This window comes from Schistocerca americana, chromosome 1, assembly GCF_021461395.2.
Source record: "Schistocerca americana isolate TAMUIC-IGC-003095 chromosome 1, iqSchAmer2.1, whole genome shotgun sequence".
Classification (NCBI taxonomy): Eukaryota; Metazoa; Arthropoda; class Insecta; order Orthoptera; family Acrididae; genus Schistocerca; species Schistocerca americana.
Window position 1 is genome coordinate 634,878,556 of NC_060119.1, and position 288,358 is coordinate 635,166,913.

General features: G+C 43.7%; 1 protein-coding gene across 1 annotated transcript; it reads left to right on the plus strand.

Moving 5' to 3' along the window:
* The first annotated feature begins 65,781 nt into the window (after positions 1–65,781).
* On the plus strand, positions 65,782–202,274 carry LOC124583871 (actin cytoskeleton-regulatory complex protein PAN1-like). Its single transcript, XM_047131344.1, has 4 exons — positions 65,782–65,877; positions 71,376–71,511; positions 81,179–81,594; positions 202,098–202,274. Exons 1-4 carry the CDS (start codon positions 65,782–65,784, stop codon positions 202,272–202,274), a joined length of 825 nt encoding a protein of 274 aa, XP_046987300.1.
* Positions 202,275–288,358: the final 86,084 nt, after the last annotated feature.

Sequence of the window (288,358 nt, forward strand, 5' to 3'; positions counted from 1 at the left end):
CCTTGTCGAGATGTATGAAGCCAACTCCAGTCGACAAAATCTACCCGATTGTTGGAATAGCTCCCCTCACTATTAGAAGGGCTGTTGTTACTGATGTAGAGAGGGCTAAGCAAACTTATGATCTCCGACATCTACTGCATGATCATCAGGCTGTAGTCCGTCGACTGAAGTCGAGAAAGAGCTTCATCGCCAGAACTCCACCACTTGAGGGAACACCATAAACTAACCGCATCACCAGGTGGAAGAGCAGGCTACCACCTGATATCCCTGTAAAGGAAGAGCTAGCTCCAGGAAATGACTTGCCCTACCCTATTTGGAGATCGCTCAATAGTTTTAGGGTGGGCGTTCCTCTTTGCAAGACCAACATTCGAAAATGGGGCATTCTTCCAGCTGTTGGAGATACATCCTGCGGGTGCGGAAAAACACAAGACCCGGCCCACCTGCTAATTTGTCCTCAACTTGAACAACCCTGCACAACACAAGACCTGGTCGAGGGAAATAAGAATGCCATCGGAGGTGCTACTTTCTGTAAATGTTGACCGGACACGGAAATGAATGAATGAATGGGAGAAAAATCGTCATGGGAAACACTCACAAATCGGCAATAAAAATTATCCACAGGATACAACTAAATGCTTCCTTCTGCACATACAACCAAAAGGAGATTTTACAAACAGTGCCTACACAATCTCTCTGTCTCTAGAGAGTGAGAGAGTTTGATCAATATAGACAGGCACGAAATCCCAAAAGTCAGTTACATTTATTATTTTGCAAATCGAGAGCAATCCCCTAGACATATAGTTCTTCCGTGTTACAGGTGCGTTCTATTCGAAGAAAACATCAGTTCATGTATTACACTCAGCATAGAACCACTTGGCTGGTCTGGTGGACTTGTCACCAAAAACAAACATAATTCCCAAGCCAAAGGAAATCTTTCGGACGTGAAGGTATTGATCAGAGTGATAAAATGGTGTACTGCGGAAATAAATCGCTTGTTACAGCATTTCGTACACCACAGCAGCTCGACGTTGGTCTAATGCATTAAGGCTAAAGTGCGAGAGAAGGAAAACTCGCGTGATTTACAGAAATTTTGTGAAAGACATCTTATTCTCCGTGACTACAGAAATTATTTATTCCACGATTTCAATTTCGCAATTTCTGCCATTTTCAAGTGATACTTATTTTAAAACCCTGCGACATGTATATACGTCATCGTCAAAAATGATCTGACATGTGCTGAAGCAAAATGTTTTGCAATACCACTTGAAAATGACCCAATGGCCGAAACTGAAATTGTGAAATGAATAATTTCTGCAGTCAACGGCGAATATGATATCACTTAAAAAGGTCTACGTTACTGTGGACCACGTCCATGAAAAGTTTTACAGAAATTTTGTTACGGTAGGAGAGTTTGGACTTATGAAATAAATATATAAGATACTAGGATAGCATTTTATCACGAGAGCTAAAGGCTCAGGCACAATCGTAAGAACTCCAGAAGCACTACTGAACAAAGCCTTAAGTTCAACATGCATTAAATGTCACCAAAATAAAGTAAATATAAAACAGTCGTGCGAAAAATATGAATACTAAAACGCGAACTGAAAAAAAGGAAACACTGACTCTGAAATCCATTGAATACTGATTCAGAAAGATAAAGGCACTCCGTGCTACACATGGTAGCAGTTTGCTACGAAGCTGTGTGTCTCCCATATAAAACGCGATGATTCGCACATGTGATAAATTATACCAAAAAACGTATGCTGAACTGCACGAAGCTGAAAAGAAAATTTGAGAATATAACCATGTTGAACCGAAGCACAGTTGCAATACCTGAATCCAACTCGTTATAGATTGTCTTAAGTGCACACCTATTCTCACCAAGAACCGGCGGCCGGGAACTCATAAGCGTCTAGTCTTAGACAAGAGAGGGCCAGAAGTGGTCAGAGGGCACACCCGCGAAAACTAACGGTACCTGGACCCCAGCAAGCATATGGACAGTCGATATAGATCACCTGTCCCAACTACTAGCTACACACTACAAGATGGTGGCCGGCTGCTGTGGCCGAGCGGTTCCAGGCGCTTCAGTCCGGAACCACGCTGCTGCTACGGTCGCAGGTTCGAATCCTGCCTCGGGCATGGATGTGTGTGATGTCCTTAGGTTAGTCAGGTTTAAGTAGTTCCAAGACTAGGAGACTGATGACCTCAGATGTTAAGTCCCATAGTGCTTAGAGCCATTTGAACCATTTGAACAAGATGGCGTAATTGTTATTACGAGCCAGAGTTCCTGACACCCGTGTGAACAGTTAAAGTGTAAAACAACTCATACAGCTCGCAAGACTGTTTAAAAGAAATTAAACACGAGTAGCACTATGAAGACTCGACTTAAAATAATCTCCCTGCTCCAGTTGAGTTTTCAGTTCAAGAGGAATTGGCCTTAATACACTCCTGGAAATGGAAAAAAGAACACATTGACACCGGTGTGTCAGACCCACCATACTTGCTCCGGACACTGCGAGAGGGCTGTACAAGCAATGATCACACGCACGGCACAGTGGACACACCAGGAACCGCGGTGTTGGCCGTCGAATGGCGCTAGCTGCGCAGCATTTGTGCACCGCCGCCGTCAGTGTCAGCCAGTTTGCCGTGGCATACGGAGCTCCATCGCAGTCTTTAACACTGGTAGCATGCCGCGACAGCGTGGACGTGAACCGTATGTGCAGTTGACGGACTTTGAGCGAGGGCGTATAGTGGGCATGCGGGAGGCCGGGTGGACGTACCGCCGAATTGCTCAACACGTGGGGCGTGACGTCTCCACAGTACATCGATGTTGTCGCCAGTGGTCGGCGGAAGGTGCACGTGCCCGTCGACCTGGGACCGGACCGCAGCGACGCACGGATGCACGCCAAGACCGTAGGATCCTACGCAGTGCCGTAGGGGACCGCACCGCCACTTCCCAGCAAATTAGGGACACTGTTGCTCCTGGGTTATCGGCGAGGACCATTCGCAACCGTCTCCATGAAGCTGGGCTACGGTCCCGCACACCGTTAGGCCGTCTTCCGCTCACGCCCCAACATCGTGCAGCCCGCCTCCAGTGGTGTCGCGACAGGCGTGAATGGAGGGACGAATGGAGACGTGTCGTCTTCAGCGATGAGAGTCGCTTCTGCCTTGGTGCCAATGATGGTCGTATGCGTGTTTGGCGCCGTGCAGGTGAGCGCCACAATCAGGACTGCATACGACCGAGGCACACAGGGCCAAAACCCGGCATCATGGTGTGGGGAGCGATCTCCTACACTGGCCGTACACCACTGGTGATCGTCGAGGGGACACTGAATAGTGCACGGTACATCCAAACCGTCATCGAACCCATCGTTCTACCATTCCTAGACCGGCAAGGGAGCTTGCTGTTCCAACAGGACAATGCACGTCCGCATGTATCCCGTGCCACCCAACGTGCTCTAGAAGGTGTAAGTTAACTACCCTGGCCAGCAAGATCTCCGGATCTGTCCCCCATTGAGCATGTTTGGGACTGGATGAAGCGTCGTCTCACGCGGTCTGCACGTCCAGCACGAACGCTGGTCCAACTGAGGCGCCAGGTGGAAATGGCATGGCAAGCCGTTCCACAGGACTACATCCAGCATCTCTACGATCGTCTCCATGGGAGAATAGCAGCCTGCATTGCTGCGAAAGGTGGATATACACTGTACTAGTGCCGACATTGTGCATGCTCTGTTGCCTGTGTCTATGTGCCTGTGGTTCTGTCAGTGTGATCATGTGATGTATCTGACCCCAGGAATGTGTCAATAAAGTTTCCCCTTCCTGGGACAATGAATTCACGGTGTTCTTATTTCAATTTCCAGGAGTGTAGATCCAGTGATTCACCGACGAGGGAAATGGTTGAGCACACGTGATGAAAGTTCTGAAATAGACACTAACCAAAATAGGACTGCATAACGTACGTGGTAGAGTTGAGCACAAAGCAGTCAATCACTAAACTGGTGTAGCACAAACAAGAGCTACTGACCGGAATGAGTACCACAGAGATGTCAAAGATTGATCACCATTAAAGCAGGTAGCGGAAAATACCAAGCTCTCTCATCAGCCAACCGTGGCAAGCGAGCCAGCCAAAGTACTCATCAAACGGCCCAACTGGAAAACACTACTAACGTCTGGCACGCCACAGTAACTGCCAAAGAGCTCTATACCGTCACGTCAACACACGCGGCCCGCTGCTGGATCATGCGCGCAATGGGAAAGGTAGCCACGCTAACCAAAAGGAATTAAGTTCCACGCCACGCGCCGTTCTCTCCAACCCTCCCCCCCCCCCCCTCCCTGATCACTGGCCCGACAGTAACCTCCACCATTCATGCGCCAGAGAGCGCTTGCTCCAGATGCCCAAGGATGGTGCTCAAGAGGTATCGACCTCGCCACATGGCTTAGTCTTCCCGGCAAGGGAGATCAGGAAGGAAAGCATATACATTAATGAGAATTTGGTAGCTTAATCTGGCTGATGGGCACTCTCTGTACATGATGGGATGCCTCATCCTTCACTTGTAGTGTGACTGGGGTGGGAACCTCGAGGGCGCGCCGCAGACACACAAGACATGGGGTAAAACTTGCTCGAGATCTTACCTTCCTTATCACGGCCTCCAAAATTGCGAAAATACGCCATGTCGCCTACTCGGAATTCAGCAAACCAGCACCCGCAGCTGTAGTGAGCTGCTTCTCTTTGGTGGATCCCAGTGATATTTGCTCTCGCCCTCTGCCAATTTTCTCTAATTACTTTAGAAGTGACCAGATCCAAAAGCTAGTCACATATTTCCCACAGGTTGGAAAGTGGCGAATTTGCATGGTTGTTTGGCTTGACATGTTTCATGCCCCGTGATACTGAAGGCAAAATTCAACCGCAGGAGGGAGTGATCCCACTTCAATTGCACCTTTTTGTGAGAAGTGGAGATTTCAGATTCCTACTAACCCATTTCACAAAAGACAGTTGGGAGTAACAAGGGATGGTAGCCACATGATGCATGCCACACCCAAAACAAAATCGGTGACAGTCCCGAGAGACAAATTCCTGGGCATTATCAGTAACAAGAGTACCAGGAGGGGCAGAAAGCCAAATTATGTTACATAGATGCCTAAAGATATGCCACGCAGTCACTCCACTGCCCAGCACTAGCCACACAAAACGTGAAAAGTAGCCGACAGCAATAAAAGTGTAACAATAGCCCGCCTGAGTCCATGGAACGGGACCAACATAGTCGATAAGGAGGAATTCCGTAGGGCGCCCAGAACGGGCGCGCTGCAATATCCCGCTGTTACAACCCAAACCAAGCTTCACCTGTCTACATTCATGGCACTGCCTAGCCGTCGTCCTAACATCTCTATAGAGAGAGTGCCACGTCAGATGCTGTTTAACCTTGTGACAGGGTTTATAAATATCTAAATGCCCACCCAACAAGGACTGATGGTAGTATCTAAAGTTAGCAGAAATGGAAATGGAAATGTCGTGTGGTTAGGGCCTCCCGTCGGGTAGACCGTTCGCCTGGTGCAGATCTTTCGATTTGACGCCACTTCGGCAACAAGATAATAGGATAAACACATTTTCCACTGTCCATAATACTTGATCTCTTAATATAAAATACCGCTTTTAAGTTGGTACCCGGTCACTATCTCTCCGGATTGAAGATGCTAGCCGGCCGTGGTGGCCGAGCGGTTCTGGGCGCTACAGTCTGGAACGGCGCGACCGATACGGTCGCAGGTTCAAATCCCGCCTCGGGCATGGATGTGTGTGATGTCCTTAGGTTAGTTAGGTTTAAGTAGTTCTAAGTTCTAGAGGACTGATGACCTCAGAAGTTAAGTCCCATAGTGCTCAGAGCCATTTGAACCATTTTTTGAAGGTGCTATTTGACCGGGACTATGCCAGGTCGTAAGCTTGTTGTTGAGCAAGCTCACTAAAAAACTCAGGCACTCAACCAAGATGACACTGACCTTGGCTTCCTAAGCAGTTATGAGCGGAAAACCATTCTCTTCATCCCCAGACTCGAACGTACAGCTCATAGCGTTAGCAGCGAAATAAGCGCCACCCATCTTGCATTTTATGGAGCCGTGCTAAGACTCACAAAAGCACCTGATTGTCAGTTACTAAGGTGAACTCATGATATTCTAAGTAGAACTTGAACTTCTCTCTACCAAGGAGAATACCGAAGGCCTCAAGTTCATAAGAGTAATACTGACCTCAGTAGCTGTTCAACCATGTGACGCATAAGCAGTGGGTTGACGTTGCCCATCTTGTTCTTGTAAAGAAATGGCTCCTATCCGAGAATTTGACACGTCAGTTTGAAAGATAAAGGGTACATCAAAATTGAGCATGGGGGTGTTAATGAACCTTTTCAGTGCATCGTAGGTAGCCCACTGACTTTCGGTCCACCTTAACTTTTGTCCCTTTCTATGGAATAAATTCTAAAGGACTGCCAGCTCGGAGAATATATAAACAACCTTACGAACGAAGTTAATCATACCGACAAACCGAGCTACTCCCTTTTTAGTTCTAGGAGGAATAAAATTCTGAATAGCTCGAGTTCGAGTATGGTCCACTACAAACCTCCCTAACGAAACGAAACGTCCCAAAAAATAAATCTCGGAACGTACTAAGTTAACGTTTGAAAGTTTACCAGTTAAGCCAGCTTCCCTCAAAATTCCCAACCCTTGACAGAGGAGGTCCAAATGTTCGGGAAAAGTCTTTCTGTAATTGACGGCATTCGGATAGTTGTAAACAAACTGGAACTTGATATCACCCGAAAAAGAATCGAGCAGGCAGGACAGAACCGCTGCTCCAATGGAAAACTTGAAAAGGACACGACTGAATTCATACAAGGTGCATTCTGTAACAAATGCTGTCACAGTCTTTGATTCTTCTGACAGGAAAATTTGACAAAAGGTTTAGTTGAGGTCCAGTACGATGGAATACCTCGCCCTGGCAAACCATATAAAACAATGGTGCAGATCGGGCAAGGAAACCAATTCCAGAACGTCTTTGTTATTCGAAGCACGGTAATCAATGATGGGCCTAACTCCCCCATTAGGTTTCACATAAAAAAACAGGAGAAGCGTAGGGTGAAATGGTTGGCCAGATTACCCGTTCGGCCAACATATTCTCTACTTCACTTTCGAAGGAGGCAGGAGGTAGGGCGACTGCGCAACAAGTATCTGATCTGTCAGTTGAATACGATATTCGATTTTACTTGTCATTCCTAATTAATCCGCTAGGACATGAGGGAGTTACCGTAGCAACGTATACACTTGCTGGGCTATCTCCACCGAAAGATGCACCAAAAAATCTCCCAACACCCTGCACGTGCCGAATTGATCCTGGACTTATGAAAATGCCGACAAAATGAGGGTCTCACAGAAGAGGAAAACCTGAAATAAAAGTGCTCTTGCCCATAATCCAAGACAAGTCCGGTCTTATTAATAAAATCGCAGCCCAGGAGAAAATCAACACTCGAAGCATTAATGACCATGACCTGAATAGGCCATGAAAAATCATCTACCCTGTGCAATGAACCCACTATGGTAAGCGGCTGTCCACTAACAGTAAATAGTAACTTAGTAAATTTACTAATGGTAAGATGTCAAAGATAACACTCATAACTCAGAGACACTGAGCTTCCAGAGTATAAAAGACTGTACACTGGCTGCTGATCGATGCTTGCACAAGCATAAGGGAGAGGAGTCAAACCACCCACACTCAGATTATTGCAGGCGCAAGGCATGGAGGAAGAACCACGGCATCTGTTTGACCACCGGCGTCAGAATTTTGCGCCAATTAAGGTTTTTGGTGACATGAACAGGCAAAATGCCTTGGCTCCCCACAACGGAAACACCGCCCCTGCGCGTGAGCGACATCTTTAATAATGATACTGCTGTCATCCGGAAGACGCCTGACTCCTCCAGCGTGCTCATGCCTGGAATCTGCTTGAACAATGCCATTGACGTCAGAGATCAGACGCTATAAGTCGCGAAATTTGAAGGGCTTTGCAGAAAGGCCTGGTAGGCTTTGTTCAAAACAAAACATACGAGTGATCCTCTTTATTAATGCTCTGCACAAAAGCATCCATCTCCTCCTTTTCTTAAAGCTCCACCTCGAAAGCAAGGGCTGCAGTACGCAGTTCCCACATGTAACCAGTAAGAGGATCACCAACCGGCTGCACGCAGAAAAAATATTGTTTAATCATCCCTTTCTCGCCCCTTGCCGAAACTCTTTGCCCAAGGATCACTAACCGCAGCTCACATAAATAACACTTATGGGTCACAAACCGGTTGAACATTCAGTTGAAGAACCGTCACACAACGTTACAGAGAACCAAAAAAATTTCACCAGCTGAGTTACAGTGTCTATAAGAAGATAATAAAGTGTCCCCTTAGTGACGTTAAGGAAGGGATTCGTAAATCTGTCAAAACAAGGTTGCCTCATTTGGCATAGTCTGTTCTAGAGGCCAACGTTTTTCCCCTTTACGTTTTTGTTGGGCAACCCCTCCTCCCCCCCCCCCTCCCCACCACCATTCCTGGGAATCACGTTCCATTCTAAGACGCAGCATTTTCTTTATACAGTTATTATCCCAAGCAGTAATTCATTAACCTTAGCTCTGTTCAGGAGATTAGATATTACAGACCCCAAATCTTCCACTCAGTTAGACAAACGTGCGATCTGTACCTGCAGACGATAAATTTGCGCGAGAGGGATTAGAACCTGCCACTAAGAACTCAATATTCCTGTTTAAATCCCCGAAAGACGTGGCGGCGCTGGCAAGCACATCACTGACCTGCCCAATACGCTACGCCGTGACATGCATGAGAGGAGACAGTGCTGCACAGAGAGATGTACATAACTCATTGAGTCCCTTTCTACGCTTTGGTTCAAATGGCTCTGAGCACTATGGGACTTAACTTCTGAGGTCATCAGTCCCCTAGAACTTAGAATTACTTAAACCTAACTAACCTAAGGACATCACACACATCCATGCCCGAGGCAGGATTCGAACCTGCGACTGTAGCGGTCGCGCGGTTCCAGACTGTAGCGCCTAGAACCGCTCGGCCTCCACGGCCGGCTCTATGCTTTGGCCACGGACTCCCAACTCATATCTTTACTGCTCTTTATTCCATGGCTCCACTCCAAATTACGGTGCAAACTTCCATGTTACCACCTGCAAAGAGTTTCCAAACAAAAAACGTTGTCGCACCAAGGCAAAATAACAAAAGTAATTCACCAAACAAGAAACTATGTTCAGTAAAGGCAGGATAGACTAGAATCCAACCACACTCTGCTACCATTTTGATACAGTATAACAAGGACGTCAATTAATGAGAGGACATAATCAACAGGTCCTAGTGGAAGGACTGGGTAACAAGTTGAACAACGTTTGCTTCTTTTAAATAATATCGTCACAAAACTAACTGCTACAATACGGTTCACGAATATATTGCAAATATTCAGAAGTTCCTTTTTTTCTGACAATGAACCATCTCATAGCTGCAAGAATTGAATATTTCTTTTAAAACATTGCACCATTAGGAAAATTTCATCCACACTGACAATTCAAATTTTGTATTACGTTCTAAAAGTATTACAAGAAGTAGTTATAACTAGTTACAGCCATTAAATCTCTTCTTATCAAAACGTTGCAACATTCATTGTGAACATTAATAAAGACGACAAACTGCGGGGACAGACTCCTGACTGGAAATGGAGGAAAAAGGATACTATCAACATGTGTCTGGAAGTGCATCGTTGCCACAGTAGATGACGCTAACGAATGACAGTTCCTCTGATCACATATGTTAAGTTATTTGGCTATTATAGGCTGTGAGATTGACGTAGCGTAATGTAAGCAGCAGAATGGTTCGATATTCATGTCGGTTACAAGCCAAGATGGTGTTTGTGTAAGGGCAAGCAGATGGAAATGTTGGACAGGTATCACAGACACGAATCACATCACACAACATTACAAGCCCTTTTTGTGTGTTTGTGTCCTTTCAGACAGACGAACGCGCAGGGAGGCGGCGGACTGTACGTCCACCAGATATGGAGCTTGTGCTAGGATCTGTCTCAGTATCCTGTAGAACAAGGTCGTCTGGACGTGCGGTTCTAGGCGCAGCAGTCCGGAACCGCGGGACTACTACGGTCGCAGGTTCAAATCCTGCCTCGGGCATGGATGTGTGTGATGTTTTAGTTCTAAGTTCTAGGGGACTGATGACCTAAGATGTTAAGTCCCATAGTGCTCAGAGCCATTTTTTTTTAACAAGGTCTTCCAAGTCTGGTGTACGCAAACACCATCTCGGCTTGTTCGAAAAAACGGATACCAGACTATTCTGCTGCTTACAATACGCTGCGTCAGTCACATAGCCAGTAACCCAAGGAGCACACGGCATGAGGTCAGAGGAACGGTCATTCATCAAGGCCGTCTACCGTGCAACCATCCAGCTTTTCCCTCCATTTCCAATCAGTAATCCGTCCCTGAAGTTTGTCTGTTTTATTAATGTTCATCCTGTATGTACTCTTTATGCTTTAAAAATTTCAGGCAGATCGTTTTACTAAAAGATGTACCTTAGGCCACAACCAAACTTTGAGGAACCAGCCCACTGTGATATAAGGATGCTAGATCGCAGACGGCACATTACACTCCGAGGAAAATCTCGGGCACCGATCTGTGGCGACAAGGAGTGAAGTTAATATTTGTTCAACTGAAACTTACATAAAGCCTCTCTTAAATAAAACAGGACTCAAACAACAGTTCACTGGCCCGTCCCAAAAGACACTGTACTCAAGGCTACAGCAGAAGCAGGTACGAGAAATTTACCCACATAAAACCACGAAAAAGTTTCATATTACAGTTAATCACTCTTCCAAAACGATGCAAAATACCGGTTACCTCACATGTGATAAATAATCGACTACAAAATGTAAGTTAACCATGCCAATAAGTAACAAACTTTTCAGTATGTCTAAAGGTTTACTCAGGCAACCATTAACTAAAACTTGACGAGAATTACAAGTTAGTAATGCTTCCGCACAACAGTTGTTACTACTATGAAGAGGAGCTGCCTGATTGATAAAAAATGTTACACAGTTAAAGTATAAAATAACACATACAGGTCCTCAAAGGCACTGTACCTCTCAATTCGAGAGTGATGGAACACAAATGGGAATACGTGTACACAGGGGGAATAAATGTACACAGAATACATATACACAGAATAAAGCTCAAGTGCATACCGTGAACACAATACCTAGTTTCTCTTCCAGACGGTTGTTACCGTCGAATTAAGGGAAGCAGGGGATTAGGATCACAAGGAAACAGAACTTATGGTAAGATAATCAAAAGGATCACATCTAACCGTTTCATCCGAAGATCATGTGTCAATGAGTAAGATCGCAGGTTGGTCACGTTATGTAAGAGCTATCTGAAGCCATAACTTGTTGTTGTTCAGTCCTGAGACTGGCTTGATGCAGCTCTCCATGCTACTCTATCCTGTGCAAGTTTCTTCATCTCCCAGTACCTACTGCAACCTACATCCTTCTTAATCTGCTTAGTGTATTCTTCTCCTGCTCTCCCTCTTCGATTTTTACCCTCCACGCTGCCCTCCAATACTAAATTGGCAATCCCTCGATCTCTCAGAACATGTCCTACCAACCGATCCCTTCTTCTAGTCAAGTTGTGCCACAAGCTCCAATTCTCCCCAATTCTACTCAATACCTCCTCATTAGCTATGTGATCTACCCATCTAATCTTCAGCATTCTTCTGTAGCACCACATTCCGAAAGGTTCTATTCTCTTCTTGTCTAAACTATCTATCGTCCACGTTTCACTTCCATACATGGCTACACTCCATACAAATACTTTCAGAAGCAACTTCCTTACGTTTAGATCTATACTCGATGTTAACAAATTTTTCTACTTCAAAACCGCTTTACTTCCCATTGCCAGTCTACATTTTATATCCACTCTACTTCGACCATCATCAGTTATTTTGCTCCCCAGATAGCAAAACTCCTTTACTACTTTAAGTGTCTCATTTCCTAATCTAATTTCCTCAGCATCACCCAACTTAATTCGACTACATTCCATTATCCTCGTTTTGCTTTTGATGATGTTCATATCATACCCTCTTTCCAAGACACTGTCCATTCCGTTCAACTGCTGTTCCAAGTCCTTTGCTGTCTCTGACAGAATTACAATGTCATCGGCGAACCTCAAAGTTTTTATTTCTTCTCCATGGATTTTAATACCTACTCCGAATTTTTCTTTTGTTTCCTTTACAGCTTGCTCAATATACAGATTGAATAACATTGGGGATAGGCTAGAACCCTGTCTCACTCCCTTCCCAACCACTGCTTCCTTTTCATACCCCTCGACTCTTATAACTGCCATCTGCTTTCAGTATACATTGTAAATAGCCTTTCGCTCCCTGTATTTTACCCCTGCCACCTTCAGAATTTGAAAGAGAATATTCAAATCAACATTGTCAAAAGCTTTCTCCAAGTCTACAAATGCTAGAAACGTAGGTTTGCCTTTCCTTAATCTTTCTTCTAAGATAAGTCGTAAGGTCAGTATTGCCTCACGTGTTCCAATATTTCTACGGAATCCAAACTGATATTCCCCGAGGTCGGCTTCTACCAGTTTTTCCTTTCGTCTGTAAAGAATTCGTGTTAGTATTTTGCAGCTGTGATTTATTAAACTGATAGTTCGGTAATTTTCACATCTGTCAACACCTGCTTTCTTTGGGATTGGAATTATTATATTCTTCTTGAAGCCTGAGGGTATTTCGCCTGTCTCATACATCTTCCTCACCAGATGGTAGAGTTTTGACAGGACTGGCTCTCCCAAGGCCGTCAGTAGTTCTATTGGAATGTTGTCTACTCCCGGGGCCTTTTTTCGACTTAGGACTTTCAGTGCTCTGTCAAACTCTTCACGCAGTATCGTATCTCCCATTTCATCTTCATCTACATTCTCTTCCATTTCCATAATATTGTCTTCAAGTACATCGCCCTTGTGTAGACCCTCTATATACTCCTTCCACCTTTCTGCTTTCCCTTCTTTGCTTAGAACTGGGTTTCCATCTGAGCTCTTGATAGTCATGCAAGTGGTTTTCTTTTCTCCAAAGGTCTCATTATTTTTCCTGTAGGCAGTATCTATCTTACCCCTAGTGAGATAAGCTTCTACATCCTTACATTTGTCCTCTAGCCATCCCTGCTTAGCCATTTTGCACATCCTGTCGATCTCATTTTTGAGACGTTTGTATTCCTTTTGCCTGCTTCATTTACTGCATTTTTATATTTTCTCCTTTCATCAATTAAATTGAATATCTCTTCTGTTACCCAAGGATTTCTACTAGCCCTCGTCTTTTTACCTATTTGATCCTCTGCTGCCTTCACTATTTCATCTCTCAAAGCTACTCATCCCTCTTCTACTCTATTACTTTCCACCATTCCTGTCAATTGATCCCTTATGCTCTCCCTGAAACCCTGTACAACCTCTGGTTCTTTCAGTTTATCCAGGTCCCATCTCCTTAAATTCCCACCTTTTTGCAGTTTTTTCAGTTTGAATCTACAGTTCATCACCAATAGATTGTGGTCAGAGTCCACATCTGCCCCTATAAATGTCTTACAATTTAAAAACTGGTTCCTAAATCTCTGGTTTACCATTATGTATTCTATCTGATATTTTCTAGTATCTCCAGGGTACTTCCATGTATACAACCTTCTTTCATGATTCTTGAACCAAGTGTTAGCTATGATTAAGTTATGCTCTGCGCAGAATTCTACCAGGCGGCTTCCTCTTACATTTCTTAGCCCCAATCCATATTCACCTACTATGTTTCCTTCTCTCCCTTTTCTTACTCTCGAATTCTAGTCACCCATGGCTATTAAATTTTCATCTCCCTTCACTACCTGGTTAATTTCTTTTATCTCATCATACATTTCATCAATTTCTTCGTCATCTGCAGAGCTAGTTGGCACGTAAACTTGTACTACTGTAGTAGGCGTGGGCTTCGTGTCTATCTCGGCCACAATAATGTGTTCACTATGCTGTTTGTAGTAGCTTACCCGTACTCCTATTGTTTTATTCATTATTAAACCTTCTCCTGCATTACCCCTATTTGATTTTTTATTTATAACCCTGTATTCACCTGACCCAAAGTCTTGTTCCTCCTGCCTCCGAACTTCACTAATTCCCACTATATCTAACTTTAACCTATCCCTTTCCCTTTTTAAATTTTCTAACCTACCTGCCCGATTAAGGGATCTGACATTCCGCGCTCCGATCCGTAGAACGCCAGTTTTCTTTCTCCTGTTAACGACGTCCTCTTGAGTAGTCCCCGCCCGGAGATCCGAATGGGGTACTATTTTACCTGCGGAATATTTTATCCAAGAGGACGCCATCATCATTTAATCATACAGTAAAGCTGCATGCCCTCGGGAAAAGTTACGGCTGTTGTTTCCCCTGGCTTTCAGCCGTTCGCAGTACCAGAACAGCAAGGCCATTTTGGTTAGTGTCACAAGGCCAAATCTGTCAATCATCTAGACTGTTGCCCCTCTTCAGGAACCACACGTTTGTCTGGTCTCTCAACAGACACCCCTCCGTTGTGGTTGCATCTACGGTACAGCTATCTGTATCGTTGAGGCACGAAAGCCTCCCCACCAACGGCAAGGTCCATGGTTCGGGGGGGGGGGGGGGGGAGGGGAGGAGCCATAACATATAATTAAATTTTTCCCGAGACATTTAAGTCTCATCTTTATCTACGATAATCATGGAAGCAGAAGAAGCGAGTTGAAACCCGTCCCACCGCCAGGACTCGTACCCGGGTCTTCCTGTTAACTAGTCAGAAATGTTAACCATCACAGCACGATGATAAATAGTGCTGCTTTCAGTGCTGCATGAAGTACCGAAATCGAGTGCCCTTCCCAACCAAACTTCAATTGATATCTTCACCTTGTTTTGACCTACGTCGTCACTATTGCCAGGGCTCTCTGGCATTGGAATTGCACTGCTGCGTTGGACGTAATGCGGAAGTCCTGTACCATAGGTGATTTTACAGATATTATAATTAAATTTTCCGCGAGACATTTATGTCTTATCTTTATCTACGATAATTATGGTAGCAGGGCACAAATTTTAACTCATTTCTTCTGCTTCTGTTGGGCTTGTGTTGGGGAGGGCACCCGACTTGTGTAGTTTGTGCAGCAATAGTGATCAGTGCTGCGATGGTGTAACAATTAGCTCTTCTGCCTAGTAAGTAAGAAGACCCAGTTTCGAGTCCTGGCCGTAAAATTTTAAGTCATTTCTTCTGCTTCCATCATTATCGTAGATGAGGCCATATCACTCAGTCACCACGGAAACAGAGCCCACAGGAGCACGACCAGTATAAAGCCAACAATACAATGCCACTATGATCCGGCCACTCAGATGACGAAAATGTAAAATAAAGTTACGCTTATCAGAAAATATTTCTTCCGAAACTCTATCCTCTTAACAAGCTTGTGGATGAACAGAAACTTATGACTGCTGACGCTACGCCAATGCTGCTAATGTCGTGAGTGGACGTTAAAGCATAACATAGCAGCACTGGAAGAAATTTACGTCGTGAAAGGCCTTACAGAATGGTTCAACGTGAGACGGACATTTGTAATTGTTTTCTCATAGGAGGTTTCTCGGAGTGCTGCAGCACCGAAGTACGTGTGTAGCTGGAGCGTTCTACCTGCTGCTACATAGAGGCACAGGCTCATCCCTGTAAAAAATACAATGTGGATCGTTGTCCGCTGAGAAGTTGCACTAGGGAAGCAACCACCGAAGTTCATCCAAAGCCAGCAGCGTTTATTGGTCCATTTCGAAGCGTTCGGACATCTGAGTGGCCCAAGATGGTTGATTTTAACGTAATTCAGATCATATATTAGGTTATTAAAATAAAATATTTGACGAGAAGGCGAAGAATGGATGTAAGATTATTATGAGTTGTCCGACCCCACAGAATATCATTTACCACCTCTGCATAAGACCATGTAACGGGCGTATCCTAATTAATAGCGGAAACGGGACTATTGATACCGTACGGTAATAAAAAGTGAGAACCTTACAGTAAAAGCATGGGTCATTACGAGCCGTTTGCGTGATAGCGTCTGTTTATGAGGCGCCACTGATTTCAGTGTGAAATATTGTCCTACTTAGTATAAATGTACTACCAGTGCCTACTTTGGATGCAGTGTCTACCTAACTAGCTGCAAATTTCACTTATGGCTCATGGTTTTATAATGTGGCAGATACATGATGGGACGCCAGTACATTTTACGACATCTAATGTACCAGTACGATTCTAAACAAATAGTTGACGCACAGCCTGTACCTTGGGTTGTAAGTCAACCTGAAAATTCTCTATATATTTCTGTATAGGACATCTAAAAAGTGTTCAGAGCGCCAGAACTGCGGCAGCAAATTACGCAGTCTTGTTAATGTTTGCAAAATGATCTGGAGTTCTTCATAACTCACTGCAGAGAAGGGGGCAGTATTACATTAAAATGCGAGGACGAGACGTGGAGCACATTTGTCAACAGATACACTGCACAGTAAGTTGCAATATATAATGCACTATAGCAATACTGTATATCTCTTATGATAGACAATGGGTTAAATTACAGCTCAATTAAATGGAGACTTAACTGGAAACTTCACAAGCGAAATACATTTGTACTAACTCGAACAATATTTCGTACAGAATTCTGTCACAGCTCATAACCACACGTTCGCATTTACCTCGCAGTTACTGAAACAAGCAACAACAAAATTTATATTCTTCCTTCCCACAAATGTTTGGCTGTTAACTTCCGAATATGTGCCGCTTTTCTAGTATGTGGTTAGGCAGGACGACGGTTTAAATTGCAACGAGTTAAACGTGGAGCATTAACATTCATATTCTTCCTTGTCACTAAGTCGATAGCCGGTCATGCATTGGTCGATGCTGCTCGCGACGTCAAAATGACCTCAGATTTGCAGAAACTGTTGTGAAACGAGCGAACGTTACTCGCGGCTGTCATCCCGAAAAACTATATTACTTTTTCAGTATAGGGATTCCTCGCTAATTTTATATGTGCTCGGAGATTTCTGTATTACTGAAATGAGTCATGAAGAAAAATAATACTAACTAAGTCTGTTGACAGTGTTTGACGAGACTGCAACTCTTATAATGTACGAATGCATTTCATTAGGAAATAAATAGTGTCAGTGGTTCAGTCAATTTCCTGTTTACGAATGCTTAATACAGAACCATTTCTGAACATTACTAAGTTAATTAATGCGAAAAAAAAGAGTGCACAGGATTATTTAACAAGGCATCAGCTCTGCTGTGATTGTTCTTTACACTTTGTCACGTCTCTCGTTCTTTTCTGGCATGCATTTTCGGTTAGTAAGAGAATAATAATTTATTATTTTGCGGCACATATTAGAACTCACATTTTAGTTGAAGTCCGACAGATACCATTACACTCACTGTCGTAGAGTATTCAGTAAATTCGAAAAGACTGCCACCAGTTAAGACAAAGGCGGAGCATAATATTGATTTTATCTCACACGCATTTGTGAAACAGTGCGGCACATTATAACATATCCTTTAATTCTGTTCCTTCTTTTTGTCAGTGTTTTTTACATGCTTTTCATTGATGATTCTGTGCAGAGCCTCCTCGTTTATCTTAACAGTCCATCTAATTTTCAGCTTTCTTCCATCATCTCAAACTCTTCGATGATTTTCATCTCCGGTTCCTTCATTGCCCATGATTTAGTCACATACGATGCTGTGAGCCACACGTACATTCTCAGATATTTCTTCACCAAATTAAGACCAAATTTGGTCAGACTTCTTTTGACCAGGAATGCCCTGTTTGTGCTAATCTGCTTCTTATGTCCTCCTTGCTCCGACCATTAGACGTTAATTTGCTTTCAAGACAGAAGATTCCTTCACTTCATTTACATCGTGGCTTTAGTTTTGATGTTAAGTACGTCACTAATTTCATTTCGCTACAGCTCATTAATATCTTCCATCTTAGGTTTACTTTCGATCCATTTTGCGTGCTGAGAACATTGTTATTTCACTCAGTATTCTCTATAAGTTTTCCTCTCTTTCACTGAGAACAGTAATGTCATCAAATTATCCTATCACTGATATTCTTACTCGGTGAATGGGACGCATTTCTAATGTACCTTTTATTTCCGTCATTGCTTCCTCGCTGTACATATTTATCATTAGGGAAGAAAGACTGCATCTCTGTCTTACACTCATTACCCGAAAACCTAGCTGCTGGTCTTCCATTTTTACTGTTCTTTAAGCTTCTCACACGTATATTACTCCTCTTTTCCTGTAGCTCAGTCCTACCTCTCCGCTAACTACAAATATTTCAAACCATTTTATGTTGTAGAGCGCTTTTTCTTGGACGACAAATCCTATGAAATTGTTTTAATTTTGCTTAAATCGGTCTTCTATTACAGGGCACAACGTCAGAATTGGCTTTTCGGTGCATTTATGTTTTCTAAAGCTAAGCTAATCGCCTTCTGAAAGATTCTCAGTTTAAAAGTCCATACATCTTAGCATCGTTCTAGACAGAAACATAGAAACAAGAGCTGTTATGTCGATCAAGCGTGCATTCTCGCATTTATCTTCGGAATTGTGTGTATGGAATTTTTCCAAGTGATAGTGTGTCTCGAATGTCACTGATTGTACGCACCACCCTGAACAGTCGTTTGGTTGACATTTCCCCAATAATTGTAAAACTTCCAAAAGAATGTTAATTAGCTCTTCAGCCTTATTTGATTGCTGGTCTTCCAAAGCTCTGTCAAACTGACTAAGTGGATCACGTAAGTCTTCGAAATCGACTTTCATTTCGTCTTTTATCACGTCAGCAGACAGTTCTCCCCATCTCATAAAGGTCTTCAGTGTATTCTTTGCATTCGTACGTTCTATCCTCGTCATTTAATACCGAAATTCAATCACCACTCAGTTTTTTCCTGTGGAGGCTGCGCAAGTATAACCGACTCACTTCGGGTGCGCAGTCGCAAACATTTCCTTCACACTGAAACTCTGTAACTCATATTCCAAAAGAACAACAAAGCTCTTTACACACCAATCCAGCTCCAAAGTCAGTGCCAGGGCCTATACGGAGCAATGTTCTCAAAACAAAAGACTTCTCAGAGCCCCTTGATGAGGCTGTAGATATGTAGAGATATCAAGTATTTCCCCCTAATTTGATATAAGTCTATAAGATAAGTTAAATGTTTATTTGACACTACAATAGTGAAGCCATAGTCACAGTACAGAAAATTTTTCTTTAAATGGAAGATGGGCTGCATTATCGGTTTCAACGAAGTCGTCATGTTCAAACCTGAAACATCAATTGGAGAATATACAGGGTGTTACAAAAAGGTACGGCCAAACTTTCAGGAAACATTCCTCACACACAAATAAAGAAAAGATGTTATGTGGACATGTGTCCGGAAACGCTTAATTTCCGTGTTAGAGCTCATTTTAGTTTCGTCAGTATGTACTGTACTTCCTCGATTCACCGCAATGATTTCATACGGGATACTCTACCTGTGCTGCTAAAACATGTGCCTTTACAAGTACGACACAACATGTGGTTCACGATGGAGCTCCAGCACATTTCAGTCGAAGTGTTCGTACGCTTCTCAACAACAGATTCGGTGACCGATGGATTGGTAGAGGCAGATCAATTCCATGGCCTCCACGCTCTCCTGACCTCAACCCTCTTGACTTTCATTTATGGGGGCGTTTGAAAGCTCTTGTCTACGCAACCCCGGTACCAAATGTGGAGACTCTTCGTGCTCGTGTTGTGGACGGCTGTGATACAATACGCCATTCTCCAGGGCTGCATCAGCGCATCAGGAATTCCATGCGACGGACGGTGGATGCATGTATCCTCGCCAACGGAGGACATTTTGAACATTTCCTGTAAGAAAGTGTTTGAAGTCACGCTGGTACGTTCTGTTGCTGTGTGTTTCCATTCCATGATTAATGTGATTTGGAGAGAAGTAATAAAATGAGCTCTAACAAGGAAAGTAAGCGTTTCCGGACACATGTCCACATAACATATTTTCTTTCTTTGTGTGTGAGAATGTTTCCTGAAAGTTTAGCTGTACCTTTTTGTAACACCCTGTATAATGGGAATTGTGACCATACGTCTGATAATTACGAAAAATAATGAGACCAGGCAAACGAGGCAATGGTGGCACAACCAAGTCACTACAAGTCATGCCCATGCTTGCCCAACCGTTCATTCCATGTCCTAATGCTGAATGGATAAAATCTACACCAGGCTAAAAATTGCCAAAGATTCTTGCAAAGTTTCCTGCTATGACACAACGAGTACGTGGCTAATATAAATTCACAAGTCTGAAAATTAAATACATGTATGTACATTTAATCATTATCATGGTGCCAACTCCCATGAGATAAACACGCATAATAACCTCACCGTAAGTGGATCAAGCACAGTATGTTTCCATAAGGAATGCAGCACATAATTTTACTATATTCCGAAAACAGATCTCAAAATATTCTGTACTCTCATGTAATACTGACACACTACTAAATAGCCAAAATAACATTGCTCCATTTACCTGGTAACCCATTCTGTCACTACAGGTCATTAACGTAGTATAGAAACACAGGGAACAAATTTAAGAAGAAAACTATCATAAAAAAAGCGTTAGCAAAGGTTAACTGTCTAGCTGGAATACTTGGAGATGTTTTTGTAAACCGCATAGAAAATGACTTCTTTGAGCAGCACAAAGAAATAGCACAGAAAGTAGTGAACTATGAAAGATATGTAAATGATATTACAATTATGATAAATGGTACAGAGCGAGACATGAAAAGTGTTAAACACAGTGTTAATAAAATGCACAAAGATATGTAGTTAGCTCTATAGTTAGAAATAGACAATTCTTTGAATTTTCTTGACTTAACTATTAAGAAAGTAGGTATGGGCAAAACAACACTGCCTTTGAGTTACATTTTAAATGTACTGGTTTGCATTTAAACATGTGGTGGGTGACATCAGGCAAAATATGGGTATAGGGGAAAAAGAGAGGCGTAGATTGGAGTTACTAGAGAATATTAATATATATAGTTTCTACAAAAAGAAGTCTGACAAAATTTTAAATGAACGGGTGGACTTCAAATATGAGAATTTTTTTGCCTTTTTTTATGAAGTTATATAGCAATATGTACTAACCACTAATTTGCTATAACTTATAAATGGTTAATGTAATATCCTTTAATTTTGAATAAAGTAAATACGGTAAATAGTCTGAATTAAACAGTGGTAGTTTACCACTTTGTATATCCTTCACATTATGTAGTTACAGGTCAGTATATATTCACCTTGTTATTGTGCTAATATAAAAAAAATATTTACCTTGCTTAATTAGTATATTTAGGATCAGATTGTTTTTGTGTCACTATGGCACAGTTAGATGTTCAATGTACTTTTCAACTGCTTTATAGCATGGACTGAGTTGTTTTCAAAACTTTTGTTTTTTGTTGTGCTTATCCCATTGCATAAGATAAAGGAGCTTGCGGATCTAGACTACCATGTTAGATGCTACTAAATATAAATGGCAACTAAATATAAATAGCAATGTGGTAAATTACTTTCATATGTATCTGTTGTGTTAGCTAATATCTTATACACACTCTGATATCTATTATCATAGGTTGTTTTTATCATTACTTAAGATTGCTGGAATGTGGTATCTACACTGTAGTTTCAGCTTTGCTTTAACTATAGTGTTGCTGTTGTCACCATATAAAAAATAAAAAGCTTTTTTAAAATTGTTTATGTACAATTACATATATTGTAGAATTGTCTTTCAGTTTATTAATATTAATTTTTGATGGATATATACTGATATAAAACACACAGATTTCAGAACCCCCCCTCCTTCCTTCCCACACAATAAGTATAGATTACTTAACGCTCCTTTCCGTTACATTCTTCCCCCATTCTCTGTCCCCCTCCTCCGCCCCTTCAGATACACAACACAGCCAGTCCTTTTTGCTTGTGACATATAGTGTTCCGACGCAATACATAGTTATTATATCTAGTAAGTATGATTTTAATTTGTTTTTGTAATTGCCTGTGTGAAATATTGTAACAAACGACATGGTAATGGGGCGCATGGGACTGGCGTTTTATAGTGTGTGTACAACATTTTGGTTATAATACTGTATTGAGACGAAACTTTGTTTCTTTGTTATCGTACCTTATCGACTATGCTTTGCTATCTAATTTTAAAGCTCTAAACAATTTATGCGAGTGTTTTGGTTTGTGTACCAGTGTTTGATTTGTGTTTATATTTCAAGTAGAGACTAGTTTCGTTAAAACTTTACAGTGGCACCATCTGGCGCCTAATTTGTACATGATGTAGGTCTTGCTTCGTTTCTTGTGTTTCTGTACTACGTTCATGCCCAGTAGTGACAGAATGGGTTACCAGGCAAATGGGGCAATGTTATGTTAGCAAGTTAGTAGTGCGTCAGTCCTACATGAGAGTACAGCGTGTTTTGAGGTCTTTTTCCGGAACATAGTAAAATTATGTAATCCAATGTAAACTGTGATTTTTGTTTTGACCAAACAGAGAAGATTATGTGAAGACCATACAACAATGATCAAGTTATTGTCATCAGAAATATGGTACGAAAATTGATGCAGCCCAATTATTATGACTTTGGCACAGCCATTTCGAAGGAGTCGTTCACTGAGATGTGTTGAATGTAAATGTGAGCATTTGTGTTTGATGTGGAGCCTTCAAATAAAACTTACAGGAAATCCAAAGGTTATATTTGACAATACAGGATTCTAAAATCCATCACATCAAAACAGGAAGTATGGGATTTTTGTGATGTACTTCATGCCTTAAAATTGTTGCGGAATCATTTGCTTCACGATGGTTATCGACTACAATCTGCCAGAACCGCTCTGTATGTTAATTGAACTTAATAAACTGGCATAGACATACAACATGTCCGTAAAGGAATACTGAAAAAAGCTTAGTAATAATAATGATAACAGTAATAATATAGTAAAAGGCGGAGAATCTCGATTACATTCACACGTCCTTTTGAGTGAAACATGTGTGAGCAATGTTCCTATAGTGCAGTGTGGCGAGAGGCTTCACACTGATGTCACAGCTCGTAGACCGCCTGCGCGTGATCCATATCGTGTATTTTAGCGTCCGTGCAAAAGGCCAGTGAGAGACTACATCAGCAATAAGTTTCTCATCACACATACACAACAAACCCGGGGTTTGATGTACTATGAATGACGAACTTGCAATTTACATGATCACCGAGGAGACAAACAAGAGAATATCATGAAGTATCTGACAATTATATAGCCATTTCTTTGAATTTGTTGTCTATAAACGCTGTTTTATTCATAATTTCATTTGAAAGAGAGTAGTTACACCTGATGCTTGTACAGATGGGGACGGATTCACTTGCCTATGTGGCTGTCTCGCACAAACCCATTCAGAATATCTGGAAGTCCATATTCTATAGAACATTACAATCAGTACGAACAGTACGTAAACAGAATCACAAAAAGCTTCAGGAAAGCCTTACATGAGCTTTTATGCCTTAATTTCACATTTCTTTCGAAGTGTTGAAGCCTAAAAGAAATGAGAAGCAAACACTCCCATGCTGTTAACGAAGAGAAACTAATATGTATTTCCATCATGTCATTTCACATGTAACACACTTTATGGTACACGTTCTGAAACTTGGCGCACTACTTTACTTGCGGGTGCAATACATGTTGTATCTGACATCCATGTGCTGGGTGATTAAAAAGTCAGTATAAATTTGAAAACTTAATAAACCACGGAATAATGTAGATAGAGAGGTAAAAATTGACACAAATGCTTGGAATGATATGGCGTTTTATTAGAACAAAAAAGAAAAAAAAAACAAAGTATTGGTAGACGCGTTCACTTTGAATTTTAATTCCACTCCTGAACTTTTCTTTTCTTTCCATCTTTGCTTCCTCGATGTACGGTTTGAATAGTAGGGGGCGAAAGACTACATCCCTCTCTTACACCTTTTTTAATTCGAGCACTTCGTTCTATGTCGTCCACTCTTATTATTCACTCTTGGCTCTTGTACGTATTGTATATTGCCTGTCGCTCCCTATAGCTTACCCCTACTTTTCTCAGAGTTTCGAACATCTTGCACAATTTTACATTGTCGAAAACTTTTTCGAGGTCGACAAATGTTATGAACGTGCTTTGATTTTTCTTCAGTCTTGCTTCTATTATTAACCGTAGCGTCAGAATTCTCTCACTGGTGTCTTTACTTTTCCTAGAGCGAAATTGATCGTCATCTAACACATCCTCAATTTTCTTTAGCATTCTCCTGTATATTATTCTTGTCAGCAACTTGTACGCATGAGTTGTTAAGTAGACTGTGCGATAATTATCGGACTTGTCAGCTCTTGCCGTCTTCGTAACTGTGTGGATGATATGTTTCATGATGTCAAATGGTATGTCGCCAGACTCATACATTCTACTCGCCAACATGATTAGTCGTTTTGTTGCCGCTTCTCCCAATGGTTTTAGAAATTCTGATGGTATGTTATCTATTACTTCTGCCTTATTTGATCTTAAGTCCTCCAAAGTTCTCTTAAATTACTTACACATACACTTTATCAAATAGCTTAACAAGTGCTTGTGTCACGTGATTTCTGCGGGAAGTACGAGGACTTACAACCAGCGCTACTGGAGAATGTTACCCTTGCAGAAGGACGACTGCTGTGGGTTATATACGAGGGGTCGCTCCCACAGTCTCTACGGACCGTGCGACTGTACCGAACGGCATCATTTCATAGGCGGTGGATTAGTGGAGGTGGTCCGATAGCATGACCTTCCACTTCACTGAATATCAAACTGATGGATTTCTGGTTAAGTGGACATTTAAACTAATTCGTGAATGTTCAAGACATCGTAAATGTGCAGTGGTTACAGGAGTGTGTGATCAGTGCGTGTGATGCAATCCAAATAGTGACAGGTGTTGGAAAGAGTACGTGATTCACTGCAAAGAGCAGCGGAGGGATGTGTCAGGATGCGTGGTAACAACTTGCAGCTATGTTCCTGCTTGTCTACTTCTAAGGAACAGACAGAAAGAAATGAGAGGAGAGATTGGCACATGTCCCAACACATGCTAGTTTCTGGGAGTATCATTATAGAGACTGTTCTCGGTTTGACCATCACTACTTCCTGAAGAAATATGTGACACTGTTTCATAAACATCCTATATTTCCCCGTCTTTTGCGTAATTTTGTGTTAATGTCTTTCAGTCAAAGTGTACTTGTTAATAAATAGTACACTGTTAGCAACGATACTTAATGCTCTCAATATCTGTAAATTACAAATTCCCAATGTGAATATTCCTCAATTATTAGGCAGCTAATGAAGTCCATTTAGTTTCTGTTAGTTCATTCGTAATTTTCCATCTCAAAACTACCAAAAATGCGGCAAATTAAATTAGTTTCACAATAATTTCAATTTATTTGTTAAGCAATTCTACTATTTGTTTTTTCTGAACTTATTAGCGTGGTTTAATGTGTTTACTATATTAGAGCGCACAAAACAATTTTAATACTTCCACAATACGCATAATTACTCACACCGCATTGCATTCCAGTGGCCCATTAATTATTGTGAAACAGTGTTTTAAATATGTACTTTTACATTTTCACAGGGAATGACAGTTTTAATTTGCTTTCGGGTAGTCTGCCGGGAAGTCCTTAGATAAAGGATATTTTGAACAGTAGACGTATTGCCATCCGCTGGCACTGGCTCATATATCTGCCACCTCCTGTTGTCGATCTTAGACCGTCTGTAGTCGGAAGACGCTTCATGCGAAAGATGGTGGCGAAAGTAAGCCATCAGGGCTATAGCAGCTGCCCTCAGTAGCCGTGCTGCGACTGCCATCTGCCGGAATACGCCGCGAGTGACGGGGACTGTCCACATGGTATCGTCTCACGTCTACAGCTGGCGTGACGCAAAATTATCTTGTCCCTGAGTTATGCGCTTTGAGCTAGTCTCCAAACGTAGTCCCACACTTTCACTAAGTTGCAAAACATTTTGCAGTTCTATAAGCACCATTCACAGCTGCCAGACTCTCAGAAATTCTTGATTGAGTAGATGTTCAAAATGAAAGAGTAATTCTCAAAATACGTGAAATAGGTCCATGTAGGAGCAAGGAAGGAAGCATACCCCAGCTATATGGGTGGACGGTTAACAGAGATCCAGCGGCCCGATTCCTCCTTCATGGAACCTCTTGGCTATGCGCATGCATGGGGGATGTTATTTCTTAGCATTTCTGAGGAACAAACAGTCTTTGCTGAGGCGACGATTCTGCTTCGGCACGTAGGTCACAATAAATTTTAAATTTTTTGAAGGAAAGTGACGAAACTAAACCGGAGAGTCTATTTATGCACTTTCTACTGACTGTGCTTAACCCCAGGCGGTGATCAGAGTGTTTGGCTGTTCTCCATCTTCCAGAATGTGCTTTTAACGTTACTTAAGCCTTCTTGAGTCATGATAAGGCGACAGTACTGTGAGAATTAGTTACGAAACACTCTTGGTGCATTTTCAGTGTAGTCTGATGTTCATTGGACGAAACTGCTTCTGACGTAATAAACTTATATTAAATATGTCTGAAACGGTTCTTGTTAACCTTAACATAAATCAGCTGTGGAACTGAAAAATCATCAAAAAATTTTCAAAGAGGTTCTAAGCCTTCGCTCAGATGATTAATTTCGAGCTGTTTCTCATACCGTTCTTGTGGCTGCAGGTGTAACTTATTTCTTTCAAATGTAGCACATACACCTCAAACGCAACATCCGGCTGAACGACAGAATTTACAAGACTTATATAAAACATTACTTCAAGAGAAATGTTCTTAACTACAGAGAAAACTGTTTGTTCAACTAAACTTATAGAACCTTCTTCCGCTACTATAAAATTTGCCAAGCCCCACTAACCTTGTGGTTTATTACACTTGACCTGCGCAATCCGTGTATTTATTGAAATAAATGTGTGTAACGTTTAAAGTACTCTCGTCTCATTAAATACAAGGGTTATCACTATCTAATAAACTTATTCCAAAGAGGAATTTGTTGGCTGCATTGATAAAAGGACAAAAACAGTCTGTGTGCGCAGTTCGGGTCCACGCCGTAGACTTCTCGTGAAAAGGTCGGTATAAAGTCATGAAAAGTGTTTCGTATTAATTCGAAATTAAATTGTTAACCTCTTCAAAGAAAAAATGGCTCTGAGCACTATGGGACTTAATTGCTGAGGTCATCAGTCCCCTAGAACTTAGAACTACTTAAACCTAACTAACCTAAGGACATCACACACATCCATGCCCGAGGTAGGACTCGAACTTGCGACCGTAGCAGTCGCGCGGTTTCAGACTGTAGCGCCTAGAACCGCTCGGCCACGCGTTAATCTCTTCAATTCAGTGGTTACACAGAGTAGTATAATTGTTACATATTAATAATCTGAATATGGCCACGTTTTACCAACAGTTACAGATTTGGTATTGGTTTCAACGAGTGTAAATCCGGCTTCATCAGAAATACATGTAACTAAAATTTCATATTGAAAAAACGCCAGATAATAAAGCGATCTACCACTTATCCAGTAAAAATTGGTCTCAGCGCACATCGTTGTATACATTATTAAATATGCTGGCCCTATGATCGGGGCTTTTTTAGCAAGAATATTTAAAATCCGGAAATAAAACCAATCAAATATAATGTCAGACCATGTTGTGAGCTGAACGCCCTGATCATAGGGGGCAGCATACAACAATGTGCGCTGACAGCATATTTTCACTGATCGCTTCATTATTTGGCGTTCCAACAATGTGAAATTTTAGTTACATGTATTTGTAAAGGAGACAGAACCCATGGCCAAAGGTTGAATAAAACCACCTTTTGTTGCGACTGCCTGGCTGCTTTGGATTCATTTACTCTTATAGAACAGATAAATCAGAAGTCTGGTGGTGGTGGTGGTTGTTAGTGTTTAACGTCCCGTCGACAACGAGGTCATTAGAGACGGAGCGCAAGCTCGGGTTAGGGAAGGATGGGGAAGGAAATCGGCCGTGCCCTTTCAAAGGAACCATCTCGGCATTCGCCTGAAACGATTTAGGGAAATCACGGAAAACCTAAATCAGGATGGCCGGAGACGGGATTGAACCGTCGTCCTCCCGAATGCGAGTCCAGTGTGCTAACCACTGCGCCACCTCGCTCGGTCAGAAGTCTGGACTGCCACTGATCGCTCTATGGGTCAACTACGTAATCGCTTTGAGCATTATTTGCTTTCCTCTTCGACGGTGTTGTAGCTCTCGCAGTCTCTCGGTACTGGACGTTTTAGTTATTTGTATTTAGACGCTAGCTTTCCTCTGACACTTTTTCTATAATTCTGAGCACCTTTACGAGTCGCATGAGACGACATCCTTCATTATTTTGCAATTTTTTATTCAGTTGTATTCGTTCGAATATTTTTACTGTCTTACTTTTGGTTCTGGTAGCGCTAATGATTCATACTTTTCCATGCTACTCCAGTTTATAACTTCGCACAGAGGTAATTCGTAACAAGGACGCACATACGCTTACACTGGTACTGTGACGCCAGAGACAAAAAAACTACAGCGCGACAAACACGTACAGATATGATCCATCCGTTTTGAGCTTAATCCATGGTTTTGCACATTACTAGCTTCGTAGATATTAGCGATTCAAATATGATGATCGTCACGTCAGAAAGTTCGACAGACAAGCGAACAGATGTTTTCACCCCAGCAGTAGAAATAAGCCGCAATATTCATCTCCTACAGATAGTCACACTATATTGCAAAAACGTCTTCCGCCGTTTGTCGTGTTCGGCGGCCTTCCGCAAGTAGCCGATTCACTGGAATGAGATTTTCACTCTGCAGCGGAGTGTGCGCTGATATGAAACTTCCTGGCAGATTAAAACTGTGTGCCGGACCGAGACTCGAACTCGGGACCTTTGCCCTTCGCGGGCAAGTGCTCTACCATTGAGCTACCCAAGCACGACTCACGCCTCTTTCTCACAGCTTTACTTCTGCCAGCACTTGCCCGCAAAAGGCAAAGGTCCCGAGTTCGAGTCTCGGTCTGGCACACAGTTTTAATCTACCAGGAAGTTTCATAGCCGATTCAGTGCCACCACGCTACGTCTTCAGTGACAGGGGAAGCCCGATCGTTCTCAACTGAACTCCAGGGCGTTCTTTTCAAACGCATTCTTGAACATGTTACCCACAGCCGGCGACAGCGAGCACGCCATTGCCACTCGGTCTGTCTATTCGTAGCAATTTGCGTCAAATAGGACCTGGATTGCCGTGACTCTGGTATCCCCGTCAGAAAGCAGTACCGAACTCGCAAACTGTTCGTGCTCCACGTACGGAGCCAGTACTGCGACACTTACACACTGTTGCAAACCGTTGCTCCCACCGCGACCCGTGAATAACACCTTCAGCACACGTCTGTGCATGGGGGGCCTGCCTTAGCAATCAGCTCTATCCACAACGAACTGCACCAGTTGCCGAATAATTATACAACTCTTAGACTCTTCTTCATTTCTTATATTCCAGTACTGCAACTTGTACTACGGAGAGGTTTTACTTTGAACTTACCGGCAGTACATTTCCCATTACCTAAAGCAGAAAGTGTTGTTCTAATTTCATGACAGTCTGTATCCACTCCCATAGACTGCGCTGGGCTACAGTAATAAACTTGTGTTAGTGACAACTAATATAAGGATGTAAGACTGCAGAGCCTCACGGCAGTACGTTAAATTAACAATGTTGTCGGGCTTCCGGTAGCGCTAAGTGGTTAAAATATGACGACATTCGACCAGGTGCTTGGACATTATCAAGTGGAATGAATGCTGAAGCTCAGCTACAGCTACCACAGGGCCCAAAAGTTGTACCGGCTCCACAACGAACTTGTCACGTCACTCTAGTTCAAATGGCTCAAATGGCTCTGAGCACTATGGACTTAACATTCGATGTCATCAGTCCCCAAGAGAACTTAGAACTACTTAAACGTATCTAACCTAAGGACATCACACACATCCATGCCCGAGGCAGGATTCGAACCTGAGACCGTAACGGTCGCGTGGTTCCAGACTGAAGCGCCTAGAACCGCTCGGTCACAACGGCCGGCGTCACTCTAGTCACCTTGTCCGCCATCCCTCACGAACGCTCGGCTGCGTGCAGGGCCCACAACAAATCTACATGTCAATGAAAAGGTACCCAACAAAGATTTTAACTTCGTCGTGTGCTATCGAGAGCTTGCATGTATTTAAACACGCAGTTAAGAATTATTGAAGTCGTGTATGAAAGTTACTTGTTCCCCGCCGCAGAAGGCTGCCGGAACTCGTAAGACCTGCAGTGTCACGCGCCGCGGCTTGTCTTTCTCGTTGCGCCTCGTAACTGCCTGTTCTGACGTCATTGGTGCCCACGGTATATGTGCCGATACATGACCACATGTTGACTCCGTGTTCGATGTGCCTGGTTCAACCTCGCCATCGCAGAATCCCGCGTCGCATTGAGCAACAGGTCACCCTCTCTGTTATCAATGTTGTTAGTGATCTTGATTTCAGTGACTTCGTTAACTACACTGAAACCGAATCCATTACTCTCAGCCAGGGAAGAGGTATCCGTCCACCAGATTGAAAACCACTTTTCTGGGTTGCGTAACCTCTCATGCTCGTTCCGTCACATTTTTTTTTTTCTTTTGTGCACGTTTTGTACGATGTGAAATTGTCTGAAGTCACACTGCACTTTGTAAACTCCAATTGTACTGATACCTGTCGCATCTTTCGCCGGTCACAAAATTACCTTTTTTTGGCGAGGGCCTGAAGATTAATTTCATTTTGTATCTCTTCAGTAGCCGAATTATCCCACCAACACAGTACGAAAACCGGAAAAGTGTGAACTTTATTCCCGCTCCTGGGTACTCTGTGGTGGCCTTATTTTGATTTTTAGTTGAGATCACTTCGTTTACTTGGTGATCTATATAACCGTTGTTCCTGAAGACCTGGCGTAACTGGTTCAGGCTCACGGGACACGTTATTGGCACCTGATATGATTTTTGCATGTTCTACCGACGTTTGTAACACAGCGCCCTTCTCTCCCGGTTGATGATGGCGCTTACACAAGTACAGATCAGTGTGTTGGTTTCATGTAGACGCTGCGGCCGTAGCATCCATTGCGTATGTGGCGGACGAGGTCGTCGAGGACTTTTCCGCATCCATAGTGTGCTAGATGTTCGTGCTGATGCTGTTGAAATGTTCCACGTACTCGTCAAGTTTTTCATATCCGTGGGACCAAATGACGAACGTGACTCAACGTATCACAGGAACACTTAGCTTTTAATGGGGTCTTGACCAAGGCAATATCCTCGTACTTTTTCCTGAAGAGATTTACTAGTTCTGGAGCTAACAATCTTCCCACCGCAATGCCGTCTGTCTGCTCATAACACTGGCCGTTGTACAAAAAACAAGACGGAGTGTGCCAAACGAGCTCAACTTTCAAAGGCATGCAATACAAAGTCCAAAGAGACTTCCGTAGGCACATCCGTAAACAACTTCCCCAACCGACCACAAAACTACACTATCTAAGTCCAAGACTGTTAATTCGGATGATGAAATCCACTATGTTCTAAATACAATGTGCACAGTAGCCCACACGCAGAACGAGCAGCCTAGAAATAACTTCAGTAGTTTGAACGTCGGTAAATCAATGGTTTACAGGTATATGATGAAGCGGAAGGGAATCCAATTTTTGTAGATTTTAGTTATAGCTTAAAAGATAGGTGGTCTTTATGTCTGGGTCAGAATATTCGTGAGCCCATTTTCTTCCAGAGGTGAGCTCTTAAGCATATCAGAATCCATTTTTACTATCTTGGGTGTCGGGTCGTGGGAGCTTCCAGACAGGGATTTCATAGAGTAATCCGCAGATTTTTGAATTGTAGTCTGTGTGTTTCACAATCTCGGCTGCGTTGTCAGTTTCATTAGGACGCTCCAAAATGTTTTCATGAGTGCGTAGTCGTCGTTATTGTCAGCCCTGGCCTTTCTTGTGCTGGTAGCTTTTCCTTCGCGATGATATATTTCGTCTGCCGTTTATCTGGGAAACTGGTGTCTTCTTGTTCAACGCCAATAGCTATTTGACGCACGAGTATGTCGCGCGGCGAAGATGTGAACTGCCTGAAGTGCCGATACTCCATTCCTGTATGAGTCTCTAGACGTAAGGTTTACTGTTGTATTTCAGAGGGTCTGTGTTCCTCATCGCATCACTGTTGCGAAAGCCTCTGAACTTCCCTTTCCGCTTCTGCGTAGCTCGTTTATGTCATGACGTTTTTGAGAAACCGTAGCATCATTCGTCTTTCGTCTAATTCCTCTTTAAGTATGTGTAGATGTAAGACCACAAGAGCACGTCCTTTTACACGAAAAAGCCAAAGAAAATGGTACACCTGCCTAATATCGTGCAGGGCCCATGCCAGCAAGCAGAAGTGCTTCATCACGACGTAGGATGGACTCGACTAATGTCTTAAGCAGTCCTGGAGTTAAATGACAACATGCATCCTGCAGGGCTGTCCATAAATCCGTAAGAAGGGGGCAGATCTCGTCTGAAAAGCACGTTACAAGGCATCCCAGATATGGTCAATAATGTTCCTGTGGTGGAGAGTTTGGTGGCCAGCGGAAGTGTTTAATTTCAGTTGAGTGTTTCTGGAGATACTCTGTAGCAATTCATGACGTGCGGAGTGTCGCATTGTCCTGCTGGAATTGCCCTAGTCCGTCGGAACGCACACTGGACATGAACGGATGGAAGTTATCAGACAAGATGCTTGTGTGCGTGTCACCTGTCAGAATCGTATCTTGACGTATCATGGGTTCCATATCACTCCAGCTGCAAAAGCTCCACACCATTACAAAGCCTCCAGCAGCTTGAACAGTCCACTGCTGATATGCAGGGTCCATGGATTCATGAGGTTGTCTCCATATTCGTACACGTGGATCCGCTCGATACAATATGAAACAAGAATCCTCCGACCAGACAACATCTTTCCAGTCATCAACAGTCCAATTGTAACCTACCCCTCACTTATCGACCTTAATGACAGTGAAAAATTAAACCGCGTGTACCTAATGGAAATTTGGGAAAAGCAATCGTCACCGAAGTTAATCTGTCGGTAAAGAGGGAGGAAAGGGTTACATCTAAATGAAAGGAAAAATACAAATGAAACTGGTGGAAATTAATTTTGAAAAGGGGTAAAGTTATTAAAGAAAGTACATGTGCGGCCGTTACGTTAACAATTAACTAGCGGTAATTAGATATTTGAGATTTGCGGGAAATTATGGTCACCAGTCCTAAGGAGAAAGGTTATTACACATATAATTAGCACTAGAAGCGTGGCAACTGAAGGTTGACACGTGTAGTGTCAAAACTGAAAGTTTGTCAGAAGTAATTAATTTCGCTACACTCTGGCTTAATTTAGCAAAAGAATCAATAAAACCAGAAAATCGAAAGTTAATTTAGTGACTGAAGTTAATAGTGAGCTTTCTTTCTTAAGCACATCGAAATTCAGCAAAATACGGTTAGTCTTGGACTACCTCAACAATCATTTCAAAAGCTACTTGAATCTACGCAATTTAGAAATAAGAGATTTAACTTCGAACTTGAATTAAATGATTCAGAACAATTAACAATAGTAAAATTTAGTACGTACCAAGCTGAGCAGAAGTCACAGGTAAGCTAAAATACGGTAACAAAACTCGCACTCTTAATTTGTGCTTGTGTAATCTAAATATTGTAGCCAGCTATGAATACCTTGACTGAACTTTGAAATTAAAGCAGTGAAATCGAATGATGCTGGCGTTTGAATTTCAACGACACTCGGGTTCATTCCGGAAAAGGAAGGGACCCTGCTTAGTAATGCAATTGAGACAATGAGCAACAAACGTTCATGCTAAGATGCTGTAATTTTGTGATGCAACACTTTTAAAAGTTTGAAAAGCTGAGGTCTGCCATACAGTTCTAAAACTTTACGTGCTTCCAGTCTTCCTTGTTGGTTGATTGAAGGTTTGAATCCATCGATCGAGGAGGTGGCGACAGTCACTCATTGTCGGGCGTCGCTGTTGCAGAAGCTGGATGTTGGCGCGCCTTCTTCTCGACACGGTCACCAGACGAAACGGGCTCTTGATGTGCGCCAGCTAATGCTTCCCGTCCGCGACACCATGTTAGAAACTATCATCGCAAGTCGAGCGCAATTACATGCTGCCAAACCCCGAAAGCGCGGCAACTCGCGGGAACTTCACACAACACACCTGCTCCACTGCACCACCCCAGCCAGACTCCCCCTCTGCCCCCGCTCCAGGCGGCAGAGTTAACACTACCAAAGATCCTAACCACTTTCGTTCTCCACACGACCTATCGATGTAATCGTTCGATAGCATAGTTTTCCCTAGGCCAGACCCAGTGTAAAAATACCAATAATATTTACAAAACAAACCAATTATACATCGACATAAATGCATGAACATATACAAATAGTAAAACAATTACAATATACAAAGACACAGAAATGTTATATCTTCAGGTAACAAAATAAGGAAAAATTTACAGTGCAATAGATGGAAATTGAAGGATATGCATTTCCGGCGTTACACAATGTCGGCGTTGCTTTGCGTAGTGCAGTTATCAAGGATACACCAGAGGGCCTTCGGCTCCGAAAGCCCATATCGATGATATTTCGTTGAATGGTTCGCACACTGACACTTGTTGATGGTCCAGCATTGCAACAGCAGCAATTTGCGGAAGAGTTGCACTTCTGTCACGTTGAACGATTCTCTTCAGTCATCGTTGCCCCCATTCTTACAGGATCTTTTTTCGGCCGCACCGATGTCGGAGATGATGTTTTACCGGATTCCTGATATTCACGGTATACTCGTGAAATGGTCGTAATGGAAAAATCCTCACTTCGTCGCTATTTTTGAGATGCTGTGTCCCATCACTTGTGCTCTGACTACAACACCACGTTAAAATTCATTTAAATCTTGATAACCTGCCACTGTAGTGGCAGTAACCGATCTGACAACTGCCTCAGACACTTAATGTCCCATGTAGGCGTTGCCGACCACAACTCCACCTTCTTCCTGTTTGCATATCTCTGCATTTCAATACGCTTAACTACACCAGTTTCTCTGTCGCTTCGCGCGGGGTAGCCCCGGGGTTTGTGCGTCTTGTCACGGTTTGCACGGCTCCCCCCGCCGGAGGTTCGAGTCCTCCCTCGGGAATGGTTGTGTGTGTTGTCCCTAGCGCAAGTCAGTTAAGGTTGATTAAGTAGTGCGTAAGCCTTGGGGCCGATGACCTCAGCAGTTTGGTCCGGTAGCCCTTATCACAAATTTCCAAATTTTTCTTTGGCCCTTCAGTGTATATACAGCCGCTTCCTGGTGCGGTGTATGCTCTCCTTTAGTAGGGCAAAAACCCGCGAGGAAGTAGGGAGGACGTTCTGCATCATGAAGAGATCGTTAGCTTTCCTGCTATGCGGCCTTGAGGAGACGGAGATTGTACCACTTGCTACGGCATACCATCACGTCCACACCATGGCTATCCCAGTGGCTTAACGCAATCACCGACAGGTAGATCAGTGTTCTGGGTCATAGGACTGACTGCCCTCTGCAGCAAGGAAAAGCTGAGTCAAGTATTCGACGAGGAACTTGTAGGGATGTCATGGGACGACTGCACAGATGAAATTCCGAGAGGGAAAAAAGATGTCAAACGCTTGGCTGGATATGGAGGAGTCGCAGGAACGAATCTCGGTCGGAAGACTGATCTATCAGTCTTCGTTTTAACCTGTACTTCACCTCTCAGCGATGTGAGTAGTCACCAAGAACAAGTGAGTCCGATTCCAAGATAAACTGTAGGTTCCCTTCACTGTTTGGATAAGTGGGTGGTCTAGGAGCACGCAAGTCGCAGACATGGCATCCAATAGAAAGAATTGAGCCATACGAAATTATTATTTCGACATCGCCACCTCCAGGAAGGTTCTGTTGTATGAGCTTACCTCTACCTCAGATCACGTAGCGGGTTTCCATCCAAAATCCAGCCATTACTGTGACCAGTTCTTTGTACGGGGCTTAAAAAAATTTAGCTCATTCTGCCTTATACAATACTTATGATAGATCACACGCCTGAATTTATATTCCTCGAAGTTACTGTCCTAGTTTTGCTTTTGTTCTCACAGTAATCGGGCAGCGTTCAAAATACATGAGAAAGATAGTAAATACGAGGTTAGTACAATAACTTAACAAATGGTGGTACTACACGGAACTCCGAAAAGTTTTTATCTAAATATTCTGGAGGAACCTGAAATTTACGCCCACCAAATGAGAAACCGAAACTGCTTAACGAGGTTAGTGATTTCATGCACAGAAATTCTTACGAAATCCTTAAATACGTTTCTTAGCCTTACGTAGGGCTGAGATGAGCGCTCTGTCAAGCACTAGCTGCGGCGACCATCAGCTCACTGTCGACAGCGAATGGGACATGGGAGAGGAAATTTCGGGCATGATGCTGCATCCGGCTTAGTGCAAGAGACATTCCCTCTAAGAACATGAAGTAGAAAGGAGACACAATTTTCTAAAAAAATTTACAACTTTGCTAAAAAATGGTTTTAAAGTACGTTTTCGAATTTTTTTAGCTCTAATTATCTTAAACGATATGTATCATCATTAATTGTAAATTATAGTGAAGAATATTTTCTGTATGTCAATGAATTTTCTGGAGATTGAGAGCAGTTTTCAGAGCTACAACCATTGCACAATTTAAGCTTCTTTAAACTGCTAATACAAAGACTGTTGTGTTTTTTGGTATGACAGTGAACTTACAGACACGTTACTTTGTGACTGTAACAAATGTTATATTTTTTAATTGTACTGATTTCTTACAATTTGCGGATTTGTAGAAATAAGATTTGAATCAACTGTCATTTAATTTTGTTTGACAGATCTGAATATAGCCAGCTGGCCCAAAAGCGTTTATTACAATACATCTGAATACTGAAATTAGACATGTTTGAACAAATAAGAATCGTAGACTCTCCCCAATGAACAACATGTCTTGTTCTGATAGAAGTCTCATATGGCAGTTGCCGCAGCGATTCTGGCTCACGGGCCATTCCCGGGCACGAGAGCCAAAGGGCTCAGCCACGCTGCACATTTTCCCCACCGCCACGCCACGTTATCTGAGTCCAGGGAAGGAGAAGATGGGAAAACTGAACGTGTCGCATTTAAATGACAGTGTAGGCACACTGCATGCGTCTTCGTTCTATATTTCATATTTTTCAACAACATAGATTACAAAGAAAACAAATTTTCAGAATTATTTAATTATATTTGGTGCACTGAAAACATACAATTTTTATCTGGTTCAAATGGTTGAAATGGTTCTAAGCACTATGGGACTTAACACCTGAGGTCAGCCGGCCGAGGTGGCCGAGCGACTCTAGGCGCTACAGTCTGGAACCACGCGACAGCTACAGTAGTAGGTTCGAATCCTGCCTCGGGCATGGATGTCTGTGATATCCTTAGGTTAGTTAGGTTTAAGTAGTTCTAAGGGACTGATGACCTCACAAGTCAAGTCCCATAGTGCTCAGAGCCAAGCCTACTCCCTGATAATTTATGGAACTAACTGTTTCCAGTTGCTGACCTGCTATACTGTAGCTAAATGGTAAAGAATCTTTGTTTCTATGTATTCGCAGCACACTACACTTGTCTACAGTGAGATTCGATTGACATTCCCCGCACCATGCGTCAGGATTCGAAACTGCGACCGTAGCAGCAGCGCGGTTCCGGACTGAAGAGCCTAGAACCACTCGGCCACAGCGGCTGGCTCTTTATCTGGTACGAACTGTTGACACACAGATAGACACAGACAACTTCACAGAGTTTCGCTCTCAAGCTGCCACGTAATCGTAACTTATTTAGTCTCTTAATCAAAAAAAATTCTTTCACATAAATGTGTCAGTCGAATTATTGTAGCAATATTGCAACCTCATTATGCAGACTTCAAAACGGTCTGAGAAACGTGATGTAGAGCTCTCGGAAAGTTTGCACGTACAAAGATTTGTTATCATAACTTCCTTGCAGATTAAAACTGTAAGCCAGACCGAGACTCGAACTCGCAAACTTTGTTTCCCGTGGGCAAGTGCTCTACCCTATTAGCTACCCGAGCACTACTGACGGCTTGTCCTCACAGCTTTAATTCACCACTACCTAATCTTCTACCTTCCAAACCTCACAGGAGCTATCCTGCATACCCTGAAGAAGTAGCATTCCTGGAGGGAAGAATATTGCGGAGAAATGTCTTAGCCACAGCGTGCGGGATGTTTCCTGAATGAAATTTTCACTCTGCAGCGGAGTGTGCGCTGATATGAAACTTTGTGGCAGATTAAAACTGTGTGCCAGACCGAAACTCGCACTTTCCCACGGAAGCCAAAGGTCCCGAGTTCAAGTCTCGGTCCGGCACACGGTTTTAATCTGCTAGGAAGCTTCCTATCAGCGCACTCTCCATTTCAGAGTGAAAATTTCATTCATGAAACTTCTCCCAGGCAGTAGCTAAGACATTCTTCCAGGTGCTCTAGTTCTTCAAGCTCTGCAGGAGAAAAAAATGCTTCAAATTGCTCTGAACACTATGGGACTTAACTGATGTCATCAGTCCCCTAGAACTTAATACTAGTTAAACCTAATTAACCAAAGGAAATCACACACATCCACACCCAAGGCAGGATTCGAACCTGCGACCGTAGCAGTCGCGCAGTTGCGGACTGAAGCACCTAGAACCGCTCGGACACCGCGGCCGGCTCTGAAGGAGAGCTTCTGGGAAGTTTGGAAAGGCTGAGACGAAGTACTGGCGGGATTAAAGCTGCGAGGACGGGTCGTCAGTCGTGGTAGGGTAGGTCAGATGGTAGAGCACTTCCCTGCGAAAGGTGAAGGTCCCAAGTTCGAGTCTCGGTCCAATGCACAGTTTTCAGAGTGAAAATTTCATTCTCAAATTACTTTGCAGGTCTCCTGCAGAGCCGGCCGTGGTGGCCGAGCGGTTCTAGGCGCTTCAGTCCGGAACCGCGCGACTGCTACGGTTGAAACGTCCCCTTAGAACAATTATACATGACTGTGCTTAAACTGACACAATATTTTTAGCGCAACGCGATCAGACTCAAAAATCCTTACAAAACAATGGCCCTGACTAACATTAACCTATACGTTTCACAAATCACTTACCTCACAAAAAACTTCGTTACTCGAACTACTGCAATACAGCGAGCGCCACTACTGCCAGCTAAATAAAAGATTCAAACTACGGAAGGCACTAACTACTGATAGGCATAGTTAGCAAATGAAAGATTTTTATAGAGAACAAACAATGTATTTACCTTAATAGTCATCAAAAGTCATAATATATATAGCAGTTCATGACATCCAGTCTTACAAATTTCAAAATTCCGCCATTTCTCTCCCCACATCCACCACTGCTGGCGGCTCACCTCCAATTGCGCAACGCTACACGCTGTTCTCATCCAGCTGCCGCTGCCCAACACTACAATGGCAGACAACAATGCAAACTAGCCACAGACTGCACACAGCACAGCCAGTCATTTTCATACAGAGCACTACGTGGCGTTACCAATAAGAAAACCTAAACAGCCTACTTACATAGCCCCCATGCTCCCCACAAAAAATTTTACAAATTGTTTTGGACAGTGGCCAATAATGATTTGATAAAATTTTTCATAATTACAATAACAAAGATATCACAGGCACACACTTATTGATACAATGTCGGTCAAAAGCTAAAATTTTCTCACAGTCCTTAAAGACAGTCCTGATCGTTCATCACAGTAAAATAGCAGTGTTTTTCTCAAAGTCTGAGCAGTAGAAGAAAATGCACACGGAAGTAGTGGATTTCCATGCAGTCTTGAAGTAGTATTGTCCTTCCAACGAAAAGACAGTCCTGACTCTTGACATGCAGACAGGTAATAGGCCACAACAGAGCAAACCCACTGCAGAGTCAGTCGAAGTTTTGAAGAATACTGGTACGTAGGTCATCACAGAGTAGACCCACTGTAGTCCTGGTAGAGATTACGGTATTGGTGGGCCACCAGAGGTGCAGACCCACTGCGGTCCTTGTAGAAATAATGGTATTGGTGGGCCATCAAAGCTGCAGACCCACTGCAGTCCTTGTAGAAATAATGCTACTGGTGAGTCAGCAAAGGTGTACATCCACTGTAGTCCTTGTAGAAATAATGGTATTGGTGGGTCATCAAAGGTACAGACCCAGTGCAGTCCTTGTAGAAATAATGGTATTGGTGAGTCATCAAAGATGCAGACCCACTGTAGTCCTTGTAGAGATGGTCAGCAGCCAACTGTTGCGACTGTGCAGGTGCACAATCACCATCGAAGAGTCTTGCAGAGAATATAGCAAGTCCATAAACCACCACTTGTGTACTCACAAAGTTTTTGGAATTGTCCTTAGAACCAGCAATGCTGTTAACTGGTCCCTTGCTGCCTTGTCAACACACGAGGGAGCACTAACAGTCCTTTTTTTTTTTTTTTACATATTGTGCATATACTATGACCAACAGAAATGTGTGCAGTGAAATGTAACTTACAAGTTACTTAATTTGATGAACTGGTGTCAATTACAATTTGATAACATAAGAATACAATAACAAAGGTACAAAATACATCATTAAAAACATAATAATACAGATAACATTTGTAGTAATACAGGCTTTACAAAATAATAGAAATAAACATATACATCAGTGTTACAGGAATTATGAGATAGGTAAATACATAAAAGATCAGAATAACTTTTGAAACATCAACTTTATACATAAGCATTAAAACAAAACAGAATAAATAATGTCTAAGCATATTTGCAAGGTAAATAACATATTATTAATGCCAATTATATTTGAGGATAACAGAATTCCTCATCATAGTGAATGTAGCTTAGTATTAGAAGAAGAAAAAATTCTATGAAACTACGCAGAGACAGGAAGAAAACAAATACACAAGGGTACACAAACACATAGTGGGATAACACAAAAGGAAAGGACAGGGTGTGTTTTCAGTGTAACATTTGGTACTGCAGTCCAACCCAAAACTTCGTTCTGTAGATCTTTCCCCTTATTTCAACATTTGTTTCCACAAAAAAAAAAAAAAAAAATCCTATCCAAGCATACTTTCTGCATTCTGTTCACATCCTCTTTCAAAATTCTTTTTTGGCCAAACCATTTTCTTATAGCTTCTCAATGCATTTCTTCCAATTCATCACAACTCGTTCTCACATATAGCCTGCCCCATCTTAAGCTAACTTAAATCTACTGAGCTCAGATGCTAAACTAAGGGACGAGGCAATGCAGCAGCACAAAACAATTAACACAAAGAGCAATGACAAAAAAATGGAAATTGTCAAAGCAAGCTGCAGTAAATCTAAATTACCAAGCAATGCAACATTACAACTAATATGAGCCAATGTGCACCAACAAGAAATATAAATCAGTAGTAAAACCAGCTTAACAGAGTAATACAGAGTCAAATTCAGTAACACTATGCCTGGCAAGCAGCAGCAGCAAATGCTATAACTTATACCTATACATGACAATGCCCAAGCAGAAAAAATAGTACACTAAAGACAACAATGCAGATAAGGGAAATGTCTATTCACATCTTAATATCTATGTCATTAAAGTGGTGCACCACAACTTATTCTACAAAATAAATTACCAAGTACTTGAAAAGAAAATTATGAATGCAGTTCCTGTGAAGGTAAATGTCTTTTTGTGCTCCCTCATTTTTTTGAAAAAAATTATTATTTACTCGATCTGTAGACAGAAAATATTTATATTAGTACATCTATAAAATTTTATTTTAACCAATGCTGCAGTGCAGCTAAAAACTAGATATTAAACAAAATGAGTAAATAAATACATAAAGCAAGCCATATGGCATTTCATAAGGTAGTAAAAAGTATCTCTCAACTAGAAAGACAGTAGTCATAATCAGGTGTATAGACATAAAATATTTCTCGTCATTTCATTAGGCATTTCAGTAAATATCATAAATTAAGAGCTCCACAGTGTTATCATATGTTTTCAAGTTTGAGCATGTCGTATTTGCGATGCTTTCTACAAAGGAATGTCAATAGCGAGGATAATGGCCTCTCCTTTTTTTTTTTTTTTCCTCCACCTAATGGCTTTCTTTTGTCAGGCGGCTATCTCTCAGCTGGGCGCCCAAAACGCATTATGTCAAGGTTACTTAGCTTTCTTACTGAAATATTTACGACAGCAGTTTCCGCTACAGTGGCAGTCTCATATAAAAATATATCACAGGTCAAGAATTTGCGTTACAAATCTGTAGAAACAAAATCCTGTTGATATAACAGTGTCCAAAAAATTTTTCATCGGCATTGTAATACATTCACACATGAACACACATTTCATAATTCTAAAGTACGATTCTTGGTTTCCAACATCCTCTTCCACAAATCAGAGTCCCTAATCACTACTCATTATTCCTTGCTTTATAACACATATACATATTCGTACTCACTTCTTCAATATTTCATCATAATAAATACGTAGCATAATCAAATTCCTCATATAGCATCAGCTTATTGATCATAAACATAACTCAGCAGCATAATACACATCGTCGTCATAATAATATCATAACACCTCAGTCAACTCTCAAAAACGTCGTAGCTTTCTGCAATAATTTCAAAACTTAAAAAAAATTCTCTGCTCATTTCAACAGTGTCATCTACCTCAAACGTACTTTAAAAATCATGATCCCATACCAAATACATCATTCAAAGCTCTCATAGTATCACAATGCTTCCGAAAAAATATAAAGAGTTCACAAAGTACTGACAAAATACAATTTCATAAGTGTGAAGTTATCAAACTGCGTAATTACGTAAACATTTGTCACTGATGTAGTAAAAAAGTTTGTCTCTCTCAGTTAAATGATCAGATAGCTGTGTAATTCTGTGTTAGAGAAATATGGTACCGATGTGTAAAGTTGTGTAAGCAAATACCATATTAGCTAGGACTCCGTGTGCTTGCCAAACACATGCTACACAAAGTAAGCGTGCACCCCCCTGAGGATTTACCTTAATAGTCATAATATACATATAGCAGTTCATGACAGTCTTACAAATTTCAAAATTCCGCCATTTCTCTCCCCACATCCACCACTGCTGGCGCCTAACCTCCAACTGCGCAACGCTACACGCTGTTCTCATCCAGCTGCCGCTGCCCAACACTACAATGGCAGACAACAATGCAAACTAGCCACAGACTGCACACAGCACAGCCAGTGATTTTCATACAGAGCACTACGTGGCGTTACCAATAAGAAAACCTAAACAGCCCACTTACACGGTAGCAGGTTCGAATCCTGCCTCGTGCGTGGATGTGTGTGATGTCCTCAGGTTAATTAGGTTTACCGAGTTCATAGTTCTAGGGGAAGTTCATAGTTCTAGGGGACTGACGACTTTTGCACGTGCGCAGTCGTGCTGTCACCGCAAATGCCAAACAGCCTCGAAGACAGCTCGAAAACACGTGAAAGATTGACAGTGTCCTCAAACCCTTTATAAAAATATCCTTGTAATTCTTTCAAGGCCACAATGACTTCTTCAAACCTCGCGCTTTGTTTAACGCCAGTGGGCTTAGGGAACTGGATTGTCTTGATCAGAAAGTATCCCATCTCCAATGCGATTTGCTTTTTAAAAATATCCCCATAATATCACAAAGAAGTTACCTTTTAATTTGTTACTGTGCACACTGTGCAGTCAAGTCCACTTAAAAAGCAAAGTCTGCAATCCTTTCTGGATGTTCTAATTTTCCTTCCTACACTCCTTTTTCCTTCATACATTCTACAAAAGTGAGTTTTAAATCGTTCGAGGCGTGCCCCTTGACAACCAACGTACTTTGCTGTAGTATTAACTTTGAGGTTCGCCGATGACATTGTAATTCTGTCAGAGACAGCAGAGACCTTGGAAGAGCAGTTGAACGGAATGGACAGTGTCTTGAAAGGAGGATATAAGATGAACATCAACAAAAGCAAAACGAGGATAACGGAATTTAATCGAATTAAGTCTGATGATGCTGACGGAATTACATTAGGAAATGAGACACTTAAAGTAGTAAAGGAGTTTTGCTATTTGGGGAGCAAAATTACTGATGATGGTCGAAGTAGAGACGATATAAAACGTAGAATGGCAATGGCAAGGAAAGTGTTTCTGAAGAAGAGGAATTTGTTATCATCGAGTGTAGATTTAAGTGTCAGGAAGTCTTTCCTGGAAGTATTTGTATGGAGTGTAGCCATGTAGGGAAGTGAGACATGGACGATAAATAGTCTAGACAAGAAGAGAATAGAAGCTTTCGAGATGTGGTGCTAAAGAGGAATGCTGAAGATTAGATGCGTAGATCACGTAACTAATGAGGAGGTTACCATGAGCAAAAGATTGAATAATCTACGAAAGGATAACGTTCTACGAGTCGGGGCGTGGAATGTCAGAAGCTTGAACGTGGTAGGGAAACTAGAAAATCTGAAAAGGGAAATGCAAGGGCTCAATCTAGATACAGTAGGGGTCAGTGAACTGAAGTGGAAGGAAGACAAGGATTTCTGGTCAGATGAGTATCGGGTAATATCAACAGCAGCAGAAAATGGTATAACAGGTGTAGGATTTGTTATGAATAGGAAGGTAGGGCAGAGGGTGTGTTACTGTGAGCAGTTCAATGACCGGGTTGTTCTAATCAGAATCGACAGCAGATCAACACCGACAACGATAGTTCAGGTATACATAACGACGTCGCAAGCTGAAGATGAACAGATTGAGAAAGTGTATGAGGATATTGAAAGGGTAATGCAGTATGTAAAGGGGGACGAAAATTTAATAGTCATGGGCGACTGGAACGCAGTTGTAGGGGAAGGAGTAGTAGAAAAGGTTACAGGAGAATATGGGCTTGGGTTCAAATGGCTCTGAGCACTATGGGACATAACTACTGAGGTCATCAGCCCCCTAGAACTTAGAACTATCTAAACCTAACTAACCTAAGGACATCACACACATCCATGCCCGAGGCAGGATTCCAACCTGCGACCGAAGCGGTCACGCGGTTCCAAACTGAAGCGCTTAGAACCGCACGGCCACACCGGCCGGCTATGGGCTTGGGACAAGGAATGAAAGAGGAGAAAGACTAATTGAGTTCTGTAACAAGTTTCAGCTAGTAATAGCGAATACCCTGTTCAAGAATCACAAGAGGAGGAGGTATACTTGGAAAAGGCCGGGAGATACGGGAAGATTTCATTTAGATTACAACATGGTCAGACAGAGATTCCGAAATCAGATACTGGATTGTAAGGCGTACCCAGGAGCAGATATAGACTCAGATCACAATATAGTAGTGATGAAGAGTAGGCTGAAGTTCAAGACATTAGTCAGGAAGAACCAATACGCAAAGAAGTGGGATACGGAAGTACTAAGGAATGACGAGATACGTTTGAAGTTTTCTAACGCTATAGATACAGCAATAAGGAATAGCGCAGTAGGGAGTACAGCTGAAGAGGTATGGACATCTCTAAAAAGGGCCATCACAGAAGTTGGGAAGGAAAATATAGGTACAAAGAAGGTAGCTGCGAAGAAACCATGGGTAACAGAAGAAATACTTCAGTTGATTGATGAAAGGAGGAAGTACAAACACGTTCCGAGGAAAACAGGAATACAGAAATACAAGTCGCTGAGGAATGAAATAAATAGGAAGTGCAGGGAAGCTAAGTCGAAATGGCTGCAGGAAAAATGTGAAGACATCGAAAAAGATATGATTGTCGGAAGGACAGACTCAGCATACAGGAAAGTCAAAACAACCTTTGGTGACATTAAAAGCAACGGTGGTAACATTAAGAGTGCAACGGGAGTTCCACTGTTAAATGCAGAGGAGAGAGCAGATAGGTGAAAAGAATACATTGAAAGCCTCTATGAGGGTGAAGATTTGTCCGATGTGATAGAAGAAGAAACAGGAGTCTATTTAGAAGAGATAGGGCATCCAGTACTAGAATCGGAATTTAAAAGAGCTTTGGAGGACTTACAGTCAAATAAGGCAGAAGGGATAGATAACATTCCATCAGAATTTCTAAAATGATTGGGGGAAGTGTCAACAAAACGACTATACACGTTGGTGTGTAGAATATATGAGTCTGGCGATATACCATCTGACTTTCGGAAAAGCATAATCCAAGAGCTGACAAGTGCGAGAATTATCGCACAATCAGCTTAACAGCTCATGCATCGAAGCTGCTTACAAAAATAATATACAGAAGAATGGAAAAGAAAATTGAGAATGCGCTAGGTGACGATCAGTTTGGCTTTAGGAAAAGTAAAGGGACGAGAGAGGCAATTCTGACGTTACGGCTAATAATGGAAGCAAGGCTAAAGAAAAATCAAGACACTTTCATAGGATTTGTCGACCTGGAAAAATCGTTCGACAATATAAAATGGTGCAAGCTGATCGAGATTCTGAAAAAAGTAGGGGTAAGCTATAGGGAGAGACGGGTCATATACACTCCTGGAAATTGAAATAAGAACATCGTGAATTCATAGTCCCAGGAAGGGGAAACTTTATTGACACATTCCTGGGGTCAGATACATCACATGATCACACTGACAGAACCACAGGCACATAGACACAGGCAACAGAGCATGCACAATGTCGGCACTAGTACAGTGTATATCACCCTTTCGCAGCAATGCAGGCTGCTATTCTCCCATGGAGACGATCGTAGAGATGCTGGATGTAGTCCTGTGGAACGGCTTGCCATGCCATTTCCACCTGGCACCTCAGCTGGACCAGCGTTGATGCTGGACGTGCAGACCACGTGAGACGACGCTTCATCCAGTCCCAAACATGCTCAATGGGGGACAGATCCGGAGATATTGCTGGCCAGGGTAGTTGACTTACACCTTCTAGAGCACGTTGGGTGGCACGGGATACATGCGGACGTGCATTGTCCTGTTGGAACAGCAAGTTCCCTTGCCGGTCTAGGAATGGTAGAACGATGGGTTCGATGACGGTTTGGATGTACCGTGCACTATTCAGTGTCCCCTTGACGATCACCAGTGGTGTACGGCCAGTGTAGGAGATCGCTCCCCACACCATGATGCCGGGTGTTGGCCCTGTGTGCCTCGGTCGTATGCAGTCCTGATTGTGGCGCTCACCTGCACGGCGCCAAACACGCATACGACCATCATTGGCACCAAGGCAGAAGCGACTCTCACCGCTGAAGACGACACGTCTCCATTCGTCCCTCCATTCACGCCTGTCGCGACACCACTGGAGGCGTTCTGCACGATGTTGGGGCGTGAGCGGAAGACGGCCTAACGGTGTGCGAGACCGTAGCCCAGCTTCATGGAGACGGTTGCGAATGGTCCTCGCCGATACCCCAGGAGCAACAGTGTCCCTAATTTGCTGGGAAGTGGCGGTGCGGTCCCCTACGGCACTGCGTAGGATCCTACGGTCTTGGCGTGCATCCGTGCGTCGCTGCGGTCCGGTCCTAGGTCGACGGGCACGTGCACCTTCCGCCGACCACTGGCGACAACATCGATGTACTGTGGAGACCTCACGGCCCACGTGTTGAGCAATTCGGCGGTACATCCACCCGCCCTCCCGCATGCCCACTATACGCCCTCGCTCAAAGTCCGTCAACTGCACATACGGTTCACGTCCACGCTGTCGCGGCATGCTACCAGTGTTAAAGACTGCGATGGAGCTCCGTATGCCACGGCAAACTGGTTGACACTGACGGCGGCGGTGCACAAATGCTGCGCAGCTAGCGCCATTCGACGGCCAACACCGCGGTTCCTGGTGTGTCCGCTGTGCCGTGCGTGTGATCATTGCTTGTACAGCCCTCTCGCAGTGTCCGGACCAAGTATGGTGGGTCTGACACACCGGTGTCAATGTGTTCTTTTTTCCATTTCCAGGAGTGTACAATATGTACAACAACCAAGAGGGAATAATAAGAGTGGACGATCAAGAACGAAGTGCTCGTATTAAGAAGGGTGTAAGACAAGGCTGTAGCCTTTCGCCCCTACTCTTCAGTCTGTACATCGAGGAAGCAATGATGGAAATAAAAGAAAGGTTCAGGAGTGGAATTAAAATACAAGATGAAAGGATATCAATGATACGATTCGCTGATGACATTGCTATCCTGAGTGAAAGTGAAGAAGAATTAAATGATCTGCTGAACGGAATGAACAGTCTAATGAGTACACAGTATGGATTGAGAGTAAATCGGAGAAAGACGAAGGTAATGAGAAGTAGTAGAAATGAGAACAGCGAGAAACTTAATATCAGGATTGATGGTCACGAAGTCAATGAAGTTAAATAATTCTGCTACCTAGGAAGTAAAATAACCAACGACGGAAGGAGAAAGGAGGACATCTAAAGCAGACTCGCTATGGCAAAAAAGGCATTTCTGGCCAAGAGAAGTCTACTAATATCAAATACCGGCCTTAATTTGAGGAAGAAATTTCTGAGGATGTACGTCTGGAGTACAGCATTGTATGGTAGTGAAACATGGACTGTGGGAAAACCGGAAGAGAAGAGAATCGAAGCATTTGAGATGTGGTGTTATAGACGAATGTTGAAAATTAGGTGGTCTGATAAGGTAAAGAATGAGGAGGCTCTACGCAGAATCGGAGAGGAAAGGAATATGTGAAAAACACTGATGAGGAGAAGGGACAGGATGATAGGACATCTGCTAAGACATGAGGGAATGACTTCCATGGTACTAGAGGGAGCTGTAGAGGGCAAAAACTGTAGAAGAAGACAGAGATTGAAATATGTCAAGCAAATAATTGAGGACGTAGGTTGCAAGTGATACTCTGAGATGAAGAGGTTAGCACAGGAAAGGAATTCGTGGCGGACCGCATCAAACCAGTCAGTAGACTGATGACCAAAAAAAAAAAAAAAAAAAAATGAGGAGGTACTGAACAGAACTGGGGAGAAAAGAGGAATTTGTGGCACAACTTGACTAGAAGAAGGGATCGGTTGGTATGACACGTTCTGGGGCATCAAAGGATTACCAAGTTTGTATGTGAGGGCAGCGTGGAGGGAAAAACTCGTAGAGGGAGGCCAGAGGTGAATACACTAAGCAGATTCTCAAGGATGTAGGGTGCAGTAGTTACTTGGAGATGAAGAAGCTTTCACAGGATAGAGTAGCATGGAGAGCTACTTCAAACCAGTTTCTGAAGACCACAACAACAACAACATTTGTAGCCCAGTATTCTCCTAACCAGGAGTCCTGTCTCTCCTGCCATCGAACTTCTCGAATTGCAACTACATCTAACTTCAACCCATCCATTCCCCTTTTTTAAATCAGCTAATCTACCTGAGCAATTACAGCTCTAAGACGCTACGCTCCGTACTATAGAGCGTCTCTACTGATGACGACATCGTCGTGGGTATTGCCCGCCCAGAGATCCGAATGGGGGACCATTTTGCCTCTGAAATATTTTACCCAAGAGAATGCCATTATCAATTAACCATACAGCACAGCCGCATGGCGTCGTGAAAAACTGCGGCTGTAGTTTCCCTTTGCTTTCAGTCTTTCGCAGTACAAGCACAGCAAGGCCATTTTGGCTGATGTTATAATGTCAGTCAGTCAACCGTCCAGGCTCTTGCCCCTGTAACTATTGAAAAGGCTACTGTCCCTCTTCAGGAACCACACGTTTGTCTGGCCTCTCAGCAGATATCCGTCGGTTGTAGTTGAACCTACGGCTATCTGTGTCTCCAAGGTACCAAGTCCACCACACCAACGTCAAGGTCCATGGTTCATTAGTGGGGGTGGTGTAAATTATAATCGGTAAATGTACACCTGATTAAAAATTTTATCATTTCGTTTTGCACAGCTAAGAGACTTCGCAAAATCTCTCCCTTCTAAGTGAACCACTCACCTTTGAACTACAGTACAGCTAGTGCGGAAGACAGACGTTGGGGTGGCAATGTCGGGACACCCATGAAGGCTATTCACTAGTAATTTGTTATCACAACTGAATTAATGTTAAGCAATCGGTTTGTTTAATTAGTAGCAGAACACAGATTCTATGGTAGTATACGTTTTTAGCAATGGCTACATGCTATAACAAATACGAAGACTGATAAAATCATTAATTATGTACTGTTAATTACTGGGAACATTTTGAATAATAACAGTTGAAGTATAATGCCACTTTGGAATACGGTACCGTTTATCTGTTATTACGATTCTGACTCTTACACACACGACGTTGAAGCCACAGTCCAATCTGGCATGTACGTAAGTCAATTAGCAGAGATAACTGTTCCAGTTATTTCAAATAATCGGTGGTAGATAGATTTTGCGTACTAAATCAGTCGCGATACCGTTTCGCCAATCCGGTCTCGTCAGTGTTATTTCAGAATAAAATTCAGTCATCATTGGCACAATCAGAAAATTTATTTCGCCCTACCGGTTTCAACATACTAATCTCTCTACAGAAGCTTGTTATTGATTTAACAGGTATCAATATCTTCTCCACGGAACCGGAATGGCATTACATGTCGAAAAACGAACATAGAGTAAGTGATAAGATCTGCGTTAATAATTACTGATATATATATATATATATATATATATATATATATATATATATATTTATATATATATATACACACTCCTGGAAATTGAAATAAGAACACCGTGAATTCATTGTCCCAGGAAGGGGAAACTTTATTGACACATTCCTGGGGTCAGATACATCACATGATCACACTGACAGAACCACAGGCACATAGACACAGGCAACAGAGCATGCACAATGTCGGCATTAGTACAGTGTATATCCACCTTTCGCAGCAATGCAGGCTGCTATTCTCCCATGGAGACGATCGTAGAGATGCTGGATGTAGTCCTGTGGAACGGCTTGCCATGCCATTTCCACCTGGCGCCTCAGTTGGACTAGCGTTCGTGCTGGACGTGCAGACCGCGTGAGACGACGCTTCATCCAGTCCCAAACATGCTCAATGGGGGACAGATCCGGAGATCTTGCTGGCCAGGGTAGTTGACTTACACCTTCTAGAGCACGTTGGGTGGCACGGGATACATGCGGACGTGCATTGTCCTGTTGGAACAGCAAGTTCCCTTGCCGGTCTAGGAATGGTAGAACGATGGGTTCGATGACGGTTTGGATGTACCGTGCACTATTCGGTGTCCCCTCGACGATCACCAGTGGTGTACGGCCAGTGTAGGAGATCGCTCCCCACACCATGATGCCGGGTCTTGGCCCGGTGTGCCTCGGTCGTATGCAGTCCTGATTTTGGCGCTCACCTGCACGGCGCCAAACACGCATACTACCATCATTGGCACCAAGGCAGAAGCGACTCTCATCGCTGAAGACGACATGTCTCCATTCGTCCCTCCATTCACGCCTGTCGCGACACCACTGGAGGTGGGCTGCACGATGTTGGGGCGTGAGCGGAAGACGGCCTAACGGTGTGCAGGACCGTAGCCCAGCTTCATGGAGACGGTTGCGAATGGTCCTCGCCGATACCCCAGGAGCAACAGTGTCCCTAATTTGCTGGGAAGTGGCGGTGCGGTCCCCTACGGCACTGCGTAGGATCCTACGGTCTTGGCGTGCATCCGTGCGTCGCTGCGGTCCGGTCCCAGGTTGACATGCACGTGCACCTTCCGCCGACCACTGGCGACAACATCGATGTACTGTGGAGACCTCACGCCCCACGTGTTGAGCAATTCGGCGGTACGTCCACCCGGCCTTCCGCATGCCCACTATACGCCCTCGCTCAAAGTCCGTCAACTGCACATACGGTTCACGTCCACGCTGTCGCGGCATGCTACCAGTGTTAAAGACTGCGATGGAGCTCCGTATGCCACGGCAAACTGGCTGACACTGACGGCGGCGGTGCACAAATGCTGCGCAGCTAGCGCCATTCGACGGCCAACACCGCGGTTCCTGGTGTGTCCGCTGTGCCGTGAGTGTGATCATTGCTTGTACAGCCCTCTCGCAGTGTCCGGAGCAAGTATGGTGGGTCTGACACACCGGTGTCAATGTGTTCTTTTTTCCATTTCCAGGAGTGTATATATATATATATATATATATATATATATATATATATATAATTATAACGATTGTTCCCCTTTAGGAGAGCGATTGAACTTGAATTCATAACTTCATCTTCGGATGTTTTTCTTCTTTGCTTCCCAAAACCTCCTCATCCTCTCAGAATGCTCCTTCTTCCGTTCCTCTGTCCATTTTTTACCAGGCTGACGCGATGTTCTTTCCCCAAACTTCACGCTTGTGATTTTATGCCGGCACTCGGTGCGATCTTCGAGATTTTTTATGTTGATCTGCTGTAGATCCCTCTGGACTTCCAGCCATTCAGTGCCACATTTACTCCTTGTTATAATATTGAATAATTTCTTTGCTGTTCTGGAGTCTTCCATCCAGTAGATGTGTATATAAAATTTGGCTCGGCGCTTTCTGATTTCATCTGTTACGATGCTGATCTTTCTATAGAGCTCGTTTTGTGGTCTCTTCATCCAAATGCCAGTTTTGTTGATTGGACCGTAAATCTTTCTGAGAATTTTTCTTTCCTGCTTTTCTATTTCCTTGATTTTAGAATGACCATCAATCACCATTGTTTCAGCTACATAGATTACTTCTGGAAGAATCACTGTTGTATAGTGCCTTAATTTTGCGTCTGTCGAAATGCACTTCTTGTTGTAATGCGTCCATGTTAGCTTGTAGGCTTTCTGGAGCTTGGTGATTCTTTGTTCATTGGCAATTCGGTTTAATCCTGAGGACTGTATAGTTTCATCGAGATATTTAAAATGGCAGACTTGTGCAATTTTACCATATTTTGTTATTAAAGGGGATTTATTTTCTGGCTGCCTTTCCATATATTGGGTTTTTTCATAAGATATCTGTAGTCCGGTTTTTTGTGAAATTTCATGTAGAGTTTTTTCACTGCGTGAATCGCTTCTGTTCTGTTATTGGTGATAATTGCAATATCGTCAGCGAAAGCAAGGCACTTGACTTTAATTCGGTTCTCTTTCTTGATACCAATTTGGATACCCTTTACGTGAGGTTCCCATTCTCTGATTATCTTTTCTAGAACAATATTGAAAAGGATTGGGGATAGTCCGTCCCCCTGTCGGACTCCAGATTTGATTTCGAAGGGTTCTGATACTTCGGCCATGAATTTCACTTTGGCCGTTGTTCCTGTAAGTGTTTGTTCTGTGATTTTTCGTGCCTTTCGGTCGATCTCAAACTCTTCCATGATTTTAAACAGGGTTCCACGGTCCACTGAATCATATGCTTTCCTGAAGTCGATGAATGTAACTACTGTGTTTCTGCATTTCCTCATTTGTAATATTGTCTTTAAGCACCAGATCTGTTCCGCACATGACCGTCCTTTTCTGAATCCGGCCTGTAATTCACCAATTAGTGTATCTGCTTGGGATTCTATCCTGTTTAAAAGCGCTTTGGAAAGGATTTTGTAAGCGACTGGGAGCAGGGAAATTCCTCTGGAATTGTTCATGTCTGTCTTGTCGCCCTTTTTGTGTAGCGGGTGAATTAGAGAGCATTTCCAGTCCTCTGGTATCTGCTCCGTTATCCATATGTCTGATATTATACGGTGTAATTTCTGCATAAGTATAGGATCGTTTAGTTTCCAGAACTCAGCAATGATCCCATCTTCTCCTGGTGCTTTGTTATTTTTCAACTGCTTGACTATCTCCATAATTTCTTCAAGATCCGGGTCACGTGAGTCTGGGTGTGTGAATACTGGAGAAGAGAAGACAAGTTTTTCTTGGGGTGGTTCGCAGTTGAGGAGGGAACTGAAATATTGGGCTAAGATTTTGCAGTTATTTTTCGTGTTGGTTTCCAAAGAGCCATCGGGTTTCTTGAAGCACAAGCTAGGCGCTTGGTATCCCTGTAAGTTTTCTCTGAAAGTCTTATAAAAATTTCTTGTATTATTTTCGATAAAATCCTGCTGGATTTCAGAGAGTCTGTTGTTGTCATATCCCCGTTTTTCTTTTCTAATTATTTTTGTGGTCTGTTTTTGGGTTTTAAGAAAGTTCTCCCACTTTTCTTCAGTTTTGTGACTGCTAAATTTTTTCCATGCAGTTATTCGGTTGTCAACTGCCTCATCACAGGTTGCATTCCACCAGCGATGTTTCCTGTTGCGAGGGGGTTGTCCTAATTTGAAGGCTTCCTGAATTTTCTCTGTTAGTTTCTTCCAGTCTGTTGATTTTTCCTGATTAATTTGTATGATGATTTTTTCTTTGTTCAGTTGCAGATATTCCGCACCTGGTTTGATACTTTTGGGTGGCATTTTTAGCATTCTGTTGGGTTGGAATTTTGTTTTTATTTGGAGAAGATGATGATCTGATTCAAAGACACCTTTGCGGGTTCTGATGTTTTGAATTTCTTTTATGTTTCCCTTGGAAATTGCGACATGGTCTATTTGGTATTCACCCTGTCTAAGATTGGGTGATCTCTATGTAGTTAATTTATGTGCGGGTTTTTGAAACTTTAAGTCCAAAGTTTCTGCAGAAGTCGATTAGTTTTTCACCATTCTTGTTGGTACGTTTGTGTTTGGTGTGGGGTCCAGTCGTATCTCTGAATTTCTTTTCCTTCCCTAATTGTGCATTAAAATCGCCTACTAAGATTTTCACATGGTGCCTAGGTACTTTATTTGTTGTTTCTTCTAGTGTTTCCCAGAAATTGTCCACTGTTTCAGGGTAGATTTTATTGTGGTGATTTGTGGGGGCGTGCACATTGATCAGAGTGTATGCTTTATTAGCTGATTTTACTGATAACAGGGAGACTCTTTCATTGGGAGACGTGAAGTCAATAACTGAGTCGAGTACGGAAGAGTGTACGGCGAATCCTGTTCCGAAAAGTGGTAGTTTGTCTCTTACTTTTATGGCAGGTTTGCCCTTGTAGATCCTGTAATTCTCTGTGTTAAAGTGTCCTTCATCTGTGAATCTTGTCTCTTGCAGTGCAGTGATTTTCAGGTTAAATTTTCCCATTGCGTTCGTGAGTTGCTTTAATTTGCCTGTTTTAGTGAGGGTGTTCACATTAATTGTACCAATAAAATTTTTACGTTTCGTTTTGAGAGTGTGACGAGTTTTTGAGAAGCTCCGATTCTTCTCCGCATGGTGTCCCGGATCCCCAGAATCCGATGATCAGGTGAATCCAGTCTAACGACTGGTGCCTAAGGGGTAGTGACTCTGTGGTCGTCTTTTCCATCATGCGTTCAAGTTGAATTTTAGTTTTTGTGGTGATCTCTGTTGAGACCACAGGTATACGACTCGATTTTTGAGTTCGAGAAGATTTTGTGCAGCCGCCTCAACTAGAGGAACAGACGCTGACCACTGGCCGCCAGATGCTGAACAGACACCACTGGGTTTACTGGTTTTTGGTCCGCCCTGGGTATTTCATTTCCCCAGTACCACCTATATCTAGGAAGCTTTCCCCTATCCGCCACCCAGGGAGGCGCCCGATGGGGGTACCAACAACCCCACACGGGATATACACTCCTGGAAATGGAAAAAAGAACACATTGACACCGGTGTGTCAGACCCACCATACTTGCTCCGGACACTGCGAGAGGGCTGTACAACCAATGATCACACGCACGGCACAGCGGACACACCAGGAACCGCGGTGTTGGCCGTCGAATGGCGCTAGCTGCGCAGCATTTGTGCACCGCCGCCGTCAGTGTCAGCCAGTTTGCCGTGGCATACGGAGCTCCATCGCAGTCTTTAACACTGGTAGCATGCCGCGACAGCGTGGACGTGAACCGTATGTGCAGTTGACGGACTTTGAGCGAGGGCGTATAGTGGGCATGCGGAAGGCCGGGTGGACGTACCGCCGAATTGCTCAACACGTGGGGCGTGAGGTCTCCACAGTACATCAATGTTGTCGCCAGTGGTCGGCGGAAGGTGCACGTGCCCGTCGACCTGGGACCGGACCGCAGCGACGCACGGATGCACGCCAAGACCGTAGGATCCTACGCAGTGCCGTAGGGGACCGCACCGCCACTTCCCAGCAAATTAGGGACACTGTTGCTCCTGGGGTATCGGCGAGGACCATTCGCAACCGTCTCCATGAAGCTGGGCTACGGTCCCGCACACCGTTAGGCCGTCTTCCGCTCACGCCCCAACATCGTGCAGCCCGCCTCTAGTGGTGTCGCGACAGGCGTGAATGGAGGGACGAATGGAGACGTGTCGTCTTCAGCGATGAGAGTCGCTTCTGCCTTGGTGCCAATGATGGTCGTATGCGTGTTTGGCGCCGTGCAGGTGAGCGCCACAATCAGGACTGCATACGACCGAGGCACACAGGGCCAACACCCGGCATCATGGTGTGGGGAGCGATCTCCTACACTGGCCGTACACCACTGGTGATCGTCGAGGGGACACTGAATAGTGCACGGTACATCCAAACCGTCATCGAACCCATCGTTCTACCATTCCTAGACCGGCAAGGGAACTTGCTGTTCCAACCGGACAACGCACGTCCGCATGTATCCCGTGCCACTCAACGTCCTCTAGAAGGTGTACGTCAACTACCCTGGCCAGCAAGATCTCCGGATCTGTCCCCCATTGAGCATGTCTGGGACTGGATGAAGCGTCGTCTCACGCGGTCTGCACGTTCAGCACGAACGCTTGTCCAACTGAGGTGCCAGGTGGAAATGGCATGGCAAGCCGTTCCACAGGACTACATCCAGCATCTCTACGATCGTCTCCATGGGAGAATAGGAGCCTGCATTGCTGCGAAAGGTGGATATACACTGTACTAGTGCCGACATTGTGCATGCTCTGTTGCCTGTGTCTATGTGCCTGTGGTTCTGTCAGTGTGATCATGTGATGTATCTGACCCCAGGAATATGTCAATAAAGTTTCCCCTTCCTGGGACAATGAATTCACGGTGTTCTTATTTCAATTTCCAGGAGTGTATATATATATTTCGAAATGTTACGGCAGTATGCTTCTGTGAATAAGAGATTGACGCCGGCTTAACCAATATTAAGCTTCTGAAGATGACATATCAATCATTTGAAACCGGTAAATTGGAATAAAGTTGTTAATTTTGCAACTCAAGACTGAATGTTAATCTGAAATATACACCACACTAGCTGAGAGAATGAAGGCTACGAATAAAGTCATAACCGAATTGTATTGCCTTTGACGCCTTTAATGAGAGGACTCGCTTCGTCTCCGTACTCCTGTCCCAGACTTGAACGACTCTTTACGCTTTGCACCGACAGTGCCTCTCGTTCACAACAGTTACGATCCAGATCAAGGAGAACCAATGGCGGAAGAAAGGATCTATCATTCCGGCTAAGGGGAGTAGGTCATTTGCACACTCATCATCAGGCACGATAGGCGAAGATTCGACGATGTAAACATCCTTCTCTGTTTCTTGCCATCTTATCATTTGGCTGTAGTCACCAGTTCATTCCACTGCTAAAACTATGCAACACGGTAGTTTTGCGTCTGTTTCGTGATTTCCCAGTGTTCTTTCTACGAGGGGACTTTAAAAAGTAAGTAACTCGTTATTTTGACAGGTCAAGTGACACCTGTTCAGTGCTACACTAAAGTTAATACTGGCACCGATACATGACAATGTTTTTCAATATAGTCACGAACTCTCTGTACACAGTGACTGGTACATTCCACCAGATCCTAAAATCCCTGACCCCTGACGACAGAGTTACGCTTGTTGGTCTCGAGCCCATTCGAGGGCTACTTAGGCTGCACACTATAAGCGCCCCCCCCCCCCTCCCCCTTTTTTTTAAGGGACCAAACTGCTGAGGTTTCTCGACTTACACACTACTTAAACTAACTTATGCTAAGAACAACACACACACCCATGCCCGAGGGAGGACTCGAACCTACGGCAGTAGGGGCCGCGCAATCCCTAACATGGCGCCACAAACCATGCGGTCACTCCACGCGGCTCTTTGTAAGTACGCTGCCGGCTTCAGAGCTTTAATTTATGGTTACTCTGCACATCAGCAAGCTAGCAGCCTGCTTATCACCCGTAGAGCAAGTAATGAAGGCAAACGATTCACATTCACCTTGTCATAACTACTTTGCTAACAGTGGCAACTACATGTAAGTGGCACAATAAAACGGGTCCGATTGGTCCGTCGTTCGGTTTCGTCACAAATCTTTTTATTTCATTCAAACCACTACACCCCCCACCCTCCACCCCCAAGTGCAATCGGACTTTTTCTTTCTGTCATCTATACTTGCTTCACACATTGAAAGAGAAAGATTGGTCGTGATGATTGCTCAAAAAGTAGTAGGACTCTTTCACAGAGTGAAAGTAAAGTTCTACTACAATTTCAAAAGAATAGTTTCAAAAATTTACCGAAAATTGCGAAAAAATAATATAAAATAAAATTATCGCCACTCGATATGCCTTTCGATATAGAGGTATCGACACATTGGGAGAAATATCGCCTATTTAAAATGATATTTTTGGAGAAAATATTGTTATTATGTATCGACATTTTATCGACACCCATACTGCGGGTACGCTTCTCGATTGCCTGGGCCTTGTCGTCTGATCGGTGTCGATGGGCTTCCCTCCCTATCAGCATCACCCACGTTTGTGCCTCCTTGGTCAAACTGTTGGCACCATTTCACTACGACTGGATGCGACGTTACGTTTCGTCCATATACCATCAGACATTCACGGTAAATCTGTGTACAATTTAGACGTTCTGTCCCGCTTACTTCATCTTTGGAGTATGTTTCGAGTTGCTATGCCATTTCACTCTGTGACGCACCTTTTAACTGTTCTGCTGTAGAACTGAGTCTGCAGGAAGACCTGAACATGTACTCTATTCTGACAATGCGCCACACTTGTTGTTCAAGGGTCTTAGCATGTGACTTCGTATCTAACTTACTTTATGAAGTTGGCATAAAAGTTTTATGAGTATCTTACCGCGGCATAATGTAAATAAAATGATTAGAACTAGAAGAAGGTCACTGTAACCGTGGCCGAAACGTTGATTTTCTCAGGTATAGCTTTTTTTTTACATAATGACGCGGTACGACACTCATAAAATATTAATGCCAACTGACTGTGGCCGCGAAAGCCTACGTAACAATATTACTAATCTATTATTCACTAACACGTTAATGAATATCCTCCATTATTTTTAGTATTTACTTTTCTTATTTCCTTATTTTTTAAACTAATTCATTGATTTATTTATTTACTTTTGCCTTTTCTTCAGATCTTATTGATTCTAAGTCACTTCTTATCCTGTTTCTGCACGGTCTTCCTTTCATAACCCTGCCTTAATATTCTCTTAATTTCTTTAAGGTCTCTATTTTAAGATGGTCATTTGTTAAAGGCTTATTTCTTCGTTACACTTTTTTCTACGAGGGTCGTTCAATAAGTAATGCTACTTTTTTTCAGGATTCCAGTACAGCGTTTTCGTCTCCACTCTTTTGACTACAAGACCTTATTTTTCAAAATAATCTCCGTTCAATGCGACGGCCTTACGCCACCTTTCATTCAAGTACTGCTTGATCAGGAGTGCGTAATTCATTGCTCCAGACAGATGGAGGTCGGAAGGTGAGTGTTACGGGGTGTAGGGTGGATGATGAAGAACTGTCCAGTGAAGTTCTGTGAGCTCCTCTCTGGTGCTCAGACTTGTGTGAGGTCTTGCGTTGTCATACAGAACTAGTTAGTTTGCATTTTTATGGCGACTAACATGTTAAAGTCGTTTCTTCAATTTACTGGTGGTAGCACAATACATATCAGAGTTAATCTTTGCACCACGAGGGAGGCCATCGAACAGTGTCTCAGCAGACAGTCGCCATGACTTTACCTACTAAGAGGGCGGCTTCGGTTCAAATGGTTCAAATGGCTCTGAGCACTATGCGACTTGACTTCTGAGGTCATCAGTCGCCTAGAACTTAGAACTAATTAAACCTAACTAACCTAAGGACATCACACACATCCATGCCCCAGGCAGGATTCGAACCTGCGACCGTAGCGGTCGCTCGGTTCCAGAATGTAGCGCCTAGAACCGCACGGCCACTTCGGCCGGCGCGCGGCTTCGGACTTTTTCTTTCATGGAGAGGTAGTGCGGAACCACTCCATGGATTGGCGTTTTCGAGGTCGTAAACCCATGTTTCATCGCGTGTGACGATATTCAACAAAAATTATCACGGTGAGCCTCGTAACTTGCAGTCAATTCCGCTCAGACGGTCCTTCGTTGCTGTTTATGGTATCCTTTTAGGCCACGAGTGGGTCAGCACTACCAAGAGAGACGTCCAGCTTAGCAGCGAAGTGTTAGATTGTGATCCTTCGATAGCCTCGAATGAGAGTGTCCGCACGTTCCAACACTGCAGGAGTCATAGCTGGGTGCGTTCGGCCGGCACCCGCGAGATCGACAAGTTTACCGTATTGAGATGACAACAGACGCATTTTCTAATGACTAGCCAAGTCTTTGTTCTCTGCCACATCTCAGTAGACGTTCTGCACGCGACTATGAATATCTGCGAGGCTCTGGTTTCCACCAAAAGATAATGATGATCGATTTGTGGGGCGCTCAACTGCGCGGTCATCAGCGCCCGTACAAAGCCCCTATTTTTACACAGTCCAGTTTTACTCAATCCAATCTAGCCACTGTCACGAATGATGATGATGAAATGAGAGGGACAACACAAACACCCCGTCCCCGGTCAGAAAAAAATCGCCAACGTGGCCGGGAATCGAACCCGGGACCTCGTGATCCAGAGGCGGCAACGCTAGTCACTTTTTTTCTTTTTTAAAGGAACCGCTGCAGGAGCAGGACGACGTGTAGCACAGGGGTCGACACCCGAGACCTAGCCACCATCCCACCGCCATGCCCAAGCAAAGTGTTCTAGGATCGAATGATTAGGGAGAGGATGTAACGGGTTTGTCTATTTGTTTTCTTTATTTGTTAAATTTTCATAATTACTTAATTTTTTATTTTTATTTTGTATTGTATTTAAGGATTAATTTTTGTTTCATTAAGAAAAGATCCTGCAACTGCCGTAGCCGAGCGTCCGAGTCGCCGTCCGAGTCGTCTTCTCGCCTGCTGGGAAGGGTACCTCCCCTACACCGTCCGTTGACGATCAATATGCTCGAGGATTCTTCTTCAATTTCAGCGTCTCATACCCGAAACGCCCCAGTGAGCAGAAGGATCCGCAAATAATCAACCTAAATAATTTGCGAAACGGGTCCTGTACTTCGGGTGGCGGCTGAAAGCTGCATGTGTCATCATCAGTAGGGACCAAAAGTCGAGTGTGCCTTTGTGAGCATCGCAAAATATGTGGTAAAGGACCATGCCTTTTAGCCAGTTAACGGCGTTCGTCCTGGTCGATGGAAAGTATACGCCGTCGGGGCGCAATACATCATCGCTCGTCGCGGCGCAAGTCAGGCGGTGTGCATCCGAGTCAACGACTGAACATGTCGGACACAAGGAGTTGTCGATCAGATGAATGGAATGTAGCCCCTGACGAGTAGCGAACTTCCCTTTCACAACCACGTACCACAACGAACTCACCGCCGTAGGTAGAAAAGGCGTGTGTACCGCTAGCCACACCGTGTTCCAGGCAACTTCATGATGTCTTTGTGCGACCGTATTGATAGGTTGCTGCTGTCGATAGTGGCAACAATAGTCTTTTGTGCTGGGCATCCGTGTCGACGGAAGGTCTGACCGTAAGTAGCTGAAGTCAATGAAGAACTGTCTAATGTGGGCGAGTGCCGGTGAAGTGTGTCCTACAGAAACCGAAGGATGCAGAGAGAGTCTGGTGCCACTTCGGTTATCACGGTGCCCGTCAGAGTGGCGTGGGCAGAGGTCCACGTGCGACGCATAGTGTTGAGACAAAGCAATCGCGCATGGTTATAGACTTGAATTAAACAGATACCGCCCGCCCGCTGCTGCAGTGTCAGAGTGGCGTATCGGACCTTAAAATCAAGTCCAGCGCTCACGAAATGTCCATATGCTGCATGAAATCTGTCTGCCATCGTAACCGTCAAGGAAAGGACATGAGCAAAATAGTTCAGTTTGGAGACAAGATAGGTGTTGACGCAACGTGTTCTGACGAGCATATCCACGCGAGGCAATTTGTTGTCCTGCAGCAGAGGACGTGTCTGGTGCAGTAGCCAGCGGTGCGTATCCGCCGCCGTGCGGCGAACATTGCTATAGAACTGCACTCCTAAACATTTGAATACGGGCACCGCCGTAGCATGGGAAAGCCCCCCTCCGACATCCATGTATTTTGTCTTCTTCAAGTTGATGACGCTCCCAGCGACCGCCCCGTACTGGCGTAGCCACTGAAGCGCCATATGCATCTCATCCTCTGATCTGGCCAGGAACACCATATCATCGGTGAATGCACCAGAACGGAAAGTCACGTCCCGCATGGAAATGCCAGTTAATCGCTGCCGTAGACCATGTAAAGCTGCTTCAAGCGCTGCTGCAATTAGTATAACCGACAAGGGGCACCCTTATCTCACTGGCCGCCCAACAACAATGTGATCAGACTGGTAACCGTTGATCATCATGCGGGAGCGTACTCCTTGACCAGTCGAAGGACCACCTGTGCAGACTCTGTAGAGAGACCCATGTGTTCCAAAACTACAAGTAGGAACCCGTGGTCGACGCGGTCTATTGCGTGGTCAAAATCGATGGCTACAAGGGCTCCTCGTATTTTGCAGGCCGCCGTCAAAGCAATTACATCGCGGTATGCTCCTAAAGCTGTACGAATGTTGCCGACACCACCTAAACATGTCTGACCGGTGTGGATGGCTTGCTATCCGATAGCGGGGTGGAAACGAGCGAGGTGGATGCGGGCGAAGATCTTGTAGTCGTTCTTGACGAGTGTCAATGGGCGGAAGTCCTGCCACCTACAACCACCATGCGGTTTCGGTACTGGGATCAAGATGCCGTCTGTGAATTTCATGGGGACAGTGAAATCATGGCGGATCAGTTCTTGAAACATTTGGAGCCACTTGTCGCCCGTAAGGTCATAAGAAGTGCGGTAGAATTCCAGGGGTAAACGGTCCGGCCCAGCCGATTTTGTCGGTACTCCACGTGCGAAGGCCGATGTCAGCTCGTCGGATGTAATGGGCAACAGCAGAGTATCATCGGCTGCCACGTCCCTAGGAAAGGGAAAATCATGCAACAGCTCATCATAATCACGTATGTTTCGCGGATCTTCCATGTACTAGGTGTCTCAGTGTCGGACGAATGTGTGCGCTATGTCCGTTTGCGCCACTGCGTAGCCCCCCTCCTCCGTGTTTACCGCCGAAATGAGCTGCCGATTGCGGTGGCGCCTCTCGCGCACAATGTGATAGACTGATGCCGTTTCGTTGGGGATGCAGTCTTGCACTCGTGAACTGATGCGGACACCATCTAGCTGCTCTGATCTGATGCGAAACGGACGAGCTTTGATGCGTTGTACGGACATCTGTCGTTCGGATGACGGCGGTTACATGGGCAGCTTACGTAACGCTATATAGTAAAATTCCGATGTTGCCCTTTGCCAGTTCGATCTGTCACGCCCATAGGCTTTAAAAATGTTTAAATTTGTGTGAATTTCTAAGGGACCAAACTGTTGAGGTCATCGGTCCCTAGACTTACACACCACATAAACTAACTTATGTTAAGAACAACACACACACCCATGCCCGAGGGAGGACTCGAACCTCCGGCGGGAGCTGCCACACAGTCCGTGACATGGCGCCTCTAACCGCGCGGCCACTCCCCGCGCCCCGCCCGTAGGCCATCAGGGTCTTTCGGAGTCCAGGTTTGACACATCCCAGCCACCACAGCAATGTGGAAACATACATGGGCAGATGCCTGAAACAACGACGCCACATGTCAGCAACAGCTTTCCGAAACACTTGCTCGCAAAGGAGGGTGACGTTCAGCGTCCACGGACCTCTGCTGCGTCTTGTGAGTTGTCGGGGTAACGTGATAGTGCAGATAAAAGCGAGATGATCCGTGAAGGCCGTCGGCCAGAGTTCTGCATCACGGGTTGCTGTGCGGAGGGCACGCGAGACGTATATCCGGTCCAGACGACTGGCAGAGTGGCCGGTAAAGTGCGTATATCCTTGCTGGTTCCCATGATGTAAGAGCCATGCGTCGTGGAACGTGAAGTCACGTATCAGTGCTTGTGGAGCCGGGCGTGGGACATAATGTGGTATCTGGTCCTCGGGCCGGAGAACACCTTAAAATCGCCGCCCACTGTGTAATGGTCCATGTTTCCTTGCAAAAGAGGGGCTACCTCTTCCAAATAGAAGACATACCTGTCGCCGGGCGTGGGACATAATGTGGTATCTGGTCCTCGGGCCGGAGAACACCTTAAAATCGCCGCCCACTGTGTAATGGTCCATGTTTCCTTGCAAAAGAGGGGCTACCTCTTCCAAATAGAAGACATACCTGTCGCCGCGGTGCGAAGTACGAGAAGCAGCGTAGACGTTAACGAGGCGGACTGCGCCTAGAGTGAGAGCAATGCTTCGCCCGTTCGGCATGCATGTCACGTCCGTCGCTTTCATGCCATCTCGGAGATGGATGGCCGTTCCTCCTGCGCCATCACCAGAGGGCTGTAGGTGGTGTAGCCATATAGGTCTAAACGCAGATCGGGGCGGACCTCCTGGAGAAGGGCAATGTCCAAGCCTGCCGCTCTGATCATGTCGTGTAACATGCGGGTCTTGACAGTGGAGTGGAAACACCACTGACATTGACTGTTCCCACACTGTGTGACTGAGACATATCAAGTGGTGGAGGCAGTGTGGTGGTGCAAGCCCACGGTGATCTCGCACACCACACAACCATCGAGCCACATGATGTGCACTACTGTGCCGTATAATCCCCTGACTGCCAGAGCCCTCTGGGCTTAAAGTCAGCCATAGGCTCCGGTGGAGGTATCGATGTGTGCTGTGCATTATCTATCTCCATGTCGTCTGCCCAATCACCAAGAGAGGATTGGGAGGTCAATGGTGGCTGGCCACTTTCACAGGAACCCACATTTTGGGAGTCGACCCGATGCGCCTCGTTTTCAGGGCCACCAGATGTAGGAGAGTGTTCCTTATCCTAAGGCGCCTTCTGGTGAATGATGCCCCTGGAATCCGCTGTGCCGGCCTATGTGGCCGTGTGGTTCTAGGCGCTTCAGTCTGGAACCGCGTGACCGCTACGGTCGCAAGTTCGAATCCTGCCTCGGGCATGGATGTGTGTGATGTCCTTAGGTTAGTTAGGTTTAATTAGGTCTAAGTTCTATGGGACTGATGCAACAGATGTTATGTCCCATAGTGCTCAGAGCCATTTGAACCATTTTTTGAATCCGTTACAACTATAGACGCGTCAACGAAGTCGATGTCTTCTGCCAGCCTCACATCCCTGCCCCGTTCTTCAACTGACAATCGCCGCTTCTTGTGTCGCTTGGGTGATTTTTGCTCGCGGTCCGAGATTCGACATCCACTGGAGGGTGGGGCTCGACACGGTCTCGGTCATCGGGAACCCCTATGTCGGATCCCGACAGTGATGGCGGCTGGGTGCCCACGACAGAGGCTGCAGGAACCTCTCCACCGTTTGGCTGCGGTGGCGTCGCCGTCGTCATCGTCGGCGCTGACTTTCCAAAGGAGCTCATAGCGGCTTGAGGTGGTATCAAGTTTTGATTATCCGTCACATCATGCCGTGCTGCCTCCACATACGTTATCGGGAGAGAGATTATCGTGGGTCGTTGGGAAGTTCATTGCGTGGCACCTGAATGACGCAGACAGTTTTAACATGGCCCTCCTGGCCGCAGCCCGAGCAGGTACTCTGTTGGTCATCATACACAGTATAACAATTGCGCGGCAGCCGCCAACGAAAACATTTGATGGACCGTCCTTCTTAAGTTCTACGCGCACTTGTCGTACCCCGTTAAGGACAGGGTATGTTTCGAATGTATTCCATTTCTCCTCTGTGTGGCTCAGAAATGTGCCATAAAGCCGCAACTCATCAACGACAAGATTGGCAGGAACTTCGAGCGGTAGTTCAAAGATGCGCACGGTACGCGCCCCCAGACCATCATGGTCAACTGGTACCACGCTCACATTACCGTCTGCGTGGCAGAAGTGAAAGGCGTTTGTAGGTCGTTGGCGGAGTCTGTCGCAGGCCTCTTCGTCAATCAGTGTGAGGTAACCTGTGGTGGATACTATAGACAAATGAATGCCTATCAATTCTTGCGATTAGATATGAGAACGCCATGGCGGGTCGGTACTGGTACCATAAGGCAATACAAGGACGCAACCGCGCGCTAGCGGGTAAACAACAACGCCTACGGAGTGCGGATCGGCGCGCGGAGCCCGTCCGCGCGGTACCACGGCTGAGAGCCGACTCACCACTAGACCACCAGCTTTGGACTCCATCAAAAGAAACACACAGACAGCTCACTGCTTATAATGCACCTGTGTTACTGACGCTATTTTGTAGGCTACGTATAGCGTCGTCACCTACTGCAACTTCATAAAAATATGGGAGGCTGAAGCGGGAATTTTTCCCGATGTCCCACAACCATCTCTGCATTTTTTTTTTTTTCATTTCACCTCCTAATACAGTATATCACTTCCCTCTACATACTGCAAATTATTTTCACCACACTCATTGTATTACATTTTCTCCTTTTATTATTCTTTGACATTTGCATTATATAAATTATATTCTCTACTATGTAGAAACAAATTATGTGGAACCATTTAACAGTTTTTAAACATTCAATTAGCTGTAACCTCAGAGAAATCTTTATGTTATTTACATTATTTTAAAAAAAAGCTATAACAACTGTATACCAATAAGATTGTAACAATGAGAAACCTTTGCTATTAGATATAGAAGCATCCGATCCACCTTACATTTCAAGGCGGTGGCTTACTCTGTACTGTCAATTAAATAAAAAAAATAAGAGAGTAAAATTTCTTGTTGAACGTCCCTTGTACTTTGACAGTTCCTTCGTGGGACGTTTTGTGTAGCTGCTATGTCTAATTAGATATCCAACCAATTTATCTTTCGATGTTCCACATTAATCAATGCCATTTTTTTAATTTCTTGTAGTATTTGCTCAGGCGATTTCTTTCATTCAAGAATATTTCTGTGCATGTTGATTTGGTTCTAACTTGTTTTCGCTTGTATCCGCAGAATTCACCTTCCGTAACCATATCTTGAAATGTCCCAAATAATTGTTTTGATTAACTGCTTTCTTGTTTCTATTTTAAGATGGTTCTTTGTTAAAAAATATTCCTTAAGACTTGTTTGTTTATTACAACTCTTTCTCATATCAAACACTAGTTTTGACCTGACGTGAACTTTTTACTGTGTAGCTAATAGGGGATGGCTTTTTTAGGGTTCCGGACCTCAACTGGTAGAAACGGAACCTTTAAAAAGTCATTTTGTCGTCCGTCTGTCTGTCTGTCCGACTCTTCAAAACGCTTTTCCATAGGTACGGATAGACGTGTCAACTTGATGACACATAATGAGGTGTATAAAATTGGAGCTTTTGAGACCAAGCAATCAAAAGATACAGCCATTTATGTCACACATTTTCATATTCGCAAACTGACTCATTAAAACGTATAGGGTACTACCCGATGACGTGGAACCTCGAAATCTGGCGCGAAGAAAGGTTGCACAGTATAAGTAAAGGAAAAAAAAAGAAAACAGAAAATTTTCCAGTTATCACACGAAAAAGTATTCCTTTTGTCATTTGTTATCCGACTTCAAACCTGAAATTAAAACATTTTGGGAAGTCTAGGAAGCCATGAGACTGATATATAGCCGGTACTAGTGTCAATAACAGGCAAAAATCATCAATATTGTGATTCGTGGAGTGGGTGAATTGTCTATAGACGTAATCAATTATCGAGCGAGGTGGCGTAGTGGTTAGCAAACTGGACTGACATTGGGGGGTGGTGGTCGCGGGGTTGGTTGAGGGAGGGAGGGGGCGGCGATGGTTCAAATCAGTGTCCGGCTGTCCTGATTTAGGTTTTCAATGGTTTCCCCAAATCGCTTGAGACAAATGCTGGTATGGTTCCTTTGAAGGAGCACGGCCATTTTCTTTCCTAATCCGACGACCAACCACAATTTTGTACGGAAGCCTTAGTGCGGGAGTCCTACTAGCACCTACACAATTTTTCTCATGTAAAATTATATGAATGTGTGGGCGTCTGACCGGGATGTCCTCCTGTACCATCCGGACACAGTGTTTACCGAAACTGCTCGACGCGCAGGTCGCCGAAGTGGCGTCAAATTGAAAGACCTGCACCAGGCGAACGGTCTACCCAACGGGAGGCCCTAGCCACACGACATTTCCATTTCCATTACCGAAACTGCGCGGACTATTTCGACACGCCTCTTACCCGACCCACACTCCACCTATTAGCAGTCCCTGTTTATATCCTCCATACTCGTTACTTGGATACTCGCGCTGGAGGTCATCCGCACTGAAAAAGGTGAATTTATAGCCCATCTGTGCGAATCAATTCCAGTGGAGTCCCACTAATCCGAACTAATTGGGACCGTACCTTGTTCGTATTACCGATTTGTTCAGATTAGCCGGAATTATGGTGACGAGTTTCTGGAATGAAGTATACCAAGCAGATAAGTAGGTACACCATGGTAACAAATTGGAACAAGTATGGGAACAATGGCTCACTCTCACTCCCTACCCTTATTGCTGCGCATTGTTGAGAACTATGTAGTGTCTGAGGTCAGTCCACTGCCAATTGGCTCGCAAAACGCTTGGTTATGTTAGTTATCGATCGCTGGCACGTGTAACAGTTGTATTGTATTCGTTCAGGTGTAGTGGTGTACCTATTTTCGTCATGAGTAAACGGAAACATACAACGTTAACTCTCAAAGAAAAACTTAATGCTTTGAAGCGGATATACAATGGTGAGAATGTATCTAGACTGGCAACGGAACTGGGTGTTGGTAAAGCAACCGTTTGTGATTGGAAGAAGAACCGGGTGAAGCTGAACAGTCCTGTGCAATGTTTTCGGGAAAATCACTCGAAATTCGGCAGACTTTGAAACAGTCCCAGTACATAAAGTGGATGAAGCTCTTTTCCTTTGGTTTACGCAGGAAAGAGAAAGGGGAACTCCTGTGAGTGGAGCACTGGTTCAGGAGAAGGCTGTTTACCTGAACAAATTAACGAATGGTGATGAGTCTTTTAGTGCGAGTACGGGTTGGTTGGACAGATTCAAAAAACGTCATGGAGTCCGAGACCATGCTCCTGGTTTTAAAATGTGCAGAGGCAAATCTGCTAGGCCCAGAGCCTTTAAGAACTGCAACACGAAATCCCTGCCCGTGTATTATCGCAAGAAGAAAAAAGCATGGATGTATGGTAAGCTGTTCAAATAATGGTTTCACGGCCAGTTTGTTCCCTCTGTTCGACGGCTTCCTAAGGAAAATCATTTGTCTCCCGGTGCAATCCTTTTGATTGATAACTCGCCATCTCACCCCAGCGCTGAAGAATTATGTGACGGAGAAATTGTGGCGAAGTTTTTGCTACCGAATGTTACACCACTTCTACAGCTGATGCAAACATTAAAACTGATTTACAGAAAACAATTTTTAAGAATGCTGAGCCAAGATGATAGCATTCCTTTAGTGGACAAAATAAAAAACAACAATGTGAAGGGTATTGTTTATTGGGCCGCTGAGGCATGGCAGAATATTTCAGAAAATACTCTGAGAAAATTGTGGAGAAAACTGTGTACATCTCTGTACAACCTAGTTTAAAATGAAGAGGAACATCTACTACAAATTATACAGACAATCCCTGGATGTGAAGAAGCTGGTGAAGGAGACGTAGATCAGTGGATGGCAGCGGATGGGGCACGTAAGGAGATCCTTACTGACGCTGATTTAGTTGCTGCTGTGGCTCCAGAACAGGAAGAAGTGGACTGCTGTGACGGAAGTGACAGTGAGCCTGAAAGCGACAAAGCAGAGCTGGTGCCACACAGTGGCGCAGCAGAATCCCTCGACCTCGCGCTACCTTATTTGGAGCAACAGCCCACTGCTACACCTGCTTATTTGATGTTTGTGAGACGATGGCGCAACTACGCGTCATATAACAGACTGTCTTCATTGAGCCAAAAACGATGACTGAGGCATTTTTCATCTAAAAAGTAGGGTTAAAATGTGCCCTGTATTTAAGAAAGTTTGACGGCTTCTCTTTCATTGCTATTCATTGTTTAAACCTAATGTTTACTTTCCAATTTTTGTAATACATATTAACTGTACTGTGTAAGTTATAACTGTGTATGTACCGCAGTTTACAGCAGTTTTTCATACTTAGACTAACATTTTTCATGTTCGGATTAACCGAACGTTCGGATTACCGGGGTTCGGATTAGCGGGCCTCTGCTGTATATGAATGGCTAGTATCCGTCCTTTCGTACATGTCCGGAAGAAAAGATATCACACGGAATCTGAATCTGTGATACACACTACGTGCATTGAAGATGGAGGGTGAAGGAAGAAAGGGAAAAAGCGAAGGGACTGTTGATTTCCGGGGTTTGTCATGTCCAGGAGTCCGTGTGGCACAGTGGTAAATGCAACTGCAGGAGCTACCGGTCCAGTACACATTTTGACTCGTCGTCGTGGATTCTGCGTCAAGTCTCGATGTAGCTGACATCAACAGTCCTTTTCCTTTCTTTTTACCCCCTTCCACCTTCAAATTACACGTAATGTGTAACAGATTTTAAATGGGTACGAGGCAGTTATGGACGTGTAAACTATTACCTGTTCGTCGCAGAATCAGGCATTCCTTTTGGCTTGTAGTGTTATACTCGACGACACGAGAAGTGCGTGCAGTGGTTTGTATGCGGCAACCGGCAAACGCCAGCAGCGCGATACGGCGACGGCCAGCGATCCCAGCACAGTAGCGCCGGCAGCGAGCACTAACACCTAATAAGCGGCGGGAAGCGGCCGGCATCCGTTATGCAAACGAAGCTCTTCGCGAAAGCCTTAAATCGCTTTACCGTCGCGATGAATGTGAATCGCATTTCCGAACACCCCCGGGGAGGCTGGGCGGTATATAGAGTTTAGGTGCCGGGGCTGGCTGCATTATTCGCAGGTGTTGAGCAGGCAGCTGGCGCGCGGCTCCATGAATACAGAGCCCGGCCCGGCACGGCGCGGCCCCCCGGGAGCGCCGCTGCTGCTCAATAATTCGCAGCCGACACTCGCCGCCGAGCGTCTTCGCGCGCCGTTCCGCCGCGTCAATACTTCATAGAGGGCTGAGGCCTGAGCGCTCCTCCCTCCCTCCCTCCCTCCCAGCCTCCTTCCTAGTGCCAACGTTACGTGGCCCTAAGAGCCGCCGTTCCGCCTCATCGTACTCCGCTCCGCCTGCAGCCGCGGGCGATTTTCCGGGAAGCCGCCACTGCGATTTCCGGCGCCGCAGCTTTCTACCGAAGTGGTTCGCAGCATTATGAAAAATTTCTTTCTCGCAGGCAGCACGCGCGGTAGGTTGTTCTTTGCACAGTTCGATAGCAGAGGTAGTCGAGGAACTTGCTCATAGTTGCACGGCGTTGCATGGTAACCCATTGCCCCATAGCATGGCTCCGGTCGCCACACGGGCTGCGGCCCGTTGCTCGGACTGTTGCAGGCGGTGTCTCAGTCGAGAATAGGTATACGAGTGAAAGAGGTAGCGAGAGGCATTTATATGAGCGTAGTATATCTCCTCGAAAATTTACTTCCTTCACACCTCCTCTATGTTAGCTCAGATGGCGTGTCCCTGATCTCATTTGTACTAACACTGCACTACACACGAGGTGCCTAGTTACCTCCACCGCCATTAGTGGAATTATAAGTTCTGAATAATGTTCACCAACATGTAGTCTTATGTTGTTGTCCGTTGCGCAGAAAACAGCACTTAGGTCTTGAATCCGTTATCTTGAGGCTGTAATAAGCTGTTAGCGAAGAGCTCGTACTGTATAAATAATTAAATTTTCAGTTGGTTTCTTTAAACGGGGTGTCAATCGCTTTTTATTATCAGAATACGAGAAAATGCACAGTTATAGTCCACTTTGAAAATCAGAAATAACTTCCATTATTAACAGTTTCTGTTATGCCGGAGCATATGTAGCCCCTGAGAGCCGGCAACCCATATTACACCAAAAACGACGGAGTTGTCAATGTCCAAGGCGTACAAAAAAGCACCATGGTATACACTGGCTATTTACACAGAAGATAATGGAAACAGATATTCCGAGCACTACTTCCTGCAGGGGGAGCTCGAGCCACGGCGTAAAGGAAGTATCACTAATCCAAAACCTGACTGGCTGGAGACGGCTATTTAGGCGCTAGCACCACCCCCCGAAGTTCAGTTCACTCCGGATGCCGACCTCATGTACTTCAACCGTTGAAGATTACGTCTTCGACTCTTACTAGTGTGTGTGTGTGTGTGTGTGTGTGTGTGTGTGTGTGTGTGTGTGTGTGTGTCAATTAGGAGACATTTACTGGCATCGTTATTGTTACCCTTTCGTTTGTTGTTCAGTCATCAACCTTGTGAATTTACCTCAATAAAAGTTTAGTTTGTGAAAAATTGCAAATTGTCAGTCACAACACTCTCACAGAAAATAAATAAAATAATGAACTACGTGTTTGCGTGGTTACTACCAAACTAATATTCAATTGCATGTCCAAAAGCCAGAGATTGCGAATTAACTTCTTAACCAATGCCGACCCTGGCAGACAACATGTCTGTCCTCAGACTGTCGAATGAGCTCTTACGTTTACAAACCAGAAAGTGGTGATTAAGTCTTAACTGGTAGGGACCGTGGCCGACAATACGTCCACCCGCCAAGACCGTCGATGCGGGTCTCATCTGACAGCCGAACCACAACGCCCGCCATCCAAGTCAGGCGCTACCCGAAGATCTCCGCAGTCCTTCGTCTGCCTTTCCGTTTAACGATTGTTTATTATCTTGCTGGTAATCAATTTTTTTGAACTAATGAAACGATAGTCTGCTATTGAGAGATGGTTTTGCATGAAATGTAAGTAAATTCAATACTTAGTTCTTCTAATATTAATAACGGAAGTTTGTCAATTGGCACGCTATTTGCGAACACAGCTGTGGAGAAAGATCACAAACAATCTAGGCGGTCTTTCTCTCGATACACGCACCGAATAAACCGTCTGTCACCGGTACCTCGCGCCACATTATGTCATCCTCCCACTCCTGCCTTCTCAACTGCCCTAAGACGAGCTTGTTGTAGCTGCATATAATGGTTGTAAGGCCAGAAATACCGCTGTTAGGAACGGACTTGGAAATAAGTCCGGTGCAATCGTTTTAGATTCAGCACGTTACATTAATAAGATAAACTTGTCTGCTCAATAAGCTTACATGTTTGTGGATATTTCCTGAACCAGCAACCTGTCCCAGAGTTGCACGGGTAGCACTAACAAGGTGAGGCCATGACCCTCGGATAGATTAGATTACATTGGATTAATACTTGTTCCATAGATCATGAATACGACACTTCGTAATGATGTGGAAAATGTCAGGTTAATAAAAGATGTCTGTACAAGATATTACATTACACAAAATATTGCATGACACTAATGTTTAAGTTGTTTTTTTTTCGTTAATTTATATCTAAAAATTCAGCCAATGAGTAGAAGGAGTTGTCATCTAGAAATTCTTTTAATTTATTTTGAAATGTTAGTTGGCAATCTGTCAGGCTTTTGATGCTGTTTGGTAGGTGACCAAAGACTTTTGTGGCAGCATAATTTACCCCTTTCTGTGCCAAAGTCAGATTTAACCCTGCGTAGCGAAGATCATCCTTTCTCCTGGTGTTATAGTTATGCACACCGCTATTACTTTTGAACTGAGTTGGATAATTAAGAACAAATTTCAAAATGAATACATATACTGTGAGGTTACTGTGAGGATCCCTAGATCCTTAAATAGATGTCTTCAGGATGACTGTGGGTGGGTTCCAGCAATTATTCTGATTACACGTTTTTGAGCAATGAATACTTTTCTACTCAACGATTAATTACCCCAGAATATGATGCCATACGAAAGCAGTGAATGAAAGTAGGCATAGTGAGCTAATTTACTGAGATTCTTATCACCAAAATTTGCAATAACCATAATAGCATACGTGGCTGAACTCAGACGTTTCAGCAGACCATCAATGTGTTGCTTCCAGTTCAACCTTTCATCAATGGACATACCTAAAAATTTTGAAAATTCTACCTTAGCTACAGACTTCTGTTCAGAGTCTGTATTTATTACTGGAGTTGTGCCATTTACTGTACAGAACTGTATATACTGTGTTTTATCAAAATTTAAAGAGAGTCCGTTTGCTGAGAACCACTTAATAATTTTGTGAAAAACATAATTTACACTTACATCACTTAGTTCATGGTTTTTGGATGTTATTACTATACTGTTATCATCAGCAAAAAGAACTAACTTTGCATCTTCATCAATGTGGAATGGTAAGCCATTAATGTATATCAAGAACAGTAAAGGACCTGAGACCGAACCCTGTGCGACCCCATACTTGATAGCCCCCCAGTTTGAGGAATCAGCTGTTGTTTTAACATTACATGAACCACTTATTTCAACTTTCTGCATTCTTCCAGTTAAGTATGAATTAAACCATTTGTGCACTGCCCCCCTCAAACCATAATGATTTAGCTTATCTAAAAGAATTCCATGATTTACACAATCAAAGGCCTTTAAGAGATCACAAAAAATACCAATGGGTGATGTCCGGTTATTCAGAGCATTTAATATTTGATCAGCGAAAGCGTATATACCATTTTCTGTTGAAAAGCCTTTCTGAAAACCAAACTGACATTTTGTTAGTACTTTATTTTTACAAATATGGGAGGCTACTCTTGAATACATTACTTCCTCAAAAATTTTTGATAGAGCTGTCAGAAGAGAGATTGGGCGGTAGTTGTTGACATCTGATGTATCCCCCTTTTCTATGCAATGGTTTTACAATGGCATATTTCAGTCTATCGGGGAAAACACCCTGCTCCAAAGAGCTATGACATATGTGGCGGAGAATCCTACTTATGTGTGGGGAACAAGCTTTAAGTACCTTGCTGGAAATGCCATCAATTCCGTAAGAGCTTTTACTTTTCAGTGAGTTTATTATTTTACTGATTTCAGAGGGAGAGGTTGGTGGAATTACAGTTGTTTCACACTGCCCAGGTATGGCCTCTTCTATTAGTAGCCTTGCCTCTTCTAGTGAAGATCTAGATCCTATTTTCTCCACAACATTTAAAAAATGATCATTGAAAATATTTTCAATTTCTGATTGTTTGTTAGTACACTTGTCATTTAGTTTTATGGCACTAAAGTCTTCCTGTGCTCTTGGTTGCCCTGTTTCCCTTCCAATAATATTCCAAATTGCTTTAATTTTATTATCAGAGTTTCTGACCTCAGACATGATACACATGCTTCTCGACTTTTTAATAACTTTTCTTAGTACTGCACCATAGTTTTTATAATATTAACAATTTCTGAGGCAGTACTCCCTCTTGCTGTTAGATACAGTTCTCTTTTACGGTTGCAAGATATTCTTATTCCTTTAGTTAGCCAAGTTTTTTTAAATGTTTTCTTGGAATTATGTTTAACTATTTTCTTTGGAAAACAATTTTCAAATACCCTTAAAAATGTATCGTGAAATAAGTTATATTTCAAGTTTGCATCGGGTTCCTTATACACTTCATCCCAGTCTAGCTGCTGTAAGCTTTCCCTAAAGTTTGCGATATTGATATTGTTAATTGAACGCACTGATTTGAAAGTGTGATTTGATATACTGCATGGAGCAGTATCATGTACTGTAACTAGCTGTGCACCATGATCTGAAAGACCATTCTCAACAGGATAAGCATTTATGTCCTTAAATTTATCTTGGTCTATAAAAAAGTTATCTATCAATGTACTGCTGTTCTTTGTTATTGTTATATCCTAGCCAGTAATGTCACCCGAGCCTGCTGCCAAAAGGTTGGCAGCATCAAAAGTCCGGACGCCGTCCGCATAAGCAGCGCCAGCGAGACAGGAAATCGCCGCAAGTCTGCGCGCGCCACCGCTGGCTTCTGGTTTCTTAAGCGCTGGAGTCGCGAGCGCTAGGACAGTTCTGTATTCGCCGCTCAGTTGTATACTCGCCACCGAATGGTGTACTTGCTAGTCAGTTGTGTGTTCATCGCAGCAGTGTTGTTGTTTGTCGTCAGCCGACGCTGACCTAGCCGCTCCGACTCGAACTAGACAGACCTCTGTAGACACGGAGTTCACTACTGTGTTTCTGTATCTTCGTTAATAAAGATAAGTACTGACTTTTATTTAATCTGAGTGTTTGGGTTTTCATCTTTCTGTTCACTGTTCCAGCGGACCGGTCGGCCCGCTATTAAAAGTGTGGCGGTGACTTCGTAAGCCGTTTCTACAGCTAATTGTTTGTTCCTACGAACGCCGCCACAAAACTGGCGACGAGGGCTTCCGGACTCGTGTGCAGGGCTGGTTCAACTTGTTTCTGGTTGTACTAATTATAGCGATAAAATTTTGGGGGCTGGTTTAATTTGTGTTCACTATGTCTGCCGAATTACAACAGTTGATCTTGTTACAGAGTCAGCAAATACAAAGTTTGGTGGAAGCAATCGCCAAACAAGCGGCTAATCCTCCAACACAAAAGGAACAAGCACAGGCAGCACCACCTTTCCGTGCTTTTGATGCATCAAGAGAAGAATGGCGAGAATATTTCGCGCAGTTGCAGGTGCACATGACAGTCTACAAAATCACGGGTACTGAGCGGCAGCTTTATTTAATTTCCACTGCAGGCGTGGAAGTCTATCGACTACTTTGTAAGTTGTTCCCGGAATCCAAGCCAGAAGCTTTAGACTATGACGTTGTTGTTAACAAGCTTGCTGAGTATTTCGAGTCGCGAGTTCATGTGGCAGCAGCCAGATTCAAGTTCTTCAGGTTAAAGAAACTGCCACATCAATCTAATAAACAGTGGTTAACAGATTTACGGGGCCTCACCCGTCAGTGCCGATTTAATTGTGTGTGTGGAGCTTCCTACAGTAATGTCATGTTACGAGACGCTATTACTCAAAACATTGCAGATTCTCGTATTCGTGCTGCTATCTTAAAGTTGCCTGACCCGTCATTAGAGACTGTGATGAACATCATTGAAGCCCGATACTTTTGACTATGCTGAGTGTGAGTTAGATCAGCCATGTATTTCTCAAATTGCCTGTGCTAAGCAAGTTATGTCACGCCCGCGGCCCCACCGGCAGAGTCAGACTGTAAACACTAGCCGGCCGCGTCGTGTTAAACACATTCGTCAGCCGCGTGTGCAAAATGATGGAGTTAAGTCTTGCCCTAAGTGTGTTCTTGCTCATCCTCGTGAACGTTGCCCGTTGAGAAACGCGGTTTGTCACTTTTGTCAAAGGAAAGGACACATCCAGACTGTTTGTTTGCGTAAACGCAAGAACAATTCTAGTGCTGCCCAGCCCATGGATATTCATGTTCTTCAAAGCCAGCCCGCCCAGAAGGTCGCGTTTAAAGACTCTTCCACGGTTCGTGTGGGTAATAAACTTGTTCGCAATAAGCCACCCACCCAGCCCTCTGCTATGCGACCCAGGCGTAATTCAAACGCTGTAAAAAGTAATGTACAGACTGCAAGTGAAGCGGGAGTTGTTGTTCCACCCGCCCAACCCACGAGTTGTCGTAAGCAGCGAACACGCGCTAAACGCGCTGATTTTGTGTCTTCCGCCTCCACTGCACCGATCCAGAGACAGTGTAATAAACTATTTGTGAAGCTACGCATCCAGGATAAGACCTTCAATTTTCAATTAGACACTGGTGCGTCTGTGACTCTCATAAATAGTGCTACGTATGCGGCTATCGGCCGCCCTAAACTTTCAGCGGCAAAACATTCTTTGGCTACTTACAGTGGAGAACAAATTCCTGTGTTAGGTGTATGTAGCGTGCCAGCCACAAAATGGTTCAAATGGCTCTGAGCACTATGGGACTCAACTGCTGAGGTCATTTGTCCCCTAGAACGTAGAACTAGTTAAACCTAACTAACCTAAAGACATCACAAACATCCATGCCCGAGGCAGGATTCGAACCTGCGACCGTAGCGGTCTTGCGGTTCCAGACTGCAGCGCCTTTAACCGCACGGCCACTTCGGCCGGCGTTCCAGCCACATTCCGTGGCAATACAAAAACAGTTTCATTCACAGTGCTCCGCGCTACAGACAGTGTAAACATTTTCGGATTAGACTGTTTTGACATGTTTGGCCTGTCTATCCAAGACAATGTGTTGCAAATTAATTCTGTTGTTGTTCCTCAAGACAGCATAACCGATTTGTGTAAACAATACAGTGACATATTTAAAGACGAACTAGGTTGTGCTGCGAACTTTGCCGCTCATATTACGTTAAAAAATAATGCTCAGCCTCGATTTTTTCGTGCTCGTCCAGTGCCTCACGCCCTCCGGGCACCTGTAGCAGATGAACTTCGTCGTTGGCAAAACAACGGTGTTATTCAACCCGTTTCAGCGAGCCAGTGGGCTTCTCCCTTAGTTATTATAAAGAAACCGTCTGGCAAGTTACGTTTGTGTGCTGATTTTAAGTCGACAGTTAATCCTCAGACTGTCATTGATTCTTTTCCTTTGCCTAGACCGGACGAGCTGATGGATAAGTTAGGGGAAGCTCGTTTCTTTTCCAAAATTGATCTCCGTGAAGCATATTTGCAATTGCCCCTCGACGAGCAATCACAACAGTATTTTGTCATAAACACGTCGTTGGGGTTGTTCCGTTTTCTGCGTTTGCCTTTTGGTTGTGCGTCAGCTCCAGCTGTTTTTCAGCGTTTTTTGTCACAACTTCTGGCTAATGTGCCATCGTGTTGCAACTATTTAGACGATATTGTTGTGTCCGGTCGGACGCCTGCTGAACATTTCCGTAATTTGGAGTGTTTGTTTACAGTGTTGTCTCAGGCAGGCCTACGTTGCAACATCGATAAATGTTCATTTTTCCTTACGGAGATGGAGTATCTGGGACATGTTATTAATGCTCAAGGCATCCATCCCTTCCAGTCACATTTAGCAGCTATTCGTGATTTGCCCGCCCCTTGCAATCTGCATGAATTGCAAGCAGTTCTTGGCAAATTGACATATTATATTAGGTTTATACCTAATGCATCACAGATTGCTGCACCGTTGCATCGTCTCCGCCGTAAGAATGTTCCGTTTGTGTGGTCAGCTGATTGCCAATCAGCCTTTCAGCAGCTTAGAGGCTTTATTGAATGATCGTTGTCTGGTCCATTACGACCCTAACAAGCCTCTGGTGTTAGCTTGTGATGCCTCTTCTTTCGGCCTCGGTGCTGTGTTGTCTCACCGAGTCGGTAACACCGAACGTCCTATTGCGTTCGCATCTAAATTGCTAAACAAAGCTCAGTGTAATTATAGCCAATTGGACAAGGAAGCGTTGGCTATTGTGTTCGGTGTCACAAAATTCCATCACTGCCTCTATGGTAGACCATTCTATTTAGTAACAGATCACAAGCCCCTGACGTCACTGTTTCATCCGTCTAAACCAGTTCCTCAGCGGACAGCTCAGAGACTACAACGTTGGGCTCTTTTGTTATCACAGTACCAGTATGAGATACTGTATCGCCCTACAGCTCAGCATGCAAAAGCTGACGCGCTTTCTAGATTGCCGATTGCTGCGGATGATGTCTTCGATTCCTCTGACGACTCTTGCCATCAGATTGACGCCGATGAGCATCAATCCCTCCGGGATTTTCCGATTGATTATCGTCAGGTGGCACGTGAGACAGCTACGGATCCTCATTTGAGTTAACTATTACGTTTTGTTCAACGTGGTTGGCCGTCCAAGGCAAAGGACATATCGGATCCTGTGGTTCGTCGCTATTATCCGCAACGTCATCTGTTGTCTGTTTCGCACGGAGTTTTGCTGTTACGCACCGAGAATGACCAGCTTCGTGTAGTGGTTCCCCAAGTGCTCCAATCCAAGGTCCTCGACTTGTTGCATCAGGGTCATTGGGGAGTGGTCCGCACCAAGCAGCTTGCCCGCCGTCATTGTACATGGATCGGCATTGATAAGCAGATTACGCAGATGTCTACAGATTGTTGGACGTGTGCCGAACACCAAGCTGCTCCGCCTCAACGCTATTTTGAGTGGGCACGCCCTGCCGGTCCCTGGCAGCGAGTACATATTGATTTCGCTGGTCCATATTGTAATTCTCGTTGGCTCATCGTGATAGATGCATTTAGTAATTTTCCGTTTGTTGTGCCCATGCAGTCTACAACGTCTGCACAAACTATACAGGCGTTGACTTCAATTTTTTGTATTGAGGGTCTTCCAGAAGTTTTAGTGTCTGACAATGGTCCACAATTTACCTCTGCTGAATTTGAAAGCTTTTGTTCTGCCAATGGCATTCGCCATGTTCTTACTCCGCCGTTCCACCCTCAATCGAATGGTGCAGCGGAACGTTTTGTACGTACATTCAAGGATCACATGGACCGCCTTCGTGCTACGCACTCTCGTCAGCAGGCCCTCATCACGTTCCTGTCGTCGTACCGGACCACGCCACGCGACGGCCCTTCGCCTGCGGAGCTTCTCCACGGCCGTCGTCATCGCACCCTACTACGGTTGTTGCACCCCCCGGATCGACCCGCCGCTTATGAGCATCGCACGCGTTTTCAGCGCAACGACGCCGTTTTTTTCAGAGTTTATCACGGTCGCCGTCGTTGGGAACGTGGTACCGTGATAAGTGTCCAGGGTCGCGGTTTTTATACTGTTCAAGGTGCTACTGGGGTGCACAGGAGGCATCAGAACCAGTTGCGCCGCGCTGGCCGCCCGGATTCTGCCGCTCGTTCTTTGTCCACAGATTTGGTCCGCGGCGGGTTCCAGCCGCGCCTTCCGACTTCGCTGCCGCCCCCGGGGCAGCAGCAGCAGCCGTCGCCGCTACCACGCAGACAGCCCGTCCCGTTGATGCCTCCCGCGCAGCTTCATCCGGGAGCGCCCCAGGTGGTCGCTCCGGCGCCTGCGGTCCCTCTTCAGTCGCCACCGCCTTCGGAGCTGATGGACGTCGACCCCTCAGCCGGGCCGCCTTCCCAAGCGGTGGCTGTGCAGCCTGTCCTGCAGCCGCTTTCCTTGGGCGCCCCCAAGGAGTCTGACACCGCAGCGCCTTGTCCGGCGCCCACTCAGCAGCCGTCGACGCAGCGTCAGGAGACGCTGCCTCTCTTCGTGGGTCCCGACGCCCCGTCGCGTCCAGTACCAGAAGCTGCGCCCGTGGTCACAGGCGTGCGCCCTGACCTCGGTTTTCAGTCGGTGTTTCCCGAGGCCCCGCGCAGCCAATGCTGGGGTGCGGACCGGGGACTGCCGCCGACAACAGTCTCCGCCCCGGTCTCTTCTGCTACGCCTGCGGCCAGACCCCTCCCCCGCCGTCGACGCTCGCCACGTCATTATTCAACGACGGTGCGGCGATTTGGGGGGGAGGAGTGTTATATACTAGCCAGTAATGCCACCCGAGCCCGCTGCCAAAAGGTTGGCAGCATCAAAAGTCCGGACGCCGTCCGCATAAGCAGCGCCAGCGAGACAGGAAATCGCCGCAAGTCTGCGCGCGCCACCGCTGGCTTCTGGTTTCTTAAGCGCTGGAGTCGCGAGCGCTAGGACAGTTCTGTATTCGCCGCTCAGTTGTATACTCGCCACTGAATGGTGTACTTGCTAGTCAGTTGTGTGTTCATCGCAGCAGAGTTGTTGTTTGTCGTCAGCCGACGCTGACCTAGCCGCTCCGACTCGAACTAGACAGATCTCTGTAGACACGGAGTTCACTACTGTGTTTCTGTATCTTCGTTAATAAAGATAAGTACTGACTTTTATTTAATCTGAGTGTTTGGGTTTTCATCTTTCTGTTCACTGTTCCAGCGGACCGGTCGGCCCGCTATTAAAAGTGTGGCGGTGACTTCGTAAGCCGTTTCTACAGCGAATTGTTTGTCCCTACGAACGCCGCCACAAAAGTTATCCGAGTAGGAAAATCAATGACGGAGCTCAAATTGAAAGAACTGAGTAATACTACAACGTCATTCTTCCTATTAGACTCTTTCAGGGAATCAACATTGAAATCCCCACAAATGATAATTTGCTTCCCCCTGTCTGACAGATAGCGCAACAAAGCATCGACGTTTTCTAGAAATAGCTGGAAATTCTCTGAGGGGGACCTATACACTGTTACAATTATGAAAGTGCCATAATTTAGTTTAAGTTCAATGGCACATGCTTCCATATGTTGCTCTACACAAAATTTTTTAGTTTCCAAATTTTTTACACTGGGGAAGCTTTTGACATTTATGGCAACTCCTCCTCTCATCATATTATCTCTACTTACATGTGCAGCTAATTTGTACCCATTGATGCTAACGTTTTTGCATATCAGTGACAATGTGATGCTCAGACAGGCATAGTACATCTATTACATTCTAAGTTTCTATATCTTCTAAACAAAGCAGAAGCACATCAATTTTACTCTTCAATCCCCCAATATTTTGATGAAATATACTAACATTATTTTTCACTTTACTTTTGTGAGTATCTTGAACTTTTTTAACATCTTTAGTACTTTTCTGGCTGAGTTTCCCACTGGACACTGATCTCACACTAAAAAAGAGTTTCCACCATGAGATGTAGTTCCTCCCCCCTTTAAATTTCCTGCTATCAGCCCAGCCACTTTACCCTTCCCTTTCTTGCTGAGGTATAGGCCATGTCTAGTACAGTCCCACCTACAGAGTGAATCAACAGGAACCACACCAATGTGCGATCCTGCACCAGATCCAAGTAGCCGTTCCAACTCCAAATTAACTCTCCTGGCAGAAGAGCTCAAATGTGGTCGGTCGTGGCGCTCCAGAACCGACACAAACCCAACACTGGTATGACTCGATGTTGATGCAATCTTTGCCAGGTCACACTTTATGCTGTACCCCCGATCTCTGTCAATACTGTTGCCCGGCCCACCCACAATAACCACGGTATCTTCCTCAGTAAAGCCTCTACATAGTGAACCTAAATCCTCTGTAACCTGCCCCAGTCCAGCACTAGCTTTGAAAAAACTTGTGACCTGGTATTCTGACCCTAATTCATCCTGTAGAAGTTGGCCCACACCCCTAGCATGCGAACTACCTAGCAACAAGACTTTCTTTTTCTTTGCAGACTTCCCTACATTCTTATTCAATTTTCTGCTGAAAGCTAGTTGGGCCCTGTCTACATCTACTTCTGTGAGAGGCTCATCAGTTTCTGACTGAGGCAACAGGTCAAACCTATTTTGTACATTAATAACAAAGCTGGCTTGTTCCTTATGCTTGTTGCCACTTCCTACCCCTGTTTACCCTTCTCCCCCCTTAACCTGCCCAGTTCTCGCCTAGCTTCATCTAACTCAGCCTGAAGGGCAACAATTTTCCCCTCCTGTTCCATAATCTTTCTATCTCTACTGCATAGCCTACAGAACCACTGATGAGTCTCGCTCATTTTCCCAATTCCCACGCCACTACAATCGCCCCAATGAAAAAAGTTACTACATCCATCACACCAGACCCCGGAGCTAACGATTCTACGGCACGTTAGGCACTTTACACTCATGGTACAAATCGATTTTAGTGACAGAAAGACAATTAAGTTACCGAAAAACAATGAAAATACGTGTAAGAAAAATTAGGCCTACTCGCGACTATGTAAACAGTGGTTCAGAAGTTTTTTACTGGAAATTACTTAAGAGATGACGATACTCTACAGATATAAAGGGGCAGCAAACGTATTTAGTACACTAAACTATCAGTAAATGCACTTAAAATTGCGATATGAAGTTTAATCTGAAAGCTCAAAAGTTCGGCCTGGCCGCGATATGTAAACAAAACGAACTTTACGTGATTACTGTGAAAGTACGCGAGTAAGACAAAAACCTTTAATGGTACGCTTGAAGAGCACTATAATTAACGTAATAAATTAGTTTAAAGTGTTAAAAACAGTTTATTACTACTTAAATTACTTATCTTGTACGAGAGCTGTGGCTCAGACGTAGGTATAGCAGGCGCATGGATTTCCTTCAGACTTTGTACACTTCTATAGCCGATTATTACTACATAACGCCAAAGTAGTAAGGCGTACCACGCATGAGATTTAGGGAAAATCGCAAGACAAGTTTTATATAGCAGTGATGCAATGGTGTTGCAACACTGAACACGAGATGCCAGCGGCAGTGTGGCTAGCACTCAAGCTCCGAACTCGGTGGATCGCTGGATTGAATCCCGCTCAATCTTTTTTAATTTATATTTTTTCAACACTGGTCATGGTATATCATACATATTACATTCGAAAGGTAACATGGTGAAAAGACACGCGTAATTGCGTGAACTTTTACCGAGTTTCCATTGTTGTTTGGTTGTTCGCTAATTTTAACTGTCACAGCAAGTATTATATTAATAATCATCGAAAAGTAAACAACCAACGTATAAAAGTTTTCCCGAAAATGTGTGCTTGACGTGATTTCTCATATCTCTTATACCTACAACCAGGTAAGGTACAGGGGATTGCTTTGTACCTGGATGCTTCGATCTGCAGACTCAGGTTTAAAGGACGAGGGACAGAACTGGAAAGCCAAGTCAAACATTAATAACCAAAAGTGTAAATAACTTAACTGAATAATATAGTGAATGCCAGTAGCCAGAATAAGAGAGTAATGAACAATCAATCGTCGGATGCGCTTCGACAGTTTAACTTACAGGATGGTATTTTTCGTACAGACAAGGAAAAAATAAATTAAACTGGAGTCTACTACATCGAATGAATGTAATTTTCCGGCATGCATAAGGAAACTTCAGAGTTTCTGAGGGAAAACAAAGCTCGCAGACATTTTGAAAAAATTTTCATTCTTCCCACAACCTGTATGCAAAGCATGCGTAACGCAACACTTTCGTAAATATCGGCGCCGAAAATTGGCGGTGTACGATTGAATGTATTTTAATAGCATCATCATGGGAAGCAATTCCTCTTTCGTTGTCATCCAAATAATTATGAACAAGTTTGGTGGGACGTGATAAAGTTTTTGATTTGCCTATAGAAATAAGTCGCATAATATTTGCTGTAGTAATAGAAACAAATAACATTGGAAATTCAATAAAAGTTCATACAAATTAACGTCACTGATCACCATACCACATTTCAAATGTAATATGTACGAAATAATTAAACTAGTGTTGGAAATAAATATAAATAAAAAAAAAGAACCAACTCGATCCACACGTTACGGAGATTATACGCTCACCACACGATCACCACCACCTCGCACTTTGGGTCGCAACGCACCATAACAACTGTGACGTGTAAAACGTCTCTTGCCAGTTTCTCGAAATCACCTAAGTAGTACACCTTACTAATTGCACATTATATTGTTGTCCTAATGAATTACTGAAAGAGCATAATGTTTTATGTAAATCCATTATTCGAATGACATGGTCTTCCCTCGTGCACGACTTATTTAGCTACATAGTGAGCGGCGAGGTAATGCCTCATGCTCTCGATCGGTTACGTTGCGATTTGCTTTCGGAAGAAGTTTCCAAACAGCGACTTAAAGCCTGATGTTCTCGAGCTGCAGCAAGTTTTACCTCACCGTCTTCATTGGATTCTTGAGGCCACATAGTTCTCAGACTTCTAGTTGTACTATTCCACTCAGGAACAATTTGCTACGCATTAAGAAAGTAAACAAAATCAAAATGTAGCGAGTAGGCACCCAAGTCCAAAGGAAACACGATAAATTCGTTTCTTTTAATGAAGAAATCAAATACAAGTAAAACCCATCGAAAGATGCAAACCAGTTTCGAAAAGTTTTCAATACACAAACCGAAATCAGTAAATACATATATCCTAGCCACGTAAACTCCGTGCTACTTTGTATTCGTAAAAATAAGATTGCGCTACTTAATTGTGTCACCGGCGTAAACGTCCAAAAATACTTCACTGATATAACAGAAAACTAACAGCGCCATCTATTCGTCCTTTGGTGCACTATGCCTCGCTAATCGTATCACTGACGTAAACATTTGAACTTCTAAGCTGAGCAGATACCGAAAACTCTAAATTAATATATATTTTCTGTTATCTGAGTGTGATTAAATACGCTAAAGTTGCCTGTGAAAAACCAATGAAAATTCTACTTGTAGTTTTGAAGATCGGCATGTTTAAATTGACAGACACAACTTTTAAAAATAGTCTTATTGTTTCCAGAATGAATGTAGGGGACGAGGTACTGGCAGAATTGAAGCTGTGGGGACAGGTCGTGAGTGTTTCTTGGATTGCTCAGTCGGTATAGCACTTGCCCGCAAATGGCAAAAGTCCTGAGTTCGAGTCTCGGTCCGGCACACAGCTTTAATCTGCAAGGAAGTTTCTCTTATTGTTTGTTATACTCTCAACATCACCCATAGTCACTACTTCACAAATATTTTCGGTGTACAGAGACGATGCTTTTGCAGTTTTGCTGTTAGTATAGATAAACCCACCTTCTTCTTTCTCTTAGGTCTTCAACCGTCATGTTGATTAGCTGCAGCTAGCCATGCTTTTGTCTTCGGTCTCCCTCTTAATAGCAGTGCAGCTGGTGAAGCTAGTAACCTACACAATGTTGTTGAAGTATTCGAGTGTCGGCCTTCGTTTTGTGTTCTTCCCCTCCACTGTGCCTTCAGTGATACTTTTAATAATATCATCGTGACTCAGCAGATGGCCAACCAATGTGTCCCCTCAGTGTTAAACACGTTTCCAAATACATGACTTCTATTCTTCCAGCCTGTAAAGCAGCTCTTCATGTGATACCTTGTCTACCAAGGAAATCCTTAGCATCTGTACCACCACATCTCGAATGCTATTATTTTGCTTTTAAGTGAACACACTGCCTGTTGACTGTACTGTTGTTTATTTAATTATGACGCAGGTTTGGACCTTATATGCCATTTTCAAGTGACTGACTTTAGGTCATTACTATATATTGCAGGACTTCAAGCGCAAAATTAGCCAAAAATTAAGAAAAACATTGGCTTCCCAAAATGGGAATGTATGTTTCCCGAATGAAATTTTCACTGTACAGTGGAGTGTGCGCTGATGTGAAACTTCCTGGCAGATTAAAACTGTGTACCGGACCGAGACTCGAACTCGGGACCTTTGCCTTTCGCGGGCAACTACTCTATCCTTTCTTCCAGCAGTGCTAGTTCTACAAGGTTCGCAGAAGCGCTTCTGTGAAGTTTGGAAGGTAGGAGACGAGGTACTAGCAGAACTGAAGCTGTGAGGGCTGGTCGTGAGTCGTGCTTGGATAACTCAGGTGGTAAAGTACTTGCCCGCAAAGGCAAAGGTCCCGAGTTCGAGTCTCGATCCGGCACACAATTTTAATCTGTCAGAAAGGAGTATATGTTAATGACACAAGCTCAGTCACTTCAAAATGGCATAATAGTCCGAAACCTGCGTCGTAATTAAATAAACAACAGTACAGGCAAATAGCGGTGTGTTCATTTAAAAATTGTTGTATGATTGTCGCCCAGTAAGCTCAAAAACTGTTATTTTGTGTTCTTCTACTTCTCTGAGTGCCCACGTTTCACTTCCGTACAGCTACTCATCCTGTAAAAAACGTCTTTTTTGAGATGTCTCTATGCAGCTAAATCTGAAACAGTTTGTTCTCTAGTTCAAACCAACCTTCGTTTGGTAGATTCGGTTTGCAACGTCTTTCACTGGTTTTCCATCTGATGTAATTTTACTCCCTAGGCAGGCGATGGATTCAACCGTCTTCAGTCGCTCATGATCGTCAAGTGAGCATTGAGCAACGATGCTTTGCCTATTCACCATTCTGATTTTCGTTTTACCAGTAAATGCTATGCAAACCATCTTACGTTGTACAGCAAAAACATGTATTTATTGACGACCGGTTTCAGAATGTTTGTCCATTCCAAATGAGCCTGAGGGATAAAAACAGCGAATGTTACAATACACAGCAATTATGTTTACAAAATTGCTTACAATAGCAACTTAGGCCCTACAACTCCAGCATGCTGGAGGTACAGAATCTTAGATTTTAGTTTTTGCTTCATGAATATTCATATAGTAGAAAGAGCCGATGTTGGTCTCTATCTTGGTCAGCATCACTTCTAATTGCCCCGCATCTTCACTTAACACTGCAATATCACAGCAAATCTCAGCTTGTTTGTTTTCTTACTATGGAATCTAATTCCTCCTGAAGTTCCTAGTTTGCCTCTCCGACTTCATCTACATCCCTCTGAATGTATCCACTGAGCAGTACAGGAGAACTGAGCAACCCTGTCGTGCAGACGGCGCAGTTGTAGCTTCTTCTTGATGTTCCCCACATCTTATCACAGTCACCTCTGTTCTGTACAGTCTCAACTCACCTCTTCGGTCCTTACACTTTATGGCATTCTCTCTCCGCATACTGAAAAGCCGTAGTCATTCTACACTGTCAAATACCTTTTCTAAGTCGAATAAGATAATATATTTACCTTCTTTAATATTTTCTAAAGAATTCATCGTAAGCATAGTATGGCTTCTATTGCGTCCACACCTTATTTAGATAGCTTAATATCTTACTTTATTTACAACGTTTTCGGCTACTGCCCTCAACTTGACAACTAGACACTTGACACGCCGCTTCGGCATAAGATTTGATCTAATGATGACAGTAGCTGATTGAACGTTATAAGCAAAACAATATGTAAACACATGATTTACAAAATTGTTGCACTTCATACTGGAGCGTCAGTTGCAGCTCCACGCAAACTGAAACTGAAACCTTCCAAATCGATGGTGGTGCGTCGACCGACTAACTTGGATACTGCAGCTTTTTGTCATTACTGCAAGGATGGAGAGATTGATCCTGAGATATTCTTTTTCCTGATAAATGTGCCTGAATTTGTCGTGGTGCAATCGACAGCCGGCCGGTGTGGCCCAGCGGTACTAGGCGCTTCAGTCCGGAACCACGCAGCTGCTACGGTCCCGGGTTCTAATCCTGCCTCGGGCACGGATGTGTGTGATGTGCTTAGGTTAGTTAGGTTTAAGTAGTTCTAAGTGTAGTGGACTGATGACCTGAGATGTTAAGTCGCATAGTGCTCAGAGCCATTTGAAGCATCAATCGACACTGTTGTCTGTAAAACCTCACCAGTTACATCAAGGGCCTCTGTACAACTTCTAAACAGGCCTGCGAAGTGATTAGTGTAACATAAATTATTGCAACTATCTTCTTTTTCCACGAATCATTACTTCTCATGATCAGCATATTGCAATTTTTTCGACACTAGTATAAAAATCTACTGCTATTTCGTGGAATATAATGTAAGACACGACTCACTGTTGCTCGTACAAGGAACCGAGGATGACATCGATAAAGCACTCAGTCCATTTCAAGGGTTCAACAAGAAATTTTCGTTCACTGCAGAGTTCGAAATTATCCAGGTTTTTGACCTGCAAATACCGAGACAAGTCAAATTACATGTCTGTAAGATCTTTATATAGGAAACGGCCACAGGTGTGATTCACAACGTATCATATAACTCACGAATTTGTAAGGAAACTGCGTTTAGAACGTTAGTGTACGGGAGCGATGAGCGTGCCTATGGGTCCAGCGGATAGACTGAATAACTTAAACATTGTTAAACCATTAGCTGTAACACAATGGATATGGTTTAAGTACGGTGGATCGCAATATCGACAGCGGGAAGAAGAAACAAGAAGAGGAACTAACTAAAGATCGTCATCAAGCCATATTTTAAGATAATTTCAGAGATTTTGCCAAATATATTTTAACCACACAATGTCTAGTTAGCATTCCAATCGAAAAACTTAGATGTAGTTAATAGCATGAGGTCGGGAATTGGAAAAGTAAACTAGAACAATTGGGAAAGTGTAGGATACAGACACAGTGTGCACACTGAGCTGTGTGGTATATAGGACGGATAGCATGGAGATGGATATGGTTTAAGTATGGTGAATCGCGATATCGACAGCGGGAAGATGGAACAGGAAAAGGAACTATGGATCGTATCAAGTATCAAGAGCAGAAGGACATTTTCAGATTGGGAAAAACAATAAAATAACTGTAGCAGCTAAACAAACATACAAAACTTGCTGACTGTCAAAATGGTACTGAAGAGGATTTATCGTTTATTTGTTTTGCTGTTACAGTTATTCCATAACTACACGCTCTGAAAATGTCGATGTGCTCTTTATACCTAGTCGTAAATGTCCTTCTTAACAGTCCGGTATACCTCTCGGCTCACATGAACATTGTATTCTATACATTCCAACTTGTTCTAGTTTACTTTTCCCATTCCCGACGTCATGCCTGAAACTACATCTAAGGTTTTCGATTGGAATGCCTTGGCGAAGAAAGGGAGAAAGCTTGACCTGCTTGAAGAAGTACTAACATCAACTCGCCCGCCCATCTAGCCGCGCGGTCTAACGCACTGTTTCCCGAGCGGGAAGGCGTGCCGGTCCCCCGGACGAATCCGCCCGGCGAATTAGTGTCGAGGTCCGGTGTGCCGGCCAGCCTGTGGATGGTTTTTAAGGCGGTTTTCCGTCTGCCTCGGCGAATGCGGGCTGGTTCCCCTTATTCCGCCTCAGTTACACTATGTCGGCGATTGCTGCGCAAACACTGTCTCCACGTGCGCGTACACCATAATTAATCTACCATGCAAACATTTGACGTTCCCGGTAGGGGGTCCACTGGGGACCGAACCGCACAATAACCCTGGGTTCGGTGTGGGGCGGCGGTGGGATTGGCGGACAGCTGGGGCCTGTTGTGGGGTTGCCAACCACTGAGGGCTACGGCGGGACGAAGCCTCTGCGTTGTTTCTAGGTCCCCAGTTTAATATACAATACACACACACACACAACATCAAGTCACCGAAACAAATTTGGTTAGTGTGCTAACAGGAGAGGTCGCTACCAGATCCTTCAGTGGGCTCATTGATTTTCTTTTTGTAATTTAATAATACCATGCATGTAATGTTTCTTTATAACCCTTGTATCATCTCTGGAACGGAGCGTAACGGTTGATAATACACTGGGTCAATGCAGTTATTTTAAAAAATGCATAACACTGTGCTGTCTGTAATAATGTAATTTTTTTCATTTTCCTACCAGTTTCGATTCTGTACCATCGTCAATCGCAGAAAAATTTTCACAGATATAGCACATGTCATACAAGCTTTAACTTTTTTAAAATTTGTACGTGCTCTTGACCACCGCCTAAGAAAGATGTTCAGAGCAGTTAGCCGCCGCTGTACGATTGATACTTACAGAAGCAGTGTAGGCAAAAGCGGCTGGCGGTACGCTAAGCAGACGCGATCGGTGGTATAGTTTCGGAAAGGTATGCCTTGGTAAACAGGCGTAATAATGAAGCAGAACATACAGGGGTTGTCGATTATAAAATTATATGACTGATATTTTCTCTGTCACTGGGGAACATTTTCTGTATTTACCTAATGTGAACGTAAATATTTATACATTCTTAAATCCTTTTCTCTTTTGTGTTTTAATACGAATGAAGTTTAACCCACCTCATTAAACTGGCTGTAACACTTCATGCAACTTCAATTGTATTCAATCTATATGCAAAAATGCTTTGGTGGGGTTAAATTTTGCTAGAGATAAGTAACAAATACAGACGAACAGTTGACGATGGTACGCTGTAATGTAGTGATTGATGGAAGGATCACGTCGGATTGTTAGTGAAAAGCCAGTTGTATTTCGTAGGAAGTGGGTTTTCTTGGCAGCAATGAATGGACGCTGAAGAGAAGGTAACTCGAAGTGTTGACGTACAGTCCGTCGGTGCTGGGACTGTCATGTAACGACGAACGCGTGAGTGCATCTCGGTAAACGGATAAAACGTTGTAAATTCGCGTAAGGGGAGGGAGTTTTCTCGGTAGTGATGGAAGTCAAGAGATTGGATGTAGAAGAGCGGGTAATGTAAGTGAACCAGAGGAAGCAATTTGGATACGCAGAAGCTAGCAGAACGCAGAAGCTTCGAGAGAACTGTCATAGTAACATTGTTTAATTAAAGACGAAGTTTCGAATAGAAATTGGACTTGATATTTTCAGCGAAGAATAGCGATTGCAAGGGGGTAAGAATTAGAAGAAAAGGAGACTTTAGTACCGTGTAATATGGTGGTGGACTGACGCATCTGATCAGAAGATCACCAAAACCTCGGAGGTACGATAAGAAATAACGCGAGTATATACTGCACCATCACATACCGGATAAGAAACATTAAAAGTTTACTCCGCTTGAGAATACTGGACCTCAGTGGCGTTTGGACGATATTACGAAACACGACTGCCTTCGATTATTTAGTGCACGAAAAAAGTGTAAAGTATATAGTTTTATTGCGATTAATGATTTGGTGTGATGACCAAACTGTACATTAATTTTGAAGGTAAGATATAAAAAAAAGACTACTCGCCAGTTAAATGTATCATTACAAGGTAGTCCACTGTTTTGTTCATAAATAGTGTTCCTGTCTCATCCGTGGAACATTCCATGCCCATATTGTTTTTGGAAAATATTTCTCAAGTCTCCGGCTTAACTAAGTACCATTATTTCGTTCACTGACAAGAAAGCATCCTACGATTTTGTTATCTCCCAGTTCATTGATAACATATGCCAGATCATATGACACGCGACGATTCCAGCGATTATCAGCTGGGGTATTATTATTGCACGTAAGCCATAAGAACATTGCAGTACCGATCAATGTTTTGCATCTTCATAAAAATATATCTAGTGACAGACGTTCATACGAACATCAGCTACAAATTGACGAATGTAAACAACAGTGAAAATCAAAGGAAGTTATACAGAACAACAATAATTAACATGATTATGTTTTACTTACACATTCCGACTTCAATTTTCTCACAGTTAAAATTATTGTCATGCTATATAAGTTAACTCTGAAAGAGCCCTGCCCTGGCGTACGGGACTACAAGTCCCACCGCCACACCTTCACCTGCCCATGTTAGGCAAAATTCTTCTGCCTGACTCATGTAGTACCATCACCGTCAGAGGGTGGTACGGGACTACAAGTCCCACCGCCACACCTCCAAAGTGAATTGCAGTGACGGAGTCACTGCCCTGTGGAAACTTACTGCCTCACCAACACAGTTAGACCGCAATAGACCGGTGATGCTGTATTGTAACAATCACCCCGGACTACAAGTCCATTAAAAAAAAAAAAAAAAAAAACCGAACGTCTGTTGCTAGCAATGCAATATTGAATAAATCGACTGTACCGTTCCATCGAAGACAGGTTTGAGGGGCTGCGCTGAATGACGATGGTTCAAGCTCAAAGAAATCGGAACAAGAAATTGAAGTGTACCAAATGTTGGGTCAGTTTCATCTCAGCAAACGATTCGCCGTGACCTTGAGCAAGGTCTGATTGGAGGAAACAAGTCACAACGCGTTAAGTGTCAAGTATCAAGTAATTTTTATCAAAATATAGTCATGCACTGAGGTAGATCGGTAAAGCTGTGGCGAGCATTCGACTGATGTTATTGTCAGTGGCTGCAGGTAATTGTTTTAGCATAGTTCGGAGATGTTCCAGCGTATGAGAAAGTCATCCACTAAAGTAGTTCGGTGAAGCTGTGGCGAGCATTCGACTGATGTTATTGTCAGTGGCAGCAGGTAATTGTTTTCGCATAGTTCCTAGATGTTCCAGCGTATGAGAACAATAGTGCACGGCGCTTAGGCAGTCATTCAGTAGCGTAGATTATCATTTCTTTATCAACTGTAGCCGATGTGTCTGTTAACAATGGGAACAGGCGGACATTTTTCTATTTTTATGTGACGGTGCTAGTGAGTCGCGGATTTTACGTACATTGTATGAATGTGTCTACGCTTTTTAAAATGCCGGTGTGCGAAGTTAGACGTGCTGCTCGCTTCGATTGCGCGGTCGTGCATGCATCGTTGCCGGAGTGTGGCTCGGCGGTGGGGCGAGAGCGCCACCACGTGGAAGTCGAGGAAGATGCAATGCTACGGCCGCGGTTTTGGAGAGCTGTGTCCCTGTTGGGGCGAGAGCGCATTCTGCTGATAGTTATGAGTTGAATGCAAGCTGCAGGTCGAACATTAAGGCGTGTCCGCTGTTGGTCCCTGGCAACCTATGTCCTGAGTAGCAAACATATAAGAGACCATGTAGACTTTGCATTTGTTACTATTCCCTGCCAGCTGCGAGCGACCGGTTCCTGTTATTACGCATTTTGGTAAGCAGTTTAGATTTTGTTTTATTTAGGGGGCTTTTGGTCCCCTGTCGTGAAGCTATTGTCTAAATAGTCCTGTACTGCTTTTAATACAGGTTGACTTCCGCGTTTCTTTAGGTTGGTGCCTAAGTTCGGTTTTCTTCTTCGTGCTGGTATTCCGGTTGTTGTGGATTTATTTATCGACTATCACTTTTATTTGTACTTCACTGTTGCTGTTTGAGTTTACATTTTGTCATTTTGTAAGGGTGAGTTTAGTTATGGACGCTAGAAAATGGAGTGCCAAGTGGAGAAATAGGTACATTGCCCAGGTATCCCTCTGTCTGCGTTCAGTAGAAGGGTGACAGCAGAGGAGGTAGCCTGAAACATTTGCGCCGTAAGTGCGGATCATGCCACAGGACGGAGCACAACAAGAAAACGGGTTTCTCCTTTTAAGGAGGATCGTTCTGATGTTAGTGAGTCTTTCAAATGGTTCAAATGGCTCTGAGCACTGTGGGACTTAACATCTGAGGTCATCAGTCACATAGAACTTAGAACTACTTAAACATAACCTAAGGACATCACACACATCCATGCCCGAGGCAGGATTCGAACCTGCGACCATAGCGGTAACGCGGTTCCAGACTGAAGCGCCTAGAACCGCTCGGACGCACAAGCCGGCTTAGTGAGTCTCAACGTTCAGGAAGAACTTTGGGGTTAGATGAAGATCGTTTTACCGCATTAATGCATAATAATGCATGTCAATGTACTCTAGAAGTGGAACACAATGAACTGTGGTCATTTCACCATCGTGCGACATTTGCATGCAATGTGAGAAATTCAAAAATCGGTTGCATGGATGTCGTATGGTCTAAGGCAAAATCACAAAAACTAGAGTGTGCCCATATGTATCGTCGCTAGTGATGGGAAATAGCGTCTTTCTGGTGACATAAGGAAAATAAACAGGTGTTGACAGATGTGAAAATTACCGAACTATAAGTCACAGCTGCAAAATACTAACGCGAATTCTTTACAGACGAATGGAGGAACTGGTATAAGCCGACCTCGGGGCATATCAGTTTGGATTCCGTAGAAATGCTGGAACACGTGAGGCAACACTGACCTTACGACTTACCTTAGAAGAAAGATTAAGGAAAGGCAAACCTACGTTTCTAGCATTTGAAGACTTAGAGAAAGCTTTTGACAATGTTGACTGGAATACTGTCTTTCAAAATCTGAAGGTGGCAGGGGTAAAATACAGGGAGCGAAAGGCTATTTACAATTTGTACCGAAACCAGATGGCAGTTATAAGAGTCGAGGGGCATGAAAGGGAAGCAGTGGTGAGGAAGGGAGTGAGACAGGGTTGTAGCCTATCCCCGATGTTATTGAACCTGTATATTGAGCAAGCAGTAAAGGAAACAAAAGAAAAATTCGGAGTCGGTATCAAAATCCATGGAGAAGAAATATAAACTTTGAGGCTCGCCGATGACATTGTAATTCTGTCAGAGACTGCAAAGGACTCGGAAGCGCAGTTGAACGGTATGGATAGTGTCTCGAAAGGAGGATGTAAGATGAACATCAACAAAAGCAAAACGAGGATAATGGAATGTAGCCAAATTAAGTCGGGTGATGCTGAGGGAATTAGATTAGGAAATGAGACACTTAAAGTAGTAAAGGAGTTTTGCTATTTGGGGAACAAAATAACTGATGATGGTCGAAGTAGATAGGATATCAAATGTAGACTGGCAATGGCAAGGAAAGCGTTTCTGAAGAAGAGAAATTTGTTAACACTGAGTATAGATTTAAGTATCAGGAAGTCGTTTCTGAAAGTATTTGCATGGAGTGTAGCCATGTAAGGAAGTGCAACGTGGACGATAAATAGTTTGGACAAGAAGAGAATAGAAGCTTTCGAAATATGGTGCTACAGAAGAATGCTGAAGAATAGATGGGTAGCTCGCATAACTAATGAGGAGGTATTGAATAGAACTGGGGAGAAGAGGAGTTTGTGCCACAACTTGACAAGAAGACGGGACCGGTTGGTAGGACACGTTCTGAGGCATCAAGGGATCACAAATTTAGCATTGGAGGCCAGCGTGGAGGGCAAAAATGGTAGAGGGAGACCAAGAGATGAATACACTAAGCGGATTCAGAAGGATGTAGGTTGCAATAAGTACTGGGAGATGAAGAAGCTTGCACAGGATAGAGTAGCATGGAGAGCTGCATCAAACCAGTCTCAGGACTGAAGACCACAGCAACAGCAACAACAAAGGAAAATAATGGAATGAGGCGAAACAAAGCAGCAACTCCCCGTACAAGGACCTGCGCACATCCACAAAGATAATGCTACGCATCTGGTGAAGCAGGACATTGTGGAGTACTACGATCTGCTTCCACGAGGTGTAACCATCACTGATGACATTTATTGTCAGTAACTATGACGTCTTGCAGATGCAATCCGAGACCAACGATCAGGAAAACTGAGTGAAGTGACGCTCGCATTCTGCTAGACTGGCGAGGAACACTACAAGAATTTGGTTGGGAAGTCACTCCGCACCCACTTTATTCGTCTGACCTCGTGCACTCAGATTTTCACCTTTTCCGCGCTCTACCGAACTACCTTGGAGGAATTTCCTTTCCGGGTGAAAATGTGCTTTGAATATGGCTCGATAAGTTCTTAGCCTCAAAACCACGTGATTTCTATTGTCGCGGAATCGAAGAGTTACTCCAGCGTGGCAAACGTTGTAAATAGTGATGTTCTGGCAGACTAGAATTTAGCATTCTCTTTAGATATAATTGCGGCCTTGACGATTAGACTTGCTCTTCTCATTTATAGCATATACCCCAAGCCCTTACGTCTTCGTTTCTGCGTCTGTCTAATCTTGTGGAACCCATCACACCTCTTAGAAATTTCATTTTTGCCGCTAGGATTTTACGTTCTTGCTTTCAAGTAGTTGTCCAAGTTTTACTTCCAAGAAACAATGTGAGGAGTAGTCATTTTATAACTTTATTTGCGTTCATTTTCTCATGTTCTGTTGATTGTTTCGCATATCATTTGATATTTCTGCTGTTTGTTGTGAATTTCGAGGTCATTTTCGTAGTTTATAATATTTCCCATGAAAATGAACAGACTACTTGTTCAATGGCTTTGTTTCCTATTATGATCTTAGGCCACACTGGTTTTGTCTCTCTCAAAGCCAACACTTTTGTTTGTAAAGCCATACTTTTGTTTGGATTGGGAAGTGCCAAGGCAATCCAGTATTACAATTGGGTTTTGTTCTGTCGAGCATGGTTTCTTTTAGTACTGTGCACTGTTACTTGGCGTCTTTTTCTGGTTGTATATTGGTTTGTGCGTTATTCGCCACGTAACTGCGTAATCTACATTTACTTTTAGTTTGTGATAGATTTGTGTAAAGCCCTGTCTCACCCGACCGGTAGTCAATTTGTTTCGACGAGCGCCCCTATTGTTGTACCTCGAGCCGTTGTATCGGCGTCGGTAGTGGCGGAAAAGTTACTGTTGCTTCGTACGGAGCTCGGTATAATTAAACCAACTGACTTAACATCGCATGATTGTATTCACTTCAAATTTTGGTGTTTCATATTCGAGTAATTCATTTGCCAAGTTATTTAATTCCAGGGTTTGAAGATGTTTGTTTTAATTCATTGATGATTTTACCAAATGTTAATTTTTTTAATTTGTCAGCTCAGTCAACTTCACGGTTTTGAAGTGAAGATACGCCCTTCTGGCTGAATTATTATAAAGTAAAACAAGAGAAGTGCCTCGGTAATAGTTCCTTACGTTGTATTGCTTGAGGCTTCCCCTACTGACTAGTTTTAAATATGGTTCTCGGGCGAGACGACGGGTGTCGTTGTGAATTTCCACAATATTTCGTCGGCGCTATTTACAGATCTTCAGGTGCGGTGAACAAACTGCTACACAGAGTACGCGAAAGAACTTGCCCCCCTTCCAACAGCCGTGTACCGCAAGTCCCTAAAGGAACGGAAGGTTCCAAATGATTGGAAAAGAGCACAGGTAGTCCCAGTTTTGAAGTAAGGTCGTCGAGCAGATGCGCTAAACTATAGGCCTATATCTCTGACATCGATCTGTTGTAGAATTTTAGAACACGTATTTTGCTCGCGTATCAAGTCATTTCTGGAAATCCAGAATCTGCTCTGTAGGAATCAACATGGATTCCGGAAACAGCGATCGTGTGAGACCCAACTCGCTTTATTTGTTTATGTGACCCAGAAAATATTAGATACAGGCTCCCAGGTAGATGCCATTTTCCTTGACTTCCGGAAGGCGTTCGATACAGTTCCGCACTGTCGCCTGATAAACGAAGTAAGAGCCTACGGAATATCACACCAGCTGTGTGGCTGGATTGAAGATTTTTTAGCAAACAGAACACAGCATGTTGTTCTCAATGGAGAGACGTCTACAGACGTTAAAGTAACCTCTGGCGTGTCACAGGGGAGTGTTATGGGACCATTGCTTTTCACCATATATATATGACCTAGTAGATAGTGTCGGAAGTTCCATGCGGCTTTTCGCGGATGATGCTGTAGTATATAGAGAAGTTGCATCATTAGAAAATTGTAGCGAAATACAGGAAGAGCTGCAGCCGATAGGCACTTGGTGCAGGGAGTGGAGACTGACCCTTAACAAAGACAAATGTAATGTATTGCGAATACATAGAAAGAAGGATCCTTTATTGTATGATTATATGATAGCGGAACAAACTCTGGTAGCAGTTATTTCTTTAAAATATCTGGAAGTATGCGTACGGAACGATTTGAAGTGGAATGATCATATAAAATTAATCGTTGGTAAGGCGGGTACCAGGTTGAGATTCACTGGGAGAGCCCTTAGAAAATGTAGTCCATCAACAAAGGAGGTGGCTTACAAAACACTCGTTCGACCTATACTTGAGTATTGCTCATCAGTGTGGGATCCGTACCAGGTCGGGTCGACAGAAGAGATAGAGAAGGTCCAAAGAAGAGCGGCGCGTTTCGTCACAGGGTTATTTGGTAAGCGTGATAGCGTTACGGAGATCTTTAGCAAACTCAAGTGGAAGACTCTGCAAGAGAGGCGCTCTGCTTCGCGGTGTAGCTTGCTGTCCAGGTTTCGAGAGGGTGCGCTTCTGGATGAGGTATCGAATATATTGCTTCCCCCTACTTATACCTGCCGAGGAGACCACGAATGTAAAATTAGAGAGATTCGAGCGCGCACGGAGGCTTTCCGGCAATCGTTCTTCCCGCGAACCATACGCGACTGGATCAGGAAAGGGAGGTAGTGACAGTGGCACGCAAAGTGTCCTCCGCGACACACCGTTGGGTGACTTGCGGAGTATAAATGTAGATGTAAGGCTGTTTGTGTGTGTGTGTGTGTGTGTGTGTGTGTGTGTGTGTGTGTGTGTGTGTGTGTGTGAGCGAGTGAGAGAGAGAGAGAGAGATATGTATATATACGTTTCGGCGCAACGTCAGTGGCTTAGAGCGGGGTAGCCGGAAAGAGGCACGAGACTAAAGTCGCACCGCCACACCTGCTGAGTACAGTACAATGCCAAATTGCAATGACATCGTCGTACTGCACGTGGTCTTCAGTCCTGAGACTGGTTTGATGCAGCTCCCCATGCTACTCTATCCTGTGCAAGCTTCTTCATCTCCCAGTACTTACTGCAACCTACATCCTTCTGAATCTGCTTAGTGTATTCATCTCTTGGTCTCCCTCTACGATTTTTACCCTCCACGCTGGCCTCCAATGCTAAATTTGTGATCCCTTGATGCGTCAGAACGTGTCCTACCAACCGGTCCCTTCTTCTTCTCAAGTTGTGGCACCTACTCCTCTTCTCCCCAATTCTATTCAATACCTCCTCATTAGTTATGTGATCTACCCATCTATTCTTCAGCATTTTTCTGTAGCACCATATTTCGAAAGCTTCTATTCTCTTCTTGTCCAAACTATTTATCGTCCATGTTTCACTTCCTTACATGGCTGCACTCCATGCAAATACTTTCAGAATCGACTTCCTGACACTTAAATCTATACTCGGTGTTAACAAATTTCTCTTCTTCGGAAACGCTTTCCTTGCCATTGCCAGTCTACATTTTATATCCTCTCTACTTCGACCATCATCAGTTACTATGTTCCCTAAATAGCAAAACTCCTTTACTACTTTAAGTGCCTCATTTGCTAATCTAATTCCCTCAGCATCACCCGACTTAATTGGACTACAATCCATTATCCTCGTTATGCTTTTGTTGATGTTCTCTTATATCCTCCTTTCAAGACACTATCCATGCCGTTCAACTGCTCTTCCGAGTCCTTTGCTGTCTCTGATAGAATTACAATGTCATCGGCGAACCTCAAAGTTTTTATTTCTTCTCCATGGATTTTGATACCGACTCCGAATTTTTCTTTTGTTTCCTTTACTGCTTGCTCAATATACAGATTCAATAACATCTGGGATAGGCTACAACCCTGGCTCACTCCCTTCCTCACCACTGCTTCTCTTTCATGCCCCTCAACTCTTATAACTGCCATCTGGTTTCTGATTTTTTTTTTTTTTTGGTCATCAGTCTACTGACTGGTTTGATGCGGCCCGCCACGAATTCCTTTCCTGTGCTAACCTCTTCATCTCAGAGTAGCACTTGCAACCTACGTCCTCAATTATTTGCTTGACGTATTCCAATCTCTGGCATCCTCTACAGTTTTTGCCCTCTACAGCTCCCTCTAGTACCATGGAAGTCATTCCCTCATGTCTTAGCAGATGTCTTATCATCCTGTCCCTTCTTCTTATCAGTATTTTCCACATATTATTTCCTCTCCGATTCTGCGTAGAACCTCCTCATTCCTTACCTTATCAGCCCACCTAATTTTCAACATTCGTCTATAGCACCACATAGCAATGTCATCAGCGAATCGTTTCATTGATATCCTTTCACCTTGTATTTTAATTCCACTCCTGAACCTTTCTTTTATTTCCATCATTGCTTCCTCGATGTACAGATTGAAGAGTAGGGGCGAGAGGCTACAGCCTTGTCTTACACCCTTCTTAATACGAGCACTTCGTTCTTGATCGTCCACTCTTATTATTCCCTCTTGGTTGTTGTACATATTGTATATGACCCGTCTCTCTCTATAGCATACCCCTACTTTTCTTCAGAATCTCGAACAGCTTGCACCATTTTATATTGTCGAACGCTTTTTCCAGGTCGACAAATCCTATGAAAGTGTCTTGATTTTTCTTTAGCTTTGCTTCCATTAGTAGCCGCAACGTCCGAATTGCCTCTCTCGTCCTTTTACTTTTCCTAAAGCCAAACTGATCGTCACCTAGCGCATTCTCAATTTTCTTTTCCATTCTTCTGTGTATTATTCTTGTAAGCAGGTTCGATGCATGAGCTGTTAAGCTGATTGTGCGATAATTCTCGCACTTGTCAGCTCTTGCCGTCTTCGGAATTGTGTGGATGATGCTTTTCCGAAAGTCAGATGGTATATCGCCAGACTCATATATTCTACACACCAACGTGAATAGTCGTTTTGTTGCCACTTCCCCCAATCATTTTAGAAATTCTGATGGAATATTATCTATCCCTTCTGCCTCATTTGACCGTAAGTCCTCCAAAGCTCTTTTAAATTCCGATTCTAATACTGGATCCCCTATCTCTTCTAAATCGACTCCTGTTTCTTCTTCTATCACATCAGACAAATCTTCACCCTCATAGAGGCTTTCAATGTATACTTTCCACCTATCTGCTCTCTTCCCTGCATTTAACAGTGGATTTCCCGTTGCACTCTTAATGTTACCACCGTTGCTTTTAATGTCACCAAAGGTTGTTTTGACTTTCCTGTATGCTGAGTCTGTCCTTCCGACAATCATATTTTTTTCGATGTCTTCACATTTTTCCTGCAGCCATTTCGTCTTAGCTTCCCTGCACTTCCTATTTATTTAATTCCTCAGCGGCTTGTATATCTGTATTCCTGATTTTCCCGGAACATGTTTGTACTTCCTCCTTTCATCAATCAACTGAAGTATTTCTTCTGTTATCCATGGTTTCTTCGCAGCTACCTTCTTTGTACCTATATTTTCCTTCCCAACTTCTGTGATGGCCGTTTTTAGAGATGTCCATACCTCTTCAACTGTACTGCCTACTACGCTATTCCTTATTGCTGTATCTATAGCGTTAGAGAACTTCAAACGTATCTCGTCATTCCTTAGTACTTCCGTATCCCACTTCTTTGCTTATTGATTCTTCCTGACTAATGTCTTGAACTTCAGCCTACTCTTCATCACTACTATATTGTGATCTGAGTCTATATCTGCTCCTGGGTACGCCTTACAATCCAGTATCTGATTTCGGAACCTCTGTCTGACCATGATGTAATCTAATTGAAATCTTCCCGTATCTCCCGGCCTTTTCCAAGTATACCTCCTCCTCTTGTGATTCTTGAACAGGGTATTCGCTATTACTAGCTGAAACTTGTTACAGAACTCAATTAGTCTTTCTCCTCTTTCATTCCTTGTCCCAAGCCCATATTATCCTGTAACCTTTTTTTCTACTCCTTCCCCTACAACTGCGTTCCAGTCGCCCATGACTATTAGATTTTCGTCTCCCTTTACATACTGCATTACCCTTTCAATATCTTCATACACTTTCTCTATCTGTTCATCTTCAGCTTGCGACGTCGGCATGTATAACTGAACTATCGTAGTCGGTGTTGGTCTGCTGTCGATTCTGATTAGATCAACCCGGTCACTGAACTGTTCACAGTAACACACCCTCTGCCCTACCTTCCTATCTATAACGAATCCTATACCTGTTATACCATTTTCTGCTGCTGTTGATATTACCCGATACTCATCTGACCAGAAATCATTGTCTTCCTTCCACTTCACTTTACTGACCCCTACTATATCTAGATTGAGCCTTTGCATTTCCCTTTTCAGATTTTCTAGTTTCCCTACCACGTTCAAGCTTCTGACATTCCACGCCCCGACTCGTAGAACGTTATCCTTTCGTAGATTATTCAATCTATTTCTCATGGTAACATCCCCATTGGCAGTCCCCTCCCGGAGATCCGAATGGGGGACTATTCGGGAATCTTTTGCCAAAGGAGAGATCATCATGACACTTCTTCAATTACAGGCCACATGTCCTGTGGATACACGTTACGTGTCTTTAATGCAGTGGTTTCCATTGCCTTCTGCATCCTCATGTCGTTGATCATTGCTGATTCTTCCGCCTTTAGGGGCAATTTCCCACCCCTAGAACAAGAGAGTGCCCTGAACCTCTATCCGCTCCTCCGCCCTCTTTGACAAGGCCGTTGGCAGAAAGAGGCTGACTTCTTATGCCGGAAGTCTTCGGCCACCAATGCTGATTATTTATCAAAATGTAGGCAGTGGCGGGGATCGAACCCAGGAACGAAGATGTTTTGATTAAGAAGCAAAGACGCTACCCCCTTTTTTTTCAATTGGAAAAGTTTTTTTTTTTCAAAAGAAAACAAAGACTCCGATTATACTGGTTTATCCTTCCAGTAAACAAAAATGAGTCTCCTTCGTCTTGTTGGCGAAGAAGCAATCTTTTGGAACAAAAAAAAGTTTCTTAAAGCCAAAATCAAATTTCTTTTTCCTTTAAGAACAAGCTATGAGGAAGAAATAAGGAAAAGCTTTTTAAGTCGTCGTGCGACTTGTAGTTAAAGTCCAGTTCTTACAGGAGCTCCTGAAGTGTATCCGCCTACAGCATGCCAGCTCGTCCAAACGTGTCTTCTCATGGCGTAGGCGTGGGTTCTGGGCAGCAGATCTATTCAGTTCGGTTCGTTTTATACAGTTTTCAGCTTCTCAGGGCTTGGACGTTCCAGCTACTAGGCGGGTCATCGAAAGTGCTCCGTAAGAAATTGGAAAAATATTGTTTATAGCGTGGGTTGCGTATCAGGACGCAGTGTCGTTCGTTGAGATAAGTCCAATATCCTAGCGTAGACTTGTCGCCAGAAGTAAAAAGATAGCGGATCGTGTGACCACAGATCCAATTCACAGAGTTAGTTTTGGCGGAGGGGTAGAAAGTCTTATCGGGGTACAAAAGCATGTGGACGTCGATCTGAGCCGGTGTCTGGCGAGTAAGAAACGCCAAAATTCGCCGCGCAAGTGTCCAGACGTCTAGCGCTGTGCCACAGTGGAACCGGTGGATATCCGTGTCATCCACGCCACAGTGGGTGCAGAGGGATGAATCGGCGAGATGGATGCGGTGCAGACGATCTCGGTTAACTTGTTTGCCATTCACGGTGATGTACCACGCTGATTGAACGTCTGATTCGAGAAAACGCGCATGGATCGCCTTCCATATGTGTCGCCACACGTGCTGTGGATACTTACGTTCGATGGGGTTTGACGGGCGGCACTGTTGTATCAATTCGGAGACTGTTTTCGTGAGGTACAAACGTGTACGTGGTAAGGACCTGTAGATATAAGTGAACTCCAGGAAAAATCGTTGAATGTAATAAAAGGGGTTTGGAATGGTCGATACCAGTACTGGGGCGGACAAGGAAGCCGGTGGGTGCAAAGTTGTGAAGCAGGAGGCTAGTAATGCTCTGCGGGCAACGATGCCAAAGTTTTAGTTGGGAGCTGACGTATAGTGCCTTGACACGAGTCGGCACGTGGATGAGTCCCATCCCGCCACGATCTCGTGGCAGTGCAAGGGATTCATACTGCACTTTGAATAACATCCCCGAGCTGACGAAGGAGCCGTAAGCCATCAACAGTCGTCGCGCCAGGAGATTTGGGACTGGCAGTACTTGAGCCACGTGTGGTATACGGGAAGCATGATACATGTTCACGTAGTGCGCGCGTTGGATAACGTCGAGAGCTCGTAGCCGGTGATCTGCGAGATTTGCTCTGATTGTCTGTAGCAAGCGTCTACCATTGATAGTCGCTGAGCGGCGCAGGTCTGCTGTGAAATCAAGTCCAAGACACCGTATGGTGGCGGCGACACTAAGGGGGGCAGCGCATCTCTCCGGCAAGCCCTCACCAATGAGCAGGACCTTGGATTTTGACACGTTGAGGCAGCTCCCCGACCCTTCGCCGTAAGTCGCCACCCATGTCAGTGCTGCTCGTACTTCATCTTCACTGCGAAGATATAGTACTATGTCGTCTGCGTAGGCTGTACAACAAAAACGGTGGCCTTGCACAGCCATGCCTTCCAAACGTTGGCGCATGCCCTGGAGCAGGGATTCCAAGGCGAAAGCATACAAAATCGTGGAAAGAGGGCATCCTTGTCGTACAGATCGTGCGATGACCAGGGACGGTGTAAGACGACCATCGTACATGATTTTAGAGGTTGCACTACCCAACAGGCGCATAACCACTGTTACAATACCGCCAGGAAAACCCATATGCTGAAGAACTGTCCGTAAATAGAAGTGGTCAACACGGTCGAAAGCCTGGCTAAAGTCCAGTGAAGCCAAGGCGCCAGGGAGACGCTGATGATGCGCTAATGCTATCATGTCTCTGTAACGGCAAAGGGCCGTACGGATGTTGTTGTCGCCTCCTAGGGAAGTCTGGTCGCAGGAGGTGACGTAACGTGCGACCTTCTTGAGTCGCGATGCCAGTAGCCGTGTGAATATTTTCACGTCGCTGTTGAGCAAAGTAATTGGTCGATAGTCCTGGACCCTCGATAACCCGCGCGGTTTATGTACGGGGATAATAATTCCTTCTAGAAAGGCGCTCGGGACTACTGTCATCGGTGACATCAGCTCGTGTGCGATTGCCGTCCACGTGGAAGCCAACAAATAGTGAAAAATTTTATAAAATTCGATGGGTATACCGTCAGGTCCAGGAGATCTGTTATTGGAACCCGCCTTGATAGCATCTACCACTTCATCTGTGGTTACGTCGTCTTGGAGGTCATGCACTGCATCCTCCGGAAGAGTGTTCGTAGTAAGCTGAGCGACTTCTGTGATCAGTGCTGCAGAATGCGGTACGACTGCGTATAGGCCGGCAAAATGAGCATGGAGAGCACGACCGATGCTTTGTTGGGTGTCGTGCCGGCGCCCTTCCACATCAGTGAGAACTTGGAGCAGATCTCGTCGTCGTCGTTGTCTTTCCTGAAGGAGGTGGTACATCGACGGTCGTTCTTGAGGGATTCGATTAGAAGCTCGAGAACGGACTACAGTGCCTTCCAAGTTACGCCGCATGATCAAGGAGATCTGCACCTTCGTGCGATGGACCATCGACTGCCGGGCTGGCGAGAAAGGCATCGTCGCACAGTCACGTACTATGGTGTAGTAGAAGCGCAGGGTATTAGTTTGCCACGCCTTTAATTCCTTCCCAAAACTCATCAGAGTCTTCCTGAGGGTCAGCTTTGCACAGGAGAGCCACCATGATAAGGTGGAGTCATAGGCTTCTCGACGATGGTGGCAGCGTGCCCACGCTTCTTCGACCATACGGCGACAGTCTGAGGAGGTCAGGTGAGCGACATTGAGTTTCCACAGACCACGACTATGCCACACTTGCTGTCGGCGAGAGTGACGTCACAGAGGTACGCATCATGGTCTGAAAAGGCCAAGGGCCAGACTTCCGCATGACGTATGCCATCAGCAAGGGAGCGGGTAACATAGATGCGATCTATGCGGCTTGACGAGTGAGAGGTGTAGAATGTATAGCCCGGTTGAGTTCCGTGGAGCTTCTTCCATGTGTCAACAAGTCGGAGACGGTCGATGACCACTGAGAGAGATGCACAAGGGGAATGTCGCGGGAGTTGGTCCGCGGGCTCTTGTGTCGAGTTAAAATCCCCACCGAGTACCAAATCGTCCTGCGGACCGGTGAAGAGGGGTGTGACGCTTTCGGAAAAAAAAGTTTGTCGGTCATGACGGCGGCCAGTGCCGGACGGAGCGTAGATATTAATAATACGCACGCCGAACAGTGTGAGGGCCATACCTCGCGCAGTGGGGAGGTAGATGACGTCCTCTGCAGGGAGTCCGTCGCGTAGCAAGATGGCGACGCCGCTACTGGTATCGGATGCGGGGGAAACATGGGCGTTGTATCCGGTGGGAACTAGGAAGTCAGCCACAAACACCTCTTGTAAGAGTGCTATATCCACATCCGCAGAGTAAATAGTGTCTCTGAACATGGCCAGTTTATGGGGGGCACGAATGGTGGCAAGCTTCATCGTGGCGATACGATATTGCTGTGTGCGGCCATGCTCAGTATTTGCAGAACGTGCGGTAGAAGTAGCCGGCAGGTGGAGACCCGCCGGTGGTCCCGCAGTGGTGATAATTACTGGCGGGGCGCCAGCCCCAGTGTCGCCGAGGTGGACTCCTGTGCAGACACACAGGCATTCTGTTCCGCTTCTTCTTCAACGTCATCGGCCCAGGAAGCTGACGACGTGGACATGGGACGGTCACGTACTTCCGGAACGGGTGTTGTGGATTCCGCAACATGAGTGGTAGGGGGACCGCCGTCATCATTCGTTGACAACGGCGAGGACACGTCCCTGGCTGTGAGAGTAGGCGTCACAGGAGGGGCGCCTGTTGCTGCCACATCGCGTGACTGGACGCAACGTGGGAGATCACCGTCAGACATCAGGTCGACATCTCGTGGGGCCGTCTGAGAAAGGGCGTCATCGGAAGGCGTTCGTCGTCGTTTCCTGTGTTTGCGAGGCGACCGCTGTTTTCTGATGTGGCCTTCTGAATCAGAATGTGGTCGCCCGTCGTCTGACGCCGAACCCGTCTGGACAAAGGCAGACGTCGGCACGACACCGAGGTCGACGTCCATGGTTCCAACAGGAACATCGGTTTCGGTCTACAAACCGGACGGTCCTGAAGCGAGCACTGGAGGTGACGCCGTGCTTGTGTCCTCGGCGCGTTGTGCTGCGGCGGGTGGCGTTGACGATGCTGCTGGCGGAATCGAGATTGGTACGACGGGGTCCTGTGCAACCTTGGCGTAGGTGATGGGTAAGGACGTGACCGTCGAAGCCTGGGTCTCTTCACGTAACAGCGTCTGTATTAAACGGCGGTGTAAGCATTCGGAACGTACATGTCCCTCCTGGCCACATCCTGCGCACGTTCGTGGCTGTCCATCATACATGACGATGGTCCTCACACCGCCAATCAGCAGGTACGATGGGACATGTTGCGTCAGCTCAATTTTTATTTGCCGGACGCCATTTAATACGGGGTAGGTCGTAAATGTTTGCCACTTCTCCGCGACGTGACCCAAGACGGTGCCATATGGTCGGAAAGCGGCAATGACCACATCCTGAGGCACCTCGAACGGGAGCTCAAACACCCGCAATGTCCGGAGACCGAATCCAGCATGGGCGACTGTCACAGCACCCATATGTCCATCAGAGTGTTTAAATTTCAGTCCGGTGGCAAGACGGTGAATTATGTCATTGCAAATTTCCTCCGTCGACATCTTGATGTAGACAACACATCCAGTGATGAAAAAATGTATGCCGATTACGTCCTGGGGGTTCAAACGTAGATCCTCACGTATGAACTGTTCGACTTTGAAAGCTCTGGGTCGTGGATGTTTGGCCTGAAACGTTACTTTGATCGTTGCACGGCGGTACGAGTGCGCCATAGTGTACGTTAGTACTGGACGCGATAGACACAAACACCGCGACGCGGAAGTAAACACCGCCAAGAGCGGAGCGTCACACGGCGTGCGGAGCAGCTCCGCACGCTAGCACGGCTGAGAGCCGACTGACGACCCTAGACCACGTGTATCCCTGGATTCTGTACAAATTGTAAATAGCCTTCTCTCCCTGTAATTTACCCCTGCCACGTTTAGAATTTGAAAGAGAGCATTTCAGTCAACATTGTCAAAATCTTTCTCTAAGTCTTTAAATGCTAGAAACGTAGGTTTGCCTTTCCTTAATCTTTCTTCTAAGGTAAGTCGTAAGGTCAGTATTGCCTCACGTGTTCCAGCATTTCTACGGAATCCAAACTGATCTCCGCCGAGGTCGGCTTCTACCAGTTCTTCCATTCGTCTGTAAAGAATTCGCGTTAGTATTTTGCAGCTGTGACTTATAGTTCGGTAATTTTCACATCTGTCAACACCTGTTTATTTTCCTTATGTCACCAGAAAGACGCTATTTCTCATCACCAGCGACGATACATATCGGCAAACTCTAATTTTTGTGGTTTTGCCTTAGACCATGCGACATCCATGCAACCGATTTTTGAATTTCTCACATTGCATGCAAATGTCGCACGATGGTGAAATGACCACAGTTCATTGTGTGCCGCTTCTAGAGTACATTGACATGCATTATTATGGATTAATGCGGTAAAACGATCTTCATCCAACCCCGAAGTTCTTCCTGAACGTTGAGACTCACTAAGCCGGCTTGTGTGTACGAGCGGTTCTAGGCGCTTCAGTCTGGAAGCGCGTGACCGCTACGGTCGCAGGTTCGAATCCTGCCTCGGGCATGGATGTGTGTAATGTCCTTAGGTTAGTTATGTTTAAGTAGTTCTAAGTTCTATGTGACTGATGACCTCAGATGTTAAGTCCCACAGTGCTCAGAGCCATTTGAACCATTTGAAAGACTCACTAACATCAGAACAATCCTCCTTAAAAGGAGAAACCCGTTTTCTTGTTGTGCTCCGTCCTGTGGTATGATCCTCACTTACGGCGCAAATGTTTCAGGCTACTTCCTCTGCTGTCACCCTTCTACTGACCACAGACAGAGGGATACCTGGGAAATGTACCTATTTCTCACTTGGCACTCCATTTTCTAGCGTCCATAACTGAACTCACCCTTACCAAATGACAAAATGTAAACTCAAACAGCAACAGTGAAGTACAAATAAAAGTGATAGTCGATAAATAAATCCACAACAACCGGACTACCAACACGAAGAAGAAAACGAACTTAGGCACCAACCTAAAGAAACGCGGAAGTCAACCTGTATTAAAAGCAGTACAGGACTATTTAGACAATAGCTTCACGACAGGGGACCAAAAGTCCCCTAAATAATACAAAATCTAAACTGCTTACCAAATGCGTAATAACAGGAACCGGTCGCACGCTGCTGGCAGGGAATGGTTCAAATGGCTCTGAGCACTATGGGACTTAACATCTATGGTCATCAGTCCCCTAGAACTTAGAACTACTTAAACCTAACTAACCTAAGGACAGCACACGCAGGGAATGGTAACAAATGCAAAGTCTACATAGTCTCTCACATGCTTGCTACTCAGGACATAGGTTGCCAGGGACCAACAGCGGACACGCCTTAATGTTCGACCTGCAGCTTGCATTCAACTCATAACTATCAGCAGAATGCGCTCTCGCCCCAACAGTAACGCAGCTCTCCAAAACCGCGGCAATACCATTGCATCTTCCTCGACTTCCACGTGGTGGCGCTCTCGTCCCACCGCCGAGCCACACTCCGGCAACGATGCATGCACGATCGCGCAATCGAAGCGAGCAACACGTCTAACTTCGTATACCGGCATTTTAAAAAGCGTAGACACATTCGTACAATTAAATATAAGTATTTGTACGTACAATCCGCGTCTCACTAGCACCGTCACATGAAAATAGAAAAGTGTCCGCCTGTTCCCATTGTTAACAGACATATCGGCTGCAGTTGATAAAGGAATGATAATCTGATGTAACGCTACTGAATGACTGCCGAAGCACCCTGGACTATTGTTCTCATACGCTGGAACATCTCCGAAGTATGCTAAAACAATTATCTGCTGCCACTGACAGTAACAGTCAGTCGAATGCTTGCCACAGCTTCGCCAAACTGCTTAAGTGCAACACTATAGTCTGATAAAAATTACTTGATGGTTGACACTTAACGCGTTGTGGTTTGTTTCCTCCAATGAGACCTTTCAAGGTCACGGCGAATGGTTTGCTGTGATGAAACTGACCCGACATTCGGTTCACTTCCAATTTCTTGATCCGCTCTCTTTGAGCTTGAACCATCGACATTCAACATAGCCTCTGGTACATGTCTTCGATAGGACGATGCAGTCGACTTCATCAATTTAATATTGCTATCAACGAACATTGAGGTCTTTCAGAGTTAACTTATGTAGCATGACAATAATTTTAACTGTGAGAAAATTTAAGTCTGAATATGTAAGTAAAACATAATAATGTTAATTATTGTTGTTCTGTATAACTGCCTTTGATTTTCACTGTCGTTTACATTCGTCAATTTGTAGCTGACGTTCGTATGAACGTTTGCTACTAGATATATTTTTATAAAGGTGCAAAACAGTGATCGGTACTGCAATGTTTCTATGGGTTGCGTGCGATAATAATACCCCAGCTGATAATCGCTGGAATCGTTGCGTGTGATATGATCTGGCATATGTTATCAATGAACTGGGAGATAACAAAATGGTAGGATGCTTTCTTGTCAGTGAACTAAATAATGATACTTAGTTAAGCCACAGACTTGAGAACTATTTTCCAAAAAGAATATGGGACTGGAATGTTTCACGGATGAGACAGGAACACTATTTATGAAGAAAACAGTGGACTATCTTGTAATGATACATTTAACTGGCGAGTAGTCTTTTTTTTATATCTTACCCTCTAAATTAATGTACAGTTTGGTCTTCACACCAAATTATTAACTGTAATAAAACTATTCACTTTACAGTTTTTTCGTACACTAAATAATCGAAGACAGTCGTACATTGTAATGTCGTCCAAACGCCACTGAGGTCCAGTATTTTACTGTTTCTTAAGCGGGGTAAACTTCAAATGTTTCTTATCCGGTATGTGATGGTGCAGTATATACTCGCGTTATTTCTTATCGTACCTCCGAGGTTTTGGTGATCTTCTGATCACATGCGTCAGTCCACCACCATATTACACGGTACTAAAGTCTCCTTTTCTTCTAAATCTTACCCCCTTGCAATCCCTATTCTTCGTTGAAAATATCAAGCCCTATTTCTTTTCGAAAATTCGTCTTTAATTAAAGAATGTTACTGGGATAGTTTTCTCCAAGCTTCTGAGTTCTTCTCCTTTCTGCATATCCAAACTGCTTCCTCCGGTTCACTACCATTACTCTCTCTTCTACATCCTATCTTTTGACTTCCATCACTACCGAGAAGACTCCCTCACCTTACGCGAATTTACAACATTGTATCCGCCTAGCGACATGCACTCACTCGTCCGTCGTTACGTGAGTCCCAGTACCGACTGACTCTACAGCACTTCGAGTTATCTTCTCTTCAGCTTCCATTCATTACTGCCAAGAAAACACCCACTTCCTACAAAATACAACTGGCTTTTCACTAACAATCCGACATGATCCTTCCATAAATCATTACATTACAGCATTCCATCGACAACTGTTCGTTTGCGTTTGTTACTTGTCTCTTAACCAAATTTAACCGCACCAAAGCATTTTTACATATAGATTGAATACAATTGAAGTTACATGAAAAGTTAAAACCAGTGTAATAGGATGGGTTAAACTTCATTCGTAGTAAAACACAAAAGAAATAAGTATTTAAGAATGTATAAATATTTACTTTCACATAAGGCAAACATAGAAAATGTTCTCCATTGACAGAGAAAATATCTGTCATATAATTTTATAATCGACAACCCCTGTATGTTTTGCTTCATTATTACGCCTGTTTGCCAAGGCATACCTTTCTGAAACAATACCACAGATAGCGTCTGTTTAGCGTAGTGAAAATTTTTCTGCCGTTTGATGATGGTTCAGAACCGAAATCGGTAGCAAAATGTAAAAAATAACATTATTACAGACAGCACAGTGTTACGCATTTTTTAAAATAACTGCATTGAACCAGTGTATCATCAACCGTTGCGCTCTGACCAAGTTTGTTTCGGTGACTTGATGTTGAATGTGTCTATTGTGTGTTAAACTGGGGACCTATAGAAACGACGGAAAGGTTTCGTCCCGTCGTAGCCCTCAATGGTTCACAACCCCACAACACGCCACAGCAGTCCTCCCACCGCACTGCAGCCCCACACCGAACCCAGGGTTATTGTGAGGTTCGGCCCCCAGTGGAATCCCCCTCCCCAATTCTGCCAGTACCTCTTCTCCTACCTTCCAAATTTCACAGAAGCTCTTCTGCTAACCTTGGAGAACTAGCACTCCTGGAAGAGAGGACAGAGCAGTTGCCCGCGAAAGGCAAAGGTCCCAAGTTCGAGTCTCGGTCAGGCAGATAGTTTTAATCTGCCAGGAAGTTTCATATCAGCGCACCCTCCGCTGCAAAGTGAAAATGTCATTCTGGAAACATATATTCCCATTTTGGGAAGCCAATATTTTTCTTAATTTTTGGCCAATTTTCAGCTTAATGTCCTGCAATATATATTAATGACCTAAACTCAATCAGTTGTAAAAGGCATAAAAGGTTGAAACCTGCGTCGTAATTAAATAAACAACAATACAGTCAAATGGCGCCGTGTTCACTTAAAAACAAAATAATAGCGTTAGAGATGTGGTGGTACAGATGCTAAGGATTTCCTTGGTAGACAAGGTATCAAATTAAGAGCTGCTTTACAGCATGGAAGAATAGAAGTCGTGTATTAGGAAACGCGTTTAACACTGAAGGGACACATTCCTTGGTCATCTGCTGGGTCATGGTGGTGTAATTAAAAGTATCACTGAAGGGACAGTAAAGGGGAAGAACGCAAGACGAAGACCGACACTGGAATACTTTAACAACATTGAGTAGGTTACCAGCTGCTCCAGCTACACTGCTATCAAGAGGGAGACCAAAGACAAAAAAATGACGAGCTGCTGCCAATCAACCTGACGGTTGAAGACCTAAGAAAAAGAAGAAAAAGGTGGGTTTATCTGTACTAATAGCAAAACTGCAAAAATAGTCGTGTCTGTACACTGAAAATATTTGCAAAATACTGACTGTGTGTGATGTTGAGAGTGTAACAAACAATAAGACTATTTTTAAACGTTTTGTCTGTCTGTTTAAACATGATAATCTTCAAAACTACTAGTAGAATTTTCATTGGTTTTTCACAGGTAACTTTAGCGTAGCTTGCAGCAAATATGGGCTTTATTTAATCACAATTAGATAGCAAAAAATATATCTTAATTTAGAGTTTTAGGTATCCGCTCAGCGTAGAAGTTCAAATGTTTACATCAGTGACACGATTAGCGAGGCATAGTGCACCAAAGAACCAATAGATGGCGCTGTTAGTTTTCTGTTATATCAGTGTAGTATTTTTGGACGTTTACGACGGTGACACAATTAAGCGCAGCAATCTTATTTTTACGAATACAAAGTAGCACGGAGTTTACGTGGCTAGGATATATGTATTTACTGATTTCGGTTTGTGTATTAAAAACTTTTCGAAACTGCTTTGCATCTTTCGATGGGCCTTACTTGTATTTGATTTCTTCATTAAGACAAACGAATTTATCGTGTTTCCTTTGGGTTTGGGTGCCTACTCACTACATTTTGATTTTGTTTACTTTCTTAATGCGTAGCAAACTGTTCCTGAGTGGAATAGTACAGCTAGAAGTCTGAGAACTATGTGGCCTCAAGAATCCAATGAAACGGTGAGGTAAAACTTGCTGCAGCTCGAGAACATCAGGCTCTTTGGAAACTTCTTCCGAAAGCAAATCGCAACATAACCGATCGATAGCATGAGGCATTATCTCGCCCCTCACTATGTAGTTAAATAAGTCGTGCACAAGGGAAGACCATGTCATTCGAATAATGGATTTACATCAAACATTATGCTCTTTGAGTAATTCATTAGGACAACAATATAATGTGCAATTAGTAAGATGTAGTACTTAGGTGATTTCGAGAAACTGGCAAGAGACGTTTTACACGTCACTGATGTTATGGTGCGTTGCGACCCAAAGTGCGAGATGGTGGTGATCATGTGGTGAGCGTACAATCTCCGTAACGGGTGGATCGAGTTGGTTCTGTTTTTTATTTTTATTCATTTCCAACACTAGTTTAATTATTTCGTACATATTACATTTGAAATGTGGTATGGTGATCAGTGACGTTAATTTGTATGAAATTTTATTGAATTTTCAATGTTATTTGTTTCTATTACTACAGTAAATATTATGCGACTTATTTCTATAGGCAAATCAAAAACTTTATCACGTCCCACCAAACTTGTTCATAATTATTTGAATGACAACGAAAGAGGAATTGCTTCCCATGAAGATGCTATTAAAATACATTCAATCGTACACCGCCAATTTTCGGCGTCGATATTTACGAAAATGTGGCGCTACGCATGCTTTGCATACAAGTTGTGGGAAGAATGAAAAATTTTTCAAATTGTCTGCGTGCCTCCCTCCGTCGGAGGGAGTTCAGCGAAGAGGCGAAGCCTCGTATTTGTGCCAGTATGTGAAGAAACTGCACAGCTGTGAACGCGCAAAATTCACTGACCAGTAGCGCAATAATTCTGATGGGTAGCGAGAGTGACAGCTACGCCACCTGTCTGGCGATGAACCAACAGCTTCACCGCAGGCGCAGAGGCTGTCTATCATATCGCGCGCTGCCGTCAGCTGCCCCAGCAACCTCTACGGTGAGGCGCCTGCCGATACACGTGTTCGCGCTGGCGGGTGCCCAGCCACGCCTTTGTCAATCCACTGCACCGTCCTCTGTTATACGACCAACACATCTTCCTTGAGGTCACTGTGATTCAAACACAGCCAGCGATGTATCCCATGCTGTGTTCAGGAGATTAGCCAAGTTGCCAAATTCCACTGCTTTTTTATAACACTGTCCAAATACGAAGACTTCAACGCGAGAACTTTGGTGATTTTGTATTCCATACTGTTTCCTGTACTGAGACAATGCTCTGGCACTGCAGATTTCTCAGTCTGGTCTAGATGTGTATGTCCTCCATGGTACGACAAGTTTGTCCATTGTATTACGGCTCACAGCTACCGGGAACTTCACAGACGCCAGGCCTTCTTAAACCAAGATAATCTTTCACTGAGCCTAAGAAAGCTCTAAGTTTCGTTGGCGGACGAAAGACGCAGCTAACTTTGTTGCCCTAATAATGTCCTATCTTCGCAGAAACATCGCCGACTTACGCCAGGGCCACCATTTCTCTTTGATCTTCACTTTTTTCTAGGTCCTTACTTCGTGTAACACGCGCCGGGCGCAAGGCAGGGTGAACCTCCCTTTAAGAATATCCCGTCTCTAAAAGTACGGTACGGAAGCGGCGTCCTTCATCAGATAGCTGTCAATCTTATAAGGCTCCTTCTTTGTGGAGCAACTGTAGCGAAACAAGCGCTGTATCATTTGAGAGCTACAGAGGCGGGTTACTGTGCCGGGACTTACCCAAGTTCACTGCTAGTAGCGCCACGTCACCACAACGCGTCTGCGCGTAGCAAGCAAGTATTGCACCATAATTAAGAATGAAATTAAATATTAAAGTTGCTTTTCCAAACTTTGTCAATATATGCTTCGGAGTTCTAACGTTTAATTTGTTAAATCTCAGATTGATCAGATGAATACCTTTCCCTAAATACACGTTTTAAGAAAAAAAATAAGTGGCGCTAACTAAGCTAAGAAGCCAAAAATTAGCCATGATGTGTAGATGTAAAGGTCTCAACATGATTAGAGCAATATTTTGGTCAGAATCCTTGTTTCTAAGAAAAACTGAGTGCGCTAACATTTGACTTACACATGTGAAAATTTGTATGAAGTTTCAGTTGAACAAAAAAATAGTAACTACGTGACCCCACTGAGTTACCTCTAGTAGTTTTCGAGTAATTTACTGAAAACTAAATTTGGAACAAAAACGTCCTAATTTGTAATAGATTATGTATCTGCTATATTAATGCTAGAAAGTTGTGATTACAGCACGTGACGAAACCTATTACATAATGGAGCTATAACAAGTTTCAAGACCTTGATGTTCGTAACAACCAAAACAAGGTCTCTTAAAGTTGTAGTTCAGAGGTCATGTTCTACTTCAGTTACGTTCTGAAAATTCTAGAGGTCAAAGTTTAGATGTATGAGAGTTAAATTTTTTCTGTGACTATAGCCATCTTAGCTGCGTTCAGACAAAAATTTCGAAGATTCTGAAGTAATACACAACAGTGTTATAAAACATTGTGTGTCCGAAAAAGCGGCCGTTTAGAGGCTACTACTACGGGCATAGAGCGGATAACAGCAGACGTTCCCTTAGCCGTCCGCTGCGTCCGCACTCATCTACCACACGGTCCGTGTCAGACAAACTCTGGAGTACGCGCTGCCTCGGATGACGTCACAGCCAGACTGCATTAAATTCATGTTCTCGGTACAAATAGGAAGTGGACTCGCGAAGACTGTTCACCATCCTGCATCGCTTAGGTTTCACGGAAGTAACTGTTAATGTGCCACCTGTAATGTTAACAAATCCGGGTGGCAAGTGGTGACAATTTTTTTCAACTTTTGAGACCAGCAATTATTTTGATTATCAAAATTCAGGGCGAATTGACATTTAATGGGAACTCACCGCAGAGGTCGCCTCTGAACTGCTCATAGTGCTGTCTAGCTTAGAAAGATTTATTGTTAGTATTGACATCATAAATATTAAGATGTTGTGCGTGTGAAAATTTATGAAATATATCTGTCAATTAGAGCTCAAATTTTTCATTTCTAATCACAGTCCGTGACCCGACTAAGTAAACAGAGAATAGAAAAATTCCTTTCACATGGCTCGACAAGAATGTGGACTTGCAGACTGGAAAACATGGTCAGTATTTTCTCCATCGCTTTCTAGCTGACCACAGAAATAGCTTCCAGGCTCTCGTAAAAGACAGTGAACAATATTCTAATATTTTTCTATTACTTATGATTTGTTATTATTAACCCGCCGCCCCAAACAACGCCCCGAGTACGACGATTCGTTGTGCAGGATGGTGACAGCTGGTGGTCTTCCAGTATAAATCTGTGAGTGTAGGTTTACGGTACACAACGAACCCAAGATGCAATACTGTTTTCTAAGCACCAACACGTCCAGGAACGGTAGTTCGCCGATTTTCTCCACATCCACAGTAAACTTGATCTTAGAATCTACACTCCTGGAAATTGAAATACGAACACCGTGAATTCATTGTCCCAGGAAGGGGAAACTTTATTGACACATTCCTGGGGTCAGATACATCACATGATCACACTGACAGAACCACAGGCACATAGACACAGGCAACAGAGCATGCACAATGTCGACACTAGTACAGTGTATATCCACCTTTCGCAGCAATGCAGGCTGCTATTCTCCCATGGAGACGATCGTAGAGATGCTGGATGTAGTCCTGTGGAACGGCTTGCCATGCCATTTCCACCTGGCGCCTCAGTTGGACCAGCGTTCGTGCTGGACGTGCAGACCGCGTGAGACGACGCTTCATCCAGTCCCAAACATGCTCAATGGGGGACAGATCCGGAGATCTTGCTGGCCAGGGTAGTTGACTTACACCTTCTAGAGCACGTTGGGTGGCACGGGATACATGCGGACGTGCATTGTCCTGTTGGAACAGCAAGTTCCCTTGCCGGTCTAGGAATGGTAGAACGATGGGTTCGATGACGGTTTGGATGTACCGTGCACTATTCAATGTCCCCTCGACGATCACCAGTGGTGTACGGCCAGTGTAGGAGATCGCTCCCCTCACCATGATGCCGGGTGTTGGCCCTGTGTGCCTCGGTCAATGCAGTCCTCATTGTGGCGCTCACCTGCACGGCGCCAAACACGCATACGACCATCATTGGCACCAAGGCAGAAGCGACTCTCATCGCTGAAGACGACACGTCTCCATTCGTCCCTCCATTCACACCTGTCGCGACACCACTGGAGGCGGGCTGCACGATGTTGGGGCGTGAGCGGAAGACGGCCTAACGGTGTGCGGGACCGTAGCCCAGCTTCATGGAGACGGTTGCGAATGGTCCTCGCCGATACCCCAGGAGCAACAGTGTCCCTAATTTGCTGGGAAGTGGCGGTGCGGTCCCCTACGGCACTGCGTAGGATCCTACGGTCTTGGCGTGCATCCGTGCGTCGCTGCGATCCGGTCCCAGGTCGACGGGCACGTGCACCTTCCGCCGACCACTGGCGACAACATCGATGTACTATGGAGACCTCACGCCCCACGTGTTGAGCAATTCGGCGGTACGTCCACCCGGCCTCCAGCATGCCCACTATACGCCCTCGCTCAAAGTCCGTCAACTGCACATACGGTTCACGTCCACGCTGTCGCGGCATGCTACCAGTGTTAAAGACTGCGATGGAGCTCCGTATGCCACGGCAAACTGGCTGACACTGACGGCGGCGGTGCACAAATGCTGCGGAGCTAGTGCCATTCGACGGCCAACACCGCTGTTCCTGGTGTGTCCGCTGTGCCGTGCGTGTGATCATTGCTTGTACAGCCCTCTCGCAGTGTCCGGAGCAAGTATGGTGGGTCTGACACACCGGTGTCAATGTGTTCTTTTTTCCATTTCCAGGAGTGTATATCTACATCTGCATGGATACTCTGCAAATCACATTTAAGTGCCTGGCAGAGGGTTCATCGAACCACCTTCACAATTCTCTATTATTCCAATCTCGTACAGCGCACGGAAAGAAAATGGTTCAAATGGCTCTGAGCACTGTGGGACTCAACTTCTCAGGTCATTAGTCCCATAGAACTTAGAACTAATTAAACCGAACTAACCTAAGGACATCACAAACAGCCATACCCGAGGCAGGATTCGAACCTGCGACAGTAGCGGTCTCGTGGTTCCAGACTGCAGCGCCTAGAACCGCACGGCCACTTCGGCCGGCCCGCACGGAAAGAATGAACACCTATATCTCTCCGTACGGACTCTTATTTCCCTTATTTTATCGAGGTGATCGTTTCTCCCAAATAAGAAATAACCTTTATAACACGAAAAATACCATGACCACCCAACTGTCAATAAAATATTTTCGCATTCGGAGGAGAAAGTCGGTGATTGGAATTTCGTCAGAAGATTCCGTCGCAACGAAAGACGCCTTTCTTTTAACGATGTCCAGCCCAAATCCTGTATCATTTCTGTGACACTCTCTCCCATATTTCGCGATAATATAAAACGTGCTGCTTTTCTTTGATCTTTTCCGATGTACTCCGTCAGTCCTAGCTGGTAAGGATCCCACACCGCGCAGTAGTATTTTAAAAGAGGACGGACAAGGGTAGAGTAGGCAGTCTCCTTAGTAGGTCTGTTACATTTTCTAAGTGTCCTGCCAATATAATGCAGTCTTTCGTTAGCCTTCTCCACAACATTTTCCATGTGTTCCTTCCAATTTAAGTTGTTCGGAATTGTGATAACTAGGTATTTAGTTGAATTTACGGCTTGTAGATTAGACTGATTTATCGTGTAACCGACGTTTAACGAGTTGCTTTTAGCACTCATGTGGATGACCTCACACTTTTCGTTATTTAGGGTCAACTGCCACTTTTCGCACCAGTCAGATATCTTTTCTAAATCGTTTTGCAGTTTGTTTTGTTCTTCTGATGACTTTATTTAGTCGATAAACGACAACGTCATCTACAAACAACCGAGGACGGCTGCTCAGATTGTTTCCCAAATCGTTTATATAGATAACGAACAGCAAAGGGCCTATAACACTACCTTGGGGAACGCCAGAAATCACTTCTGTTTTACTCGATTACTTTCCGTCAGTTACTACGAACTGTGAACTCTCTGAGAGGAAATCACTAATTTAGTCACATAACTGAGACGATATTCCACATTTTCACTACGAGCCACTTGTGTCGTACAGTGTCAAAAGCCTTGGGGGCGTACAGTGTCAAAAGCCTTTCGGAAATCCAGAAGTACTGAACCGATCTGAAATCCTTTGTCAATAGCACTCAACACTTCATGTGAATAAAGAGCTAGTTGTGTTTCACAGGAACGATGTTTTCTAAACCCATGTTGACTGTGTGTCAATAGACCGTTTTCTTCGAGGTAACTCATAATGTTCGAACACAACATATGTTCCAAAATCCTGCTGCGCATCGACGTTAACGATATGGACCTGTAATTTGGTGGATTACTCCTACTACTTTTCTTGAATATTGGTGTCACCTGTGGAACTTTCCAGTCTTTGGGTACGGATCTTTCGTCGGGCGAACGGGTGTATAAGAGTGTTTAGGTGGTGCGAAAACGAATCCAGTCTTCCGACCCATTTCCTCGGCAGCGTCCCTAGACAGTTTCAGAATTCGCTGTTCAACAGAGCTAATAATATCCAGGATGGGTGGTGTCCTAGGCGTGAGTGTAAAGTTCATCCACTTCTCCTAGACCGCGCGTCAGGCAAAGGTTTGTCCGTAAATTGCACGAGGTCCGTCTTCGTCGTTTGTCCTCTTGCGGAAAACCATCTCTGAAGCGATGAAATTTTGCAATCTGACGTGGCGCGTCGTGTTTTCTCTTCCACTCCAAGAACGTGGAAGTGGCACTGTGAACCGAAGCTCAAGAATCTTACGAAAGACGAGGCAGTATCATCAGATGAAATGCCAGTAGATCTCTGGATACGAAGTCCATTTCCTGCCGAGTGTGGCAAATCCTGCCTCTCACCAGTGCGTGACCGGTTCGATTTCTAATTCTGTTAGCGACTGCAGAGTTTATAAAGTGCGTAACGTTCGCGAAAGTCGAATCAATTCTAAGCTCACGGCCTCTTAATAAGAACGCTAGCGTACACAGCTGATAGTTCTTCTTATTCTAAAGTTTATCAAACTTATTCACCTCTTCTACCGTCTCCTCTCCGTATAGATACAGGACGTATTGTTTGAGGCTCTCTCAAAATTACGTTACAGATTTCGGAAGATAGTGCCACTTGGGCATTCTCGAACTGGAAGCGACATCACGTCAGTGCTCTTCAGACTGGAAATTTTCATAGCCTAATAGGCGGTTTTCCGCAAGAAGAAATATAATATGACACACTTTGTAAATGGACCGCATACGGCTTTACGGACGAATCTCTGTCTGACGCGTCGCTTTCGGTCTTGGGCAAGAGGCTGACCTTCGCGCTCACTCCAATTTAGCACTGTTGAAGATGAGAATCTGGAATAGCCCAGGGAAGCGATCGAGGAAATCAGACGGGAAACTTGCCGTGCTCTGACATGGTCGTCAACGCGTAAAAATAATATCTCGGCTGCAGGAGGGCTAGCGCTTCAATCCTTAAGTGAGGATCCGAATAGTATTATTTTGCTGGAGGATAAAGGCAACGCAACTGTTATCTTCTCCAAGCCGATATTCTTAAGCAAGATTTATTGAACGATTCTGCATGTCGCCTTTTAAACAAGGACCCAACTACCAAACTACAACGGAGAACCTGAGAACCTCTGAAGAACAGCACGATCTCTGCTACTGTGGTCAAAAGAGTTCGTACGTAGGACCCGTTCCTCGCATACTATAAGGATTGCCTAGTGTGTCTCCTCGACCAATTGTTAGTAACGCTGGCGCGCCAACATACAGTCTGGTTAAACATGCAGCAGCTCAGTTGAGCCCTTTGGTGGGAAAATGAGAGCACCACATTCACAGCTCAGAAGATTTCTTCCACTGGCTCAAGAATTTGCGACTTGCACCAAGAGATAATCACGTTAGCTTCGACGTGGTCTCACTTTTCACTCGAGTGCCCCTACACGAACTGCTTCTCGTTGCCGAGAAGCTAATAAGGGAACTTGTTGATCTGTTTAAGCCAGTGCTCACCTCGGCTTACTTTCCATTCAGTGACCAATATTTTGAACAGTGACTATGCCGCAATGGGTAGTTCCTTCTCACCCACTGCGGCCAATCTTTCTAAGGAAGATGAGAAGCACTACAGTCAGCGGAGTTGAAATCTATGTGCTTTTGGCGATATGTGGATGACGCCTTTGTTATATCGGCCTACGGCACTGCTTCGCTAGATTCACCTAAATTCTCTTCATTCGAACATCAACTTTACGATGAAGATGGCGAAAAACAGCAAACTGCCGTTCCTGGACTTTGAGCTTAGAAAACAGGATGACACCTTGGGTCACGCGGTGTACCGTAAACATATAGTTACGAATTTATACTTACAGGCTACCAGCTGTCACCATCCTGCACAACAGATTGGCGTGATTAGGACTGGGTTCACAGAGCACGAGCCATATCAGATTCAAGCAGTTTATCTGACGAGGTACACCACTTCTGTACCGTATTTTTAGAGATTGGATATTCTGAACCGGAGATTCACCATGCCTTATGCGCGGCGCTTGTTAGTGGGAGCAAGAAACATGAAGAAAGTGAAGGAATGGTCGTCTTGCTATGAGTAGTCGGCGTTTCCTTGAAAATAGGAAGATTATTGGAGGAACATGAAGTTACACGCGTCTTTTGTCCGCCAAAGAACTTGAGTTCTTTTAGGCTCAATGAAAGATGGTCTTGGTTTAAGAAGGCCTAGTGTCTATAAGATTCCCAGTACCTGTGGGATGTCATGCGTGGGACAAACTTCTCGCACCGTGGAGGACAGATGCGTCGAGCATCGACGACGTGGACGTCTGGAGTAGACAGAGGAATATGCCATTGCCGAGTATTGTCTCATTGCAGGAATACAAGAACAAGGAAGTTCTTTCGACGACGTCTTCGTACTGGACCAGCGTTATTAAAGAAGCAGTGGAAATTAGCAGCAAGACTAATCTGCTGAACAGAGAACAGGATAACAGCTTAGCACAGCGTGGTATCCAGAGCTGGCCATTTTAAAATCACAGCGACTGTCCGTATAAAGGATGACGCTGCACTGGCGACATACACTATGTGATCAAAAGTATCCGGACACTCCCAAAATCGTACGTTTCTCGTATTAGGTGCAGTGTGGTGCCACCTACTGCCAGGTACACCGTATCAGTGACCTCAGTAGTCATTAAACATCTTGAGAGAGCAGAATGGGGCGCTCAGCGGAACTCACGGACTTCGAACCTTATGTCCACTGTTTCCGATATGATAGTCAAGTGGAAACGTGAAGGGACACGTACAGCACAAAAGCGTACAGGCCGGCCTCGTCTGTTGACTGATAGAGACCGCCGACAGTTGAAGAGGGTCGTAATGTGTAATAACCAAACGTCTATCCAGACCATCACACAGGAATTCCAAACTGTATGAGGATCTACTGCCACTACTATGACAGTTAGGCGGGAGGTGAGAAAACTTGGATTTGATGATCGAGCGGCTGCTCATAAGCCACACATCTCGCCGGTAAATATCAAGCGACGTCTCGCTTGATGCAAGGAGCGTAAACATTGGACGATTGAACAGTGGAAAAACGTTGTGTGGAGTGACGAATCAGGGTAAACAATGTGGCGATCCGATGGCAGGGCGTGGGGTATGGCGAAAGCCCGGTGACCGTCATCTGTCAGCGTGTGTATTGCCAACAGTAAAATTCGGAGTCGGTGGTGTTAGGGTGTGGTCGTCTTTTTCATGGAGGGGGCTTGCACCCCTTGTTGTTTTGTGTGGCACTATCACAGAACAGGCCTACATTGATGTTTTATGCACATTCTTGCTTCTCACCGTGAAGAGCAATTCGGGTATGGCGATTGCATCTTTCAACACGATAGAGCTCCTGTTCATAATGCACGGCCTGTGGCGGAGTGGTTACACAACAGTAACATACCTGTAATGGACTGGCCTGCACAGAGTCCTGACCTGCATCCTATAAAACACCTTTGGGATGTTTTGGAACGCCGACTTCGTGCCAGGCCTCACCGAGCGACATCGATACCTCTCCTCATTGCAGCACTCCGTGAAGAATAGGCTGCCATTCCCCAAGAAAGCTTTCAGCATCTGATTGAGCGAATGCCTGCTAGAGTGGAAGCTGTCTTCAAGTCTAAGGGTAGGCTAACGCCATATTGAATTGCAGCATTACCAATGGAGTGCGCCAGGAGCTTGTAAATTATTTTCAGTCAGGTTTCACAGTACAGAACTGTTTCACAGTACAGAAAATGGGCAAGTGTTCATTGCTCTTAAGATATTCGTTTTAAGGGCCATAATTACTAGACATTATTTCTTGGTTTGATCCATACTGCTATTTCGGAAAATTGCCTACTGAGGCGTTTCCTTCTACTAAGGGTAAAAAGAGGGCAAGCCTGATCCAAACCTGTAGGTAAATAGAATTAATTATTGCTATTAAAGCATGTTAATTAGGAATTCACATAATATTTCAGGTTGCTGCCTGTTAAATTTTGCGAGGCACGATACATCAATCCAATGAAGCGATTACCGACGTCATTGCACGAAGGCAATTGACCGAGCAACCTAGCAAGATCCTTACGTAAGAAATATACGGACGAAACGAAATCGGAAAATTAGTCTCACGGAGGTTCTGCGTAGCTATTCAGTGTGAATAACGATGTTACACGTCATGTGTTTGATTGATATATCCTTGAACAATTCATCACCAATCTTTTGTTTACGGCTTCTCAAAATAAAGAAAAAAATTCGTTCAAAGTTGTAGTTATTAACGTGGGTGATAATCAGATCTTGCACTATAAATCAATTCCGTATGCATAGGTGTAATAATACCCTCTAAGTAAAAATTCCTGTACACAGAAACATCGATGCATACATTACAACCGTAATTGATAAAGGACGTCTAAGTATGGCGACAATAAATGATACAATAAATGGTACAATATTTAATTTCATTTACAGGAAGATATTCCGTACACATGGCTCCTCTCCGTTTGGTGTGATTAGCAAAAATCTCTGACCAAACGTCATTACGTTGATTTTAGTGTCATGAACTATTTCACAATCAAAATCAAAACAAATCCATATTACAGTAGTAATAAGTTTTCATTGTTGTACCTATATTCCATTCTTTATACGTTTACGTAGTTTCATGGGGGGCACATTAATATATTTCATAGTTAGCATGTATAACATTAGACTACCCTACAATCTTGGCACTAACAGTACAGGTATATTATTCCTTTGTCTTATCAGAACGATCATGGCTCATAAAGTTAGACACGGTGTTTTCCTGAGTAGCGTCCCTTATCTCAACCTCATGCATTCATTTACCGTTCCCCATCACTCCTGTAAGTCTGTAACATTATCGCGGAATCAACTCACTTTTCCTTGTTTTAGTTAGCAGTCGTTTTGAGTTATGTTGGTTGAGTCATACGTGTGGATTGCCGACAAGCAATTATTCTGCTCCTGTGTCGAGTATGTGTAGTAAAAATATATGGTCAAGTAGATAAAGTGCCAGATAACTGCCTTTAACCAACTTTAGGGTATCATAAGCATGGCTCATGGAACGACTTAACAGGGTTTCTCCCCTACTCGAAACACCACAGAAGCTGTGACAGATGCCGGTCGATGTGGCCTAGCGGTTCTAGGCGCTTCAGTCTGGAATCGCGCGACCGCTACGGGTTCGGATCCTGCCTCGGGCATGGATATGTGTGATGTCCTTCGGTCAGTTAGTTAGGTTTAAGTAGTTCTAAGTTCTAGGGGACTGATGACCTCAGATGTTAAGTCCCATGGTGCTCAGAGCCATTTGAACCATTTGATAAGAAACTCAGGAAGAATAATATAGCACGATTGACAGAGTCTGTGCGGAATTAGCATTAAAGTTGATATTGAAGTCTATGTCTTTATGTAGCTCTAACATGTGCCATTCAATACAGAGCACGAAGAGAGAAAAAAAATCGATCAAAGCGACAAATTTGATGCTGTAAAGTAGTCAACAGTCTCCGCTGCAGCCACTATGCCATAGATGACACACTCTTCAGAGAGTCACCCTATCGTGTGTAGCGTGATGCTGTCATCCGACAGTGAGATCGATACCCTGCGAAGTCCGCTATTTACGACTCCTCCAGCTCTTTTTTTCCAAAGAGAGGTGGAATCTCTCCACGGCCACACCGGCACGATGGCCAACACAAAAGGCCTACTGCTATCTCTGCCTAAGGGTTAGTTTTCACTAAAGTGGGGTCTCGCAGCATGCGGGAACTGCGATGTTTGCGTACGTTTGGTTAAGGTTAACTATTAATACGCGCTCATCTGGAGATAGATTGGGTCGAAAGTTAAACGAAGGGTAGCGGTTTGAAGGACATAGGGAAAAAAGTGCCAAGGCAAGCGCCAAGGGAGAAACACCTCAGCGATGGTTAGGTCGGGCAGTAAGAGCAGTAACGGATGTCTTGCTGACTGTGACGGGTCACGCAAGTGTAGGTTATATTAATAGCAGGTAACGTGCAAACGGACACAGCGTCAGTGCCATAGGTCGTCATAATAAAAGGAGTCCGGTTCGGCAGCGCAGTACGTTGCCTTGAGCCCTCTGCTGCGCCGTGTCGTCAGTGACTTGGCACAGCATCATCAGGCTGGTGCTGAACGACGGCAGCTCGCTGTTGGTCGGCCCCTCTTGTTACTGCGTGGCACAGTTCTGCCACAGCTGCTCCTCTAGCAGCTCTGCTTGCTCGCCGTACTGCAATAAAGCCTTTCTGTCTTCTCTTTCCTTTGCGGAGGTTGCCCCTGTGGCTTTCGGCGTCACTGCCGTTACCGATGGGGCGGCGGCTGTGTTCTTGGCACCCTTCCCATGCGGCGCTTCTGGGGCGGTCGGTGGTGCAGACACCCGAACGCCCTTCTGCGTGGTTGCAGGAGCGTTCGCTTTAGTATGAACCCCTTCTTCTGAAAGTAGGCCTTGGGCAAGGACTGTAAACATTTGCCTCAAGGCCTCATTATTCTCTGCCTCCCTGACGTTTTTGAGGTCTGCCGTGGCTTCCTCGACGGCGATGCTGCTGAAGTCTCATAAGTTGTGACATTCTCGCGAATAAAACAGTGACCCGTATATGCAATAAGTTTCCTTTAATTTACATTTATGGTCACAAACTTTTTGTTAACAGATTACCGGTTTCGGTCTATAATGACCATCATCAGATCTGTTTTATAAAAACAAAGTCCTAATGTACTGCAGCCATAGTGTCATCGTCAAATGTTAAATGACGATGCCACTTATTAAATGCTGAAGTCAGCGCCGCTGTTCTTCTCGGGGGTGCGAGCTGCATCCCGTCCGTCCGCCTCAGAGCGGTCATCCTTGCGGCTGGCCGGGGGAGCTGCTTCTGCACAGTACCTCTGCTGAGCCGGGCTGGTTTGGCACCCGTCGTCGTCGTCTTTTCCGCTGCGTCGGTACGGTCGCGGCATCCACGCAGCCTTCGGCATGACTGTGGCTGGAAAAAGCAGGGCAGCCGCACCAACTGGCGACGTGGGGTCCGCCACATCGGGCACAAATCAGCAGTACTTCTCTGCCTCGGTCGCAGGCGCACTTGACGCACCACGCACGTTGCGGCAATTCTTGGCGACATGACCCTCGCCCTGGCACATGAAGCACTGCGGCTGGGGGTCCGTGACGGACGGGAGAGCTTCTGTCGTAACGGAAACCCAGCAGCTTCCGCAAGCCGAAGATGTCGCCCTCGCTGTCGGCCGTTTGCACGGCCACGGCGTAGAGCGGCGGCATCTTCTTGTTGGTCCCGTTGAGCAGCATTGCGGCTGCGTTACCGAACCCTGTTCGCAGCAGCTCTTCACAGACCGCTGCCTCGTCACAGCACCAAGCCAGCCTCCTTAGGAGTGCCGCAGTCGTCTTCTTACTTCCAGCGGAAGCCGCCTTCTCGCGCGTCGACGATATGGGCTGCCACAGCGCTCTCGATCGCCCTGTGATCGGCCAGGTTTGCTGCCAGAACGCAGATCATCGAGTCTGTGTCGAGAGACTCGAAGACCACCTCGTTCTTGGCGCAGGTCGTCATTAAGTCCACCTGCCTGTGCATTTGACGTACAAAGCGGGGAGAGGTGTGACCCGTCTTCTCGGTTCTTCCTGGCTTGGTCGGCAGAGTGAGTGAGTCGCACAACCGAAGGCCCGCTCTTGGCAGCAGTGTCCTCTGTGTATTCTTCTTTCCCATGCTGTGGCGCGCAAAACACGACAGTTTGTTTGCGTTGTTAAAACAACACACGCCAATTTGTTTCTCATAGCGGCCACAGCACAGAACTTCTTCGTAAGCTCTAGTCGGCCCACAAAGTGTAGCGTGCAGCCTCCTCCAGCGGTGTGCTAAAATCTCTCTCGCGTTCACACCGTATTTCCACGATCTATTTACTGGAATTCAACTAGACTTGGATTATTCTCTTGATGTGGTCTACAACTTTTGACTTGGCCTATTGGGATTTTTCTCTTGGTTTTTTTTCTACAGTTTATAACGACCTGACAAGGCCTGGAATTGTAGTCAACTGATTACGGCGTATTGGCGAGAAGGAATCCAAATATTTGTGAGAGTGAGGATAACAGACCATTTTCTTTGAACTTGGACCCAGAATTCATGAAATTGTGTACGCAACAGCGAGCACAAGAAGAACAACAAAAACAACATCTGTAACCATAAATTCAATACCAGGCACGACAAGAAAACTACGAAAGAAAATTCTGATACACCTACAGCAGTCTATCAAGTTACAATAGCAGCCACCACCATCATTTAGCGCAATTTAATCCAGAAGACGAAGATTAGTATGATATGTCTAAATATGTTATTGTTAATGATAAAATATTTTAATGATTATTGCTTGTTATTTTTGGTTATTATTTAGCAATTTTTGGGTTTGTCGTAGTTAAAGTTCATTAACAGAAATTGCTGCTGATGTATTTGAGGGGTTCGAGCGTACATACGTAACGTGGCGTTTACTAACTTGCCGCAGGATTATTTCACTGAGTCTTGAAATCAATTATTGTAGTTAAAAATGCTTGCTGCCTTAGCTAGCATAAGGGCATGATTTTAAAATCTGGGGGTAACACACATGTGTGGCTAGTCCTAACACACTACGTGGTAGACACACATAATAACTCAAAATTCCCTGCGAAATCACCCACCGAAATTAAATTGGCAACGTGGATGTGGATGGACTTCGGTTCTCATTTAACTGCTCTCATACTATTTATCTGAGAAAATAATTGTAACGGCTCTTCGTAACACGTAGCTAGGCCACGAACACAAACAATTGTGTAAAATCCACGTGCTTGGAAAAAACCTTAACATATTAGCAGCACTAGGACGGCCTAGTCATTTGAAAGAAAGTATTAGTATTTGCTGCGCTGATGTGAGCGATACTGGAAAGAAAAAGATTTAAATTCAATTTTGCCGCTAATGGCAGCGATCTCGTCCTTCAGATGCTGGTTCATTGTTTTGCCGTCGGTTTGCTATGAATGCTGAACTAATGCAGAAATTTGACACAGAGCACACAAAACAGCGACATAAAAGCATTAAATAATCAGTTTAAAACAATTATCTATTTTAGGACTGAATTCATAGTACATACGATTACAGACCTAATATTGCTACGTAAGCTGTTACCACATCTACGAGGATAAGAGAACGAGAGAACAAGAGAGACAAAGAACCGGAGAAGGGGAGCGTACATTGTCTACTCTATATGCAGAAAAATTATGGATAGTAATTTTCATTAATACAATTACCACAGTATGTCTACACGGCGCATATCGTCTGTGATTCAGTATATTTATAAGTTTTGCAAAATTAATTATTTTTGATGATAGATTTGTCCACACGTTCACATGATGTTGTGCTAATTTCATGCAGCCTCATATATATTTCATAGAACTGCATTTTATGACAACATATGGAGACGCCGAACTAGGACTCATACGACAGATATCTGTGGCTAAATGGAGTACTTTTCTACTACACGCTAACACACAAATACCGTGTCGTTCACAAAAGTTATGTTTTTTAGATGAAGCTCAGTGTTTAGACTGGTCTGCAAGCCATAATCTGATCGCTAAGCAGCAAACATCTTGTAGCAGCTAGGCTCACATTATTCGTTGTCGCAAGAAGTAGCTTTCATCATACACTGAAAGGGCTGACCCCCAAGTGTGTATTTTTGTGCGAAAATTAAAGCTGTAAACAATATCTGGCTGTATCGTTAGTGCATGATGCAATAGTTTGGAATGCATTCGATAGTAATGTTTGTGAACAGGTGCTGAAATGAGCAAATCCTGCTCTCGAAGTGTTAACAATAGCAAATGTCTTTAAGGAACATAATACCTAGGCTATAAATAGCAGTTTATGCAGAAACTGGTCAATCTTTCTTGAAGGGGACTCAAATAGCATTTAAGACAAATACAGAATAACTGAATTAACGGACGGTAGCCTTGATAACAAGATTTGCAGATGGTGAAGGTGCTTACATGAAACTTGGCTGAAATACAAGAAATCCATCAGTAATTATCTTGAGGTATCTTAAGCTTACGACTAAACACGCCTCCACTGCAAACAAGCAAATCACGACCTAGTTTAAGAAACAGCAAATGACAATTAATGCAGATTTACTAGACTCAGATGACCAGCGGTTCACCAAAACACTGATGTATGAGGAATACACACCACAAAATTGATTTAGTGAATGCCACAAGAACATCCAAAGCATACCGTTGCTTTGTCAGTGGAGGTTTACATGTATCAAATAATTTGAAGAAAAAGCATATTTCTACCATCAGCTGCACAATTGTATGTTCATGCTCTTCAAGTTTCGGTTGTTACAACGATCTTCAAGGAGAAAAACATTGTAGATCAATGGATGAATCGTATATTTCCGTCATATATGAGTCAGAAAAATTTAGAACACACATAATTGTCATAATAGTAAACCTTAACACAGTCCATATAAACATGTTGTACCTTTGCATGTAGTAGGCACTCTCATAAATGTGCCAAGGGACAGCGTGTTTATATGTTCTATGTTAAGATAGACTATTATGACAATTATGTATGTTCCTGGTTTGTATGATTCATATAGAAGGAAATACATGGTTCACCCATTCATCTACAATGTTTTTCTCCTTGCATATCATTGTTAACAGTCGAAACTGGTAGAGGATGAACAGAGAATTGTACAGCTGATGGCACAAATATGCTTTTTCCAAACCAATAAATAATTCAAGTTAGGCAAGCAAGTTAAACACTGTTCTAACAAAATACTAAAAGTCAATGAATTCAATGAGTTTGGCAAGAACTGGAAGTATTAAACACTATTCTAATAAAATACCAAAACCAAAAGCCAGCCATGCTTCTTAGTTACGTGACCAGTAGATAAAAAATTCAAATTGTAATCCATTTTCTCCACAAGTCAGGAATACATGTTCAAAAACTCGGCTAAACACAGTGAGTCGTGGTGCTCCTTTTCTGGCACACCGGCTCTTTGGCGCGACACTATCGATTACCCGGCTGTACTAGGATCTTTGCCCCTTTTGCGATCTCGCGGGTGTTTGTCGCTCGCGGCAGTTGGGGTTGGACTCACTACGGGGCGTAAGGACGTGCTAGCGTGGACGAAAGAGGAAAACACGCGAGCTCGGCCAGCAGCGGCACGGCGGATCTACGTCGTAAGGCCATCGCGGGTTTGTGGTGGACCTGCATCATGTCAGCTGCGGGCGCTGTTCGTCGCATTGCTTTGGTGCCTGTTTTCTCGAAGAGACCATCTCGAACAAAGCTCTCCATTGAAGGTGTACGTGGTTTTGGTGCCTTCGTTTTGTTGAACGATCTGCGTTGCAGCCAATGTACTTGTTGCTTGGTTGCCTTAATGTACATGTTGTTGAAATAAGAGCAGGCGGCAGAGTATGTAACCGCATGGAAACCAGCAGTTACCATTTCTTTTTAAAAATTCGCTGGTTGGATTACTATTAGGAAGCTGATTAGCTCGAAGCTGTGTGTGTTATATTTTGGTTTTTTGGGACAGTATCCAGAAGTTTATGTATTATCTGTATGAGATTTTCAGTGTATTTTGATTGCCATCAAATCGACGTCCCTTGTATATTGCTGCAAAGTTTGGGTCACCTCTATTGAAAACACTTCAGTTATTAGTAAAGACTCGTATTCTGTAAAGCTAGTCATTTGTACGTAGTTCTTTTATGTAAGTGCATTTATTTAAAGGCTCTCACTCAGTTATTAGTAAAAGATCGTATTATGTAAAGGCAATCATCTGTACGTAGAATTTTGTATGCGTGCATTTATTTGGGGTGTGTGGGAGAGGCGCCACGTTCTGCTTCGGTGCCCAGAAGCTGTGACGTGCCGTCTGATGGGAAGTGACTCTCGGTTGGGCCTCGGGGTTTAGGTGTTGTTTTGGACGGCAGGTCTGCTGCTTCCGGCGTTTTAAGTTAAGTCACCTTTTGCCCAGGACAGCCTGGCGTCACTGCCCGTTTCGTAAACATTTAACGTGTTTCATGTATATTAAAAAAATAGGTTTTTTATTTGCTTGGGAATGAATTGTATTAAATTGTAGCTTCTTGTGCGTCTTGTGTTATTTGGTTCTTAACAAACTGTTGTGCGTTTCATAAATCACTTTCATATTGCAAATTATGGCTCTTTAAATAAATTATCTCTGCCATATTTCTTTAAATCACTTTATGATTGTAATTTATTGTTCCTTAAAGTATTGAAATACCTGTGGCTCACCTTGTAAGTCAGTTTTGGTACTTGTAATTTGCTGCCTTGCTTGAGAAGCAAGCTTTCTGTGATATTTTGATATTGTCTTAAAGATGTCCACGTGTTGATTTGTCTCTTAGCTGTTTTATAAATATTGTCTTTGAATAAATTGTTAATTGATTGATTTGGTAGTTGTTGTGTTTAGGGAGTGACATTATATGGGCCTTGACCTTCCATGCTAAGTGTATCCCTCATCCCCACTTCCTCAGTTACACACAGCCTGCTTGGAAAAAAAAGAAAAAAAGAGTTTTGGGTCACAACAGAAAATTGAAGCAACGATCACTAATACTAGCTAGACCCGAAAGGAAACAGCATCGATTCTGTTACACTTCAGTGAAAAAAATAATTTCTACCCGTTGCAAAATATTTCATCGTATACTCCACTATACAGGCACAAAACGATTCCCCGATATGGCTCACTCTCCAGTGTTGGAGTGGCTGACAGTTAAAACTCCAACCGCCGAGATGGCGACAGTAACACCACACAGGGTAAGCCGCCGGCCTCCGGCAACGTTTGGTCTGAAAGAGCGCTCACGGGCCCTCGGTAAAATAAGACCTTCGACTCTCCACAGCTCCGGCAGCAAGTGACCTCCCTTCCTGCTTGCCTACCACGTCACTAGAGCGACGTCCGCTGCCGCTTACGTGCCCTCTCACAGGCTGGCGACGTCCAGTATCCCAGAAACGGGGAAGTGTCATACACAGGACAGGTACAACCGTTTACAGAGCCCCGAGAATGTCACGCGTGCACGGCACAGGTTTGTGACAGTAGTTTGTGAAAGTATCACCGCATCGCACCGACAATGCTGCAGCAGCATAAGCGATTTACAGCCACAGTTGAATCCTTTCACAGAGCAACCATAAAAGTTTTCTCTCTCATTAACTGTCCACCACTGGTCAATAAAATTTGTCGAGATCGATTCGGTAGTTTACATTATAAGCAATGAAACCTAAGCTCAGATTGCTTTTCCAGCTCTTAACCAATATCACAAAATTTGCAGTCCTCCAGCATCGACTACACACTTTAGTGTGGTAAGATCGCAGTAACGGAATTATACAAAAGAAGATGAATTATTACTTTCATAGTTATGACACCAGGCCAGGCAAAAAACATTTTTCAGATGATCACTTTTTGATCCATCGGTTTTGAAAGGTAGACATCAACACTGCATTGAAAGTTGCACTATTCGATGATCCTGATTCACTATGCGTCATATTTTTAAACCTGTTTTTAGAAATATAGTCTGCAAATAATTATGTAGCTCACATTCAGTTTCAGTCTTCTGTAGAACCTCAGAGCTAGGCTAGGGCTAGAAGCGTTGCAAGATGACCTGAAGTCGGAATTAGATAGCCTGATGCAGCAAGAGCAAGAGATCCTCGTACCAACATATCCAGACAGTGGACAAAACCATTGGTATTGTATGGAAGCCACATGGCTCTCCACGTGTTTGTAGTGAATTCAAATAAGCTTTAAATGCACATTCATAGACTGACGGCTATCCAATTCCAAAGGCATCAGAACTCATATCAACGGCATCGTAGACAGTACTTCCCTGAAAGTGGACTATCCGAAGCTTATTTACAATTACCGCTAGAGGAACAGTCACTCCTATTCATGGTCAGCAACGCTCCTCTTGTCTTGTACAGACACTGCAGATATGCTTTCGGAATTGCTAGTGCAACAGGATTTTTTCAACTCTTTTTGAAGCAGCTGATTCCAAACATTCCCAATAGAGTCAACTGCCTGGACGATATATTAATAAGTGGCGCTTCAAGAGAGCAGCGTCTACAACAGAATGGACTAAAGGGCACACTACAAAACTGCGAATTCTTTCAGGAGCAAGTGGAGTATCAGGCCGCATATTGTGTCGTAAAGGACGTAGCCGATACAGCAACATGTGGGAAGAAAGCCCAGTGCATACGAACTTATAAGACCTTTAGTACTCGTAAATCCATCATACAGGTACATGGAGTGCGGAAAGTATATAACGTGATTCGTTAATTTTGGAATCTTTGCCGGCCGAAGTGGCCGTGCGGTTAAAGGCGCTGCAGTCTGGAACCGCAAGACCGCTACGGTCGCAGGTTCGAATCCTGCCTCGGGCATGGATGTTTGTGATGTCCTTAGGTTAGTTAGGTTTAACTAGTTCTAAGTTCTAGGGGACTAATGACCTCAGCAGTTGAGTCCCATAGTGCTCAGAGCCATTTGAACCATTTGGAATCTTTGTGATGGCTACTAGCTTCAAGTAGCGGCTTCTTCAGGCTCCAGTACACTGAACGTCTGAAGTATTCCTGTCATATGTGTACATACTACAGGAACCACTGTAGTAACTGGATTCTGCAGAAGTGTTTCAAACAATGTGTGCCCCCCACCATACGTGACAGGAAATGTTTGGAAAGCGCTCACAAGGTAGCATGCCCACTGACCAGGCGTAAAACTGAAAATCCACATGACTGTTCGCCATTTCAAGATCTGCGCTTCAACCCAGTCAGCACCCGAGGAACACTTCCAGGCCTGGCCAGTGCCACACCACCCAAGGCAGAGCGTCCATTTAGACTTAATCGGCCCCTCCCTCATAGGGCTGTGGCTCGTTGTCTAGACTCACAGTCCACTTGCTAGTACACTTTACACTGAGCAGAAAGCATCAAGTCGTAAAGTTTGTGAGTTGTGTGTGAGGAGACTTCTCGACGCAGAAGGAAAACACACTATTGTGTATACATATTAAGGTACCACATATAAAAATATCAGCACATATACCCTTGCAGCCTGTGTCTAGAGGAAATGTAGAAACAGAAAAAGTGTCTAAAAATGAGTAGGACTCGCCCACTGAACGTTCGGCATGAACTTAATTATGTGTACGGTTTCTTTATCCGTCCTAAGAATCGCGAATCTCAACAATTTTTGCACGTTATTGATAACGATGCCTACAGGATATTGCTACCAGGAATACGAAGACCGTATCAGAATCTCGACAGTAGTTCCTCAGACTAGCCCGAACATACAAGAAGAAGCGAGCAGGGGACTTCAGCTTTTATATCTAGAGAGAGAAGATTTAATAAAGCAATTTTTATTTCATTACTAAAACATGACTACAACTTACATCTTAAGCTTGCATTCAGTAATGTTCGTCTGTCATGCTTTTGGCGGATGATTATGCAATGTACGTTCAAACGGCAAAATATATTTTTTATGTGATATAATTACAATTTAACAAGTTTAAGATATTTTTACTTTACTTTGTGCCTTGAAACCTTGCTTCATGCCGAATTTCACGAATCTAGCTTAACAGGAAGTACCCTATAGGTTTTGATTAGTGAGTTTTCGGGTGTCAAAATCTGTGCCAACAATGTCCGTATTTTTTTACTGCATCGTTTTAGAAGTTCACAATTTCTGCGTCACCAAGGGACCATAGACCGTAGTATGCGACATATTTGAACTTGGCACACCAAACTGTTCCAGACAGGAAGAGTCTTAACAGACGAAGAAACAAACAGACAGACGGATCAAAAATGTAATAAAAATATTTTTGTGTTACATAACTAAGAATTAACAGTTTTCAGATTTTTTCCTTTACTTGCACTGTGAAACCTTGTTTCTTCCCAAAGTTCGTGATTGCAGAACTTATTCTGAGAGAAAGGTTTCTTAACAGTCGGACAGACAGACAGACAGATGGACATCAACGCGATTCTATAAGGGTTTCGTTTTTATAGACTGAGGCAGGGAACCCAAAAAAGCAAAATTGTTCCCAAAACAGTCAACGTAGCATTTAGTACACTATGTTCCATAAAAATGAGAGTACGACATAAAATCAGCGATAATGTCGAAAATTTCAGTAGATAAGAAATATATAAAGCAAAATTTGTACAGTGAAACATATGTCCATACCACAGCAACAAAACAGGGCGCAATATTTACAAACGAGCACATTCGGCACACACACAAAAAAAAACTTGCAGCATGCCGAATTGACAGCTCAGGATGGCACCACCTTCCCTTCACCGATGAGTGTCGCATATGCCTTGGAGACATGTTTGGAGGCAACCCGGTCAGGCTGAACGCCTTAGACACACTGTCCCGGAGCGCAGCAAGGTGGAGGTTCCCTGCTGTTTTGGTGTGACATTATTTGGGGCCGACGTACGCCGCTGGTGGTCGTGGAAGGCACCGTAACGGCTGTACGATACGTGAATAGCTTCCTTCGACCGATAGTGCAACCATATCGGCAGTATATAGGCGACGCATTCGTCTTCATGGACGACAATTCGTGCCCCCATCGGGCACATCTTGTGAATGACTCCGTTCAAGATAATGACATCGCTCGACTAGAGTGGCCAACATGTTCTCCAGACATGAACCCTATCGAACAGGCCTGGGATGGATTGAAAAGGGCTGTTTGTGGACGACGTGACCCACCAACCACTCTGAGGGATCTTCGCCGAATCGCCGTTGAGGACTGGATAGTATGACACGACGAATACAGGCCTGCATCAGTGCAAGAGGACGTGTTACTGGGTATTACAGGTACCTGTGTGTATAGCAATCTGAACCACCACCTCTGAAGGTCCCACTGTATGGTGGTACAACATGCAATTTGTGGTTTTCATGAGCAATAAAAAGGACGGAAATGATGTTTGTGTTGGTCTCTATTCCAATTTTCTGTAGAGGTTCCGGAGCTCTCTATTCCAATTTTCTGTAGAGGTTCCGGAGCTCTCAGAACCGAGGTAATGCAAAACATTTTTGATGTGTGTATAACATAATATGGAACTTCAATGTCATGTTGTGTCTCTCTTGCACGACATGACAAGTGCCGTGTTGGATTACATGATGGCATGTCTCATGCTATACTGCGTGAGGTCATGCATTATGTTACCTTACTTGACACTAAGCATTGTATTACATAACATGAGTATTAATACTAAAAAGTAAAGGGGGTCAGTTATGTCAAATTATGTCTTTGAAGCAGCCAGATAAATCTAAAAGCTAGTTCCTTTCTTTTGTACCCCTAAATCTCCCCAGGAAATACTCGCATTTTTGTGCTATGATAGCGTATCTCATTGTGGTAGAGAATAAGGGACGTGTTTATGACGTAACAATATTAGTTCCAGGATTAGAGGGAAAAGTATGGGTGAAGACCGATATTTGCATAAGTACGAGTCATTGAAGGCACTAAATGTGCAGTTATCAGCCATAACGTTATGACCACCGAACTACCCGCGTCACCTGGCGAGGACCGACTGCTAGTCAGACAGACGCACGGTGCATGTAGCATCAATGAGCGTGCTGCCCCTATGTAGAACGGAAAGGCGTGCGATCTATCTAAGTTTGACCGAGGACATGTTGAGATGGCCAGGAGGCTCTGCACGAGCATTTCGGTAACTACACGACTAGCCGAGGAGTGCTGTGGTGAGGGCCTTCAACAGGTGATGAAACCAAGGTGAGCCAACGTCCAGACGTCGTGGGGTTGGGCGGCCATTTCTCATTACGGATGTCAGACGTCGTACGCTTGGCGGACTGGTAAAACAGGACAGGCGGAGAACTGTGGTGGAACTAACTCAGAATTGAATGCTGGGCAGAGTACAAAGGTGACTGAACATACAGTACACTGAAACCCCTAAGATGTGCCTTCTCAGCCGACGACCCATGCGTGTGCCAATGTTAACATCACCACATCGGCAACTACGACTGAAATAGGCACTAGAGGTTGCAGTAGTCGCACAGCGTTGCATGCTCTCATGAATCCCGTTACCTCCTTCATAATTCCGATGGGAGGGCGCGAAGTTTTCTTCTCCCAGGGGAACAGCTTCTCGACTCCTCTGCTGCGGAACCGAAACAGGCTGGCGGCGGTTCTATTATGCTCTGGAGAGCATTCATCTGGACGGCTAAGGAGTATCGTATACTGGCTGCAGACCACGTACACCCCTTCATGACGATCATGTTTACTGACACCAGTGGCATTTTTCAGCAAGACAATGCGCTATGTCACAAAGCCAGGAGTGCGGTGGAGTTCTTCAAGGAGCACAGTGGTGAGTTTCAATTGATGTGCTGGCCTCCCAGATCACCAGATCGGAACCCGATCGAGCATATCTGGGTTGTGACTGATCGCCTCTTCCCCAGAATTTACAGGAATTAGGTGACCTGTGTGTGAAGATGTGGTGCCAACTTCCTCCCGCGACGTACCAAGGCCTTATTTCTTCTATGCCACGACGGGGCACCGCTGTTATCCGTGTCAAAGGTGGACATACCGGCTATTAGATAGATGGTCATAATATTCTGGCTGATCAGTGTAAGGGACTGATCTGAGGCGAAGACATTGTCGCAGGAGTGGGAACCGCGGCTGACAAAATCAAACCAGTCTGAAGGCATGATAAAATCGAAAATACAACGAAAAACAAAAAATTAGTTGCATGTCTATATCTCCATAATGATCGCGGTAAGCAAAACTGCATGAGAATGCATGTCGCTCACTAGGAGACTTCACATCATTAAAAACCTGTTTAACTGTAGAAATTTGGTGAGAATAATTCCCAGCTAACATTTTATAAATTGAAATTTACGGGTTAACCCTGTCATGAAACACAACGCTGTTCGCCGTATGTCGTAATATTTAGCACGGAAAGGGCACAGCTGGCTGGGCTTCAGAGCTGCTCACTTGGTCTCCTCTCTCGCCACTGCACGGCGAATGCGGGCCGCTAATCTGTTTTGCAGGCCAGGAGGCCATCGCCACATTATTACAGGAAACATTTTAATCACGCCGAGTGTGCGTGTCGCCGCAGGTGGCTCGGCAAGTTGCCACAAAAAGAAAGTCTGCCACGGCAAAGTTTGCAACCTGTTTACTAGCCCGCAGCCAGACACTCGCTTGTTCGATAATTACAAAACATGCAGTCGCCGTCAGAGAGCGCGAATTTAATTTCGAAATTTATAACGAGTGGTAATTAAATGGCCGGTGACGATGCTCTTTGGTCCCTTCATTTTATTCCAAACTTTGTTTCCCAACCTGCCCCCTAGCTGAACCATACGTTACGGTCACATCCAACCTGCGGATATGAAAGTCATAAAAAAGTACTGACAGAGAAGTGACACTTTCACAAGAGCCAAATAACGTGATGAATAGTGCAGTATGAAAGACATTTGATGTCATTAGCAAGCAAGCGTATAAATGGTAACTTTTTTTTCTGAATAAACCCATCTAGATCACATAACATATTACTTTATTTACAAGGACGTTCCGGCTACAGATAAAAATAGAGGCATAAATAAAAACAGTGATCCAGAAAGTGTGGAATTTCCTTCTTTTATTCCACTCTATAACCACAAAAAATTTTGGTCCTGAGACTATCGATTTCGGTCAGTGCTGACCATTTTCACACCAGTTTAAAAGATAACCTAATACATCTATGCAATTGTGCCTACTACGTGGGGCGTGAACTGTCGACTAGAGTGGATAATAAACGCGACTGGTCTCCATGAAATGGGCGAGGAAAGGAATCGCAGAGAAATTACCGGAATAAGACGAAAATCCGTAGATATGATGTACAAATACAGACAAATAAATGATCACAATTTCAGGGAAGATTGATGACTTAGTCAAGAGAAAGCGGTTCACAAATTAAGCAAGTCTATAATGCGTTGGTCACTACTGCCACTAGTGCAAGTAGTTTTCGGAATAGCATTGATTGACAGAGATGTCGCATGTCCTTCTTAGGGATATTGCGCCAAATACTGTCCAATTGACGCTTCAGATCGCAAAAATCCAGGGCTGGTTGGGGAGCCCTGCTCACAATGTTCCAACTTCCGCAGTTGTGGAGGGATCAAGCGGCATTCCTGACCAAGATGGGGTTTGGCAAGCACGAAGAGAAGCCGAAATTCTCACTTTGAGTGGACGGACATTATCTTGCCGAAATGTAAGCCGAGGACGGTGTGACATAAAGGAAAACAAAACGTGACCTAAAATATCGTTGGCGTACTGCTGTGCTGTAAGGGTGCCGCAGATGACAACCAAACCGGTCGTGCTATAATATGAAATGGCACCGCAGACTGTCAGTCATGATTGTCGCGTCGTATGGCGGGCGACAGTCAGGTTGGTATCCCACCACTGTCCGGAACGTCTCCAGACACGGCTTCGGCATGGAATTTCATAGACTGGAGTAGAGTTGTCTTCAGTGATCGATCCCGCTTCGAAGCGAGCCCCATTGACGAGGACCCTCCAACAAGCGCGGAATTTGGACAATGTAATGCGCCAGCTGGAATGAATTTGGCACGATGTTCCCGAGGAGATACAAGCAGAACAACTGCTTGCGTAAGGGTCAGAGATGGACCAACGCGTTATTGACTTGCTCAATTTGTGAGGCTCTTCCTCTTGATAAACCATCCAGTTTTTCTGGAATTGTAAACATTTGTTTGCCTGCCGATTTCCCATCCAGCTGGATAATTCCCTCGTGGTGTTTTTTTTTTTTTTTTTTTTTCCTAAGCGTGCATTATAGACGAAATTGGATTTTGGGAAATATGCAGCAGATATTTTAGGGTACTCTGTATGAGTGCTTCAGAAAATTTTGACATGCCGTATCAAACACAAAAATGGCAAAATAAATAAGTAAACAATCGCAAAGTGACACGAGGCTGAATATAATTCAACAACCACTCGTCTTCATTTTCGAGTTTACAGAATGTAGCATAATCAACTGCGGAAACGGACACGATTGGAAGTATACAAGATGTCAAAAACTTCATCGATCTGCAAACGAGTCGTTTGCGAGATATTTCCGACTGTATGGTTACGAGCGGCTACTTATTGTTTGAAATATGGTTCTAGTTAGTATAAATGTATCTGAATGTAGCCTTGTAGTTACACTCCCTGATCAGAAGTATACGGACATTTCTATGTAGTTCAAAATTGACCACTAGATGTCGTGAGAGGGCGAAGGGTATTGTGTTGTCAGTAGAGAAGCAGTGACAGCCAAATGGGTTGATCAGGAGCCTTTCGATGTCGCAACAGATCGATCAGGGACGTTTCAACCTTTTTAATGCTGCTGAAGTCTATTGTTGATGAAATGATTGCGAAGTAGCAACGCAGAGAAATACCTGTAACTAAACTAAGATCTGGCAAAGCTATGGTACTGATAATAAGGGACCGTCGATCATTGCACAGTTTCATCGCAAAAAAATAGATTGAAATAGGCGGAAGGAATGATTCCTCCGGTCGGGCAGCTTCTAAAATTCCACACTCTTCTGTAGTTAATGCTAAGCGACTCTTGAGCTTGTGTAAGAAGGAAAGCCACTGGACAGAGGATGACTGGAAACGAGCGATGTGGATTGACGAAACCGACGAAGGGTTTGGTCTTATGAATGCCTGGAGAACGTTACCTGTCATCTTGTATGGCGCCAACAGTGGGATACGGAAGAGGAAGTGACACAGCATGGGTGTGCCGCTCGTCGTTAGTTTGTGGCCCCCTCATTGCGCTTAAGTCAGTGCTAAATGCGAACGAATATGAACACGTTTTACAGCAGGTACAGCTCGGAGACGATGAATGTATCGGCACGACAGTGCACTCTCTCATAAAGCAGCAACTGTGAGGGAATAATTTACGAACAATAAAATTCCTGAGAAGGTCTGGTCTGCCCTAAGTCCCTATCTGGAATCAGTGGAAGACCTTTTGTAAGAATGAACACGTCGACTTCGACGCAGGCCCCATCGCCCAACACCACTAACTTCCTGTTTTCGGTTCCTGTGTAAGAATGGACTGCCATTCCTCCACAGATTTTTAAACACCTCACTGAAAATGTCCGCAGTGGAGTTCAACATGCCATAGTGGGAGGACAATGTCCACTAATAGGTGTCCAGATAAGTTTTATGGCATAGTGTAAATGATAGACTCATATTTTACTCACGGACAACTGTCTGGGGGATGTGACATGTCAGAGTCTATCAAACACCTCGCGATTAACTCGTAAATGGTGGTGGTGGTGGTTAGTGTCTAACGTCCCGTCGACAACGAGGTCATTAGAGACGGAGCGCAAGCTCGGGTTAGGGAAGGATTGGGAAGGAAATCGGCCGTGCCCTTTCAGAGGAACCATCCCGGCATTTGCCTGAAACGATTTAGGGAAATCACGGAAAACCTAAATCAGGATGGCCGGAGACGGGATTGAACCGTCGTCCTCCCGAATGCGAGTCCAGTGTGCTAACCACTGCGCCACCTCGCTCGGTAACTCGTAAATATTGACGAGACTATGCAGTTCGCTGCTCCAGTTCTTCAACAGTATCAGTAGGAGTGTAGTTCTTCACATCTGAGGCGACCCAAAACAGAAAAGTCCAGAGTACTGTTGTCGTCTTATCTCATCACTAAACCGTGGCGATGACAAGTCATACATATACATATGAACGTGGGTCACACAAGGGTCTATGCCCCTGTCTCCAATATTACCTTACCGCAATACTCTGGACTTTTCTGTTGTGGGTCGTCTCAAATGTGAAGAGCTACACTCTTAACTGGTACTATTCAAGAACTAGAGCAGTGAACTGCATAGTCTCGTCAAGATGTATGAGGTTATCCTGATGTGTTTGATAGAATCCGTAATTCACTGCAGAGAAGAGTGCAACCTTGTATAAAAATGTGACAATGGCACCGGGAGCATCTCCATTAACATGTAAGAGTGTATGGAACATCGTAACGTGTAACGTGCTGAAGTATTGTTTTTTCTGATGTAGGCCTTGTGTGAAATTTCAGCCTAATTATACCAGGACTTAATGGAAAAGTTCCTATTTCATGTACATTTGTATTACTATTATTACAAGTTTTCGTTGGTAAATCCTGCACTTAGGCCAACATCTTCCGGAGCCAATGTCGCGCGAACGCATTCGTAGATGAGGACAGAGGGAGTCCCAACACATCTTCGCGGTTCTACACCGCAGACACGGAACGCTAAAAAAGTGATAGCGGTCGGAGCAAATAGCTGTAAGCGTGTCGGCGAGCACCCTGAGCAGCGACCAGCCGTTAGCAGCCTCTCAATTATTGGCCCCCAGTGTGGGCGAGAACTTAACACAGGGCCCTCAATGTTGCATGGGCTGCAACAGATGGCGTCGCTGACTTATTCAGCCGCAGGAGTTCAGGCGCCGCACCACCGCCCTCGCCGACTGTGCAGGCGCTGCTACTGAAACACCACAACCAGGTGGTTCTCTGGAATTACAGCTTTAGCCATCCGGCTGTGTAGAATAATGAGGAAAGTATGAACGTATGGAAAGATTCCTGCTGATTGGCAATTACTGTATCTATCTTTGAGAAGGGTAACAAGTCGCTCTGTGAGAATTACAGCACTACTGTGCCACTGCATGAACATTCATGAAAATATAATTTTACAGAAAATTATGAGTAAGATAGAACAACAATTAAGAGAAGAACGACAAGAATTTCGATCTCGAAGATCAAGGTTTACAGCCAGAAAGGTTCTAGAAAAGAGATAGGAATTTGGGTAAGACATCGTAACTGCATCCGCGGACATAATAAGAGGCTTATGACACTGCTAGAAGGGAAGAGAGATGAGAAGGTCCACATAGACTGGAATTGTCAAAACTAAAACGACTGAGAATCAGAAACACGTTCAAAAGTGCTTGGATTGTGTTACAACAGACGGCAAAAAATCAGAATGTTTTATAATGGACACAAGGGTTTTTTGGCAAAGAAATGTGTTACCAGCGGTACTTTTTAATACAGTCAAGAACAGCATGAGACGGAAATATCTCCAAGGGTCAACAGCAGATGATTTGAAAATCTAGCATATGCAGATGATATGATATGATTTGCGAAGAAAATGAGCGTAAGCTGACAGAACAACTAAACATCAGTCAGAGAATAACTGAAGAAGCAGACATATAAATAAGGCTAAATCACTAGGAAATATTACAGTACATCGAAAATTTTTGCTTTTTTGGACCGTCTGACTACAAGCGAATGAAACACAAGTTTCGTGCCATGCGCGTTCCGTCTTTATTCTCTGCAAGGCATCTTCATCGGCCTGGAATATGTACATCTTTGTACTATTTAGTATACATTTTGGGGCACTGTACCTATAAGTTATAAACAGTTCTGGTGGTTGCATTTTGCTATGATGTAGTAATATTTTCAATTTTGCTTATAGGTTATGTGGACAATTTTCTATATCTACATCTACATCCATATTCCGCAAGCCACCTGACGGTGTGTGGCGGAGGGTATCTTGAGTACCTCTATCGGTTCTCCCTTCTATTCCAGTCTCGTATTGTTCGTGGAAAGAAAGATTTTCGGTACGCCTCTGTGTAGGCTCTAATCTCTCTGGTTTTATCCTCATGGTCTCTTCGCGAGATATACGTAGGAGGGAGCAATGTACTGCTTGACTCCTCGGTGAAGGTAGGTTCTCGAAACTTTAAAAAAAAGCCCGTACTAAGGTACTGAGCGTCTCTCTTGCAGAGTCTTCACTGGAGTTCATCTGTCATCTCCATAACGCTTCAGCGATTACTAAATGATCCTGTAACGAAGCTCGCTGCTCTCCGTTGGATCTTCTCTATCTCTTCTATCAACCCTATCTGGTACGGATCCCACACTGGTGAGCAGTATTCAAGCAGTTGCGAACAAGTGTACTGTAACCTACTTCCTTTATTTTCGGACTTCATTTCCTTAGGATTCTTCCAACGAATCTGAGTCTGCCATCTGCTTTACCGACGATGAATTTTATATGGTCATTCCATTTTAGATCACTCCTAATGCCTACTCCCAGATGATTTATGGAATTAACTGCTTCCAGTTGCTGATCTGCTATATTGCAGCTAAATGATAAAGGATCTTCCTTTCCATGTATTCGCAACACATTAAACTTGTCTACATTGAGATTTAATTGCCATTCGCTGCACCATGCGACAATTCGTTGCAGATCCTCCTGCATTTCAGTACAATTTTCCATTGTTACAACCTCTCGATATACTACAGCATCATCCGCAAAAAGCCTCAGTGGACTTCCGATGTTATCCACAAGGTCATTTATATATATTCTGAATAGCAACGGTGAAAGGTCTCTGTTGGATTCCTTTCATGTTTGATTTCTTAAATCTGTTGTCATTTATGGAATAAATTCCTCTTCTAAATTTACTGTGGCGTTTCTGACTATATGGGAGGAGACTGAGTAGTGGAACGTGTTACTTTCACACATAAACAAGAACGATCTGTCACACTACTACACTTTAAAACACAGTTTATATGTAATTCATGTCACTCAGTTTCATATGGAACCTACATCCGCTTTCTTTTGTATACTGTATATGATAAGATACTGTCATCCCCCTTCCCTTATGTGTGAGAGGATGAATGAGCAAATGTATTTCTAGTTGCATGCTTGAGGGTAGCAGACAAGCCTGTCTGCTAGAGAACAGTAGGACCAACGTCGGAACAGGTAGCTACGCTTTCTAAAAGCAAAGAGGTTTGTATCCTTAGTATGGTCCTGCCCGTCCCTTGTCATGTTGGTATAGGAAGCTGCCTCTCTGGCCACTTCCGTTCGTATTTGTGAGCCTCCCTCAGGTAGCAACCACGGCAGTCGGTCCGTGACGAGCGTCTGAAGTGGTAAGATCTCCGGCTCAGCGCGTGTCTGCTAAGTCCGTAGGACAATGGATTTCTTAAGTTCAGCCTAACTGAAAATTTAATCACCTTTCTTTCAGGTTTAGCTCTAAAATATCTAATGTTATCTTAAATTGCAACGCAGTGTAATTCGCGTGTGAAGTTCAGATTATTTTCCGGTAGTTGCTTTGTCTCTACTTTGTGAGTAAAGTGGAACCACGTGTTGATCAGTATCTCTAACTAAGATCATCAATGTTAAATGCGAATGTGCGTGAGATTATAACGTCTCGTCTTGACAGTATTTTTCAATATAGCAACTTTTCTTTATGTTCAACCCACGTGGGGTGTACTTTGTGAGACACTACCACGTGCTTATATTATTGTTTGACCCATCAGGTTAATAGTAAGACGTTAGTAACCAGTTCGAGGTTTTTCTTCTGCAAATTGCTTTTCGATCTAATTTATTTTAATTATCAAAATTATTGTGGAGTTACACGCTTTGTGTAAACCAAGTTGACCACGTGAAGCATGTGGTGTAATCATCAAAGTAGCCCTCTTTTTGGGAAGATTTCACAGAGAGTTGCATATGTTTCAACGTTCTTCGTGTGTTATTTTATGAATGCAGTGTTGTATGGAGTCTCCCAATCTTGGCTCCATATTTGATGTGTTCCGTAGGATTACAATCTCACATTTTCACAATCCTAAATAAGGCACCAGCTTAATTACGACTCAAGTTTAATATGCTGAAATTTCAATGATCAACGTTAAAATAAATTTCCAAATATAAAAGTGATTTATTTCTTTTTATTTAAATTTTATATATATATATATATATATATATATATATATATATATATATATATATATATATATATATATATATCACCGGTTGTCGTATGACTATTAAAAGATTATAATTAATGTTAGTCTGGTTGGGAATTTGGTCAGCTAGACTGGATACCTGGTGAAACAGTTGCGCAGTAATGCAAGGTTAACTTCCCCAGACAGCTCACAGCTTTAGAACCGCTTTTATTGTCTAGCAGCACCGCTTACATAGTAAAATAAAGCAACAACGTTACACATGGCGACCCTGTTCTGTGATTCCGCTAGACTCTGGAATCTCTGAAACGTTAGATTGCGAGCGTGTTATAATCTTAAATTTTTTTTTCCCTACAGCGCCCAAACAACTTCTGCGTTGTTTCTGAGCAGACTCTCAAAAGATTCACGGCGTTGTTGATCGGCGTTGTGTTGTTTGTCTTGTTTTGTTTTCTATATTTGTGTGTTTTATATGTGTGTGTGTGTGTTTTTTTTTCTCGTTTGTAAATTGCATTTACTTCGATCAAAGATATAAATTTGTTTTGCGTGTGAAAAAGTGCGTACTAGGTTGGGTACCTTTCGTGTGACTGTCGTAACTTTTGGGGGATGCGTTTGTTCTGATTAGTGTGTTGCGTACCGGGTATAAATTGAACTAATGCAGACACGTAACCAAGCTAAAAGTAGGCGGTCCAACAACTTAAGCAACATGGACCAAGGGGGTAATTTGATTTCGAATATTAACGCGTCAGACGGTTCCGAAAATGCATTGGGGAATACTTTGGAGGAAATGCAAAACAGGACGAACGGGCTCACATCAGAGCCAGAAATTAATTTGCCTCCAACTAACCAAATTGATTTGGCAGAGCTCATGAAAGCCTTATTGCAACAAAATAAAGAAAACGCAGAGAAATCAGAAAAATCGTTCCGAGAACAAAAAGAATCATCCGAAAAATCGATCCGCGAGCTAGGCGAACAAATGACGCAGAAATCAGAAAAATCGATTCGAGAGCTAGGCTAACAAATAGACGAAAAACTAATCCAGCAGACAAATAAAGTTGACAAGTCGATGCAGAGAGTGTCCGATGATATCTCACAAAGAATAAACAATCTGGCAAGTGAAATAAAAAGAGATATTATGAAAGAATTAGGCAATACGTTTGAACAAATCGATGACCGTCTGCAAGCCTTAGAACAGTGCAAGCGGAGTCGCTACGCGGAATCGAAAGAGAGCGAGGAACAGCTACTTAGGAATTTCCAAGCGCTGAGAGAAGAATGCCAAAGAGAACACCAGCAGGTACTTTCGAGGGTCCAAGAGGCGGAAACGCATTGTCCCACGTCTGTTAGCAACACAGTAGCGGACAACAGTCAAGCGATTCACGCATTGGAACAGCAAGTAGAACAATTGAAGCAGACTGCGGCGGAGGACAACAGACAAATAAATAATAAGATTGCGGCATTAGCGGACATCGTAGGCAGGATGAAGGTGACGGAAAGCAAGAACAATACTACACCGGTAGCGGTCGCAGAGACCGAAGAAGTGCGTTCGCTTCTTAGATTTCAGAAGGGACAGTTCGAAGTGAACAGGCTGCACAAAGCTGTAACAAGCGAACTACAAGAACGCGTGGCGCATCTGGAAAACCGCATGGCGTGTGATTCCGAACTCGCCAATAGCACTAAAAATAGCCGTACGAACAGTGCAGAGAGGGACTCCGGCCACGAGGGAGATTTTGACGACAAGGAGGAATGTATTTTGAGGGGCAGACATGAGAAAAATAGAAACATTCAAGGACCTCGCCGGGAGGAAATGCGGGGATTTGATTTCAAACATTTCCTTACGGTGAGAAAGTTTGAGATATTTCGAAATTCGCAAAAAGGAATACATCGACGAGCATGGCTCGAGCAATTTGAGTTCTGTCTTCCCCCTGACTGGGCAAGTTCACATAAGATAGAATATATACTCCTGGAAATGGAAAAAAAGAACACATTGACACCGGTGTGTCAGACCCACCATACTTGCTCCGGACACTGCGAGAGGGCTGTACAAGCAATGATCACACGCACGGCACAGCGGACACACCAGGAACCGCGGTGTTGGCCGTCGAATGGCGCTAGCTGCGCAGCATTTGTGCACCGCCGCCGTCAGTGTCAGCCAGTTTGCCGTGACATACGGAGCTCCATCGCAGTCTTTAACACTGGTAGCATGCCGCGACAGCGTGGACGTGAACCGTATGTGCAGTTGACGGACTTTGAGCGAGGGCGTATAGTGGGCATGCGGGAGGCCGGGTGGACGTACCGCCGAATTGCTCAACACGTGGGGCGTGAGGTCTCCACAGTACATCGATGTTGTCGCCAGTGGTCGGCGGAAGGTGCACGTGCCCGTCGACCTGGGACCGGACCGCAGCGACGCACGGATGCACGCCAAGACCGTAGGATCCTACGCAGTGCCGTAGGGGACCGCACCGCCACTTCCCAGCAAATTAGGGACACTGTTGCTCCTGGGGTATCGGCGAGGACCATTCGCAACCGTCTCCATGAAGCTGGGCTTATGTCCCGCACACCGTTAGGCCGTCTTCCGCTCACGCCCCAACATCGTGCAGCCCGCCTCCAGTGGTGTCGCGACAGGCGTGAATGGAGGGACGAATGGAGACGTGTCGTCTTCAGCGATGAGAGTCGCTTCTGCCTTGGTGCCAATGATGGTCGTATGCGTGTTTGGCGCCGTGCAGGTGAGCGCCACAATCAGGACTGCATACGACCGAGGCACACAGGGCCAACACCCGGAATCATGGTGTGGGGAGCGATCTCCTACACTGGCCGTACACCACTGGTGATCGTCGAGGGGACACTGAATAGTGCACGGTACATCCAAACCGTCATCGAACCTACCATTCCTAGACCGGCAAGGGAAGTTGCTGTTCCAACAGGACAATGCACGTCCGCATGTATCCCGTGCCACCCAACGTCCTCTAGAAGGTGTAAGTCAACTACCCTGGCCAGCAAGATCTCCGGATCTGTCCCCCATTGAGCATGTTTGGGACTGGATGAAGCGTCGTCTCACGCGGTCTGCACGTCCAGCACGAACGCTGGTCCAACTGAGGCGCCAGGTGGAGATGGCATGGCAAGCCGTTCCACAGGACTACATCCAGCATCTCTACGATCGTCTCCATGGGAGAATAGCAGCCTGCATTGCTGCGAAAGGTGGATATACACTGTACTAGTGCCGACATTGTGCATGCTCTGTTGCCTGTGTCTAGGTGCCTGTGGTTCTGTCAGTGTGATCATGTGATGTATCTGACCCCAGGAATGTGTCAATAAAGTTTCCCCTTCCTGGGACAATGAATTCACGGTGTTCTTATTTCAATTTCCAGGAGTGTATATGTGGCTATTTGGAAGGCGAACCGGCGATTCGCATGAGGTCGGCAGCACGTCACTGCAACTCCACTCGGGAGTTTCGACAAGCCTTTCTCTCCGCCTATTGGTCGGAAGCGGCACAAGATAGGGTCAAGCATGGCATAATTATGCTGCTAAATTTGAACCAGTCTGGTTTCGGCAGCCCAGCACGCCTATTCGACCACATGCTGCAGGGGAATCAATTTCTATACGATCCATACGGACCTGCGGAACTAATTAGGATATGCATCACCAAATTGCCTACGCACTTGCGTCACATCAGTCTTGCGGGACGATGCAAAGAGGACGTGGAAACGTTTAAAACACTTCTCCAAGAGTTGGAATACAATATAGGAGAATGCCCGCCTAATCAGGCACAAAGTTATTACGGGGCACAGCAGTGCGACCGCAGTCGTGGCCGTAGTACTAATCAACGGCGTGACTGGTCGTCACGACGCGAACGGAACAATAATCGGAACCGGCCGTGTAGAAACTGGGGTAACAGTCGCGAACACAGGTGGAACAACGGAAATGATCGAGGACGTGGACAAGATCGTGAACGCTACGGGTACGGCAACCAGAATCGATACTACGATGAATACGGTGGGAATAGGACTGTAGGCGGAGCACCTCATGATGTTGAAATTCGGCCGGCTAACCCTAGACATAATCCAGCAAATGGAAATGAACAAAACCGGCAATGACAAACGATCAGCACAGAAGGCGCCCTATCGGAACAAATGAGCGACGTGGCAAATGAGTAGAAAGGACAGTGAGAAGTAGAGAGGACGGTGAGGAGAAAGAATTGATTAGTTTAAATTTGTGACGTATGCATTTTGAATAATATGTTGGTAAAAATAAGGATAAAGATGTTTCTATGTGATTGATTGAAGTGATGTTTTTAAATTTTCTTTCTTTCTTTGTACAATTAGGATTTAGGTTGGTGCAAAGGTGAAGATAAAAGGTTTCTTTGTGATCGAGTGAAATGCTGTTTATGGTTTTTTTGTGTAAATTGAAAAGAGTCGCTCCTGAGAGAAGCAAGATCTGTGTTGAACTAATGCAAAACTCAGGGGCATATCCGATGTGTGGGTATTATGGGTCTGGCAAACCCAGGTCCCCAGCTGTTAGTAGCCTTGTTTCCGATTTTCTGCTTTCAGTGCTACTATCTATCTATTACTATTCTATATCTGTCAGTATAAATGAGGATCTCTTACTATAGTATGCATGCTGTCTGAATATTTTAAGATAGGAGAACTCTGAGAAAGGAATGAGTAAGTTTGGAATCTTGAAAACAGGATGCGATAACACGATTGTTTAACAAATGGCTTCCCAATATACGCTAATACGTTAATATTGATGATATATGTCTTTTTTGTTCTTTATAGCTGAGTGCGTAAAGTGCTGTCTGTGGATTTCGTCAGTATATTGATTCCCTTCAAGGTGAAAGAAGAATTGTGGTTTGTGTAATTTACGTAGCCCTGAAATATTATTGTGGTCGTCAAATACGAGCAGTTTTTCAGCAAATGGAGAATGGAACAGAAATATGGATCCTTTCTGTAGTCTTGATTGATGTTCAGCCATAGCCTGAAAAAGTATTCTGCGTTAATACTTGTCCTAGAAAAGCGACGTTTATGTGTTTTGCTGATGCTGTGAGCGTTACAGCTTACTGTTTTCGCTGGTGCGGGATGCACTGCAGCCTATATGATTTGTACTGAGGAAATTTCCCTCTTGAATGTAGAGGAAGAGTAAATAATTTTGATTATGGGACTGAAGGAAAGCTTGGTTTAAGGTAATAAGGATGAAGCAAAACATTTGTCATTTAAACTACAGGAGGATTCGGAACTTTTGTGTCTGTTGTGAGTTCAACATGTTAAGATGAAACTGTTTTACAGAATAGAGGTGACCACAATTTTGCCATTCATGAGAAATGAATCCAGAATAACCACCACAGGCGGAATAACTGATTTAGAAGCGAAAGGTAACTTAAACAAGGAACGAAATTGGAGCAAAATGGGTAAGAAAATGTAATATAACCTGTAGGATAAAAAAAAATTACCCTTCTCAGAGTCATCTGTGTGATTAATTCTTGTGGTAACGTAATTTTAGATGAAATTTTCTTACTTTTTTATGTGTGAATATATGACTATGATAAATGTATATTTGCGAGTCTCTTATCAGGTGTGTCAACTGGTATAAATGTTGTGGCGTGTAAATAACCATTGTTCTTTTTACTGTGTACGTTTAAGGAAAGTTCTCCATATTTATTATGTGACAAGACATATGCGGCGAGCGTCAGGAAGAGGACGAATTAGAACAATGTTGTAGTGGTGTAAACACTTTGTTGAAGTAGCATTGAAGTAGCTTGTTGGATCAACTAGTAGTGGATAGAAGTAGAATTTTGAGTAATGCATGTTTATGGGTAGTTAGTTTGTAGAATAGACAACAGGTGTGCAAGTGTGTGTCTAAATAACATGTGAACCCTATCCTGTCCTGACCTATACTTGCAGAAGGCATAATCCTATCCATTTTAGTGAATTAATAAGTAGCATTTGATTTATTAAAACGTAAGTGAACCACATTAGTGATGTGGATTTAAATATTATATGGTCAGATCATTTAATTTTTATTTTTATACTGTCAAGTCATTTCACTTTTATTTTTTTATATTGTCAAGTCATTTAACTTTTATTTTTATATTGTCGATTCATGTAATTTTTTTTATTTAAAAAAAATTAAGTCTCACTTTCGTTCTTAAAAATTGTGAATGACAGTACTAAGCGGTATTATGTATGACATTTTGTAATCACATAACTATGATGAACAATGTCTTTAAGTGCAGTTCAGAACGTGAAAGCGAACCGGCTAAACTCTTACGAGACAGCGGGAGCAGCGAGGAGGAGGGCTAGTTGTAAACTAGCGGGTTTCCCAGCAGGACACGCTGTCAACCAGGCCACTTCGGGAGCGCGGTCGACAACAAAAGAAGGGCACGCGACAAACACTTTCCCTTGCACCTGGAGCTAATGGGCGGCCGCCCCAGTCGTGGAGGCGATGACCTGAGATGGGTGAGCGCTCCACCGCACAAAAATCCATCTGCTGGCAACGCAACACACGCACGCGACCGTGACGAGACGGCTACGGTGAAACAACACAAGGGGCGTGGAGCCTTTTGACAGGTACCGTCCAGAGAAACTTGCAGACGTCAACGACGCCTATCGACATTTCCTGACGGATGCCTACTGTCAAGCGACAGTAAATCATGGTTCGATGTTCTCTGGTCGCTAAGGCTGGCACAAAAGAAGAGCCATTAAGTGTCATCCTTGCCCAGGAATATCAAACCGGCGAGCCAATTGAGGATAACTCAAGAATGTAACAACACAAAGGGCGTGGAGCCTTTTGACACATACTGTCCAGAGAAACTGGCAGACTTCAACGACGCCTATCAACATTTCCTGACGGATGCCCACTGTCAAGCGACAGTAAATCATAGTTCGATGTTCTCTGGTTGCTAAGGGTGGCACAAAGAAGAGCCATTAAGTGTCATCCTTGCCCAGGAATATCAACCTGGCATGTCAAACGAGGATACCGCACGAATTTGACAACACAAACATGGAACCAAATCGAGATGTACGTGACACGGGCCACCAAGAGAAACTTCATGAGAGGGCAGAGACGGCGGGATCGCACGCAACAGATGGACAAAAATCCCTACTGACAGCTGCGGCGACGAACCCCCCTCCCCCCGTCCCTTATATCGTGCCTCGGAACAGTGGAACTACTGAGTGTGTCAGTGAACAGTGATTATACGGTTCTTAGTTCAATGCATATACGTGTGTTTCTGTCACAGAAACTTTGTCTCGTGTGTTTTGCAGGGGTTCGATTTATTGGTGTTTATTAGACTGACTCTTGTATTTTGCAGGTTTTCTATTTATTGTTTTTTTTTTTTACTTAGACTCTTTTATTTTGCAGGTGTTTTATTTATTGGTGTTTTTTTTAGATGTTGACTATTGTATTGTTTTATTGATCAATGTTTGTTCTTGTGTGATGTATTAGATTTGTGATATTTTCTTTCGTAAATTCATTCCAGTGGCATTGCTTCGTTTATCAGTCAGACAGCTATTCATTCTCACTGGACTGTGATCGATTAGCCTTTGCATGGGGCATATTTATTGTGAGGAACCCCTTAAGGGTAACAATCACATAATTAATTGTAGCTTCAGTATAACAACACAGTGATCATTGTTTGCTAACTAATTGAAATATAGTAGAGTCTTTGAATTAGTGCCACAAAGTTATTTTAATTCTACGAATTATTAGTTTTATAAGATACAGAATTTTTTTGCGATAACCACTTTGTAAAACATGTTCTTTTTTTCTCTTATCATTTTTTTGCTTTTGCGGATTGTGCATTGTAATGTTCTGCTTTATAATACTGATGTTATTTTCATGTTCTTTTTTAATTGCTGTGGCACCTTTGCTATTTTCATAAATTTTTCTTGTTAATAAACAGTCATAAATTTTCCTGTGATCAGTTGGCTCTTGTAATGAGCAAATGCTGGTGAACTCCATAAGGGTAACAACCAGAAATTGTTTTCATATTAATGACACAGGGACAATTGTTTTTACTTGCTGACCGAATTAGGTCTACAATATCTTTTAAATAGGTGTCACAGATTGTTTTTTTCTTCTCTTTGAAATTGGTAGATTCTAAAGATGTGTTGCAATTATTGTGTTTTAGAAGTAGCTGGTGACCTTTTACCTTTTCTTTACATTTTTGGTTTAAGTTGGGTGTGAGAAGCCTGCTTGAGAATGTCCTAGCATGGCCAGAAAATTCCCTGCACAGTCTTTTCCCTGAGCGTTGGGGTTATGAAAGGTCTCTTTGGATTCCTTTCATGTTTGATTTCTTAAATATGTTGTCATTTATGGAATAAATTCCTCTTCTAAATTTACTGTGGCGTTTCTGACTATCTGGGAGGAGACTGAGTAGTGGAACGTGTTACTTTCACACATAAACAAGAACGATCTGTCACACTACTACACTTTAAAACACAGTTTATATGTAATTCATGTCACTCAGTCTCATATGGAACATACATCCGCTTTCTTTTGTATACTGTATATGATAAGATACTGTCATCCCCCTTCCCTTCTGAGTGAGAGGATGAATGAGCAAATGTATTTCTAGTTGCATGCTTGAGGATAGCAGACAAGCCTGTCTGCTAGAGAACAGTAGGACCAACGTCGGAACAGGTAGCTACGCTTTCTAAAAGCAAAGAGGTTTGTATCCTTATTATGGTCCTGCCCGTCCCTTGTCATGTTGGTATAGGAAGCTGCCTCTCTGGCCACTTCCGTTTGTATTTGTGAGCCTCCCTCAGGTAGCAACCACGGCAGTCGGTCCGTGGCGAGCGTCTGAAGTGGTTAGATCTCCGGCTAAGCGCGTGTCTGCTAAGTCCGTAGGACAATGGATTTCTTAAGTTCAGCCTAACTGAAAATATAATCACCTTTATTTCAGGTTTAGCTCTAAAATATCTAATGTTATCTTAAATTGCAACGCAGTGTAATTCGCGTGTGAAGTTCAGATTATTTTCCGGTAGTTGCTTTGTCACTACTTTGTGAGTAAAGTGGAACCACGTGTTGATCAGTAACTCTAAGTAAGATCATCAATGTTAAATGCGAATGTGCGTGAGATTATAACGCCTCGTCTTGACAGTATTTTTCAATATAGCAACTTTTCTTTATGTTCAACCCACGTGGGGTGTACTTTGTGAGACCACTACCACGTGCTTATATAATTGTTTGACCCATCAGGTTAATAGTAAGACATTACTAACCAGTTCGAGGTTTTTCTTTTGTAAATTGCTTTTCGATCTAATTTATTTTAATTATCAAAATTATTGTGGAGTTACACGCTTTGTGTAAACCAAGTTGACCACGTGAAGCATGTGGTGTAATCATCAAAGTAGCCCTCTTTTTGGGAAGATTTCACAGAGAGTTAGTATGAATTTAGTATACCAGTGTGTGGTAATTATATGACGGACAGGATTGTGCTACGAACGTAATTTCTTTGAGTCAAAATTGAATCGGTTGGTTGTGGTTAATTTCCTCTTGCATATGTTTCAACGTTCTTCGTGTGCTATTTTATGAATGCAGTGTTGTATGGAGTCTCCCAATCTTGGCTCCATATTTGATGTGTTCCGTAGGATTACAATCTCACATTTTCACAATCCTAAATAAGGCACCAGCTTAATTACGACTCAAGTTTAATATGCTGAAATTTCAATGATCAACGTTAAAATAAATTTCCAAATATAAACTGATTTATTTCTTTTTATTTAAATGCTCTTTTATATATATATATATATATATATATATATATATATATATATATATATATATCACCGGTTGTCGTATGACTATTAAAAGATTATAATTAATGTTAGTCTGGTTGGGAATTTGGTCAGCTAGACTGGATTCCTGGTGAAACAGTTGCGCAGTAATGCAAGGATAACTTCTCCAGACAGCTCACAGCTTTCAAACCGCTTTTATTGTCTAGCAGCACCGCTTACATACACTCCTGGAAATTGAAATAAGAACACCGGAATTCATTGTCCCAGGAAGGGGAAACTTTATTGACACATTCCTGGGGTCAGATACATCACATGATCACACTGACAAAACCACAGGCACATAGACACAGGCAACAGAGCGTGCACAATGTCGGCACTAGTACAGTGTATATCCACCTTTCGTAGCAATGCAGGCTGCTATTCTCCCATGGAGACGATCGTAGAGATGCTGGATGTAGTCTTGTGGAACGGCTTCCCATGCCATTTCCACCTGGCGCCTCAGTTGAACCAGCGTTCGTGCTGGACGCGCAGACCGCGTGAGACGACGCTTCATCCAGTCCCAAACATGCTCAATGGGGGACAGATCCGGAGATCTTGCTGGCCAGGGTACTTGACTTACACCTTCTAGAGCACGTTGGGTGGCACGGGATACATGCGGACGTGCATTGTCCTGTTGGAACAGCAAGTTCCCTTGCCGGTCTAGGAATGGTAGAACGATGGGTTCGATGACGGTTTGGATGTACCGTGCACTATTCAGTGTCCCCTCGACGATCACCAGAGGTGTACGGCCAGTGTAGGAGATCGCTCCCCACACCATGATGCCGGGTGTTGGCCCTGTGTGCCTCGGTCGTATGCAGTCCTGATTGTGGCGCTCACCTGCACAGTGCCAAACACGCATACGACCATCATTGGCACCAAGGCAGAAGCGACTCTCATCGCTGAAGACGACACGTCTCCATTCGTCCCTCCATTCACGCCTGTCGGACACCACTGGAGGCGGGCTGCACGATGTTGGGGCGTGAGCGGAAGACGGCCTAACGGTGTGCGGGACAGTAGCCCAGCTTCATGGAGACGGTTGCGAATGGTCCTCGCCGATACCCCAGGAGCAACAGTGTCCCTAATTTGCTGGGAAGTGGCGGTGCGGTCCCCTACGGCACTGCGTAGGAACCTACGGTCTTGGCGTGCATCCGTGCGTCGCTGCGGTCCGGTCCCAGGTCGACGGGCACGTGCACCTTCCGCCGACCACTGGCGACAACATCGATGTACTGTGGAAACCTCACGCCCCACGTGTTGAGCAATTCGGCGGTACGTCCACCCGGCCTCCCGCATGCCCACTATACGCCCTAGCTCAAAGTCCGTCAACTGCACATACGGTTCACGTCCACGCTGTCGCGGCATGCTACCAGTGTTAAAGACTGCGATGGAGCTCCGTATGCCACGGCAAACTGGCTGACACTGACGGCGGCGGTGCACAAATGCTGCGCAGCTAGCGCCATTCGACGGCCAACACCGCGGTTCCTGGTGTGTCCGCTGTGCCGTGCGTGTGATCATTGCTTGTACAGCCCTCTCGCAGTGTCCGGAGCAAGTATGGTGGGTCTGACACACCGGTGTCAATGTGTTCTTTTTTCCATTTCCAGGAGTGTAGTAAAATAAAGCAACAACGTTACAACGGTCATACGACACTCCCCTGCGGCACACCTGAAATCACTCTTACTTCGGAAGATTTCAGTCCATTGAGAATGACATGCTGCGTTCTGTTATCTAGGAATTCATCAATCCAATCACACAATTGGTCTGATAGTCTATATGTTCATACTTTGTTCATTAAACGACTGTGGGGAACTGTATGAGACGCCTCGCGGGCCAATGAATGTGAATGCCAAATAAAGGTCGTGGTAATAGGCTGGCCTACAACGTAGCCTAATAATTACGTTCGCGCCACATTCAATCGGTTGATTTCAGCCGACGCCAATAGAGCTTTTTATCCAAAAGTCGATAAATTTTTAATTGTTCAAAATTTAGATTCTTGTAATTAAGAATCAAGCCTTTTGCCATGTATGACCTGCTGAAACGGTTTTGGCAAAAGCCGATATTTGCTGTTGCTACAGGGTGTTGAAACCTGCGAGCCTTCGCAAAAGTCGATATTTGCTCTCAGTCGGTTAGAGCAAAACTGATAAACATAACCTGTGCCCTCCTACTGGAAAAGCTGAAAGGAGACTAGGGAGACTAACGATGTAGGACATCACTGTCTATGATAGTGAGATGGCGTGAAAAAAAAAAAAAGATTAACCAGAAACTGTAGGCAAGCACTTGTTGCCAGAACGAACAATAGAAATAAACACAAGAACATTAACTCCTGATTATTACTCAGTTCGAGGCAGCGTTGTCAGGGAAAAGGAACATAGAGAAAGACGCAGAAAGGAAGAATACTGTTTATGTCCCATTTTTCGTCCCGTTCCTTTTGTTATAATTGCCACTTGGGGTTTTTCCACATTTCACAGCGCTAGGAACTAGACGCTTATTTTGATGCAATGTTTTGGTTTGTGTTGCCGACTGTCGGATGTTATTGCCAAAGATCGAATGTTATTGCCAACTTTGAAGTATCTGTGATCTTTTTGTGTATGCATGTGTGTGTGTGTGTGTGTGTGTGTGTGTGTGTGTGTGTGTTTAGGTGTGAAATTATTTTGGTGAGCTTTTATTTGGCTGCTTGTGTGAGTGGGACCATTTTTATCTTGTCATTTCCTTAATTAAGTGTAGTAGGGTGCCTGTACAGGCGTGTGCTTGCTCAGTTATCACATGTTTGTCTTCAACGATGGCTTTCTAAATGTGGAAGTTCCCTTGCATTTGCGTAAGATACTTGTAATGGTTGCATATTCCCATTATTTTCGTATCTTGTCCCATGTTTGTAGGATGATGGTTATGGTGTTTTAAATGTTCTGCAAATGTGGAATGATTTGCTTCGTTCTTCCAAGATCTAATATCTTCTTTGTATCGTGTTTTAAAATTCATGCATGTCATTCCTATGTATACTGCATCATTTGTCTGGTAGATGAGCTAATTGACAAAATAGATGAACTCCACTCAGAAATCAGCAAAGCACATCAGAACATAAAATTCACACTTGAAAGACAAAAAGGAAATCAAACAAATTTTCTTGACACAACAATAAAGAAAGGAAATGGCAAACATACATTTAACACCTTTAGAAAACCAAAAGCCACAGACACAACAGTATTTTCCACATTTAATTGCCCCACAACCATAAGTTTGCAGCACTAAGACATATGTTGCATAGATTAAACAGGATCCCCCTCAACAAGAGCAACTATGAAAAAGAAATGAGTAAAATCACACAAATAACTAGAAACAATGGGTATGACACACGTGTAGTACACAGGCTCAATCAAAAAATAAAAACTCAAATAAAAAAACAAACACAACACTTCCAGAATACAAGATACTTCAGAAGCTGCAAACTTACAAACACACGCAATGACGACATCACCCAGAAAAGAAGCAGATGGTACTCTATGAAATACTGTAGAGACAGGGCTTCCAAATAGCGTATAAGAAAAGGCAAACCCTACAATCACACCTAAGCAAACCAACTACTAAGAAGGATAAATTCCAACGATCAGGAATATATAAACTTGAATGTCAAAGTTTTGATGCAGTATACATAGGCATGAGTTACAGAAATTTTAAGACACGGCACAAAGAACATACCAGCTCTTGGAAGTGCGAAATAAACAATTCCACATTTTCGGAACATTTAAAACACCAAATCCACCATCCTACAAACGTGGGAACAGAAATGAAAGTAACGAGAATAAATAACCATGACAAATATCTTATACAAATGCAAGAAAACGCCCACATTCAGAAAGCCGTCACTGAAAACAAACGTGTGATAAATGAGCAAACACACATCAGTACAGGATCCCTACTACACTTAATAAAAGAAACGATAAGATAAAAAATAAAAATCGCTCCTCTTACACAAGCTGCCAAACAAAGCTCACCAAAATAAATACTACTTCACACCAAGAAATACACACACGGACAGACCCCCCCCCCCCACACACACACACAAGTACACACACGCATCACATATACTTCAAAATTACATTAGAATGTTGGCAATAACATTCCATCTTTGGGAATAACATCCGACAAACCAAAACATTGCATCAAAACAAGTGTTCAGTTTCTAGTGCTGCGAAATGTGGAAAAACCCCCAGTGGCAGTAATAACAAGAGGAACTAATATGCAGAAAATCGTCCACGCATCCTGTAAGCAGAATTTAAAGTATTACTACAATCACACCAAAAACTAACCGCCAGAACTGTTTATAGCCTATAGGCACATTTCCCCAAAATGTAAACTAAATAGTAAAAATATGTACATATTCCAGGACACTGAAGATACCTTACAGAGAATAAAGGTAAAACGTGTATGGGACGAAAATTGTGTTTCATTCGGTTATAGTCAGATATATCAATATACCGTAATATTACAAGCAACTGATGAAACTGGATCAGAAAAGCTGATCACAAAAAAAAAAAAAAAAAAAAAAAAAAAAAAAATTAAAAAACGAGGGATGTAACTTGTAATGGAAAGAATATTAAAAAAGTAGAAGCTATAAAGTACGTGGGAAGTAAATTAACCGAGAAAGAAAACATCAGGGATGAAATTTTGGAGAGAACAGAAAACTGTTTGAAATTCTATTATTGTGTGTCGGACATAATTCGAAACCGGAAAATACCTGCCAAAGGCAGTTATGAGAGTGCTACGAAATTTTGCGCTACAACGACAGCCGATCGACCCGAGAGCCTTTGTGAGTCGCCTGCAGAGCGTCTCCTGGGCTCGTGACGATATCGATTGGACACTAGACGACCGTAAAACCGTGGCTTGGTCAGATGAGTCCCTATTTCTGTTGGTAAGAGGTGATGGTAGGGTTCAAGTGTGGCGCAGACCTCACGAAACAGTGGACCCAAGTTGCCAACAAGGTTAAAAAATGGTCCAAATGGCTCTGAGCACTACGCGACTTAACTTCTGAGATCATCAGTCGCCTAGAACCTAGAACTAATTAAACCTAACTTACCTAAGGACATCACACACATCCATGCCCGAGGCAGGATTCGAACCTGCGACCGTAGCGGTCGCTCGGCTCCAGACTGTAGCGCCTAGAACCGCACGGCCACGCCGGTCGGCGCCAACAAGGCACGTGCAAGCTAGTGGTAGCACTCCTATAGCATGGCTGTGTTTACATGGAATGGACTGAATCCTTTGGTCAAACTGAACCGATCATTGACTGGAAATGGTTATGTTCGGCCTCTTGAAACCACTTCCAGCCATTCACGGACTTCACATTCCCATGACGTTGTACGATATCAAAGGGCCACTATTGTTCGTGACTGCCTTGAAGGGCATTCTGAACAATTCGAGTGAATTATTTGCCACCCAGAGCGCTCGACATGAATCCCAATGAATATTTTTGGGACATAATCGAGAGATCAGTTCGTACAAATAAACCTACACCAGCAATAATTTCGCAATTGCAGAAGAGTATGTAAGGAACGTGGCTCAGTATTCTGCAGGTGTCTTCCAAGAATTTATAGAGTCCATGGCACGTTGAAATGCTGCACTACACCGGGCGAAAAGAGGTCCAACACGATATTAGGAAGTATCTCCTGACTTTTGTCATCATTCTCTAAGCCTTTGGTAAGGCGTTGATAAATCATGGCGAACTGTAGAGCAGGCACCCATAAACTATTACTTTTTCCTTGACAGGGTTGTCCACAGATATGTACATAATTGAATTAATCTTTGTTTCATGAAGTATATGTTAGATACACTTATCAACCAAAACGTTATGACCACCTCCCACAGTGACGTTGGATACCGCCTGGTGGCGTTTCGGATATGTGACACAGTAAGAAAAGTATGTAAGCGGAGCAGACATGGACAGGGGATCACTATAGCGAAGATATGGGCTGAAAATGGGGAAATCCATTGAGATAAGCGACTTTGACAAAGGGCACATTGTTATTATGCAGTGTGTGAAAGAGTATCTCGGAAACGGCGAATCTGGTCGAATATTCAGTTGCTACTGTCGTGAGCAGCTAAGGAAGGGAGTAGTTGGACATAGAAACTACCATCGGCGCTAAATGGTTGGACGTACACGACTCTTCACAGTATGTGAGGTTTGGAAGCTTGATTACTCTGTTATGTAGGATAGATGGTGATCTGTTGCATCTCTGTCAGAAGAGCACAATGCTGGTGCTCAAGTTTTTCGTAGCACACCATTCATCGTACATTGTTGAACATGGAGCACCACAGCAAACCACGCCTACTTGTTCACATATTGACCCAACGACATCGTCAATTACGACTGCAGTGAGGATGGGACCATCGGGATTCGACCGTCGATCAATGGAAACATGTTGAATCTTTGGGTGAATCACCATTGTTACAATAAGTGATGATTAGTGGAACAAGGCGGTTTCTGGAGCATTTTGTTAGTGTGGATTGCCTACTTCAGGGGCAAATCTGTTAAGTGCTTTTCCATGTCAGCCTATTGTTCTCCTTTGATTGACAGGTACTTAATGTATTGTTCTGCTAAGTGCTTTTCCATGTCACTGCACTTATGTATTGTCCCCCCACCCCCTCCCCCTCACCCAACCCCCTGCCCAATCACTGCTATAGCTACACTTTCAGGTCTGAGTTAATCTATTGTTCTGTTAAGTGCTTTTCCATATTACCCCCATTTTCTTTTGATTGACAGGTACATAACCTATTGTCACTTCACCCCCTCCCCCTCCCCCTCACTGCTACAGGTACACTTTCAGGTTTGAGTTATTGGAATAGGCCCCCCTCTCACTCTTATCAGTGTGATTGACTACTTAATTAAATTGATCAATTAGTTAACCTCTCTGGTGAGGAAGTGCCACATCCCCCATACCACCCCACCCTCCCAGGTGGGAAATTCAAATTTTCTCAGATTTTAGCGAGTGCCATACCCATCTGGACTTCGACTGAAATAGTTAAAGTCTCCACTACCATCCTCTACAGACCGCCACGTCGCCTTACCAACCCATGTTGGTGGGCTAACATGTATGTGCACTAATGTGTATTAACGTGCACAGTGCATCATCCAAGATGGCGGCTGTGACGTCAGTTTATGTCACAAGTGCCACACCCCCCTGGCTGGAAGTTCAAATTCCATCAAGACAATGCAACCTTACTACCCTAAGAAAAGGGGGAAAAGGGTACCTCTACTAATCTAAGTTTTCCAACCTCCACCTCTTCCTAGGAACTGGTGGGAGAAAGACTCAGTCGATAGATTATTTGGAGGGAATTTGATTGCTGTGTGTGGAATGTTGTTTAAACAATTTAGACGATGTATGGAATATATGGAAATGGTATATTGTTTATTTGTAAAAAAGAATCTGTTTGTGGGGGTTGGATTTCTCTTGCTAATCATTCTCCACTGTTTGGAAACATCTAAGTCTTGTAAGAAGCAGTTACCTGGGGAAAAGATATTGCATAACCTAATGTTTGTCACTTTACTCTGGGTGTCTTAACCTAATGTTTGGCCCTATGTCGGCACTTAACCTATTGTTCTGTTAAGTGGTTTTCCATGTCACCCCCACCCCCTTAAGCTTTTGTACTTAGTGTTCTACACGTAACTTGTTTTTCTGCTCCATGTTACCCACTCACACACAGCCTCCCCTTAATTACTGTACCGCTAATACCACGGTGATGTAAAAAATTTATGCAAATTAATTAAATCGATATTCTTCACATGTACGGCGTAGTGTTTGTGGCATCCTATTGGTCTTAGAGTATTGTTCGTCTGTATGGGGGCCCTTACCAGTTGGGTCTGATTCAAGAGATTGAGAAGGTTCAGAGAAGAACGGCAAGATTCGTGATTGGTACATTTAACCATCGCTAGAGCGTTACAAATCTCATTGAAAGTTTGAAGTGGGACACATTTGCAGATAGACGACTCGCTAAACGGAAGGGGCTGCTGAGTAAATTCCAAATCCTATCTCCGCCGAGGACGTAGAGCATACATTATTACCACCAACTTTCATATAGCGCAATGATCACCATTCAAAGATAAGGGAAATTGGAGCTTGTGCTGAGGCATTCAGACAGTCGTTTTTGCCTTGCGCGAACCGCGAGTGGAACAGAAGGAGGGAAATATAACTTCGGTGCGAATAGTGCCCTCCACCACATACCGCTTAGTGGCTAGCAGAGTATATATATGTAGATGGAATATAGTTTAAACAAAAGGTCGCTAATAATAAAAAACTCATCCCGCCGTCCGACGCTTGACGCCGACACCAGAGTCCCCATGTGCACTGGCGCTCCCACGACCGTTGGGGTCCTGCAAGGATGAGGTGGCGACATCTCGTCCATACTTGACACTTGAGGAATTCCTATAGAAATACATGTTCACCTAGCTGCCATTGGTGGTGTGATGACGCATAGCTGCGGTTCAGTCCACAGCCTAGAGAATTTGTAATGCTTCCCAGGACACATTCCTAAAGGGACAACCAGGCTTTCAGTCAACTTACCCGTCAAACTACCAGTGTGGGTGCTTAGTCCGCCTGTGTTTTCCACAGACGAGACTTTCAGAGGCAAAATTATTTTGCGCAGATCGCTACATTGCACTGACAGTTAAACCCCACAAAAAAGTTGTCCACAGATCATCAAATACATACAAGACTCACATAATATTTAACAGTCTAACTACAATTAAATATTACGATGCTGCTGCAATCTGACACCGATCGATGTAAAGGTAATGTCTCCTCTTGACGGCTGTGGTTCTGAAACGAATCTCAGTATATACAACGAACTCTCGCAAATTGCATAGTGTCCCAGAAATACTTAACGTGCGCTTTTGTAGGAATTTTCATGATGTCTCGGCTTGCATGCACGGAAATTCTTGCCCTAACAGAACCTGTTTACGAAAATAGCGCAGAATAACGTGGCAGCCCGTCCCTCACGTGTTATCCTTCCTGCTTTCAAAATACGCAAACGTTCTCACCGCTAAAAGCCTGTTCACGCTCATGAAAACACCGTTAATTATATAAAAGCATTTTTGTTGTTTGGAAAGACAGCGCTGTCTAAGCACAGACGGGGAAATCAGAACAATTACGCAAACAGAATTCGAAGCACCGTCTTACAGAAGAGAAAAAAATGGCCGCAATTTTCGGTATCCTACAGTTACAGGTCTGGAAATGTCATAATGCCACAGTGGCGGATGAGTGACGACATCCCCGCCAGAGATGGATGGCCTGCTCCAACTTGTCTTTGAACATTTGCTTTCTCAGAACTTTCTGTACATACCTTGACTGCATCTTGTTCGAATCAGTTTGTAGACGCTCGTACATCCCGGCACAAAGGCTGTCTTGTGAATGAATCTAGCATTGTGATCGGCTCTTATCGAATTTACCCGCCGAATTACTGATGCCAGCGGTGTGGAAGTACCATCAGCCTTTTTCTCCTTCTGCAGACGAGATTTTCAGCCGTTATTTTACACATACCACCATATTACACCGACAATTAAACCCTGCAACGTGCCGTACATGTCGTCAAATACGAAAAGACTCTTATTCAATTACAATACTCGCCCGCTGGGGACAAGAGAGAACTTGAATATTAGAACGTGAAACCGACAGGCGACCCATCAATAAATCACCGCGTACCTTGTCGGTAGTAAACATAAAATTCGCATCCCACGTCATACAAAATCACCCCTTTTACATCAGAAAGCCCTCGATGAACCGAAGGCACTCTCAGAACTGATGTGCAAAGACTGGCCCGTTTCCCCCTTGTTACAAATGCGGTACTATTTCTGGTCCGGACCCGCCTGCTTGCTTTCGTTTCTACAGCCATCTCCATGCTCTGGGATTACGCGAACACAAGTATTTCGCATTGTTTGCCGTAATATTATACCATTTTCGATGTACATCTAGATATCAAGCACACAGCAGTAGCCTACCGATCGCTCGTGCAACATAATTCCGAAGATACAGACTGGAAATTATTTTTCTACAAATCCGGAACTTCAGCGCTTATCCCGTCTGCGGGAACCTTTACATGAGAACTCGAAACAAATAGCGGAAACAGATATTTCCACTCCCGAATACCAATGTTTGTGATGTAACAGATTCCTAATCACCCCTACAATTTACCAAGTCAAATAAACTGTTTCTCATGTCTAGAGAACCGGTAAACCTGTCTTCCACATGCTAGATTCACGCACAACAATTGATGTTCTCTCAGCTAAATAAAGACGCGAAATGTGAAGAAGCAGTCAACCGAACAATTTACATGGGAGGGGGTAATGGCCAAGTGCAAACACAAGTTCATATTGAATCTCATCAAATTTCCACGCGATCACGAAAGCTATCCAACACATACTAGGTGTTAGTCCGCTACTCGGTCATCTAGAGAACAATCCGGTTAAGACGTCTACATTCCCGCACTCCAACAGGTCTCTCTATTCCGAGGCATCTACCGTTAACGGTAAACGTGAATCATCTCCAGCACAGGTCACCAGCACTGCACGCCAAGCACACACAGGTAGAATCATCACCCTAGGAAACCGGTCACATATATATTTTATCCATGTACATACAACTGATGACACTTGTGTAGGGAGTGGGGTAAGGAACCAGTAGCTGCACAAGCAAAAGGCACCCGACAATTTATTGCTTTTATTTGATCTTAGGTGTTATAGGTGCCAAGGGAAGGGTTACAGGGAGAGGAACTGTCCACAAACAGAGAAACTGTCTAGTATCTTGCAGAAGGGGAAGGACTGTCTCATAAAAAAGTCGTTGCGAGGTAAAGTCGGCAGATGCTGCATGTGTGTGGTAGTGTAAATAATGAACCAGTGTATTACCTTTTGGATTCCAGCAGTCCGTTGTGCCTCCTTAATGGAGACTGCTTAGGCCTTTAGTGTTATATCCAAGCTTCCCTATTTTACTAGGGTAATAGAATCATGTAGAGTGGCTAATTTTGCTGAGATGTAATTGCTGCGGAAAGCTCCCATTAAGGTGTGTATTCAAAACTTCCTTGGGTCATTAAGATGAAGGCGGCTCGCAATTTACAGGTTCTTCCCGTTCTAGGGTCCGATTTTATGTGTAAAGTGGTTGTCATTTTGGATTGGAGGAAAGGGATATTTTTTTGAATTCAGTGAAACCAATAGTCAAAGAGTTCTGCAAGTACCAGTCATAAAGGCGTGCCAAGCGGCCAACTTACGGCGAGACCGCGTAGCAAGCAAGACTATAATTTTAGCCTACACGTTGGCCTGCTGTAGCAACTGTATGATCAGTTTCCTAACCTCTTTACCCCATCGCTTGAACGTAGTGAAAGGGGAAGGATATAGGACAGAACTTACTGACAATATCCCAGTAAGATATCCGTCATATCTACTGTTCGATTCCAGGCCAGGCTGCGGATTTTTCGTTGCTGTTCGTGATGTCCTCATCATTTCATCATCATCATCATCATCATTAGTGACAGCTTCTAGTTGGATTGAGTTAAAAATTGGGACTTCGTACGGCCGCTGATGACCGCGCAGCTGAGCGCCCCACAAACCAATCATCATCATCATCATCATCATCATCATCATATCTGCTCTAGCCATCTCGCATAAAGCAGCTGAAAGCTGTCATAGAAGAAATGCTTAGGTAGGGAGTTATTCTTCCATCTAGTTGCCCTATTCGTCTCCCATTTGTGTGGTCCCAAAGGCGCAAGACATGTCCTGAGGTGAACTGCCATTCATTAAATAAAAACTTAGTCTATCAATCGACACCGTTAGCCATTCTGCACAACTGTTTTGGATGGTTTAAGAAAGCAAAGATTTTTAGTACTTTCGACGTTAATCAGACTTACTATCAGATTCCTCTATCTGAAGTATCGGAACCTGAACGGCTTTTACCACCAACTGGAATCTCTATGAATGCAACCGGGTTAAAAGGTTTCTTCGTATCTAAGTTTCGAAGAACATCGCAAGGCTGGATTCACTGTCAAACCACCACAGACTTAGTTTCTGCTAATGGAATCAGTGTTGATCACAGCCGTACTATGGCCATTCATTCATGCCCTCCCCAAAAGAATACGAGAGCAGTAGAATTTTGGTAGGCATGATCACTTTTCAGAAAATTCATTTGTAATTTTGCCCATCTCGCTGTAGCGCTAAATGATCTCAGCATAAAAAGACAGCAAATTCAAGTGACTTTCTTCATAAGAAGTGGCATTCCAAACTCTGAAAAGGGCGTTGGCTAGTACGTCAGTGTTGTAAATGCCCGACTTCAGTAAGAAGTTCATTTTTAAAACAGACGCACAACTGCAGGGGTCGCAGGTCTGCTTTACACGAAGACAAGGGTGTAACGCGCCCTACTACTTATACAAGACCTGTTGTCCCCTGAAACGCATACTCCGTATGTGAATTAGAGGCTTTGGCTGTTTTATTTGCGCCGGCCTTGATGGCCGAGTGGTTCTAGGCGCTGCAGTCTGGAATCACGCGACCGCTTCGGTCGCAGGTTCGAATCCTGCCTCGGGCATGGATGTGTGTGATTTCCTTAGGTTAGTTAGGTTTAAGTAGTTCTAAGTTCTAGGGGACTGATGACCTTAGAAGTTAAGTCCCATAGTGCTCAGAGCCATTTGAACCATCTGATTTATTTTATTTGCGATTAAAAAGTTCAAGGTGTATTTACAAAATATACCTTTCATGTTAGAAACATATAGCCAGGCTATTAACTTGATATTGGCTAGACCAAGGCATAGCAAACGTATTGCAAGATGAGCGTTTAGAATTTTAGCCTTTCAATTTAAGGCTAAGCATATTTAGATTACTGATAACCCTGTGGATGTTTGAGGAAGAAGATCAATTCCCAGATTAAGAGGTGTGCAAATCTAAGAAGGAAAAAGTAGGTCATATGGCTTGTCCTATTCTGAGTGGTTGCCCGCTTCTTTTTAAAGACATTAGGGAGCAACAGAACGCTGATCCGGAGTTGAATTAGGAGGGGGGGGGGGGGAAAATCAAGAAAGGAGAAGTTGTTAAGCGATATTTTCTAAAAGGTAATATCCTATGTTGTACCGCCCACGTTAGCCGCAGGGATATAACAGTATTACCAAAAGGTATTGTATCTCTGGTCTGTTAATATTAGCATCTTGGGGTCTTTAAGACCGGAACGAAGATCAGCGAACACTGTATATGAAACAGAATGGACAAACTAATTAAGGAATTAGTGCTCAGCTGTAAGACGTGTGCTGTAAGCAAACCAGTGATCAACACGCAGCAGGGATTTTTGTCATCTGAGTAATTTAATCAACCTATGGAAAAAATTATGTTGATCATGTAGGTCCTTTTCCACATCTGCGAGAGGGGAACCGGTACAAGCTTGTGTGCATGGACGCATTTACGTGTATTTGTTGGTTAACTCAAACGCGATGTGTTTTCTCCAATATTACCATCAAATGTCTCCAGTCAAAATCTGGCACTTGTGGCCTCTGTAGGGTGGTGGTTACGGGCAATGCCCTGAAGTTCACCTCGAAATCCTTCCGTGAATTCTGTTTCGATCTGCGTATTAGCCACACCACTACCATGGTGGATTATCCTAATCCATTTTTTGCTGATTGAATGAACAAAAACCTGTGTGCGGTACTTATTACCCACACGTGCTGGAATGGCTCCCTGTCACGGTTGGGATAGGGTTTTAACACTGCCATGCATGTGGCGAACGATTTGCTTCCCAGAAAGCTGATACCATGAAAATTTTGGAAGCACACACAAAGCAAAGCAAAGTCACTCATGCGATATTAGATCACTCCAACTATGCTCCGGGGGGAGGGGGGAGGGGGGGGAGGGGGGGAAGCTGATCACGCTGAAGGCTGGTGACTGTGTAGGCTAAAAATTTTACAGCAGTTAGCCGGGGCAGGATGATGTAATGGGGAACTTTTGCTCAGATTTTTTGGCCCAGTTCAGGTCCTATGTTTTGTGACCACAGTCACCTAGCTCTTCCGAATCGCAGACGAAGCAGACATGTGTTGTTAAGTAGCCTTTTACCTTGCTTGGCCGCTTTCCGATCACTCGTAGGCCTCATGTACGAGTAAGACTGGTCAGTTGCAGGAAGAAATGACACCACTGTTCTGCATCCCGGCGCTGCTCTTCTGGACTTAACAGGCACCGGCGGAAAATGATAGCAGCGATCGTGTCTCCTAATCCTTAAAACTAGCCGAACTACTGGTGGCGCTGAGGATGAAGATATCGACTTCGCCTCGGCCAGTTGGCGGCCGCGTATAATCCGCTAATGACCGGACGACAACGGACAGAAGCCTACTCAGAAGACTGAAGAGCAGCCCTCGCCCACTTGGTTACAAATCATTGGTGAACTCTGAGAAGCGAACAGACATTTGTAAAAGTGTATTTCATATGTACTGTGAAGTTTACCTACGATTATTGCACTTAGCCATTGGGGGCCTTTTTTGTGTTATATTAGAAACTGAGACCATATAATGTTGCAGGCAAGTTAAAGGTTCCAACAACGCAGTCTGCAGGTGCGTAAAAGTCCAGTAGTATACGTTACCTGTTTGTTCTCGCAGGTAATGCTTTAGATCGCTGGTCACCACAACTTAAGTTAATACACTTCAACAGAAAGATATTATTTAGCGATGGGATATGTTCATTACTGATTAAAGATTAATAGCTCAGAAGTTAAATTTTACCTGTTTCTTTTAATGTTTTCTGTAAATTTAAATAAATGCATGAAATGTTACATTGAACAGTTGCCTCAAGAGCGTCAAATATTCGTGTAATAAATGCAGTTAGATAGAATAGCCGATAACACGTCCCACTCAGATGAATGCCACTCCCAGGAAGCGTACAGAGATTTTTCAAAAGTTCGTGAGACGTTTTTATGTGACACCTGCTTTGCTTAACCCTTAAATCTAAAGGGAGTGGAAGGGCTTACACGATAAAGTGAACATTTCAATCCCCATGTATTTATTAACTACCAACAACAATCTCGCATTAAAACTGACAGACGCCACTCAGGCAAGATTATTTACGAAACACTCATTACATAAAATAGCAAGTTAATAAATCATTAGCCAACGATCTCCCATCAACATTGAGAACGTGACTCAGGCAAAATATTTAGAAAACTCTCTCATTGCGTAAAATCATTAATAAACTAATAAACTATTAGCAACGATCTCATATAAAATTGACAGAAGCCACTAGGCTGAATTTGACCAAAACTTTAACAAAACAACTCTAGTTGAGACACGTTACTTAAGACCCTTTCAATACTAGTACTTTAACATTACATGTAAAAGAACAGTGGACAACAGTGGACGCACAGCCTCAATTTTAACTCGAATACATAGAACATATTTATTAAAACGTAACTTGTGAAATCTTGCAAATTACTAGACTAGAGAACCTTATAGAGCGAACGACGAAATTATTCAAATGCCCATGGGCTTGTATGATGGGCTTTTAGGGCATAGAAAATCACAAATTTGTACAATCATAAATGTTTAACAACAGAAGTAAGTCCCAAGCTTGTAAAGCCAAAGTTTAACCACGAACGGTGGAACCGACTGAGAGAAGTAATACTAATCTTGGAACCAAGACGTGGCTCCGTTTGCAACCCCACATCGAGTAGGCCACCGAAATGTGAACCCAGCAAACGCTACCGAAGAGGAACACACGAGCTCAGGCGAAGTCCACCTCCCATAAGCCAAACTTGTGATCTAAAGGGAAGCTCTGCGCTTCGGTTGTCCGCTGCTTCAGCTCACTGAAATACAAACTACAACGACAACAGGAGGCAAAAAAAAACTTTTCGTAACTTTAACATTCAAGATTGGCCAGTAAATTAACACTATTAAATCGAAGCTAAGCAACAACTAATTTCACTCGCAAGCCCTTTAAGTGAAACAGTGGCTCATAAACAAACACTAAGAGTGGGAAATGAACTGGCTCACGAGAACCAACACTCACTACAACTTAATGACACACACATTGGTCATCTTAAGTGGGCCTGCAAAGCTCAAAACGGTAACCTTTAGAAATAAAAACTCAGTTTGCTCGCAGAGGACATATTGACATGGATTAACCGATATCGTAAGCAAATTAAACACTTGCGAATAATAGCTAATGAACTAACATTCTGCAAATACATCAATATTATGCGGAAGCAGAGCACGCGCTTAGTAAGAGGCATCAAATAAAATCGAACACACATAACATCACACATCTTGCAACGTCTTGCTCAACCAATAGCGGTCACAATCACAATTAACGAAGCGCTCTTAGTAATTAGCGTACTTAACTGGGTGTCTTGATGCTGGGGCGATTTTGGGAAGATGTCAGACCATCACTTCGCAAAACCATAATAGCGTGTCCAACCAAGGGAGAGGGCACATCCACAGCTCACGAGGTTGCCGGGGAATGCACAGCACCGGCGTACTCCCGCCTACTCCAGTATTTTTATTTTTTTTTTTTTTTTTGGTCATCAGTCTACTGACTGGTTTGATGCGGCCCGCCACGAATTCCTTTCCTGTGCTAACCTCTTCATCTCAGAGTAGCACTTGCAACCTACGTCCTCAATTATTTGCTTGACGTATTCCAATCTCTGTCTTCCTCTACAGTTTTTGCCCTCTACAGCTCCCCCTAGTTCCATGGAAGTCATTCCCTCATGTCTTAGCAGATGTCCTATCATCCTGTCCCTTCTCCTTATCAGTGTTTTCCACATATTCCTTTCCTCTCCAATTCTGCGTAGAACCTCCTTATTCCTTACCTTATCAGTCCACCTATTTTTCAACATTCGTCTATAGCACCACATCTCAAATGCTTCGATTCTCTTCTGTTCCGGTTTTCCCACAGTCCATGTTTCACTAACATACAATGCTGTACTCCAGACGTACATCCTCAGAAATTTCTTCCTTAAATTAAGGCCGGTATTTGATATTAGTAGACTTCTCTTGGTCAGAAATACCTTTTTTGCCATAGCGAGTCTGCTTTTGATGTCCTTCTTGCTCCGTCCGTCATTGGTTATTTTACTGCCTAGGTTGCAGAATTCCTTAACTTCATTGACTTCGTGACCATCAATCCAGATGTTAAGTTTCTCGCTGTTCTCATTTCTACTACTTCTCATTACCTTCGTCTTTCTCCGGTTTACTCTCAAACCATACTGTGTACTCATTAGACTGTTCATTCCGTTCAGCAGATCATTTAATTCTTCTTCAGTTTCACTCAGAATAACAATGTCATCAGCGAATCGTATCATTGATATCCTTACACTTTTAATTCCACTCCAGAACCTTTCTTTTATTTCCATCATTGCTTCCTCGATGTACAGATTGAAGAGTAGGGGCGAAAGGCTACAGCCTTGTCTTACACCCTTCTTAATACGATCACTTCGTTCTTGATCGTCTACTCTTATTATTCCCTCTTGGATGTTGTACATATTGCATATGACCCGTCTCTCCCTATAGCTTATTCCTACTTTTTTCGGAATCTCGAACAGATTGCACCATTTTATATTGTCGAACGCTTTTTCCAGGTCGACAAATCCTATGAAAGTTTCTTGATATTTCTTTAGCCCTGCTTCCATTAGTAGCCGTAACGTCGGAATTGCCTCTCTCGTCCCTTTACTTTTCCTAAAGCCAAACTGATCGTCATCTAGCGCATTCTCAATTTTCTTTTCCATTCTTCTGTATATTATTCTTGTAAGCAGCTTCGATGCATGAGCTGTTAAGCTGATTGTGCGATAATTCTCGCAGTTGTCAGCTCTTGCCGTCTTCGGAATTGTGATGATGATGCTTTTCCGAAAGTCAGATGGTATATCGCCAGAGTCATATATTCTACACACCAACGTGAATAGTCGTTTTGTTGCCACTTCCCCTAATGATTTTATAAATTCTGATGGAATGTTATCTATCCCTTCTGCCTTATTTGACCGTAAATCTTTCAAAGCTCTTTTAAATTCCGATTCTAATACGGGATCCCCTATCTCTTATAAATCGACTCCTGTTTCTTCTTCTATTACATCAGACAAATCTTCACCATCATAGAGGCTTTCAATGTATTCATTCCACCTATCTGCTCTCTCCTCTGCATTTAACAGTGGAATTCCAGTTGCACTCTTAATGTTACCACCGTTGCTTTTAATGTCACCAAAGGTTGTTTTGACTTTCCTGTATGCTGAGTCTGTTCTTCCGACAATCATATCTTTTTCGGTGTCTTCACATTTTTCCTGCAGCCATTTTGTCTTAGCTTCTCTGCACTTCCTATTTATTTAATACCTCAGCGACTTGTATTTCTGTATTCCTGATTTTCCCGGAACATGTTTGTACTTCCTCCTTTCATCAATCAACTGAAGTACTTCTTCTTTTACCCATGGTTTCTTTGCAGCTACCTTCTTTGTACCTATGTTTTCCTTGCCAACTTCTGTGATGGCCCTTTTTTAGAGATGTCCATTCCTCTTCAACTGTACTGCCTACTGCGCTATTCCTTATTTCTGTACCTACAGCGTTAGAGAAATTCAAACGTATCTCGTCATTCCTTAGTACTTCCGTATCTCACTTCTTTTCGTATTGATTCTTCCTGACTAATGTCTTGAACTTTAGCCTACTCTTCATCACTACTATATTGTGATCTGAGTCTATATCTGCTCCTGGGTACGCCTTGCAATCCAGTATCTGATTTCGGAATCTCTATCTGACCATGATGTAATCTAATTGAAATCTTCCCGTATCTCCCGGCCTTTTCAAAGTATACCTCCTACTCTTGTGATTCTTGAACAGGGTATTCGCTATTACTAGCTGAAACTTGTTACAGAATTCAATTAGTCATTCTCCTCTTTCATTCCATGTCCCAAGCCCATATTCTCCTGTAACCTTTTCTTCTACTCCTTCCCCTACAACTGCATTCCAGGCGCCCATGACTATTAGATTTTCGTCCCCCTTTACATACTGCATTACCCTTTCAATATCCTCATACACTTTCTCTATCTGGTCATCTTCAGCTTGCGACGTCGGCGTGTATACCTGAACTATCGTTGTCGGTGTTGGTCTGCTGTCGATTCTGATTAGAACAACCCGGTCATTGAACTGTTCACAGTAACACACCCTCTGCCCTACCTTCCTATTCATAACGAATCCTACACCTTTTATGCCATTTTCTGCTGCTGTTGATATTACCCGATACTCATCTGACCAGAAATCATTGTCTTCCTTCCACTTCACTGACCCCTGCTATATCTAGATTGAGCCTTTGCATTTCCCTTTTCAGATTATCTAGTTTCCCTACCACGTTCAAGCTTCTGACATTCCACGCCCCGACTCGTAGAACGTTATCCTTTAAGATTATTCAATCTTTTTCTCATGGTAACCTTCCCCTTGGCAGTCCCCTCCCGCAGATCCGAATGGGGGACTATTCCGGAATCTTTTGCCAATGGAGAGATCATCGTGACACTTCTTCAATTACAGGCCACATGTCCTGTGGATACACGTTACATGTCTTTAATGCAGTGGTTTCAATTGCCTTCTGCATCCTCATGTCGTTGACCATTGCTGATTCTTCCGCCTTTAGGGGCAATTTCCCACCCCCAGGACAAGAGAGTGCCCTGAACCTCTATCCGCTCCTCCGCCCTCTTTGACAAGGCCGTTGGCAGAATGAGGCTGACTTCTTATGCTGGAAGTCTTCGGCCGCCAATGCTGATTATTTATGAAAATTTAGGCAGTGGTGGGGATCGAACCCGGGACCGAAGACGTTTTGATTATGAATCAAAGACGCTACCCCTAGACCACGGGTACTCCAGTATAACCCCGTGATAACTGCCGCCCGGCCTCAAGCACGCCGTCTTCGCTTCTGTCCGCCAGCCAATCGCCGACTCGAGCACCGCCGCCTTCCGTTCTCAAAGCGTTGCCCCTTTTTCCTCTTTCTCGTGGTCGGCACTCCCTTATGTGCCGAACCGGCCCAAGTCCAAAGACAAACCTCTGTACCAGGAAATCGATCGTACTCATGTCAGAGATACAACTGGCGCCGGTCCCGCCACGGCTCATTTCGAAATTATTGAAAATCAAAAGAAGCGTGAAAATCGATCAACGATGACTTGCATCTACTCAGCTGCAAAGACTAATCACAGGATAAATAAAAACTGTAATACTACACTGTAAAAATATAAGCTTATGACTTTGATATTACATCGTCCTCCTCATCTGATATACTGGCCGATAAACTTAGCAATATTTTCCTCTCCATGGTGTATATCTCCGACTGAGTGCTTCAGAAAAGGCTCCAGGACACTAAACTTACCGCGTTGTCCTTTTCTTCCTGCACTTTCCCAGGCGTATTGGATAACGAAAAATAGCCTCTAGATAAACGCATAAACGACTCTGGTATCCCCCCGGATTATATGTCCTTCACATGTATTGCAATCAATTAACTTGCCTGGAAACTAGACATAACAAAGTTCTGATAACAGTAACTGTCAGACACAGAGTAAAAATATGTATGTAGATACGCCGAATTAGGCCACTGTAACACCATGAACACAGGTAGCGAACGTCAGATTAGCATGTAGTATATTACACGCTTGGATACGCAGATTATTAACATTTCAGCGCAACATCACAATCTAGGACAAAGTTGGTTTCTCAAGGTCTGCCGAGACTGCACTTTACTGTTCGTCGATAGTGGCGATCGCGTCGATCGGGATCCCTCGACTGTCATCCTAATGTGTAATCTAATGTGTAGGAGTGCCTTACTCAGCACAGTGCAGCACCCCAACAGCCCACGCGACTAGCTTCCGAGAGGGTTGATATTTTGTTCAGTCAGCCGTGTAGTAAGGTCAGCCATGTCACTTACCTTGAGTCGGGGAAGGGACTTCTTTGGAGCCAGATAATATCCACACGTGCAGTCTATGACATCTTCAGTACCCAGAAACGCAGCAGAGCGGCCGTTGTGTCGATATTCTTGACGTGTGAACATCGACCCAGATTCGCCCAATAAGAAAATAGAACACGTTGTCTATTCTTGCGCAAAGCTTCACGATGGACACCGATGGGTGTGGAGTTTACGAGGAGAACTAACGTTGACAGACTGCATTGATCATCGTCTTACGGTCCCAACTCCTGGCGTGATGGTACGGGGTACCAAAAGGTACGTAGCACGAACGCCTCTAGTGCTCATACCCAGTAGTTTGGACAGCAACCGTTACGTTCCTGACATGGCAAGGCAGTGCCGGCCCCCGTCTCCAACGTCTCTGAGACACTATCATTCAATAAAATAACTTATTCCATTGCCGATGATGACTTACCTCGACACACAGTTTGTTCCCCTGTTTCTCTGGCCAGCTTCTTCACCAGATACTTCACACTCTGAATACATCTACTGCTGGGCTGCCAAGAGAGTGGTACGCAACCACTCGGCAGCTACTAAGCCTTGCGTAGAGTTGAACCTGCTTGGAAAGACTTACAGGGTAGTTATAATTAAGCTTTCGCTACCTGAGAGTGTCCCCCTGAAAAATGAGTTATCGGAGGACAATGAAAATTTCTGGAAACATTCGTAAGGAAATGCGGAGGAGAACGAATAAACCATTGAAAAAGACACATTTTTATTTCCACATGAGAGGTTTCAAATACATGATCTTGGAGATTACACAGTTTGGAATGATCGGTCAATAAGTCGTTTTTCTCCAAATGTGTTACGGAGTGACCTCAAGACCAATGTGAGCTTGAGCTGTATATTGCATCAAAACCGTTATGTCCAAAGCATCTCTCTCCCGTAGATCAAGGAACACATGCTGGTGAAGCAGAAAACATTTATTTGTGCTGTTCACGCTGCATAACCTTCGTCCTTAGGATCACAGTTCCTCAACGAGAAAGGTACCAATAATGAAGTATGCGATGGCCGCTGTGGGCAAGCGGTTCTAGGCGCTTCAGTCTGGAACAGCGCGACCGCTACGACCGCAGGTTCGAATCCTGTCCTGGGAATGGATGTATGTGATGTCCTTAGCTTAGTTAGGTTTAACTAGTTCTAAGTTCTAGGGGACTGATGACGTCAGATGTAAAGTCCCATAGTGCTCAGAGCAATTTTTTAATGAAGTGTGCCAACACACAGAGACACATTCACTATGTAGGGAAACTTCATGCACGTTCGTTGACGGTGACGATCTCCAAATGCGACACTCTGAGTGTTCACTGCCTCAGTTAGCTCATCACTTAATAAAGTGTTCCAAGGTGGCCGCCCGGAGTGGCCGAGCCGTTCTAGGCGCTACAGTCTGGAACCGGGCGACCGCTACGGTCGCAGGTTCGAATCCTGCCTCGGGCATGGATTTGTGTGATGTCCTTAGGTTAGTTAGGTTTAAGTATTTCTAAGTCCAGGGGACTGATGACCTGAGAAGTTAAGTCCCATAGTGCTCAGTGCCATTTGAACCATTTGTTCCAAGGTCACATGACATCAGCTTTATCCCTTGCAAGTAACGTAACAGCAAAGTCTATTTGAATGTTTGTGTCACGGTGCAAAATTTGGAGAGTATTGTGGAGTTTGTACGGATACCATTTCACAGTTGTTCGCAACACTTTTCGAACGGTGGATCAAGGAATGTTCAGCTGTCGTGCACTGCTTGAAGACCGCACAAACCGTCAAGCATTCTCAGCCAGTGCCACAGTAACTTCTTCATCAATCTGTGGCGAAATTGGCAGTCAGCCTCTCTCAGAGAAATAAAGAGAAAAAAAAAAAAGAAGATTCATTGGCCGATCGTTCCAAACTGCGTAACCACCACTATCACCAGATTTGAACCCTCTCATGTAGAAATAAAAATGTGTTTCTTTCAACGGTTTATTCGTTATTTCTCTTCCTCAGGTCCTTAAAAATGCATACGCTAACTTTCATTGTCGTACGATAACTCGTTTTTCAGGGGGTTCTATCAAAATGCGAAACTTTAGTTATAACCGACCGTACCGGTATATGTTTCTGAAGCTCAGTTCGACTCGATGTTCAGTCAGGTTTAAGACATCGTTGCCCGTATACTAATTTTTGCACCCTATATACCCACATGTCAGTTTTACATTTCGTCATGAACTTTTACTACTGTACTGTCTATGCTCAAAATTTGTTATTTGCTATTCCCCCGATGAGCAGCAGAGTAGTTTTGGATTCGTGTAAGTGAAAAATTCCTTCTATGTGAGGCTGGTCCAATAACGGTGTATAATTGATTTTTGTGTAATGTTTACGTATTATTTTCCATTTTACTATTAAGTACCATGTGTGTTGGGCACACGCAAGCAGAGAGAGATCTTTCCTTGTTCCGTAAACGAAGTTTTATTTCTCGCGCGTGCTCTAGATTCCGTGTTGGCAAGTTACTTCACGTTAGCTGCTCAGTACGTTGACTGTCGAACTTTACTGTGTTTGTGACCAAAGGAGAACTTAGGTAACGGAGCAGAAATGCGTACACAAAAAGCCGCCCGCTCTCTCAATGGTGGAGTAGACGATGACTGTGAAAGACTTTTCAACATTAAATAAATGCTTTTCTATGCGGTATTTTATTATGTGTTCCACACATATAAGGTTTCGTAAATTAGCGGGCCAAGATGTTGATTGGAGTTTTTTTCCATGTTTCTTTGCGTAAATTCACACGCTGTTGCCACAATCGTACCCTAGCCACTTATTTCGTAACGGTTTAGGAATTTATTGTGTTGTGTGTTGTATTCGTAACTTCGTAGAGAGAAAATTTTTGGTAGGTTCGATGTTCTACGTAACACGTGATCAACAAAAAGTAGTAAAATTAATCTGAGTACCAAAGCCAGAACAAATAATACTGATAAATTGCAAATCAGGCTCGAACAGACAGAAAATATCTGTTACGTGGACAGACAGAAACCTTTAGCAATGCACATACATTGATTTTAAAATTTGATTACTGAACGTAGTTCCATAAAAGAGGTATAAATAAAATTTTTACCGAGCGCTCTCACATGGCTTCAATTAAGACAGGAAAATTGACTTTGCATTTACACTGAGTACATAACAGATTACCTGCTCATCCCGTATAATATTCCTAAATTAACAACAGTGGTCAAAATCAATAGACAGATAACAGTAACACAAAACAGTTTATCTGTGTAAGTTAGCGCAACCTGCAAACTCCTTTCAAATAAAACTAGAGTTAACCCTGAAGAACACAATATAAAGAATCTTACGGCACAGCGGGTAGCTCGGAATAGCAGCTCACACACATTAAAACGATCATGAAACAAAGTTATGTTACCCTTTCGATTTTACATTGAAGCAGCCCGCGGATCGATCAAGCTTTTTTTTTTATATTATCATATGTCCTTCGTTTCCAAACGCAGTGTCATGGGCGAACACACTGGGCACTACTATTAAAGGATCAGTTCTTCGAAATCTCGTGATTGCCTCCCATTACGACGTAGAAATTTGAAATTTGGCTCAAAGGTTCGTGCAACCTTTCTCTGTAATGAAGAAAATGCGTGACGCCCTGTGACGTTATTCTCCACTTCAACAAACAGCGAGTTGTCGATACATGCGAAGAAAAGGCCGGAGCTCAGAACTTAATGTGAGATGTAGGATAGTTTAACGATGTTACACTGGCACCAAATTTCCCCAAACTTCTACCCAACGCTACCGTGGGTGTGTCACATGTGAGAAGGTCGTCACGGTACGTCTTACCTACATTTAACCCCTTCTTTTGACAACTTCGCGATGGTATCTCAGAACGGCGACACCAAGCGATGAAATTACGGTATTTCCCTAAGCGTGGCCAAAGAAGACATTTCAGACACATTCTCTCTGAGAATCGACACGAAAGGGCCTCAGGGGGTGGCATAAAGGACGTCAATTAAAACACCCTTTTCCCTGGGGCGTTGACTTCCACACATCTAGCAATCGAAAACGACAACTTTCAATGCGATAAGCAATACAGTTATCCTTTCAGAGATAGCAGAGGAGCTGGAAGAGCAGCTGAACGGAATGGACAGTGTCTCGAAAGTCGGGTACAAGATGAACATCAACAAAAGCAAAACGAGGATAATGCAATGCAGTCGAATTAAATCCAGTGATGCTGAGGGAAACGGATTAGGAAATGAGATACTTAAAGTAAAAGATGACTTTTGGTATTTGATCAGCAAAACAGCTGATGATGATCGAAATAGAAAGGATATAAAATGTAGACTGCTAATGGCAAGAAAACCGTTTATCAAGAAGAGAAATTTCTTAACATCGAGTATAGATTTACGTGTCAGGAAGTCCTTTCTGAAAGTATTTATATAGAGTGTAGCTATGTATGGAAGTGAAACATGGACGTAAATAGTTTATACAAGAAGAGAATAGAAGCTTTCGTCGGGTGGTGCTACAGAAGAATGCTGAAGATTAGATGGGTATATCACGTAACTAATGAGGCGATACTGAGTAGAAGTGGGGAGAAGAAAAATTTGTGGCACAACTTCACTAGTAGAAGGGATCGGTTGGTAGGAAACGTTCTGAGGCATCAAGGGATCACCAATTTAGCATTGGAGGGCAGCGTGGAGGGTAAAAATCGTAGAGGGAGCCCAAGAGATGAATACACTAAGCAGATTCAGAAGGATGTAGGTTGCAGTAGTTACTCTTAGATGAAGAGGCTTGCGCAAGACAAAGTAGCGTGGATGGCTGCACCAAACCGGTCTCTGGACTGAAGACCACAACAACAAGAAGCAGCAAGAGCACGATGTTTTTGAGAATCTTTGACACTGCTCGCACTTCGAGGACAATTCAACCGTTCTGTAAGGACTTTTTGGGAGAGCAACCCCACGGAAAGTGATAGCAAGCCTCTGGAGCGCAGAGTGACTGCTACTTTTGCTATGGTATTCAGGGTAGAATCACTAAGGAATGTTCAAGGCTATTCGCCGAAATTTGAACGTTTTCCGAATATCAGGAAGTGGAAAAGAGGAATTTATCTTTTTCAGCCCTCCTGAGTCGTGGGAATCCGAAGCTTGGGGGTTAGGGGTGTAGAGGGGAACTGAAAACGCATAAATTTGCATTGCTGATAATGAAAACGTGACATTTACACTTGAACAAAACGGCAGAGGGACCCACAGATCGACAATACTCTCAGTGCCACTTACCCATCTTTACTGAGCACTTTAGAAATGTGCATATACAGATACCTCCCGTGACAGAGTCCTAGTCGCCTCCAGTCAGGCAGCCCCCTAGTACCCCTCCTCATTCCGCATACCTGCTGGGTCGAGCCTAAGCCCCAGTGTACACTGTCTGCAAACGCCTGTCTCCATGACGAGATGTCTCTGCACAGGTATATTTTAAAGTCCCCAACAATCATTTGTGTATTACTGAGGGTGCTGCAGCCAACCTGGGTGATCTATTAGATGAACCCTTTGCCGTTTTATTCAAGCAAGTGTCAACACCACGCCCTTCTTCCGACCCCCCCCCCCCCCAAAATCCACCACTCCAATCAGCGGAGGACGCGAAATAGTAAGGCTTATTAAGCATAAGCATCCTTTAGTGCTCAGTATCACGTTGAAATGTTGTCGAATGATTTTTTTAAGTCCATAGAGGTTCCACTCTGTATATCAGAACACAAAATTGCGGTCGCACTACGCTCCAAAGACGGGCGGTCACTTCAAGTTCGGATGCTGGCACACGATATCCTTAGAGGAGGGTTGAACCATCCAGCGGGTGTCAATAATATCAAAGGTTGTCAAGAACGTCGCCTTGTTGCTCATCGCACTGTCGTTTTCGCCCACGAGGTAGTTCTATTGACGCTCTTTATGCCACTACCTGAAGCCTTTACGTGTCGCTCGTGAGCGGCAGTGTGCAGAAGGATTTTTCCTCGGTCAGCCAAAAGTAAAATAATAATAAAAAAAAACAGCTTGACCTCTATGCTAGGTACCATGGTTCTAACTTACATCGCAGAGGCCTCAAGGAAAGGAGTGAAGTGTGGGAAGACGCGGTGTGACAAGTGCACAGTGGCATATGTCAGAAACGTAGTGGAATTTGGTGCCAATGTGACATCATTAATCCACTTCACACTTACATGAAATATGAGCTCTGGCCTATTTTCCGCATTCATGGACACCTTGCTGCTTTTTGCGTTTTCTAGATGGAGAACGACGTCACAGGGCACCATGCTTTTGCAATATTACAGAGGGAGTCTAAATCAGACCTCTGCGTCGCAATGAAAGACAATTGCAGGGTTTCGAAAACGTAATTCTGTAATTGTGCTTCGCAGTGTATATTCGAAGTGCTAGTAACCCTTCGTTGTGTCTTATCTGTACTGGAGTCTTGTTCATCATATATATTATCTACTTCCGCAACTTGGATCCCTTTTTGTTAAAATGGTCGTTGTGTCTGAAGATGAAATCTGTTTCGGCAAAAGAATGGATAAATATTGAGACTGAAGATGCGAAAGATTCAGTGACTACCTAGTCAGAACGAAACTACTTCATTGCAGGCTACAAAGCGTCGAAAAGCCTTTCGGAATGATGCGGTGTACGAACAAGAATGAAGGTAGGTTGCAGTCGTCCTCTAATTTGAAAAGGCTTCTAGGATGTTGTAGTCTGTTCCGGTACAGAAAGAAAGAGCAGATGGTATGGATTGTCTTTTGCCGTTAGAGGCATTGTCCAGCGCTTGTGTTTAACCCTTTCACCACAATTTGGATTTACGCGATCCAGGGCGGGTATTATAGAATAAGTTGGTACGTGCGGCATTTTATAGCTATCTGTTACTGACGCACTGGTAATTGGAAGCCTGCTGAAGGTTGCAGAAATCTTATAGTCACAAATAGCACTTGTAATTCTGCTGGTTCCCTCTGGTCGCTAGAATTAATTCACTCCTGCAGACAGGCAACCTAATGAAGAGATTTACAAAGAGGGCTGTTGCCACGCCTTCCTGGACAACTCGTATCAGAAAATTCCACGTGTGTATTTAAGTGCTTCAATATCATCCTTCATTCCGACCTGGTATGGATTCCAAACACTCGAGAATCACTCAAGAATAAGTCTCACCAGCGTCCTATATGCGGTCTCTTTTGCAGTGAACCACTCTTCCCCAAAATTCTCCCAGTCAACAGAAGTCGACCATTCGCCTTCCCTATCACAGTTCGCACATGCTCGTTCCATTTAATATCGCTTTGTAGCGCTACGCCCAGATATTTAATACTAATCGTAACACTGTATCCGAACATTACAGGTGTGTTCTCCCTACTCATATAGATTAACTTACCTTTTTCTACACTTAGAGCTAGCTACCATTCATCACACCAACCGGAAATTTAGTTTAAGTCGTCGTGTGTCTTCATACAGTGACTCAACTTCGTCGCCTTAACGTACACAACGACATCATCAGCAAACAACTCGAGATTGCTGCACATTCTGCCCGCCAAATCATTTATGTACATAGAGAAAAACAGCAGTCCTGTAGCACTTCTCTGAAGCACTCCTGACGATACCCTTGTCTCTGATGAACAAAAGAATGGCCTGAGCACTATGGGACTCAACATTTGAGGTCAGCAGTCCCCTAGAACTTAGAACTACTTAAACCTAACTAACCTAAGGACATCGCACAGTGCCGGCCGAAGTGGCCGTGCGGTTAAACGCGCTGCAGTCTGGAACCGCAAGACCGCTACGGTCGCAGGTTCGAATCCTGCCTCGGGCATGGATGTTTGTGATGTCCTTAGGTTAGTTAGGTTTAACTAGTTCTAAGTTCTAGGGGACTAATGATCTCAGCAGTTGAGTCCCATAGTGCTCAGAGCCATTTGAACCTTTTTTTTTTTTTTTTTTTTGACATCGCACACATCCACGCCCGAGGCAGGATTCGAACCTGCGACCGTAGCAGTCACGCGGTTCCGGACTGAAGTGCCTAGAGCCGCACGACCACCCTAAGGACATCGCACACATCCACGCCCGAGGCAGGATTCGGACCTGCGACCGTTACAGTCACGCGGTTCCGGACTGAGGTGCCTAGAGCCGCACGGCCACCGCGGCCGGCTCTGATGAACACTTGCCGTCCAGACCAACATACCAGGTTCTGTTACTTATGATGTCTGTGAGTCACTCAGATGGCTGCGAGTTTATTCAGTATGCTCGTACCTTCGTTAGCAGCCTGTCATGGGGCACCGTGTCAAACGATTTCCGGAAATATAGAAACTTGGAATCCGCCTCTTGCCGCTCATCCATTGTTCGCAAAATCTCATGCGAGAAAAGAGCAAGCTGAATTTTCACGGGCGATGCTTTCCAAAACCATGCTGATTCGTGGACACAGGCTTCTCTGTCTCAAGAGAGTTTGCTATATTCGAACTGAGGATATGTTCAAGGGTTCTGCAGCCTACCCAACTTGGGGATATTGGTCTGTAATTTAGCGAGTCTGTTCTTTTATCCTTCTTATGAACTGGTGTCACGCGTGCTTTTACCCAGTCGCTGCGAACTTTGGGCGAGACATTCACGATAAACGTAGCCTAGGTAAGTGGCCAATAGCAGAGTACTGTTTGTAAAACCTAAATGGGGTTCCATCCGGACCTGGTGATTTATTTACCTTCAGACCTTTGAAACACGTATGTTGTGTGGCGGCGATGGCGAGGCATTGCAGAGTCTCTGACCAGAGAGCCATTTATCGTGGCTACTCTGCGCTTGACCGCGCGAGTGTTGCGAGCAGTCTGTCAGTAGCAGTAGGCCAGTGTACTCTGTCAGTAGTAGTCGTGCAGTACAGTTGCGAGCAGTAGTGTGTGGGCAGACTCTGTCAGTAGTAGTCGTGCAGTACAGTTGTGTGTGAGGAGTCGGCGGGCGTCGACATGGCACTCTGGTCAAGATTCAGGATGAGGTATATTATTTTTAAATGCGCTCAGCTAATAATGTAAATTAACTGTAATTAATTTGTGCAACAACGGCCCCAACAATAATTTTGATTTCAAAGCAATATTTTTACCAAAAGAACTATTTAATTGAACGAACGATTTCCTTTCATTTCCTTTAAAGAAAAGTTTCAGTTAAATTTAAAAAAAAAATATATATATATATATTACTTGCAATGCATTTCCTCCAAGCCGTGGCCAACAATAAGAGCAGAAATTTGACATGCAGTTTCAATGAGGTAAGAAATTAATTATGATTTTTTTTGCACAGGGCCAAAGACCGATATTTTGGTTTAATTGAGTTTACATTGTCACTGAAGTCTCATTAGCATTGAATTGTTTTTCATTATTTTCGTGACAGCTTACACCTTGAGTCAGATTGCGATCTCATTTTCATTGTCATTAAATTTATTTGCTGGGAGCTTACATTAGGTTGTATTCTTGTTAACATTCAACTATTGTGTTTCAAAATTTCTCTGGGGAGCTTACACTTAGCTCAATGTCCATTAGCATTTAAAGTAATACCATTTAAATCTTTGTAGGGAGGTTACACTTGGCGACATCCAGTCCAGGATCGTATTTCGTTGAGAATCTTTTGAAAAGCAGTCAGATATCTGCTCCTATTTGCTTAGATATAATTAGAATTTGGCGCAACGCTTTTACTAATATTGTGACTTTCTTTCTACAGGTGAACGGCAATTGGTTGCTCTGTTGTATTTCTGTGTTGCTTTTGCATTTGTGCTTATTTGTTTTGTGAATAATTGACTATTGTAAAAATGCCGCGAAAGACTGTGAATAGTGTATCGCTAGGTATTATGAATGAAACTACCGACTCAAACTACTTTACCGATAGGACATGTGACACGCAGTGTAATGATAACAATCCTGCGTTTACTAACAATCAGTGCATTCCAACCACTAATGATGACTTTTGTCTTAATGATGAACAAACGAACTCGGTTATGTCCTCTGTTGATTTGACGACAATCGATGATGCGGGACGCTCTATTGTAATGAGCACTGCCCAGCCTAACACAACCGGTTTACTAAATTTACGTGATGAACACACAAATTTGTCTAACGAAAATGAACAGGATACACAAAGTACGACGGATTTATTTAATTCCGAAATAATGTCTGACAGTGTACATCCGGCTGACAAACCTTTTTGTGAATCTCAGAATGACCAAATGGTCACACAAAATGCGACAATTCCAGATCCACCATTAAACAGCACAGTGAATGGGGTAGAGAATGTTACATTGGGTCAAATTATGGCAATATTGCTACAAAATAAGGAAGATTCCAAACAACAGAGTGAAGATCTCAAACAACAACTTAGTGAACAGGTCAAACAAGATAACGAAAATCTCAAACAACACTTAAATGAAAAATTAGACAACAATTCAAACAAGTAAATGATAAATTAGACAACAGTTCCAAACAGCTAAATGAAAAATTAGACAACAGTTCCAAACAACTAAATGATAAATTAGACAACAGTTCCAAACAGCTAAATGATAAATTAGACAACAGTTCCAGACAGCTTAGTGAACAAATTAGAGCCGTTGCTGCGCAGTGCCATGACACTAAGGAACAGTTGCGCGTGGAAATTGAGGCTTGTTCAAAAAAAAGTAGCGAAGAAATTAGGTCTGTTGGTCAGGAATTAAGGGAAATGCAAACAGCCGCAACAGAAACACTTAGAGACGAAATTAACGGAGTCGCTAAACAATGCTCTGAAAAAGCTACACAATTACGGGACGAATTTAAAGCAATGACAGCAGAACTTTCGCGCACAATGAATGAAAAGATCGACGCGAAATTCGACCAACAGAACACTCAGATTGACGAACGCTTTAATCACCATATACAAAACAGTGATACGCGTTTCCGTAAATTTATTCAGGATCAAAACAAAGTAAAACGACAAGTAATGGAAACAATCACAGCACAGAGACAAGAAGACAAACGTAAAATGTTCGCGAAAGCGAAGACATATGCAGATAACAATATTGCTACAGTGTGCGACGAAATTAATTCCATCAAACAGTCGAACACAGAATTACGCGACGAAATTTCTGATCTTAAATCGAAAACAGACACATACACAACCGATTTTCAAACAGTGACCGACAGACTCGAACAATTAGAACTAACACAGGATTCCGATGTCGTCAAAACTGACGTTAAAAAACTGAACGAAACAACACGTAAATTGCAAAAACAGATTAATGCCTCTGACACTAAGTCTGATGGGCAGGTAAAAATACTGACTGAAAAATATGATGAATTGGCCAGTCGTATTGATGTTATAGAAAGTAGTAATGACAACAAATCAGACGATACTTCACCGGTTTCATTTAATCAAACACCTGAATTTAAAAATTTACAGCAGACAATTAATGAGATCGATTCGTCTAATAACACGTTACGTAGAAAGTTATCGAGTTTACAACAAGAGGTAACAGAGATGAAAAGTATTTCAGTTAATAACACATCACAGCAGACGCCACTTTGCGAACATCTGTCAGACTCGCGCAACGCGTATAATTTGGGCAATCTGCAGAGAGTACGGGACTTAGATTCAGAACGGACACAGACAAATAGATTCTCTTACAATACTGAACCTGTTCCATTACACAGAGACGATAATTTTGATTACAAACATTTTCTGTCAGTGAGAAAGTTTAAAGTGTTTAAAAACGACAGAACACAGATTCACCCACTGGATTGGATACAACAGTTTAGCTTTGCTTTTCCATCGACTTGGCCTGTTACGAATAAACTTGAATTTATTTGCAGCTTTTTGGAAGGCGAACCGGCAACTCGTATGAGACCGATCGCGAGGCAATGCTATTCAGTAGAAGAGTTTCAGAATGCTTTTCTGTCAGCGTATTGGTCGAAGACGACACAGCGCGGGATTAAAGATCAGTTAATTAGTTTGCCAAATTACGAGAACTCAAATTTTCCCAGTGTGACGCAATTTTTTGAGCACATGGTGCAACAAAACCAGTACCTAAGTGAACCGTACAGTGAATCCGCACTTATACAATTATGCATCTCTAAATTACCTCGGTCATTAAGGGTGTCACTTCTAACGGGCCAGCAAAAAGAAAACATTTCAGCATTCAGAGATCTTTTACAGCTTTTAGAAGTGCAGCAATCAGACTATTCTTTCGTAAACAAAAACTTCACATATAACAACCAAGGCCAACAAACGTACAGCAATTATGATCAGACGCGTAATTTTAATAGAAAAGGTAACAGACGCTTTAGGAACGACAACTACCAAAACTTTAAAAACAGCCAAAATTCTAACTATCAATATCGTCAAAATTTTCAGCAACAGGAACCACACTTTAGTAACAATAGAGGTGTTTCACAACAGCAACATCAAAACCAGCCGGTTAGCATACCTAACCAACAATGGAATGCACAAGGTCAACCTAACTTTAATGTTTCGCCGCGTGGACGTATAGTCCCAGATCCAACAAACAGTAACACACGGCAGCAAGGAAACAACTACGTACAGAGAAGACAGTATTTCAATTCCTATCGCAATACACCGTATAGGAATGACTATTACGACAGACGTAAGAATAATGAGAACAATTTTCAGCGTACATCTAACAACAGTCGGACATACCAACAGCAAAATTATACACAAGAACCTATTCTCATGAATGAACCCGACAGTAGGTATCATCCAGAGCGTAATACGTCTGTAAGAAGTAATAGAACTGTTCAAATAGTAGAAATGCCACAACATCCAGCTGAAAATAGTAACACATCAGATAGAATCGGACTAGATACTGTACAGGTCGCATCTTCCAATAATACAAGCACTACTTTAGACACGCAAAATGTTGTTCACGAAAATGTAATTACTTTTGACGATATCAGAGACACTCTCTTGCAGGAAAGACCATTTGTTCAGAAAACTATTTCACATCCTGTCATCGAAATTAAAATTGGTTCATCGAAATTTTCAGCAGTAATCGATTCCGGATCACCTATATCAGTAATAAATGAAGAAACTTTTAACGAGTGTAACAAAGAGAATACCTATCCGACATTACCTTTAGGCAAAATGAAAGTAAAAGGAGCAGTATCGAGTAAAGGTGTAGACGTTAAATTACAGACGCATTTATCATTTTGTATTGCAGGTCACACTTTTCACTCTAATTTTTGGATTGTTCCTTTATTGACAACAGATGTTATTTTAGGTACGAATTTTCTGGTACAACATGACGCAGTTATTGATTTTCAGAATTCTTATTTAATGTTGAAGGATGAAAATATACAATTTGCTTTAGAATTTCAGCACTCACTATCTGCGGAAGAGCAAACAATTAATCGCACAGAGGTCATTTCCGTGTCACGTAACATAGACGGTAATCCCACATTGTTCACGGATACGTACGTACATAACTACACTCCTGGAAATGGAAAAAAGAACACATTGACACCGGTGTGTCAGACCCACCATACTTGCTCCGGACACTGCGAGAGGGCTGTACAAGCAATGATCACACGCACGGCACAGCGGACACACCAGGAACCGCGGTGTTGGCCGTCGAATGGCGCTAGCTGCGCAGCATTTGTGCACCGCCGCCGTCAGTGTCAGCCAGTTTGCCGTGGCATACGGAGCTCCATCGCAGTCTTTAACACTGGTAGCATGCCGCGACAGCGTGGACGTGAACCGTATGTGCAGTTGACGGACTTTGAGCGAGGGCGTATAGTGGGCATGCGGGAGGCCGGGTGGACGTACCGCCGAATTGCTCAACACGTGGGGCGTGAGGTCTCCACACTACATCGATGTTGTCGCCAGTGGTCGGCGGAAGGTGCACCGTCGACCTGGGACCGGACCGCAGCGACGCACGGATGCACGCCAAGACCGTAGGATCCTACGCAGTGCCGTAGGGGACCGCACCGCCACTTCCCAGCAAATTAGGGACACTGTTGCTCCTGGGGTATCGGCGAGGACCATTCGCAACCGTCTCCATGAAGCTGGGCTACGGTCCCGCACACCGTTAGGCCGTCTTCCGCTCACGCCCCAACATCGTGCAGCCCGCCTCCAGTGGTGTCGCGACAGGCGTGAATGGAGGGACGAATGGAGACGTGTCGTCTTCAGCGATGAGAGTCGCTTCTGCCTTGGTGCCAATGATGGTCGTATGCGTGTTTGGCGCCGTGCAGGTGAGCGCCACAATCAGGACTGCATACGACCGAGGCACACAAGGCCAACACCCGGCATCATGGTGTGGGGAGCGATCTCCTACACTGGCCGTACACCACTGGTGATCGTCGAGGGGACACTGAATAGTGCACGGTACATCCAAACCGTCATCGAACCCATCGTTCTACCATTCCTAGACCGGCAAGGGAACTTGCTGTTCCAACAGGACAATGCACGTCCGCATGTATCCCGTGCCACCCAACGTGCTCTAGAAGGTGTAAGTCAAGTACCCCGGCCAGCAAGATCTCCGGATCTGTCCCCCATTGAGCATGTTTGGGACTGGATGAAGTGTCGTCTCACGCGGTCTGCACGTCCAGCACGAACGCTGGTCCAACTGAGGCGCCAGGTGGAAATGGCATGGCAAGCCGTTCCACAGGACTACATCCAGCATCTCTACGATCGTCTCCATGGGAGAATAGCAGCCTGCATTGCTGCGAAAGGTGGATATACACTGTACTAGTGCCGACATTGTGCATGCTCTGTTGCCTGTGTCTATGTGCCTGTGGTTCTGTCAGTGTGATCATGTGATGTATCTGACCCCAGGAATGTGTCAATAAAGTTTCCCCTTCCTGGGACAATGAATTCACGGTGTTCTTATTTCAATTTCCAGGAGTGTATAATACTCTAGACGAAGCTGACTACGACGTAATACAGATGATTTCCGATAAAGTTAAACAAAGCAGTGCAACTACAGACGACGAAGGAACGCAATTACACAAAATTCTTTTACAGCAAGCTCCAGTTTTTGACAACATTCCTGGTACTATGTCCGGTTTTATGTATGAATTTCAAGTGAAACAGCACGACACATTTAAAGCAAAGCATTATCCCATTCCATATATCCACAGAGAAGAGGTTAAAAAAGAGTTGCAGGATATGCTTGACCAAGGAATTATAGAACCGGCAGTTAGCCCGTACATAAACCCGCTACATATTGTTAAGAAAAAAGATGGCTCACTTCGCCTTGTACTTGATTCACGTCACATTAATGACATTATTATTAATGAAACAGATCGACCACAGACTTTAGAGGAACTTTTACAGAAATTTCATGGTACTGCTATTTATTCTACATTAGATTTGAAATCGGGATTTTGGCAAATTCAACTTCACCCGAATTACAGAAAATACACAGCCTTTCTTTGTTTTGGCGACTGTTATCAATTTTGCAAATTACCATTCGGCTTAACTATTTCTTCAGCAGCCTTTATTCGCGGTTTGAACACTATACTTCCGACAGAACTTAAAGACAGAATTACGACGTACGTAGACGATACTCTTATTGCAGAAGCTAACTGGTCTGAACACAATATGATTCTTGAACAACTGTTGCAAACTTTCCATGCACAAGGACTCACAGTTAATCTTAGTAAATCGCACTTTGGCAAAACTTCTATAAAATTTCTTGGACACGTAATTTCAGCAGAAGGCATTGCGCTTGATCCGGAAAAACTTCAAGCTTTACGTGACATTACTGTTCCTACAACGAAAAAACAATTACGCAGTTTTTTGGGTTTAATTAACTTTTTTCGTAAATTTATTCATCATTCTGCTTTAGATGCGCCTAGATTATGCCAATTAACGGGTAAAAACAGTATTTGGTCATGGGATAAGCAAGCACACTCTGAATTCGTGAACCTGAAACATGCTCTGTTGAATGCTCCACTTTTATCGCACGCAGATCTTACTAGAAATTTTTCCATTGCCACCGACAGTTCTAACACCGCTTTAGGCGTACATATTTTCCAGAAAATTGAAGAAGATGGTTCAACAGTAATTAAAAACATCGCATTTGCAAGTCGCATTTTGTCACCTGCTGGACGAAATTACTCCGTTACAGAATTGGAAACATTATGTGTTGTATGGGCTTTCACGAGATTTAGACACTTTCTTTATGGCAGACACACCACCGTTTACACAGACCACAGAGCGATACAATTTTTACTTTCGGCTAAATTCACTCACAACAGATTAAGCAGATGGAAACTTTATTTACAGGAATTTAATTTTACAATAGTTCACATTCCCGGCACACAAAATGTTATAGCAGACGCACTATCTCGTTCTCTCTGCAACAATCAGCAAGACGTCGCAACCAACTTCTGTAAAGCAAATTTCAGCGTAATGTACATTCAACAAGTTGCATTTGAAAATTTTATTTCATCGTCATTACAGGACATAGCAAAAGAGCAAAGTAAAGACAATGTGTGGAAAGAAATTAAACACCTTTGGCAAGATAGGAATAATGTTACGATTAGAAACCATTACACAGTACGCAATGACATTCTGTTTCGCCGCTCTCATCCTCACAGCAACAACTGGTTATTATGCATTCCTGACGAACTGGTTAACAAATTAATCTGGTACACTCATTTAAGTTACGCACATTACGGAGCACGAAAATGTTTTCTTATACTGAGACAGAACTGTTATTTCACCAACATGGAAAAACGTATACGACGAGTTTTAGCGTCTTGTAAAATTTGCCAGAAAGCTAAGGCAGACACCACTTCACATATTCCTCCATTATATCCCATTATACCTGTTAAATTAAGACATATGGCCGCTGTAGACATTTTTGGTCCAATTCCGAGAACTACCAGAGGTTTTTGCTACATCTTTGTCGCTGTTGAGCTCACTTCAAAATTTGTTACTTTCACTCCGTTAGGCAAAGCTACTGCTGAAGCTGTTTCGAAAGCATTTGTAAAACATTTTCTATTTCATGTAGGGCATGTGATGAGAGTAATTTCTGATAATGGATCACAATTTCGTTCTGCTACATGGACACGTATGTTACGAGCTAGAAACATTTCTCCGATCTATATATCCAAGTACCATGCTTCTTCGAACCCCTGTGAACGATTAATGAAAGAAATTGGTAAACTGTGTAGAATATATTGCCACAAAAGACACATTAATTGGGATACACACATGCTCTCATTCCAAGATGTAATTAATTCCATTCCAAATGAATCCACTATGCTATCTCCGTCTGTTATACTGAAAAACGTTGAACCACCAAACAAAATTAAAGAATTAGTATACTTCCCTAAATGTCGTGGCCTACGTCACCATGAAATAATTAACATTGCGCTGAACAACATCAAACGTGCCGCAGAACGCCGGAGAAGACAGCAAAAACGGGTTTGTACACGCCGCGACTTTCACGTTGGACAGAAGATATTAGTGCGTACACACTATTTATCCAGCAGAATAAAAGGTAAGTGCAGTAAATTTGAACTTCTATACGCAGGACCATATCGGATTCGCAGCATTCCTCATCCCAATGTGGTACACGTCGAAACTTTGAGAACCAGAAAATCGAAACGCAACCACCATTGGTCAAATATTAAACCCTTTATTGAATGAAGACACTGTATGATTCAACACACTATGATGCCATTTACTAATGCAATTATATTCACATGACTAATTATTGATGATTATCGTATTTTTCTTGGCAAGTGCCCGGCGAGGTAAGGTTAGCAGGTCGCTTTTCTTGTCGTTACACATCAGACCGTGCATATTTTTCCAGATGAACTTACGTATTTTATGAATAATTATGCAATTCTATGTAATGACGTATTAATTTTATCAAATTCTCTCTCCATTAAAGTCTTCAATTCTCGCCTCTATTAACTACACTACATACAAGCTGAACACAACGAACGTCACATTTTGTCTTTTTATGTGTGATTGTTTTCATGTTTTGTTTATATGCACTGTGAAATAGTTAAGGTATAACACACCAGTTGATTTTGACATTCTTTTTGCCCTATGACATCTCAAGATCGTGACTGTTTTACATTTTTTTTTTTTTTTTTTTTATTTTTGCCGCTGCATTGTGATATTCTGTGTACATTTTTGCATCTGAACCCTGTCAATGTCTTTGACATATTACGTTTTCTGTCATGTTATGTTGTATACTTAATTATGTTACCATAAACCAGTCATTATTTAATGGGTATATGATTTAAATGCAAGGCATTAATCTCTGTTCATCAATTTCAGAAAGAAATGATGCGTGTAAGAAATAAATTCAACAGAAATGGGAATTTCACCTACGGAATAAACGAAAGGAGATGCAATAACGTTATGAGGAAGAGTAAATGGATCAGGATTAACAAGCATTAACAAGAATATACTATACTCATCGTAGAATAGCAGTCTTAACTAATTTTTCTTTCAGAATACAAGGATTGATGCAGGCTGCCAGACAGAACTACACATCTTAGTTTTAGTGATGAAATATGCTAGAGATATGGAATAGTTGTGTAATGAGTAATGAAGTGATTTTTTTGCAGATGATAATGAATGCTAATGAATAATGATGAAGAATATGCTGCTATGAATAATTAAGTTTTTCTTTACAGGTGATGATGATAATGGAGTTTTTGATGATATGGATAATGAAGTTTTTTTCTTTGCAGATGAGGATAATGTTGAAGTTATATTTAGGCTATGTAGTTATTTAAGTATTTGTTGCAGTTCGATTTGACAGCAGGTGTTATATTGCACAGTATAATGACTGAAGGTTTTGGAAAGGACAGCTATGGAACACATTTTTTACACACATTTCACTACCTGTTAATTCGAAGTTCACTACTTTTCAGCATAAAATGCATTTCTCTTTTCAGCTTAATAATCCATTTTTATATATTTTTTGCAGGAGAAATTATTTATGAGATTAATGTGCTATAAGCATTTGTTCATTAAATCTATGAATGTGGTTACATATACTCTACTTGTTTCATAATCTTGCCACAGCTGACTTATGACGAATGACGTTACACACTTTTCATTTATACTAATAACCCAGAAGCAAATTCTTCTCTCTTGCTTTCCCCTATAATTACCCTAAGCAATGCATTGCTAACAAAAAAATGTATTACCAGTCCCAAATAATGTTACTAGTTTAAGAGAGTTCTGAATAATACTGATCAGCTCTGAATAGTATGTCACTTCAGTAATGACTTCTTAATGATACAAAAAAAAAAAAAATAATAATGCTTTGTAACTGGCTAATAACTGCCACTATTTATTGTAATGAGACTACTTATAATGCCCATGATTATTAATGCTATGACTGTAATTAACTGATTTTTAGTCATGACTTCTTAATGGTGTGTATCACCAGTTTCAAATAATGCTACTCATTTAAGAGAGTTCTGAATAATACTGAATGATGAACAATGTTTTATAATATTCAATACTTACTGGCCACTGAGTGCCAATAATTAATATAACTAAATGAATTATGACTTTTCATATTTTGCTAACTGGCCACTGAGTGCCAATAATTAATGTCACTAAAAGAATTATGTTATTAATTATGCCATTAATTAGCTCCTGTTTTCAATGATGTTTTTTCATGTTTTGGTACCTGGCCAATGAGTGCCAATAATTTGTATCACTCAATGTATTATGTTAATGCTAGGCCAATAATTGACTTTTTTTTCAATGAAGACTTCTGATGAACATTATTCTGTCATACTAAATATGCTTTGTAACTGGCCAAGGACTGCCACTGTTTATTGTAATACGATTACCCATGATGCCAATAATTTAATTTTATGAACATTATTCTGTAATACTACATACTTGGTACAGAAATGTTCAATAACTGGGCTATGAATGCCGCAAACTACTACTGTAATTCTCAATGAAGCCTATTATGTGACTTAATGTCCTTCCACTACTGACCTAACTACCCTGGATTACTGCAATATCCATTTTGTCCTGTCTATCCTAGTGATCATGGAGCACTATATTTGGTTTTGCACTAATTCTACGTTGGTGTGCCTTGTAAGAGCGGGGTGTAGACACGACATGCTGTCCACCACCGTGAGCGATGGAGACGTTATTATGGTCCCACTGTTTGGTGTACCTAATGTACTGCCAAAATGAAAACATGGAACATTACTACGACAGTTCAGTGTTTTGGCTACGCTGATAAATTCTGATGGGAAAAGAACTTCAAATTGTGTCACTTGGTGTTGCACTTCTGTGGAAAGATATGGACTTTCAGAACAGCTGTGTGCAATCTAAAGTGCTACAACCATGATGCAATCCTTCCCTTTCCTATCCTAATAGTGAAGATCATTTTTTTTGGCTAACATCATTTATGTTCATGGGATATACATTTTTTCGATTTGCTGAACTCCAATGCGAGTACACTTATGTCACTTGTCGACATGATTTTTTTTGCCATTATGTTTATTTGTTGTGAAAATGCTAAAGACATTTTTTCGATTTATTCTGAAGTACAGTATATGTGCACTCTTGTGTTTTTTATTGTATATACATTTTTATTTTGATGATATGTTCTGAACTACAGTGCATGTGCACTTATGTTATGTGTTAATATGTTTTCTACTGAACTTTTCTCATTTTTCAATATGATTTGTACTCATTCTGTATGTTCAATACTTCAGTGCGTATGCACTTATGTCATTTGTTACTCATTGTATATACATTTCGTCATTTGCTGATATGTTCTGAACTGCAGTGCATGTGCACTCATGTCACTTGTCAACATGATTTTTTGCCATTCTATTTATTTGCTCTGAAAATGCTCAAGAATTTTTTAGTGCGTGCGCACGTTATTATCCATCAAATAATTTGTATATACATTTTTCTGATTTGCTACTATGTTTTGTACTCACATTTTGTCTTTGTCTGAAATGTTTTGTACTCGGTGCATGTGCACAACATGTACTACATCTAAATATTCTGTAAATTGTAGAAGTTCATTAAATAAAGAAAAAATTTTGCCGCGCTTGGCAAGTCCAAATGACTCACCATCGCTGCCAAATTTTTGCCCCCCCAGTGGAGGGTTATGAAACACGTATGTTGTGTGGCGGCGATGGCGAGGCATTGCAGAGTCTCTGACCAGAGAGCCATTTATCGTGGCTAGTCTGCGCTTGACCACGCGAGTGTTGCGAGCAGTCTGTCAGTAGCAGTAGGCCAGTGTACTCTGTCAGTAGTAGTCGTGCAGTACAGTTGCGAGCAGTAGTGTGTGGGCAGACTCTGTCAGTAGTAGTCGTGCAGTACAGTTGTGTGTGAGGAGTCGGCGGGCGTCGACATGGCACTCTGGTCAAGATTCAGGATGAGGTATATTATTTTTAAATGCGCTCAGCTAATAATGTAAATTAACTGTAAATAATTTGTGCAACAATCGCCCCAATAATAATTTTGATTTCAAAGCAATATTTTTAACAAAAGAACTATTTAATTGAACGAACGATTTCCTTCCATTTCCTTTAAAGAAAAGTTTCAGTTAAATTTCAAAAAAAAAAAAAAAAAAAAAAATATTACTTGCAATGCATTTCCTCCAAGCCGTGGCCAACAATAAGAGCAGAAATTTGACATGCAGTTTCAATGGGGTAAGAAATTAATTATGATTTTTTTTGCACAGGGCCAAAGGCCGATATTTTGGTTTAATTGAGTTTACATTGTCACTGAAGTCTCATTAGCATTGAATTGTTTTTCACTATTTTCGTGACGGCTTACACCTTGAGTCAGATTGCGATTCTCATTTTTATTGTCATTAAATTTATTTGCTGGGAGCTTACGTTAAGTTGTATTCTTGTTAACATTCAACTATTGTGTTTCAAAATTTCTCTGGGGAGCTTACACTTAGCTCAATGTCCATTAGCATTTAAAGTAATACCATTTAAATTTTTGTGGGGAGGTTACACCTTTCATCTACATCTACATCTACATCTACATCCATACTCCGCAAGCCACGTGACGGTGTGTGGCGGAGGGTACCCTGAGTACCTCTATCGGTTCTCCCTTCTATTCCAGTCTCGTATTGCTCGTGGAAAGAAGAATTGTCGGTATGCTTCTCTGTGGGCTCTAGTCTCTCTGATTTTATCCTCATGGTCTCTTCGCGAGATATACGTAGGAGGGAGCAATATACTGCTTGACTCTTCGGTGAAGGTATGTTCTCGAAACTTTAACAAAAGCCCGTACCGAGCTAATGAGCGTCTCTCCTGCAGAGTCTTCCACTGGAGTTTATCTATCATCTCCATTGTTTCAGTACGCCAGGCATGCTTGCTTATAACTATGTCATCCATACTGCAGTCTCTCCGATGGGCAAATGACGGTATGTTTGTACGATTCTCCTGTGCGAATGATTTCTTGAACGTGAGATTTAAAGATTCGGCTTTCGCATTGCTACAGTGTTTTCAACTGCCACAGCAGACTGGTCAACAAGGGACTCAATGAAAGACCTTGACCCGCTTAGCTATTTTACATAAGACCATAACTTTCACGGGTTCTCTGTCAGAGCTTCTACTAAGGTGTGACGGTGGTAGTTGTTGTATGCTTCCAGCATGGATCTTTTCACAGACGTACGAATCTCTACTAACCTTCGCTTCCCATCATTTGTGCGTTCTCTTTTCAATCTAGAATGCAACAGCCTCTGCTTCCTCAGCATCATTCGAATTTCAGTATTAAACAATGGTGTTTTTTTTTTCTATCCGTCGCCCCTCTCCAGAATATGATTTACAGTCTGCTTACATTTTGCCCATCATTCCTCTACGTCCACCATACTGGAGCTAAATGACGTCTATTTAATCTTATAAACTTACGCAAGTAAACGTGTGATGATGGACGTCATTTCACACTCACGTAGCGTAACACACTATTGTTAAAGCTGTAACGTGTATGGTGTACTATCCATTTAAAACTGTCTGAAAGTATGCGTGTAAAATAATCACTGCTATGAAGGACACAGCACAGCATGAGAGGGATTTCTCTCATCTCAGCTAATTCGTCTCTGCTGAGAGTGTCTCCCGCTGTTGTTTTCGGATGCAGTAACGAGGGAAAAGGCATAATAAGGCTGTGAGGCGAGGATCTGGTATTGTGGCGGCTGCGCACAGTGGATGCAGCGTCGCCTGGCGGGCGCGCCGGCGGCAGAAGGCGTCGCGGGTAATGAGTGCCGCAGCCCACTCGCTGCGTCCGCGGAGCGCCACGTGCCGTTGTCTGGGGCGCCAGGCGGCCGCGCTCCCCCTGGTGGCTGCGGACGCTGCAGAACAATGCCACGCCGCTGCAGCTAATCAGCGGTCGGCCGTAGCCCCGTCCTCTCCAGCGGGCACGCCTATGGCGTCACAACTCTGACGCGTCCTCGAGCGGGACAGCGCAGCGGTTAACACACTGGACTCACATTCTGGAGGACGACGATTCTAACTCGCGTCCAGCCATCTTGATTTGAGTTTTCCGTGATCTCCCTAAATCGCTTAAGGAAAATGCCGGGAAGGATCCTTTGAAACGACGCGGCCGATTTCCTTCTCCGTCCTTTCCTAATCCGTGGCAATGGACTTGCCACAGTGGATACACCGGTTCCCGTGAGATCACCGAAGTTAAACGCAGCCGGGCGTGGTCGGCACTTGGGTGGGTGACCATCCAGACCGCCATGCGCTGTTGCCATTTTTCGGGATGCACTCAGCCTCGTGATGCCAATTGAGGAGCTACTCGACCGAATAGTAGCGGCTTCGGTCAAGAATACCATCATTACGACCGGTAGAGCGGTGTGCTGACTCCACGCCCCTCCTATCCGCACCCTCCACTGAGGATGTCACGGCGGTCGGATGGTCCCGGTAGGCCTCTCGTTGCCTGAAGACGAAGTGTCCCTTCCTAATCCGAGCTTTTGCTCCGTCTCTAATGACTTCGATGTCGATGGGACGTTCAACACTAATCTTCTCCTCTGACGCGTCCGATTCCGTGTCATTCCCCACACATAGCGACAGCCTGTGGAAACTGGGAATTTAAAAACTGCTCGGAACCTTCAAATTGTCCTCGACACTGGTGGGAAATGTCTCCTACCTGAGTACATCTTGCTGGACGCTGTGGCCTAGCGGTTCTAGGCGCTTCAGTCCGGAACCGCGCTGCTGCTACGGTCGCAGGCTCGAATCCTGCATCGAGAATGGATGTGTGTGGTGTCCTTAGGTTAATTAGGTTTAAGTAATTCTAAGTCTAGGGGACTGACGACCTCAGATGTTAAGTGCCATAGTGCTCAGAGCAATTTGATTAATTTTTAGCACATCTGATTGCATCTAGGCTGTCCACCATGCACATGACCAAACTGCAATCAGTGGAAGCTGACTGAAAACGTCACAATTACGTCAAAGACGTTAGCAGGCGAGGAGCTGGGAGCGGAAAGGTGCAGGGCCACAAGAAACATAAAACATAACACGTCACCCAGAAAAGATAAATTAATGTTATTTAATATCGGGTGCAAGCTATTGCGAATTTTATTCGTAACACGCGAAACCTGACAAGGTGGAATTAATTCAGTTTTTATTAAGAACCAAAAAATACGCAGTAAACGTTAAGTATTTCAGTTTTGATCAGCACTAATCTGAGATTTCAAATCATGAACTTGCTTAGAACTTCACCCCAGTAAGGCTGTTTGTCTCAAAATAAACTCTGCAAAGCAGAATATGGAAGCAGGACTACTAGAACAGCGCTGCGACATTTTTTTTTTTTTTTTGTTTATGGTAAAGATATAAGGGACAGGGTGTTTCGGCAACAATAAACACAAACAAAAAGACAACCAAAGAAACACAAATTCTATAAAACGCTAGCTGTTTCCGTGATACTTCACGAATCTGAAGCGAGGATACAAACAAGGAAAACATAAATCTAATAGTGACGTCTGAAACGAAATTCCTAAGATCAGTTATAAGATGTAAATTACAAAAATTGATTAAGAAACGAAAACATTAAAAATGAGTTTAAAGTATTTGCAAAACAGACAAAATCAGCACACAGAAGTAGAAACGGAAGCAACATGTAGAGAGAATGCATTTAAGCAGATATCCCAAAAAAGGTTTGCAACATACAGCCAAAAAAGGACTGCAACATACAGCCAAAAAGCTAAGAGAATAGGTCGCCCAAGGAAGCGATGAAGCTAAGATCACGGAGCTGGAACCTAATCCATGAAGGTAGACAGTAATGATTGTGGCTACAACTAAGAAAAAATTCCAATTAATATGTTTTCCAAAGTAATACATCAAACATCAATAAATATTTGGTTAACGTATCAGGTAGTATCTGTAAGCATACCAGATCATAACAGACAATAGGCAACCTTAAAAATATAACGTTTACGTTAATCAGAGAATAATAATTATCTCACTAAAGAGCCAGAAATTAGGAAGAAATAGCCAGACATGTAACTAGCTAGAAAGCAAATCTCAGCGAAGAGATTATATACCAACTTACGTAACTTGGTTTTAAGTTCCAATAACTCAGGATGGTTCTATAAAAGAATGTGTGAATGGCATTTAAACGACAGCCACATGGCATAAACTAAAACAGCAGGTAGTAAAATTGAACTTATATAAATCCTAAGGCTGGCTCTGAGCACTATGCGACTTATCTTCTGAGGTCACCAGTCGCCTAGAACTTGGAACTAATTAAACCTAACCAACCTAACAAAGAACATCACACACATCCATGCCCGAGGCAGGATTCGAACCTGCGACCGTAGCGGTCGCTCGGCTCCAGACTGTAGCGCCTAGGACCGCACGGCTACCCCGGCCGGCTATAAATCCTAAGTACCAAACTAATTACATATAAAGTGAACATATAGTATTCATGAAATACCAGTAGGGCTCAGCATCAATAGACAGGATTTAGACAACCCACCCCCGCATAACTTTGGCACAATCTTTGCTGTGTCAGGTAGCCAAGTTGGAACAGGTAAACTCTCTAAATAAAATCGGGGGTTAACTTGAAATTAAAACAATAAAACATTCACAGTTTAAAGAATCCTTCAGAACAGTGGGTAGCTCCGAATACCTTCGTACAGTCGAAACACTAAGTTACACACCCAAATAAAAAGCCCAACAAGCGCCGATGACTACGACCCACTAATCCCACTTAACCCATGAAGTCTGCGGACGAAACTCGCAACGTTCCAAGGCCGTATCCACCAAGTACGAGCGATATGGTTCTTGGGCAAGTAGGGTGGTAGAACAGAGGATCTCACTACTGCTCAAAGTGATATTCAATTTTGGCAGTTGCTCATAGCATGCACGTGCTAGATGACTGACAGCACTTGTCCTTGAGCGCCCATCCTGCGGTTATCGGTGGTATACAAGTGAGATAGAAATCGTGGGCAACTCCATTAAGTCATCGCATTGGAGTATGTGCATGCCTCCTGGCGGTAAGCAAAGAGGGTGCTTACTTACTTATACAGCAAATAGATTATACCACGTTTTCTTGTTGATATACTGTAGGAGCACCACTTGGATCATACACTGATATGCATACTTCAAATTCTGGGTCACCAGGAGTGTGACTAACATGTGATTAGATAGTAGATGAAAACAGAAAAGAAATTATCATAAGGGGAGAAGTTTTTTAAAGAGCAGCGGGAGATCTAAGTCGAAACTATGCACTGGATGCATACGACAATCCCCCCAAATTATTCACATCCGTCAGAGGAAATATCGTGGCATGATTATTCTACATCGTAGCAAAATGCAGAGATGAGACTCAGTTACAATCGGGCGAAGCTGAGGAAATTAGAGTAGGAAATGACAATCTAACGGTAGCAGACGAGTTTTGCTGTTTAGACGACAAAATATCTGACGATGGTGAAAGTGGAGAGGACGTAAAATACAAAATGACAATAGCAGGAGAAGCGTTTCTCTAGTGAAGTTTTAAGAAACCTTATCTCAAGGTACTGATCTGGAGTGTAGCCTTGTGCGGAAGTGAAACATGGATGATAACAGTTCAGACAAGATGCCAACAGAAGCTATGGGAAGAGCGAGCTATTGAAGGAAGATAAATATTAGGTGGTTAGCTCGGTTAAACACTGAAAGTGGCAGATAAGAACTATTTTGCACAATTTGAATGAAGGAAAGATCAGTTGATTGAACACATCTTCACTCATCAAGCGGCAGTAAATAAGGTAATGGAGGAAACTGCGGGTTGGCTCTGAGCACTATGGGACTCAACTGCTGTGGTCATAAGTCCCCTAGAACTTAGAACTACTTAAACCTAACTAACCTAAGGACATCACACACATCCTTGCCCGAGGCAGGATTCGAACCTGCGACCGTAGCGGTCGTGCGGTTCCAGACTGTACCGCCTTTAACCGCTCGGCCACTCCGGCCGGCGAAACTGCGGGTCTAAAGACGTTAGACGGAGACCAAGGCTTGACTGCAGTGGGCAGTTTTAAATGGATATGCTTTACATGTCTTCCTCTGACATGAAGAACTTTGCACACAATAGACTAACATGAACGTATGCATGACGCCAGGCCAGTCGGAGGGGCCGAGCGGTTCTATGCGCTTCAGTCTGGAACCACGCCACTGCTACGGTCGCAGGTTCGAATCCTGCCTCGGGCATTGGTGTGTGTGATGTTCTTAGGTTAGTTAGGTTTAGGTAGTTCTAAGTTCTAGGGGACTGATGACCTCAGCTGTTACGTCCCATAGTGCTCAGAGCCATTTGAACCATGACACCAGTCTTCAAGCTGATGGTCAAAATAATGTGTAAGAAACTCAGTTGTCGCCGGCCGCGGTGGCCAAGCGGTTCTAGGCGCTACAGTCCGGAACCGCGCGACTGCTACGTAGTGCTCAGAGCCATTTGAACCAAACTCAGTTGTCCAACGCCACTAAATGAAGTGTTCAATAGTTTCACCAAAATGTTTTGAAAAAAGAAAGAGAGGTGCCAGCAAAATTTGTCACACTCGCCTTAAGTCCCGAACAGAGAAATTACGTGTGGAAGCCTGCCGCTATTTGACTGAAATGCAAAACTCGATCTGTTCTTTTCTGGAAGAAATGATGACGAGTGACGAGACATTGTGTTAACAGTGAGAAACAACACAAAGTGTTGAAACTCACTTGAATGATCAAGGCTTTGTTGACATAACCGGGACGCCCGGAGTGGCCGCGTGGTTTGAGGCGCAATGTCAGGTGCGGTTCCTCATCCCGGAGGTTCGAGTCCTCTCTAGGACATGGGTGTGTGTGTTGTTCTTCGGGTAAGTTAGTTTAAGTAGTGCGTAAGTCTAGGGATCGATGACCTCAGCAGTTTGGTCCCTTAGGCATTCACACACTTTTTGACATAACCGACATTGAGGCCAATGGGACACGCGAGTTGAACAACATCCCAAAGGAGGACAGTTTCATATGACTGAATGAACGTTGTGTGCGCTGTACTCGCATTGGGGGATGACTATGCAGAATACCTGAAGCTCTGAATCCTCCACCGTAACGTTAATTTTTTATTCAACAAGTGTCGAAACTTTTCGGACCGACGGGGTACATTAAGATGTATACAGACGGCATGCGCCACAACATTAACTCGTTGATCGAACGCTACCAAACTGGTACTCCAGTATTTCCGTGTCTTTACGATCTGTCGATTAATACTCCAATTGCAAGCTTGTTTGCAGTACCTGTATTTTCTGTGCAGAAAAAAAGCCATATCCACAGATGAAGACTGTGAGAACAATATGTCTGTTGGGTGTGTCTAACGTTACTGGAACTTCTCTGGTGGAGATCTCTAGAAGCACCTGCGGAAGCCCCGCGAGCACAGCTTGTCGCCATCTTCCAGACTTTAAGAAAGTTCCATCATTGACATGAGGTCCATGGGAGCATTATACTGATAAATCGCATTTACACTGCACTGTAGTTTAATGCATTAAGAAGGAGCTGTGTCGACACGGAAGCAGGGCAATGTATATTGTGAGTGGGAACGGATCCTTCCAGAAAGAAATCCGGGCAGAGGTTACAGCTGGAGTGTCTCGACTATTTGCCGCGGCGCCATCACTGGAAGCTAGACTGAGACCGCGGTTACCGCTGACACCATAAATGATATGTGTCCAGCCGTTAGTGGTTGCCAGGGGCGTGTAAATGGGAAACTGAACATCATCCGTAGTAAACAGACACTTTATTAATCCCCAGGGTGATGTGATACATCGATAAACAATATAAGAATTACAACAGCACAAGAACCAGATCAGATGGCTTTTTGAGTTAAGAGTTGGCCCGTTCCCAGCAGCACACCGGAAGAAAGGATTCAAACTCTGGCGTCGCCCACTAGTCGGGACGCAATGCCACACACACTGGTTGAGTAACAAAAGCACCGGGCATTTCTAAAACATACACGCAAATATCTTCAACCACATACAACAAGTGCAAATACTCCGAGAGATTCTCAGTATTTAGAGACAAACAGTTCACAAGGAAAGATGAGTTGGCACCAGTGAAAAGGTATCTCACTGTTTAATATTGTTGTTGTTGTGGTCTTCAGTCCTGAGACTGGTTTGATGCTACTGTTTAATATAACAACACAGAATAAGATATAGACCCCTTCCGAAACGGGATCATATAACCGTATTCAAATGGTAGTCCGGCCGAGTTATCAAAGTAAAGCTTCTTCCCGCCACAGTTCAATAAATGCACAGAACATTTCAGTAAAGTGTGAAATGGAGGCAAATATATAGCAATTTCTTAATGCAGACAATTTACTCAGCTATAAGCAATGCGCACTTAGCCGGCGGAAAGTACATGGGAAGGTCCAGATAACACTTGGGGCACAATAATGATGTAAATAACTGCCAAATACAGAGAACAAAGCCAAAACTCGTTAGTAAATTTACACCACGAAAGACTCTGCACTACCGCTGATCAAGAAGTTGACTTTCTGAATTTTAAAGTGATCTCATTAAATACAGAGAACAAGAGTGAAACTCTTTAGCAACAGTCCGCCACGAGAGATTGACCTATATCTCTGATCCAGATACTGACTTCTGAACATTTCAAACTACCAGAAGGCTAACCGAATAGTACTTAAAGCCGCAGTTACAGGGAACGAAACGTATAGGCGAAGCTAAATGCCTGGCCTTAGCCATTTTATTCCATCCCGCACAATGCAGTAGAGGAACCACGGTTTTAAATGTGTTCTAAAATGCTCTCACCCGGTACAGCCTTTTGGCAGAGGCCTCCCTGGCTATAGCAGACTCACATAGGGGGTATTGTGAGCGTCCTCTCACGGCCGATGGTTCCCTCCTCTGTGGGCTGCTCTCCACGTAGCCTCCTGTATGCTCCTCGACTGACGAGCACTGTTGATCCCATGTATGTTGGGATCGGTGTGATCGGCCGTGATACGGAAATGTTGAAATGTGTGTGAATTTCTAAGGGACCAAACCACTGAGGACATCGGTCCCTAGACTTCCACACTACTTAAACTAACATAAACTAACTTATGCTAAGAATAACACACACACCCATTCCCGAGGGAGGTCTCAAACCTCCGGCGGGAGGGGCCGCGCAATGCGTGCATGACGCCTCTAACCGCGTGGCCACTCCGCACGGCCCGTGCTCCGACACCGAGTCGAGGTCCCAGCAGGAAAACTTGCTAGCTTGGCTGCTGAAGGCATACTGGCTTCTTCAAGCTAACATACTCTAGTCCATATCGGCCACTTCCGAGGCCTGCTGTCACGTTAAGGGACCCCGACGCGCGGCATGGGCACCCCATAGCTGTCGACGCTCTCGTACGTAAAATCTGTGGAATCCAGGACTGTGGCGCAAGCTATCGATCCATGCGGCATTTCCCCCACCTAAAATCAACCCCCAGCGTGCGGTTTACAAATAGTAACTCTAACTGCCGTAACTAGAATCACCAACCTTAATCTAAGACGCCCTCGATGGTTCCGCCCAGTCCACGTATTCTCAGTCGTGAGATTGACAGTGATCAGCACCTCGAGCAGACGACGGAGGTCTCTAAAGCGGCCAACAATTTCCCACGCTTCTTTTTATCAGGCTGTGCACAACCCCAAAAGTTCCTTATGGAGACGACACCCCCCACCTTAAAGTTCCTAGGACCCCGCCTCGGTTGCACCGCGTCTCTTCTCTCTCGTGGGAACACTATACATTTAGTTTGCCCCTTCTCCAGTTGTCCTGACTAGTTCCTGGAGTAACCTTTCCTGGAAACAGATGGTTTGCTGAGCAGAGACTGGACAGTGGTGAATTTATAGAGTAACAAAACATTAGGGCCTTGGAATGAACTTCGCGTTTAGCAAGAAAGCTAAGTTCAGCCACCCATCCCATTTCGTCCGGTTGGTGGCACGGAAGATAATCAACGTGGCCTTTAAGCTACTGTTAACTCTTTCAGTGAAGGATGGCTGAGGATAAAACAGCATGTTGGTGGCATGAGCTATGCCGTATTGGAAACAGAATTTGAGAAACTTCCCAGACAAAAACGTCAGAGCATTATCACTTAGTAGGACTTTGGGAGGTCCAGTCAGAGATAAAACATTGTCAAATGCCGTATGCCGACTCCTGTAGATACGCCAACGATAGGGGTTTGAGCAAATAAAGCACGAAAAGGCCTACATAGCAACAAAAATATATTTGTGGACCTGGTTGAGAGATAACGGTCCCACATCTTGAATGAATAGCCACTCCATGAGATATTCGGCATAAGTGGACTGGAGAAGTCACCTGCGACCCTTAGGATCGGATTTGGCGATATTCCAAGTCAGAACTTGCCCGGTAATCTCCTGACACCCTTATTTAAGGACGGCACGTAATAGCCTCTTTCATCTTACGGACAGTTTCATACACTCCCAGGTGCCCTGTATCAACTCGTCGTGGGAAAAAATTTTAATCATCCGTCGCACCATATATAGTAAGAAAGCAATACCTTCTGCAATTTGTAGCCATTATTTCCTTTCCTCCTGTCATACCCTGCTTAATCGAACCTAAGTCAGAGTCTGGCTCTTTTTTTTCCGAACAGGGAGTGTATTTCATTTAACAATGCAAATACACCAAACGCTTCCCTTGAATCTGTGGAGTGAACAGTGAACAGTGAACAGGTTCTTCTCTCTCTCTCCCCCCCCCCCCCCCTTTAAAAATTCGACTATGGGCGTCGGCGACTACGTTTTCGTCACCCTTAATGTGCCCAAAGAAAAGTGGAATGGTGAGGTTCGCACCGCCCAGCGGGCGATCCAACAGGTCTTAGGGTTTGCGCTAAAAGTCAACTAATAGCCTGATTATCTGTTTCCAGAGCAAACTCCCGACGGTACAAGTAGAATTTAAATTCCTCAAGCGCCAATAGCACGGCAAAGGCCTCTAACTCATAGACCAAATACAAAGCTTCTGCTGGGGAAAGAGACCTCGGTCACTTAAACCACCCATCGATTATCACGGTTCTGCTCCAGTAAGAGTACGGCAACAACACAAGAGTTACAAGTGTCTATTTAAACAATAAATGACCGTTCAAAAGGAGGGATCTTTAAGCCAGAGGCGTCACTCAATGCTGTCTTCAAGGCGTTGAAAACAGCTTGTTGACAGTCGGTCCATTTAAATTCCCTGTCCTTCTAGCGCAACTGATTTAAGGAAGCAGATAGGTCTGCAAACTAGAGACAAAATTCTTTAAATAAATTTCACACTACGCTCTTTTTTGGGTATCAGTGATCGAAAGCTATGGGTAGTCCCGGTGCGCGATTGATGAGTCTTAATGCCAGCAGCAGGAAGTATGTGACCCAAGATGGAGATTTCCTGGCGAGCCAAATGGACCTTAGGGAACTTGACGGTAAGTCCGACCTCCCATTACCACGTAAAGACTTAGCGCAGGTGTTCGGAATGTCCAGAGAACGGCCTACTAAAGATGAGCACTTCCTCAAGATAGTTGTAAACGAACTTAAACCTGACATCCCCCATAACAGAATCGAGCAATCTGGACAAAAACTGCGGTACCGGTTGATAATCAGAACAGCATTCCATTGAATGTGTACAATTTACAATCAGTTGAAAAGGACGTCATCGCTTTCGAAACTTCTTCTAGCGGAATACGATAACACGCTTAATTTACTCATAAGTTAAGCACGGCGTCCCAGCGAACCACATCAAGTAACTGTAAATCGGGCAGAGGGACTGACTCCAAGACGATCTTGTGGTTTAAAGCACGATAGTCCACAACCGGCCCATAGCCTGACCCATTCCCCTAGGCGACCAAGAACATCGGAGAGGTGTACGGCGAAGTGGACGGCCTATTCACTCCATCGTGCAGCATGTTCCCCATAAGTTGACGGAAGATCTACATCTGTAAGGTCAGTGCTGTATAGCGATCTGATCAGAATGAGAATCCGGTACTCTATCTTACTGGTGGCTCCCAGCTTGTCGGTTAAGACATCAGGAATTTCCCGCAAAATACACAGAAAGGTTTGCGCCTCAGTAGGCGAGAAATGGGTTGCATTCAACCTTCAGGACTTTGTAACCACGCTACATACTCCGGATACGTAATAATGAATTTTGCAGGAGCCTGGACTTAAAATGAAATTGGCTATCGGCGTTATCCAAGACTAAACCTTTCTTGTTAACATAATCAAAACGCAACAGCAGATTAATGATCAGACCTTTAAGAACAATCAGATTCAAAGGGTAAGAGAAAACACCTATTTTACAATAAACAGTGATTAAATCAAGTGAAGGCAATGGCTGCCCATTAACTGTTCTACAAGCCTGAGTAACAGGACGTATGTGAAAAAATTTACACACGAACCAGTGCCTTAAGGTAACTCTAAACTCAGTAGGCCTCGAAAGGCCCAACGGTAGCTACCGACCGTCATGTCACCTTCAGAAAATTGGCGCCACTGGATGCGGATCTGGAGAAGTATGTGGTCAGCAGACCGCTCTCCCAGCCGTTTTCCATTTTCATGACCCGACCTGCAACTACTCAATCCAGTAGCTCCTCAACTGGTCGCGAAAGCTGGGTTCACCCCGCTTGCCAACAACGCGTGGCAGACTAACTGTGACCCATCCAGATGCTAGCCAAGCTTTAAAGCACTTAACTTCGGTGATTTGACAGGAACCGGTGTTACCACTGCGGCAAGACCATTGATTGGTGCCTAAAGTGCCAGTGTTAATTTAATAAAGAAGTACTACCGCCCGTATATAACATGTCTCACGCTGTTTTGTCGTTAATAGAGGCCTACCCAAAATAAAGCTGATTATTTACTACAGCCCGCACCTTATTACAAGTTCTGGTTGAAGAATGGCGCCCTACCGTCTTACGGTGTCAGCTGCATACCGAACTCTTGCGCTTAGGGCAATTGACGGGCGAAATGTCTCCATAAACCGCGACGATAGCAACTCCCCATTCCCAAGCTAACGTTTCTTGCAGGAGCACCTTCACTCGTCGTCCCTTCACTTGCGTGGTCAGAGCCTCTGTCGGATCGCGCCTCAGATCGCCTTACCTAATACCTTCAACGCAGGTAACCAAACGGAACAAATCGCTGTACCTTACTGGCCTCTCAGTGAATAAAACCTGCGACGTTCCTCCGGCTTCATACCTTGCAAAGTAGTGGCAACATCTTCAGATTCCGGAAGACGAACATCGAAAACTATGGCCGCCTTGCGTATTACACATACGTATTCGATCAAAATTTCCTATCCCCCTGAAACACGGAAAAATATTGAACGACCAGATCACTTTCAGCCCGAGCCGACAACATTCACTCAAATACCTTCCGCGCCACTCACGTAAAGAGCCACGTTCAATCGAAACAAACTAATCATTTCACCTAAGAATCCTATACACAACGAATACTGGAGCTGAGAAATTACATCCCATCATACCTTAGACACGTCACCTGCTCTTCCGAAGTTACAAGTTACAAAAAAAGCGCGAAAAATTTATCAGCCGTTGTACACAGTGAATGGAGATGCTTTTAAGGGAGCGTTTCGTAATTTAGAAAAATGATGTCGTACCACCACCACCAGCACTCGCACATCCCACGATAGAGCGTCACTCGTATTTTACGAGTGCAGTAATAATGAACATTGTTCCTCAAGTTGCCCGGGTTTCCACTTCGTTCTAATATATTCAGTCTCAGCTGCAATTGCATACCTTATCCTCAAAATCATTAACAGCCAATTTCTGCTGGGGATCACTAATAACGAGACCCAAATCTTTAATGTGTGGAATCAGTGCCTAATCTGAACTTGCACTCTATATCCCTGCATGCAGTCGCCCCGCGTAGACGTGTGCAAAGTTCAGCAACGATTTCCTCTTCCGGTTGACCGCGTTTACGGAGTTCATATTGCAACTGCTCTTCCTGAAGGCAGCTAGCGAACCACCACTCAGCTGGCCTCCCTAGTACAACCGAACACACCTGCAAACACACGAAGCAAGCACAATTAATTAACTAATAATCCCTACTCCCGTAAGCAACCATTCTTTGCAACCGTAACAATTCGTGGCCAGGCGTTACTGGTTTCTTGGGGACTGGAAAGAACGGGAAACGTAAAATTGAACATCATTCGTAACAAAACCATTTATTAAGCCCCAAGATGTTGCGATACATTAATAAAGAATATACGAATTAGGAAAATACAGTAAGAAACTCAGTTGGCTTGCTGAGTTACAGCTAGCCCGTTCTCTAGCAAACATCAGGAGACAGAACTCAAACCCTGGCATCGCCCATTACTCTGCACGCCACGTCACACACACTTCTAAAACATATTTTCTATATATCTTAAAACATCTGCCCAATAAGTTAAAATACGCCGGAAAACATTCGCTGTTTAGAGATCAAACCATTCATAAAGACACATGAGTTACCCACCAATCTAAAGGTAAGTCAAGGTGCAAAATAACACGGAATAACGTGTAAATCCATTCCCAAATGAGATCAAACAAACATCAAAAAAAGTTTTGCATCAATCCGGTTCCATGCCTCCTGAAGATAGAGGTCGACTGTGGATATTGTATCACAGTCACAGCCCCTTTGACTGCTCAGAGATGTCACTAAACCCTCCTAAAGATGTAAACGACCATGCATGAGCAGCGCCTACTTGACGGAGGGATTCCGACAGCCGATCAGTTCCACTCATTCCAACAGGAAGGAGGTACACGGCTCGTGTTGTCTCTAGTTCAACCATGGCTAGGCGGTCAATACCGCGAATCGATCGTGCCCGGATTGTTACTTTGTGCCAGGAAGGGCTCTGAACAAGGGAAGCGTCCAGGCGTCTCGGAGTGAACAAAAGCAATGTTGTCGATGACATGCCTCGCTCAAGCCGCCCAAGAGCTACTACTGCAATGGATGACCGCTACCTAGAGATTATGGCTCGGAGGAACCCTGACAGCAACGCCACCGTGTTGAATAACGCTTTTCGTGCAGACATAGGACATCGTGTGATGACACAAACTGTGCACAATAGGCTGCATGATGTGCAACTTCACTCCCCATGTGCTTGGCGAGGTCCATCTTTGCAACTACGACATCATGCAGCGCGGTACAGATGGGCCCAACAATTTGCTGAATGGACCGCTCAGGATTGGCCTCACGTTCTCTTTACCGATGAATGTCGCATATGCCTTTAACCATACAATCGTCGGAGACGTGTTTGGTGGCAAACCGGTCAGGTTGAACGCCTTAGATATACTGTCCAGCGAGTGCAGCAAGGTGGAGGTTCCCTGCTATTTTGGGGTGCAATTATGTGGAGCCAACGTACGCCGCTGGTGGTCATGGAAGGCGCCCTAACGGCTGTACGAAACTTTAATACCTTCCTCCAACCGATAGCGCAACTCTGTCGGCAGCACATTGGCGAGGCATTCGTCTTCATGGACGACAATTCGCACCCCCATCGTGCACATCTTGTGAATGACTTCCTTCAGGCCGGCCGGGGTGGCCGAACGTTCTATGCGCTACAGTCTGGAACTGCACGACCGCTACGGTCGCAGGGTCGAATCCTGCCTCGGGCATGGATGTGTGTGATGTCCTTAGGTTGGTTAGGTTTAATTATTTCAAAGTCCTACGGGACTGATGACTTCAGCAGTTACCCCATAGTGCTCAGAGCCATTTGAACCAACTTCCTTCAGGATAACGATATCGCTCTACTAGAGTGACCAACATGTTCTCCAGACATGAACCCTATCGGACATGCCTGGGATAGATTGAAAAGGGCCGTTTATCGACGACGTGACACACCAACCACTCTGACGGATCCACGCCGAATCGCCGTTGAGGAGTGGGGCAATCTGGACCAACAGTGCCTTGATAAATTTGTGGATAGTACACCACGACGAATACAGGCATGCATCAATGTAAGAGGACGCGCTACTGGGTATCGGAGGTACCTGTGTGTACAGCAGTCTGGACCACCACCTCTGAAGTTCGCACTGTATGGTGGTACAACGTGCAATGTTTGGTTTTCATGAGCAATTAAAGGGGCGGAGTTGATGTTTATGTTGATCTCTATTCCAATTTTCTGTACAGGTTCCGGAACTCTCGCAACCGAGGTGATGCAAAATTTTGTATGATGTCTTTTTAATCGCGTTCAAAAGGTAGTCTGGCACCGAGTTAGCAAGATGACGCCCGTCCCCGCCACCGTTCAATGAATGCACAATAACTGCTCCTCGAAATGTAAGATGGAGTCAAATATACAGCAGTTTCTTAATGCAAGCAATTTACTCAACGATAAGCAAAGCGTACTTAGCAGAAAAAACTACATGATGAAATCAAGTTAGCATATGTTACACCGTAATGATTTAAACAAGCCAGAAAAACGTTTTAAATAGAGAGAACGTGGTTGAAACTCCTACGTAAATGTGTTACACGAGAGACAGGTGTATCACCGATCAAGACATAGAATTTCTGACCATTAAAAGCTTATTAGATACATAGAACAAGAATGAAGCTCTTTAGTAAATGTGGGTAACCAGAGATTGAGCTGTACCGTTGACATAGCCAGTGGATTTCCGCACATTTCATATTACCACAGGGCTAACCGAACAGCACTTAGAACCGCAGCTAAACACAACACCACATTCCCGCCAAACTAAAGCCTAGACGTGGTCACTTCATTCCAGATGAAGGAAAAAAGAAAGGCTGCCGAGCAATCGCGATTTAAAACTGCTCAAAAACGAGCTCACTCGTTATAGCCTTTCAGAAAGGGCCTTCCAGGTGGTAGCAGACTCTCATAGATCGTCCTCTCACGGCCGATGGTTACCTCCTCTCTGGGCTGCTCCTCCCCACACGGCCTCCTGCCTGGTCCTCGACTGACGTGTGCTGTTGATGTGATGTATTCCGGAACGCGGGTGCGCGTTCCAGCCGGAAAACAAGCTGGGTTGGTTTCTGAAGGAGTACTGCGCTCTTCAAGCAGACTGACCTCTTCCTCGGTCTGCAGTCACCCTTTGAGAGCCTGGCGCACGGCATGCGCACCCCTACTGCTGACGTTCTCTGGAGTAAATTGTATGGAACCCAGAAGGGATTACTTCTTTTTGTTTGTTTTAGGGCGCAAAAACAACTAAGGTCATAAGCGGCCACGTCATAACCTTACATCACCAAGAAGGAAACGCACTTACAAGCGACTATACCTTGAGCCCAATCGATGGAAGGGAAGCGATCTGTAAACAAGGACTTCCTCGTGGATAACGATCCACAAAATAAGCTGTAGAGACAGCGGAGCTCCCGAACCAAAGATCAAATGTTCTTCGCCATATTGCTACGAAGGATAAAAAGTAAAACGCGCTCGACAGCCCACGCGTCGTCCATTAAAACAGCCGGTTACTAAGACGGCAAACATACATTAGAATGTAGGTGGTCAAATAAAGAGCAATCGCTCATCAAATGGCGAACCGCCAGAGGTTGACAACAATGAGCACGAAGTGACGTGGGTCACCACTTAACAAATGGCGGTGGCTAAAATGACAATGCCTAGTACGCAACTTAGCTTAATGGTCTCCTCGCGTAAGGAGGCCGAGACCAGGTCGGCCAAGAGATTGGGTGAAGTTGAATTTCTTAATTCCCCGGAGCTTGTTCCCGTGAACAGAAGACTAGCGGTGACGCCAGAGTGACACAACCAGCCGACAGATGGCAACACGGAGGTCATCCGAAGGCGTGGTAGAGCTAGGTGACAGAGGTAGGAGGACTGCAGCCTTGTCAGAATTATCAGCAGCCTCATTTTTCTCCTCAAACCGACGAGAACATCACCCACATGAACATCACAGTAGGTTCCTCAATAGAGAGCAACTGGAAGCTTTTTTGGAACCGTTGCACTAAGGGATGGACGGTGTACCGCACACAGAGTCTCTGAAGGGCAATGAGAGCTATCTGCATCGCTGCACGGCTCCATTCCAATGACATTACAGGGTTGCATGGTGAAGAGCCAGAGTGAAGTCGGACGTGGGTTATATCTCTGTGTAGTTCAGTTATAAGTCTCACTTCTGTCTGCGGTGGTCAGATCGATATCATTGTGTCTGTAGTGACATGGCGTATGGTCATTGGAAGCAGAAATACCTCCCCAACTCATGGAATCATTGAGTGGCGAGCCATTTCATATGACAACTGGAGTGATTTGATAATTATTGAAGGCAGGATGAATGCTCGCCAATATGTGGCAAGAAACTCAGTTCTCATACCAGGGTAACACTGAAGTTCATACCACAAACGTCTGAGAAATGTACAGGTCCTTGACTGTCCTCTTTGGCCCCTGATTTATCACTCACAGAGCATTTCTCTTTCATACCCTCCTCCAGCCACCAACTTTCGTGCATGTGCTTCAGGCTTATCTAGAAATTTCTCAAGACGACATTCGAAGGCTGTCTGCATCCACTCTACAACGAATACAGGAATATATTCGTGCATTGGGCTCATAAGTCATACTGATGTTCATATCCATTATATAATGACATCTTCACAAAGTGTAACAAACATTGGACTGAGGATTTGTGGGGATAATGCTTTCCAATTTCGTCGATGTACTTTCTGCATATATCGGAAAATAATTTTAAAACATTTTATTCATTTATGATTACCTCCGTTGTCCGATCTCAGAATTCAGGTGTTTTTTCTCGAGGCGGACAGTGTTAGGAAGCAAGCCAGCGCTAGTGAGCCGAGTCAAGTATTAATTTTTTTCCCAATCGCTTAGCCAAGGTCAGTCCATCAGACTGCCTGACGTACGTCATGAGCCACGAACAAAGAGACGGCACCCCCTCATACTTACACAGAAGTAAATGTTGAAATATTGTTTCAAAACTTAGTCATATTGTGTAAGACTATGAAGGGGTTAAGTATTAAAAATTTCAGCGTGGCTTACTAGTTATTTACTTCGAGAATCCACTTTTTGCAAAATTCTAAGAGGCGCGTAATATTAACGCCAGAAGGTTATTCTTTTGGTATTAGATTCAGTTTATCATAAAAACATGATAAAGTTTTCAGGAAGCAACATCTTTTACTTTTTGAATTATTTCACTTTTTTTGAAGTGTTGTAAGACGTAATATGAAAGCTACAGAGTTAAATTTCTAGGAATAGGTTCAGTTTATCATTAAAAGACGATAGAAGTTTCCATGAAGACACATCTACTTTTGGAATTATTAAAGAAAAACCAATTTTTGTACCTAATGTACCTGATGTGTTAGTTTAGCTAATCTTTGTTATTACGATACATAGCCAAAGTGACAACATTATATTCATTACACGATAATGAAGTAAGATTTCCCCTAAATTTTAAAACAGTTCAGAATTAAAACAAAGACAGTTCGGGGGCCTCCATCTACCGTTGGTTCAGTCTGGAAAATTCTGGAGTTCGAAATTTAAGGGTTGTCAGGCTAAGGATGTTATAGAACATAAATACATAGATACCTATAGAAAAATTGGTATCGTTATTAGTCTTCAACTAACAACTGCATAAACAATTTTGTAGTCATAAAGGGTACTGGCTGGGCACTGCTGCCAATGCTAGAAGCAATTTTGGAGTAAGCGTTGCCTTCGCAGTTCGAACCGTGCATATATAAGTAACAACATATCTGCTTCCGAGGTTATTCGATCGTTTTCAGTCGTAATACATGTTACGCCCTGTTGTGAATCTGTTCACGTCCGCCTGTCTTCCGATGAAGTTAAAAATGGCTGACATTGTTCTGTTTAGGTCGAATGATATAACTGGTGAAACTGTGTAACAGTGCACTTACTTGGATTATGGATTTATCCGGAAAACCCGTGTTTCGTTCTACATGTTCTGTTTAGTGTGCCGCCCACTATATTTTAGGAAACCGCGTGTCAAATGTTCAAGATTATTTCCCCTTTTAAGGTGAGCACTTCACTTCTTGTGAATTGGAACAAAGACTAAAAATCATCTCTTAACTGGTTCGAGTGCTGAGATCTATATGACAAACTTCGTTTACTTTAATATCTATTCTTGTGCTTGTGAACATTGAACAAAATATACTGTTTCGTTAAACGACAGTAAACTGATTTATCCTCAAACTGTTTTACATTCTAGGCAACTGTAGCTGTTGAAAGGCATGATTTTAGGAAGAACTCCGCTAATAGCTGGTATCATTAGGGTCAAGGCACACCCATAACCCGTAGTCAAAATTTACTATTCAGTGAAGATCGTCAATAATATGGCGAGCGAAAAGTAACGAAGACGAGCTCCATTCTTTAAAATTTGCCTGCAATGTGTTATTTAACGAGCATTTAGCTCTCATTTAAGTATATGGCCGAAAGAGTCAGCCTTCCGGAATTTTGAAACAAATCCTGTCGTCGAAGACCGTGTGCCACAAAGAGCGCAGATTGACTACGAGATAGGGAAACTCACAGGCGTCTACTTACTGCCTATTGAGGCCTTAGCGCTGTAGTGTGCGAGTGAGATAGACGAGAACCTACGTCATAGGGAAACCCCGCAGAAGCAGTTTATCGCCAAGGGATGTAGCAGTGTTAAATATATATGACGAGGTGGAGTGTCGGACTTGTGTTTCGGGATGAGATTGCAAATGATCGAACTGTATCAAATGCATATGCGCTCGACTGTAACAGTAACTCTAAATACGACCACTTTCTCTATTAGTTTTCTTTCTGAATAAACATTATTCTTACCAAATCGGAACTGAGAGACGTCTATCATTTATGGGTCGTTAATTTAGTACTCGATATTATTATTACTGTTATTATATGTTATATTAACTTTGTATTTCGCAAACTTGCCATAATCAGTACATTTTAACCAAAGGGTTACAAGGGTCTAATTTAGGGCGTGTAATGCGACATGTGCGGTTCAACACCTAGACGAGTTTGAGTCAAGACATTTCCATGAAGGGGAACAGCATGTGAGGCCGAACATCTCTGGGATGTTAGCTCGCAAACGAACATGGATCGTGTGTAGATTAGGCCGCCGAACTGTTGTTCCCATCTTACAGCATATGCTGAGGCTGAAGCGCTGGAGAGAGGCACGCTATCGGTGTTGACACAGGTACACCAATTCACGATGGAATTGGTTAATGCGTTTCTCTTTAATCACATCTGTGTAAATCCGCCATCATACATACATCCCATTTGTTATGTGCTGCGATCTATTTCTCGCTATCGACACAAACAGATTTCAGGCCCTTGTGAACGTCCAGATGGAAGAGGAGTAATGAGTAGGCACATAGTAGCACAGTCATACACCACACCGGAAGCAAGTAAGCTTCTATAAATACGACAGCAACAAGGTCTTATTTATGATTATTGTATTTGGGTTTGTGTTAATGTTGGGCGAAATAATTTTTCTGTATCTTATCACAAGTTGTTCGCACTCTGAATTTTACTGTACTATCGGCGGCGTATTCAGTATTTTTAGTTAAGGTACGCGAGATATATTACAACTGAAAAAATTTTCATGGATCAGTCCTCATATTTGTTAATTCGTTGTGCGATTACTTGTTAGTCACATGTGAATTTAATAACTCAGAATTGAAGTGAACTGCATTTACTAGAGTAATTCCTTTGAGCCGTGGGTCCTATATAAGAGGGCCATTTCTAAACATTGACCATAACAAGCCAATAACTTTGAGGTGCAGCCTTAAATTTGTGGTTCAATGAAATCAAAAACAAGTTATTAAAAATCAATTAGCATTAAATAATAGTAAGGCATTAAAATAGTTAAAGTATTTTTCCCTTATTTTGTTTTTGTTGATCCCAAATAGGTGTATTAATGATATTTCGCCCAGAATTAGATTGCTGAAAAGAACCCTATACAAACGTTTATACTAAATGTAATAACTGTTTTTAAGCAGCTATTTTTACTTTCTGATGTTTAAACTGCTCTAGCATAATGAATGGCGTTAGTAAAAATTCAGTTTGCTACAGTAAAGGGATATCATGTTGATATCGTCAACCTTCTTGTCATTGGTCTAGTGTCTAGGATGATACACCATTAATGTAAAATAGCCAACGTAGCATTTACTCGCTCCATTGTAAAGTGTCATCATAGCAACATTTCACGATCACATGTCACATTTTTCAGAGCATGAGAAGTTGTTACCTTTCACGCTGCAAAAAGGGGAAAAAAGAAGTAATGATAAAATAAGGCAACGAGAATAAAAACAAGGCATCTTACTGGATTACTGCTCAAGGCGATGCGTTGTAAAACGTGCTTCGCCCAAAAGACATGACGATGAGAATAGCTGTCCCAGAACAGAATGTGGCGTAAATAAAGAAATTTTCTTCGTGGAATACAAAATTATAAATGGTGTTTGCCTCAGATATATTAGCACTTCCTTATTTCTAGGAGAGATGAATTTCTCTAGCGGCTAGAGGAAGCTCTTGACTGTCTCTGATCAACATGTCATTTACGTTGAGCTGCATGCAGTCTGTGATGCATGAAAATCGCTCTTAAATACTCAGTGTAGATACAGACATGCAAAATAATTTAAAGCTGACCTTGTTATATTGATAATCAGATATTTACTGAAGACAAGAGCAAACTGTAGGTCCTATAGAATAAATGGGAGTCAATTTGTGAATTAGATCTTTGTTTCTGAGGAGAACACATTCATTGTGTTCAATTGTTTGAAGATGAATAATCTAAGACAGTGATATAATATTTTCTGTTTTTAGAGGATCCTCTCATGGTCGCGATTTGTATTTTCAAAGTAATGCAGTTTACTTAATTTGAAGGCAATCAGAGATTTTGAAGGGATACAGTTTACAATTATGCATGACTCAGCATGAAAATGTGTACCTCTTGCTCGTGACATCTGTAATTAACTGCCACACAGAATCAACAGCTAATGGTGACAATATTCTCCGCAACAAAAGGTTATCTCCATTTAGTTTATTAATTTTCAAACAATAGAAGACCCCAGCTACTTCCTTCTGTCTCACGGACACAATTCACAAATTAAAAAATTCATGAATTTACTCAAAAGAAGGTGCAATTTGTCCATGTTGGCTTAGGAGGTACGAATCTGGCTGTAAATGTAATAAAGCCAGACGTAAATTATTCCTCGTGCTGGTATCCACACAATGAATGGGTACTGTGATGAATTGCGTTTATTGACATCTGGGCCCGTAAAAATTTGTGCTCATCGCGAAAGATTCTCCAATTCATGTCTTTTAATTATTATTTACAAGTGAAATAAAATATCCAACTATACAATTGCTTAAACACTACCCAACGTAACGTTCGTGTGCCCATTAACGCGACTCTATGCACAACTCATCCTATATTAATTATTACGTTTTCACTGCTAGCATGGTTGGGACGATATGTCAACACCCCATCCATCAGGAAAGACATGTAACATGAAAAGTACTGTAATGTGTCACCGGCTAGCACATGCTAAGCTATGTAGAAATGTCACAGACAATATGATCTTACAGGTTTAGAGACCTCTTTTAGTTACCTGGAAAAAACGATGTACGTACCGAGAACCATTCTGAGAATCGAAAATTATATCCACACTCCAGAATGAGATTTTCTCTCTGCAGCGGAGTGTGCGCTGATATGAAACTTCCTGGCAGATTAAAACTGTGTGCCGGACCGAGACTCGAACTCGGGACCTTTGCTTTTCGCGGGCAAGAGCTCCACCGTCTGAGCTACCCAACCACGACTCACGTCCCCTGCTCACAGCTTTACTTGCGGCAGTACCTCGTCTCCTACTTTCCAAACTTCACAGAAGCTTTCCTGCTCCACATCCACTCTGCCTAGACTATTCATGTATTAATTGGCACTATAATATTCTACTTATTTCCTTTTTATATGACGTAATATGTATGAGGGCTATTCGGAAGTTAAGGAACGATCGGGCGCGAAAAGGAAACCACAGGGAAAATCAAAACTGGTTTATTTTTAATAGTTGGCTACATCCTCCACCTATTTCTCTACATATTCACCGCTCCAGCTTAGACATCTGTAGTAACATTGTACCAAGTTTCCAATACCATCGTCATAAATATCAGCCTCCTGCGCTTTCCGAGAACTTTGTACGCTGGACTGCAGCTCGCAGTCTGCGTCAAAACGTTTTCTTCAAAGTCAGCTGTTAATTTCAGATAGAGCCGAGTGCGTAATGTATAGTGGGTGATCAAACACTTCGCATCGAAACCGCTGCAGGAGCGTCATCATTGTCCCTGCAGTGTGCGGCCGAGAACTTTCGTGAAGAAGGAACTGCGTAACAGTTACGTTGCATGAAATAAAGCGAAATCTCTCGGCAGGCTCCCATATTTGACGGGAGACACTGTTTTCTAAGCATCTTTGCTCGCTCACTGTGCGCTCAGAATTGAGAAGAGCTACGTGGCGCTGTCTACTGGCCTACTAGAGATACTGTCCAACATAGCTGTGCAATGCTTTGTCGAATTTTCGCTGTGATTTCCATTTCACGGTCGATCGTGTCTTGCTTTCCGAATAGTCCTCGTATGTTCCATTACTGCCTCTAAATTAATGACGGAAGTTTACTAATTATGAATAAAGTTATAAATGATATGTAACATTTAAGATTTACAAATAGAAACTGTTTACTCTTGTGTGAATTTTAAATGTGTCGATATTTTGTGTTTGTGAGAATTTATGCGTCTTCTGAATTCACTTCGGCTGCCGCGGGCGAAACGATACAGAAGACTGCAGTTTTAAGAGATTCCAGCTTGGAACATTCATACGTTCTAAAAGCAGCGCTCTACATTTGCGGAGATTCGAACCGTAACGGCAACTCCTTCGTCTCTTACGTGACAGTTTCTTTCGGCAAGTGGACGCGCAACCGCGCCTTTACTGTGCCCGCTAGCCACTTTACGTCACCTGGCCAGTCGCTCACACTCGAGTACAAGATAACCAGAGCGCATAAAACGGCTGCCACGGACGTGCGGCCGGCCCGTAAATGCGGTGCCGTGAGGGGGAGTGGGTGGGCGCGCCACTCGCAACGGCAGATCTGCAGCCGTAGTGCCGCGTTTTACGCTCTGCCCACCGAGCCGGCTGCGGCCGTGTATCGCGCCTTACAACCGCAACCTACGGCGCGCGGCCCGCAGTAAAGTGCGGCGTGGCCGCCTGAGAGCCCGCTGCCAGCCGCAGTCCGACGTCCATACGGTTGCCGCACAGCCCGGCGCAGCCTCCATAATGGAGCAGTGACGTCTAAATGCGGCCGCTGGACGCGATCGGTGGGCGGCGGCCGTCGCCGTCGTTGCGTCGACCGCAGTAAATGTTTTACTGGCGGTCGCTGCGGCTAATTGAGGCGGACGGCCGACTCCTGAGGCTGACCCGAAAGTATGTGGCCGAAAGCAGCGTCCCTAGTGCTCATCACTGGGACAGAAGCCGGGAAGTGAACCTAGTCGATGGTACAAGCTGCTGCTCCTTCTTTAAATTTACTACATTGATATTCTGTTCTGTTAAATATGAACCACTTTAGTATTTTAAACATGGCTGCACAACAGCAACGGTTCCACGTAATAAAATTATAAACAGCGGACCAGTTGCAATGGATAAAGGATTCTTTACCTAGGTTTCGACAAATATAAATTTGTCTTCTTCAGAAGGTGGCAATTTTACATTAGTAAGGACTAATGTACCATTGCCGTTTTTACAAATGTCGGCATAGATCAATTTGTCAAAAATGAAATATAGCCCTAGCTCTGTAGGATCCACGTACTAATTTATATTTACGTGACAAACCCTAATTCTAGGGCTGTATTTCATTATTGACAAATGGATGAATGCCGACATTTGTAAAAACGGCGATGGTACATTGGTCCTTACTAATGTAATATTGCCACCTTCTGAAGAAGACAAATTTACATTTGTCGAAACCTAGGTAAAGAATTCTTTATCCATTGCAACTGGTCGGCTGTTCATAATTTTATTATGAAGCACTTTCTTAAAACATTGCCCGATGTGAAAAACAGATCTGCGTTCCACTCCCTCACCAAGCTGCTTTCTCGAAGTCCTCTACAGCAACAGAAACCTGACAATGGAATGACCTCAATCATTATATCAAAGAAGTAAATAGCACGTCCATCATCAAATGACTAAGACGAAAATATCTTATGCCTTTAATCCTTTACGCCCTCCTTACTCCACTTCATCTAAATGCCCTTCCCAACATAGAACTTCCCTATAATGCGGAGCCCATATCTGGTACAGCCGACCAGCATTTCTCTCCCTCAGATCTCGATGTGTAAGAAAATGTCACTTTAGTGCACGGATAAGAACATTTTATCTCTGTTATTATCACTATGATTATTATTATTACACCATACACTGACAGGAAGAAAACCACAACTCCAATAAGGGGTTGCGCGACCTTAAGGAGAGTTGGCAGGCGTGGTTCTACGTCCTAAATATTACGTCTGTTTAAATTTCGTGCCAGTCGCACGAGAGCGGCGCTAGTACCACCACTGTGTTTAGTTTAAATACACTCCTTAAGTTCGTGAGCGCTATTTACCTTTGAGATTGGCCGTGGAGAATTGACGTCAGTCAAGAACGGCTTTAAGGCGTCGAAGACGCAATTGTCAGCATCGCACTGAGTTCGAACGAGGATGTGTAATAGTGCTACGAGCAGTTGGATGTTTCTTCTGCTATACTGCAGAGAGACTTGGGAGGAATGTAGCCACTGTACCTGACTTCTGGCAGGAGTGGTCACGAGAATGTACGGTCGCAAGAAGCCCGGGCACCACCGTGAGGGCAGACCATTGTGCTCGGCGTATGGTTCTGGCGCATCGTGCTGCTTCTGCAGCAGCAATTTGAGCAGCAGTTGGCATAACAGTGACACAGTGAACTGTTGCAAATCGGTTACTTCAAGGACAGCTTCGAGTCACACGGCCTGTAACGTGCATTCCACTCGTCCCAGACCACCTACACTTTCTATTTCGGTGGTGTCAATCGAGAGCTCACGGCGTCCGTTGTGTTTTCCGATGAACGTTGATTGTGCCTCGGTGCCAGTGATGGCATTGTTGGTTAGAAGGAGTCCAATTCATGACCTACAAACAAGCTGTCTGCGTCCTAGACACACGCATCCCAAACCACCGCCATTTGCAACTTCAATAGTGTCAAGCGAGAGCTCATTTACGTGCAGGGTGGAGGTCCGTTGTTTTTTAAAGATGAAAGCTGGTTCTACGACGGTGCCAGTGATGGCTGTGTGTTGGTTAGGAGGAGGCCATTTGAGGACCTGCAACCAACCTGTCTACATGCTACTGTATTGTCACCTGGAGTTATGGTCTGGGGAGCGATTTCGTAAGGCAGCAGGAACACTCTTGTCGTTACCCCACGCAGTCAGTCTGATTCGACTTGTTGTGCTGCCATTCATGAACATCATTTCATGGGGTTCAAAATGGTTCAAATGGCTCTGAGCACTATGGGACTTAACTTCCGAGGTCATCAGTCCCCTAGAACTTAGAACTACTTAAACCTAACTAACCTAAGGACATCATACACATCCATGCCCGAGGCAGGATTCGAACCTGAGACCGTAGCGGTCGCGCGGTTCCAGACTGAAGCGCCTAGAACCACTCGGCCACTTCGGCCGGCATTTCATGGGGTGTATAACAACAGCATAACGGTCGTGCACATACCGTTGCTGAAACCCAACATGCTCTACGGAGTATCGACAAGCTACCTTGGCATGCTCGATCACCAGGTCAGTTTCAGTCGAGCACATAGGAGACACCGTTGGACGACAACTCCAGCGTCGAACACAAACAGCATTAACCGTCCCTGTATTGACCGACCAAATGCAACAGGTATCGAATCCCATCCCACTAACTGACATCCGGCACCTGTACTACACCGATGCATTAACGTTTGCATGCTTGCACTGAACATTATGGTGGTTACACTGGTTGTTATTATACCAGCATTTCACATTTTCAGTGGCTTATCTCGTCTTACGTTAACCTGTGGTCTTGCAGTATTAATCACATAAATATGTTGGCTAGAAAAATCTATTTCCGAAATTGCATTACTCTACATTAATTATTTTTTAGTGTTATGATTTTTTTCCCGTGAGTGTAATATCGCCAGTATTAATGTTATTGGTCCTCGGTCAATACTGTTATTTACATTCTCATTAGGTAATAGATCGTTTGTAATTCTACCATATTAAATAGCAGAAATGCTAATTTTTTTGTTTAAGTGCACACAATGTTCGTAATAATAACGTTGTTAATAATTACATTAATATGTAAATTGGTGTTTTTTAACAGTTAGTACGAATGTATTTGCTACTTAAACTTTTTAATTTTGTCCTCACATATGTGGCGGATATTTCACTCATGCCTTGCATCAACAATAAATACAGTACTACCATGGTACGTTACGTGTCAGAGTTTACTATGAATTCGTACCTGTTAAAAGAGGTGTCCCACGGTTCGTCCGCGCATCTGTATGCCACACAGCTCTCAATCTTTCGGATTTTTCTGCCCGAGAACACTTCAGATGTTAAGTTTACAGCACACTTGTTGATACTTTTGGCGAATATGAGCAGCAACCTGAAAAGTATTGTCCAGGATAGTTTTAAGGAACTCGTTGCGTTGGAACACGGATGTGCTGAAACGTATAGAACAGAAGCATTATATGTAGAAAGGAGTAGGATATTGGCGAGTGATTTGTCTTTAGTTACAGGTATAAGGATTAACCAGAGGGAAATACTCCTACAGGAGCACAAAATATGCGATTATGCTGCTATTTAGAAGACTTAGTCTGAAAACAGGCGTACCAACTCCAATTGCCCATTCTCGCTCAGTCATGTCATTATCTCTTTGTGTGTATCACTGTCTCCTGTCTCACAGCCACAGACTCCTTAGGCCTGTCCTACTATTACTGTCTCCTCTGACAGTCACTGTCTTCCTCTTGTTCTCTCTCACTTCTACCACCTCTTTCATTTCTTCCCAGCGTCACTATCTCTCTCTTCCTCGGTGTCATTGTCATAGTCTCTGTCTCTCACTATCACTGGCTCTCACCAACATCTACTTTCTCCTCCTCTTTATTCCTCTCCCACTGTAATTTTCTTCTTCACTCTTTTCATAGCACTATTCTACCTCTGTCACTTTGTTCCACTGACACTATGTCCGTTCACACTCACATTGTCTTCTTCGCTCTTTCTGTATCACAACCACTGCCTATTATCTTCCACTGTTTGTTACTTTTCCTTCCCTTTCCCACTGCTGCTGTCTCCTTGTCTCCCAGTACAAAAAAGCACGAATATGTTCGTACGCCAAACTTTTTAGAGAACTGCAAAAAGTGCTGAGGAATGTAGAATGAGGTATTGGTACGTCAGTTTTCGGATAGAGTCGCTTTTTTCCGGCAGCAATATGAGCATTTTCCCGCTAGTTCCCTTCTTTTCCCTGCAAGAGAAGTGCATGTCTCTCATAAGGAAAGAACTTTGCAGGCCAGTAAAATTTTGAAATTTACTTATGTAAAATTGAAATAACTTTTTTTTATACCTGAGACCGTGTTTTACGTGCATAAAAATTTTGCATGTGCTTCAGTACTTCAGTATGTGGATCCCTAAATCCTTCTGATGGCAACGACTTCACTGTAAAGCATGTTTCTCCGTGCTACGTCACTATAAAGTACATTATTATCTGTTACTGGATTTTACGTACGCATATTACGTGTAACTTCGAACCTCTCTATCTCGAAAGCGGATAAAGATATCAGCAGCATTTTCAAAGTTTTTCCAGATCATGATCTTAAAAATATATCCCGAAAAGATTCACCCATTTGTTGTCCGTAGCCATCTTGGTATCCGTGGCTCAGTTTTAGTATTCAAAAACCACGTTTTTAAGGTGTTTCTCGACATCGAATAAAGATTTTTGAAAACGGGAAGATGGCACTTCTAGATAAATTCCTAGACAGTATAACGCTAAAATCTGCGTCATCTGATACTGCTAGATTTCGCAACATACCGGATATTATGTGCGTATTTTACGTTCACTTCCAAGTAACTTTCAACCTCTGAAACTCGGAAACGGATAACGATACCACAAAAGTTTTCAAGGTCGTTCGAGGTCGAGATATGATGAATGTATTATAAACTTTCAGTAATATGCTGTCCATAGCCGTCGTGGAATCTGCGTCTTGGCTTTGGTACAAAGAATTGGAAAAATGGGTATTTTGGGGTCTCCTACGGCACCGCGCATGAATGAATGGTGTCTCCATTAATCGTTAAGGGCCAAAGTAGATCACCTTAAGTCCAAAAGGAACCAACCGATTTTCTCCAACTGCCTAAGCAGGAGGAAGTGTTTAATATTTATACTTTGATCCTGTACTGGTGGATAGCGACACTACGACGATACTCCTGCTGGATATCCAGTCAGTATCCCAAGAGCTTTCCAAAACACCCCGCCTTTCTGTCACCAATAGAATCCGAGGTATGTGACACGGGAGGATCCCTTTGTGCGGCGTTTTGGAACATGCTGTAGTCTTTGTACCGACTAGTTGATCGAGTGTATCTGCAGCCCCTTTAGTCCTGTTGTAATATAAGACCTTTTACACCTTCTTCTATCTCTGTTAATGATAAGGCTGTCGTACTGCATTTTTCTCATAAGTAGGGGAGAGTGTTGTACTGAGTATACTATATCTAAGAATATACCACATTATCTGGTCGGCGTTTCGATCTAGTGACGGATTTATACATTAAGTAATCAGTACTAATAACCGCCATAAGGAGTTTCTGGTATTTGCTACTGCTTTTGTTGTTGTAAGACATTTGGCTGTATTCTGTGCAGCATTTTGGGTTTTTTAATACTACACATTTAAGGTCTCTAAAAATATTAAAACAATTTGAACCATTTTGTTAATTATTAATTTTCAAAATTATGGTGAGTAAAATTCTATATATTTTAAAAAATATATATTTAAAAAATGATACAACAGATCGCATATTAAATACATTAGTGACAAGATTTTGTCTGATTGCAGCACTTTTAAGCTTCAGTAGAACATTAGTTCCTCACCTTGAAAATTTTTTCAAATTTGGCAAAACCTTACGTCTCCGGTGCATTTCTGATGATCTTCGAAAAAGATTGCAGCACACAGAAAGAGAATGCCATCATTTGAAAATGGAATAAGAAAATGTATTAAACTTCAATTACAGAGATGGCCAGTGGCAAAAGTGTTTCAAGGTACAACATTCTCCGCTACAAGTTTATCTTTCTCTGTAGTGTAATTAATCGCTAGTCTCATCAGTAAAGCAAAATGGCGAACTGTGAACACCGCCACTGCTTTTTTACTGTTGAATCTCTAGCGTCATTTTTATCCGTTTAGTTCCCAATGTTGTTCCTTTACTTTTAGCAGCCGCTGTCCCAAATCTTCAGTTGTTACATCTTACATTTTGTCCTCGAAGTTCACTTGAGAAGTCAAGAGCAACCTTCCTACATTGATGTGTTTGAAGAGCAGACGTAGCTGCCATGCAAGAGCTTCATTTTTTTTTTTTTTTTTTTTTTGAAGAAATAGTTTGTCTGTTATTGGCGAAACACAGGCTGTAGTAGTCAGCAGAAACCTTACTTTTAGAACCATTACCCACGCGGTTAATTTCAGAAAATTAGTGTTCACTATAGAAAAAATTACGGTTGCTTCTGCCTCACCAGTCAGTAGTTTGTTCACATTCACAGCATTTGTTGTGACACTGGAACAATCGAGAAACTCACTGAATTTAACAATCAAAATCATTTTTGATCACTGTTTGTTATAAAGAAAGTCTGCGACTTTCGCATACATATTGTATACAACAAATGATGATAAAGGTGAGAATTTTTAACATTGTGCAGCCTGCAAGTAGAACCGGAAAGAACACCAGGGTTAAAATGAAACTCAATCTTATACGTAATATTTCATCTCATACTCTGTGTTTCTGTATGAGCACGCAAAAATTTAACAGGACACAGAGAATGCTCCACTGAACAATTTGAGGCAGGGAACGTGGAATAGGAGAAGCCAGCTTAACGAGATAATAGGAATAATATCACGTTACCGTATGCTTTTTTATTTCCATTAGTTACAGTTAACAGTCTGAAAGTATTTGTATGGAGTATAGCCATGCATGGAAGTGAAACATGGACGTTAAATAGTTTAGACAAGAAGAAAATAGAAGCTTTCGAAATGTGGTGCTACAGAAGAATGCTGAAGATTAGATGGGTAGATTACATAACTAATGAGGAGGTACTGAATATAATTGGGGAGAAGAGGAGTTTGTGGCACAACTTGACTAGAAGAAGGGATCGGTTGGTAGGACATGTTCTGAGGCATCAAGGGATCACCAATCTGGTACTGAAGGGCAGCGTGGAGGGTAAAAATCGTAGAGGGAGACCAAGAGATGAATACACTAAGCAGATTCAGAAGGATGTAGGCTGCAGTACGTACTGGGAGATGAAGAAGCTTGCACAGGATAAAGTAGCATGGAGAGCTGCATCAAACCAGTCTCAGGTCTGAAGACCACAACAACAACAGTTAAAAGGCAAATACCATCATTGACACAATGAACGTACCATTTGTACTGCATCTTACAAAATGTGCGTAAAGTGACGCCCATCAGCCTCAATGCAAGCATGACATCGGCGAACAAGTTTCTGACGCGCCCTGATAAGTATCCCTGGTGTCTTTCGGATCACATCACAGGCAACTACAACTCTGGCAACTATTTCCATCTCCGTGTCCATTGGAGTCTCATACACAAGTGATGTTAGATATCCCCGTAAGAAATAATCAAGGGAATTCAGATCACGTGACCTCGTAGACTCCTTCCAACCCAGCGGCCAGGAAATACAGCACTGAGATGGTTGCGAATATCCACACTGAAGTCAGGCGGTGCGCCGTCACGTAGTATCCACATCCTCTCACGAACAGACAGGGGTACGTTCTCCAACAACTCAGGCAGAACTCTTTGCACGAACCTTAAGTACGGGTGGCCATTCAGCCCGCCAGGTAGACTTCCTAATAATGAGGCTCGTCCTCCTTGTTTCCTTGCAGAAAATAAACAATATACACGTAAATAAACAGCACAGTACGTCTAAACTTGTAATTAAGCTTAGTTGTAAATAAGCTGGAAATCAGTATTGCTTGAAAAAGTGGTAGAGAAGTTTACCTTGACATTTCCTTAAGCTGTCTTCTCCGACCGCAGTTTCCCTGTCTCAAGTTGTTCAATGGAACATTCTCTATGTCCTGCTACATTTTTACACCCTGTTTGTGATGTTTCCCATCTATAGGACAGTTATACATGTTGAGTCAAACGCCTAAGAGGGGATTGCGTTGTCACGTTCAACCTCTTTCCTTTTTTTTCACGCATCTTTCAGGTCATCCTGTACCTTAGAGACTTCGTTGTCTGTAATCATGGATCAAGATTTTTTTCTACCTACAAATATTTTCTCAAGTATTCCAATTTCCTTTAGGTCATCAAGAAATTCTATTACCACATGTTTCAGCTCTTTATCGATAAGACTGCTCAGAATCTCCTTTATGAATCAGTTTTTACTCTGTCTCTATAAGTGAACATAAAACTGCAATCGTTGTTTTCTGGTCATACCTGCAATTTTTCCTATCACTTGATAAACTTTCTTTGATTTCTTGTGCATAGAAATTCCGTTCCCTCGTTCTGCTACCAGAATATGTCTCCGATTTTTCTCTTTAGGTTTCTGTTTTCATTGGAGATTAGCCACTACTTATAATATTTTCGTGTGTGCAAAAATGTTCCGTTTTAATTACTGTATAATGCTGTAGTTTGCCTTTCCTGATCCTACCCATGGTGGAATTGATTTCCACATTCATTGTAGTTCCGTTATTAGCTTCCTAATTTAGCCTTGTCGGTTGAGTACCTCAGCAAAATATTTGAACTTCTCCAGTTGGAAGATTTCCTCAAAGATGCAGATTGAAGGCTGTTTATTCCGTACCTACCTGGTTCGTTCCGGACACTATATCTTTTCGTAAGATACTTTGAGTCCAGTTATTGAAGCTACTTCGTGCAGTGTCTTTGCAGTATGTATATCTACTCCTCTTTTACTGTAGGCGACTGCAACATCATCAACAAGTTCTAGGCAACGGAACTGACTTGTTTCAGCATTGTGTCAAAGGTATGCCTATCTTTTTTCCACTTTTCTTTTTTCTCCAGAACTACATTCAACAGTAGAAAGGAAAAGTCACCCCTCTGTCTGTCATTTATCTTCAACTTTAACGCCGCATAAAGGTGTACAAAATATTTTACTTTTTATACGTCATTCGGGCTTTATTTGATCAGCTCCATTGTTCTTTTTCATCTTGGAATCCATTTAGTATTTTAGCGTCATTCATCGAAATATTTTTTCGGTCTTTAGCACATATTATTATTATTCTCCCGATTTTGACAATCTGATGGATGGTTTTCAGCTTTAACATTTTTGTTATCTATAATGTCTCATCTTTAAAATCGGACGTAATTACTACAATATTTGTGTACTGTAACGAATCTGTATGTAGTGGCAATCAGGTTTATTTCAAGTGTCATTGGAGTCTATGACATGTGATTATAAGTCGTTGTACAGTGGGGTGTCAAAAGTCATGAGATAACGATATCCACACATACAGATGGCGGTAGTGTGGGGCGACGGCGGCGTCTCTTACGAGATCCTGAAAACTAATTATTTCGATGAGCCAGAAGGCGATAGAGAACTACTGACCATAGCGTCCAGTCAACATTCTTCTTTCACTCACTGGCAGAAATGCGTCTACTCTCAACAGGATCAGGAACTCTGATTATAAATGCAAATTTTGAGTTCATAAGCTTTCACACGCACAACATAGTAATATTCCTGATAATAATAATAATAGTAATAATAATATCGATGTCTATCATAAACATCACTATGAGAAGTTCAGAGGCGATCTCTGCGGTAAGTTCCCATTAAATGGTCTTTCGCCCTGACTTCTGATGCCGGCCGCTGTGGCCGAGCGTTCTAGGCGCTTCAGTCCGGAACCGCGCTGCTGCTCCGGTCGCAGGTTCGAATCCTGCCTAGGGCATGGATGCGTGTAATGTCCTTAGGTTAGTTAGGTTTAAGTAGTTCTAAGTCTAGGGGACTGATGACCTCAGATGTTAAGTCCCATAGTGCTTGGAGCCATTTCAAACATATGACTTCTGATAATGAAAGTTAATTGGTTGCCACAAAAGTGGAAAATAATGGCACCACTTGCCATGTGGTTTTGTTAACATTACGGGCGGTGCTCAAACAGTTACTTCCGCGAAATCTAAGTGATCCAGGACGGTGTACATTCCTCGCGAGTTTTTGAGTGGTTCAAGAGTTTAAAAGATGGCCTAGAGCCCTAGAAGATGTTGCAGATGACTCACACCTGGAACGCCGTACATCATCAAAAACGGAGGAAAATATCAAGGAAGTAGGTAATCTCATTCTCTCTGACCGTCAGTTATTTAATCGATTACTGAAACTTTAATAATTGACAAAGAACACTTAACATAAATTTTACATAAACAGTTGAACGAGAGAGAAGTTTTTACGTACTTGGTGCCGAAAATTCTCGCGATCGAACAAAAAAAATTTCTTGGAAATGTTTGTACTGATACTTCAAATACCATTGAAAATGATCGCAATTTGTTGGAAATTATGATAATATGTTGCGAATCTTGGTTTTTTCGTTATGATCTGGAAACTAAGCGCCTATCCACGCAATGGAAGTGCCCAGCTTCATCAAGAGCGAATGAGGAAATCAATATTCAAAGCGAGGTGATTGTTTTTTTTTCGATATTCATGGAACCGTGTGTTTTCACAGCTTTCGTGAAGGTTTAACTATTAATCAACGTTGCTGCCTTGAGGGTCTTGCCTAACTCCGTCTGAAAATGAGAAACAAACGACCCGAATTATGGAAGAACGGGTCATGGGCTCTGCATCAAGACAACGCACCGCATCATACCGCACTGTCGTTTAAGAGGTTTCTAGGGAACTGCAGCACTACGGTGTTAGAACACCACCTTATTCACCTGGCATAGCACCAAGTAACTTATTCCCCCAGGACAGATCTGCATTAAAAGGAACAAGATTTCAGTCCATTGAAGCAGTGAAAGAAACAGCGACTCGTGTCATCAAGGAATTCACAAAGGAAGACTTCCAGCACTATTTCCATCAACTTAAAATTCACTTGGAGTTTCGTAGAGATAATGGAGAGGAATATATTGAGGGTGGCCATAAATAAATATACTAATTTTTGAAATAAAATGCTTTACAGTAATATTCTGGTTATTTCATAGCCACATCTCGTATAGCCAGTTATCTAATGTATTCGTATGCAGTTACTCATTGAGTAAGTAAAGTATGCTCTCTGCCGCGTCTTTCAAAAACTTGCAGATTTCCACAGGTCACATGTATCCACAAATAAATACAGTAGCGCTACAGAAAATCACAGGTTCCTAAAAGTGTAGTACCTCCTCTCAAGAGAATATGTAGATAATAGTTTTTATACTTGATGTCTCCGCTTTTCCCCTAATTAACTTAGTCATTATTCGTTTGGAACATTACATCGGCATCCATTCCGTAGACAACATTCTAATGACTGCAAGCTAACACCTATAACGTTACTTTTTAATTTGAGGAAACGCTGCAGTAAAGCACGTTGACCCCTTCCTATGTGTACAAGTAAATCTGAAAACCTGACGCAATGCTTTTTAATAATTAAATGTTGACAAAAATAGACTTTGGAAAGGACCAGACGCAGAAGGTAGCGACAGAAATATACTAAATAGAGTTGGTCTCTGCTTTTAATCCATCTATAAAAGTGCAGTCCATTTCAGGATTGTGCTGGTCACAAAATTTGACTTTAAAACCAGAGATTTATTTAAAACAAAATTTGTTGTCACAAAAGTTACCATCGTATCAGTGTCGTAACTATGATGCTGTCTGAATCTCGTGGATTAACAGAAAGTTATTATTTAGCCATGCTTACACGTAATTTTGCAGCTTTAGATGAATTCTGAGCTAACATTTGACTACCATCAAATTCAAATCGCACCTGACGCTCCTCCAAAGTTTCGGGCATCATTCAACTCTGGTTGTTTTGTAGTTAATCTTGAGATTCCTTATTCCACAAAAAGATCGGTTCCTACTGAAGACGTCAGGGAATGGTTTATCTTCGTTCTGTAAGGCAGAAATTTGTTATTTGATGGTCTAAATTTTTACAAAGCAAATGCTTTAGCATAAATCATTGTAAGTTTAGTGTGTCAAAAATGAATAACGATTAATACGAACGCAGATTTCGTCCACTAAAACAACATTACTTGTTACTGAAAACATAATAAGTCGCCACGAAACGATAAAGTGTTCCAGAAGTCTTTAATATCCTGTTTAACTGTAGAAATATAGGCAAATATCTATGTGAACTCCCGGACTGTCCTTTTTGAAAATGGGGCTAAACCTGTCCATTCTGTAGTTGATTATAACGCTACGTTTCTGCAGTTACGATAAACTGCTGTTGGACATAATCTGTATGACTTTCGTGCAAGTATTGTAACAAATCCAAATGCCTTTACTCTACTGAGTGATTTTACCTATTTTCTACTTCAAAGTTACCTCAGCAGTCAAGGGGACTACCAGAATGGTCCCATCAAATAGACCACGGTCGATTACTTAAGCGTGTAGCTAGAAAGGTGGCTGTATACTGCGCAACCTTTCGTTAATCTTCGATTACTTGCCGGTCTGTTGCTGACATAAATAAGTCTTTGCCATACCTCTGCCTAGCGAGATCAGTTGTCACGCCATGGACTGATATTTCTTCAAAGCTCAAAGCTAAGTCTGGCATATGACTCGCTCTTTGGACGTGGCGTAGAAGTACATCCGTACACCGATCACAGCAAAGTGAACAGGTCAGTCTTCCAGCACATTTGGTGACACCATGTGTGTTTCGGGAGCAGGAGACATCTTGATACTTCATACAGGTAACCTGTGCATGTCTAGCGCAAATGTAATCGTTCTGAAAATGAACATTAGGGCATTGGTAATCGAGCCACAGTGTGCACTTTTTAACTGTGAATTGGTTTCCTCTTAATTTTGGTATATTTTCAATAAAACGCTACTTCGTGTCACTTCGTTTCCTTCATGTCCGTTCAGTGACGCCCTATACTACTCAGCCTATACTAGCCAGGCTATTACTAACAGCTTCACTTACCGAGATAATTAATACACAAGTGGACTGAAATGGGCATGAAGCAAAGTGCTTGGGGAGTGGAGGACAAGGCTGTTAAGTAAGTATCATTCGCATAACCATAGTTTTATTAAAATCAATCAGCACTGCGCTCATAAATGAAAGTTAAAAATTGGGCCAAAAGGTTACAAACAGTCATAAATGACAGTAGATGCACAATTTGATTCCTTTTACAGTCACCTGAATATGGGCTGAAATCAAGCCCAGCACCAGTTCACAGTATTGAGTGCGTCGTTTTACAGGACGTGGCCAAATAATATAGTCACTGGTGCTTCTAAAACATGTAATTAAAATACATCTAACAAACACAGCAGTTTACAAAAGCGAGCATCTCATTCAAGTTCCTCAAATTTCACATTACAGTGCCCACATCCAGAAACATATCTGAAATAACATTTCAAGACAATGAAAGATTATTTAATCCTCATTTATAAGAACAACAACAAGTTAGAACAACAGATTTGCAACAAGAAAGGCTGTTAACTATTGAATATCTAATCAGCAACAAGTCCTAGTAAATCTGGTGCAAGCGTAATGCAGCTAAGCTGAAACTTGCAACTGTACTAACTAGCAGAGTTTAATAAAATAAAATAAAGTAAAAGGAGCGTCAACTAACACGAGTAACAAGGAATCATACCACCTGTACCACACAGAATTATTCTCGTCATCAGTCCCTAGTACACAAACAAATAAATCAACAATCAGAACATTCAGACAAAAGTATTTAATTCCGATCCACGATTGCAAGAACAAATTAAGGGGCGGGAAACATTTAACATGAGTCCATAAATATACACTCTTTTCAAGTCTATCAGAAACGTTTACTTCAAGTAGAAATCGACTGCAAGTCAAGAAGGGTCCAATTTCGGCACATAGCACTGAACAGATTGGATTGCATGTTAAAGACAGCTTCACAGCACAAGCTCAGAGCAAGGAGCAACTTTCTGGAACGTGCTCACCAAGTTTAGTTCATCCAATTGAACTGGGGATGTCCCAAGTGATCACAGCTGCACCAGGCTCTAATTGGTTGTAGCCTGCTGCTCAGTGACTCCTTCACATGATGTACTGCTGCTCACATCACCGCACACTTGTGGAGACTTCATGCCTAGCTCATGGACTCGGCAGTGCACAGCTACGAAAGAGGCCCCCAATCTTGAGTACTCGAAATGAAGACAGCACTGCAGTTGCAGGCCAGAACGTGGATAGTTCCTGTGAATTATTATGGGTGGAGGTTACACTCAACAACCGAGCTAGGTTAATAATTGGCTCCTTTTACCGACCTCCCGACACAGCACCATTAGTGGCAGAACAACTGAGAGAAAATTTGGAATACATTTCACATAAATTTTCTCAGCATGTTATAGTCTTAGGTGGAGATTTCAATTTACCAGATATAGACTGGGACACTCAGATGCTTAGGACGGGTGGTAGGGACAGAGCATCGAGTGACATTATACTGAGTGCACTATCCGAAAATTACCTCGAGCAATTAAACAGAGAAACGACTCGTGGAGCTAACATCTTGGACCTACTGATAACAAACAGACCCGAAATTTTCGACTCTGTATGTGCAGAGCAGGGAATCAGTGATCATAAGGCCGTTGCAGCATCCCTGAATATGAAAGTTAATAGGAATATAAAAAAAGGGAGGAAGGTTTATCTGTTTAGCAAGAGTGATAGGAGGCAGATTTCAGACTACCTAACAGATCAAAACGAAAATTTCTGTTCCGACACTGACAATGTTGAGTGTTTATGGAAAAAGTTCAAGGCAATCGTAAAATGCGTTTTAGACAGGTACCTGCCGAGTAAAACTGTGAGGGACGGGAAAAACCCACCGTGGTACAACAACAAAGTTAGGAAACTACTGCGAAAGCAAAGAGAGCTTCACTCCAAGTTTAAACGCAGCCAAAACCTCTCAGACAAACAGAAGCTAAACGATGTCAAAGTTAGCGTAAGGAGGGATATGCGTGAAGCGTTCAGTGAATTCGAAAGTAAAATTCTATGTACCGACTTGACAGAAAATCCTAGGAAATTCTGGTCTTACGTTAAAGTGGCTCGAAACAGCATACCCAGACACTCCGGGATGATGATGGCATTGAAACAGAGGATGACACGCGTAAAGCTGAAATACTAAACACCTTTTTCCAAAGCAGTTTCACAGAGGAAGACCGCACGGCAGTTCCTTCTCTAAATCCTCGCACAAACGAAAAAATGGCTGACATCGAAATAAGTGTCCAAAGAATAGAAAAGCAACTGGAATCACTCAACAGAGTTAAGTCCACTGGACCTGACGGGATACCAATTCGATTCTACACAGAGTACGCGAAAGAACTTGCCCCCCTTCTAACAGCCGCGTACCGCAAGTCTCTAGAGGAACGGAAGGTTCCAAATGATTGGAAAAGAGCACAGGTAGTCCCAGTCTTCAAGAAGGGTCGTCGAGCAGATGCGCAAAACTATAGACCTATATCTCTGACGTCGATCTGTTGTAGAATTTTAGAACGTGTTTTTTGCTCGAGTATCATGTCGTTTTTGGAAACCCAGAATCTACTATGTAGGAATCAACATGGATTCCGGAAACAGCGATCGTGTGAGACCCAACTCGCTTTATTTGTTCATGAGACCCAGAAAATATTAGATACAGGCTCCCAGGTAGATGCTATTTTTCTTGACTTCCGGAAGGCGTTCGATTCAGTTCGGCACTGTCGCCTGATAAACAAAGTAAGAGCCTACGGAATATCAGACCAGCTGTGTGGCTGGATTGAAGAGTTTTTAGCAAACAGAACAGAGGATCGGGTTGACGGAGGAGATAGAGAAGATCCAAAGAAGAGCGGCGCGTTTCGTCACAGGGTTATTTGGTAACCGTGATAGCGTTACGGAGGTGTTTAACAATCTCAAGTGGCAGACTCTGCAAGAGAGGCGCTCTGCATCGCGGTGTAGCTTGCTCGCCAGGTTTCGAGAGGGTGCGTTTCTGGATGAGGTATCGAATATATTGCTTCCCCCTACTTATACCTCCCGAGGAGATCACGAATGTAAAATTAGAGAGATTAGAGCGCGCACGGAGGCTTTCAGACAGTCGTTCTTCCCGCGAACCATACGCGACTGGAACAGGAAAGGGAGGTAATGACAGTGGCACGTAAAGTGCCCTCCGCCACACACCGTTGGGTGGCTTGCGGAGTATAAATGTAGATGTAGATGTAGAACGTTGCCTGTTGATTACCACACCAGGACTAACGTCCGTAAAAATGGTGTACCCTATGCACGTGACCTCTGTGACACCAAATGCAAAGCCGCTGCTTAGTAAAAGTTAAATGAGTCTAACCGTGTGCCACATCGATAGCAGATGACACAACTCAATCTCCTCCATTACACCAAAAACCCCGGTCAGGAGGAGGGGGGCTTACAAAATTTCAACTACCAGTACCAGTCATAACGTGGCTTAGATGTACTGTGTGTGTCTCACCTGTGGTATGGTTCTCAACCAGAAGGCTGACTGGGTTGAGGGTTTTTAAAATCGTACCAGTTTCACAAAACTGTATACCAAATTGTTAGAAATACTGCTAACACCCTTCCCTTGGGCACTAAAATTCTTAATAAAAGCTATGTGTCCGGTATTTAATTTCATCGGGCGCCTATCCTGGATATATTACTCCACCTATTTCCGATGTGCATGGTGCATTTTAATCTTTGCCCTCCTCCAATTATCCTGGATAACTTCAGGTGTCACTAGCTCTGGGAAGAGGTCGTTCACTAACCAAAGTTTCGACAATGGAGAGGATAAGCAGACGTTATAGCCACAGTGGTCGTCTTACGTGCCTCTTGAGTGGCGATTTAACGATAGGTTCAACAAAGCAGCACTGATGCGCTATTTTGACTAAGCTCAAGAATGGAATATCATTAGGGCAGACTTAAAATTTCGATTCAGCCACTGAGCGAGGGAAAGCTGAGAGTAATAAGCGATAGTCGTCTTATGAGATATACTTCTCCCAAAATAAAATCTCTTAAATCCCTTCGAATCAACAGTAGATGCATTGTCACTCACTAGGGACTTAAGTGGCGCAAATATGGAAAAGATTTTAGTAATATGCCTAATCAACTGTCCAGCCGTTATTCCTCCACTAATGATCAACCAAAAACTACCCAAACATGTATCAGTGAGGACGAGTACATGTTTATTACCTTTACGAGACCGCGGCCCTGCATTATGAAGCAACACATTGTTCATCAGTCTCTCAGTCCATGTGGACTGAAGGAAGCCCTTACATGTACGAGGGCAGTTCAATAAGTAATGCAACACTTTTTTTTTCTCGGCCAATTTTGGTTGAAAAAACCGGAAATTTCTTGTGGAATATTTTCAAACATTCCCGCTTTGTCTCGTATAGTTTCATTGACTTCCGACAGGTGGCAGCGCTGTACGGAGCTGTTAAAATGGCGTCTGTAATGGATGTGCGTTGCAAACAACGGGCAGTGATCGAGTTTCTTTTGGCGGAAAACCAGGGCATCTCAGATATTCATAGGCGCTTGCAGAATGTCTACTGTGATCTGGCAGTGGACAAAAGCACGGTGAGTCGTTCGGCAAAGCGTGTGTCATCATCGCCGCAAGGTCAAGCAAGACTGTCTGATCTCCCGCCTGCGGGCCGGCCGTGCACAGCTGTGACTCCTGCAATGGCGGAGCGTGCGAACACACTCGTTCGAGATGATCGACGGATCACCATCAAACAACTCAGCGCTCAACTTGACATCTCTGTTGGTAGTGCTGTCACAATTGTTCACCAGTTGGGATATTCAAAGGTTTGTTCCCGCTGGGTCCCTCGTTGTCTAGCCGAACACCATAAAGAGCAAAGGAGAACCATCTGTGCGGAATTGCTTGCTCGTCATGTGGCTGAGGGTGACAATTTCTTGTCAAAGATTGTTACAGGCGATGAAACATGGGTTCATCGCTTCGAACCTGAAACAAAATGGCAGTCAATGGAGTGGCGCCACACCCACTCCCCTACCAAGAAAAAGTTTAAAGCCATACCCTCAGCCGGTAAAGTCATGGTTACAGTCTTCTGGGACGCTGAAGGGGTTATTCTGTTCGATGTCCTTCCCCATGGTCAAACGATCAACTCTGAAGTGTACTGTGCTACTCTTCAGAAATTGAAGAAACGACTTCAGCTTGTTCATAGGCACAAAAATCTGAACGAACTTCTCCTTCTTCATGACAACGCAAGACAAGTCTTCGCACCCGAGAGGAGCTCACAAAACTTCAGTGGACTGTTCTTCCTCATGCACCCTACAGCCCCGATCTTGCACCGTCGGATTTCCATATGTTTCGCCCAATGAAGGACGCAATCTGTGGGAGGCACTATGCGGATGATGAAGAAGTTATTGATGCAGTACGACGTTGGCTCCGACATCGACCAGTGGAATGGTACCGTGCAGGCATACAGGCCCTCATTTCAAGGTGGCGTAAGGCCGTAGCATTGAATGGAGATTACGTTGAAAAATAGTGTTGTGTAGCTAAAAGATTGGGGAATAACCTGGTGTATTTCAATGCTGAATAAAACAACCCCTGTTTCAGAAAAAAAAAGTGTTGCATTACTTATTGAACTGCCCTCGTATTTGAATTCGGCTTGGCAAACGTACAAGCTTTACACTGATCAACGAATCTCCTCACGTCTTCTTTCAAGGATGACCACGTGTGACACTCCTTAAACTTCTGGTTTGTTTTACACACTGAGGACGAAAAAATCGAAACACAAAGGAGGTGATGTGCGACAAAGCGAAAATTGGTAGGCGTGTTTCTACATCTGAAATATGATGTTTATTCAAATTTCACACCAGTCGCATAAGAGCGGCGCTAGTAGCGCTACTAGTATGATGCAAATCAAGTTTCCTTTAAATACACACCATATAGTTCGTGATCGTTATTTACCTTTGAGTTTGGACACAGTGAGTTGACGTTAGTCAAGAACGCCTTTAAGGCGACAAAGACGCCATTATTAACACCTGAGTGTGAAGGAGGTAGTGTAACAGGGCAACGAGAAGCTGGATGCTCCTTCTGCGATATTGCAGACTTGGAAGGAAAGCAGCCACTGTACATGATTGCTGGCAGCGGTGGTCACGAGAATGTACGGTCGCAAGAAGACCGGGCTCAAGACTGCCATGTGGCATTACGAGGTAGAACACCATCGTGTTCACCGCAAGGCTCTGGCGCATAGTACTGCATTTGCAGTAGCAGTATCATTAGCAGCTGGACCTCAGTGACACAACGACCTGCTTGCTTAAAGGTCAGATCCGAGCCATACGTCCTGTAGCGTGCAATCCTCTCGTCCAGGACCACCGCTACTTGCGATTTCACTGGTGTCAATCGAAAGCTCACTGCGTCTATTGTGTTTTCCGATGGAAGTTGATTGTGCCTCGGTGCCAGTGATGACAGTGTTGGTTAGAAGAAGTCCAGGAGAGGACCTGCAAACAAGGTGTCTGAGTGCTAGACACACTGGACGTACATCTGGATTTATGATCTGGGATGTGATTTCGTATGACAGCAAGGGCACTCACGCGGTTATCCCACTCACCCTGACTACAAATTTGTGCATTAGTCTGGTGATTCGACCTGTTGCGCTGCCATTCATGAACAGTATTCCAGAGAGGGTTTTACAAAGGACAACGGTCGCCCACATACCGATGTTGTAACCCACGGGACATCATCGAACGACAACTCCAGCGTCATCCACAAACAGTGTTAACCGTTCCTTTATTGACCAGCCAAGTGCTACAGACATAGAACTCCATCCAACAAACTGATATCTGGCCCTCATATAACGCTCTTTCGTATGCTTACATTCAACATTTCAGCGATGACACAGGTTGTTAATGTACCACCATTTCCCATTTCCAATAATTTACGTCACTCTTACATTAACCAGTGATCTTGCAATATTAATCAGTTTAATACGTTACCTAGATAAATGCATTCCCGAAATTCCATTACTCTGCATTAATAATTTTTTGTGATTTCTTTTTCCGTCAATGTGCATTCCTAAGTGCCTGCCCAGTACAGACTCGTGGAAATATTTGAAAACTGCTGGCACTAACTTCCGCGCTAGACATTTTCAACCTATTATCCCTACGAACAAGGTAACAGAGTAAGCCCTTTTGTAATTTGTAACCAGACACTTCCACCCCTATTGCAAGTCTCTGTTCCAACTCCTGAAGGCTAAAGTCTTGCTGTTGTCTTTCCTGTGAGATTTCCAAATAGAGAGAGTACCTCAGTCACTAGCGAGGAAACCCTGGTCACCATTCATGTTGTCTTCAGGATTACAAGGGTCACCGACTTCCTCATGAAACATGAGGCTTAGAGCATCTGTCACCAGATTGTCGGAGTCTCTTATGTTTTTGACGGAGAAACGTAGTAATGAAATACCGACAGCCCAACTTGCAATGCAACCTGTTTTGCGTGGTTGAGGAAGGATCAAGTTAGAACTTAATTATCAGTTTCAAGAGTAAACTCCCAAGTTTTCTAGTGCAAAGGGGACCACCAACATCTCCAATTAGTAGACGGAATATTTTACCTCGGCACCAGACAAGGCCTTGAGGCATACTCGACAGGACGTCTGTCACTCTCTTGTTCCTGCAGAAAATCTGCCGCGACGCCTGAATTAGAGGCATCGGTCTGGACTATGGATTCCCGATAAAAATCCTGAACAGCAAGAACAGAGGCATTACTTAAGGCGGATTTCAGTGCGTCGAAATCTGTTTTCTGGCTTTCGGTCCATTGAAAGGCCTCAGTTTCTTCCGTAACTGACACAAAGGTACAGACAGCTGAGCAAACCTAGACATGAACTTCCTAAAAAAAATCGCAATTCCTACAAAACGAGCGGTTCCCTTGTTATCCTTAGATTGCCTTAGGTTGCTCCCGGTCTATTTAGCGCCAATGGCTGGCTAAAAATGCCAGGAAAGAAATATCATCGACCTGATTAAACTTAGACGGCTTTACAATGAGTTAGGTGCTATGCGAACAGGCGAAACACTATCAGTATGATAATAAAATGTACGAATGTATATGACAACACTATCTAGACAATGGTAAACAAATTTTTTGAAATCTCCCAAAAGAAATCCAAGAGCTTTGAAACTACGGCCACTCTGATAGATAAACCAGAAAGAATCTGATCGAACCCATATAAATTCCAGTGTCAGTATGATCAGAAATGAACGAATATATACGAAAACACTTCCTAGATAACTGTAAACAAATTTAAATTTGAAATCTCCTAAAAGGAAATCCACGAGCCGTGAAACTACAGCCGCTGCTGCAGATAAACCAAAAAGAACCCGAATGAAATCATATAAATTCTAGTCGTATCTTGAGCTAATGAAATTTCGTGGTAAGTTTGGCTGAGATTTAGAATGGTGAAGTACCGCGTACCAGCGAGCGAAGTGAAGTAGTTGAGGAGGTTTAGCAAGGGAACCAATTCCAAAATGACCTTTTGATTTCGAGCCCTATAATCTACAACTCGCGTGGCTCCCCCCGTCGGAGATTCGAGTCCTCACTCGGGGATGGGTGTGTGTGTTGTCCACAGTGTAAGATAGTTTAAGTTAGATTAAGTAGTGGGTAAGCTTAGTGACCGATGACCTAAGCAGTTTGGTTCTATAAGATCTTATCACAAATTTACAATCCACAACTGTCCGAAATGCAATGCGGTTAACTCTGGGAAGCAGTAACATCTGTGAAGCATAAGGCGAGATTGATGGCCTAATGACCCCATCACGTAATATCTCGTCAGTCAATGAGCACAGTATTTTCGTTTTTGGTGGCGACAGGCGATAAATGGCTTCGCGCATCAGCACGTGATCTGACAGCTGTATCCTATATTATCTCCGTTTCACTAGTTTGTCACCCAAAACATCGAGACACTTCCTAAGCACGTTGAGTAACAGCTCTTCCTCACTGGGTTGTAAATGACCAAGTCCAAGTTCGGCTGGTTCACTGGAGACGTTTACACTGCTTAAAGACCACTACGCTGCACTGAATTTAAAATAAAATTGACTCCCGGTGTAGTCTATAACCACTCCAGTACCCTGAATCATAATCCAGCAACAGTTCTGTACTTGGTCCCTTAGCTGTGTGTCACCTTACTCGCCTCGACAGACCGTCAGTGTTACAGTTATCTTGTGCCCACCCAACTAATAATAATAACTGAACATTCATGGAGCGAAAATCAGGGCAGAGTTACCACTAGGAAAATTTAAATTAGTCACAATGCCACAAACACATTGTACGACCGAGAATAGAGACGCTGTTTCTAGAATCCTACAAGACAAAAGAGCAGCGCACACACAAAGGGAAGTCACGGTCTTCACCTTGTCACAACCTCTCGGTAGGGCTCCAGATCGACGACACCGTTTTCCCCTGGCGTCAACTATTCGCCAGTTTCTTCCTTCCTGAACGCGAATCACGTGCATAATGTCCAGACTCACCGCAGCGGTAACAAGATCTTGTGTGCGAGGTAGCAATCTCATTAAGCTCGCGTGCGCCTTGCATCGTCCGCTCAGCGGTACTCGAAAGATCCCTGCGATCACGTCTTTCATCAAAAAATCCTGATGCTTTGTATGCTAGCGACTACCTTATCAAAACCAGCCAAAGTTGCAGGTTTCTCAGAAAATAATGTTGGCGAACGGTCATCTGATCGCATTCCTTTAAGATATTTTCAAAATAGTCCTCCGGGAACATTGAGAGCCACATTGGCCACTAGTATTTGTTGAATATACTCTGCCAACGTCTCAGTGTGCCCATGAAAATGAAAGGAATGCTGTCTAATTAAATCATACCTAATCCTGGTTGATAGTCTCTCTTGCACAATCGTTTCTCGTAATTCTCCAAATATGCCACAATCATACAATAGCGCTAATCATTCGGCTGTCTAAGCGTGACACAACGGATACAAAATACGAGAAATTACCGATATTAACAATATCGGTTTGGTTTTACAAGGTAACTGAAAAACACAAAATTCGGTTTCTTGATCATTTTATGCTGAGAGATAATCAGCGCCGTGAAACATGATGTGCAACATAGAAAAATGATACTCTATACACTTACTAACACTCCCTCTCATCCGACTCTTAAACCCATCCAGATTCTATGAAATCTGAAGTATTCTACCCGTCTAACGCGCTCTGTTTCCGTATCCCTGTTCTGCAACTCATTAATCGTGGAAACCTGTTCCTGACTAGTATGAACTAGCTTAATCTCTTGACTAAAGTTATACTAGTAACTAATTTTCACTTGTGCACGATGTATCTGTGGACGAGTTACGTTACAAAATTGATCATTTTACCCCATGGCAGCACAGACAATTGGGGCGGCACTGACGCCACCAGTATTGCCCGAGGTGACTTTAAGCAAGGTCGCCAGTGCCTCGCACAGCCACACATTTAGCTCAGCAACGCGTCACTCTGTCTCGATTGACCGCATATCTGAAGCTGATGTTGGAGCTGTTGCTTCTTTAATTATGTTATTACCAGGACAGCCCTCCCTTCTACAGCACACTGGAGTAAACCTAAAGCATACAAAAGCACAGTTGGACTCTATCTACAAATACAGTTTTCTTTAAGGTAAAGTATGGTACTTAACTGAAACTGTTAAATTGACCAGCTCCCAGAGAATCACGTTCTGCTACCAATGAAACAGGCGTGGATCCGTGAGCTTGGGTAGTATACCACCATGTCATCAACTAAGCATCATTTGCATAACAATAACAATTTCATTAAAATCCACCACCGCTGCACTCCTGAATGTAGGGTACAAAATAGGCCAAAGGGTTATAAATAGTCACAAATTACAGTAGATGCCCAATTAGTTGCCTTTTGCAATAATCGAATATAAGCTGGAATCAAATGGGCCGAGTAACCAGTATTTGTGGCGCCGTTCTACAGAGTATGGCCGTATAATGCAGTCGCTGGTACTTTCAAATCATATAAACAAAATACATATAACAAACACAGCATAGCCACTAGACAAAAGCGTGCAGCTCTTGCAAGTTCCTCAGATTACGCATTACATTGCCGGCAACCAGAAACATATTTAAAATAACGTTTCAAGAGACTAGTAAATTATTTAAATCCCACAAATAAGAAGAAGGACAAATTAAAACAATATTGCATGTAGCTCTTCAACAGCTAACCAATAATAAATCTTGGTTAATCTGGGGCAAGCATGAAACAGTTAGGTTGAAACTTGGAATAGACAATACCGATAAGCGAAGCTTCCCCCTTCCAGTGCGCTACTCCGTGCTATGCTCTCGTTGGTGATACACCGCATCCTGTACTCGTGCACCGCGGCTCTCGGGTTCACAGCACAAAGTGTAGGTGTCCTGGTGTTCACTGCGGGCAGTCGTCCTTAGTATTGTCTGGTGTCACTTTGCTACTGACTTAGATTTTACAGCATCTAGCGTGACCGCTCGGAGTGGAGACGGCGCTGCAGTTGTCATCCGGAACCTTGCCTCTCGACCACCAGACGAAGACTCCAAATCGCGAGTGCGGTACGTCTGTAAAAGGCTCGGAACTCGACACGCACGGCCTCTGTGAAGCCACGCGCGAAGTCGTTGCTTAGTAACGGTCAAAGAGAGTAACCACGCGCAATACCGACAGAGGCCAACACGAGAAAGGAACCGCTACTAATTTCCTCCAAATTTTGGATATATGAGGGATTTAGCCAGAAATGAAAGTAAGAGAAGTTGAAACTCCAAATAGCCAAGGGTTTAGAAAAAAAAAGCATTTCTGGTTCGGGTCTGGCGAGAGATGAGCCATTTATTTTACCGGAATCTCCAGGCAGGCGTCGGCGCACGGGAAAGAACGCCAATCGGTTATTCGTAGCAAATTGGGTCGGGTCGCTACACCGAAACTCCCGAAGTGATGGCAAAAACCTAGCGTGCACTTTTCAGGAGCAGTGCCAGATGGAGAACGAATATGACAAACCGTAAATTATTCCGTTTTAATGCATAGGGAAACACAAGGAATAGCGTCTAACATTGTGGTAGCATGGAATCATGTTCGCAGAATGTACGTTAACGTGAGCAGAACGAGCTAAAATGATCAGAATCGGAACAAAGTCGTATTATCCTAATATTTCGGTCCAGGGAGACTGATGGAAGCAGCCATCCCCTCCACAGCCTCCTCACATTAACAGAACCGCCAAGTAGCAGGGTGCACTCTTGTTTCTTTCTACAGCGACAGTAGATGTGAATCCATGTTCTAACACTGACAGACACAAAACATAGAATGGCTACAGAGGCATAAATGTCAGAGTGACTCACGCCACTTCTTTTTAATGAAAATGTGATAGGTGATCCATTAGTGCAACTGTCTTCTTGCATATTCTCGCCAAGCCAAAAAAAAAACAAGGTTTCTGAAATTAGCTGTACACAATGTAAGTTAATCTGTACCAAGAACCGTAAAGGAGTTCTGCTGATCCCCCGGAGCGTACTGATAAGGCTAACCATGTTTTGTTTTGTTTTGCATCATTTATCATCTTACTATTTTGATGCGGCCCGTTTCGAATTTCTCCCTTATGTCGTTTCGCAGAGAAATGGTGCTGTACAGACGCAATCTGGCACTGTAGCCTTTCTTCCTTATTAACTACGGTTTTCCTCAATGCCGGTTCAGATAAGCCTCTACATATGTTCGTCATTTTCGCGAGATTTCTCGACATCCGGACACCAAACGGCAGTTCGGTTGCGTCTGCGAGAAGCCAATAACGGAAGCAATACCGACGTTGTCACAGTGGAACAGCTCGGTCTCCGGATGTTAGGGTCTCATCGATTCCGTGTCGCCATCCGTGTAGCTGCAGAGGGCGGGCAGCGGGCGGCGCGCCGCCGGCGTTCGGAAAGACGCACGCGCCTCGACGCGGCCGGCAAACACACGGCCGGATTTGCAGGCGTCGCTGTTTGCGCAGCCAGCGCCGCGGCGCGCAGTCGGCCGACGGCAAACAGCAGCACTAATTGCGGGTCGGCCGATCCACTAACGAAGTGGCCTGGCCAAACACGCCAGACCTGTTGCTCTTTGAGATGCTAATGTGACGGTCGGCCGCTCTTCTTACGGGCCGCCGAAACCAACCCGGAAGATCACGGACAGTGGCTCTGCGGCGCCTGCTCAACTTATTGCTGCTGCCGTAACCTCAGAAAGGCCGTCACACTTGTGTAGGCTAAAACCCAACTCCACTGGCAAAAAATTCCTCGAATGTTCAGGTACATTATTTGAGTATTTTGTCCTAAGAGACACACTAATTGATACAACGGGAGCATTTATTAATTTATGCTGGTTCGTGTTGTTTCTCCGGATGTGTGAACTACAGGTACTTCAGTTGTATACTACAGCTTTATAAAAAAAAATGGCTCTGAGCACTATGGGACTTAACATCTATGGTCATCAGTCCCCTAGAACTTAGAACTACTTAAACCTAACTAACCTAAGGACAGCACACAACACCCAGTCATCACGAGGCAGAGAAAATCCCTGACCCCTCCGGGAATCGAACCCGGGAACCCGGGCGCGGGAAGCGAGAACACTATCCCGCGACCACGAGCTGCGGACTACAGCTTTATCGATTACGGGTGTAATTGAGGAATGCTCAGCTGAAACACAAAAACTAAGAAGGAGAACTAGTAGAAGGTGGCGACTGGGCACGATTTGTTGGCCAGTATTTTGGAATTTGGCAATCGAACTTCTCCTACAGCGAAAGGAGGAAGATGACGAAGTCGTTGGGGTGGTAGCCTATATCGATGACGTCGTGGATTGGTGTCTCTATTGAAAATGCTATATTGCCGGCCCAGACCAAGTGTTAAATGAGAAACAAGAAATATTGTGTTCCAGACGTAGGTGGCTTGGTTAATTTTTCAGTGACAGTGAATTTTAAATTTTTTATGTCAGCCAGTATTGGTCGTACTGTTGCATCGGACTCCGTAATTAAGAAACAATAAACAGGTTTTATATGATTACTGTAATTGTTAGCTATCTCAGTGAGACAGCCGCAATGGCGGCTAAACAGATTACGTCCAGGCCGGTTAATTCAAGTCATGAAACGGACTCACCGACACGATCGAAGGACGAGCTCTTAAAAATGTACCTTTACCGACAAGGAAGTATATAACCACAGTACAGTGTGTCCATTTGATCGTTTTTATTACAATTATCCAAAACTATAACTTACATAATCATACACCGAACAAATAGAGTTTAGGAGGAGAACGGATAAGGAACGAAGTGACAAGAGAATTTAGCAATACAGAAAAAGGCATATATTCACAGAGTTACCAACATTTTAAGCTTATATGTTATGCAAGTCTCTTTTTTATCATAAAGGAATATATTAGTTGTCCAACTAACATTAAGTCACAAAAGAAAATTGTGTGTCTACATACCTCCGAACTCTAGAACTGAGCTAGAGAGAATGGCCAATACGATTCGCTCTCAGATGCAGTGATAACGTGTGTACAACGAGTTAAGCATACTCCCGGATAGTAAAACAACTTCATCGCCAGACAAACAGATGATACCTTTGAGTACAACTGGACGAAAAGCCTAATTTCACACAATAGATACGGACCATCACACTCAAAGCTAGGAACTTTATACACAAACCTGCCGGCGCCTCAAGAGCTAACTACAGGCTACCGCTGCATACGATGAGGACTATAACGCACGTGTCTTTTAGTGGCGATCCTCGCAATCTGCCCAATAGAGGTAGGGTAGGATGTCATTCGGTCCACTATTGGTTACGTAACAGACAGTTGCCCAATAAAAAATCTCATGCTAAAAGATACAGCTAATACCCAGCTGCTATACTGAAAAGTCAGAACGAATATAAAAGCATCCGTAAGTGGTCAAAGAGACAACAAACTTTTCCCGTGCATGGTCATGTAAATCGCAGTCACAGCAGAGTACACTGCTTAACGGAACACCGTCGATATCCATTTTGCGTTTACAAGTTTAACAGGAAAGACAATGACATCTGTCGGTGTTGTCATATAGAAACCCGGGCCACATTATCTTGAACGAACCAACAAAAATTATCCAACCACTCACATACGAACTCTGAAGAAACTAAGAGTGGTAGACAATAGTAGACAGCGTTGCTAACAATAAATGATAATCAATCAAAATCCTCAGCTGCCAACAGGTGTTGTTGATATACCTCAATGGGGACAGCTGAAAATGTGTGCCACAACCGGGACTCGAACCTGGGATCTCCTACTTACATGGCAGTCGCTGTACCCATCTGAGCCACCGAGGGCACAGGGGATAGCGCGACTGCAGGGACTTATCCCTTGCGCGCTCCCCGAGAGACCCACGTTGCCAATTGTCCACAACCTACATTCGTAATGTACCTAAAGAATATTTGCCCATACACTCATAACTCGCGCCAACTAAGGTGACGATTCCAGTAAGAGTTTGGGCAAAGTGTGCACATTCGCACAGAAGGGCAATGGTCTCAGCCCTTGGTGGCATGGTCATCATCGGTATCTGTTCTTTCGGAACAGTTACTATCTTCATAGCGTTGCTAGAACCATTGCCCGGCAGGAAAAAGATAAATTTGCCTGTTATCGCAATTACAAAATTTCTCGCATCCAGGACATCACCACCAGTGAAATGTAAATTTAATTAACAAAATGATAGCGAATGCACCTAGCACTGTGAACGACATGAATCTGAATGCTGCGTTACAGAATGAGCGTATGCAACCCAAGCTACAACACCACGGAGGGCAGTACATCAGAGCCATGTCGGCACAGCATCCAGTTCACTTCGGCGACAGTCACGAGGAGATGCACGTAACGTAACAGGTGTAATACAGGGCCATAAACAGTCACGATGCTCTTCTAAGACTACGTTTTACTATCAAATATTAGGCGAGTAGTATTAATTCTCGATTTTAAAATCATTCCCTGTACTTTCAGCCAATACATGTGCGTTTGCCTCTCAGTTAATTTCGTTACTGACAATGTAGCACATGTTGGTTGGGTGAATAGCTATAGCTATGGCTGGCGTCTTTGTCAACTCTCCTCTAGAGAATCTAAATTAATACAACTGTCGAAAGATGGAAAGATAGAAGAAATGCCCTTCGGAGTTGTACCATCATTGTGTCCTAGCAGATCACTCACTTGCTGATCTTCTGTCTCAGACGTCGGACTCCGTTCCTTACAGCAAGTATTTCATCGCCTAGTAAAGAATTGATTAAAGGGACGGCAACGAAGTAACAGACAAATGAAAATCGCTGTAGTCTGGCAAGGCATCCATTCAGAAATGGACACACAAGTTTCGAATGTAACGTTCACAATGAAGCAGCCGCAAGACGAAAAATGGACTCGCTGTAGGAGAAGTCAAAAGAACAAAGGTTCACTCAAACAACAATGTCTTCAGCACAATGAAAAGTCCTTGGAGAGAGAATTATTGATCGAGTGAATGCAAATAATTTGCAGTATAGTGAAATAAGTACAATATCAAAGGAACTGCGTTTATATTCTACACTCCTGGAAATTGAAATAAGAACACCGTGAATTCATTGTCCCAGGAAGGGGAAACTTTATTGACACATTCCTGGGGTCAGATACATCACATGATCACATTGACAGAACCACAGGCACATAGACACAGGCTACAGAGCATGCACAATGTCGGCACTAGTACAGTTTATATCCACCTTTCGCAGCAATGCAGGCTGCTATTCTCCCATGGAGACGATCGTAGAGATGCTGGATGTAGTCCTGTGGAACGGCTTGCCATGCCATTTCCACCTGGCGCCTCAGTTGGACCAGCGTTCGTGCTGGACGTGCAGACCGCGTGAGTCGACGCTTCATCCAGTCCCAAACATGCTCAATGGGGGACAGATCCGGAGATCTTGCTGGCCAGGGTAGTTGACTTACACCTTCTAGAGCACGTTGGGTGGCACGGGATACATGCGGACGTGCATTGTCCTGTTGGAACAGCAAGTTCCCTTGCCGGTCTAGGAATGGTAGAACGATGGGTTCGATGACGGTTTGGATGTACCGTGCACTATTCAGTGTCCCCTCGACGATCACCAGTGGTGTACGGCCAGTGTAGGAGATCGCTCCCCACACCATGATGCCGGGTGTTGGCCCTGTGTGCCTCGGTCGTATGCAGTCCTGATTGTGGCGCTCACCTGCACGGCGCCAAACATGCATACGACCATCATTGGCACCAAGGCAGAAGCGACTCTCATCGCTGAAGACGACACGTCTCCATTCGTCCCTCCATTCACGCCTGTCGCGACACCACTGGAGGCGGGCTGCACGATGTTGGGGCGTGAGCGGAAGACGGCCTAACGGTGTGCGGGACCGTAGCCCAGCTTCATGGAGACGGTTGCGAATGGTCCTCGCCGATACCCCAGGAGCAACAGTGTCCCTAATTTGCTGGGAAGTGGCGGTGCGGTCCCCTACGGCACTGCGTAGGATCCTACGGCCTTGGCGTGCGTCCGTGCGTCGCTGCGGTCCGGTCCCAGGTCGACGGGCACGTGCACCTTCCGCCGACCACTGGCGACAACATCGATGTACTGTAGAGACCTCACGCCCCACGTGTTGAGCAATTCGGCGGTACGTCCACCCGGCCTCCCGTATGCCCACTATACGCCCTCGCTCAAAGTCCGTCAACTGCACATACGGTTCACGTCCACGCTGTCGCGGCATGCTACCAGTGTTAAAGACTGCGATGGAGCTCCGTATGCCACGGCAAACTGGCTGACACTGACGGCGGCGGTGCACAAATGCTGCGCAGCTAGCGCCATTCGACGGCCAACACCGCGGTTCCTGGTGTGTCCGCTGTGCTTGTACAGCCCTCTCGCAGTGTCCGGAGCAAGTATGGTGGGTCTGACACACCGGTGTCAATGTGTTCTTTTTTCCATTTCCAGGAGTGTATATTTATTATGAAATACCATAAAACAACTATGGTAACTCGAGATACAGATGATACTAGCACACGGAAGGATATCAGCGTTGTGACATAGTTTACTTTTTTATTAGACTTTCAGCCTTCCAACTGGTGAAGTTCCAGAGGAAACATTTGAAAAATCAGCATATGAACTTCAAGACCGTGGTCAACGATGCACGACTACATTAAAAATGGATTTAGGCAGAATGTACATGAATTATCTCACAACGGCATGGAGCTGCGAGTCTGAAGCCTGCAACGTTTCGGCTACACAATGACCAAATGCCGTGTCTCGCTCGACAGTGATACTTTCTGATACAGGTGGCGATATCTCTCACTTCACACAGCAGTAATATGATTTTCTGGTCTAAGTAAAATCCCTATTACCTGCAGAAGTTCTGAAGGATCCCGCCTCATACATGCCGATATATAATCACGATAATCGTTTGGACTACGTATTATGGCGACCTTGGGGTGTGGGGCCGCTATGGTGTAGAGGTGGTGGAGTGGCGGGTTGTGGAGAAGGTGGGTCTGGTCAGGAACGACTCGGAAAACAGCAAGGACAACATATTTTATTCTTCTTGGATTGGAATGCTGGAATGCTGCGACGCTCTTGATTTCGCCCTCTACAGTCGAGTGGTCCTACCGTGATGCCGATGACACCGAAAGCCTGCTGTTTTGACGTCCGTGTTCTGCTTTGCTGACAGTGTTTACCTCACTCAGCAGCGCGTGCCTCAGATAGCATTATGTGGCCTTGAGCGAGCAGCCCCAGCGACGAGTACGTCCGCTGCACTTCCACAGGCGGCCACTCTTACTGGGCTAAAATCTCGTTCTCGTGCGGAAGAATGGCGGCAGTACCACCCTGGTTGTGAACCTATGCCCTCCAAGGTAGAAGTTTGGTGCTGCTGTGGCGTATGAGGGATGGCTCCCTGTTGTGACGCCTATGTCGCCAGGGTCGACTTACAGTAGTGAGCTGGTCTGGTGGAGCTGTCTGGCCCACGGGCTGACGTGGACCCGACGTCATGGATAGTGCTTCGGGACTGTTCCTAACTATGCTAGATACATATGGTATTTATAGCAGTAGGCAACACCCTTAAATATTTTCTGAAACATTCTTCTAGGAAACCAACGATCTCAGGGATATCAATTAAATTTGCTCAAAACCGCCTTGAACGTATAAATATTTTATTTAAACTGGTGACTGGTTTAGATCTACCGCACTTAGATAATTTTCAGACCTTGTACTCCAATATGGCGACAGGAACTGGACTGGCTGTGGAGGCTGTTCTAGAAAGATGCAATAGATTGTCGATTAAATTTCTCTAGAACAACCTGCTCAACCAGCCCAGTTCCTGTCACCATATTGGAGTACAAGGTCTGAAGATGATCTACGTACAATAGATCGAAACCAGTCACGAGATTAAATAAAATATTTTTACGTTCAAGGCGCTTTTTAGCAAACCTTAGCAACGCCCTTGTTGTGCCGTTACATTGACAACGCGGCTTCACCGGGCAGCCTTGCGGTGTACAAACAGGCTTGTTTACGAAATTATATATGAGCGTCTCTGTGCCTCCACACTTGCCTCACACGAGGCTGCAATGGAGCTCCTTTAATTCAGTAACGGCCAATATTTAGTGACGGCGTTACTTCACGAAGGATGCATGAATAGAAGATCTTATTTCGTCACGTGAGAAGTATGGTTAATACTTTAGCTAGGACACAAGTGAATTACGTGTAGCTACAGCAGGACAGAGCTACAGCACAGTTTGCTGTTCAGCTGAGTGAGTTCAGCAATTAACAGTTCTGTTGGATGATCGTGGATCAGCGACGCCTCCAACCACACTAATCGGACCATCATAAACCCCGGAGCTTACCACGCTAGGAAACTTATTGGGTGGAATAATGTAGTCTCATGTCGCTGACATCGGTACTAGGCCAATAAAAACTATGGAATATTGTTGACAAGGCCTTTGGAAGCTTAACGCCTGAGATACCCGTTAAACCGTCAAGAAGGGCGTGGAGACACGCATATCCGCTGTATACATAGTCTTTATATGTAAGTACTTCAATACACATTATACACTTTTGACATATGCTAGCCGGCCGGTGTGGCCGTGCGGTTAAAGGCGCTTCAGTCTGGAACCGCGTGACCGCTACGGTCGCAGGTTCGAATCCTGCCTCGGGAATGGATGTGTGTGATGTCCTTCGGTTGGTTAGGTTTAATTAATTCTAAGTTCTAGGCGACTGATGACCTCAGAAGTTAAGTCGCATAGTGCTCAGAGCCATTTTTTGACATATGCTACATGGACCTCTCGGATACAAGAAAAGTCGTACCGACTGCCATTGATAAACATTTATACATACATGATATCTACAAAATGTATCATCTGTCCTGTGAGAATGTAAGAAGTCATATTGATTAAAAACAGAGAAATGAATACCTGTTAGGACATGGACCGTTTCAGTTATGACTAGTAATGTGCAATATTCCGTGGTGTTGGTCTTCACAAGAGATAATATAGCAAATTAATACAAAACAAACTTGTGGGCAGACGCAAACACACGAGAAATTACGAAGGCATCCGTAATGAAATGAAATGAAAAGGCATCCGTATCGGTTAAGTATAAGAGTGTGGGCAAGAATTGTCAGTAGAGCCACACGCTTTTGCCGAACACATTGGCAGGTACTGTTTAGTGAATTACGAGCATCATTGGCAGAAAGACAAACGCTGTGGTTTACGCACAAAGAAGCACAACATCATTTTCGTTGGATCAAGCGGTGGCCCCTCACCACAACGCTTGAACGGCGATGTATCCGTCTACAAGTCTGGTAGCGATGCCTCATCGCTCAGCAGAACTGAATATGTTGGGTTTTTATCTATGCAGACACTTAATGGCATTTGTATGCCCAATCCAATGCATATGGCTCTATGCGAATGGAAGCATGTGTATTCGATAGAGTGCATGATTTTCTGCGACGAAGGCCTGAAGGATGCGTCAGGATGCTTGTTAACCGCTCCCGGCACTACCTGTAGTGACTAAATCTCTGTAACAAGTTGAAGACAGGTTTCAAGAGTTCCTTAGAGATAGAACTGAACACGTAGCTCTTAAAGTAACAAAATCGACAGATGTAAAGGTAATTTCAGGAGTACCGTAAGGATGTGTGATAGAACTGTTACTGTTTACAATTGATGTGTTGCGATGTCAGGGGGTCAACCCGAGACTCCAGATGGCCGACTATAGCTGGGACCCACCTCGCCGTATTTTGTCAGGAAGCCGAGCAAGTTCAAGAGCGTGAAGGAGCACCGCAGAGCGATACAGCGGTATTTCGTAACATTTGTTTATTCCGACAATTTACAGTACTCGATGGGTGAAGCGTAGTGTTGGTGTGCCGGCTGCTGATGTCCCGCGAGTCCAAGCAGACTCCTGGTATGCCGACGCTGCTGCTGCCGTCATCAAGGCCTCCCGCCGATGGAAGTCGGCAGCCGCTCTCCCGGTCGCCGCCCGCCGACGTGTTGCGACTTGCACCGTACTGCTGCAGTCCCTGGTCCTCTGCCCCGTTTGGCCTGCTCTGTCCGACCATGGGACGAAGGTGGATGTACTAGTCACCTGTGGCCCTAGGGCCGCCGCTGCGCCCTGGACAGGAGCGGACTCGAACCCGCGCCTTCCTAGATGCTGGGCCACAAACTGCTGCTTGTGGTGGTTGCCGGATGGCAACACTCACCACTGTCTCTAGCGCTGTTGCAGGGCTGCTGCGCCTCCCGCAGTGTACGCCTCGCCTGGACCCCGGTACGCCAGGTGGGAAGCGAACGTGGCCCGTCGACTCGAGTGGAACCGAGACCCACGTGGACCCATTATAGACCGCTGTCACTGCCCTCTTTCAGGCAGACCGTGCGATCTCCAAGTTTCAGGCTGCCGTTGCGTCCTGTCCCGGAGTTATATACCTGGAGGCGGAATATACACTCCTGGAAATGGAAAAAAGAACACATTGACACCGGTGTGTCAGACCCACCATACTAGCTCCGGACACTGCGAGAGGGCTGTACAAGCAATGATCACACGCACGGCACAGCGGACACACCAGGAACCGCGGTGTTGGCCATCGAATGGCGCTAGCTGCGCAGCATTTGTGCACCGCCGCCGTCAGTGTCAGCCAGTTTGCCGTGGCATACGGAGCTCCATCGCAGTCTTTAACACTGGTAGCATGCCGCGACAGCGTGGACGTGAACCGTATGTGCAGTTGACGGACTTTGAGCGAGGGCGTATAGTGGGCATGCGGGAGGCCGGGTGGACGTACCGCCGAATTGCTCAACACGTGGGGCGTGAGGTCTCCACAGTACATCGATGTTGTCGCCAGTGGTCGGCGGAAGGTGCACGTGCCCGTCGACCTGGGACCGGACCGCAGCGACGCACGGATGCACGCCAAGGCCGTAGGATCCTACGCAGTGCCGTAGGGGACCGCACCGCCACTTCCCAGAAAATTAGAGACACTGTTGCTCCTGGGGTATCGGCGAGGACCATTCGCAACCGTCTCCATGAAGCTGGGCTACGGTCCCGCACACCGTTAGGCCGTCTTCCGCTCACGCCCCAACATCGTGCAGCCCGCCTCCAGTGGTGTCGCGACAGGCGTGAATGGAGGGACGAATGGAGACGTGTCGTCTTCAGCGATGAGAGTCGCTTCTGCCTTGGTGCCAATGATGGTCGTATGCGTGTTTGGCGCCGTGCAGGTGAGCGCCACAATCAGGACTGCATACGACCGAGGCACACAGGGCCAACACCCGGCATCATGGTGTGGGGAGCGATCTCCTACACTGGCCGTACACCACTGGTGATCGTCGAGGGGACACTGAATAGTGCACGGTACATCCAAACCGTCATCGAACCCATCGTTCTACCATTCCTAGACCGGCAAGGGAACTTGCTGTTCCAACAGGACAATGCACGTCCGCATATATCCCGTGCCACCCAACGTGCTCTAGAAGGTGTAAGTCAACTACCCTGGCCAGCAAGATCTCCGGATCTGTCCCCCATTGAGCATGTTTGGGACTGGATGAAGCGTCGTCTCACGCGGTCTGCACGTCCAGCACGAACGCTGGTCCAACTGAGGCGCCATGTGGAAATGGCATGGCAAGCCGTTCCACAGGACTACATCCAGCATCTCTACGATCGTCTCCATGGGAGAATAGCAGCCTGCATTGCTGCGAGAGGTGGATATACACTGTACTAGTGCCGACATTGTGCATGCTCTGTTGCCTGTGTCTATGTGCCTGTGGTTTTGTCAGTGTGATCATGTGATGTATCTGACCCCAGGAATGTGTCAATAACGTTTCCCCTTCCTGGGACAATGAATTCACGGTGTTCTTATTTCAATATCCAGGAGTGTAGCCCAAACAAGTACATACAAACAAAGTACAAGTTTATGCAGAATGCCAGACTGGCCCCTATAAGTGAAGCTGAGTTGGCACATTCTGTCCCAAGCCAAAATTGTTCATCTATTTATACTGGTTTTTCCCTCGCTTCTAACATAGTGTCAGAGGGAGACAGAAACTATGGAAGGGATAAATTCCCATACATCAGCCACTCACAAATCGCCACCCTTGGTTCTGGCCTAGTGCCCCGCCTCATACATCGCTATAACTTAAAGCAAAGCTGCAGTTTCCTGCCTCGTTGTTGTTCCACTCAAAACAAATCGTGCGTGCAATACCACCGTCACAGCTCCGCGCTCGCGAGTGTCATATTTACCTTGCCTGGCCCGCTAGCTGTTGACTGTTACCGCGATTTCATCGCCCAACCGCACCTTCATTGAATTTTGATAAAATTTCTATTTTCCTCGACTAGGACTGACACTAGTGCAGTAGATGTAAATTAGTTAGTGGAAAATTTCGGAAACTGCATGAGGCTGTTCAGAGATGATGCGGTACTCTATAAGAAGTTAGCAACACCAAAAGACTGTAGTTATCTGCAAAAGGATATGCAGAGGATTGATGAATGGGGCAGGGGCCGGCAGCTGGCCCCTCATCGTGAATAAATGTAAAATGGTGTGCATACGTAGAAGAAGACGTTGCTACACTACAACTGCGCCATTGACCACAGAGTGCAGCAAATAGCACCTATTGTAAAACATGTTAGAGTGACTGTTCAGGGCGACTTCAATAGAATGACCACAGGAAACAAGTAGTAGGGAAAGCAGATGCCAGACTGAGATTCATAGGCAGAATCTTAAGCAAACGTAAAAGAAGTGGCTTACAAGACACTTATTCTATCTTATCTTCGTTGATCCATTATGGACCGTGGGACAATGGCTGGCATGTATTTCTTGATGCAATAATTTACCAACAGCCGTACGTACTGTAGAAATTTATTTTCTGAACTTCTTATGTGCTACCAGTTTCGGCATTACATTGATGCCATCTTCAAGCCCCACAAGTTATAGAGGTAAAAACGCTATACACGGAAGGAGCCATATAACTGGATCCGTTTGCAAACCGCCTCAGTCTGTGTCACCCGGCCACCAAGAGCTCTTGCATAACGATTTAGTTCACGGATCCAATTATATGGCTCCTTCCGTGTATAGCCTTTTTACGACTATGACGTGTGGGGCCTGAAGAGGCATCAATGTAATGCCGAAAGTGGTAGCACATAAGAAGTTCATAAAATAAATTTCTACAATACATATGGCTGCTAGTAAATTATTGCATCAAGAAAAACTTATTCGATCTGTTGTTTAGTATTGCTGAATACTCTGCGGCCATTTCCAGATAGGATTAAGGACCAAATAGAAAAGGTTTCGGGCACTTCGTCTACGGATCGCTAGCCGGCGTGAAAGTTTTACAGCGATGCTCGACAAAACTCCGGAGAGAGATGCTACAAAAGAGGCGTTGTGCATCAGTGAAAGGTTTACTATTATTGAAATTCCGTGACAATACGTTCCGGGAAGTACTGCACAGTATATTATTTCCGCCTACGTGCGGCTCGAGAAACGACCACAAAGAGAGAGGTTTACCAACAATTATTCTTGCGACGCGCTGTTCGCGAATGGAACGCGGAAGGGGGCATGAGTTAGTGGTACCAGAAGTATCCTCCGCTACACACCGTCAGATCACATGCGGATTGGGTGCAGATGTACTGATATAGAATGTAACGCCATACGAGGGGCGTTCAATAAATAATGCAATACATTTTTGGTTTTATTGAGGATTTCAATACACCCTATTATTTCCGACTCTTTTGGCTACAAAACCCTGTCTTTGAGCATAATCTCAGTTCAATGATATGACATTAGGAAAACTTGCTGAGTGGGCAGTATACAGGCGTGGATCACTCTACTGGTAGACATCGGAAAAACGTCATGCTGCGTCAGTAACCTCCCCATTATCCACATACAGTTTCCCGGACGGTGCATCCTTCCCTGATCGAAACAGATTCAAATGGAAGATCCGGACTGTAGGATGGGTGGATGAAGAAGAACAGCCGCGCGGGGTAGCTGCGCGGTCAGGGGCGTCTTCTCACGGTCCGCGCGGCTACTCCCGTCAGAGATTCGAGTCCTACCTCGTGCTTGGGTGTGTGTGTTGTTGTCTATAGCGTAAGTTAGTTTTAAGTTAGATTAAGTAGTGTGTAAGCTTAGGGACCGATGAACTAAGCGCCGGCCCAAGGTCGTGCGGTTAAAGGCGCTGCAGTCTGGAACCGCAAGACCGCTACGGTCGCAGGTTCGAATCCTGCCTCGGGCATGGATGTTTGTGATGTCCTTAGGTTAGTTAGGTTTAGCTAGTTCTAAGTTCTAGGGGACTAATGACCTCAGCAGTTGAGTCCCATAGTGCTCAGAGCCATTTGAACCATTTCGATGAACTAAGCAGTTTGGTCCCATAAGAACATACCACAAGTGTATAAATTGAAGAAGAACAGTCCAAAGAAGTTTTGTGAGCTCCTCTCGAGTGGGCGGAGTTGTGTGGTTTTGCGTTATCGTGGAGTAGGAGAAGTTCGTTTCAATTTTTTTGGCGACGAACAAGCTGAAGTCGTTCCTTCAGTTCCCTGAGGGCAGCACAATACAGTTCAAGGTTAATCGCAGGACCATGAGAAAGGACTTAAAACAGAGCAACCCCTTAAGTGTCGCAAAGTCGTCATGTCCTTACTGGCTGAGGGTGCGGTTTTGAACGTTTTCGTTGGAGGAGATGTGGTATGTTGCCACTCCATGGATTGCCGTTTTGTTCACGGTTCGAAGTGATGAACCAATGTTTCATTGCCCCCGACGATGTTCGACAAAAAGTGTCACAATAAGCCTCGTAGAGTTCAAGCAGTTCCGCACATAAAATTTTTGAAATTTTGGAAAGCATAGTCAGCGATCTTAAAATTTGTTAAAATTAAAATTTAAAACAGTCTTGATCGCAATTTTTTTATTGGTGCGAGTGACCGGTTTCGACTCTTTCACAGAGTCATCTTCAGACTTTAGAGCGGTGGATGGACACTGCCAGACGAGTTCCGTCGACCCTCGACGCTCGTGTAACTGCTGAGCAGTCGTCTGGCGCTTGTCTGGCAGTGTCCATCCATCGCTCTGGAGCCTGAAGATGACTCTGTGAAAGAGTCGAAACCGGTCACTCACTCCAATAAAAAAATTGCGATCAAGACTGTTTTAAATTTTAATTTTAACAGTTGCGCACAGATGGTCGCTCGCTCCTCTTTATGGTGTTCTGTTAGGCGGCGAGGAACCCAGCGGGCACATTCCTCTGAGTACCCCAACTAGTAAACGATTGTGTGTCAGCACTACCAGCAGAGACGTCCAGCTGTGTAGCGACTCGAATGAGAGTGTCCGCACGTTCCAACATTGCAGGAGTCACAGCTGTGTGCGGCCATACGGCACGGTTTGCGCGACCTTATTTCGATGATGACAGACGCCCCGCCCAAGAACTCACAGTGCTTTTCTTCACTACCATGTCTCCATGGACATTCTGCAAGCGTCTATGAATATTTGCCACGCTCTCGTTTTCTGCCGAAAGATACTCAATGATAGCTCTCTCCTTGGAATGAAATACCCTCACAGACGATATTTTTAAGGCTATGTATAGCGCCACCACCTACATGTCCGACGACAAATTTCGCATTTTTTCAACCGAAATTGGCTGAGAAAAGGAAAAGTGATACGTTACTTATTGAATGCGCCTCGTATCTTCTGCAGCCCGTAATTGGTGTTTGTTGGTCCAGTAGAGGCAAGGAGAAACAGGAGCAGGAAACATTACGATTACGTCGGCAGATAGGCCCGCTACGCAGCTGATTCATGGCCGACCGAGCACCCTAATGCGAGGGTAGCGTATGACGCCGATCGCCCTGCCGCTGCCGCTATCGGCGTCGCGGACACGACGCGTACGGTCTAATTATTTAAGATTTGAAGCCGCGCCGCGCAGAAAAGACCAGTAAATTACAGCTTAACGCGCTGTTAGCGGCGCCCGATGCTATCGCCGGCTCTCGGTGCGGCATAAATCGAGGCGTGGCCGCGGGCCAGATGCCGCGTCCGATGCCGCCGATGAGTGACGCCGGCGGCGCACGCGAGCCGCCCGCCCGGGCCCCCCTGTAACTTACACGGACCGCATCCGGCCGCATTTTCACGGCCGACGTTTCTGTAGATAAAGCCAGCGGCGCGGCGCGAGGGAGGGGCGAAATTTACACGGCGTCGCGTCGCTTTATGCTGGCCGAGACGGCTTTATATGTCCGTGACGGCCGGGCTTTACTGCCGCCGTTCTCTGGTCGCAATCACCGACACTGTAAAACCATCGCTAACAGATTTTCATCCTACTTTACCAGATTTCCTTAATCGTTCTTACTGACTGAGTCTGTGGACATTAAATCTTTATCCATATTGCAGATACTTTACCGTGAAAATAAAAGTATTGTACACTATCTGATCAAAAGAATCCGGACCCTATTAGCTGACATAAACAGGGTGGTCAGAAACTGTCTTAAGAGGGGTAGGACGTCAAACGGGCCGACTTGGAGCAGGAGAGGCACCACAGGACATTTCAATTTCCACTGTCTATACTCTTACAAGTAAATTCATAAACCTTTGTCAGCATAACCAGGAAGGATTCCGCATTCACTCTATTAGCAGCGGAAGTTCAAAAACACAAAAAATATTTTTTTTTACATGTGAAATTTCATCATTTTTTCACTTACTATTGGCTGCATTTGTTGCCATAGGTACACTTTTCTCGACAATTAAGAGAGACTGTTCGATGAATTTTGCACAGCATACAAACCATACAGGTGTTTGAAACTCTAGAATCTATTTAATTTATGAAAAAATGAATGAGGTGTTACGTTTTAAACTTTATGTTTAGAAAAAAGTCAAATTTTGTAGTTAATTATCTCAATTTTTACCACAGTTTTTAATAGATTTGGAAAATTCTCGAGTTTCATACATCTGTGAGTACGGTTTGTATGCTGTGCAAAATTCATCAAAGAATCTCTCTTACTTGTGAAGAAAAATGTACCTATAGCAACAAATGCAGCCAACAGTAAGTGAAAAAATGATGAAATTTCATATGTAAAAAAAAAAAATATATTTTATTATGTTTTTGCACTTACACTGCTATGAGTGTGAATCCTGAATCCTTCCTGGTCATGCTGACAAAGGTTTATGAATTTATTTGTAAAAGTATAGACAGTAGAAAATAAAATGTCCTGTGGTGCCTCTCCTGCTCAAAGTCGGTCCGTTAGTCGTCCTACCCCACTTACAAGCTTTTAAGGGAATTTGGGCCCAGAAATAACTGTTCAGAAAAAATTTCGATACGTTGTGCACTATGCCAGTTACTTAGCAGTTATCTACACTACTGGACATTAAAATTGCTACACCACGAAGATGACGTGCTACAGACGTGAAATTTAACCGACAGAAAGAAGATGCTGTGATATGCAAATGATTAGCTTTTCAGAGCATTCACACAAGGTTGGCGCCATTGGCGACACCTACAACGTGCTGACATGAGGAAAGTTTCCAACAGATTTCTCATACACAAACAGCAGTTGACCGGCGTTGCCTGGTGAAACGTTGTTGTGATGCCTCGTGTAAGGAGGAGAAATGCGTACCATCACGTTTCCGACTTTGATAAAGGTCGGATTGTAGCCTATCACGATTGAGGCTTATCGTATCGCGACATTGTTGCTCGCGTTGATCGAGATCCAATGACTGTTAGCAGAATATGAAATCGATGGGTTCAGAAGGGTAATACGGAACGCCGTGCTGGGTCCCAACGGCCTCGTATCACTAGCAGTCGAGATGACAGGCATCTTATCCGCATGGCTGTAACGGATCGTGCAGCCACGTCTCGATCCCTGAGTCAACAGATGGGGACGTTTGCAAGACAACAACAATCTGCAAAAACAGTTCGACGACGTTTTTCAGCAGCATGGACTATCAGCTAGGAGACCATGGCTGCGGTTACCCCTGACGCCGCATCACAGGCAGGAGAGCCTGGGATGGGGTACTCAACGACGAACCTGGGTGCACGAATATCAAAACGTCATTTTTTTCGGATGAATCCAGGTTTTGTTTACAGCATCATGATGGTCGTTACCGTGTTTGGTGACATCGCGGTGAACGCACATTGGAAACGTGTATTGGCCATCGGCATACTGGCGTATCACCCGGCGTGATGGTTACATTTCTCGGTCACCTCTTGTTCGCATTGACGGCACTTTGAACAGTGGACATCACCCTTAATTCGATCCCCCTGAAACCCTACATTTCAGCAGGTCAATGCACGACCGCATGTTGCAGGTCCTGTACATGCCTTTCAGGATACAGAAAATGTTCGACTGCTGCCCTGGCCAGCACAATCTCCAGATCTCTCACCAATCAAAATCATCTGGCCAATGGTGGCCGAACAACTGGCTCGTCACAATATGCCAGTCGCTACTCTTGATGAACTGTGGTATCGTGTTGAAGCTGCATGGACAGCTGTACCTGTTCACGCCATCCAAGCTCTGTTTGACTCAATGCCCAGGCGTATCAAGACCGTTATTACGGCCAGAGGTAGTTGTTCTGGGAACTGATTTCGCAGGATCTATGCACCCAAATTGCTTGAAAATATAATTACATGTCAGTTGTAATATAATATATTTGTCCAATGAAGATCCATTTATCATCTGCATTTCTTCTTGGTGTAGCAATTTTAATGGGCAGTAGTGTAAGTCAAGCGCGGAAATTCAAGCAGCAGCCTGCCAGATGAAGGTTACTCAAACGTATTCTTCGTTTGCTTCCCTCAAACCTCACAAACATAGCTTTTGCTCACCTAGCTTAAATTTGTCACTACCGAAAAAGGCACACTTTAACAATGTGGTATCACGCATCGATGCCACCCCATGGGCATCTTAAAGTTGACAACGGCTTTGCAAGTTTCCGTCTTACTCCGATAGCGCCCGTACGGGATCCATCAGACCCAGTGGTGCTAGCCCGCTGAGCCACACCTCCAGCGACTGTGGATTGTGAACGCCCTCTGCCGCCGTGATACAGTACAGCCGGCGGCAGCCAGTCAGCCACTGCCACTTCTCGCTACATGATGCTACGCAGGCGTCGCCCAATCATGGCTACGACACCATCGTTCATGCTTACTTCAGGGAGCCTCATCCTTGTTGTTACAGTCTGAGGTGGACTTCATTTATTGCTGCCTTTTTTGTTGTGAGTCTTCATACACTTGCAGAAACACAAGTTAAGTAAATCTTCTGTTTACTGTGTTAACTTGCTCTGTCATTTCTGCTCTTGCCCAGCTTTCCTACGACCGCAGTTGCCACACCACTTTGTAGCCCACCTCTCCTTGCCATTGTGGACGAAGTAGTACACTACCATGAGCATTTCAACAAGTGGTAACTCATAGATCCATACATTACCGCTTTTTATCGCACGCAAGTGCTTGAATTTGAGCGCTCAGTGGCCTAGTTGGCTATTTTTTATTCTAGATAACTCTGAAACGGCGCAACGTAGCGAATGTTTTACTTAACATTTATTTCTGAGCACAACCCATCCTGCACAACCTTACAAGCTTTTCACACAGTTTCTTACCACTCTCTGTAAGTGGTATATCCACTATTCGCCTTCGTGACGCTTTGAGCTCTGTTGGAGACATTCTCCAATTCTCCATTGTGTATCTGAATGAGTTTGGAGGGATGGCAGCCCATTCTTCCTCAAGAGTCGAAACCACAGAAGGTTGTGGTTGCCCTCTGGGATATGGAGCAAAGTTGACATTCTAACTCATCCCAAAGGTCTCTGTATGACCATCCTCAAACAGATGATTAAGGGACTTGGCTGTTCGATACAGGATGTCAACTGAAACACTCTTCAGCCGTTTAGTTTCCAAACTTATTTTATTTGGCTACCAGTTTCGGCGCTTTACTACGCCATCTTCAGGCCTCTGACGGACGTATAGGAAGATTCCACCTTGGTTGTGGTTGTGTCAAGGGCCAGCAATACTGGTATTGCTGGCCCTTGAATCTTCCTACAAATCGCCCAGGGGCCCGAAGATGGCGAAGTAAATCACCGAAACTGATAGCTAAATAAAATATAAAATACATCCGGGAACAAGACGGCTGAAAAATGTTTCATTAGACAGCCATCCCAAAGGTGTTCGGTTGGGTTCAGTTCAGCACTCTGCTCAGCGCAGTCCTTCTTAGGAATGTTATCGTCCACAGACGAGAGTCTCACAAGCGCTGCTTTATTAGAGGTTGCACTGTCATACTGATACTATCACCGTCTCCTCACTGTCCTACTGTTTGTAGTACATAATGTCGTCAAATTTAATATGCGGCCTCATTTAGTGCTTCCTTAATTCTGTTCAGAAGACTTCACCCTGTCTACGAAAAACACCACCGTACCGCAAAAACACTACCTTCTCTGTACTTTGCTGTTGGCACTATAGTTGCTAACAGGTAGCGTTTCTCCATGGATTACCCACACCCCAATACTTCCAACGGATTTCCCTAGGATATAGCGTGATTCTTCATTCCAGATCGCTCCTTTCAAGTCATCCGTTGTCCATTGGCCTCGCCCTGTGTACTATTACAAGCATTACCTAGCATTGACTACAGAAATGTGTTTTATAAGGAGGTGCTCGGGTACTGTACCCCATTGTTTTTAATTTCCTGTTAGACATTGTGCTAGATTGACTTCTGGTAGCACTTTACAGCTCACGAGTGATTCCTTTCATTGGCTTCATGCGATGATCCCTGTCCGTCAGGGCTTGAAGTCTGCCTGTCTTGGATTAGCTGCGGTTGTTCCATCACGTTTAGATTTCACAATCACATCACCAACAGTCGACGTGGGCAGATCTGAGAGGTCTGAAATGTCCTTACGGTCTTGTAACTCTGGTGACATCGAATGACTTCTTCACGTTTGAGGTCACAGAGCTCTCCTTACCGTATTATTCTGCTGTTATTGCTGTTCTATTGCAGCGAACACAGTGCTCACGGCGTCCTTTTACATTGGTGGGTCTGCCGCTCGTGACGTCTAGTGGTCAGTTCCAACTCACATGGGGGCGTCCGAACGCCTTTAATCACATGGTGTACATTCCACACAGATGTGTATCCAGGAAACGGTTAACACATGGTTAATGTCTTCCACCTCCTTCACCCTCCCAAATCCTTCTCTCTTTACCCACCAAACACCACTTATCATTAGCCCACTTTTAACGTGCCGCAGATACCCAGGATTTTAATAACATCAAAAAATGCCTCAATATTGTTGCTGCACAGGCAGAATACCACTACCCTGGGGAATGTCCATACAGACATACAGCTGGCCACACGACCGACCTTCTAACCGCCCCTGGCGACGTATCAGCGCGTAGGAAGACTCAAGCATTGCACCATCTGCTGTGCACATCACTGCCGCCAGATAGAAAAACAACGCGGCATGAGGACACTACAGATGACCTACCAGGAGCGAAGAGTTAGGAAACAGAGCTCACCGGATCTGTGTGTCATGTGAGTCAACCTCCACCAGGCAGCCACTACCCGCAATCCTTGAGGCCTGTGAGTTTATGCCGCTGGGTCTGTCCATTGAAGCTAGTGAATGCCGTGAGCCTTCGCCAAGTCGCAGCCAGCTTCGCTATGCGCTGCCGCTACAGCCTGCAACAACGCTGAGCTGGCCTCAGGTCGTCAGCTTTCCATCACTACAGCAGTCCGCCTGCGCGCCGCCTCAGCAGTAGGTGGCCTTCAGGAATGACTGCCTCTGCGACACCACTGTAGATTGGCGCCGGGCTGCCCCACGGGACGAGACTGTGGACTTTCACCTGCTCCACTGCAGAGCTGCTTTGTGTACTGTCCTATTTTGACAGGTGTTTGTATATGCTGGCTGTATTCTGTCAAAGCTGAGTGGAATACGTAGTGTCACAGTATTTGCAAGCGGCGCATGTTAGCTTCCCGCAATTCCACGAATGGATCTCACTTTCAACAAGTCAATGGCTGATTACTTCCTACTGAAATAACTTGTGGAACGAGTTATTGCTCCTAGTGCGTGTATCGCGCTCAGCTTTAGATAGGTCCTATAGTGTGTATATGAGAGTAGTATTCCAACTCTAATAACGAAGAACCCACTGAGAGTTTACATTTGCGAAGCACTTATCCTGCTCCAGAAGTTCGTACTAGAGCAAACACATGTGAAGTTCGCCACACCAGATAACAGACATAGACCTAGTTCCAGTTACCACGTAATAACAGGACAGGAAGATCTTAAATTTAAAGACTATACTGCACCAAGCAGTTGAGTTCTGGCTTATTCATAGTAGATTTGTCACTTCAGTTTGACTAGCTTCTTTTCTTGTTAAGTAATATTTTGGTGTTTTAAAATTCTTGCTTTAAATTCCACCAAGTAATTGAGGCGCATTGTCTGCTTTTTAATATTTAAGTTTGTCGGTTGGTTTGGATGTTAATTGGTCTAGCTCCTTCTCTAGTTAAGCAACGCTTTTGGGTAAACGTAAAGCCTTGTCTTTTAATCAGCTAATACGCCAACCTCTGATCTTATTAAGGCCATGATATTTTATTCATGTTGCTTGGTTATTGCAATTGCTTAACATGATTTATGCAGAATGAAGTTAAGAATGAAAATTTGTACTAAGGCTGGGACTTGAACCCAGGCCATCCAGTCACCTGCTAAGATTGTCAAAATTCGTATAATAATCACGACTCTGTAGAGAAATGGGAGTAGGCTAGGAATAAGAAGAAGTCCTTAGTAAATCGCTCTAGCATAACTTCGAAAAACTGCAATTCCATATAAATATATTTGAAACCTTTTGGCCAAAATTTGAGAAGTACCTGTAATTGATTTAAAAGCTATGGCAGCAAGCAATTCGAACAATTTGGCACGACCTAAGATCTAAATATGTACATACCATCAGTACTGCACCTGGTGCTGCAGTTGCGTCAGTCGTTCCCTCTCTAGTTGAGGGAGAATTTCTGTTATATTTTTCATATCCTACATAATTTCTCTTCTTGCCTCACTCTGCTTCCTGTGGTTTTTCGGTTCTTCCAGTGGTCTAGCGACGATTAGTTTTCGCAGCAGATACAGTCTGCCTCTGAACGGACGCTACTGTACTGAACTGTGTGTTGAACATAGATTGTAATTTGCTAGAATACTTGCTCATTTTAGATAGTTAGTTTACTTACTGTTTTATTCACCAAATATTAGCTGCAACATTTGGATGTATGTAAAAACTGCAATGGTTATAACAAAATATCTCTTGGTCTCATGTCCCGCCACATTGCATTCCCCCTAGGTTCTACAGATATGCATATCTAGGACGGTTCCTAACAATATCGCACAAGCTTGCGTGTTTTACATCTGACATACTCACGTAAATCATGAACATGACTCAAAGTAGTTAGAGAAGTGTGTGACCATTATAATCACAAAGATAAAAGCGGCTTTGAAACAGCTGGTTGGTATCACATAATGCTATCTCGGTGAAATTTGTCCTTATAAGCTATGGCTCAAACAAGTCCATCTCTTCTTACTGATTCAAGTCTACTAGGACTGCGAACACAGTTACGATACTACTAAGATTAAACATGAAGATAACTCGCTTCTGTATCTCTACCCATGTTCCATGACCTCTGAGATCAAAGATACTTGTTTCAGGCACTTGATAGAGAATGCCGTACATTTTGGAAGCTGAATACACGAACGCCACTATTCCTGAAAAGAACATCGACTTCATATCTTGTCCCATTGTGATATTCGTATCGATGGATCAGCACACTGCCATTGGCTGGAATGCTTACACAGGGTACCAGGACCAAAATCAGATCAGTTTGAATAGAAATGGGTCTATGCTGCAGAAAACCTGTAGCCTTCCAAGTCTTGCAAGTAAAGTGTCTATCAGAGTTCCTCAGATAGTAAACATCACTTCCTCTGCCTTCAACTCCAACCCAACCTTGTCATATGCATCATCGTGCAGTATCAGCTTATAGTCTCCTTAGATCCTGTGAGTAGAAGGACAAAGAGTGAGCTGGCGCAATTTGTTAGAGCAGGTTGCCTACATCAGGGGCAGGTATGAACTCAGGGGCAAACCTCTTGTTTTCCTTTGATTGACAGGTCTTTAAATTGATCAATTAATTAACCTCTCCCCTCTGGTAAATCCCTCCCCTCCCAACCTCCCTCCTGGAAATTAGTAGGAAAAGGCTCAGTTGATAAATCATTTGGAGGGAATCCGATTGTAGTGTATAGAATATTGTTCAGTTATTTGTAGCAGTGTATGGAATATAGTTTATTTATTTAGTTAAAGAATTTGTCCAGAAATCGATTGCTGTGTATGGAATATTGTTAAAACAATTTAGACAATGTGTAGAATATTGTTTGTTCAAACAATTTTTGAGATTCAAGGCAGTGTATGGAATATAGTTTATTGATTCATTTAAGGAATTTTTCAGAAAATCGGTCGCCAACCCCTCCCCACCCTCCCCTCACACCCTCCTCTACCTGGAAATTTGTGGCTCAGTGATGGAGAGGAAGGATCTCATGAAGGGAAATTCAAGGATATATTGTTTATTTACAAAACGAAAAAAATCTGTTTGCATGGGCTGGACTTCTCTTGCTCATCGTTCAATGATGTTTGGAAAGATACATGTCTTGTCAGAAGTAATTAAATCGATAGCCCTTCTTTTTATTCTGATCATGCAAGGAATACCATCGTCCAACACGTCTCACATGTAATTACACAGTTAAAAATCGGTCGTCAAGCACGTGCTGCCCATCATCCCCCTGTACACTGCACTGCACCGTCCCCATTTCCACAAACTATTGTACCAACTTTGATACCATATTAACTAATTAGTTATGTCCTCCCACCATTTTCTGGTACACTTTTTGAATTTCTTCTTTGTCACCCAACTCCTTAAATCATTGTACTGCATTTTACATTAAAATTATGTAAATTAATCTAGTGTTCTGCACTTAACCTGCTGTTCTGCTCCATGCCACCTAATCACACACACCCTCCCCTTAATTACCGTACCACTAACAACACCTTGACATAAAAAATTTGTGCAAGTTAATTAAATCGATATTTTTTTAGATGTTTGGGGTAGTTTGTTTAATTTGCAGCATCCTATTCATTGGTGAAACTGATGGAATGTAGTTTAAACAAAAGATCGCTTGTTAAAACACATCCCACCACCCAACACCCGACGCCAATGCTGCCTATTCTGCATGTGCCCCCAGGAGTCAGTGTGCACTGTCAACCCTGTGAAGTGACAATGCAGCTGTCAGCTGGTGAGCCACACACAGGTGTCCATCTGCATCATGCATGCATGAGGCGCTGGTATGCCTTTCATACTTGACACCTGAGAAATTCCTATAGACACACATGTTCACCTAGGCACCATTACTAGCATGATGACGCATAGCTGCAGTGTGGGCTCAGCACCAAGAGACGTTTGCAGAGTAGCTGAAAGGTTCTCAGTGTTATACGGACATCACATACTTATGTAAGTAACAGACAAGTTCTCCCTCTGGATGTGCTATAGAAATATGGTGCAATGCTTCCCAGAATAACACAGCCTGCATTGTTCTCACAGGACATGCGAGCTACATCTAGCTGTTCATGCATGCTTACCTGCCCAGTGCGGCTGACACATCGATGTGAAATGTTTGTCCTGCTGTCATCACACATCTCTGAAACGTTAACTGTTCTCACTGCTAAACGCCTTCATCATATCTGTGCATACTCGCAAAAATACCATTAAAGTACTCTTGTTGTTTAGAAAGAGAGCACTATCTAAGTACAGATAGGGCGAAATCAGAACAATTACGCAAGCAGAATTCGAAGCACAATCCTACAGAAGAGAAAAATGGCGGGAATTTTCAGTATTCTGCAGCTACTGGTCAGGAGATGTCCTAATGCCACAGTTGTGGATGAGTGATGGCATCCCTGCCAGAGATGGATGGTCTCCTTCAACTTGTCTTTGAACACTTGCTTTCTCAGAACTTTCGCTAGATACCTTGCTTCCGTCTGGTTTTGAATCAATTTGTAGATGCTCCTGTGTCCCAGCACAAAGAATGGCTTGTTAATGAATAGAACATTATGACTGGCTCTTATTGAATTTCCCTGCCGAATTACTGATACCGCCAGTGTGGGAACGGTGTTCACCTTTTTTTTTTCTTTCTGCAGATGAGACTTTCAGAGAGAAAAACTATTTTGTACAGATCACCACATTGCACTGACAATTAAACCCTGCAAAGTGGACTTTAGATCGTGAAATATGGAAAGACTCTTACCCAATTACACTGCTTTGCCACTGAAGATGGGTGTTTGAACATTAGAGTGTGAAACCAATCTCCAACCAATATATCACTGCATACTGTGTCGATGTAGTAAACATACAATTCGTATCCTACGCCACAAAAAATCGCTTCTTTTGCTGTCCCCAGTGAAAGTACTGGAAAAAACGCGAACGCTAATATTTAAAACAATTAATATGGACGAGAGCTTTTATCTCGATGCTAAATGTTGTATTGAGTGCGATACTGGCCGCTCAAGCAGCAGATAATTTGTATCATTATTTGTATTATTATATAAAACGTTGACATAAACTTTCGAATGCAAAGAGTAATAATTATGCACCACACCAACAACGAAAATTAATGTAAAGAAGAACTGTGTTCAATTGCTTTCTTTTCATCAGTTCACTCTCTCTCTTGTCTGCTGTGTTAGAAGTTGGACATATCGGTTCAGTGCTGTTAAATGTAAGCGCATTTGTAACATTAATTTGACAGTATAATAGTTTAATGTTACTGTTCACTTTTATTGTTAGAAGGTGAGTCCTTTGTCACGTCTATTTCCTTTAAATATTAATATTCTGCATAATTTTCAGTGCAACAATTGCAGCCGCCACTGCAGCTACAGACGCCATTACGTGCCAGTCTTAATTCACGAAATTCGCAGAAGCTGAGAAGCTGCCCTCTTATAATGTAATAAATATTTTTTCCACAGCCATCCGACACAGTGGACGAAGACGTAGTTTTTAAAATTTTCTTCTTCAGTCACTGGCCGAGATTCAGAGCCATGACTTGGACTACAATTAATTGTTAAAAATGGTAAGAACAATTCTCTCATGTGTGTGGGCAATTACAAAAGATAATCAAAGATCTCACACTTGTTAACAATATTAGCCGAGGCAAAATACAAAAATATTATTTCAGTTCTTAACTTAAATGCACTGTGTTTCAGTATTGGCTCAAATTACAGTAACTAAAATGCACAGAAAGTTTGCTCATGATTAATCATTATTGACTAACTAGTTGTAAAAGGCATAAAAATCAAATGTAAAAAATAATTTAAATCTAAACCAAATCAAATCTCAACCATTTTAAAGAGCTCATCACACACCATTTAATTATTATTTTATTCAGCTTCCGAGAATTCCTCCTGGTTGTGTGGACATGGTCCATGAAACTCTTATACCCCTGACGTTTCGTCCAAAGATACGTTGGACATCTTCGGAGGTGCTCTTGGCTGTGCTGAGTTTCGCCGATACATGACCAGAGCGCCCTCAGCGGACCAAAGTCACTCTCAGAACAGTTGTATAAAGGCTGAGACGGTTCCCCTAAGCACAAAGATGTTACTGTTTCTGGTCCCGGCCTCCTTGCTTAATTGCTTTTCTACATCCATCTCCAGACTCTGGGATTACAAGGACAAAATTTCGCATGGTTTGTCAGAATATCATACCATTTTCGCGATACTTCTCTATATCAAGCACAGCTATATCGTTTGCATAGCAGTACCACTTATGCAACATAATTCTGAAGATATAGACTGGAAATTATTTCTCTAGAAACCTGTAACTTTAACCATGTGGAGCGTGGTGCAAACCATTCAGTAACTAGAAACTTATCCCATCTGTGAAGATCTTTAATGAAAACTCGAAAAAAATTGAGGAAACATCGCTCCGGATAGAACGTGTGGCAGCATTGTCTATTCAGGTAACAGTAACACACGTGAGTTGACTACTGTACTTGACGCTTTTCAGGAAGACATAGAACCATCTGCCTCTAAACTTACTTGCATCTGCATTAAAGGGTGACACAGAGTGGATGGAGTGGTCAGTTAAAATGGAATTGTAGTGACGTGAACGTTAATGGTAGACTGATGATGCATTCTAGAGAGAGAGATAGGGAGAAGTTGTTGCAGGTCATTTGACCATTTTTTCCTGGTGATCTGTCAGGATGCATCAGTTGCTTGACATAGCCTGTGTTGGACTTGCATACATTGCGTGTTCTGTGTAGGTCGTAGAGCAGTATCTAGTTGCGATTGTTAACAGTAAACCTCTCGGTCATCAGAAGACTTCCAGTTCATGTGGGATGAAATGTGACACATTCCTCTTTGCGATGTACTCCAGTCCCATGTTGCATACTTCAGTTTCATAACTAAGTCAGCGATAGGTGCTTGTGAGACATTGCAATCCCCGTGTATACATCTGCTTGACAGATGTGCCGTTTACAGCGTTAGTGGCGGCATGACTTGTAATTTAACATGTCGGATGCTGCTGCTACGCGTTTATCAGTTTCCTTCTAATAGGTATTCTCCGTTACTAACTGTCATTTTATATAGGAGTGACGTGGCCATAGTATAATTTCTGAACTGTGATCAGATGAGAACAGTGGACGCTATACATTTCTGGAAAGCTATACTGTGCATGTATCACACATAGTCGTTCTTTGAAGGAAGTAGTTTTTTCGTTTTACAGTTTGTTACCATTGTTTAGCATAGAAAAACGTGGAAGAGGGATTATGTCATGTGGTGCAAATATTTTTCTTAGATCAGAATATTAACAGCATTGCATTCTACATGACTGGTAGGTCAGAAACTCAAGAGATCTAACATTATAGCCTGTTTTAAATGCAGAATCGTATAGCCTTAGGAGTGCATGTGTTTATGTTCCCTTACCAATACCCTCCTGGTACTGCTCACAGACACTAGAACAGTACTTTAAAATTGATAGCATTGTGGATTTATGTAAAATGCTACAAGCTCCATCCGTCTGGAGTTCCATCATACACAAAAATGATCCATTTCTTGTTCTTCTTAACCCTGTGCTATTTCATCACAACACTTCAAATCTGTTACTAGATACCGATAAGAAGTGCTAACCTCCTTGGCATTGGTGCTTATGGGGAAATCTTGTGCTCTTGGATGGGTGAGGAGTAGTGCAATTGAGTAAGAGTCTTTCTGTATCTGACGATCTATAGGCCATTTTGCAGGGATTAATTGTTGGTGCAATATAGTGACACGTACAAAATAGTTTTTGCCGCTGAAAGTCTCGTCTGCAGACAGTGCTCCTACTCCAGCAGTATCAGTAATTTGGTGGGTAAACTCAATAAGAGCCTATCATTATGCTCTATTCATTCAAAAGACATCCTTTGTGCCAGAACGTAAGAGCATATACAAACTGATTCGAACAAGATGGAGGCAAGGTATCTAGGGAAAGTTCTGAGAAAGCAAGTGTTGAAAGACAAGTTGAATCAGACCATTCATCTCTGGTGGGGTTCCCATCACTCATCCACCACTGTGGTGTTTTGGTGAGTATGCACAGATATGATGAAGGCTTTTAGCAGTTAGAACAGTTAACGTTTCTGAGATGTATGATGACAGCATGTCGAATATTTCGCGGCGATGCATCAGCAACAATGGGCAGGTAAGCATGCGTGCACAGCTAGACGCAGCTCACCTGTCCTGTTAGGATCACTAGGAACAATGCAGGCTGTATTATTCTGGGAAGCATTGCAACAGATTTCTGTAGTACATCCAGAGGGGGGCCTTGACTGTTATTTACATAGATATGTGACATCGGTATAACACTGAGATTCCTTTAGCTGCTATTCAAACATCTCTCAGCACTGGACCTGCACTGCAGCTATGCATCATTGCGCCAGCAACGGTGCCTAGGTGAACCTATATTTTGACAAGAATTTCTCAGGTGTCAAGTATGAAAGGGATGCCGCCACCTCATGCTTGCAGGACCTGAACAGACACCTGTTCATGGCTCGGCAGCTGATGGCTGCATCATCACTTAGCGGGGGCAGCCTGTGCACCCCGAGTCCTGGGGCACTTGCAGAGTCAGAGTTTATATCAACATAACGTTTGCAGTAAAATAGATAAGGGTGTGTGTGTGAGAGAGAGTGGGTGACATGGAGCAGAACAGCAGGTTAAGTGCAGAACACTAGGTTAATTTGCATAATTTTTATGTAAAATGCAGTACAATATTTTAAGCAGGGGGCTGACAAAAAAGAAAGCGCCAGAAATGGTGATTAAAAGCATGTGAAATACGAAAAGTGTATCGTAAATGGTGGGAGGACATTACTAATTGCTTAATTTGCTATCAAAGGCGGTACAATAGGTTTAGTGAATGGGGGTGATGAAGTCCAGTGGAGAGGATGACGGCTGGCAGTGAATGCTTCAGGATTGATTTTGAAATGTGTAATTACATGTGAGGTGTAGTCCTTGCGTGATTGGAATAAAAAGAAGGGCGATCGATTTAACTACTTCTTACAAGACCTGCATCTTTCCAAACAGTATAGAATGATGAGCAAGAAATCCAATCCCTGCAAGCCGATTTTTTTCTTTTTATAAATAAATAATATACCCTAGAATCTCCCTTCATGAGATCCTTCCTCTCCACCACATAGCTGCCAGTTTCCAGGTAGGCGAGATGGCGAGTTGGGCAGGGTTGGGGAGGCTGGGGTGGTGATCGATTTCCTGAAAAATTCTTTAAATAAATAAATAAACTATATTCCATACACTGCCTTGAATCTCCTAAATTGTTTAAATAAACAATATGCCACACATTGTCTAAATTGTTTAAATAATATTCATACACAGCAATCGGTTTCCAGACAAATTCTTTAACTAAATAAATAAACTATATTCTATACACTTCCATAAATAACTGAACAATATTCTACACATTTTTAAATTGTTTAAACAATATTCTATACGCTACAATCGAATTCCCTCCAAATGACTAATCAAGTGAGTCTTTTTCCTACCAATTTCTGGGTGCAAGCATGGGAGGGGAGAGGTTTACCAGAGGTGAAGAGGTTAATTAATTGATCAATTTCATTAAGTAGTCAATCAGAGTGATGAGAGTGATAGAGCCTATTCCAATAACTCAGACCTGAAACTGTATCTGTAGCAGCGAGGGGGGAGGTTTCCTGAGGTGTGAGGAGAGTGGGAGGAGGTGGGGGAAAATAGCTTAAGTGCCTGAAAATCAAAATGAAGGATCCTTTTTAGCAGAACAATAGGCTAAGGACCTGTGAGTCAAAGGAGAACAATAGGTTAATGACCTGTCAATCAAAGGAGAACAATAGGTTTGCCTCTGAGTGCATACCTGCCTCTCATGTAGCAAATTGCACCATCTCTGTCTTTGTCCTTCTACTCCTGAAGCACTGTGTTCCCCAAGAACCCTTTAAATAATCAACAGCGATATAACTTTTGTCCATTGATAACCTGTGGGACAGAGTCATTGCTCTGATTCTTATTCCCAAACATATCTTTTACATAGGAAGTCAAACCATTGCTATCTGTCACAGTGTGAAGATTATTTTCACGGAATATTGGAGTCGTTGGATGGCTTTGCCTTATGCAAATGAGAACCCCAGACAACACTCTAACTTACAGGTAGTAACATGGACTTTGCAACATAACATGAGCAGCGGCAAGCTGGTGCGCCTTCAATGAGAAACGCTTACCTGAAACAAGTCTTTGGAAAACATGATACTTCAAATCATTGTCGTATACAACGATGTATGTAACGTAAATAACGGGTAGAAATTTACAGACTAGGTTTATAACTTCAAGCTACAGCATTATTCCCATATTTTCCACGGTATATGGACGCTATTTATAGCTTCAAGACGCTTTGCAACTGTTGGCTGTGAAACTTTGCATGCTGGATCGTCCAAAAAAAGGTTCAAATGGCTCTGTGCACTATGGAACTTTACATCTGCGGTCATCAGTCCCCTAGAACTGAGAACTACTTAAACCTAACTAACCTAAGTACATCACACACATCCATGCCCGAGGCAGGATTCGAACCTGCGACTGTAGTGGTCGCGCGGTTCCAGACTGAAGTGCCTAGAACCGCTCGGCCACACCAGCTGGCAGGATCGCCCATCTAATCGACCAAATTTCAAGCATTTGTCACTAATAATACCACATGGCTCAATGACTGATTGGATCGTAGAAATATTGAGTTTTTCTCATTTGTCTTCTTAGTCTTTGGTACAGCACCCCACAGTTTTCTCCCTTTTTCTATTCCCTTCAATTCAGGCAAGTGCTTACACAAGGTGTCTTCAATTATTTGTTGTTATCTGTCATTACCTTTTTAGGTATAAATAATTTTAAAGTTTTTTTCAGAAACTATTAGGTGTCTAGATCACAATTTGATAAGAACTATAATACAACTCGTTCCACTTGGAAAAATCAACCTTTTTCAGATTTAAAAAGAATAAGCAAACAGAAAATTGCTTCAAGTGACTAGAATTTTTTGCATTGTTGATATCACAGAAAAGAGTGTTTTTAATACAATACTTAAGTAAGGCGATAGATCATAACCCATAACCTTACTTGAAACTGATAGACCACAGCATGAATAGCAGCAAGTACTCCCATCAAAAATAAGGAATACAAAGGGAGTTCAATACGTAATGCAACACATTCTTTTCTGAGAGCAGATTGGTTTTATTCCAGATTCCCATACACCATATTTTTCATAGGGCTAAAAAAATCAATTTTTGAACAAAATCTCCATTCAATGCGACGGCCTTACGCCAAATTCCCCCGAGGTGACACTCTACTGGTTGACATCGGAGTCAACGTCTTCGTGCATCAATAATCTCCACATCATTCACGTACTGTTTTCCGCAGAGGGCATCTATTGTTGGGTTATGTGTGGCCTTGCGTTGTGAAGAAGGAGAAGTTCATTTGCAATTCTGTAGCTTCGAATACTTTAAATGAGTCACAGGTGTGCGAGGCTTGCCGTCCCGCGGGAGTTCAGACAGGTTTGCGCGACCTTATTGCGACGATGACAGACGCCTCGCCTATCGATTCACCGTGCTTTTGTTCATTGTCAGATCTCCATAGACAATTTGCAGAGGGCTACGAATATCTGCAATGTTCTGGTTTTCTGCCAAAAGAAACTCAAAGAAAGCTCGGATTTTCATGAATCCCTAGGACCTCAAGCAAAAACATTCCACGACAGCCCACAGCGAAATCCGCATTTTTTCAACCGAAAAGGGCCGGTAAAAGAGTGACGCATTGCTTATTGAACGCTTCTAGTACGAACATGTGTGTACCTTAGTGGACTCGCATGAACAAGTGTTCATTTTATATATTTTTATGGGAATATATCCTTTGTTTTCAAATACTGTGTTGTATCTGTTTCACGTATGGTTACGCTAATTTCTCACCAGTTTGTCCTTATATACTGTGATAAAAATTTTCTGTAATACCATCAGTGTAATAAATTATAGTCACTTACAGCAATTTTATGTTTGCGTATTCTTGTCACATGCAAGATGGTAGATTTTTCTCAACTGAAGCATTACCTAATTGCGATCTAGACAAACTAAAAAAGTCTTGCATCTCCTCGGTTTCGAGAGTTCCAGAAGCTGTACAGAATATTGGAGTAGATATTCAAATGGCTCTGAGCACTACGGGACTTAACTTTTAAGGTCATCAGTCCCCTAGAACTTAGAACTACTTAAACCTAACTAACCTAAGGACATCACACACATCCATGCCCGAGGCAGGATTCGAACCTGCGACCGAGCAGTCGAGCGGTTCCAGACTGTAGCGCCTAGAACCGCTCGGCCACTCCGGCTGGCAATTGGAGTAGAGGTCAACATTAACATCATCTCCGCCCTTTTTTTGCTAATGAAACCACACTTTGCATATTGTACCACCATACAGCGAGACCTTCAGAAATGGTGGTCCAGATTGCTGTATACACCTTTACCTCTAATACCCAGTAGCACGTCCTCTTGTATTCATGCATGCCTGTATTCGTCGGGGCATACTATCCACAAATTCATCAAAGCATTGTTGGTACAGATTGTCCCCCTCCTCAACGGCGAATTGGTGTAGATCTCTCAGAGAGGTTGGTGGGTCACGTCGTCCATAAACAGCCCTTTTCAATCTACCCCAGGCATTTTCGATAGGGTTCATCTCTGGAAAACATGCTAGCCACTCTAGTCGAGCGATGTCGCTATCCCGAAGGAAGTCGTTCACAAGATGTGCACTATGGGTGCGCGAACTGTCGTCCATAAAGACGAATGCCTCGCCAATATGCTGCCGATATCGGTCGGAGGATGGCATTCACGTATCGTACAGCCGCTACGGCTGGGAGTGAAGTTGCTCATCATGCAGCCTATTGGGCACAACCTGAGTCGTAACACGACGTCCTGTGACTGCACGAAAATCATTAATCAACATGGTGACGTTGCTGTCAGCGTTCCTCCGAGCCATAAACCCTAGGGCTGCCTGAGCAAGGCATGTCATGGACAGTTCCTGTCTCTCTGTATGTCCTTCATGTCCGAACAATACTGCTTTGGTTCACTCAAAGACGCCTGGACACTTTCCTTGTTGAGAGCCCTTCCTGGCACAAAGTAACAATGCGTACTGTCTAGGCCTGGTTGAACTGCAGACAACACGAGCCATGTGCCTCCGTCCTGGTAGAAGGATTGGAACTGATCGGTTGTCGGACCCCTCCGTCTAAGAGGCGCTGCTCATGCATGGTTGTTTACGTCCTTGTGCAAGTTTAGTGACATCTCTGAACAGTCAAAGAGACTGTGTTTGTGATACTAAATACAGTCAACGTCTATCTCAGGAGTTCTGGGAGCCAGGCTGCTGCAAAATGTTCTTGATATACATGTATTACCTCGCTTCTCTCTTTCCTCAGAATATGGGGTAATAACTCCTATATCTCTCTTCACCAGCAGTTTTTGCACCTACAACTTCCTCTAGTACTGTGGATACTATTTCCTGATGTTTGACATACCCTGTCAGTCTAGCCTCATATCTACTTAGTGCTTTCCACGTCCATTTTCTTTTCCTGATTCAGTGAAGGTTCTGTAATTTCTTATCTTATCCACATAATATTCCGCAGTCATCTGCAACACCAAATATCAAACTATTCGATTCTGTACTTTCCTATTTTTCCGACAGTGTGTGATTCACTTCCGTGCATTGATGTACTCTAGATTTACGTTTTTATAAATGTATTTCTCAAATTAAGGCTTTCGTCAGACACTAAAAGACACCTTTTTGCAGGGAATGCTCATGTTACCTGATCTAGTCGGCTCGTTACGTCCTCCTTCCTTCGCCTGGCATGCATTGTCATGCTTCTAACAAAGCAGAATTCCTTCACGTTGTGTACTACGTGTTTTCCAATTGTTATAAGTTTATCACTTATTCCGTGTCTCCTGCTCCTCAATAACTCCTACTTCATTGTTTTACTTTCATTTTATATTCTGTACTCAGCAAACTATTCAATCCATTTAACAGAATCTGTAATTCTTCGTCACAGCGAATAGCAACTATATTAGCGAAGCTTACCATTGTTACCATTTTGCGCTGAGTGTTACATCAATTTGTGAACCTTTCTATTCCCTTTGTAGATTCTGCAACACACTGGTTGAAGAGTAGAGGAGAAAGATAGCACTTCTTGTTTACGCTCTTTCTAATCCGAGCACTTCTCTCTTGGTCTCCTAATTTGGCTAATTGTTGGATGTGAAGCTCAGGACGTTATGGTGCTTTTGGTGTACAAGTATTTTTTTTTTTTTTTACCATTGGACCGGCGGCCTGGTAATCGAATGAAATGTACTTAACTTTAAATAACGTTGAAATGAATACAACAATAATATTAAGTTTATAAAGTTCGCGTGACTATTTATCTAAAATACTAGGTTGTAGATAGTAAAGTGTACAGAGAAACAACGGCTTTTCAATTTACCGTGAAAATTCTGCCAGACACAATTTTCGAACCTGCAGCTATTCCTTCTTTTCAACTCTTTTTTTCATTTTCCTTGTAGAAGATATGGTCTGTGAATGTGATTGGTTGGTTATTTTAAGCAATCTGTGATTTTGTTGTCAGCACCTCTAGAAACAATATAGGAGGTGATTGTAGTAAAAGTATTAGAAATGCGGGACTGTCATGGAACACTGATTTAAAAATATTTACATTGCGGCATATATGCAACAACTCCTAAGCACACCAAGTCCAAATCGGCTTGCTTGCTTTAACACTAAGAGTCTACCGCGTACACGCAGTTTTGAGAGTAAATCTGTTATTGGAGTTTGATAATTTCTAGCTATATCCCTTTCGATACATCACCTTGTACGGTGACCATATCCTCGGGTATCTCGGACGTCACCTCACGTGTTTAGCAATGTATTAAAAACTATAATTATTCATGCATAAATTAACATTGAAATTAGAAACTTGTCTCAGTAGCAATGTGATGTAGCTATTTGATTATTGAAGTAACATAAAGAAAAGGTATTCTTGAGAAGAGTGAAAGTTGCGAGCTCTATCTCCCTATCTCGTGTTTTCTACTGAAAATCTCGTGCTTGTACTCTTGTTAACTTTACTATTGCAGAGATCGCATGAACTCTATTTTTTAATTAGTCCTGTGCACAACAAATAACTTACTTGGTCTTTCTGCTGCCACTGCTTGAACTGCTGCATTCCATTATTTAACAAAAACATAAAAAACAACTATTATTCATGCTGAGTGCAATGCATGTTCTGTATGGCAGCTCCTACTGTTGCTGCTGCTGCTGCTTACTACAACTAAATATAATTCAAGAGAAAGGGTTCGGTCAAATCTAAACTTGATAATTCCCTTTTTTTTTAAAAAAAACTATATTCTGAAAGCGATTCTTTCTCATTCAGTTAACAATACGCTAGAAGTTCTTTGAACAATCGCTTCATATGTAAATCTGCTTCCAGTAGCATTACAAATTAATCAAACTCTTGAGACAGACTGAAATACTTCTCAATTAAATACATAGTGAAACAACTCCCTGACAATTACAAAAGAAATCAATGACAAAAATCAACACTTAATCTATTCACCTAACAATGGTTTCCCTTGAAAATTCAAATGCTATCATTATCAAAATTACCGTCTGCTGCTATGCACATACACAAACCCTTTTCTTAAAATTAATAAGCGCGCTGCAAATTATAAAAGATATCAACTCAATACCAAATCCTGTGTCGCTGCTGGCGGACACGGCAGTACGGCAACTCGGCGACGACCCTTCGCCCAACACACGTGCGCACCACAGCAGGTGGGCCCCTACACTGGCCTCCAAACTGCCACTAATTAATCCGTGCGCTGCGAAGCATGACAACAATATCTTAGATTCCAGAGCTTGTGTCTGCAGGCTGTAGCCAACCTTTAAACCTACGAAAGTATTGCCAACTCTCAAGAGTATTATGCTACTGTCACGATAGCGTGGAAGGCGCATATTTTGTTGCTGTCAACCCTCGTGGACTGTTTACAGAAGGCACAGCATGCGATGCAGGTGGGACTGCTGGGTTCAGGGGACGCCAGGGCAGCATCGGGCAGCACGACAGGTGGTAGCTGTGAAAGGAACGTATGAGTCCGCGAAAAAAAAAAGAAAAAAATTGATAAAATTAACATTTGGAACAGAATATCGAAGGCGCAATAAAGACGCGAGTCTTGCAACTAAACTAAGGCGACTCAATTTGTTTCACGAAGCGTCGAACGTAATTAATCAGTGTTGCAGGACTGGTATAGTTTTGTATATTAACAACTGGTGTCGACAGAAAAGTGTTAAATGATAATTTCCAATGTAAAACGAATAATTGTGGATCTCTTCTTTCATTCTATCATAAACGAGCAACGCACTCAACCAAGGCACATCGCCATATTGCAGGTAAAACGGAGCGTGTCATTCACATGCTCTTGAGAACTTCAAATGCAGAAGACCGGTCATGACATTCTTTGGATATAAAATTGAGGAATTCAGTGCTCAAGAGTAAATTTTGCATTTCGCACACTCTTTAAATAACATTTCCTTTTGCTGTCGAATTATTTCATTTACAAAATGGAATCGGTGCACAAATAAACAGTAAAACTGACATTTAAGAGACGTAAATAGTTGTAGTGCAGTTATGGTATAACCTGAAAAAAGAAATTTATGGATCTAATACCGTGTGTGTGTATTGTGCATTGTACCGGGGAGCTAGAAACGACGAAGAGACTTTGTCGTGCTGTAGCCCTCAGTGGTTCACAACCACACAACATGCCACTTCAGTCCACCCACCACACCGCAGCCCCAC

What these genes read in the sequence shown, in the direction of transcription:
- LOC124583871 (XM_047131344.1), top strand. Translation starts at nt 65,782, where the DNA reads ATGTCGGATCCCGACAGTGATGGCGGCTGGGTGCCCACGACAGAGGCT. An exon ending in GTGGCGTCGCCGTCGTCATC is followed by an intron (nt 65,878 to 71,375) that starts GTCGGCGCTGAC and finishes CATTATTCGCAG; the next exon opens with GTGTTGAGCAGGCAGCTGGC. An exon ending in CTGCGCCCGTGGTCACAGGC is followed by an intron (nt 81,595 to 202,097) that starts GTGCGCCCTGAC and finishes GGCTGCGCACAG; the next exon opens with TGGATGCAGCGTCGCCTGGC.